Source organism: Eumetopias jubatus, unplaced genomic scaffold (genome assembly GCF_037043125.1).
Source record: "Eumetopias jubatus isolate StellerSeaLion01/CBP00866 unplaced genomic scaffold, mEumJub1_p1.0 scaffold_4, whole genome shotgun sequence".
NCBI classification, from domain to species: domain Eukaryota; kingdom Metazoa; phylum Chordata; class Mammalia; order Carnivora; family Otariidae; genus Eumetopias; species Eumetopias jubatus.
In genome coordinates, this window is record NW_028274810.1 from 15,570,660 (window position 1) to 15,859,017 (window position 288,358).

Below are 288,358 nucleotides of genomic sequence, written 5' to 3' on the forward strand. Positions count from 1 at the left end.
GGCTCAGTTGGTTAACCGTCTGACTCTTGGTCTCAGCTCAGGTCTTAGGTCTTGGGTCATGAGTTCAGGCCCCACATTGGGCTGGGTGTGGAGCCTACTTAAAAAAAAAAACAAACAGTACTGTGTTTGGCAGGGGACAGGTATTCCTATTTTGTAAACTGGACTCATTCCAAACATAGAAATATCCATTCAACATTTCTTGCAAACTTGTATGTCAGCCACTGAGCTAAGTGTTGGGGAAACAAGAGTGGATGTAGCTCATTCTCTTAATGAGCTTACCACACCATAATTCTGGTAACTCTAGCGTTAACATTTATGCTGAGGTCACACTTAACGTGTTTCAGACCTTCTGGATTTAGTCATCTGCTGGGCTCTACTTTTCCATAAGGGTTCCATCTTCCTGGACCTGGCTCCTTGCCACTGTTCATTCTCTAATTCTGCCGTCTTCTTGCCTGGGAGTCCATTCCCTTTTGTCAGTTTGTGCTGTGAAATACAGCCCTTGATTCTTATACATGTGGTTCAACAAGCTGGTGCTTGGGCTTGAAGGTACCTAAAAACATACATTAATGTGGTTTCTAAAATTATAAGTCACTCAGGGGAACCTGCTGTTAAGATTGGGCAAGAAATTGCAGATGTTTCAGAATATTGTAGGGTAAATTCCCATTTCTAAGTTTGGACAGCATATGCATTGTTGAATAATTCAGAGATGAAACAGTTTCTTCCTGTTACTCAGGTACAGGGTCCTTAAATTCCATCAAACTATCGCAGCCCCTCTTCCAGGATACTCCAACCTATTCAGATAATATCTGCTGCCAAGTGGCAATATCAAATTTTTCTCATTATTTAGAATGGCTGAAAGCGGCAGAGAGGGGTGACTTTCTGGCTAATCATCTCATGCAGGTTGATACTAAATTATTAAAAAATTTATTACCGTGACCCATACATCGATGCTTTTAAAAACAGACTCATAGACCGCCCTAATAATTCTAATTCAGTAAATCTGGGGCGGGTCCCTGGAATCTTAATTCTTATCAACTCTGCAAGTTCTCCTATGAGTATATATATATATTCATGAGAATATATATATATATATACACACACACGTATAACCTTTAGCAGCAGATGCTGTACAGGGGGGCACCAGTGTTAGTACCATACAAAGGGCCATCACAAGTCGGACCTAAATGAAAAAAGGGAAGAGACTAAGGAAAAACACTGCAGCAGCAAACAAGGCTTCCGTGCCCTTCCTGCTCCCGCGGTTCGGGCGACGGCTCCTTCAACCCCGCCTTCGCCCCCCCAACGCCGGGGCCCGCCGCCAACTGTTAACGCTTAGCCGCGCTCCGGGGCCGGGCTCAGATCAGAATCGCCTCGATAATCATTGGCCCGGGACAAGCCCGGCCTCGTCTATCTGATCAATTCATCACTTCTGAGCGCCGGGCCCCGTAAGACCGGCTCCGGGACCGCGGCGTTGCCGCCGCCCAAGGGGCCTCGCTGCACAGCGCCCCGATGAAGGAGCTTCGCAGGAGGGTAACTTTTCATCTCGGATCGGCCCGGCGGGGCTAGGGTCACAACCCGATCAAATAAGATCAAGGTGTAGGCGGGGGGGAGGGGCTCAGGGACGGGCACACGCACTCGCCTTGCACGCCCCATGCGCACACTCACACATTCGCGCGTCCACTCACTCAGCCCACACGCGCCTTCCAAGCGGAATCGCTCCACAACACAAACCGCCCTCGCCCCAGGCCGCTCTCCCTCCGGGAAAGAAACGGACGTCCGCACCCTCTTTTAAATCCCTCCGCCCCCTCCTCTGCCTCGGAGGATTCTGGGAGGAACCACTGAGCACAGGCTCTCGTCCGGCATGCACCTTGCTGCCCCCGCGTGGCTCGGAGGGGAACCCAGGTGCCAGAGAAAAGCTGGACAAATTTCCGCAACACTAAATCGTGCTTGTTTTATGATCTTTGTGCGGGGACATATTTATATCCGTATCTGTAGTTTCCCTTTGATCTTTGACCCGAGTTTTTGGTCCAACTTCTGAATATAAAATGATTTAGTCTTAGGAGATTTATAGGTGACTGCTTTCCCATGGAGAAGGCAAATCCTGGTCATTAACCAATATCAGCTTCCCCAGGAGCTCCTTCCCCCAGGGGAGACGGAAAACATCATTTTACCAAAGGGAAAGGTGAGAATAGATTATTTAAATCCAATGTCTTGGTAGTCAGGATAACTGTGAAATGCACAGCGGTAGGAAGGCATATCCCGGTCATTTACAAGAGCCCCCTGGTTACCCAGAACTTGATGCTATGGCAATCATATTGCTGAACCTTCACTTACTTTCAACTTTCAAACTCCCAAACGAGTAGTGAAAAAAAAGTAGTGATTATATAATGAGAATTAGCTCCTTTCACATCAGGGAACACAATTTTAATGTCTCAGTTTCTTCTTTCTCCTTCTTCAATGAAAAAGGTGTATGTGTGGATAAATCAGAAGAATTTTGTGAATTTATTTGTAACTGCCAGTTCCACCATACACTTGAAATAAACAAATAGGGGGAAACTATCCATATATGTGCCAGAATCCCATTGGCTGAAGGATTTTCTAGGTGCATGGCTGGTTAACCTGATAACCTCATTTGAATGAAGAAGTTTATGGCTGGTAATGGCAGATAATATTTGTATTTTAATAGCAGTGGTAGATAAAATGTATTGAGTGTTATCTGCCTTACTTAACATACCTCAAAACTTATTGGTATATATATGCTTATATATGTAAGCTGATACATGTATCTGCTCCCTCAAAGGAGAAAACTACACCTTCATAAATTCTGAACTATCATATATTTGGTGACCATCACAAGGGGTCAACAAGAATAATGATATTCACTAATGTAAACTAAAAAGGTATACTTGGGTAGAACCAAGGGAAGTGTTGAACAAAGTTCAATGAATTGATCATGTGACAAATAAGTGGACAAAAATGGTAGGGAAAGAAATTTTATTTTCAAGGATTTGTGCAGACAATGGTGAATAAAAAACTGTATTTTAACTATAAAAGGCTGACTTCACTCCACCCTGGCATTCAGGGTTTATGGTGATGCCAGTCTGAATCTGAGGCAATACTGCTATCCCCCTTCTTCCACCCCTAAAAAACTCCCTCAGAGGAACAATTTCCTACCATTTTCAGTCGAAAAACATATGACACATCAACCAAAGTAATGAGTTAAAACTTCTGCTTATCTGCTTACATAAAGGCAAGAAATAAGCTGTGTATTTGTTTCTTGCTGTAAATTACCTTCATTCTGTGCACTTTTTGGTACATTCTCGTAGGAAAACATCTCAAAATATAACAATTTAGGTCAAGATGACCCACCGGGGAGGCTGTAAAAATCAGTTTGAACAACTAGAACTGTGAAGTGAAGCAGCTCTCCTCACCAAGCTCAGAGATATTAGCCCTACTGGAAAACAAGTCATTAAAGCTACAAAGTAACAAGTGCAAAACATGCTGAACCTGTATTTCCAGGGAATAACTTTCCTGCTGGCCAACAGGTCCCAAACACACCTACAAGGTGTAACTCTTCCTTTCTGTTCCAATAGATGTCCTTTCCCTCATGTGGAAGATCCTCAGAAGAGACAATGGAAAACATATGAATCAGTGAAATTTACCCTGCAGGCCAGTTCTTGAAGAGACAAAAAAGCCACAACTCTGAGATGATTAGACATGTAGTGTTTACTTGAGGACTTTTTACACCTTTAGAAACCCTCAAAGCACTAAACTGTCTATATCGGAACCTAAACTTCCTAGCAGCTTTTCTTTGGGGAAAAGACAAAACACAATTTCCTGCCACACAGGGGTCAACCACAACTAAACTGTCCACAGTCAAGTTTTACTGTAACGGACAATTCAATTTGTTCCTATGTTGATGCCTGCTTTTTACAATAATTTTAGACCAACACTCTCTTTTTTTAAATGGAGAAGTCTTCCCTTCAAATATTGAGTCATCTAAAATGATTTGTGTATGAGTAACCATATCCATAGAAAAGCCCAGTAATCTCCATTGCAAACATCTGTTTTCCTTTACTTTAGAAAACACCCTCATTTTATTCGTGGATTCTGTGAACTTTCCAAACATGCCCAAGAATATCAGCATCTTCTCTCACTCATTTGAATTTATCATGTTCTTAGAATACAAAGAATTTCCAAGAGATAGCTAGAGTACTGCAATATGCGGAAAACTAAGAGTTGCCCAAGAAAAACAAGTGCTCAATTAAAAATTGCCATAAAAATCCAGACTCAAACACAGAATAAGGTTGTGTCTTGGATAACATGACAAAACATCCATCTAACATCACAATACATTCTTATACTAGTTGACTTCACTAGTGTATGAATTATATACTAGATTTCTTTTACCCTAACTGCAAATATATTAAAAATTATTTCTTCAATACTTTCTTTCCCCTTAAGACTGAGTAACACTATTTAGCACTCAGTAATGTATATAAAAAGGCTTCAGGAAAATTGCAACAATGGATTCATTTTCCATATACCACCTGATGGGATGAAGTCTCCTTTGGGGGATACTGGTGAACAGAACATTTTTCCTTACCTAAGTTACTGCTTCTGGTCTCATCATGGACAGTTAATTCCCAAATCTTATGTAGGCCCAGGTTTTCTTGGCAAACTCTTGAGCTACCAGCACACAGCACAGCTATTTCATCTGTTCTCTGTTTGCAGTTAGGACCATGCCTCTCTCTTATGTTCCCAGATGGGTATATGAAAGAGAAATTTCCAAAGCCAAAAAATTTCCTTGGCGTTGTATAGCTCCTGTCCTCCCCTCTCCACCCCACCCACTCACCCCTGCCCCCACCAATTTGCCAAATCCAAATCAAACAGTGAAAAAAAATGTCAAGTCTTGAAAATTCTCTCTCCTTCCAAGAGGTGTGAATACAGCCTATGTCCTTCCCTAATGAGCCTCAGTTTGAAAAGATCCTGATGATGGGCTGAAGAACAGAATAGGTGACAGGTTTTTATGTAGGAGGTATGTAATCTTATCACCGTGGGATATTAATTTATCTGGACATTATATGCTCTCTGCTGAGGACTGATTCACACACAGAGCAAAGGAAGTTGGCCTTCTGGAGTCCCCTAAAGCATAAATAATGTTTGTAACCATGAGGAATTTTCCCCACATATGGTAGGGGTAGATTCTGTGGTGTCATCTTGGGGACTTTGATGATTTTAGCTGAGCTCTCTTACGCTGGGCCCAGGCCCCGGACAGTTTCTTCACCCTCATCCTCTTGGTTGGCAGCTGATGAGATGGATGCTTTGGAATTCATTTTACAAACAGGACGTAAAAGGCCATTACAACACAGGCGATTGCCACAGCAGCATGCAGCCTGGTTCCGATCACAGCGGCTGGCAGACAAAAGTAAAAAGAGAAAAGAAATCACACCCTGCCCTTCATATAAGTCCTCACTTTCAAGGTGGTATTTTGAAATCTCTAGTCACGATAAAGAGACCTATCAAGGTTCTCAAGAACCCACCCGGGGATACATTTAAGTACTATCCTTAAGCTCTAGGTTCTAGGTGAATATACTGTTTGTATTTTGCTCTATTTTGAAAAAAAGATTTAGGTAGGTAGGATTTACCCTTAATAAAAAGTAAAAAAAAGCATCTGAGTTGAAACTTAAAAAGAGACTCCAATATATTCTTTCCAGAAATTCAGAAAAACTTTTCATTGGGAAACTATTCCAACAGTTCTAGTCCAGTCTAAATGGCTTTAATTTAGATACTTTTACTCCATGGAGAATATTAAAATTACCTTGATGCTAAAATAAATGATTATGTAAAAGTGGAACCAAATACAATGCCAGCCTGCCCACCCGCTACACTTTGTAGCACCCCGCTGTCCAGAGATGGCCATCTCCTCTCCCTGTCCAGAGAAGATCATACCTTTGTAAAACACACCCCAAACTCCCTTCTTCTCTGAGAGCAGCCAGGTTTTGAGACGAGGTACTTTCTTGAAGTAAGCACAGGTGCAAACAAAGAGCAAACCAAACACCAGAATCCCATCCAAGGAGTACACTGTTACAGAAAGAAAAACAAACACACACACACCTTTGGTACTAATCTAGCTTGTGATCCCATTTGAGAACTCCAAGGAGAACAGAGTAATATAATATCCAGGTGATAAAATCAACCAGCAATGCCAACCCTTGACAAGAGGGAGCCAAAATCCTGGGACTAACAAGGTTACTTCATTGTTCCCCAAACTGCTTGTAGACAATTCCCTCACAAAGATTTCACTGCACCCTCCCCTCCCCTTTCAAGAGCTACAAGTCCTGAGAAGAGTGCATCACTTTAGTGCAATCAATCTCCCAGGAATGGCCAGTGGCCAGTGTTGGTAACAGTTTGAGAGAAGTGTAAGAATCCTTGGAGCCTGAGCTGAGGAAAGTACCCATGTTCCTATTATCAATCACTCATGTGCTAAAGGAGAGCCAGATGGTTAGCCAAGTCTCTCAGATCTGCATTTGTTGAAGAATACGTTAAGGCGAAAGTAAAGCTTAATGGAAATAGCAAGGATTAGAATTCATAAACTACAGTTTTCCTATGCTTATCTTATACCTCATGCATGATACTCTACTTACAAACCAAATTTCTGCTGGAATAACTACAGATTCTTGTAAAAAAAAAAAGTATCTGAGGTGTCGACATAGAACAATTGTGGAAAAAAGCTTTGAACAATTAGTTCTATTTCTTACATATGTAAAACAAGCTATTTCTTGTACATGTAAGCACAATGAAGCACCTAACTGCAAAAAAAAAAAAAATTTCAGACCATAAAAGGAGGGAAGATAACTAAAATTTACTCAGTGATTATTATGTATCAGATTGCTCTCTTATTTCCTGGTTCAGATGATTTCTTCCTCCCAGAAATGTCCCTTCTGGTACTGTGCCTCAGACCTGTGACTTGCCCAGGAAGCTCCAAAAGGATATTTTACATAATCAGTATCTGCCAGTTCTGGACCACTCTATCTCCCTCTCTCCAGATAGTTTTATCTCACAGCCAGGTGTCATATGAGAAAGGGCCCAGTAAATTAACACATACACTAAATTCTTATGATGAATGATGCTTTAATGTATTATTTAATGTATTATTCTTTTACTTTCATAAGTTCTTGCAGACAATGCCAAAATTCACAAAGAGGTGAAATCTGAGTCTCCACTGCGAGGCTTATGGAGAAGGTACTCTTGAGAAATGCTTTCCTGTGCCCCTCAAATCATACTAGGAGGCCTTCTCTTCTTTCCTATAAAGCTGACTCTAAAGACCATAAAAGTCCTGCTTCCTGCACTTCCCTGGAATTAGGAAATCATGTCTATAAAGTGTCCGAAAACGTCTGGAAAATTAGGTCGGATAAACAGGGTTGCAAATGCCACATCGTTTAGAAGAGGCAGTGTCTAAATCCAACCCTTGCAACACTAGCCAGGGTCTCCAGATGGGATCACTCAGGCAGGACTTTATAATCAAAGAAGAGAAAGCTAACCGGCATTTTTTTCAAAAACAAGGAGAACTTTGTTTAAGGGTCTACATTCGCCCCCAGGAAGTGTGAGGCTTGACCCTCTCTGTGATTTCTTGGTCCTCCCAATGAGGCTACAGTCCGAAAGTATGAGAACGCAGGGGGCTGAAAGGAGGATCCTCTCTTTCCCCTGGTCCTAAAGCAATAGTCCAACTGGGACTGGCCTGCCTAGGAGTCTTGCAAGGGCTAGAACGAACTTCTATGAAGGGGGAAGAGAAAGCACAGGCTAGGAACTGAGGACTTGGGGTGTGGAGACGAGAGGTACTGGTATTTCTAGATGGTCACGGGACGGGGGAACCGCGGAAGGGTCTGGCGACAAGAGTTACGGGCAGTGAGAGGCCATGGTGGGGCTGGGCTGGGAGGGGGCGGGGAGAATGGCCACGTCAGTCCCGGTCCCGCCCGCCACGTTTCCCCTCGTCCCTTACTCCCACTCTCCACTCTGGACATTGGCTCTCACCGTTCGTCATGGCGGTTGGGCCCGGGCCTGGCTAGGGGTTCCGGGATCAGCTGTAAGTGATAGAGGCGAAGACTGGGGAACCCAGCTCCGTGTTGACACTTCCCGATCGGGGCCGCAACGACGGGTAGGAGCGGTAGTACGCAGGCGCAAGGGCAGAGAGGCGAGCGCCGAATGCAATCAGGAGTGGCTAGCCGATTACGGAGCTAGGGAACTTGTGTGGGTGGTGCTTGCTGCTTACGCCCGCGTAAGAAGAGCGCCATCCGAGAAGCTTCCTAAGTGGCCATGGTAACCTTGTCTTCCTCTCCCTCTGCCCCTCCCCCTGCTCATGCTTGCTCTCGCGCGCGCGCTCTCTCCCCACCCCCAATAAAAAATAAAATTCGGCGAGAGTTCAACTCAATCTTCCGAGGCTGAAATTCTAAGTAAGGTTACCAGTGATTTGACAAGGTCCTAAAGCAACTCAGTGCCGGTCTTGCTGCAGAGCCAATCTGCTGACTGCGGCCTGCTTCGTTACAGAAAAAAAGCTCCCGGGCGCCTGGGTGGCTCAGATGGTTAAGCGTCTGCCTTCGGCTCAGGTCATGATCCTGGAGTCCTGGGATGAAGTCCCGCATCGGGCTCCCTGCTCCTTGGGAGCCTGCTTCTCCCTCTGCCTTTCTCTCTCTCTGTCGCTCGTGAATAAAAAAGAAAAGAAAAGAAAAGAAAGCTCCTAAATGCCTCCTTCTAAGAGCTGGAGTGGAGACAAGCCAAAAGAAGTCTGATGCAAGACAGACTCCTTGCAAAAATATAAATAAATGCGGGGGTGGGACGGGGAGACATAGGGGACAAAACCTAAGACAAGGCCAGATATATTTATGCACATACACATGCAAATCCCCCTGCCCAAATGAACTGCTCACAACCACTCAAAAACAACATAAAAATTCCTAGTTGTCGGGGCGCCTGGGTGGCTCATTGGTTAAGCGACTGCCTTCGGCTCAGGTCATGATCCCGGAGTCCTGGGATCGAGTCCCGCATGGGGCTCCCTCCTCAGCGAGGAGCCTGTTCCTCCCCCCTCTCATGTACACTCTCTCTCTCTTTCTCATTCTCACTCTCTCAAATAAATAAATAAATCTTTAAAAAAAAAAATTCCTAGTTGTCTTGGCCTTTGAATCTTTCATCAATTGTTATCTAAATCAGCATCAGCACTAATAATATCACGAGCAATCGTTAATTCCCTGCACCCATAGAGCCCAAACCAAGTCCTAAATAAATTCATGTTCACTAATTTGGGTTGATCATGTAGCTCATCTTCAACTAAAAAATTTCTCCTCTTTTTTGGATACTATTGAACTGTGTTAGCATCACTGACCTGCACCTAATTGTTGTCTTTACTCAGGTTCTTCCACCTAAATATAGATGTTCCTAAGAAACCTACACCCTCTTTTTCTCATTATTAACTCTCAGTAGGCGACCTATTCTCTGCATGGTTTCAACTACTACCTCTTTGCAGAGTTCTTAAGTTGATGGTCTATCCAAGCTCCAATCTTACATTTCTAATAGATGTTCTTCTGATATCTGAAATGTTTAAAGCTAAATGCAATTCCCCTCCGATTTCCCATTTCCTAGGATTAGTATTCCTTTCCCCCAATCACTAAAGTTTAAATTTGTAAGCCATCGTTGAGTCAGTTAGCTTTTTTCAAGATGTCATTCAGATTGTTCCCTTTTCAATCCTGCAGCCATCATGTTACTGATTTTACTATGTCAGTCTTCTTTAAGCATCAATTTTATCCTCCAGCAGTGAAAACTTACATTCGTAGAACATTTTGACATTTCCAAAGCCAACACACCTTGTTGTATTATCCTATTTCATCCTCACAAGTATCTTATTATCCTATTTTGGAGATAAACTGAGGTTTAGGGTAAAACTACCCAGTGTCACACTGTAGCAATAATTCTGGTCTTCTGAACTGAGGACTAAAAATTTTGCTCCAAATCACGACTGTTGTTTCCGGTAACAGCAACCACCGGCTGCTAAATATTATTTAACTCCTTACCTTGCTATTTATGGCCTTCCTGCAGCACTTTCCACTGTTCTCCCAGGTAGACTTTAGGCTTCAGCTGTGAAAAGACTTCTGTATTCTTCAAATAGTGCTGTTTGCATTCACAGTTTTTGCTCATGCCATTTACTGTTTTGGTGATAACTCTATCTCCTCATTTTGTACTAGAAGGAAACGACTCCAATTTTTTTTTTAAAGATTTATTTATTCATTTTAGAGAGGGAGAGAGCACACAAGCAGGGGGAGGGGTAGAAGGAGAGGGAAAGACTCTCAAGCAGACTCTGACTCCCCACTGAATTCGGAGCCTGATGCAGGGCTCAGTCTCACCACCCTGAGACCATGACCTGAGCTGAAATCAAGAGTTGGCCACTTAACCAACTGAGCCACCCAGGTGCCCCAAAACCATTCCAATTTTTGTCACTCTCCATATAAGTCTTTTTCTCCATTGATCTCAGAATTTAAGAATAAAGTTTAAGGACAAAGTCATGACAGTTGAAGAGCTGAGAAGAGTGATTAATTAGTTGTCTAGTTACTCTTTCAAAGGACAGTGATAGACCACAATATCTTACTCTGAATAACTAGTTATTTTATTCTCTGCTCAGAATTTGCCCATTTCTGTTTCTTCTTTTTCTATGTGTCTTTCTTCTTCTTCCTACTCCTTCTGCCCACTCTGACATTTATGCCCTTCTTTCTTTCTCTCTCTACCACATTTTTTCTTTTCCAGGTTTTATAAAGTATTTTATCTTTTTATTGAATAAAACTAATCTCACCAGATTTTTGTTTCAAAATTTGTTATATCAAGAATTTTATATTTAAAAAATTAAATTCAAGTTTTCTTTCTGTAAAATTGGGTTGTATTGGTTGCTTCTTTCTAGGGTCGTTGAAGGAGTAGATGAATTACTGTTTACAATACCTGGCATGAAGTAAGTGCTCCATAAAGGCTAGTTATTACTGTTGTTGTTGTTCATTTGTTTAAAAAATATTAACTGGGGCACCTGGGTGGCTCAGATGGTTAAGCGTCTGCCTTTGGCTCAGGTCATGATCCCAGGGTCCTGGGATCAAGCCCTATATCTGGCTCCCGGCTGGAAGGGAGCCTGCTTCTCCCTCTCCCTCTGCCTCTCCCCCTGCTCATGCTCTCTCTATCTGTGTCTCAAATGAATAAAATCTTTCCAAAAAAAATGTTTTAAATAAAAATATTAAAAATATTAACCAGTGTCTACTATGTGCTGAGCACTTTGCTAGATTCTGCAGGAATAGAGGCAAAAATGAGTTCCTGCCCTCAGAGAACAAACTGTATTGAAGAAGATAGATGAATGAACACATTTAATAGAGCACAGGCATTATGTATCTAATGACATTATCTTTGATCTTCATAACTGTTTTGCAGAATATTTTTAAAATGAGAAACCTGAGACTCAAAGAAGGCACATGGGTGACATCGCATAGCTAGTTAGGATTCAAACCCAGGTCTATCTGACTTCAGAGCTCCCTTCCCCTTGTTTTCACAATGCTTCAAATTGGGATCCTTTCCACTGATACTAATCTCTGATGGTTTTATTCCAAGCATTAGTGTTTCTGTCACCCTGAAAAGCACCATATAGCCTTACATCGGGGCAAAGCTTGGGCCGCTGGCTCTTGCAGCCAAACTGCAAGGAATAAATAGAGCCCCACTGACTGGGGACTCAGTTCAGACAGTCCTTCCTCAGTTCAGCCTCCACTGGAAGACAGGCAGTTGTTGCCAAACACCTGTCAGTCAAGAACAGTGGCCTGTTTGTTCGGGTTTTTGTGGTCACTGTGGTGAACGCTAATCAGTCATGGGGACCATGACTATGGCATTCTGGTTTAACCAAAGAGTAAGTTCAGTCCCAAAGGCACAGCTTGTAACAATAGCTTCATTTGAATTACAACATATTTGAAAAGGGGTGTCAAACAGGCATTAATTTATGCTACAAGTATTTATTCCGGGACTTCTGAGCCTAAGGAATGTACTAGCCTTTGGAAGCTCAAAGATGAATGAGAAACAGACTCTGTTTTTAATAAGATTTAGTAGACAAGATAAGCTGTGTGTATAAATCACCAGAAAATACAGTAGAAAGTGAGAAGTGTCGAAGGAAAATGAAAATTAAGTGCTGTAGGAGAGTGAAGGAGAAAGTGCTTTCAGCTGGAGAGCCCAGGGGAGGTTTAGTGGAGGTGCAGACATTTTAGCTGGGCTGGAAAGGTGCATGTAGCATTTCAATAAAAAAGATATTTTAGTGGGAAAGGAGTAGAGTGATCAAAGGCATGGAGATGGGAAAGCACAGGATAAGTTTGGGGCACAGCACGCTCTTGCCTTTCTCCTTCACTGGCTAACTCCAGTCATCCCTCAGGTCTCAGCTCAAACCTCACCTGCTCAGGGAAGGCATCTCTGACCTTCTTGGGTTGCCTTCCCCCATCATGCTCTGATGAGATCATACAATAGCTATTCAATCCATGTCCCTCTGCTACACTGTAAGGTTCATGAGCCCGGGACTGTGTATTTTCAATGTTTGTCATTTTATCCACAGTCCCATACCAGTGCTGCACATTCTACAGGTTCTTGGAAATATTTTGTTGTGTGCATAATTGAATGTGGTCTGTGGAACTAGAATGGAGAGTTCATGAAGGAGAACAGCAGAAGATGCTGCTGAAAGATAGGTTCTGGCATAAAAACAGCTAACACAGAATGTTGACTACATGCCAGGTACAGTTCAAAGCACCTTCCGGGTGTTTATGCATCCAAGCCTCCTAATAACCTTGGAAGGTTAGGAACTTATCTCCATCTCACAGATAAGGAAGGGATGTATTGAGAGGTCAAGTAAGTTGTTTCAAAAGTAGCATAGCTGGTAAGTAGTACTGCTAGGATTTCTTTTTCTTTTCTTTTTTTTTTTTTTGAGAGACAGTGTGTGTGTACGCATAAGGTAGGGGGAGGGGCAGAGGGCGAAAGAATTTTTTTTTTTAAGATTTTATTTATTTATTTGACAAAGAGAGACACAGCGAGAGAGGGAACACAACCAGGGGTAGTGGGAGAGGGAGAAGCAGGCTTCACGCCAAGCAGGAAGCCTGATGTGGGGCTCAATCCCAGGACCTTGGGATCATGACCTGAGCTAAAGACAGACGCTTAACGACTGAGCCACCCAGGTGGCCCAGGAGAGAGAGAATCTTGAGCAGATTCATGCTGAGTGTGGAGCCCAACTCAGGGCTCCATTCCACTACCCTGAGATCATGACCTGAGCAGAAAGGAAGAGTGAGAGGCTCAACTGACTGAGCCGCCCAGGCTCCCCAAGTACAGCTAGGATTTTAAAACTGACTCATCTGACCCCAGTTTAACCAAAGGGTATAGGCATTCTTTGGTAAAGAAGCAGATGGTTAAGACTGCACAAGATTATTGTGGAAATTCTGAAAGCCACTTTAAAAAAATGACACTACCTCAGCCCCAACAGGGAGTGGCACTAAGTCTGTACCCTGGGGTGGAGGGGAGGGAGTGAGGGGTGGAGTGGAGGGGGCAGGGTGAAGGTGGGACTGCTTAGCTTCTCCTGGATTTGGGGTCTAGTTGGTACTACCTGCCTGCCCTCTCCTATCCCATCCTAATGTATGCTTCAAGCCCACCACCCAGCCTCCTGTTTTCCTCATTTCTGATAGCCCCTCCCACTGCCTTTCGGTCCCAATTTTTCTCCCACAACTCAGCTCTACTGCTCCCTTCTATCAGCTACTGCTGTCTGCCTCTCTACTGACTCCATTCTTTTGGAAACAAATCTCTTTTGTCATTAACGTTTTCTTCAGAAGCTCATTCCACTTTTTTGCCATAATAAAAACCTGACTTTTTCTAGCAGTTAGCTAAGTGTCTGGCACAAATTCACAGCCTTACTCATTTGGTAATCATTTATTCAAAGTCCACCTTCCTTGAGCCTACTGCCCTTTAAGGCTATTTTCCTCTCTTCGCTTTTCTACCCTTCACTGTCCAACTATACACTCATTCCTTAACCTCTTATAATCTGGCTTCCGTCTTCACTATTGCCCTGAAACTATTTTGTCCAGATTATTCTACCACCTCCTAATTGTCAAATCCTAAACCTCATCTTCAATCTCTTAAACTCTTAATCTCTGTGGCACAGGAGCACTCCTGACCACTTGCTTCTTTTTGAAAGTTTTTCTTTTGGCTTTCGAAATACGTTCTTTTCCTCTTCATCTTTCTTCTTTATCTTTTCCTACAGTTAAAAATGATTAAAGAGATTTAGGAAAAGGCCTTGGATTTGAACACTTCATGGAACGCAGAACGCTTTTATAGGATAAAGAATAAAGAACAAGCAAGAGAAAAATGAAAATATCTGATTGGCTGGCTGATAGTCAACCTCGTTTGGAGTGAGAAGGCCCAGAATTGCCTTGGCATTTGGGGATTGGCTAAGGAATATGCTGCATTTCTGGTTAAACAGAACAATTAAGTTTCCATTTGCTGACATGGCACCTGGGGCAGGAATGGCTCCACCGTGGGTCTAGAAATCTATTTCAGCACTACCTCTTGAACCATTCCTTCTTTTCTGTTTCGCGATGTACCATTTCTAAGGATCTCCCCTTTGCCCCCCTTCTCTCTTGCCTTTGTTGCTGAGCAGTCTTTAAACTCTCACCTTTGTGTTGATGTTTCCCACACCATTTTCTTTGGTCCCAATTTCTCTGTGGATTTCCGGGCCTGCGTGTCCTTCTGCCTATAGGACATCTCTAGACTCTTAGACTGAGCTCATTTTCTCCCCCCACCCCAATAGATTTCCCATTTTACTTTCCAATTTATATTAATAATGTTCCATCCATCTGGATATAAACCTCTCTCTCCATTGCTATCAGATTCATTCAGACACAAAGTCCTGTAAGTTCTACCTCCTAAATTCCTTCTTTTTAATTCGGGTTCTAATCATCTCTCATCCTAGGTCTCCCTGCTCAAGTGATCTTTTTTTTTTTTTAAAGATAGGTCGTGGGCGCCTGGGTGGCTCAGTTGGTTAAGCGACTGCCTTCGGCTCAGGTCATGATCCTGGAGTCCCAGGACCGAGTCCCACATCAGGCTCCCTGCTCAGCAGGGAGTCTGCTTCTCCCTCCGACCCTCTTCCCTCTTCCCTCTCATGCTGTCTATCTCTCATTCTCTCTCTCACAAATAAATAAATAAGTAAAATCTTAAAAAAAAAAATAAAGATAGGTCGTGTGTCTCTTCTGCTTAAAGACCTCCCAGGAACTCTGCAGTGTGAAGTTCAGCCTCTGAAGAGAACATTCCAGGCCTTTCACACTCTAACTCCAGCTTCATTCCAGCCTCATTTCCTGCATTCCCACCTAACAAACTGGGCTCTGGTAATCCACCTGAAACATTTCCCAGAAGCACACAATGACTTTTCACTCTCTGTGCTTTATTTCTGCTCTGCTCATAACTGCATTTTTTTTAACCTATTATATTCTGAATCTCAGGTTCAGAAGGTTAAATTATTGACACTCTGCAGTTCATGACATACTATTGTAATTGGCCCTTCCAAAGTCCTTCACCTGTTATTTATCTATGCATTGCCCCACAACCTTTCAATGTATTTAATGTATATTTTTTAATGTATATGTTTTCTTATTTGTTCCTGTAAAATATCTACTTTTTGTGTGTCTCTATATTTAATTTACATTATAGATCTCATTGTGTTTCTTTTTAAATTTAGCACTATGTTTCTAAGCTCTGTCCATGTGGTTAGTCTATTAATTCTGATTGCTGCATAGTACTTCTTGGTGTGTACCCAGCACATTTTATCTATCCCTTGATAATGGACGCTGTGATGTTTTATACCTGAACCCCTGGACAAGGCCAGAGTTTTATCACTACCTAACACAGCTATTCTCAACGCTATCAGACTCAACGATCTTCCTTAAATAACAAAAGTATTATAATGTCTCCTTTATTATTCTGAAATGACATTCACAGGTCATATAACCTACTGTGGTAGGCAGCCTCTCAGAGAACCCCCAATGATGTCTGCCTCCTGTTATACTCATCCTTGTGTAATCCCCTCTCCTTGAGAATAGGCTGCACTTAGTTGAATTCTCTTAAATAGAATAGGACAGAAGTGATGGGATGCCACTTACAAGGTTAGGTTACAAAAAAAAAACCTGTGGTTTCTGTCTTGGGTGTTCCTCATTCTCTCCCTCATCTGTGCTGAGAGAAGCCAGCTGCCATATTGTAAGCTGCCATATGGAGAGGACCATGTGGCAAAAAACTGAGGGAGGCCTCTGGCAATAGCCCGTGATGAACTGAGGCCTTTAGTCTAACAACCTGAAGGAACTGAATCCTGTGGACAACCATGTAAGTGATTTTGGAAGTGGATCTTTCCCCATCAGTACCTCAGATGAGACTGCAGTCCCAGGCAAACACCCTGCCAGCACCATAAGGGACCTTGAGCCAGCTAAACTGCACGCAGCTAACCTGCACCCAAATTCCTGACCCACAGAAACTGTGTGATAAATGTTTGTTTTAAGCCACTAAGTTTGGGGATAATTTGTTACAGACAACAAATAACAAATATACCTAACTATCCAAAAACTTAAAAATAATATATAATGCCCTATTGTAATAGAAAGATAAAATACAGACAGGGAATTATAATATGTTTCAAGATATGAATGCTCAGGCATGACTACACTAGAGGGTATGATTTTAGATGCTTGCACCTATATGTAGAATCACCATGAATGCAGGAGCTACAAATGCAGAATGACTCCAGTGAGTATGGGCTACTCAAATTATTACAAGTGATGTGGCTTTTGGTGACATTATTTCCCGAAATGGTTCACAGCTCTTGGTAAGTTCCAAACAAAACAGAGTACAATATCCCTCCAATTTTAGAGTACTTACTATTTTGGGAAAAACTCAGTTCATTCCTCCCTGTGTCTTTCTTCTTTACTTTCACACAGAACATTTCACTTCTGACACTCTGGTCATCAAATGTGGGCTTCTTTTCCCACACCAAACTGTAACACCAGCTGGGTGTCCTACAATCTAACTCAATTCTGCACTATCTACCTGGAGACAGTGTTAGATCCCATGGGCTAAGGGCTCAGTCCCACAAGACTGCCTCCCACTTGAGATGCCAATCACAAGTAGTAGGTACCAGGTTGCCCACCTTGACTACAAAACAGAGGTTCGCATGACTTTGCTCCCCCTTGGATTTATTTGCTAGAACAGCTCATAGAACTCAGGGAAATATTTACTTAGATGAACAGCCAGATGATGAGAGTGAGGTCTGGGTGGGTCCTAAGTGAAGAGCTTCTGTTCCTGTGGAGTTGGGGGTGTGTCATTCTCTCCAAAGGTGGATGTGTTCCCCAACCTGGAAGCTCTCCAAACCCTCTACTATTGGGATTTTCATGCTTCATGTAAGCATGATCAATTATTAACTACATTTCCAGCCTCCCTCCCATCTCTGGAGAATGGGAGCTGGGGCTGAAAACTCCAACCTTCTGATTGTGGCTTGGCCTTTCTGGTGACAGCCCCCAGCCAGGAGCCCACCCTAAATTGCCTCATGAGAACAAAAAATACTCCTATGCTCTTACCACTTAGGAAATTGCAAGGGTTTTAGGAGCTCTGTGCCAGGAACTGGCAGCAGAGACCACTATATATATTTTATATTATCTCACAGTTGCATTCCTAGAAAATTAAATGTTAAGAGCCTAGGACAGGCTTTGTGTCTATATGTTAACAATGTTAGGTTCTAGGCTCAGATAATTAAAGATTTTTCGTTCGCATGAATCTTTAGCAGGACATTCAGAAATATTGTGGGACCCTTCCTTGTGTGGCATCATGTTTTGCATTGCAGAACATTTGATATCCCTAGCTTTAGCCTTCTAATGAGGTGGTTTTCCTCATTGTTCTGAACACAAAACTGAACACAAAACTCCCCACAAATATTTAATCCTCAGTATAAGGGGTGGTGTTTCCCTCTTAAAAACTAGTAGCGAAGAAAAACATACCCAATAACCCGTATAGTGCTTGGCAATTAATAATAGTGTAACTATAAGTTGTTAAAATTGTTTAAATACACTGTTCGGGCAGCCCAAGAACGCATAGCTTCACAGCCCCAAACCAGGAAGTGGTGGTTTGATATGTAGAAGCCAATTCAGAGCCACGACAAGCTATACACCGCTCAGCCCACGAGTTCCTTTTTTTTTTTTTTTGGCTAATGTTTAATTAATCCGTGATCCTGATCACAGAGCGTAGAGCTCAGCCCTCTCCGTAAACTCCGTGGCCTCTGCTGTTAGTTTCTGCGCATCTTCCCCCCCCCCCACCCCGGCACCGCACCCCACCCCACCGCACCCCACCCCACCCCACCCCACCTGGCCGACCAGGCCCCGCCCCGCCCGGCGCGTCACCGGAAGTGAAGCAGAGGAAATAGTAAAACCCGCTGGGAGCGAGGCGGCGGAGCACTGTAGGCTGGCTGGTGGCATGGCAGACGAGGAGGAAGACCCTACTGTGAGTGACCACCACTGTTCCACCCCACTCTTTTCTTCACTCCCTAGGGTACAGAAGCGGAGCCTGAGTTCAGAATCACTCGAGATTTTCCTTAGCGAATTCACTCGAGAGAGTTCGGGGACTTCACGCCGTGCTAGCCTTTCCCTTCGGATTCATGTCTTAGAGTACGTGGGGCAGGACGTGAAGGAAGAGTAGGAAGGTGGCTCCTTGTTCTTTGCTTTTGGTCTGTATTTGCTAGGCACTCTTTGAATCGCCCGGACAGTCATCAGAGGACAAAGCTAGTATTTGTTAGCTCTCATAATGAAAGAACACCGCAGCTGGTAACAAAACTATATACTTACTGTAAAGTTGTTGGAAAATAATGGACCGAAAGTCAGGCAACCTGGATTTCAAAATCTGTTACCTATGAGCAAGTTACTTAACTTTGAGCCTCGGTTTTCGTGGCATAAATGGGGTTAAGGCTTATTTGAGGAAAGTTCCTAGCCCTGTATGAGCAGTGCTTAGAAAATACTAGTTTTGCTTACTTTGAATAAATACCAGCTCTCTCTCTCTCTCTTTTTAAATACCAATTCTTAATAGTAAAACTGTGTAGTAATAGGCTAACTAGTTGGTTTAAAAAAAGAAGTATGGTCACTGGAACTCTTCCAGGAGAGGCAGTAGGATTATTTGTTAGGGACACTGTAGAAGCCATTACTGCATGAGTGGGAAGTTGGATTGGATAGTCTTTAAGGCTCCTAAAATGCTAAGATTTCATGATTTGCTGATTGTTTTAGGCTCTCTGGCATGACATCAGTGTTGAAAATGGAAAAAAAAATTAAAAATCAAATGCAGTGCTTGACATTTCTATATATACATTTTAACTTATAGTTTGAAGAAGAAAATGAAGAAATTGGAGGAGGTGCAGAAGGCGGACAGGGTAAAAGGAAGAGACTTTTTTCTAAAGAATGTAAGTAATATTTGACAATGATTTAATTACAGATAAAAACTTTTGGACATGTCTGTTCAAAGTAGATTCATGTTCTGAATGTGTTTTTCTGTGGGGACAGTACTCTCAGATTTGCCTATAAAATTCTCTTTAGCTTCTGAATCATAGATATTAGTGATCCTAATCCCAAATTATATGTGTATAGGTGGGTGGGTGTGTGTATACACTTTTTTTTTTTTTAAAGTGAGGAAATGTGATCAGTGTTTCAATTCAGGGCCTTAGAACATACCTCCATTACTTTTTGTGCCCCTTACTATTGCAGCAGAACTCCTTTGTCCGCAAGTCAAAGGTTTTGATGGATCCTGGACAGGTGCTGAGGGTATGGAATTAAGTTGGGGCTTTGGACTAAGGCATCGGACAAGACAGAAAGGTGGTAAACATTGTAAGACATTACAATGGCATAGAGATTATAATGTATTGGTTCTCTAGTGTATTCCCTCAGTAGACTGGTTTGACTCTTTTTGGCAGCAGCAAGAGGGAGAGCTGCTGTTCCTAGTGATGGTCAAAGCCAGCCCCTGAAAGGCACTGTGACAATGTGCTTTCCATCCTGTGTCCTTTACACATAGATATGGCTGAGTATTGACAGATGAGACAACACATGAAGATACGGTTTATTTATGCTGGGTCAAACAAGTGGTTCCCAAATGCTCTTGAAACTGCAGTCAGTAGGGCTTTATATATATATATTTTTTAAGGACTCAAATCCTCCATATCTCAGTTTCTCACCTAAAGCTGACCACTCCTTACTTCCAGTAAGGGCTGAGCCTTTGCTACTCATCCTGTCACTGCCATGGCGTTTCCTACTTCAGGTTATTCCAGGGTTGTGGGTGAATAGGTAATAGAGGTTGGGGAAAGAATATTGATGTCAGGGTTCAGTAGCTGGGAGGGAACGGGAGTTCCTACTAGGGAAGGACAGATAGGAACAGTTGGTTATGAGATTGTGGTTAAAATCTTTTACACCTAAGTCCATACTTGTAGACACAATGTAAATACGTTTATACAAGTATCTTCTCTAAGTCCATTTGTAATTTGAAAAAAGTATTGGTAAAATTGTTAAATTTGTTCAAGTAAACAAAACCGATTGTTCTTTTACAGTGCGATGTATGATGTATGGGTTTGGGGATGACCAGAATCCTTATACTGAGTCAGTGGATATTCTTGAAGACCTTGTCATAGAGTTTATCACTGAAATGGTAAGATTTTTTTGTAATTGGTCTTAGTTAATTGAGTAATAGATTTGAAATTCTAACTTTTAGTTAAGACTAGAACTATGCCATCCTTTTGAAGTAAGATTATCCATTTGAGTGCCTTTTTGTGGAAGTTACTGATTACTGTTTATCATTAAACATACACACATGTACATATGTACACATACAATAGTATACCCTCTCCTGAATTTTATTTATAAGGACACAATTACAAGATCCTTGAATAAAATTTAAAAATAGTAACCATAATCCCATCATCTAATGTAAGTTTCCCCCTTCAGTATTTATTTAAATGTATACAATGCTGGAGCGCCTGGGTGGCTCAGTCATTTAAGCCTCTGCCTTCAACTGTGGTGATGATCTCGGGGTCCTGGGATCGAGCCCCACATTAGGCTCCCTGCTTAGCAGGGAGTCTGCTTCTCCCTCTCTCCTCTCATGCTCTTTCTCAAATAAGTAAATAAAATCTTTTGGGAACACAAGCAGGGGGAATGAGAGAGGGAGAGGAGGCTTCCCGCTGAGCAGGGAGCCCGACGCGGGGCTCTATCCCAGGACCCTGGGATCATAACCTGAGCTGAAGGCAGACACTTAACGGTTAAGCCACCCAGGCGCCCCAAGTAAGTAAAATCTTAAAAAAGTATATAGTGCTTACATAGTGGTAATCATGGTACGCATTTTTTACTCAATTTTACAGTACATACTTCCTATATTCTAATCACAGTTATTTTAGTAGTTAAGTAAAATTAAATTGTTTCCTAATATATTTAACCATTTCTCTCGTATAAGTTATTTATAGATTATTAAGTGAATAGATAATTTTGAATGACTGTATTCATGAAATTTCCTCCCATCTCCTTGGATAAATTCATAGGGCTGGGAATATTGAATTCGGTTGTGTTTCTATGAATTTTTACCCTGTGTTAAGGATTATTTCCTTAGTACAGAATAATAGAAGTAAAATTCCTGCGTCAGACAGTATGCATTTTTAAAAATTCTTTTCCATTTATAAAAGTAATACTTATTAAATTTAGAAAGTATTAAAAAGTTCAGGAAAGGGGTGCCTGGGTGGCTCAGTCAGTTGGGCATCTGCCTTTGGCTCAGGTCACGATCTCAGGGCTCTGGGATCGAACCCTGCATCAGGCTCTCTGTTCATCACAGAGTCTGCTTCTCCCTCTCACGCTCCCTCTATGCGCTCTCCCTCTCTCTCTCTCTCTCAAATAAATAAATAAAATCTTTAAAAAAAAATGCAGAAAAGAAAATAGAAATCTGTAATCCTTCCACCTAGAGACAGCTAATGCTGAGATTTTGGTGAATATTTTCTTGGTTTTTTGCACATATTTTTGAACCTTATTAAATTGAAATCATATAGTATATTTAGTCTTAGAGCCTGCTTTTTCACTTAAGTAGAACGCTGTCCTCCGTGTCCTTGCATAACACTCTATAATTTTAATGGCTTTATAATGTTAATTGATGAGATGTGCCCAAATTTATTTAATGCCTTACTAAATACTTAGATTTCCCTTTTTTAGTCATTTGAAATAATGCTATGATGAACCTTTGTTTTTTAAAGATCTTATTTGAGAGAGTGAGCGAGAGAGAGAGAGAGAGAGAGAGAGAGAGAATGAGCAGGGGGAGGAGCAGAGGGAGAAGTAAATTTCCTGCTGAGCAGGGAGCCCAACATGGGGCTTGATCCCAGAACTCCGGGATCATGACCTGAGCCAAAGGCAGATGCTTAACTGACTGAGCCACCCAGGCACCCCAAATCTTTGTTTTTGTACAGGATGAATATATGATAGGAGATGAGATTTATTTGAATTTAAGAAAACCTACCACTGTCAACTACTGAGACAGAAAGCTTAAATGAAATGTGCAGTTACAAAGAAATTATAGAATTATAAAAATGAAGACAAAAGCTACATAGATCAAAAAAGAAACATCAATAGATTTGATAGTTTTAATGTCCTTAGTATTTTTTTCCTTAAAGATTTTATTTATTTATTTGACAGAGACACAGCGAGAGAGGGAACACAAGGAGGGGGGGAGTGGGAGAGGGAGAAGCAGGCTTCCTGTGGAGCAGGGAGCCCGATGTGGGGCTCGATCCCAGGACCCTGGGATCGTGACCTGAGCCCAGTGCAGACACTTAACAACTGAGCCACCCGGGCATCCCTAATGTCCTTAGTATTTTTTTTTTTTTTAAAGATTTTATTTATTTATTTGACAGAGAGAGAGCGAGAGAGGGAACACAAGCAGGGGGAATGGGAGAGGGAGAAGCAGACTCCCTGCGGAGCAGGGAGCCTAACACGGGGCTCGATCCCAGGACCCTGGGATCATGACCTGAGCCCAGTGCAGACACTTAACGACTGAGCCACCCAGGCGCCCCATAATGTCCTTAGTATTAAAAAATGTCTATAGGGCGCCTGGGTGGCTCAGATGGTTAAGCGTCTGCCTTCGGCTCAGGTCATGATCCCAGGGTCCCGGGATCGAGTCCCGCATCAGGCTCCCTGCTCCTTGGGAGTCTGCTTCTCCCTCTGCTTCTCTCTCTCTCTCTCTCTCTCTCTCTCTGTCATGAATAAATAAAATCTTTAAAAAAAAAGTCTATAAACCATTGAGAGGAACATTCCTATAACACAGTAGAAAGTAGACAAAGGACATGAATAGGAAGACAGTTCACAAATGAATAGCTATGATAATTACAAGAGAACATCTCCTAACTCACCAGTATTAAATAAATGCAAATTAAAAGAGTAAAGTATTAGATTTGTTCTAAGTTAATTTATTTCTTTGTAATAGACTCACAAGGCAATGTCAATTGGAAGACAAGGTCGGGTACAAGTTGAAGATATCGTCTTCTTGATTCGAAAGGACCCAAGGAAGTTTGCTAGGGTTAAAGACTTGCTTACTATGAATGAAGAATTGAAACGAGCTAGAAAAGCATTTGATGAAGCAAACTATGGATCTTGACACCTTCTGTACTTTCTGAAGCTTCATTATCTTCTGGGGAAACCATATATCATAACTGTATATTTTCCACATTGGGGTCCCACTATCTAGTCATGTATATGCAAGATGGAGAAACAAAGTCTTCAGCTTTTATTTTCATGTCTTCGATTTTAGAGTGATATTTGAGCCTTGAATTGCCTGCCCTTATATGACTATACTTGAATTACTTACTGGGTTTTAATGACCACATGTATGTTGAAGTACCTTGCAAACTATGCGGTTCCTTCTGACTTTTGACTGTCTAAGTGATGAAGTAGTATTTATGTTTTGGGTGTATTTGTGCCAGTGTATGCTATACCATAGCTGTTTAATATATGAAATCTATAGGACACCTTCGACTATGATTGCTAAGACATGTTTCATGTATTCTAAAGTTTTTAGACTACGGTAGTCTAAGAGATTATTAAAAAATAGTGAACTGGTTTGCTTTTTTTTTTTTTAAGAAGATGATACAAGAAAATAATAGTCTTTTGTAGGAATGTTTAAGATATTTGTTTTAATATTCTTTAGATTACAAGAATGATTATTTTTTTAAACTAAAAGTTTCATGTGAATTCTTCCGTATTGGAAGGCTTTTGATTTTAAACCTTTTGGGCTTACAATGTACTAGTTGCCAAGTTTTAAGAGAACTAATTTTCCCAGGTCAGATTAAAGCTTCTAAAAATAAATGCTTTCAGTAGTAGGAATGGTATTGCTTAAAAAGCTGATGGCAGGATAAGCATTTGGGATAGTGTTTTATTAATGTATTTGTTAGTACTTGTTCATTGTGGAAATGTGTACTTGACTAAAACCATATATGGCTATGCACACCACTTTTGTAGTTCAGGATTTACAAGTTTTGTGTGTGTTTAGCTTATTAAATTATTGCACTTAGTTTAAAATAAGGATTAAAACTGCATTTAAAGGGATCACTGAATATTACTCTTTGTGAAACAATGTTTTGTGTGCTGCTTATAAACATTATCTATAAATGAGCATGTAGGAGAATTTCACTTTCTTAATCTGTTGATAAAAGGAATAAAGTAAAAAATTAATAATTGATTTTGACTATGATATATCAGCTTTTTCTCCCCATTACTAGTAATACAATTCTGGCTGCTTAAGCTCACTAAAAACTTTTTTTCTACATTCTTGTAATCCTCCTGAATTGATAATGAGATTCAAGATAGCTGGACTGATCTTTTTCTTAGTTAAAAAAGTAAAAACCAGGGCACCTGGCTGGCTCAGTTGGTAGAGCATGTGACTCTCAATCTCAGGGTCATGAGTTCAAGCCCTGTGTTGGACATGGAGCCTACTTTAAAAAAAAAAAAAAAAGGAAAAAACCAAATGAAAAACTACTCCAGTCTAAGCTGAAATCAAGAATGTGAGTGGAATAATAACATCTCAATATATCGATATTTTTGCTAATCAGGGTGTATTTCACCTTGAAGAAAGAACTGGTAATAATTGGCACTAGGGGACCTGTCCTGGTACCCATCTTAGCTAGGGCTACTGTCACAAAATATCAGACTGGGCAGCTGAAACAAATTTCTCATGGTTCTGGAGGCTGGAAATCAGATCAGGGTGACAACATGGTTGGGGTCTGATGAGGGCTCTTCCTGGGCTGCAGATAGCTGCCTTCTCCCTGTGTCTGTACTTGTCTGAGGGAGCTCTGTCATTTCTTCCTCTTTTTATAAGGGCACCAGGGTTCCACCCTTATGACTTCTTTTAACCTTAATAGCCTCCTTAAAAGCCCTGTCTCCAATATCGTCAGATGGGAGGGAAGGTTGGGTTAGGGCTGCAACATAACTAATTTCAGGGGGTTACAATTCAGTCTATAGCAGTGCCGTTAATCTTACTTTGCTAGTGATCCTGGCACGCAAAAAGTTTTTTATGGGACCTTGTATTGTAGGTTGCAAGTGATAGAACTTGCCTCAAAAATAGCATAAGCAGAAAGAGGAATTTACTGGTTTATCCAACTGAAACAAGGGAAAGTAGGACTGGAGTTGATTCCCTAGGGATGACTGGTTGTAAGAACTTGAGAATCAAGACTCTGTCCATCTTCATCCTAATTTTGTTTTTATTCTCTCAGGAACCTCAGTGTGTCAAGGGAACATGACAGCAGTTGTAGGGTTTCCATCCATACAACTGATCGAGGGAGCCACTTCACTTACCAATACAGAAGATCCCCAGGAGTGAGGGTAGGAGGTAAGAGCTGGGTGCTAGTAGCGAGAAAAGGAAAGAGAGGCTGGGCAGACAAAAATAACAGATGGGCACTTAACTGATTCATGAGCTTACTTATTTGAATTCTAATACTAAGTTAACATGGCCCCTTTTAATGTCTAGAGCTACACTGTGTAATATGGTAGCCACTAGCCACATGGGACTATTTAAATTTACTTCATTCAAATGAAATGAAACTAAACCTTCAATTCCTCAGTTCTACGAGCTGTCTTTTAGGTGCTCGTCAGCCCCATGGCTAGTGGCTGCTGCATTGAACAGTGCAGGCGCAGAACATTTTTTTCATCATCACAGAAAACCATTTCGGACAGTGCTGATCTGTAGTGTTCAGGTGCTTTTTCTTAATTCAATTCACTTAAAAAAAAACTGACTCTGAAAATCTCAAGTATACGCAGTAAAAGAATAGTAGCATGAGCTCCTATCTTCAACAATTAACCTTTGCCAATTTTAACGTCTTATCTATCCCCCCACCTTTTCGGGGGAAGGGGGAGTATTTTAAGGCAAATCCCAGCTTCCATTGTATCTTTTCAACTATAAATATCACTATGTCATCTCTAACAGAAAGTTTTGAAACGTAGCCCAAACACTATTATCATACCCTAACAAAAATTAACATTAATTCCTCAATACTCCATTTAATACCCAATCCCTATTTAAATCTCCTAATTTGTCTCAAAATATCTTTGAGTTTGTATAATTGTTTTCTATTGTTCCTATAACAGATTACTGTAAATTTAGTGACTTAAAACAATAGTTATTATCTTACCAGTTCTTTAGGTCAGAAGTCTGACATGGGCCTCACTGGTGCTAAAATCAAGGTACTACATTCCTTTCTGGATGTTCTAGGAGAGAACCTGTTTACTTACCTTTTCCAGCATCTAGACCCTGCATTCTTTGGCTCTTAGTCCCCTTCTGTCTTCCAAGTTAGCAATGCTGCATCTTTCTGATCTTTCTTCCAAAGTCCTATCTCTCTCTGACCCCCGCTGGGAAAGGTTCTTTGCTTCTAAGGACCCATGTGATTATATTGGACCCATCTGGATAACCCAGAATAACCTCCCCATTTTAAAACCCTTAACTTAATCACACCAGCAAAGTCTCTTACCATGTAAAGTAACATATTCACAGGTTCTGAGGATTAGGATGTCGAGGTCTTTGGGAGGGGCTGTTACTCTGCCTCCCACAGGCTGTTTGCAATAACAAGGTGTCACCCACTGCATTTGGTTACCCATTGCATCGGGTAAGTCTAAATTTCTATTAATCTCTAGTAGCTCTTCCTTACCTACTTGTTCAAGTGAGACTTTCTCTTTAAAAAATACCTTTTTTGAGCTAGCATGTTTATTTGATGCTGAACCAGAACATCTGATATAATTTATGATTCACTTTGACATTGGTTTTACTGCATTTAAACTGATTTTCCTAAGTAAAAGCTGTAATATTCTAAGTGTAGGAATTTTTAAATGGGGCAATAGCTCACTTGGCTTCTCATCAGTGGAAAGAGACAGTGTCTGGAGAGTCAGTTGGCCACTTCCCAAGAGGCCTCAGGGAGTTGCATTTTTGGGTGACTGTGTAGTCCAGAGTTTGACTTGCATCACTGCAGGCTTGGAAACTGATTTCATCAGCAAATGGAGAGCACATCCATCTTTCAGGGTGGACTTAGAAATCAAGCTTGTAAGACCAATATATGAACATGGATGTCAATTTACAGATGTGGATAAAACTTGCATAGGTTTGACCAGCAAATTCTTCCCTAGCCTGGGCAGACAATGTGGGAAATGAAAACAGAAATATGAAGGTGAATCAGAATGAGGGGAGTTAGATGAATGCATTGCCTATAGCATCAGGTAAGAGAAGGATAAAGTCTATACAGAAACAGGAAGAATGGCTCCCCAGGGCTGAGTCTATGCACAGGGTGTGGGTTTCCTGAGGAGCAACCTTCAAGATTCCATTGTTGCTAACACTGGAGACTTGGCTTGAATTTTCAGTTCCAGTGACAATATCCATCCAAGCATGGTCTGTTTGTGGCTTTCAGGTGACTTTGTATATTTCTACTCTAATTCATTCACATGTTGTGCTCAGAGGTAATTCAAAGAGGGCAATTTTACTTCCAGTATCTTCAGGGAAGCTTCATAGTTGCTCCCAAGAGCTGATGACACCGAACATTGTGCCTGAAAATCAAGAACTTTTTAAGCACTCTGCCCGTATCCCAGACCATTCCCAATTATCTAGACCTGCTTTTCTTAGCGTCCCTATGTCTACCTTCTTAACACAGAGACTGAGAGGTAGAGGACCAGTGAGCAAGGTGTTAAATGTGTTGTTATAGGCTGCTGCTTTTCCTGGGTCCTGGTGAATGACTGCGTGAGCTAGACTGTTATATTATGGGATAGGATCACAGAAAACATTTTGATATATCAGCAAGTATTTATTAAGCACCTATTTTATTTGAGGCATAGCACAGATACTATTGGGCTATATGGTATCTGGATGAATGGAATTCTAAAGTTATAGAGGTAAAGTAAGCAAATTTCTTATATATTACCAGTAGATTGGTAAGAGGTTCAATCTGAACTTTTGTACAAAATCCCAATTCATGTGTAATTTGTAGCATTGGGTCTTCTGTGCACATGCTCACTATATTTATACTTACAAAGAAAGCCTGGTAAATTGCTTTGAACTTGGGTGTATTCTTTTAGAATAGGAAGAATAAATGCTGAAATGTAAATCATTTGTCATTTGCCTTTGTATGGCCACTTAAATTTTTTTTTTGAAGATTTATTTATTTGAGAGAGAGAGCACGGGAGGGGGCACGTAGGAGTGGTGGGGGAGCAGAGGGAGAGAATCCTCAAGCAGATTCCCTGCTGAGCGCTGAGCACAGAGCCCAACTAGGGGCTCAGTCCCACAACCTTGAGGTCACAACCTGAACCGAAATCAAGAGTTGGATGCTCAACTGGCTGAGCCAACCAGGTATCTCTGTGTGGCAATTTTAGATAAATAACTGAAAATTTAGTAGGAAAGAGCCTATTTAGTTACTGACCAAACTCAAAGAAATGCTAATACTATACTTAGTTTTTCTGAAATAGGATTTTTATAAGTATTTTTGGGGCACCTGACTTACAGTAAGACATTTACCTAGACTCATTTTGGTGAATCTCATGTTTTTCTTTGATCTTTCTAGGAAGTTCTACTAAATGATTTCAAGATTATTACTAGAAAGTTGTTAACCTTATTCTAAAACACCCATCCAAAATTATGATGCTTAATGTGATTTAAGTATTATTAACATTTCTTAACCTATAGTTTCCCTTTTTTGGATTTTTAAGTATGTCAATGACTTCATTAAAATGGGGTAAATATTTTTTTTTCCATAACAAAATATTTTCAAATTTTTATTTTTGTTTTCAATATAACATCCAGGATATTTACTCAATATAAAAAAGTATATCCTGGGACGCCTGGGTGGCTCAGCCGGTTAAGCACCTGCCTTTGGCTCAGGTCATGATCCCAGAGTCTTGGGATCTAGTCCCGCATCAGGCTCCTTGCTACGCAGGGAGCCTGCTTCTCCCTCTGCCTGCCCCTCCCCCTGCTTGTGCTTACTCTCTGTCTCTCCCTTTCTCTCTGACAAATAAATAAAATCTTAAAAAAAAAAAAAAGCACGTCTCTTCTATGTTGAAACAAGAATGTGTTTTTCTTAATTAGGTTTAGCCATTGACCTGTAATTTAAGCGTTTGTTTAGGCGTTTGGATAGGAGTGCTGGTAGACCCAGGTATTCTACCTACAAAATCCTTGAGCCTATTTGAAAGAGAAGCTGCAGTGGTGGTATTTTGTTTGTTCTCCCAGAGCCAGCAGTGCCCTGGCTCTAAAGCACACAGCTCTTTGGTGTATGTGCTCTAATAAGGAGAGTGGAGCTTTTAAAACAAGTGCTCATATCCCCGCTGAACTTCCCCTGAACAGCTTGAGGCAAGATTTCCTAATTTAGGCTTGTGCTCAGATTCCTTTCCACTATTTGGGGAAAACCAAAAACTTCTAGAAATGAGATTTGAGAATCTTATTAAAAGGGGTCCACCTTAACACTACATCAAAAACTAATGATGTAATGTATGGTGATTAACATAATATAATAAACAAATAAATTAATTAAAAAAATTTTTAAAAGGGGGTCCACCTTAGCCTACAGGCATGTAAGTCACAAGGCACCATGAATCATTCCCACACGTTAGAACCTGCATTTTCAAATGATGCCTAACCTAGTTGCTGATCCAGGGTAGGCACTGGATAAATATTTGGTGAATGATTGATGGTGAATGATTGAGGCAGTGCCTCAGAGTCTAAGGACAGTCCTGTCAACTAAGAAAGCCTTGTCCTTTCTGAACAGTTCACTGCTTTGCAGCAACTGGAGTGAAAGATAAGATCTAATCTTAACCTGTGTGGCTGAGTATAGAAGGAAAGGTGATACCCTAGGCTAACAGCTATTAAGGTTGTGGTGTAAAGCTTGATGTTACGTTAGGAAGTGAATATACAGTCAATGCATTTATCACTGAACAAGTGATAAGATGTACCAGATGTCTTGTATTTCAGTGCCTAGTTCCTCTCTATCCCCCAGCCCCTTTTTCTGGAAATATAATGGTTATGCATTTGCTTCTAACAATTCTGATGACTACTTTTTGAAAATTTAGATGCATATAACACTGTGCCACAGGATATGGGGGGGATAAACGTGAATAAGACTTCTTATTCCCTCTACCTTGTCAGAATAAGGTCCACTTTTTTCAAGCTAAAATTTCCAGTTGAGACACTGAGGTAGAGTGCAAAAAGGAGGGTTTAAGAATCATAATGGTTAAAATCTTTGGCTCCCCTACAGATCAGCTGTTTGACCTTGGGCAAATTATTTTCTAAGATGGGAAGAGTTAACAGGCATTTTAAGGGAGATTGTGAGGCTTAAGTGAGAACATAGGCAAAGCACTTCATTTTATGCTTAATGAATGCCCAAACAAATCTAGTACCAGATCAGGTTCTTCCTTTCGTGTAGCGCTCTGCCCTTAATAGGTGGTCAAATGTTTGTCAGGTTGTCCCTGATTGATAACTCTTTGTAGATCTAGTTGAAAACTTAAATAAATAATGCTTGGTTCTTGCAACTGGTATTTTTTTTTAAACTTTTTATTTATTTATTCATGAGAGACAGAGAGAGAGAGAGAGAGGCAGAGGGAGAAGCAGGCTCCCAAGGAGCAGGGAGCCTGATGCGGGACTCGATCCCAGGACCCCGGGATCATGACCCGAGCCGAAGGCAGACGCTTAACCATCTGAGCCACCCAGGCGCCCCTGGTATTTTTTTTTTTAAGATTTATTTATTTATTTGAGAGAGCGAGAATGAGTACATGAGAGGGGGGAGGGTTAGAAGGAGAAGCAGGCTCCCGGCTGAGCAGGGAGCCCGATGCGGGACTTGATCCAGGGACTCCAGGATCATGACCTGAGCCGAAGGCAGTCGCCCACCAACTGAGCCACCCAGTCGCCCACCAACTGAGCCACCCAGGCGCCCGCAACTGGTATTGTTTGAGAATCAAGATCAAGAAGCAGATTCTCAGATGAACTATACTGGCAAAGACTATACTGGCATTTCCTCGATATATCTGCCCACTTTTTCAATTTAAACATTCTGTAAAATTTGTCTTTTTTTTTTTAATACCAGAACCCTGGATAACATTAACTTGTGTTTATATGTATTTGCCGGTCACTTATCACTGAGAGAGTTCTTAATGAGGACTTTCTTCCAGAAGTTAATCAGGACTAGACAATAGAAGTTTTGCATAAACTGTTTTCCCTGAATTTGTAAATATTTTCCTTAGAACCCTCCCCTCACACTATCGCTTCTTTTATCCTGAATCAGATTACCTGCCTGTTCGGAAATGTTTTTGATGTTTATTATTACCACTCTCTTTTACGTCCTTTCCCCCAGTTGGGAGTGGCATTTGGCCTTTATGAGGACGAGGCTCTTACAGGTTTGTATCACTTTATTCTTAGCTCTAATACATGGTTATACTCACTGAACGCTCATTTCAGCTCGGTGAAGCATCACGTTTATTTGTGGACTACTACTGCACTGGTGGGGTGGGAAAGTGAGATTCTGTTGTCTAGGAGCTTACAACTAAAAAGGGTAGTAAAAAAAACCTGTGGACCCGTTAAGTGTTAAGTAACTGGAAAATGCTCGGAGGCATATCAGCATCACAAAAGGAGAAATCAAGAATGGGGCAAATAAGCTGCTGGAGTTTTCAGGGAGGAAGTGGGGCCTTGCAGAAGCAGAGAGAGACGGGGAGGAGACCAGATTTATTTAATTAGCCTTTATTAATAAATTGTCGGGGAGGAATATTGAGTCGATTCTAACGCGCAGATGACTTCTCGATTCCGAGGCCCCCTCTGCGCTATTTCGGGACGCAGGGTCACCGGCCAGCGACGGGTTGCGTCCCGGCTGCTGGTCCCTTACCCAATCGCCAGACCGGCTTTTCCTCCGAGTCCAACCGGTCCTTGGAGGGCAGGCCGGGAGCCCGTCCATCTAGGCGGGTCCCCACCTCTCGAAGCTTGGGCCCGCCCAGCCAACTCTCCCTTTGGCTCAGGCACCTGCCTGGTCGCCCCTCGGCGGGGTCCTGAGGCGCCTCGGAGAAGCGCGGTGATTGGCTGCGGCTCGCGGCTGGAGCTCGGCTCCGGCACCGCTTGACAACCGCAGTCGGCCAGGCTGAGCCGAGCGGTCCTTCGGGAGGGGTAGACGCGGGGAAGGACGGACTGACGGTCTGATGGATTGACGCGCGGGCGGCAGGAGGGAGGACCGACGCCAAGCACAGACACAGAACTCCGCCCTAGCGCTCCAGCACCAGCCCGGAGCCGGCCGTGTCGGGGCCCCGTCCGCCGGCCTCTCAGCCGCTTTCTCCTCAGCCGCTTCTCTGGACTCGTCCCGGAACCTTCAGGTGAGTGACTTCGGGAGGCGGAGGCGGGGTCGGCCGCGCCGCACCTCGGGTTGCCATGGTCACCGGTCGCCACCTGTCACCACCTGACGGGGCTCCGACCCAGGCAGCTCTTGGCCCCTCGGGCGGCGTTTGCGGCCCGGGAGAAGGGTCTCGGGCAGGCTTCGGTGCCGCCTGGGTGGGGACCGGGGTCGTGGGTGAGGCCCCGGCGCGGCCGGATGAGGACCTGGGAACTGCCTGCCCGCCCCTGTTCGGAGGCCGCCGCTCCTGAACCACACCTTCCCCTGTCTGCCAGCCGGGCTCTGGGGCAGAGCGACGCCCCTCGCCCTGGCGCTTGTCGGCCCCCGAGCGGGGAGCGAGCACAGGGTTGGTGTCCACCTCGCTCCTGCTGAGAGGCGGGTGGGGGCTGGCCGCGCGGATTCTTCCTTCCTCGCCGCGCTGCCGAGCCCGTGCGGGAACTGAGGGGCGAGCTCGCGTCCCTGTCTGGGCACGCCTTGGCCGGGAGGAGGGGAGGAAGCTTCGGGGCTGAGAGCCGAGCCGCGGCGTAGGGCAGCTCCGCGGGGCCGGCTTGGCCTTATCTTACGTCAGTGGTCTGTGGGAGCAGCCTTTGGGGGTCTGGGCGGGGGCTGGGAGAGGGGTAGCGACTGGGTTTGGAACCGGGCTTTGCTGGGGCGGGGGAGCGCCTGCGTAGAAGACGCGGGAGGCTGTAGAACTCATAGGGATCAGCCGGTCCGGTGTATTGGGGAGAAAGAGATTGGGGCTCAAGCCCTGGGGCATGGCCTTGGGCAAAAGGGGCGAGTAGGCAGGGGCAGCATTTGACCAGCATTTGATTTTTTTTCTTCTCTATACCCAGACGTGCAGTCAGTAACCACGCACGGTATCTGAGCGGAGCGTTTTTGGCAACTTGGTTCTCTGCATAATGAAAGGAGAGGTCTTTGTTCCACCCAGATTCATAGGTTGTGATCTAACACTTATTTCCCTCCCTTTGTTGTAGACTTCATAGAATGCATCAAGAAGTTAATGGCACAGAAATTAACACGTAGGCTTTAAATATGCTACAAATCTTTTTTTCACAGTAAATCCATGTAGAATTTTATTTTTTTTGTCTCCAGTATTGGCATGAGTTAACATTGAATTTTTACTAGCAAGGAGAAACGCCTAAGAACCCATTTTCCTTTATATGGCATATTCTAGAGGTCTTATTTAGGAGGAAGATGTAATGAACAATTTTACCTTAGGTTTTAGGGAGTAGATTGCTTCCACACGGGAAAGAAAAATTATACAGTGAGGGAAACGACAAGCACTTAAACCATTAACTGTATATTGTCAGGTAAAAAAAAAACAACACTCGAACTTGATGTCATTATAAATACGTAATTTTTTGTGAAGGGATTTTAACATGTTTATCTCTCCCTCCAACTTCCCAATTCTTTTCTCTCTCTTTTAAAGCCAGTATTAGGAATATATCATAAGAGAATATATCATAAGTGTTATCCTAACTTAGGATAGTTACACAATTGTGTTCAGCCTCTTTTTCTGTTTGTGAATTTGAGTTTATCAGTTACTGGACAGCATGTGATATGGTTGTTATATATATACACACACTGCAGTTTGAGAAACACTTCAAAATCAGTATGAAAAGATGCAGTTTTCCTTAGTAGATCAGTAAGCTGGAAATCAGATTGCCTGGATTTAAGTTTCATTTTGCTATTGATTACAATATACTTTGCTATTGATTACATTACTACTTATCCTACTGTTGTCTAATATCTAATCTGTAAAATGGTAATAATACCTACTATTATTTTAGTCTGGAATGGGCTCTTAAGTTAAACAAAATAATCTATTTGAAAGCACTTTGGAAAAAATTTAAGGCATCTGTTTATTACCTTTTAATAGAGTGGAGCATTGGCAAGGATAATTAAAATCCTCTGCATGATCTACTTAGCATTTTGAGGTCCAGGACCTTATTTCTTAGAATGGCCTTACAGGGCTCACAGGAACTATTAAGGTGCATCCTAATGATGGAAGTTCTTTATTATCGTGGTGACATGAAAAAAGGGTGTTTCCTTCCATATGTGTGCAAGGATTGCTTTCCTGCTTTCAGTAAGATGTTCTCAAATTTAGAAAAGGCTATGGATACTCCGACTTGAGTTTCATTTGGCATTAAGAAATCCTCAGTGTGGGGGTGCCTGGGTGGCTCAGTCGGTCAAGCGGCTGCCTTCCTTCCACTCATGTCATGACCTCAGGGTCCTGGGATCAAGCCCTGCATCCCATCCCATCTGACTCCCTGCTCAGCGGGGAGTCTGCTTCTCAACCTCTGCCTCTCCCCCGCTTGTGCTCTCTCTTTCTCTGTCAAATAAATAAATAAAATCTTAAAAAAAAATCCTCAGTGTGGATTATTGCTTCTTGAATAATCAAATAGTTTATCCCCTTTTATCTATGCTTTTCAAATAGTATTTGTACTGTTAGAGATAAGCTGCAGTGTGCCAAGAGAGAAATCTGTGGTCATATAACATGGCACTCACTTAAGGAGTGGTTATCAATTTCATTTGAAAACTTGAATAAAAAATACTGTTTTTATATTAGAGCACCAAACGATGACATGGCGAATGTAATCACACTAATTTCTAAGGTAAAATTCAAAGACTTCAAAGAAATTTCATGCTTAAGGGCTCCTGGGGACATGTTCAGTTTTTTCTGCTCTTATAGAGAAAAATTTAAGAAGCATTGCCTTAGACTCACTCAGCTAATGAGTGGCAAATCACTACACAGCACAGGAAATAAGTTGAATTCCAATTTCTAAAACTTTGACATTAGACTCATTATCCTGATTACCTCCTCTTGTTTTCCTACCTGTAAATGTCAGATAGCGGAAAGTTCAAAGGGTTTTAGTCCTATAGACCCTGTCACACCTTTCTTGCTTCTGCACTTTTTGGTGTGTGACCTTAGACAAGTACCTGAAATCTCTGAGCATTAGTGTAATCATCTGTGAAATGAAATTATAGAGTTGTAGGAATTTTATAAATACTGTATAGGAGTATTAAAGGGCCTGGCATAGTAAATGCACAATAAATGTTAGTACCTTTTCCTTTACTGTTTCTGCATGTTAGGATATTAACAATCCCTCAGACTCATTCTGCATATTAGGATATTAACAATCCCTCAAACCCATTATTCCTCTGAACTTCCATGGCATTTTATTTGTAATTCTTTTATGGTGTTCTTTATATTTTATGCATATTACCTTTATATAGAAGACTTGAATCCAGGTCTTCAGACTCCAAATGCAGTGCTGGCTCATGCCTAAGGATACTTTTTTTTCCATGTAATATTGAGACCTTTACATTGAATAGCCAAAGCTTATATATTTCAACTGATTTTTCTTCCCTTTTGTTTTGAGTTTGTTTCTGTTTGGGTGAAAAGCTATCCTTACAAAATGCCACGCACTCCCTTATAAACCTTTCTTTTGCCATAGTAACTCAGCCATTGTATCTCTGGGATGCAGCATGGTGCTAGCACAGAGTAGATACTCAAATACATATTTTTAAGTTTTTATTTGTGGGGGGGAGGGCAGCAGGAGAGGTAGAGAAAGAATCTCAAGCAGGCTCCACGCTGGGCACCAAGCTCTATCTCACAACCCTGAGATCATGAGCTGAAATCAAGGGTTGAACGCTTAACCAGCTGAACCACCAAAGCACCCTAATACTCAAATATTTTTAAACAAATACTTGAAACAAACATTACTACAAGTAGGAGTCTCTTCATGTGGCATCAACATAATCGATTTAATCAAGCTTCCCAGTATTTTAAGATTATACCTAGAATATTTTAAAACAATATATTTAAACTTTGTTTCCAAAGAAAATTTTTATATTTTATCCACAGCATGGTAGTTCTCCCTTAGCATGTTATTAGCCCCCCTTTTGACATACTGCTTTTACCATGGGTATGAACTCTGAAGGGAAGAAATTTATATTTATTAAGCCCTATTCACATGCTTGCCATTCTGCTTGGACCTTTATCTTGTTTTACAAATCAACACCCTATTTTATAGAGAAACAGTTCTACATGAAAAAGGATATAAACATTTTATACTATTTGATATATTTTATTCAAATAATGAATTCTATGAAATGAACAGATTTCTATGGCTAAGTATCATGTTTTGTGATTTTTGTTGATGTGTTGAAAAAGAAAATGGAATACTATTTGAGAAAACTTAATAGAACTGAACTAAAATTGGAGCCCTAATGTCCATTTTTGGTTTAGCCTTTTTTTTTTAAATGTTATTTTGAAAGCCTGGAAATTGAGTTGGGTTTGTTTTCTTTCCAACTTTAAGAGAAGCTTTAGAAATGAAATTCTGGGAAGTGCAAAAACAGTGTCTGATGAATAGATGATAATGTAAAGCAACTTTAGGTTTTGGGGTGTGTTTATTGTATAGTGCCCATATCATGGGAAGTGTTAATTTCAGTATATACAGTTACTGGACCTGACCATACCTGGAGTATTCTATTTTGGATGTTTTAAGAGGGAGATTAACACATGTTCAGAGGAGAAGGACTAGAATAGTAGGGGATCTGTAAGTTGTGTGAAGAATGGTTGAAGCAAATAGGAATATAAACATGATTATTGTCAGAGTCAAATGTGTGAAAGTTTTAAACATAACAAACTTGTTTCATGCTGACTCTGAAGACATAACTAGATAAAAATCACAAGAAAGTAGATTTCAATTCAGTATTAGGAAAGCAAAGTTTTGGGGTGCCTGGGTGGCTCAATGGGTTAAGCATCCAACTCTTGATTTCAGCTCAGATCATGATCTCTGGGTTGTGAAATCCAGCCCTGCATCGGGCTCTATAGTGGGCATGGAGCCGCTTTAAGATTCTCTTTCTCCCCCTGCCCCTCCCCCCTTTAAAAAGAAAAAAATTTTTCTACTTGTGAAAAAATGATAGGAGTCCTGTATTACCTATTGCTGTGTGATAAATTACCTTTTCCAAAACATAGTGGCTTAAACAACAAATATTTACCTCACTGTTTCTGAGGGACAGGAATCTGGGCACAGCCCTGCTGAGTGCCTCTGATTTAAGGTCTCTCTTAAGGTTGCAGTCAAGCTGCAGCAAGTATCTCATCTGAAGATACAAATTGGGGATGATCTCCATCCAAACTCAATGACTTGGGCCACTGTTCCTGTGGGCTGTTGGACTGAGGGCTTTCATTTCTTGCTGGCAGTTGGGTGGTTCTTGGCCACTTGGATCTTTCCACAAGGTTGCTTCATGACATGGCAGCTGGCTTCGCCCAGAGTGAGCAGTCTGAGAGAAAGGGTACGTGCCTACACTCAGGACTCATGTTGAGTGACATCTCAACACTTTTGCTATGCTTTTGTGTAGAAGTGAGTCCCTAAATCCAGCCCATATTCAAGGGCCAGTCAGTACAAAAGGTTGTAAACGCTAGTAGGCTTATTGGTGGACCATTTAGAGACTGCCTTTCACAGGTGCCTTGTGTGGGGGGCGTATAAAATTTGTTCTGTCATTAAGGGGCATTTATGAATAGGTTGGTAGACCATCTGTTAGAGGTAAGTATTTGGGTATTCTGTACTAAATAGGAGAGTGGACTAATGTACCTTCCAACTCAATTCTGTGATAAATATATAAAAGCTAAGGGGAAAGCTAAGGATAGAAAACTTTAATAGGTAATTATATAGTATATATTCTATTGTACTTAATTCAGTAGTTCATGCTCGTATAATTTTGGCTTTTTTGGTACATTTTCAAGTTTTTGTGACTCTTGGTTTGGTGCATTTCCTTGTATGTTTCTGAATGTTGACCAACTGACTTAAAGCCATTTTTTATATAGTTCAATTTTTGAAATATGTGCAAATACCTTAAGTTCTGCTTTTTGCCTTTGAAAATAATAAAGTATGTGTGGGAATAAAACAACATGAAGGACATTTTTAATCTATTTTACAAAGCACACTTTTTTTTTTTACCTTGGTTGTAGGTGTGATAGAAAACTATACTGTAGGTCTCATTATATAATAAAAGGTGAAATTGTGTTCTTAGATAAAACATCTTTTTTATCATAAATAAAGTAAAACACACGCAAAAATAAATAAGGAATATTGTATGAAATTATGAGTATTTTACTTTGACCGTTGATATAGCATTAATTTGTGCTTAGAGTTTAGAATTAATTTTTATTACAAATATTAAGATTATAGACTTTCTACATTTCTTATTTACATATTTATGGGTTGAAACTCTGCTTATATACATTTGAATTTTCATCATGAACTGCTGTGATGATTTAAGGAATAAAAATATTTAAAAAAATCCTTTGATTCTGGGCACCTAGGTCGCTCTGTCGGTTAAACGTATGCCTTCAGCTCAGGTCGTGATCCTGGGATTGAGCCCCACATCGGGCTCCCTGCTGGTCGGGGAGCCTACTTCTCCCTATCCCGCACCCCCACCCCGTCCCCTCCCCCCCCCCCCGCCCCACGCGTCTCTCTCTCTCTCTCTCTCTCTCAAAGAAATAAACAATTCATCTACATTGTAACATTTGACAGAACTTCCTTTCCTTTAAAAAACAAAATCCTTGGGGCGCCTGGGTGGCTCAGTCGTTAAAGCGTCTGCCTTCGGCTCAGGTCATGGTCCCAGAATCCTGGGATCGAGCCCCGCCTCGGGCTCCCTGCTCCGCGGGAAGCCTGCTTCTCCCTCTCCCACTCCCCCTGCTTGTGTTCCCTCTCGCTGTCTCTGTCAAATAAATAAATAAAATCTTAACCAAAAAAAAAAAAAAGGTTTAGGTGTTAATCATACAAAAAATTAAAGGATTTTTTTTTTTGTTAAGATTTTATTTATTCATTTGACAGAGACAGCGAGAGGGAACACAAGCAGGGGGAGTGGGAGAGGGAGAAGCAGGCTTCCCGCGGAGCAGGGAGCCCGAGGCGGGGCTCGATGCGGGGCTCGATCCTAGGAGCCTGGAATCATGACCTGAGCCAAACGCAGACGCCTAACGACTGAGCCACCCAGGCGCCCCAACACCTAAAGCTTTTGACTAAAAGACCTGGAGTTCTTAGCTCTGCCTAATGTCAAATAGTTGTATAACAAGTGATGGCACTGTTGCTCACTAGTAAGTGGCATTCCCATTTTGAATTGTTTTAAAGAATGGACTTGTTTTGGTCTGTCCATACTTACCTGCCAGGTTTCTCTTGAGATCAGTGACACAGTCTGAATTTTCTGACTGGAAGCTGTTCAGTGTGAGACCAGACAACACAGCAGAGGTCTGATAGGTCTTAAAGAGATCTGCTGAACCATGTTTTAAGCAAGTGAGCTATAAGTATATTATTTAAGAATAAAAATTCTCTACACATTTTGTTTTTCAATCTGAAATTCTTACTGCCTTAGGGGTGCCTGGGTGGTTCAGCCGGTTAAGCATCCAACTCTTGATTTTGGCTCAGCTCATGATCTCAGGGTTGTGAGATCAAGCCCTACTGAGTATGGAGCCTGCTCAAGATTCTCTCTATATGAATTGTCTCCCCTTTGTTTTGCTACCCTGTTAAATAGGTGTCCTCTGGTACTTTTTATTTTTACTTATTTATTTATTTATTTTTCACAGATTTTGTTTATTTGTCAGAGAGAGAGAGAGCACCAGCCAGGGGGAGAGGCAGGCAGAGGGAGAAACAGGCTTCAATCCCCCTGGGATCATGATCTGGGGGATCATGACCTGAGTGGAAGGCAGATGCTTAAGCAACTGAGCCACCCAGGTGTCCCACCCTCTGGTACTTTTTAAAGATTTCCTGATGGGTGTCGACATGGATGTTGATACCAGGATGTATGTCCTGACACACTTCTGAAAGAAGTATTTAGCTGCTTGTGAAATACATGTTTAGTCTTAATGTAACTACTGGGTTAATTTTTTTAGTTTATTTAATCTCTACACCCAATGTAGATGTGGGACTTGAACTCACAACCCTGAGATCAAGGGTTGCATGCTCTTCTGACTCAGCCCTCAGGCGCCCCAGATACTGGGTTAATTTCTTAAACTTAAAAAACCAAGTGTCTTCATCTGTAAAATAGGAATGAAACTGCCTATCTCATAAGATTGCTATAAGGATCACTTAAACAATACAAGTAAAGATCTTAGAATAGTACCCAATAGTTTTTGCATTGTAAACATAGCAGGTAATCTTATCTTTGGGATTCTATTCTAGTTGGTACGTTGATATAGAAGAGAACCTTTCAGATCTAATCCTGTAATTTTTCAGTTTTTTTATTTTTAAAATTAAAAAATTGTATTCATACAAGAAATATGTGTATAAACGTACAAGTAATATGTGAATGTTTGTAAACCATTTCTGATAATACAAATGATAAACAGTAAAGCAGTCTCCCTTCAACCCCCTTCTCTTCCTAGTTTTATGCCTTGCATCCAATTCCTTATCTTCAGGGGTAACCATTCTTAACAGTTAGATATGTATCCCACTAGACCTTTCTTTGTTATTTATTTAGACACGCATATCATATCTTCCCTTTAAAAAAAATTAAGTGGACCTATTTATATTTATCCATTCAGCAGATATTTATTGATAGCTATATTCTGTGAAGTGCCTTTGTATTGCGAGGATCTATTCATATTCTATATTAATGAATTTACCATAATTTAACAATTCTATTGATGAGAGCTCAGTTCATTTCTAATTTTTCTCTATTACAAGCAGATCTTAAGGAACATCATTTTATGTGTACCTTTGTGTATATTTGCAAGTACTTTTTAAGGATAGGTTTCTAGAAGTAGAATTAGAATTGGTAAGTCAGTATAAATATTTAAAATTTTCATAGATAAAAATTTCATGCTGTCAGATTCTCTTTCAAACAGTTGGTCCCAATTAACATCCTTTTTTTTTTTTTTTAGATTTCATTTATTTGAGAGAGAGACAGCACGAGGGGGGTGAGGGGCAGAGGGAGAAGCAGACTCCCCCCTGAGCAGGGTATCCGATGTGGGGCTTGATCTCAGGACTCCGGGATCATGACCCCAGCTAAGGGCAGATGCTTAACTGACTGAGCCACCTAGGTGCCCCCAAATTTACATTCTTAACACAATATGTGAAAGGGCATTTACTCACACTCTTGCCAGCACTAGATATCAGGTCTTTTTTGCAAAACTAGTAGGCCATAAATGGTATCTTATTTTAATATCACTAGTGACATTGAACATCTTTTCATAAATTTATTGGTCTTTTATAGTTCTGTGAATTGTCTCTTTATAGTCTTTGCTCATTGTTCAACTGGAATTTTGGGGGGTATTGATTTGAAGATGCTATTTATATGTTCTCAGTGGTAATCATTTAACTGTTTATGTGTATTATGTTTATTTTGTCCTTTGTCTTTTTTTTTTTTTAAGATTTATTTATTTACTTGAGGCAGGGGGCAGAGGGAGAGAGAGAACCTCAAGCAGACTCCCTACTGCATGTGGAGCCTGCCAGAAGGAATCAATCCCAAAACCCTGAGACCATGACCTGAGCCTAAGACCAAGAGCTTAGCTGACTGAGCCACCAAGGCGCCCCTTTCCTGTGTCTTTTAACTTGTTTATGGCAACTTCTATTAGAAACGGAAGGTTTATAGTTTACATTTTTAGTGCCAAATTTGACAATTTTTTTCCCTTACATTTTCTGGGTTATGGGACTTTTTTTTTTTTTAAGATTTTATTCATTTGAGAGAGAGAGGGAGCATGGGCGGGGGGGGGGGACAGAGTAAGAGGGAGAAGCGGAATCCCTGCTGAGCACGGAGCCCTATGTGGGACTCCATTCCAGGACGCTAAGATCATGACCTGAACCAAAGTCAGACGCTGAACCAACTGAGCCACCCAGGCACCCCTGGGTTATGGGACTTAATTACATAGTCTGAGTCAAAAATAGTTTCGCTTATCTTGTAAATTTTTAGTTCTTCAGCAATTAAATATGCTTTTAAAGTTTTTGTGGGTTTGAATATGGAAAGAACACAATTACTTTAATCTCATAAAGATTGAAATAATATTTGAATCAGATCTGAGAAGAGGTCTTGTGTTATAAAAAAAACTACAAATCATTCTCAAATATTACTTCTTTATCTATATAATGAATACATTATATTCATTATATTACTAATTCCTTCTAGTGACTTGCGATTAGAATTTTCAAGTAATTTGCAATGGGAAATTAATTATTTACATTTCATATTATTTTTAAATTTTTTGAATAGGTAATATTTCTACATGGTACAGAATTCAAAAGGTATAGAAGGGTATATCCTGGAAAGTCTTCCCATTCCTATTTTAATTATCCAGTTTTCCTTTGAGACAATCATTTTTGTCAATTTTTTGTCTTTTTTTTCCCAAAAGATATTTTATGCATATACACAGCATTTAGTTTATGTTAATTGAATTCTTTTCCTTTTATAGCTATATTAAGCTGTACCTGCTTTAAAGATAATTTGTTCTTCAGGCCAAAATTATTCACAGTTCCAGAAGGTAAATTAGAATAATTGATGAATGAAGAACAGCTGTTAACAGTAAGAAGGGACACATGCTACATCCATGTCACAAACCTTAGCTAATTAGCAGACATGACAGAGTTTTGCAGTTAGAAGGACTTTTCTTTTGTTTGCTTATATGATTTAAAACAAATCTATTTTCTTTCCTCTTATTAAACTGACCTTATAAATTAGAGATTTCTAATTATCCTAGACTTTTTCCCCACTAAGAATTTATGTATACTTGCTGTTATTGAAATGTGACTTACAGCAAATTATAAAACCTGAAAGGAAATCATAGAAATTACCCAAATTAACTCTCTTGTTTTATGTATGAAGAAATTGAAGCCTGTAGAGATTAAGTGACTTGCAACATCCCATTTATAATTCCAAAGGCCAGACATTTACAGTTAACAAATTTTTAGAATGCTATTATGTTATTAAAAAGATAGATAGCAAATTTATTTCTCCATTTTTTAAAAAGATTTTTATTTATTTGAGAGAGAGAGCATGAGTGGGGGGGAGGAGCAGAGGGAGAGGGAAAAGCAAACTCCCCGCTGAGCAGGAAGCCCAACCTACCAGGGCTCCATCTCAGGACCCTGAGATCATGACCTGAGCAAGGGCAGATGCTCAACCCACTGCCACCCAGGCACCCCCATTTCTCCATTTTTTTAAAGGAAAAGGTGCAGTAGTCTTTTTTTTTTTTTTAAGATTTTATTTATTTGACAGAGAGAGACACAGCGAGAGAGGGAACACAAGCAGGGGGAGTGGGAGAGGGAGAAGCAGGCTTCCCGCGGAGCAGGGAGCCCAATGCGGGGCTCGATCCCAGGACCCTGGGATCATGACCTGAGCCAAAGGCAGACGCTTAACGACTGAGCCACCCAGGCACCCCAAAGGTGCAGTAGTCTTATTCCCAGTTTGGTATTATATTAAAAGGCTTCATAGTACTTCATTTCCTTATCTGCATTTTTGCTTGTAAACAGGAATGGTAAGGCAGTGTTATTCATTGTTAGGCACTCTGTAATACTTGGAAGATTAAAGAGAGTCATTTTTATTGTGTGGGATGGAGTTGGATGGAGATCAATGGAGCCTTTCTTAAGCGCTTTTCTTGACTATAAAATTTATAATGGCTGTACCTTGATTCCTTTAATCTCATACTTGTGAATCATTCTTAGCTTTGTGCATTTTTCTTCCTTCCTGATCTGTATTCTAAGTGAGTAAAGGAACACTTCAAATGTTTCTCATTGCAAAGGGACATTTAAATCATATCTATTTATATTTGATTAGAAAGTTACCACTGATCTTTTTTCATGACACTTTTTCCATATCCATGTATATAAATATATATAGAAGTCAATATATTTCTGTCAACATTATTTTTTTTCTTCTTAACATTTTACCTTTAATCTTAGATTTTTAAAAAATAATTGTATTTTCTTACCACTTAATACATTCTTCTATGTTGTAACTACCTTCCAACTGGTGTCCAGATGTACTCATTATTAAAGAAAACTTATTTCCTTATTTCACCTAGTCCAGAGCTGGATATAAGCAAAACCTTATTTCTTAAGGGAAAATCCATAGAGATATTTTTGTGATTTTTTTAAATATGTAAATTTGTCATTTATTATGGAAATACTGAAACCTTTTGGTTTTTTCTTTTTTTCGTTTTGTTTTCTGTTTTCAGTAGAATACACTTTATTGTTGGCCCTACATAAATTCTGCTTTGTGAGTAATTGTTCACATGTACCATGGGGTGGTATGTCTACCTAAGATATTGTCAGAGCTGACTTTGGCTAAATAAAGGGCTAGAGCTTTATCCTTTTCTTTCTTTCTTTCTTAACTTTTTTTTTCTGTTATTTTTTTAAGATTTTATTTATTTATTTGAGAGAGAGAGTGCTTGCGAGCACAAGCGGGGGGGGGGCAGAGGGAGAGGGAGAAGCAGACTCCCTGCTGAGCAGGGAATCCCATGAGATCAAGACCTGAGCCAAAACCAAGAGTTGGACCCTCAATCCACTGAGCTACCCAGGCACCCCTCTATCCTTCTGAATGGCTTTTAGAATAGTAGGAAAGAAAATAATTTACTCTGCCTTTTTAGAGACATTTCGTTAATTTTTGCATCTTAAGTTAATTCAACTAACATTGAACTCTTAACATACTGTGCATCTCATTTTAAAAGATAATTTTAGTTGTTTCTAAGCTAGTTAACTCTGTTTTATATCTCCTCTGAGGATGGGGGATGAAGCATTTATTATTATTTTTTAGATTTTTATTTATTTCTCAGAGAGAGAGAGAGCACAAGCAGGGGGAGTGGTAGGCAGAGGGATAAGCAGGCTTCCTGCCAAGCAAGGAGCCCTGATGCGGGACTCAATCCCAGGACTCTGGGATCATGACCTGAGCTGAAGGCAGACGCTTAACTAACTGAGCCACCCAGGTGTCCCATGAAGCATTTATTATTGAATTCTACTCTTCTGAATTAGAGAAAAATGCTAGCTTTGTGGGGATTAATAGTTTGAGATTAAAGATGTATATGAATTCTGTTTTTATATGTTATCTTTAAAAAATTTATAATGTACTTAATTTATACATATATAAATTATATATATGTATATATACATGTATAATAATTTATACATATTTATAATGTACTTAATTTTTAAATTATATAGCTAGGATTTTGGGAGCCTCTACAAATGTTTCAGTAACACAGGGTGGTCAGAAAAGAATAAGATACAGTCATCAAGCATATACCTATGTTTGTTTTAGTTTGTTTTTTAAAGATTTTATTTGAGAGAGAGCGCGAGTCGGGGAAGGGCAGAGGGTCAGGGACCAGCAGACTCACTGCTGAGAGGTGCACCGCTGACATGGGTCTGGATCCCAGGATCCTAGGACTCTGAGATCATGACCTGAGCTGAAGGCAGCCACTTACCTGGCTGAGCCACCCTGGTGCCTCTTTACCTGTGTTTTGTTTTATATCTAACAACAGTGAATTTTATAAGAATTAAAATTCTGGGTTGGGTGGTTAAAATACTATTTTGTTTATAAAGATTTTATTTATTTGACAGAGACACAGCAAGAGAGGGAACACAAGCAGGGGGAGTGGGAGAGGGAGAAACAGGGAGCCCAATGCGGGGCTCAATCCGAGGAACCTGGGATCGTGACCTGAGCTGGAAGGGAGATGCTTAATGACTGAGCCACCCAGGCACCTCAAAATACTATATTTTTCGGGGCGCCTGGGTGGCTCAGATGGTTAAGCGTCTGCCTTCGGCTCAGGTCATGATCCCGGAGTCCTGGGATCGAGTCCCGTGTCGGGCTCCCTGCTCCTTGGGAGCTGGCTTCTCCCTCTGCTTCTCTCTCTCTCTCTGTCTGTCTCTCATGAATAAATAAATAAAATCTTTAAAAAAAATACTATATTTTTCTATTAGGAATTTCACAGTCTAGAATTAAAGCTTGTCTTTTAAAATCCCTGACCAATTCTGCGTTAATTAGGATACATTTTCTGTATCTATTCAAAATTTAAATGTAAAGTCAGTGTAAAATAGGTATTTATAAGAATGTATTTCTTCTCTTAGGCTTTAATAATCAGAAATGATGGCAGCATTAAACTTGTAGTTATGATTTAAAGTGGGACTATTGCCATAGATTCATAGTAACTCCAGAGTTACTCCATATTTAGACTGAATATTTAATAAATGGAGGCCTATAAAATGTTCAGGATCATTGGGTATATTGAACAACATTAGAAAATTGCATCTCGGTTCTGCACTAGGTTGTATGGTTGGTACATAGTGATATAAGTGAAGTGCCCTCTAAGAACTTGCAGGGGGCAGTTATTTTTCTGATAATTAGTTAAAGCCATTCTTTTGCTAGTAAAAATTACATGAAGAATTAAGAAATTCTGAAATCACTCATCATTGTGCTTTAGGTGTAATCTCAGGGAGGCAGTTCTGAAATGTAATTAGAATTTAGTAGAAATATCATTAATTTTAGTGTATCCTCTTTTGAACAAAGTCTATGAACAGGAGGATGGTCAGCTCAGAAGAAAGCAAAGAGAAACCCAAAGCATGCGGAACAGGGCAGCAGTAGCTGCCCTGTTGAGAGAGAAATTGGTGATTTGTTTCTTGAGGCAGGCATATCCTTATTGTTAGAGATGGATGCAGATTAGCTTAGTCTGATGTCATTAAATATTTGAATCATACAATTATCTCCCCATGTTCTGTCCCTTGTTTACCCTACCACCTTCTCTACCTAAGAAAGAAAATGTACTCATCTGATAGGAGCATTCTAGTATGCTAGACATTTACACTTCTCATTATGAAGAAGTTGATTGACAAAATAATAAACAAATTGGAAACAATTAACATGTTTGCATACATGTGTTTGTTTCTGTGAGCTTCATTAAAGTTAGTTGGTCTTGTGAGAAAGATATGCTCATAGTCTGATCCGATGATGTGTTTTTGTAGCTAATCCCGTTAGCATGGTAGTCTTTTGTATTGCTCTGAGCCTTGGCATTTGAAAATTACAATTTAGGCCCTTTAACTTGTGTGGCCTCATCTGTGAAATGATCTTCAGGATTCCTTCTAGTTCTAAATCTTTATGAATTCATAACCTCTGTGCTTAGTTGTATCACTGTACACTTAGAGGTAAAAGTTAGAAGAGATTGTAGAGAGTTGAAATATCTTTGTTTCATGTTTAGGTTGATAGTACCAATATGACTTAAAGTTGCACTTTTTAACCAGCCTTACTTTGTTTGGCTCCAAAGTACAAGGTTTAACATTTTACACGTTGCTGCTAGACTATAAGCTTCTTAAGGACAAGGCCAGTGTCTCCTAAGTATAGAACAGTGCCTATCACAGAGAAAAAGCAGTAAGTGCTTATTGAATGAGTGTATACTTAGAGCAAGGTATTTAGAACCTAGCTAAACATGGTTTGGTTATTTGTGACTTTTTAAAATATTCTTTATTATGGCAAATTTTAAAAATGTGTAAGAATAGACAGAATAATACTGTCTCAGTCCATTTTGGTTGCTGGAACAGAATACCATAGACCGGGTGGCTTATAAATAGCAGAAATTTATTGCTCACAGCTTTGGAAGCTGGAAATCTAAGATCAGTATTAGCATGGTCAGGTTCTGATGAGGTCTCTCTCTCTCTGGTTGCAGACTGCTGTCTTCTCATTGCATCTTTACAAGGTGGAAGGGTTGAGCTAGCTTTCTGGGGCTTCTTGAAGGACACTAATCCCACCAAGGCAGAGCCCTCATGATCTAATCACCTCCCAAAGGTTCCACATCCTAATAACATCAATTTGGAGATTAGGATTTCAACAGTTTAATTTTGGGAGGACACAAATGTTCAAACCATAGCAAATATAAATGTACTTTTATTTACCCATTACCCCACTTCAATAGTCATGATTATTCTTATTTCCTCTTTACCTCCTTCCAGTCCCTTCTTGTATTATTATGAAGCAAATCATAGACTTTGTATCATTTAATCTGTGTTATTCCATTGTGTATCTCTCAAAGATAATGACTTAAAAAATTATAGCTATAACCTTTATTACACCTTAAAAAATGACTGATTTTGAAAAATATTAAACTAATTTCACTTCAAAATACCTGTACTAAATATTTCCATGAAATCTCTAATGTGTAGTCTCCAGACAGTTAATAACACTTAAAAATAAAACAGTAGGACTAATTTTTGTTTTTGTTCTGTTTAATATTTAGGCTATCAACATGACGGCTGAAGAAACAGTGAATGTAAAAGAGGTTGAAATCATTAAGCTAATATTAGACTTCTTGAATTCAAAGAAGCTTCACATTAGTATGTTGGCCCTTGAAAAGGAAAGTGGAGTCATAAATGGCCTGTTTTCAGATGATATGCTTTTTCTGAGGTATGATTTCATTAGTATTATGAAGTTTGTAGCTCTTTCAAAGAAGTGTTAAGTATTAATAAGGTAATATGTGCATTATAAGGATATATTTATAATCATGAGAAGGCTATATAAGTATAATTTTTTTAATTCATTTTTTTTTAAAGATTTTATTTACTTGAGGGATAACGACAGAGATAGCAAGAGAGGACAATGGGGAGGAGAGGGAGAAGCAGGCTCCCCGTTGAGCAGGGAGCCCCATGTGGGACTCGATCCTAGGACCCAGGGATCACGACCTGGGTCCTAGGATTACGAGCCAAAGGCAGACACCCAATCAGCTGAGCCACCCAGGCGCCCCTATGAGTATAATTTTCAAAAATAATGCTTGTTTTTATAATGGAACATTTACAAAATAATGTTCTCTATAGAATGTTTTCAGTAGTAAGATCCAGAGGTCCATTAAAAAAAAAACAAACCAGAGTCACAACTCCATTGTGGTTGTGGTGTCATCACAAAAAATACTTGAGTAAGAAATCGGGGACTCCGGAAAGATAAAATATTTCTGCAGTACCATTTTTTTTTTGCCATAGAAATGAATATAAACCTATTCATTACAGAAAATATGCAAAAATAAGGAAGAAAAATCACCTACCACCCAGACACACTTCATACTAATAATTTTCTGTACATATTTTAAAAAAACCCAGCAATTCTATTGCATTTATAATTTAGTATCCTTTTTTATTCATTAACATCATAAGAATTCTCTGTGTTATTACAAATTTATACTATAAAATTTTCAGTTTAATTAATTTCCTTATGGGTCCCCTATTTTTAGACAAATTATTTCCAGTTTATCTTAAATAAATGCTCTGTTGAGATCTTTTATACAAATGGCTTTTTCTATATCTTGGATTATTTCCTTAGAACAAGATTCTTGGAATTGCAGAGCAAAAGGGAATTGACATATTTGCCAAAATGGGAAGCTAAATATATCCTAACTTGAATTAGATGGAAAAAGAAAAACCCAAATTTCCAGACAGAAATGTGCTCTCTGCTTATGTGATACTGAATATCCTTGACAAAGAGTACAGATTCTTGGACATGTGGCATTTTGTGACTTGGAAAGCCTTAAAAGATGAAGCATTCCCAAGTCATGAAAAAGGAACTTAAAAAAAAAAAGCTTTAATAAGAGAATTTATTTAAACTCCTTGAACTTCCCTGTATTTAGTGTTACGAATGTCATTTGGCCCTGGGGAGCTTAGTCAGTGGATAATCGTCAGGAACCAGTACCGAGGCCATATTCTTTTGGCCCTCTTTCAAGCATTGCTACTCCTGCAATTTAGCAGTGGCTCTCAAATATCCCCCCTCGAACCTCTTGGGTTTCTGATGAAGTTTTACTGGTCTGAAATGCAAAGAATTGTAGAAGAGTAAGTTTTTAAACTAAATGTATTCATCTTAAAGGACTGACCTTTGAAATTTGTCCTTCCTACTTTTTAAATATTAAAATACCTCTTTATAAAACGATTGATTGCTTTTTATTAATATTCCTTATTTGTAGACTCAAAAGTTGGCAATCCAATATAGATCCTCCTGTCCATCCCTTTTAAAATTTTACTGTTCTAAAAGCCAAAAGTAGGGAAATTGATATTATAAAAGAGCAGCAATAAGAATGCCTTAAAACTTTTGGAAGTTCTCATAGACCACTAAAGTAGGATGAAATCTGTCCTCATTCCTTGCTGTTTTTATTTTCAGAGTGTAAATTTTAGTGTCAAATGCCTCGGAGATGTAGAAATCACAGTTTAGAGCAGGATTTCTCAACCTCAGCACTAGTAACATTTTGGGCCAGATAATTCTTTGTCCTTTGGGGTGTGCAGGTTGTCCTGTGCATTATAGGATGTTTAGCAGCATCTCTCACCTATACTCAGTTGATGCCAGCAGCACCTCCCAATTGTGACAACCCAAAATGTCTCCAAACATTACTAGATGTCTTGGGGGCAGAATTGCCCCAATTAAGAACCACTGATTTAGTGAGTCTGGCACATACCCACACACTGGCCCCTAAATAATACAGAAGAGCTTTAAAACTGTAAGATGAATAGGAAAATAAAGGAACTTTTAGACTTAGCCCAATGTTTTTATATAGGTGAAAAAAACATAGAATGAGAAGTGGTTGCAGATCACAAATTCTTCTCATATAGAATATGTTGTTACAAGTAAGTTGTGAAAAATTTAATTATAGTGGTTGAGAAACCAAGTAAAATGTTAACCTCACCTCATATTTATTCTGCTTTTAATTAGTGTAACCCAAATTTGATAACATGCGTGGGTTCTTTTCTTTATGTAGGCAGCTAATCCTTGATGGTCAATGGGATGAAGTTCTTCAGTTCATTCAGCCTCTAGAATGTATGGAAAAATTTGACAAAAAAAGGTAAGATTTCTGAAGTTTTTTAATGTCTTGTCATTGGTAGGAGCTTAGCAAAACAATAAACACAAATTTAAAAAGAAGACTTAATTTTCCTAGAAAATAGTATACTCAATCCAATTGAGTTGGAGCACTTCTAGAGGACAAGTTGAATGTGCTCTAGAGGAGCACAAATTTAAAAAGAAGACTTAATTTTCCTAGAAAATAGTATACTCAATCCAATTGAGTTGGAGCACTTCTAGAGGACAAGCTGGAGCACTCAGCTTACTTCGATTGGTTGAAAATCTTATATATAAACCTACCTTTTTTGACAGTGTCTATACAAAAAGCCACAAGGACCATATCTGCAACAGTTGTTTCTTCATAATAGTATGAAGATTTTTTTTTAATAGTATGAAAATTTAAAGATGTCATTCCATTTTCTCCTGGCCTCCATTATTTCTAATGAACACTTAGCTGTATTTGTATCCTGATTCTCTTTATGTTTCTTTTTTTTTTTTTTTGGCTGCCATCAAGATTTTTCTTGTTTTTTTTTGAGATGTATTTAACATATAAATAACATTATATTAGTTTCAGGTGTACAATACAGTGATTGGTTATTTGTATATATTGTGAGATGATCATCACAGTAAGTCTAGTTAACATGTAAATATATTTACAAAAACTTTTATTTCTTGTGAGGAAGATTTTTAATGTCTCTCTTAGCAACTTTAAAATGTACAATACAGTATTATTAACTGTAGTCACCATCCTGTACATTACATCCCCATGACTTACTTTAAAACTGGAAGTTTGTACCTTTGGACCCACTTCACCTGTCCATGTCCACCCTTCCAACTCCTGACTCTGGCAACAAGATTTTATCATTGGCTTTCAGCAGTTTGATTATGATGTGCTCAAGTATGGTTTCTTTGTATTTTTCCTGCTTAGGGTTTATTGAACTTTTTGAATCTGTAAGTCTATATTTTTCATCAAATTTGGCAAGCTTTTGGCCATTACTTCAAATATTTTTTCTGCCCTTTTCTCTTTTCCTCCTGGGACTCTACACAGTATTAGATGATTAATATTGTCCCACAGGACTGAGGTTCTGTTCCTTTTTTTAAAACTTTTTTTTTTTCTGTATATTCTTCAGTCTGGATTATTTCTACTGATTTGCCTTCAGTGTTCACTGATGCCTTTTTCTGCTATTAGCAGTCTGCTCATAAGCAATGCATTTTTCATTTCAGATAATTATACCTTTCAGTTTCAGAATTTCCTTTTCTTTATCATTTTTCTGCTGAGATATTTCCATCTGTTTACTCATTGTGACTATATTTCCCTTTAAGTCCTTGAACATATTTAGAGTAGCTATTGTTTGCTAATAGTGTTTGTTTGCTAATTCCAACTTCTAGGTCATTTTAGGCTCAACTTCTATTGATTGCCTTTTTCTTAACTATGAGTCACTTTTATTTTTTTTAATATATCTAGTCATTTTTAAAATGTATTCTGCACATCGTGGATTCATTGCTGAGACTCTGGATTCTGTTATCTTCCTTTGAGAAGTGTTGACTTTTATTCATGGAGGTAGTTAACTTGATTATGCGCTCACTTAGTGGATGCCAGCTGAGATCTTTGTTCAGTTAATTAGGCTTCTATCTGTTGCTTTCCCTGGGCTCCTTGGAGTCTCCTTTGCATCTTCACAGTTTCAGGGACAGCCAAAGATTTGGGCTGAGTTTTATAATAGATTTTGGTGTATTTTTCCTTATGACTTCCTTCTTTTTTGGATGTCTCCCTGCTTTTCAGCCACTCTTGCAGTACCAGCTGTTTTTGCTGACTTTTCAAGAAAGTGAAACTGCAACTTTCTACTTGAGTTTTAGCTCACATTGTGTTGACTGGAAGACCTTACACCCTTGAATCTCACCCCAAAGTTTCTTTTTTTTCCAAGGATTGACTTCCCTCTAGTTGTGCCAGCTTTTTGTTGTTCTTCATTGCTTTCAAATACTTATTTTTTTTTTAATTTTACCTAGGGTTTATTATTGTTATCTGCAGAAAAGCTAGCCAGATACAAGGTATTCCACCATTAATGGAAGTACAGTCTTATATTGTTTTTGATCCTCCATTCATACCACTGGGGCTATTTGATAACTGTTTGCCTTATACATTCTTCATTCATCTGGAATAATATTCCTTTCACTGTCTCCTGCCTTTACATAGCACACACCTGATCATCTTCCAAGAGTCAGTTCTTATAAATACTTCCCACCCCTTCTGATAGAATTGGTTTCACATTCCTTTGAGACCTTGCCGAAACAGTGTACATATTTCATACAATTTATTAGATGACTCTCTTTTTGAAGGCAAGGATTTCGTTTTATTGGACACAATTTGCTACCATAACAGTGGTTGAAAGAATGACTGAGGTTCATTATTATTTTCTTTCAGTCCTTAGAAATAATTTTTCTTTAAGGTGCTTAAGGCATCCAACATTTTTTAATTCTTAGGCAAGTCAAGTAGACTCCTCTCCCTGAAACATCTCTGTTAAAAAGTTTTAGGGTTTAGGGGCGCCTGGGTGGCTCAGTCAGTTAAGCATCCAACTCCTGATCTCAGCTCAGGTCTTGGTCTCAGAGTTGTGAGTTCAAGCCTCGTGTTGGGCTCCATGCTGGAGCCTCCTTACAAAAAAAAAAAATTTCAAAGTTTATGGTTATTTTATGACTTTTCAGAAATGTTGTTCATTTCTTATATTCTTTCAGCCTGCTTTTTATTAGACCATTCTCGTGTTCAAAGAGAAAAAAAAAGACATATTTTGAATAAAATACAAAATAATAAAACATAATAAAACATAAAGCATTTTGAATGTAAAGGACTTTGATTTCATGTTAGATAATATTTGACATCTTCCATAAAACTTGATTTTTGTTCAGAATTAAGATTGGAAATAGAAATCCTTTGAGTATTAAATTGTATTTACTACTGAAATTATTTTAATTGTGGCTTCAGTGTGATAAGCTTTTAAGAATTTTTTGAAAGCAAAGGTAGTTAGAGTAACTTTAAGTGCATTTGATTTATGAGACATTGGAAAATTAATTTTTTAAAAAATATTATTTTAGGAGCACCTGGGTGGCTCAGATGGTTGGGTGTCTGTCTTCAGCTCAGGTCATGATCCCAGGGTCCTGGGATCGAGCTCCACGGCGTGCTCCCTGCTCAGTGGGGAGCCTGCTTCTCCCTCTCCTTCTCCTGCTCCCCCTGCTTTTGCTGTCTCTCTCTCTGTCAAATAAATAAGTAAAACCTTTAAAAATATATATATAATTTTAAAGGAATAATTAGTCCTTTTGAACATATGTGGCCTCTGTTGCTCTGGGGACTTGGGTTTCATTTTCAATCTTTGACATTGCTATAACTCAGCTTTTTAATTTTAATGTTTCATATTTTATTTTTCACAGGTTTCGTTATATTATCCTGAAGCAGAAGTTTTTAGAAGCTTTGTGTGTTAACAATGCAATGTCAGCAGAAGATGAGCCCCAGCATGTAAGATTTTTATTCCTGAAGGTTTGCGCCATAGTCTTGTTTCAGTCATAAGTATTTTATTCACTAAAACGAAAGATTAGTATCATGAATTTTCAAAGTTTTTATGAGGTAGGATGGGGTAAGATTTACTCTTTTGCAGCTGTAGCACTTTCAATCTGTAATGCTTCCAAGATTTAGACAAGGATGATAAATGAATGGCTGGCAGATATGTGCTCTTCTCTTGTTTAAGGTGATTTAGGTTGCAATAGATGTTTGACTTAAAAATGATGCTACATTGTTCCTTTTTCCTTATTACAGAAGTGGATTATGTTTACTTTCTTTTTCTGTTTTTTTTTTCAGTATTTGATCCAGAGGTGTCTTTTTTCCCTCCAAGTTTTTATTAAATTCCAGTTAGTTAACATACAGTGTAATATTAGTTTCAGGTACAGAATCCAGTGATTCATCACTGACATACAATACCCAGTGCTCAGCACAACAGTGGTGGTTTTTGATAAAATCTTTATGCCTTTATGACAATTTAAATTTAATGATACGAAGGATTTGTTTTTAACATTTCTTTATTTTTTTTTTTAGAAGATTTTGTTTATTTATTTGAGAGAGAGTGAGCACAAGCACAGGGAGGGGCAGAGGGAGAGCGAGAGGGAGAAGCAGAGTCTTCACTGAGCTCTATTCCAGGACCCTGAGATCATGACCTGAGCCAAAGTCAGACGCTTAACTGAGCCACCCAGGTGCCCCATGAAGGGTTTTTTGGTTAGAAAGTTATTTTTAAAGTTTTAATAATAGTGTTGTTACATCCAAACCAAGGAAACTTATTAAGTGCCAGTAAGTGTTCATTGAAATAAACTCAAAAGATATTACGATGAGGACTTTCATGTATAATAGAGAAATATTTGCCAAATAATGATGTTTAAATGTGGGAAGAACTCTGGAATGTAAGTCAGAGGACCTAATTTTTATTTTGTCTTTGTCACTAACCGACTACATTACTTCAGTTAAATCTGCTACCTAACTTTTTCCATATGTAAGATGAAGAAAGGTGAATATGTAAGCTCTAAGATTCCTTACATCATTAAAAGCTTATGGTTCTAATAAAATATTCAGTATACAAATTATTGTAATCTGTCTCTCAGCTAAGCTTCCTTTATTCTGTCTTCATTCTGTTTTTGTAGTAAATGAACTGTAAATGTTCTTTTTTTTCCTTTAATTTGCTTTCTTCACACAAATTTCTCTTATGGCAAGTTTGAGAATGGCTCTTTTGCTTTTTGGGTAAGCTGGAGTGATAGCAAGTTATATAAACAATTGAATATTAGCATGCTTCAGTTTTCATTTCTAGAGAACTTAGTTATTCTTGACTTTAAAAAATTATGCGTTTGAGGGGCGCCTGGGTGGTTCAGTCGTTAAGCATCTGCCCTCGGCTCGGGTTGTGATCCCCGGGTCCTGGGATCGAGCTTTGCATTGGGCTCCCTGCTCTGTGGGAAGTCTGCTTCTCCCTCTCCCACTCCCCCTGCTTGTGTTCCCTCTCTCACTGTGTCTCTCTCTGTCAAATAAGTAAAATCTTTAAAAAAAAATTATGCATTTGAGAATGATAGTCTGAAGCCTGAACTAGAATACTATTTTTATAGGAAGAGTTTAAGTCGCTAATTAACCAAATTATTTAATATTTTTATTTCAGTAGTGAAAAACATTTTGATTCTTGAGAGTTGTTATTAAATATCTTGCAAGTTATGTGAGTATTCTGTGACACTAGAGTTTATCCTTTTGCAGTTGAATAGTTTATGAAAGTTTGTAAAATATCTTTGTATTTGAATAAAATACTCTTGTTTTTTATCTCACAGCATCTCTCTTTATAGTGATCACTTAAATTTTTCTTACAGCTGGAATTTACCATGCAAGAAGCTGTGCAATGTTTGCATGCCCTAGAAGAGTACTGTCCTTCTAAAGATGATTATAGCAAGCTCTGTTTGCTTTTGACTTTGCCTCGTCTGACCAATCATGCTGAATTTAAGGACTGGAATCCCAGCACTGCACGAGTTCACTGTTTTGAAGAGGCTTGTGTCATGGTTGCAGAATTCATCCCTGCTGATAGGAAGCTAAGTGAGGCAGGTTTTAAAGCAAGTAACAATCGTTTATTTCAGCTTGTAATGAAGGGTCTACTTTATGAATGCTGTGTAGAATTTTGTCAAAGTAAAGCAACTGGAGAAGAAATTACAGAAAGTGAAGTACTTCTTGGCATTGACCTTTTGTGTGGTAATGGTTGTGATGACTTGGATCTGAGTTTATTATCATGGCTTCAGAATCTCCCATCTTCTGTCTTCTCTTGTGCTTTTGAACAGAAAATGCTTAATATTCATGTTGACAAACTTCTGAAACCTACAAAAGCTGCATATGCTGATCTTTTGACTCCTCTTATCAGCAAACTTTCTCCCTATCCATCATCTCCAATGAGAAGGCCTCAATCAGCTGATGCCTATATGACCCGATCTCTGAATCCTGCTTTAGATGGCCTCACTTGTGGACTTACCAGTCATGATAAGAGAATCTCAGACCTTGGAAACAAAACTTCCCCAATGTCACACTCCTTTGCTAACTTCCATTATCCAGGTGTGCAAAACCTCAGTAGAAGTCTCATGCTTGAGAATACAGAATGTCACAGTATTTACGAAGAATCCCCTGAACGGTAATTATTTGCTCATAAAAATTAGAAAATATTCACAAGTGTGAGATTGTGTGTGTGTGTGTGTGTGTGTGTGTGTGTGTGTGTATGTGTATGTATGTTTAATGTTCAAGTCCCTTTATTTTTTAATTTTTTTTAGAGAGGGAAGGATGGGGAGGGGCGGAGGGAAAGGGAGAGAGAATCCTAAGCAAGCTCCACACCCAGCACAGAGCCCAACGTGGGGCTTGATCTCACAGCCCTGAGATCATTTTCTGTTAAGTTGCTATGAGATTGCAGAGGAGGGGGTTGTGATATTTTGTTTAATGTTCCTTAAAGAGAAGGGAGGATTTTAGAATGTTAAGTGAGGGGACTTCCTAAAGCCTAGGGTAACTTCTTAAGGCATCTTATTGCTCTACTTGGAAGATAAAGATGATATCTAGTCATGAAAATGGATGAGTATAACTTAATATAGGAGCTTCCTATTATCTAAATCCTAAAGGGATAGAGAGTCTTGAGCATTGGTAGAGACCATCTTAAACTTACCCTGGACTTTCCAATCTCTTCAAAGAAAATTTTCATTGTTTGGAATGTTGAACTTCAGTTCTTATTGAACTGCTGATATTCTGAGTACACAAGATGATCAGAACTTCTTGGTCAGTATAATGAATGACATGTTTGGACTTGTACACCAGTGGGATTGTGTGGAAAAGAGACACACAAAAATCCAGCCAGATCTGACTCTACATGTGCTCTTGCCTGTGTAAAGAAAGTAGTAGAAATTTGAGGACTGACTGGATAAAGATGTAAAGAAGTGGAGTGCAAGTTACTAGATTACAGAATAAACAGAGGTAAAAAATGACATATTAGAAAGTGAGTAATACATGTGTTATTAGCTGAGCAGTAGCAGTAACCCAGAAAACATCTGTCATGCTTGGGAAATTGGAAGACTTATGAGGCCAAGCAGTGTGGAATAATGAATAGAACATGATCTTTGGAGTCAGACTTGGGTTTCAACAATAGCTTTGCCATTTAGTAGTTGTATGACCTTGAGACCAGTCCTTAATCTCGCTGAGCCTAAATGACCTCCTCTATAAAATAGGGTATTGACTTGCAAAGTGAGATAAAGCTCCTAGCAGAGTGGCAAGTATGTGAATGATGCTCTGTAAATATAAATTTCTCCCTTTCTGAGTGTCATACTCCTGGTAAGGACAATATGTCAAAAGGGCTGCTAACAACATGCTATGGGAGGGCTACTGTGCTGTGGATAAAGTATAAAAATTTACTTTGGAAAGAGTTAACCTTGTTTTTAAAAAAATATTTGAGGTGTAATTTGAAAATATTGGGAAGCTTAATTAGATCAATTATGTTGAAGATGCCACATGATGAAACCTCTTATTTGTGGTAATTCATGTTTGAAGTCAATATTTGTTTAAAAATATTTGAGTATCTACTCTGTGCTAGCACCATGCTGCATCCTGGGTATAGTGATTGAGTTACTGTGGTGAATAAGAAGATAAAACACAAAAGAAAGGTTTATAAGAGAGTATGTAGTGTTTTGTAAAGACAGCTTTTCACTCAAACATAAACTCAAAAAGGAAGAAAAATCAGTTGAAATATATAAGCTTTGGCTATTCAGTGTAACAGTCTCAAAATTAAATGGCAGAAATATAAAAATTCTCAAGAATGGGTCAGCATTGGATTTGGAGCCTGAAGATCTGGATTCAAATCCTAGTTTTATTTACCACTGTGCAATTTTAGGAAAATCACTTTGTTCCTCATCTGTGAAATGGGAGTTACAATCTATTTCATAAGTTACTGTGCAAGTTAGATAATGCATGTGGAAATGATATATAAATTGAAAAATTCATTATAAAGGTCATTTTATTCTATCTCTATACAGTTAATAACTCTTAGAAAATCTGTCTTGTGGACATAAAATGGGACCTCTTATGGTCATTAGCAGGTTACAGCACTGACTGGTAGCCAAAACCTTTTCCCAAGTCTTTCTACTTCCTCATCTGGGTACATATGTGATTATGTAAGTTGATATATTTATAGGTTAGAAAGCTTCTAACCAATGGTGCCTTTGTGAGGATGACTAGCTCTGCTTCCTGAACCCTAGACCTGTAATTTGTTATGTCTTACATACTTCTACCTGTAGAGGCCATTATGAAACCATCTCATAATCAGATTCCTTCAAGGCAAAGATCATTTTACTTTTGTACATGTTCCCATGGTGCCTTATGCCAATAGGTAAATATCTGTGGTATTCATCATCTTTGGATGATGTTAGTTATTAAAAATTTTGAACAGAGTAACTATGAAAAGTAGAAATTGCTAGTGTTTAGAAGAATCTTAGGAACAACCTGACATAAGATATTAAGCTTACTAATTAGTATACATTAAAAATTTTGGGAAGATGTATATTTAGCTTTTATGTTAAGTGCAAATAAGCCAAAGACAGTCTTTTAATAAAACCTTAACAGTTCTTAAAATTTTATTGAGACATATTGGAGGGGAAAAATTAATGTTTGGATAAGAAAGTCACAGATTAAGATAACATGAAGAGAATTCAGGCATTAGGTCATCCAGCTTATTATTCAGTTCAATTTATAGATGAAGCTGAGCCACAGAGAATGTAAGTGATTTTCACAAGACCACACACCTTGTTTTAGACTGGAGCCGCTACGCTCCTTGCTTAATAATCTAGTGTACTTCTGTTATAAGCACATTGTATTTAAAAAATAAAAAAACCCTCTTACATAGTACCCTTAAGAAAGGAAGATTTAAAAATCTATTTTTGCACATTCGATAAACATTTAGATTAAGTATTCATTGTGTTAATTAAAATTTCTCTAACTAGAATATATTTTCCTTCACCCCTACCTCTTCCTGTTTGTTTTTTGCACCTTTCTGGAAGAAGTGATACACCCGTTGAGGCACAGCGGCCTATAAGCAGTGAAATCCTGGGCCAGAGTTCAGTTTCAGAAAAAGAGCCTGCAAATGGAACACAGAATCCAGGACCAGCTAAACAAGAAAAAAATGAGGTAATATTTAATATACCTAGTGTCTTTTAGAATTATTCTCTGTGGAAGAAATAATAGTATTTGCTTGGATAGAATGTAAAAGGAATTTTCCAATATTTGGAAGTAGGTGAGAGAATATCTAGACTTTCTTATTAATTAAGTCATTTTCTCCCTTTTTCCTTAAGGACATATGGTATTTTTAGTTGTCATGTATTTTGGAGTATTTTTAACAGGTGAATTTATTAACAATCTAAAATACCACAGTTTACATTAATCTTACATATTTCAGGACTCAAGTAATTGAACTCACATTAAATGTGGATAGCTTGTATTTTTAAGACATATCTTACTGATTAAATTTAATGAACAGGAAATTATGACATTTATAATATACTTTTATCCAAGTTTTTAGAATTCCAAATTATTCTTCTGTGGTGATTTGGAAAAGAAATTGTATGATAAAGGAGAGTATAAATTTTATCTTATATGGTATGCCATTTAGAAGAGGTGAAGAGGTAGTTTTAATAAGTTCAATAAATTTTTTTGTCTTCAACTAAATATTAAGAATGAAGTAGAAAAATTACTATTAAAAATACATATGAATATGCACCAAACAACAGAACCCCAAAATCTATGAAGCAAACATTGGCAGAGTTGAAGGGAGAAATAATAGTTGGAGACTTCAATACCCCACTTAATGGGTAGAACATCTAAACAGAAGGTCAGTAAGCATATGGAGTACTTGAACAATACTATAAACCAGCTAGACCTAACAGACATCTATAGCACAACAATATTATTGCTTTGGAGGATGCACCGTTTTTTTCACCCAGAGGTGCCTGTATCAGTCTTTATAGAGGAAGTTGTTTTCTTAGACACCTCAGGTCTGTGTTAGTATTCCTAGTGTTGGTAAGTTTATGAATATGTGAATACTAACAATATGTGAATGCAAATATATAAATAAAGTGATACTAACAAGAAAAAAAGAATAGTCCAACACTAGCAGAATACACATTCTTCTGAAGTGCACATGTAACATTCTTCAGGATAGAGTGTATGTTAGGACCCAAAACAAATATCAATAAATTTTAAAAGATTGAAATCATATGAAATATCTTCTCTGACTACAATGGAATGAAGCTAGAAATTAATAACAGAGGGAAAATTGGAAAATTCACAAATTTGTAAAAATTAATGCACTCTTAATTGATGGGTCAAAGAAATCAAAAGGGAAATTAGAAAATACCTAGAGACTAGAGACTAATAAAAATGAATACAACATACCAAAGCATACAACATTCCAAACTTATGAGATACAGCAAAAGCAGTGCTCAGGGGAAGTGTATAGCTGTAAATGACTACATTGAAAAAGAAGAAAGATCGCAAATCAATAACCTAACTTTATGCCTTGAGGAACTGGAACAAGAAGAACAAATTTTATCAGAAGGAAGAACGTAATAAAGATTAGAGGGGAGAAAAATAAAATAGAGAAGAGGAAAACAGTAGAGAAAATCAGTAAAACCAAAAGTTGGCTCTTTGAAAAGATCAACAAAATTGACAAGTGCTTAGTTAGACCAAGAAAAGAGAGAGAGAGAGGCACACACAAATAAGTAAAATCAGAAACGGATAATACATTTTTTGTATTATAATATGTATTGTAATACATATTATTTACAATAATAAAATGGATTATAAGAGAATACTATGACCAATTGTAAGCCAACAAATTAGATAGCCATGTTGAAATGGACAAATTCCTAGAAATCACACATTACCTAAATGACTCAAGAAGGGTGCCTGGGTGGCTCAGGTGGTTAAGCCTCTGCCTTTGGCTCCAGTCATGATCCCAGGGTCCTGGGATGGAGTCCCACATTGGGCTCCCTGCTCAGCGGAGAGTCTGCTTCTCCCTCTCCCTCTGCACCTCCCCCTGCTCATGCGCTCTCTCTCTGTATCTCTCTGTCTCAAATGAATTAAAAAAAAAATCTTAAAAAAAAATAAATGACTCAAGAAGAAATAGAAAATTTCAACAGACCTATAACGAGTAAAGAGATTGAATCAGTAATCGGGGCTTCCAGCAAAGAAAAATCTAGGATCAGATAGCTTTATGGGTGAGTTCTACCAAACTTTGGAGGAAGGGTTAACATCAGTCCTTCTCAAAATCTTCCAAAAGTGTGTAAGAGGAAGGAATACTTCCTAACTCATTCTGAGGCCAGCATTACCCTAATACCAAGTCCAGATGTAGGCATTACATGAAAAGAAAACTACAGACCAGGGCACCTGGGTGGCTCAATCAGTTGAGCATACAACTCTTGATTTCAGCTCAGGTCATGATCTTAGGGTTGTAGGATCAAGCCCCAAGTTGGGCTCTGCACTCTGCATGGAATCAGCTTGAGATTGTCTCTCTCCTTCTGCTCCTCCCCCCATGTGCATGCTCTCTCTCTCAAAATAAATAAAATCTTAAAATCTACAGACCAATATTTTTCATAAATAGAAGCAAAAATCCTTTAACAAAATACTAGCAAACCAAATTCATCAGCATATTAAAAGGATTATGTGCCCTGACCAAGTGGATTTATCCCAGAATGCAAGGTTGGTCCAACATTAAAAAAAAAAAATCCGTGTAATATATCACATTAATAGAATGAAGGACAGAAAAACATCTGGCATCTCAATTGATGCAGAAAAGGCATTTGACAAAATCAAACACTCTTTCATGATAAAAGCTCTCAGAAAACTAAGAAAATGGAATTTCCTCAGCACAGTAAAGTTCATTTATGAAAACCCCAAGCTAATGTTATACTCAGTGGTGAAAAACTAAAAGCTTTTCCCCTAAAATCAGGAACAAAGACAAGGATGCCTGTTTTTACCACTGTTCTTCAACATTTACTGGAAGTTCTAGCTAGGGTGATTAGACAGAAAAAAGAAAGAAAAGCCATCCAGATTGGAAAGGAAGTAAAGCTAATCTTTATTTATAGATGACGTGGTTCTATTTATAGAAAATCCCAAGGAATTCATAAGAAAGCTACTAGATTTTACAAACAAGTTCAGCAAAGTTGCAGGGCACAAGAACAACACATAAAAGTCAGTTGTGCTTCTACACTACCAGCATTGAACAATCTGAACAGGAAATAAGAAAACAATTCCATTTGGGGCACCTGGGTGGCTCATTCGTTAAGCGTCTGCCTTCGGCTCATCATGATCCCAGGGTCCTGGGATCGAGCTCCACATTGGGCTCCCTGCTCCGCGGGAAGCCTGCTTCTCCCTCTCCCACTCCCCCTGCTTGTGGTTCCCTCTCTCGCTGTGTCTCTCTGTCAAATAAATAAAATCTTAAAAAAAAAAAAAAGGCAGTGGAAAATAATGTGTTGGTGGAGAAGTGGAGAATTTGAACTGTCATATGTTGTTGATTTGAATGTAAAATGTTGCACTTTGGATGGGTGGTACCTCAAATATAGAATTAAATATAGCTAAAACATAGCTTAAATATAGCTAAATATTGAATTACCATATAACCCAGCAATTCCACTCTGATCCACTCTAAAGCATTGAAAGCAGGACTCAAACAGATATCTTTATATCCATGTTCATAGCAGCATTATTCATGGTAGTCAAAATGTAGATATAACCCAAGTGTCCATCCACAGATGAATGGATAAACAAAAGTGACATATCCATTCAATGGAATATTATTCAACCACAAAAAGGAATGAAATGCTTACATATGCTACAACATGGATGAACTTTGAAGACATCATGCTAAGTGAAATAAGCCAGACAGAAAAGGACAAATACTATATAATTCCACTTATATCAAATATCTGAAATTAGCAAAATCATAAAGTAGAATAGAGGTTACCAGGAGCTTGGTGGAGGAAGAAATGGGAAGTTATTGCTTAATGGTTACAGAGTTTCTCTGAGGTTGATGAAGAATTTTGGAAATAGATAGTGGTGATTATTGCACAATGTTGTGAGTATAATTAATGCCACTGAATTGTACACATAAAAATGGTTGAAATGACGAATTTTCTATTTTACCAACAATAAAGAATTTAAAAGGACACATAGATAATTTTGTCTCAGGGTTATTGCTGTAGGTTATGAAGTAGAGGAGGATTGTTACTACTTCCTGGAAAAGGGGAGACAGTTTTAGCTTTAGTTAGCTGTATGAGACTCTTCATTAAGCTTATCATCAGTGTGGGCCAATTTTAGAGATGATTGACTTGTTCCAGGGTAACCCCAGTTCACATGATCCATGTAATGTGACCGGACTCCAGCTTGGCAGGGGCGTCTTTCTTTGCCAATACTGGAATTTACTAAATACCTAAATCCTGTAAGTTTGGGTGCTATATAGTTCTTTTAGAAGAATGAACTAGAAATGTTGAGATTAAGTTTACTATCCATTTTATTCCACTTTCTTGTGAAAGGCCATTTGAAACCTGAATTAAAGTATTGTTTTTGAGGGAAATTTTTAAAGTTTCTCTTTAGAGTAACCTATTGAACCATTTACATGCTCAAATTAAGTGTTGGACAAAGTCATTATTGTGTTTATTAAATACTAATGTAGTCTCTCAGTATTTTTTTCAAGCGGTACAGATCTAATTCCATGACCCCTTGTGACTGCTTTAATTTGTATTTTTATTTTGGGTTTGTCAAAGATCCAGGATGACCATTCATTTTGGTCAATCTCTTGCTTTAGAATAAAGCAAATTAACTCATCTACTTGACTATAAAAACTCATGGATACTATATTATTTTTCAAAGAGCAATGTATTAAGTGTTTTCTAATTGTTAAATATAGCTACTTGTATATTTCATCCAGTGTTTATAGAAGTTACTGTTGGGTAGGGACATATATTTAATCATAGTCTGCTCAAATATATTTATACTTTTTCTACTATTTTTAAGCTTCGAGATTCAACAGAACAATTTCAAGAATATTATAGGCAAAGATTACGCTATCAACAGCATTTAGAACAGAAGGAGCAACAACGACAGATATACCAACAAATGCTGCTCGAGGGAGGTGTGAATCAGGAAGATGGTCCTGATCAGCAGCAAAATCTTACCGAACAATTCCTTAATAGGTATGTCTTTCAGTCACTTTTTAAAATATAAAGTATTAAGGAGGGCATGTATTGCATGGAGCACTGGGTGTTATACGCAAACAATCAATCAGGAACACTACATCAAAAACTAATGATGTATGGTGACTAACATAACATGATAAAAAAAATTATTTCAAAGCTATTGAAAGCATGCAGTGACTGCTACTTTCCACATATAGTTTGAAATTTAAAGCGTTTTACGTGTTTCAAGTAATGGGGAGTTACGGTATATCTTCCTTCCACAGCATTCTGAGTGTTCATCTAATTTTGTTCTTCTTCCCTTTAAACCCTTTTTCACTTCTAAGCAACAAGAGCAGAAGTGTGGTGGTTCAACTCACAGCTGGAAGCAGATAGCCAGGTGGATCCAACTATCCCAGGGTTGCTGAGATCCTAGGGGTCCTAGTTACTTAGCTTCTTTTTGCTTGTTTCTTCACCTACTTCACAGAATAGCCATGAAGATTAAATGAGTTAATCTGTGCAAAGTGCTTAGGATAGTACCTGGCATATAGTAAGCACCATATTAAGTGTTCACTATTGTTTTTGTTATTTTGGGTCCTTAACTTTCAGATTCTTTAGAATTCAATATATTAAAATTATTCTTATAATTTCTGCCAAGACAATATGCACTTATATTGTTTTTAATTATAGGAGATATGTGTGTATGTGTATAGATAGATAATAATGTGTCTTTTTAAAAATCAGTAAACTAAAATATGTATACTTAAATGAGCAAAAGGTTGTTAGAAGATTAAATGAGTTAATATATAAAAAATTACTTAGAATAATTCCTAGCATATAGGAGATGTACCATAAAATGTAGGTTATTATTGTAATTATGATTAGGCAATGTAGTAGTGACTGTTAGTTCTTTACTTACTTCAATAATACTGGAAGTAATCTGCTTGATACTCTGAGGGTTGTGCAAGCCAGCCTGAAATTGATTCTGTCTTCAAACTTTCACACAAGGAATGGTTATAGGGGTAATCTAAAGAGTCTAAATACTCTTCTGAACATTGCATTTGAGGATCATTTTCTTATCACCTCTGATAAGTCAGTGGCTTATCAGAATTATCCTATTTTCATCAACTGCCATTTCTGGTTCTTAGATGTCTTCTTCATATCCATAAAGGCCATGGTTGCAGTTGGATTTCCTGACCATTTATTTTTCAGTGCAAGCAGATAGCTAGCATTAAATCAGAAGAAAAAGTGGCAAGGTTCTGTGATCCTAGTAGTGGTAAGGGATCCTAATACCTAAAAGTGGTAACTTTTTCCTCAGAAAAAGTTAAACTGTTCAAGATGGTTTGTCCTCCCTTTAAAGACAATTATAAATAGAATTCAAATTATTTCTTGTTATTTAGCTTTTGTAAATTAGTTTCATATAAATTCTCGGTTGTTCTCTCTTATCATCTGTTTTTTTCTAACAGTTTAATATACTTTTATTCAACCCTTTTTTCTAGGCCCTTAGTTTTATATATCTGAGCCAGTACCAGGACTATTTTTTTTTTTTTTAAGATTTTTATTGTTTACTTGACAGAGACACAGCGAGAGAGGGAACACAAGCAGGGGGAGTGGGAGAGGGAGAAGCAGGCTTCCCGCCGAGCAGGGAGCCCAATGCCGGGCTCGATCCCAGGACCCTGGGATCATGACCTGAGCCGAAGGCAGATGTGTAACGACTGAGCCACCCAGGCGCCCCTGATATTAGCATTTTAGACTTTATACTTAGTGTTTCCCAAAATGACTTGACCTCAGACTCATTCTTTATGGGGAGCATTTCACAGGATTAGTGTTTCATAGGACACAATTTGGGAAATGCAGCCTAGTTAAAATTATTAACATATATATTTAGTAATGGCTGCCAATTCCTTTAATAACATTGAACTGCTCTTTTATAAAGTCTTTTCTAAGCCCTAAATACACACACACACACACACACACTCTAATGTTTAATGTAGGAAAACTAGAAAATGCAATAAACCATAACACCTCTTGGTAATCATACCCCTTGTGTACTCCTCTCTCATATTGAATCTAGGCTGTAGAAAGTGATGCAGGGCCAGTTCTGGGTCTAAATCTTAACAGAGTCTGTCACCTTCCTCTTTGTGCTGTTTGGAGTACTGAGTCCAACAAAAGAAGTCCATCTACCCTGATACAGGAAGACTTGTGATGAGGGAAAGACCTTGAGGCTAACTTGTTTTGCTTTCTGCTCTCTGTCCTTAGCGCCTAGATCAGAGCCTGGCAGATAGTCTGTGTAGAATGAATGAATGTGTGACTAATAGGATGCCACTTGACTTTGTCCCATCATGGCCTACTCTAATCATACATTTCCTGGTTGATAGGATATTACTAGAGATATGAAATGAAAATAGCTTGTTTTGTTTTGTTGGTGAGAAATTTTGGTAGTGGTGATATTTTTGTTGACTATTTTGGGAAATTAAGTTTTAAATTGAAAATTAAACCAAAGATACTGGAGAAGAAACAGATTTTTTTTATGTTTTTATTGTAAAATGTGGTAAAATGGTAAAATATCTATATTTTACAGTGGCATACTATAGGAAAATTTGGATCTTTCAGTATCTTGGTTATGTGTTAAGCCAATGATGGTAATTTTTTAGTACTGAACTTACCATTTATATATTGTTTGTGCCTGTATTTACCTTCTCAAACTTTTAATCTTTTACATATATATATTCATTTGTTTTTTATTTATTTATTTGAGATAGCATGTGAGAGAAAGAGCAGGAGCGGGGGCGGGCATGGGGTGCAGAGGGAGAGGAAGAAGCAGACTCCCCCGCTGAGTAGGGAGCCTGAAGCGGGGGCTCCGATCCCAGGATCCTGAGATCATGACCTAAGCCAAAGGCAGACGCTTAACTGGCTGTGCCACTCAGGAGCTCCCTCTTCTATATATTAAGAATGTGATTAAGTTTTCATTTTAATGTAATTGCATTGTTTTATTTTATAGGTCCATTCAAAAGCTTGGTGAATTAAATATTGGAATGGATAGCCTTGGTAATGAGGTGTCAGCGCTCAACCAGCAATGTAACGGGAGCAAAAGCAATGGATCTAATAATTCTTCTCTAACTAGTTTTGCTACACCACCCCAAGACTCTAGTCCGAGATTAACACATGATGCTTCAAATATTCACACAAGCACCCCGTGTAATCCTGGATCAACAAATCACATACCTTTTCTTGAGGAATCACCTTCTTGTGGAAACCAAATGTAAGTACTTTACTTTGTAAAACCTGGAAATATTAACATCCTATTAATGATTGGAAACCTAGAAAGTTGAACTTCTCTTTGGAGCCTTACAAATAAAAGTTTTTGGAGCTCATTACACACCAAATCTTTTTCTAATCTGTCTTTATTTTTCCGTATTCTCTTCTACTAACTTCTAAATTTCTTAGGAGTCTTTGTTCTCCTATTTTTATTTTTTCTTTCTCACTAACACTAAGACAATTCTATTTTTTATAAGTCATTTTATTCAGAGATCTTACAGTTTTATCTTCTCCCTGATTTTCTTTCTTCTTGCCATTGATACCTTTCAACCAATAATATTTTAATTCACAGACTGAGGGCAGAAGATTTTTTTTTTTTAAAGATTTTATTTATTTGAGAGGGAGAGAATGAGAGATAGAGAGCACGAGAGGGAAGAGGGTCAGAGGGAGAAGCCGACTCCCTGCTGAGCAGGGAGCCTGATGCGGGACCCGATTCTGGGACTCCAGGATCATGACCTGAGCTGAAGCCAGTCGCTTAACCAACTGAGCCAGCCAGGTGCCCGAGGGTAGAAGATTTTTTAAAAATTTTTTGTTATGTTAATCACCATACATTACATCATTAGTTTTTTGATGTAGTGTTCCATGATTCATTGTTTGTGTATAAGACTCAGTGCTCCATGCAGAACGTGCCCTCTTTAATACCCATCACCAGGCTAACCCATCCTCCCACCCCCCTCCCCTCTAGAACCCTCAGTTTGTTTTTCAGAGTCCATCATCTCTCATGGTTTGTCTCCCCCTCTGATTCCCCCCCCTTCATTCTTCCCCTCCTGCTATCTTTTTTTTTTTTAACATATATTGTATTATTTGTTTCAGAGGTACAGATCTGTAATTCAACAGTCTCACACAATTCACAGCGCTCACCATAGCACATACCCTCCCCAATGTCTGTCACCCAGCCACCCCATCCCTCCCACCCCCCACCACTCCAGCAACCCTCAGTTTGTTTCCTGAGATTAAGAATTCCTCATATCAGTGAGGTCATATGATACATGTCTTTCTCTAATTGACTTATTTCGCTCAGCATAACACCCTCCAGTTCCATCCACGTCGTTGCAAATGGCAAGATCTCATTCCTTTTGATGGCTGCATAATATTCCATTGTGTGTGTGTGTGTGTGTGTGTGTGTGTGTGTGTGTGTGTGTGTGTGTACACACACACCACATCTTCTTTACCCATTCATCTGTCGATGGACATCTTGGCTCTTTTCACAGTTTGGCTATTGTGGACATTGCTGCTATAAACATTGGCGTGCACGTACCCCTTCGGATCCCTACTTTTGTATCTTTGGGGTAAATACCCAGTAGTGCAATTGCTGGATCATAGGGTAGCTCTATTTTCAACTTTTTGAAGAACCTCCATACTATTTTCCAGAGTGGCTGCACCAGCTTGCATTCCCACCAACAGTGTAGGAGGGTTCCCCTTCTCCACATCCCCACCAACATCTGTCATTTCCTGACTTGTTAATTTTAGCCATTCTGACTGGTGTGAGGTGATATCTCATTGAGGTTTTGATTTGGATTTCCCTGATGCCGAGCGATGTTGAGCACTTTTTCATGTGTCTGTTGGCCATTTGGATGTTTTCTTTGGAAAAATGTCTGTTCATGTCTTCTGCCCATTTCTTGATTGGATCAGTTGTTCTTTGGGTGTTGAGTTTAAGAAGTTCTTTATAGATTTTGGATACTAGTCCTTTATCTGATATGTCATTTACAAATATCTTCTCCCATTCTGTGAGTTGTCTTTTGGTTTTGTGGACTGTTTCTTTTGCTGTGCAAAAGCTTTTTATCTTGATGAAGTCCCAACAGTTCATTTTTGCCCTTGCTTCCCTTGCCTTTAGTGATGTTTCTAGGAAGAAGTTGCTGCGGCTGAGGTCGAAGAGGTTGCTGCCTGTGTTCTTCTTTAGGATTTTGATGGACTCCTGTCTCACATTTAGGTCTTTCAACCATTTGGAGTCTATTTTTGTGTGTGGTGTAAGGAAATGGTCCAGTTTCATTCTTCTGCATGTGGCTGTCCAATTTTCCCAACCATTTGTTGAAGAGACTGTCTTTTTTCCATTGGACATTCTTTCCTGCTTTGTCAAAGATGAGTTGACCATAGAGTTGAGGGTCCATTTCTGGGCTCTCTATTCTGTTCAACTGATCTGTGTGTCTGTTTTTGTGCCAGTACCAGACTGTCTTGATGACAGCTTTGTAATAGAGCTGGAAGTCCGGGACTGTGATGCCGCTGGCTTTGCTTTTCTTTTTAAATATTGCTCTGGCTATTCGGGGTCTTTTCTGGTTCCATACAAATTTTAGGATTATTTCTTCCATTTCTTTGAAAAAAGTGGATGGTATTTTGATGGGGATTGCATTGAATGTGTAGATTGCTCTAGGTAGCATTGACATCTTCACAATGTTTGTTCTTCCGATCCATGAGCATGGAACGTTTTTCCATTTCTTTGTGTCTTCCTCAATTTCTTTCATGAGTATTTTATAGTTTTCTGAGTACAGATCCTTTGCCTCCTTGGTTAAATTTATTCCTAGGTATCTTATGATTTTGGGTGCAATTGTAAATGGGATCGACTCCTTAATTTCTCTTTCTTCTGTCTTGTTGGTGTATAGGAATGCCACTGATTTCTGTGCATTGATTTTATATCCTGCCACTTTACTGAATTCCTGTATGAGTTCTAGCAGTTTTGGGGTGGAGTCTTTTGGGTTTTCCACATAAAGTATCATAGAAGGCAGAAGATGTTTTATAACATGTTGGGATGATTGCAGCAAAAACCATCTTCGCAGCTCTGGCAGTTACCGCAATTGAAGACATCGTGCATATTTATGTTTTCACTAATCAGGGAGGATTTTTTATCTTGCTATCCTTAGTAAACAAGTGTTAATTTATGCAGTAGGAATAGTTAAGGAGTATGTTGTATGTTCTTCATCTATTCTTTTTTTTTTTTTTTTAAGTTTTTAATCACCCAGTGCTCATCCTCACAAGTACACTCCTTAATCCCCATCACATGTTTCACCCTTCCCCTTGCTACCCACCTCCTCTCTGGTAACCATTAGTTCCCTATAGGTAAGAGTCTGTCTCTTTTTTCCCCTTTGCTCATTTGTTTTGTTTCTTAAATTCTACATAAGAGTTTCTTCATCTCTTCTTCTTCTTTTTATTTTTTTTAAGATTTATTCATTTGTCAGAGCACAAGCAGGAAAGCAGCAGGCAGAGGGAGAAGCAGGCTTCCCGCTGAGCAGGGAGCCCAGTGCAGGGCTCGATCCCAGGACCCTGGGACCATGACCTGAGCCAAAGGCAGATGCTACACCGACTGAGCCACTGAGGTGTCCCTTCTTCATCTATTAACATCAGATACCTTTGAGAGTGTATAATTTGGCCTTCGGATGCTTACAGAAATTAGATTGGCCTTATAAATTTTGTATGAAAAATTCTGGTTTTATATTTAAGAACAGAAGTTTATCTAATATTTACTTCCTAATTACAGTTTCTATAACTGTACTTTTGCACTCCCCAAACTAGAACTCAATTTTTAAAATTGATTTTTTTTTTAATTAAAGTAACATACATACATGTTTTAAAAAGACAACACTTTGAGGCTATCTTATCCATCTTTGTCTATGATTTCTATTTCTGGTAGGCTGCCATTTTCAACCCAGTTAGCTGTTTCTTGTGCTACATATCTCCACATTTCTGAATAACGTGCTTCTGTTACTATTTTTATTATGTCTTGATTCCCTGTCAGTTAGATTTATCTACCATACTCCTCACCCACAATACATTCACTTTGTCTGCTCTTTCTTTCCAATATATATCACTTGGGTGGCTCAGTCGTTAAGCATCTGCCTTCGGCTCAGGTCATGGTCCTGGGGTCAAGCCCCGCATTGGGCTCCCTGCTCCGGGGGAAGCCTGCTTCTCCCTCTCCCACTCCTCCTGCTTGTGTTGCCTCTCTCATTGTGTCTCTGCCAAATAAATAAAATCTTTAAAAAAAAATAAAATCAGTGATCAGTGTTAACATTACCATGCCATGTAAATGTTATTTACATCTGAGTCATGTAATATAATATGATTATGTTTCCTTTTCATACAACTTTTATTTTTCATGGAGACATTAATTGCCTCATTTTTTTGTGTCTTTGTATGTGTGCACGTAATTTTCTTAGTACCTCTCACTAAACTCTCTGTTGATCGCTTGACAAAACTGTAAAATCCTAAAACTTCTCTCATTGTAGTACTAAGTATCAGGTAGTTGTCTCTTTTCCATTCTTCCCCCACTGGGAGACATCCTCCAAGATCACTCTTGCTTCACTTTATATTCAGTACCTCTGGGCCATCTTATTCAGGCCTGAGAGTGCTGAGACTTCCCTTCACCCTCTTCCTGGGAATTTCCTTTGCCTCTTCTCTGTATTGGATTACATGTTTTCAGGATCTCATGTAGTTTCCTGAAAATGGGCACATTAGAGGTAAAGTTTCTGAGACCTTGCATGTCTAAATATTTCCCATTTTATTTGTTAGTATAGCTGAGTGTAGAGGTCTAGGTTGGAAATCATTCCATTCCTTGGGGTTTCAAAGGTATTGCTACATGTTTCAGTGTTCTTGTTAAGAAGTCTGATGCCAGGGGCGCCTGGGTGGCTCAGTCGTTAAGCGTCTGCCTTCGGTTCAGGTCATGATCCCGGGGTCCTGGGATCGAGCCCTGCATCGGGCTCCCTGCTCCGCGGGAAGCCTGCTTCTCCCTCTCCCACTCCCCCTGCTTGTGTTCCCTCTCTCGCTGTGTCTCTCTCTGTCAAATAAATAAATAAAATCTTAAACAAAACAAAACAAGAAAGAAGTCTGATGCTATTGTGACCTGATCCTTTGTATGAAGACTGTTGCTTTTTCCATCTGGCATTTTTTAGGACTTTCTCTTCCCTGATGTTCTAAAAATTTCATGATGATGTATGTCAGAATAAATCTATTTTCCTTCCATTCTTCTGGATACTAATGGGCTCTTTTAGGCTAGAAACTTAAGTTCTGGGAAGTTGAAAAAATAATTTTTATTTAGCAGTTTCCTCACCTCCATTTTCTATTGGTTGTTTTCTACCATATTTTTATTTTCTAAGCTCTTATTCTCTCATTTTCCTTAAAAAATTTTTTTTAGGTCTCATTCTTGTTTCCTGGATTTATTATTTCCTCTTACATCTCTAAGAATTTAAATTATGTTTTTGTAGGTTTTTTTTCCTCCCTCCTTCCAAATTCCTTTTTCTGTTTTTTTAAAGTTTTTATTTAAATTCCAGTTAGTTAACATACAGTATAATACTAGTTTCAGTTGTACAATTTAGTGATTCACACTTACATGCAACACCCAGGGCTCATCACAGCAAGTGCACTCCTTAATCCCCATCACCTATTTATCCTTTCCCACTACCCACTTCCCCTCTGGTAACCATCAGTTCTCTGTAGTTAGAGTTTGTTTCTTGGTTTACCTCTCTCTCTTTTTTTTCCCTTTGCTTGTTTGTTTTGTTTCTTAAATTCCACATGTGAGTGAAATCATATGGTATTTGTTTTTCTCTGACTGACTTATTTCACTTAGCATAATACTCTCTGGCTCCATCCACATCATTGCAAATGGCATGATTTTATTCTTCTTTATGGCTGAATAATTATTCCATTGTGTATACCACATTTTCTTTATCCATTCTTCAAGCACTGGACCCTTGGGCTGCTTCCATAATTTGGCTATTGTAAATGCTGCTATAAACATATCATTTTATATGCGTGTATCCCTTTGAATTAATGTTTTTGCATTCTTTGGGTAAATATCTAGTAGTGCAATTGCTGCATTGTATGGTAGTTCTATCTTTAACTTCTTGAGGAATCTTCATACTGTTTTCCAGAGTGGCTGCACCAGTTTGCATTCCCACCAATGTGGAAGAGGGTCCCCCTTTCTCCACATCCTTGCCAACACCTGTTGTTTCTTGTGTTGTTGCTTTTAGCCATTCTGACAGATGTGAGGTGATATCTCATTGTAGTTTTGATTTGTTATATCACAAAGCTGTAGTGATCAAAACAGCATGGTACTGACATAAAAATAGACACATAGATCAATAGAACAGAATAGAAAACCCAGAAACGAACCCACAACTATATAGTCAATTAATCTCTGACAAAGCAGGAAAGAATAACCAATGGGAAAAGGATAGTCTCTTTAACAAATGGTGTTGGGAAAATTAGACAGCAACATGCAAAAGAATGAAACTGGACCAGTTTCTTGTATCATACACAAAAATAAATTCAAAATGGATTAAAGACCTAAATGTGAGATAAGAAACCATTAAAATCCTAGAGGAGAACACAGGCAGCAAACTCTTTGGATATCTGCTGTAGCAACCTCTTACTAGATATGTCTCCTGAGGCAAGGGAAACAAAAGCAAAAATAAACCACTGGGACTTCATCAAAATGAAAAGCTTCTGTACAGTGAAGGAAACAATCAGCAAAACTAAAAAGTAACCTTTGGAATTGGAGAAGATATTTGCAAATGACATATCTGATAAAGGGTTAGTATCCAAGATATATAAAGCACTTACAAAATTCAACACCCCAAAAACAACCCAATTAAAAAATGAGCAGACCGGTCCACCTCTCGAGGCAGGAAGTGCCGGCCACCGCCGCTGTCGCGCCACAGCCCAGCCATCATCGCCGTCGCTCGTCATCTCACGCAGGGCAGCCCGGGTTCTGGTGTCTGGCGGCGAATTAAATAGCCACCATGTCGAGCAAAAAGGCAAAGACCAAGACCACCAAGAAGTGCCCCCAGCGCGCAACATCCAATGTATTCGCCATGTTTGACCAGTCGCAGATTCAGGAGTTCAAAGAGGCCTTCAACATGATTGATCAGAACAGAGATGGTTTCATTGACAAGGAGGATTTGCATGATATGCTTGCTTCTCTAGGGAAGAATCCAACTGATGCATACCTTGAGGCCATGATGAATGAGGCTCCAGGGCCCATAAATTTCACCATGTTCCTCACAATGTTTGGTGAGAAGTTAAATGGCACAGATCCAGAAGATGTCATCAGAAACGCTTTTGCTTGCTTTGATGAAGAAGCAACTGGCACCATCCATGAAGATTACCTGAGAGAGCTGCTGACAACCATGGGAGATCGCTTTACAGACGAGAAAGTGGATGAGCTGTACAGAGAAGCGCCTATCGACAAAAAGGGAAATTACAATTATATTGAGTTTACGTGCATCCTTAAACATGGAGCAAAAGACAAAGATGATTGAAAGAACTTTAGCTAAAACCTTCCAATTGCTTTGTCTTACTCCGTTTTATTTCCCAGACACTTTCCCCCACCCTCATAGACCTGTTGCATGCAACTTAGTTTCACAGCTTGGCCTCTTTTTTTGATGTATTTATTCTAGACCTTTCTGCCACTTAGCACTTGTATAATCAAACTGCAAATAGGGTTGAGGTTGTAAATTGTGCTGAAAAAGAGATTGCGAATAAAAATCAACAAATGTGAAGGCCCAGGAAAATACATCCGGTATTTCTGGTTTTGCTGGATTTTTACACTTTTATATAATAAAAACACTATTTTGAAATAAAAAAAAAAATGAGCAGAAGACATACATACACATATTTCCAAAGACATACAGATGGCCAACAGACACATGAAGAAATACTCAACATCACTTATCAGGGAGATACAAACCAAATTCCTTTTTCTGTTGTTTTATTTTCTTTTTAAGATTTAATTTATTAGAGAGAGAGCGCTCTTGCACAAACAGGGGGGAGGGACAGAGGAAGAAGCAGACTCCCCAGTGATCGCAGAGCCTGACTTGAGGCTTGATCCCAGGACCTTGAGATCATGACCTGATCTGAAGTCAGACACTTTACCAACTGAGCCACCCAGGCACCCCACTTTTTCTGTTTGTTTTAGTCTCTGACTTTTATTTAGGAGGCTTTCTTCAAGTATCTGGAAATCTTTGACTATCTGTAAAGAGTGAGGCATAAAGAAAAAAAAAAGCTGACTGGGAGGAAGGCTATGTATATAGATGGATCTGTCTCCATGATAAAAAGTGATTAAGGGGAAACATTGTTTTATTGAAGACTCTCAACTGTCAGTTTCTGTTAGTCTTTTCTCTTGGGCCAGATAATTTTCCTAAAGAGCAATTCAAGTTCCTGCCTGGGTTAATGTTTAAGTATAGCATCCAGGATTCTAGAACTCAGCAGGGGAAAGCTACTTGACATCCCACCATAAAAATTTTAATCTCCCATCCAGAAGAGCTTCTCACTTCCTCCTTTCAACTATGCTTGGTGACATTGAGTCCCAGAGCCTCTGAATAAATGGCTTCAGACAGTTACTTTGGGGTCAGTGTGGGTCATTTGCCAAAAAAATAAATATTAGAGATTGAAAGGATCAATTTAGTTTCTGTTTTATATTCAGAGTAAACTTTATTTGAATTTCTATTCATACAGCTCATCAGAACATTCGGTCATTAATCCACCTCTTGGAGATTCTTCAGGGAATCTATCAAGGTCAAGAGGGGAAGAGGTAATACTTTGGGGAAGAACTTTTCATTATTATTTTTATATATACCTGGAGATATTGCTAAGGAATTCTCAATTCATAGAACCATTTTTAGAAATAATCGTTATTGTTAATGATGTTATTTGTCTCAAGGTAGTTGAGCTTTCACTGGATAAGTTGCCTCAGAAAATATTTGAAAGTATTCATTTTAATGGCCCAGGAGCAATCTTGGCTCATGAGTTGGGGCTGTGCACTACTCTCTGGTCCCTATGGTTAATTTGTTCAGATATTATTGGTATTTCTTTTGGGCTTCTCTTCGATACAGTTGTTTTTTGCTTTGGAACCAGACATCCTTCCCAAACTATATAGCTTCATTCTATCTTATTTTCTTTAGCTCAAATTTTAACCTCATAAACAACACCATTATTTCAGATGTTTATGGGGCCTAACAGGTAACATAAGTGAATAAAATTGACTTATGTGATAAGCACAAAAGAGTATTTGTCCCTTGCACAAAGAAATATGCTTATCTAGTATTTCCATTTCTTTTGGTTTTCAGGAAATTATAGGAATGTAGATTTTTATGCGAAATCTATTTTAAAAATAGAACAAGTTTCTTAAAATATTTACACACACTAAAGGAGCAAATAAAGTTAATTGGTGGCTCTGCCACATCTGTTCTAAAGCAACCCTTAGTAATTATCATTAGTGTGCTATAGGCCATTTAATCACTTAGTCATTTCCCTCTCTTTTTCTCTTATCTACCATTGCTGTTCATTTGGCAGTCACATTTCTTGTATGCGGGTTAATGGAAAATGTAGCATTTCTAATCAAATAAATTCAAATGAATAATAAAATAATTTAATTTGGTTATGTAAGACAGACATGGTATGACCTATCAGGTTTTCCCCTTATTCCCCCATGAAGATGTATTTATTGCATGAATACATAAAAGTTTGTGTAGGGAGAGGCATAATCTCTTTATTGATATAGTCACTATGGGTCCTAGAGCTGAAGTGACTTGCCTTTGTGTGTGTACTTGACCTCCATACTTCCCAAGGGCAGGATTTAGTTAGGTCTGTTGACTACACCCAGTTCCAGGTCCAGTCCATTGTGGTCAGGATAGCAGGGTAGTTTCAAATGATATTAATAGCACTTATACCTGCCTTATTGTGTGTGGATAGTCATGACATCAACCCTTGCCAGATTTGAAACTCCAGAAAGAGTTCTTGCTTCTTTTATTTTTTATTGATCCCTTGCCTTCCCTCAGCCCCAAGCAATTGCTCATATTATATGTTTGATGTTTTTTGAACTTTTTGAATTTGGAAGCATTAATAACTCTTTTTTCATTCTTCTGTTTCTGAGTTAAAATCCATGAAAAATATGTGAAATGGAGACTTTTTAAAAAATAATAAGGTTTTATATAGAACTGCTTCAGCTTGCCTTCCTCAGAAGACGACAGATAAGTTGACAGTTTAAAATAAAAATGAGGTTCAAATTAAATGTGATTAAAATCATTTTTATAATTTTAAAAGTATTTTACAATTTCAGTTTGAAATATTAAAGTATTCATTGCTGGAGATAATGGTAAACTATCCTCCCCCACCCCCACCCAAGTGGAAGTGGATTGAGTAATAGTCTTTTATACTTCCTACTTTCAGAAACACAAATGATATTATGTTAATTTTATAAAAAATATATATGTGGGCTGTTTTTTTCTTGATAAAGATAACTTTATATGAGAATGCATAGCCTTATGTTTTGTCATAGTAAGCAAAGAAAAACTTCAGTGGTTATGAGCTTTCTGAACTTAGTTCAGCAATGGGCAGCAAAAAGGAAAAATTTGGGTTAATTTGGATTTGTCATTTAAAATAATACATGATTATAGGTAGTGAACATAAAGTGATAAAGTGAATAATACTGTTCAAATGAATTTAAAATGGGCTAAAGATGAATTCTTTCAATTTCATTTTTTTCATAAGATGACTTTCATATTTATTCTTTCCACAGGATGACAAATCAAAAAAGCAATTTGTTTGTATTAATACCCTAGAAGACACACAAGCTGTTAGAGCAGTGGCTTTTCATCCGGGTGGTGGTTTATATGCTGTAGGTTCAAATTCAAAAACTCTGAGAGTATGTGCCTATCCAGAAGTAATTGATCCAAGGTAAGGATAGGTGGTTTGTACTGTCATTCTTGCTTTAGTTTTTAATTTAGTTATATTGGTTCCTTTTTCAGAATTGCCGTTAAGTAGTGTTTAATTTTTTTTTCTTTTTATTAAGCTTTTAAATTTTTATTTTCAATGCTTAAGAAATATACATAAGAATCGTTGACTAATTTTATTTATTTTATTTTTTTAAAGATTTCCATTTATTTATTTGACAGAGACACAGCAAGAGAGGGAACACAAGTAGGGGCAGTGGGAGAGGGAGAAGCAGGCTTCCCACTGAGCAGGGAGCCCAATGCGGGGCTCCTTCCCAGGACTCTGAGATCATGACCTGAGCTGAAGGCAGACACTTGACGACTGAGCCACCCAGGGGCCCTAATTGACTAATTTTAGAAATTTTTGTCATAAAATGTTTTGATTAGGTCATGAGTTAGATATGCAACTAAAAAGAATCTTTTGATCTGATGTATTTTCTAGATCAGTATTAAGCACCTTCTAGGTATTGGCTATTTATCAGTCTTCTTTTTCTGTTTTTTAATTGTGAAACTTTTCAAACATATACGAAAGTAGAGATTAGTACAGTGAAATGAAGTAATTGTCAAGATTTTTGTCCTATTTGCTTCATCCTTTTTGTTTGCTAAGGTATTTTAAGGTAAAATTCTAGATATGTCACTTCACCCTTTAGGATGAATCTCCAAAAACATACAATTTTCTTAACATAGATTTGATGTTATCATATCCAATAATTTCTTTAGTATCCTAATATTAGTCTGTGTTTTAAAGTGCAGGTAAGATGCTCTTACTCCACTAAACCAATGTTTGACTCCCATTAAAAGCCACACTCTTGAGGAGCATGGTTATTCAGGACATTCCACAGCCATGCCTGCAGCTCCTCACCTACTACAGTGTCCATCCCGCTCAGTCTCCAGAACACCTTGGGCTTCTCCCTGCTCGCCCCACAGACTGTTTCTCATACTGCACAGTCAGCTGGCACTTTCCCTACTATATTTTATCTTCACTGGAGCTATTCTCCTGCCATCATCTTTTTCTGTAAAAATTCTTCCTGTCCTTTAAGACCTAGTACTTTGTACTGGACCAGAACACTTATACCTGCCTTATTGTGTGTGGATAGTCATGACATCAACCCTTGCCAGATTTGAAACTCCAGAACGAGTTCTTGCTTCTTTTATTTTTTATTGATCCCTTGCCTTCCCTCAGCCCCAAGCAATTGCTCATATTATATTTTTGATGTTTTTTGAACTTTTTGAATTTGGAAGCATTAGTAACTCTTTTTTCATTCTTCTGTTTCTGAGTTAAAATCCATGAAAAATATGTGAAATGGAGACTTTTTAAAAAATAATCTTATTTCCTATGTGGTCTGAAATAGGAGTTAGGTTAGTCTAATAATAGTTCATAGTTTTACTTTTGGATTTTAAATATGCTTTAAGTTTATTTCTTCCAAGATTTTGAAAATTGTTATTGACATGTTGTCTGATACTTTTTTGCTCCCTCCCTCAAAAACATAATATAGAACTTCATTAACTTTAGCAAGCAAGAAATTGAAATGTCTTTCTGTAATTTTTCTTTTTAGTGCACATGACATCCCTAAGCAGCCAGTGGTACGTTTTAAAAGGAATAAACATCATAAAGGATCCATTTACTGTGTGGCCTGGAGTCCTTGTGGACAGTTATTAGCAACAGGATCAAATGACAAATATGTCAAAGTTCTGCCCTTCAATGCAGAGACTTGTAATGCAACAGGTAGGTCCCAAGTATGTAAGCAGTAGCTTACCAGTGTATTCTTAATGTTTTCCCTGTGTTGTATCTTTGATATATCTCTGTATTATTTTCAATATAATCTAAGAATATAGCCTTGAGAGTTTTTTTTAATATTATAATTGCTTAGTTGCCTTCATAAGGCATGATTCTTTAGTAAGTTCTTATAGTTGTTGTGTAATAATTAGAAAACTGTTGTTATCAGGGACACCTTGGTGGCTCAGTTGGTTAAGCCCCGGCCTTTGGCTCAGGTCATGATCTCAGAGCCCTACATCGGGGTCCCTGCTCAGTGGGGAGTCTGCTTCTCCCTCTTCCTCTGCCATTCCACCTGCTTGTGCTCGCTCGCTCGCTCTCAAATAAAATAAATAATATCTTAAAAAAATTATTAGTAGTAGTTTAACTACTAACAGTGCATCAATGAATATGTTACAGAGTGTACCTGTCTTCTCTTTCATTTCTTTAGAAGATAACTATGTATAGCTCTGTTTTAGGTATGATGATAACTGAATCAGTATTTTGATTTCTTAAAGTTCTTTGCTGGGGTGCCTGGGTGGCTCAGTTGGTTAAGTGTCTATCTTCAGCTCAGGTCATGATCCCGAAGTCCTGGGATCGAGTCCCGAGTCAGGCTCCCTGCTCAACTGGGGAGCCTGCTTCTCCCCCCAGCTTGCCCTCTCTGTCTCAAGTGAATAAATAAAAAATCTTAAAAAATAAAAAACCCCAAAAAAAACCTTCAAGTTCTTTGCTCAGTAAAGTGAAATTGATTATAGTATTAATCCCTAAATGAAACTATAAACCACACCTCTTTACCATTATTCTTGCTTAGTTTTGAGACAGTTTAGCAATCTCAAATTATCACAGTAATGAGCAGCATCTTTTTTTTAAATTCTTATTGTTGTTTCAGGACCGGATCTGGAATTTAGTATGCATGATGGGACAATTAGAGACTTGGCATTTATGGAAGGCCCAGAAAGTGGTGGAGCTATTTTGATAAGTGCTGGAGCAGGGGATTGTAACATTTATACAACTGATTGTCAAAGAGGACAGGGCCTGCATGCTCTGAGTGGACATACCGGTATGCAATAGTCTTAGATGCTACTTTTCTTTTTGTTCAAGTTGTGCTTTTTCTCCCTCTGCATTTTCATTAATGGGGTATATTTTATCAAAAGGGACTTCTTCAAGACAGGAAATTTTTATTTTAAAAATTTAAATTGGGAACTTTGGATAACAACACGGATAAACAACATTTCCCTGGTGTGCTAAATCCTTTGCTTATACAGATAATTCCTTAATTTAATCTTCACAACAACCTTATACATCCCGAAGTTTTATCTCTATCTTACACATGAAATAAACAAAACTTGAAAAGGCAAGACCTGACCAGTATCTTACAACTAAACATGGCAGAACTGAGATATTACCTCAGGTCTGTCTCTTGCAAAGCCAGTGTTCTAGTAACCCCACCTGTGCTTTGCCATAATTTGCTATAATTTAAAATGATAATATTTTTTCAGTACTAATTATGATAGCCTGAAATATTGAATCACAAAACAGATTGTTTAGTATGGTTTTCATGTTGTGGATTTTACTAAATTTAATTTTTTGAAAATTGCCAATATAGGGGTGCCTGGGTGGCTCAGTCAGTTAAGCGTCTGCCTTTGGCTCAGGTCACGATCTCAGGGTGCTGGGATCGAGTCCCGCATCAGGCTCTCTGCTCAGTGGGGAGGGGAGTGTGCTGCTCTCTCTCACTCTCCCTGTGTGCTCTTTCTCTCTCTCACAAAGAAATAAATAAAATCTTAAAAATAAATAAAATTGCCAATATATTTGATACATGTGGAAAATCTCTACCAGTCAGTGTATTTGATTAACTAGATCATCACATGCCCAATAATGAGGGGCCTTTGAATGTGTTAAGGAAAAGTACTGTTTGTTTCACAGTAGTAACTGAGTATATGATCTTTTATAGGCCATATTTTAGCACTTTATACCTGGAGTGGCTGGATGATTGCGTCTGGTTCCCAAGATAAGACTGTCAGGTTTTGGGATCTTCGGGTTCCAAGCTGTGTTCGTGTTGTTGGCACAACATTCCATGGGACTGGTAGGTTTTTGGAATTTAAATGAATTTATATGAGAAAGAAACTTTGTAAAATGCACTTATCTACTTCCTCTCCCCTGCAACACATATGTTAAAAAAACAGGAACAAATAGTAAATACTTGGTATTTCATTTATTACCTTAAATTCTTTCAAAATACTTCCATCTGTTACTCTCTTTGTATAAATAAAATTCAGCTTAGGAGACTGAAGCCCGGGGAGATAAAGTATCATGCCCTAATTATTATGTTAGCAGGGCTATTTTATTTTATTTTTTTTCCTTTTTTTTTATTATGTTCAGTTAACCAACATATAGTACATCATTAGTTTTTGATGTAGTGTTCGATGATTCATTAGTTGCTTATAATACCCAGTGCTCATCACAACATGTTAGCAGGGCTATTTTAGAACTCAGACCTTTAAAAAAAAAAAAAAGTCTTTTTTTTTTTAATACATAGTGCAGAAATTGAAATTAAACAAAATCATTTTCTTCCTACTCCTGTTCCTTGGTGTCTTTCCCTAAGGGACCAGTTTCTTATTTATTCCTTTATACATAATCTGTAAGTATATAAACAAGTTTGTATATATCATAATCTTCTGTCTTCTTTAAACATATGTATACATGCACACAGAAATGGTAGCATATAATACATGCCTCACATTTTAAACATTTTAAACTTAACAATATACCTTAAATTGTTCCATGTAAACTGAAAATACTGCTCTTTGTGTTGTATCACTTTTTAAAATAGTGGTATTTAAGAGTGTTTCAGTATCATGCCATTTATTTTATTTTAGACTCCCTTTTCTGCCTCTGTGTGGGGGTGTGTGTGTGTATCTCTACTGATGAATGGATAAAGAAAATGTGTGCATATATATATATTTAATACACGTGTATTATATATTACACACACACACACACACACACATTTTCTTTATCCATTCATCAGTTGATGGACACCTTCCATAATTGGAAGTCCAATGGATACCTCTATAATTTGGCTATTATAAATAATACTGCTATAAACATATAATCTTTTTTTTAAATTTTTTTATTGTTATGTTAATCACCATATATTACATCATTAGTTTTTGGTGCAGTGTTCCATGATTCATTGTTTGTTCATAACACCCAGTGCTCCATGCAGAACGTGCCCTCCTCAATACCCATCACCAGGCTAACCCATCCCCCTACCCTCCTCCCCTCTAGAACCCTCAGTTTGTTTTTCAGAGTCCATCATCTCTCATGGTTCGTCTCCCCCTCTGACATACTCCCCTTTTCTTCCTCTCCTGTTATCTTCTTCTTTTTCTTTTTTCTTAAAATATGTTGCGTTATTTGTTTCAGAAGTACAGAACTGTGATTCAACAGTCTTGCACAATTCACAGCGCTCACCGTAGCACATACCCTCCCCAATGTCTATCACCCAGCCACCCCATCCCTCCCACCCCCAACCACTCCAGTAACACTCAGTTTCTTTCCTGAGATTAAGAATTCCTCATATCAGTGAGGTCATGTGATACATGTCTTTCTCTGATTGACTTATTTCACTCAGCATAACACCCTCCAGTTCCATCCACGTCGTTGCAAATGGCAAGATCTCATTCCTTTTGATGGCTGCATAATATTCCATTGTGTATATATACCACATCTTCTTTATCCATTCATCTGTCGATGGGCATCTTGGCTCTTTCCACAGTTTGGCTATGGTGGACATTGCTGCTATAAACATTGGGGTACACGTACCCCTTCGGGTCCCTACATTTGTATCTTTGTGGTAAATACCCAGTAGCGCAATTGCTGGATCGAACGGTAGCTCTAATTTCAACTGTTTGAGGAACCTCCATACTGTTTTCCAGAGGGGTTGCACCAGCTTGCATTCCCACCAACAGTGTAGGAGGGTTCCCCTTTCTCCACATCCCCGCCAACATCTGTCGTTCCCTGACTTGTTAATTTTAGCCATTCTGACGGGTGTGAGGTGGTATCTCATTGAGGTTTTGATTTGGATTTCCCTGATGCCGAGCGATGTTGAGCACTTTTTCATGTGCCTGTTGGCCATTTGGATGTCTTCTTTGGAAAAATGTCTGTTCATGTCTTCTGCCCATTTCTTGATTGGATTATTTGTTCTTTGGGTGTTGAGTTTGATAAGTTCTTTATAGATTTTGGATACTAGCCCTTTATCTGATATGTCATTTGCAAATATTTTCTCCCATTCTGTCGGTTGTCTTTTGGTTTTGTGGACTGTTTCTTTTGCTGTGCAAAAGCTTTTTATCTTGATGAAATCCCAATAGTTCATTTTTGCCCTGGCTTCCCGTGCCTTTGGCGATGTTTCTAGGAAGAAGTTGCTGCGGCTAAGGTCGAAAAGGTTGCTACCTGTGTTCTCCTTTAGGATTTGGATGGACTCCTGTCTCACGTTTAGGTCTTTCAACCATTTGGAGTCTATTTTTGTGTGTGGTGTAAGGAAATGGTCCAGTTTCATTCTTCTGCATGTGGCTGTCCAATTTTCCCAACACCATTTGTTGAAGAGACTGTCTCTTTTCCATTGGACATTCTTTCCTGCTTTGTCAAAGATAAGTTGACCATAGAGTTGAGGGTCCATTTCTGGGCTCTCAATTCTGTTCCATTGATCTATGTGTCTGTTTTTGTGCCAGTACCATACTGTCTTGATGATGACAGCTTTGTAATAGAGCTGGAAGTCCGGAATTGTGATGCCGCCAGCTTTGCTTTTCTTTTTCAGTATTCCTCTGGCTATTCTGGGTCTCTTCTGGTTCCATACAAATTTTAGGATTATTTGTTCCATTTCTTTGAAAAAAGTGGATGGTATTTTGATGGGGATTGCATTGAATGTGTAGATTGCTCTAGGTAGCATTGACATCTTCACAATGTTGATTCTCCCAATCCATGAGCATGGAACGTTTTTCCATTTCTTTGTGTCTTCTTCAATTTCTTTCATGAGTATTTTATAGTTTTCTGAGTACAGATCCTTTGCCTCTTTGGTTAGATTTATTCCTAGGTATCTAATGGTTTTGGGTGCAATTGTAAATGGGATCGACTCCTTGATTTGTCTCTCTTCTGTCTTGTTGTTGGTGTATAGGAATGCCACTGATTTCTGTGCATTGATTTTATATCCTGCTACATTACTGAATTCCTGTATGAGTTCTAGCAGTTTTGGGGTGGAGTCTTTTGGGTTTTCCACGTACAGTATCATATCATCTGCAAAGAGTGAGAGTTTGACTTCCTCTTTGCCGATTTGGATGCCTTTGATTTCTTTTTGTTGTCTAATTGCTGTGGCTAGGACTTCTAATACTATGTTGAATAGCAGTGGTGAGAGTGGACATCCCTGCCGCGTTCCTGACCTTAGGGGAAAAGCTCTCAGCCTTTCCCCATTGAGGATGATATTCGCTGTAGGTTTTTCATAGATGGCTTCTATGATATTGAGGTATGTACCCTCTATCCCTATACTCTGAAGAGTTTTGATCAAGAAAGGATGCTGTACTTTGTCAAATGCTTTTTCTGCATCTATTGAGAGGATCATATGATTCTTGTTCTTTCTTTTGTTAATGTATTGTATCACGTTGATTGATTTGCGGATGTTGAACCAGCCTTGCAGCCCAGGGATAAATCCCACTTGGTCATGGTGAATAATCCTTTTAATGTACTGTTGGATCCTATTGGCTAGTATTTTGGTGAGAATTTTTGCATCCATGTTCATCAAGGATATTGGTCTGTAATTCTCTTTTTTGATGGGGTCTTTGTCTGGTCTGGTTTTGGGATCAAGGTAATGCTGGCCTCATAAAATGAGTTTGGAAGTTTCCCTTCCATTTCTATTTTTTGGAACAGTTTCAGGAGAATAGGTATTAATTCTTCTTGAAATGTCTGATAGAATTCCCCTGGGAAGCCATCTGGCCCTGGGCTTTTGTTTCTTGGGAGATTTTTGATGACTGTTTCAATTTCCTTAGTGGTTATAGGTCTGTTCAGGTTTTCTATTTCTTCCTGGTTCAATTTTGGTAGTTGATACATCTCTAGGAATGCACCCATTTCTTCCAGGTTATCTCATTTGCTGGCATAGAGTTGCTCATAATATGTTCTTATAATTGTTTGTATTTCTTTGGTGTTGGTTGTGATCTCTCCTCTTTCATTCATGATTTTGTTGATTTGGGTCATTTCTCTTTTCTTTTTGATGAGTCTGGCCAGGGGTTTATCAATCTTGTTCTTTCAAAGAACCAGCTCCTAGTTTCGTTGATCTGTTCTACTGTTCTTTTGGTTTCTAGTTCATTGATTTCTGCTCTGATCTTTATGATTTCTCTTCTCCTGCTCGGTTTAGGCTTTATTTGCTGTTCTTTCTCCAGCTCCTTTAGGTGTAGGGTTAGGTTGTGTATTTGAGACCTTTCTTGTTTCTTGAGAAAGGCTTGTATTGCTATATACTTTCCTCTCAGGACTGCCTTTGCTGCATCCCAAAGATTTTGAACAGTTGTGTTTTCATTTTCATTGGTTTCCATGAATTTTTTAAATTCTTCTTTAATTTCTTGGTTGACCCATTCATTCTTTAGTAGGATGCTCTTTAGCCTCCATGTATTTGAGTTCTTTCCGACTTTCCTCTTGTGGTTGAGTTCTAGTTTCAAAGCATTGTGGTCTGAAAATATGCAGGGAATGATCCCAATCTTTTGGTACCGATTGAGACCTGATTTGTGACCTAGGATGTGATCAATTCTGGAGAATGTTCCATGGGCACTAGAGAAGAATGTGTATTCCTTTGCTTTGGGATGGAATGTTCTGAATATGTCTGTGAAGTCCATTTGGTCCAGTGTGTCATTTAAAGTCTTTATATCCTTGTTGATCTTTTGCTTAGATGATCTGTCCATTTCAGTCAGAGGGGTGTTAAAGTCCCCCACTATTACTGTATTGTTGTCAATGTGTTTCTTTGCTTTTGTTATTAATTGCCTTATATAATTGGCTGCTCCCATGTTCGGGGCATAGATATTTACAATTGTTAGATCTTCTTGTTGGATAGACCCTTTAAGTAGGATATAGTGTCCTTCCTCATCTCTTATTACAGTCTTTGTTTTAAAATCTAGTTTGTCTGATATAAGGATTGCCACCCTAGCTTTCTTTTGGTGTCTATTAGCATGGTAAATGGTTTTCCACCCCCTCACTTTCAATCTGGGGGTGTCTTTGGGTCTAAAATGAGTCTCTTGCAGACAGCATATTGATGGGTCTTGTTTTTTAATCCAATCTGATAGCCTGTGTCTTTTGATTGGGGCATTTAGCCCATTTACATTCAGGGTAACTATTGAAAGATATGAATTTAGTACCATTGTATTACCTGTAAGGTGACTGTTAACTGTCTGTTGTCTGTGTTTGTTTCTGCTCTTTGCTGCTTTTAGGTTCTCTCTTTGCTTAGAGGACCCCTCTCAATATTTCTTGGAGGGCTGGTTTCGTGTTTGCAAATTCCTTTAGTTTTTGTTTGTTCTGGAAGCTTTTTATCTCTCCTTCTATTTTCAATGATAGCCTAGCTGGATATAGTATTCTTGGCTGCATATTTTTCTCGTTTAGTGCTCTGAAGATATCTTGCCAGTCCTTTCTGGCCTGCCAGGTCTCTGTGGATAGGTCTGTTGCCAATCTAATGTTTCTACCATTGTAGGTTACATATCTCTTCTCCCGAGCTGCTTTCAGGATTTTCTCTTTGTCTCTGAGACTCGTAAGTTTTACTATTAGATGTCGGGGTGTTGACCTATTATTATTGATTTTGAGAGGGGTTCTCTGTGCCTCCTGGATTTTAATGCCTGTTTCCTTCCTCACATTAGGGAAGTTCTCTGCTATAATTTGCTCCAATATACCTTCTGCCCCTCTCTCTCTCTCTTCTTCTTCTGGGATCCCAATTATTCTAATGTTGTTTCGTCTTATCATATCACTTATCTCTCGAATTCTGCCCTCGTGATCCTGTAGTTGTTTCTCTTTTTCTCAGCCTCTTTATTTTCCATCATTTGGTCTTCTATATCGCTGATTCTCTCTTCTGCCTCATTTATCCTAGCATTTAGTGCCCCCAATTTTTGATTGCACCTCATCAATAGCCTTTTTGATTTCGATTTGGTTAGATTTTAGTTCTTTTATTTCTCCAGAAAGGGTTTCTCTAATAACTTCCACGCTTTTTTCAAGCCCAGCTAGTATCTTTAAAGTCATGATTCTGAACTCTAGGTCCGACATTGTACTAATGTCTGTATTGAGTAGGTCCCTGGCTGACGGTACTACCTCTTGTTCTTTTTGCTGAGGTGATTTCTTTCGTCTTGTCATTTTGTCCAGAGGAGAATAGATGAATGAGAGAACAAAATGCTAACAGGTTTACAACATCCCCAGCAAATATACTGTATACAAATCAGAAAAGACCTGAAACCAGGGGAAAAGAAAGGGAAAGAAAGAAAAAAGAAAGAGAAAAAGAAAAAAAAGATAAAAACAAAAACAAAACAATACAAAAAAGGCAGAATATGATCAAATATGATCAGGCTAGTGCATAGATCAGTGCCACACACTAGATTTTGGGCGTATTTTGGTCTGTTAGAAAAAAGTGCCTCCTAAAATTTTAAAGGAAGAAAGACATATATGTACAAAATAAGGGTTGATACAATGAAGGGATGGAAGATGACTGTAAAGATGAAAATTATAAAAGATTTTATAAAGACTTGGTAAGATAAGTTGTTTGAAAAGAGAAAGAAGATTTAAGAAAAAAAAAAAAAGGAAAAAGGGAGAGAATGATCAGGCAGGAGACTAGAACAAAGCCATACACTAGTGATTTAGGGTATATTTTGATCTGTTAGAAGAAACTGTACCTCAAAATTTTAAAGAGAGAACAACTTATATATATATGCCAAAAATAAGGGTAATTACTATGAAGGGATAAAATATGACTCTAAAAATGAAAAATAAAAAATGTTTTTTTTTTTTTAAAAAAAGGGATTTATAAGATGTTGGTTGAAAAAGGGAAAAAGAAAAATAAAAAAAAACAGTCAACAAAAATTAACTTTGATGAAATAATGAATCCTGGTAAAAAAAAAAAAAAAAAAAGAAAAAAAAAAAGCCATGAATCTATGTGCAGTATTCCCCTAGCGCTGGAGTTCTCCTATTCTCCTTGATCGATCACCTTGGTCTTGGCTTGCTGGCTGTTTGTGCTGATCTTCTGGGGGAGGGGCCTGTTGCTGTGGTTTCCAAATGTCTTTGCCGGAGGCGGAATTGCCCCGCCCTTGTCGGTCCGGGCTAAGGAAGCTGCTCCGGTTTGCTCTCAGGAGTTTTTGTTCCCTGCAAGCTCTCGGTACAGCTTTGGAGGACCAGGGCAGAAATGGTGGCCTCCCAATCTCCACTCGGAGGAGCTGAGAACTCGGGGCCCCGCTCCTCAGTGTGCCCCCAGAGAAAAGTAGTCACTTCCGTGTCCCCGGTCTCCGGCCGCACTCCATGCTCACCCGGCCCGTGACCGAGCGTTTCTATCTCTGGCACCCAACCCCACGCTGAGTCTCCAAACCCAGCAGATCCCTGCAGTGCGTTCCTGCACCGCTCCTCCCCGGGAAGGAAGGGGAGTCTCCCCGGATCTGCTGCTTGTTGGGTCCCTGCTGGGGGAGCCGTGCCCCGACTGGGCCGCAGATCACAGTTTATGGCAACCCCGAGCTGAGAGCCCGCGACTCTGCTCCGTATCTGCAGCCGGCTTCCCTGCTCCGATACCTGGGAGCTCTGGCGCACTCAGGCACCCCCGGTCTCTCTGTGACCCCAAGGGTCCTGAGACCACACTGTCCCGGGAGGATTCCACCCCCCCGCTTAGCCACTGCAGCGACGTCCCTCCGCCGAGCCAACTTCTAAAAGGTCCGATTTTGTGCTCCGCGGCTCTAGCACTTGCCAGAAGCGGCCGGCGGAGGCCCCTCCCCCGCCGTCTATCCTCCCGAATATCGCCTTGGATTCACTTGTCCGCACGCCCTACCTTCCAGTAAGTAGTTGCTTCTCTGTTCAGAGAGTTGTTGCTACTCTCCTCTTTGATCTCCTGTTGAGTTCGTAGGTGTTCAGAATGGTTTGATCCCTATTCAGCTGAATTCCTGAGAGCAGAGGAAATCCAGGTCTCCTACTCCTCCGCCATCTTGCTCCGCCTCCCCTAAACATATAATCTTATATGAATGTATCCCTTTGATTGTTTTTGCATTCTTTGGGTAAATACCTAGTAATGCAATTGCTGCATTGTAGGGTAGGTTTATCTGTCTTTAACTTTTTGAGGAACCTTCATACTGTTTCTTGTGTTGTTGCTTTTAGCCATTCTGAAAGGTGTGAGGTGATACCTCATTATTTACATTTCCCTGATGGTAGTTGATGATGAACATCTTTTTGTGTGTCTGTTGGCCACCTGTATGACTTATTTGGAGAAATGGCTGTTCGTGTTTCTGCCCATTTTTAATTGGATTATTTGGTTTTTTGGTGTTGAGTTGAGTAAGTGCTTTATAGATTTTGGATACTAACCCTTTATCAGATATGTCATTTGCAAATGTCTTCTCCCATCCTATGGGTTGCCTTTTAGTTCTGTTGATTGTTTTCTTCCCTGTACAGATGCTTTTTATTTTGATGTAGTCCCAACAGTTTATTTTTGCTTTTGCTTCCCTTGCTTCAGGAGACATATCTAGAAAAAAGCTGCTTTGGCCAATGTCAAAGAAGTTACTGCCTGTGTTTTCTTCTAGTATTTTTATGGTTTCAGGTCTCCCATTTAGGTCTTTAATTGATTTTGAATTTATTTTTGTGTATGGTATAAAAATCTGATCCAATTTCATTCTTCTGCAGGTGGCTGTCCAGTTTTCCCAACACCATTTCTTGAGGAGACTTTCTTTTTCCCATTGGATATTCTTTCCTGCTGTGTCAAAGATTAATTGACCATATAGTTGTGGGTTCATTTCTGGGTTTTCTTTTCTGTTCTTTTGATCTATGTGCCTATTTTTGTGCCAGGACCATAATGTTTTGATGATGACAGCTTTGTAATATAATCTGAAGTCCAGAATTGTGATACCTCCAGCTTTGCTTTTCTTTTTCAAGATTGCTTTGGCTATTTGGGATCTTTTTTGGTTCCATACAAATTTTAGAATTGTTTGTTTTAGTTCTGTGAAAAATGCTATTGGTATTTTGATGGTGATTGCATTAAATGTGTAGATTGCTCTGGGTAGTGTAGGCATTTTAACAATATTCTTCCAATCCATGAGCATGGAATGTCTTTCCATTTCTTTGTGTCGTCTTCAGTTTCTTTCATCAGTGTTTTATCGTTTTCAGAGCAGACCTCTTTCACCTCTTTGGTTAGGTTTATTCCTAGGGATCTTACTATTTTTGGTGCAGTTGTAAGTGGGATTGTTTTCTTAATTTCTCTTTCCTCTGCTTCATTATTGGTGTATAAAATGCAACAGATTTCTGTACATTGATATTGTATCCTATGACTTTACTAAATCCATTTATTCTAGCAGTTTTTCAGAGTCTTTCAGGTTTTTTTCTCTCTCTCTCTCTTTATATATATACACGTATATGTCATCTGCAAATAGTGAAAGTTACGTCTTCCTTACCAATTTGGATGCCTTTTATTTCTTTTTGTTGTCTGATTGTCTGTGGGTCCTTGTCTCTTTCCTTTCTACATGAGTACATTCTATTCCCCCAGCTTTAAGTGTAATTTCTATGCTGACAGATCTTAAATTTTTATCTCTAGCCCAAACCTCTTCTACATGCCACCTCATATTTCTAATCCACCTACTTGAGATGTCCTTTTGAATATCTTAGAGGATATGTCAGACTTAACATGTCTTAAACTGTTGAATCATGACTTCTCTTCTCAAACAAAACTACCTCAGACCTCCTCACCTAAGTGGTGCTACCACCCATTGTTCATGCCAGAAAGAGTCTCCGTGGATCCTTCTTTCTCTCCTTTCCTCCAAGAACCAATTCATAAGCAAATTGTGTTGTTTTAGCCTCCAAAATTTATCTTAAATCCCTCTACTACTTTCCATTTTTATTGCCACCACTCTGGAATAAAACACCACCACCTCTCAACTTAACCACTGCAAGAGCTTCCTTACTGTACACTGCATTCCCACTTTTGCCCCCTTCAGTCCATGGTCCACACAACAACCAAAGCCCATCATACCTTGCAGTGCTTCAGTGCCTTCTGATTGCTCCTAGGTTAAAGTGCAGACTCTTTACCATGTCCAGAGCAGTGTTCTTCAATTTTATTTTCATTATTGCTCCCCCCCGCACATGCAAGGAGAAAAACTTAATTAAATTTTTTCCCAACCAGAGACATTAAATACTAGGAATAAGATTTTATTGGGTGGGGTTAAGCTTTGGAGGACTACAAACTATTGTTAATGTTTAAGATTTTTTCTTCTCCTGAGAACCATTTTGCACCCCCTGGGCACACATTATTGCCCCCATTGAATATGCACGGTCTAGATTTAGGGCTGCAGCATGTGGACTCAGTGCTTATTTTCATCTAGTTTCTCTTGGCAGTTACTGCTGTATTGCTTAGAGACATCTCCTACACTGTGTCCTAAAACATATTTTGTTGTTTAATTTCTTGTTCCCCTAACTAGACTCTAAGCTTGCTATGGGACTGTTTTGGACACTTAGCCCGCAGTGATAGCACTGCCTTAGGAAAAGTGGCTCATCTATTGCACTATAAGTAATGGTGTCCCAGGGGATTCCCCCAAGTGACAAAAAAACAGACTTTCTCATTTCTCATACTTTGTCTCTAAAAAGGATGCAAGTGTTTATTGGTTGAATGTTAATTTGAATTTTTGCTTAACAGTTTTGATAAGCTACATTAAATTTTTAGTGTTTGGGTCAGTGAACATAGTTAGCTGTTGTAGTTTAGCTGTATTGATTTTTCCATATGAAACTTTTATTCTTTCTTCTATACAGGTAGTGCAGTGGCATCTGTGGCTGTAGATCCCAGTGGCCGTCTCTTAGCCACAGGACAAGAAGATTCTAGCTGCATGTTGTATGACATAAGAGGAGGAAGAATGGTACAAAGTTATCACCCTCATTCCAGTGATGTTCGCTCTGTTCGATTCTCTCCTGGAGCTCACTACTTGCTAACAGGATCCTATGATATGAAAATAAAGGTGACAGACCTACAAGGTGAGGGAGATTGACCTCCTTCCTTGTTTGTAGTCTTTCCTATTCTGTTTTGGATCTCTTTTTTAATCCATATATAACTTTTTTAAATTTATTTTTAAAATTCCAGTATATTTAATGTACAGTGTTATATTAGTTTCAGGTATGCAATATAGTGATTCAACAATTCTATACATCACCTGGTGCTCATCAAGATAATTGTATTCTGAATCTCCTGCACCTATTTCACCCATCCCCCCCTGCCCCACCTCCCCTCTGGTAACCATCTGTTTGTTCTCTGTAGTTATAGAGTCTGTTTTTTTTTTGTTTGTCTCTTTTTCTTTGTTTCTTAAATTCCACATACGAGTGAAATCATATGGTACTTATCTTTCTGTCACTGATTTATTTCACTTAGCATTATACCGTCCGTCCATGTTGTTGCAAATGGCAAGATTTCATTCCTTTTTAAGGCTGATTAATATTGCATTGTGTATATATGTGTTAATATTCCATTGTTTGTGTGTATGGTGTGTATACCACATCTTATTTGTATATTCATCTATTGATGGATATTTGGTTTGCTTCCATATCATGGCTATTGTAAATAATGCTAAAATAAACATAAGGGTGCATATATCTTTTTGGATTAGTGTTTTTGTATTCTTTGGGTAATACCCAGTAATGGAATTACTGGATCATATGGTAATCCTATTTTTAATTTTTTGAGGAACCTCCGTACTGTTTTTCACAGTGGCTGTACCAGTTTGCATTCCCACCAACAGTGCACAAGGGTTCCTTTCCTTTTTCTCCAAATCCTTACCAACACCTGTTGTTTCTTGTGTTTTTTATTTACCATTCTGACAGATGTGAGATGATATCTCATTGTGATTCTCATTTGCATTTCCCTGATGATTAATGATGTTGAGCATCTTTTCATGTGTCCTTCGGCTGTCTAAATGTCTTCTTTGGAGGCATGTCTGTTCATGTCATCTGCCCATTTTTAATTGGATTGTTTGGCTTTTTGGTGTTCAGTTGTGTAAGCTCTTTATGTATTTTGGATATTAACCCTTTATCAGATATGTCATTTGCAAATATCTTCTCCCATTTCATAGGTTGTCTTTTTGTTTTGTTGATTGTTTCCTTTGCTGTGCAGAAGCTTTTTATTTTGATGTATAGTCCCAGTAGTTTATTTTTGTTTTTGTTTCCTTTGCCTTAGAAGACATATCTGGAAAACTATTGCTACTGCCAATGTCAGTGAAATTACTGCCTGTGCTCTCTTGGATTTTTATGGCTATTTTGATCTTTTTGTTGTTGTTTATCTGGTGTAATCAACTTTATAACATTTTTCAAATTTTAGTTTTATAGTATTTACTGAACAAATTACTCGTACTGTATTGATGTGAATTATAGCAAGTTATTAAACAAATCAAGTGTGAATAGTCTTATTTTATTAAGTAATTTTAAAACATTTGAAAGAATCAACATTTATTACACAAAATCATTTTGAGTTCAGTGATGGTAGATGTTAAAATATGCATTATGTAACTCCTCTTAGCTTTTACTTAAGATACTTAGTGTATAATTGGTGTAATTATGTCTTCAGCATCTAGTTTTATTTTTAAATACTTAGTAAGCAAATATTTATTTTCTATCAAGTAAGGACAGACAGATGAATAAGACAGGTAACTTCCTCCTTGATGGAGCTTACATTTTGGAGGTAAATAAAAAGTAAACAATAAATGTTGTAATTTCAGGTATTGGTAAGTGCTATTAAAAAATTAGCGAAGTGGGAGAGAGTGACTGTGTGGATGGAGAGGCTATTTTAGGTAGGCTGGAGTAGGTCTCTTTAGGGAAGTGACATTTGCGCAGAGACTTGAATGATAAGGCACAAGCCAGGCCAGGACGTGCTGAGGCAGGAGTGAATTCAGCATGTTCATGACACTGCAAGGAGACAGTGTGTCTGGGACTTAGAGAACTAGGGGAGGGAGAGACAAGAATAAATCAGAGGCAGGGTTTTATAGACATTTTTAAAAAGCATAATGGGAATCCTTTGGAATATTAAAAACGGGGAGTGATCTGATCTGGTATCTATTGATATCGTTTAAAAGATAGTTTTGAGTTATGTAGGGAGAATGGATTATAAGTGTAAATATAAGTGTAACGATCAGGCTATTGGAATAGTTCAGGTGAGGGATGATGGTAGCTTGGACTAGGGTGGTAGAGGTGGAGGTGATAGGGAGTGACTGAATTTAGGATATAATTTTAATTTGTTTAGATTAAATTTAGGGAGTGAGAGGAATGCTGATTTCTAGGCTTTTGGTATGAGCAACCAGATGGTGCCATTAATTGGTAGGAGGAGGAACAGGTTTGGGCAAGAAAATGAAGAGTTCGGTTTAAACAAATTAAGATGACTATCGGGCAATCAAGTGAGATGTCAGATAGCTGTTTGGATACTAGTTTGGCGCTCAGGTGAGAAGTGAAGGTTGGAGGTGAAATGTGTAGTTGTAAGTACACAAATGGCCATGGTACCACGGTACTAGATGAAATTTCATAGGAAGTGGGTATAAAGGGAACAGGAAATCTGAAGGCTGCCTCCTGGTAGAGGAGCAGCAAACCAGCAAAGGAGACCAAGGTGTAGTGGCACCAAAGTCAGGGGGAAGTCAAGTTGAGAGAGTTTAAAGGAGAGAATGGCAGCTATGTCAAATGTTGCTGTGTATATTTTACCGAACACTACTTAGTATAGGTATTCAAGAACTTATCCCTGTTTAAACCTTTAAAGGTATTAATATAGTTTAGGGCTTTGTATACTGTAATGCCTTCAAGTTACCAGGAAGTCTGTGAAATCTATACATATTTTGTATTGTAAATCAGTGTCTCTCTTTTCCATTTAGGGGACCTCACTAAACAGCTTCCTATCATGGTGGTGGGGGAGCACAAGGACAAAGTGATTCAGTGCAGATGGCACACCCAGGACCTTTCCTTCCTGTCATCCTCTGCAGACAGAACTGTAACTCTCTGGACTTACAATGGATAGGGTGCACCCAGTGTCAGTCTATGCAGTGAAAGCACAGAGACTTCAGACTACTGAGTTGTGAAAATTACAAATTTGAAGAACATAGACTGATCGGAAAAGTGGCTTAGCACGAGGAGGCCCCTTATTACCATGTATCCCTTTGATAGGAACCGTTGGGTGGTGGTATTCTGCAGTGCTTTCAGTCTTCCATGTGAGCTCGTGCTGCTGTGACCTGCTATATGTAGTCTTGTTGCCAAAATCTGCAGAAGAGCTCTTATGTTGTCAGTGTGCACTCCAAGTCAAGGTGGACGATGTGTTTACGGTTTAGTATTAAATGCATTCCTTGGTCTTTGCCTAAATAACAGTTTTATATACACGTTGAAATTGAACTATAAGCATATTATTACATGTAATGCAGCCAAGTTCTACACAGATTAAACATACGTGTTCAGAAATTACTTTTCTCACACTCCCATGATACTATATCACTTGTCAGCTAGAGGTCAGGATTTTATATGTCTCTCAAAAGTTACATGGTTATTTTCACTAAGGATCATTATGGAGTTTAAAGATGGATGGAAAACTGCTTCTTAGTTCATGATGTGGTATTGGCCTTTTCTTTTTTCTTAAACCCAGGGATATAATTACTATTATGTCACATTATTTTGTTTCAGGCTTAAAAGGTAAATATGTTTGCTTCAGAAACTTGTCAATTTCAATTTTTTGAATGCAACAAGATACCTCCCTTCTAAACTGTACTGTAGAAGCAGAGCGGCAGCATTTTGTGATGCAACACTTGATGGTACAGTAAATTTACTAGCTAGCGTTTTTCCTCTTAAAATTAAAAACTTTGCTATAGACTATAGCATGGTTTGAAATGCTATGTCTGCATGATAATTTGAAATGGAAAAATTTAAACTTTGCACTCCAAAAGCTTATTTGGATTTGTTTCTTGCACTGTTTTGTGTAATTAGAATAATGATTTTATTCCTATGGCATTGTAGATCCTAACATTTATGTATCTTTATTTTCATATTGTACAGTAATTTTACTTTAAATTATTAAATAGGCTATTTTATTTATTTCAAATGCAGTTGAGTTGGTTCTAATTATTGAACTGTCTGTGCACTGTATGTAGCAAGCATTTTTAATCTATTGTATACAAGTGGAAAGGATATTAGAAGTGTTACTGTGCTATTATTTCAATAAAGACCTCTTGACACCCTAAAAATATTCCTGTTCCTCAGTGTCTGTGACTTTCAATTTAGAGTGTTATTTTTTCCAGTTTACTTGGAGGTGGTGTGGTCCAGTGGGTGAACCCCACAATCAATTTTTTTTTTTTAAGATTTTATTTGTTTATTTGTCAGAGAGAGAGAAAGAGAGCACAAGCAGGGAGAGCAGCAGGCAGAGGGAGAAGCAGGCTTCCTGCCGAGCAAGGAGCCCAATGTGGGACACGATCCTAGGACCCTGGGATCATGACCCGAGCCGAAGACAGATGCTTCACCGGCTGAGCCACCCAGGCGCCCCCCCACAATCAATTTCTTAAATTTCTTTCTAAAATTCTTCTACTGGGGTGCCTCGCTAGCTCAGTTGGTGGAGTGTGTGACTCTTGATCTCTGGGTTGTGAGTTTGAGCCCCATGTTGGGTATAGAGATTACTTATAAAGTTCTTCTACTAACTTACTTTTTTTTTTGTCTACTCTTTACTGTTATCTTCCCCACTACCACCACCAAAACCAAGCAGAATTTTGATTTCCTTTCCCCAAAAAGGTGCTGCTACCTCATTCCTAGGCAGATGAGGGAGGACAGGACTTCAGGCTGGAGCCACCATTTAGGTTCTCCCACAGCCCGGAGCCAGGGAGGGGAAGTGACACATGGTGATGGATGGATGGATGGATGGATGGATGGATGGATGGATGGATGGATGGATGGAAAGAAGGATAAACCGACAGAGAAAGTGGGATCAGGAAGGGGCTGCTGCAAGGAAAGCCCCCACTCTTTCCACTCTTGCCTCTGGGGGGTAGGAGAGGCATGACTGACCGTCAGGGCCAGGGTGGTGCCTAGCTAGACCACAGCCCTTTGTGGGGTAGTCCAATAAACATGGTGGATTCTCGGCACCGCTGGTGCCTGGTGTTTCAAGGCTGCCGTGGCCACAGACACCTCTTGGACCTCTTGGCCTTGGTTCCCCAACAAGCCAGTGGTGGCAGGAAGGGATAGGAGAGGAAAGCTCCCCTGCCCTGGGAGCCTCACAGGCTGTACCAGGAGAGTAGCCAGCCTGGGGTGGAGGCAGCTGGATCTCGGGAGTGGCTAACCCACACATCATAGATGCTCTTGTTGGGTGGCACCCCCTGGAAGAGGGCATCTAGATCCTGGAGCAGCCCTGGGGGGCCATGAGTTTCAGGGGCCACCCCCCAGTAGGCTGAGCTGGTTGAAGGTGGGCACTGGGGACAGGGTGTGGGCGGTAGTGGAGCTAAGGGCATTACCACATTGGGAGTGTACATGGGCAAGTAAGAGATGGGCAGCTGCCCCCAAAGCGAGGCCCTGTCACCCCCACTGGACAGTCCCCCAGGATCTGGAGAACCCTGCAGTAAGTGGAGGGGCCAGGCTCTGTGCTCAGGGGAGAGGGGCGAGGGCCTGCTGGTTCACCCTGGGAAGTCTCCGCATCTGCTCTCATGGGCTCGGGAAGGGGGCAGAGGGGGCACAGAGGCCTCTCAGAGGGCAGGGGTGGAGTGGGCACCACCTTCTCCCCACTGTGCCCAGAGCCTGCCGGACCTGGGCTGCTTCGTGGTGCCCCCTCCCTGGGGTCCCCTAACAAAGACTTTATGCTGAAGCCCTCACTGGGTGGCGACTGGGGACTGGGCTGCGGCCGGGGGGACTGGGCGGCCGGTAGGGCCAGCCGTGCAACACGTAGGGGCCCAGGTCCTTGGCGAAGGCTCCCCGCACGCCCCTGCTCTACCAGCGCCGGCACAGGGCCGTGTTCTGCAGCCACAGCGCCTCCGCCGGGATCAGGCTCACGTCGACTGCCCAGAAGTTGCCCTTGGCCTGGGGCTTCGCTGGGTCTTTAGGCACCTTGCGGAAGCATTGGTTGGAGGAGAGGTTGTGGCGGATGGAATCCTTCCAGCCCTCGTAGTCTTCCTTGAAGAAGGGGAACGCGACCTGGACCTGACGGATGATCTGGGCCAGCTTCAGCCTGCGGGAGGGTGCGCCCTGGATCACCAAGGCAATCATGGCCAAGTAGGTGTAGGGGGCTGGTCATGCCGCAGGTATCTCTTCTTCCTCCTCTTGGGAGTCTGGGAGGACGACTCCGACCCAGGAAGCCCCAGGCGTGGGTTGCTGCAGGGCCCCATGCAAGGGGAGGCACGCACCATGGGCAGGGGCCTGGCCCCGTGGAGGCAAGGCAATGGGGCAGTGTGGTGAGGCAAGGCTGGGGGCCTGAGGCCCTCTACTAACTTACTTTTTAACACTTGGGCAACTGCCTGACTTTTATGTGTCTCCTGTCTGTCTGATTCAAGATCTAAAGAACTTTCCAACCTGGATATATTGTGAAAGTTGATTAATAAAAGTCCAGCAAAATATATAAATTGTAAATTAGACAACAAAGATGTTGAACTGAGTGCTTTAGAAAGAAATGAAATCTCATTAGTTGTAGTTGTGTATATTCAGTAGATACACAGTTTTCCTACCTTTGCAGAGGGGAATTCTGCTAAAAGTATGCCACGGTCTCCTCTTCAGTTTACTTTCATGCTTAATTTCATACATTGCAGATATTACAGCAGGTCATTAGTGTTAAGTTTAAAACTAGGAAAAAAGCATTTCTTGATACAGACCAGCTGAACTTCATGGTAAAACAAAAATGTTCATAACATTATTCTACCTTCAAGGAGAGAACTTTAAGATCCTCCTATATGTGGGGTATGGAATTCATTTTGCAGTGCATTAGACAATAATAAGCACTAGAAATTATATTACTTATTGTAATAACTACCCGGTTGCATATGTCCTTTTCCCCATGGCTCCACACTGTCTTCTCCATGGAGGTGAATAGATTCTTGGAGGTTCATGTGGAAGAGAAAGCAAGAGAACTGAAGTATCGACAGTCTCTGAACCCTTCTCAGTGGGAGTATGGGGAAGGAGAGTAGGGATGAGGGGGTGCAGAAATTCTTAGCTCCTCCCCACAGAAGTGTCAGATGTCTGATTTAAATTTTATTTTAAAAAATATTTTTAACTGTAATAAGCCAAATGACATAATCAACAGAGAGAAAATACAACCCACGAAATGGGAGAAAATATTTGCAAATCATATATGGGGTAAAGGATTAATATCCAGAATATATAAGAACTACAGCACAAAAACAACCAAAAAACGAGCCAGATTAAAAAATGGGCAAAGTATTTGAATAGACATTCTCCAAAGAAGATAGACAAGTGACCAATAAGCACATGAAAAGATGCTTAACACTACTCATCAGGGAAATGAAAATGAAAACCACAATGAGATACCACCTCATACCCATTAGGGTGGTCGTTATCAAAAACACAAGATAATATGTAGTGGAGAGGATGTGGAGAAATTGAAACTCTTGTGTACTACCGGTGGCAATGTAAAATGCTGTAGCCATAATGGCAAGGGAGAGGCCACTACCCTAACTCCATCTAAGCCCCAGGCTCTTAGACTGAAATAATGCCCAAGTTCAAACAATGAAGAAAAAAGCTAAAAGCTGAAGTGAAAAGATTATTCAAAAGAAAAGAAGCTTCCCACTTCAGTTCAAGCTAATTACACCTTCCCCTCTGCCACCGTCACCAGAAAGAGTGGCTATTCCTTCCATAGCAACACTCCTTAGCAGAAGCTGGCTAAAATCAAACTGGAACTTCTGATTTCCCAATATCAAGGGTACAGTAAAACTTAGGACACATAGTGTGTGGTCTGTATACAGCTGGTGGCAGAACTGCATGGCCCAGAGTTTAGGAAGTCTTGAAAGACATCATCTCTCCATACCATTATTGCCACCAAGAACTTCACAGTCTGAAACAACAGTTTTGCATTTTGGAGAGTGAATTCTGCAAACTCCAGGAGGCACTGAAGACCATCTTGGAAAACTCGTCCTTGTCCAAGCTGTGGTCAAATGTGTCACACAAGTGGTCAATTTACCAATGTGCCTGCCTGTGTTCTAACCATCCCGGGAGAATCCCAAGCTGTACTTCCTCCCATACTGCCACAGCCAGCCACCCACCTTCCTCCTCATCCATCTCTGCCTCTACTCCCTCCGCCTCCTCTCTGCCGGTACCTCCATCACCCACGGCACCTTGGCTGCTCAGAAATTCTGATTGTACTAAGGCACTTCAGGCTGGACCATTAAAAAAAGATGGACCCATGCAGACAACAGTTAAAGATCTTACTGAAATGAAAGAACACACTTTTTTTAAAAAAGATTTTATTTATTTATTTGAGAGAGAGAGAGAGAGAGCATGAGAGCAGGGAGGGTCAGAGGGAGAAGCAGACTCCCCGCCGAGCAGGCAGCCCGATCGGGGACCCGATCCCGGAACTCCAGGATCATGACCTGAGCCGAAGGCAGCCGCCCAACCGACTGAGCCACCCAGGCGATCAGCCTAGAAGTCCAACTCAGACTGCCACTGCAGCTTTGTTGAACAAAACCGACGCCAACCTCACTGCATGTGGTGGTTCACAAAATACTCAGATAAAATCATCTCAATCTTTTTTTTAGTGTAGTAGGGTTTGTATAAATAATTATATATAATTCCACTTGAAGAATTAAAGTATGTTTGGAACCCATTCATACTGTGGTATTAAGTGGTATTTGGACATTTTTTAGTTTGCAGGATCAGTAAGAGAACAGATGAGAAAATGCAATCCCCAAAGTGATGTTTATCCTGGAATTACCCAATTTAGGTTGGAGAGGTTGTTCAAATTTAATTAGAGAGCTAATTTTTACTCAACAGGTATAGTTCTAACATTAAGAAAATAACCTGGTGGGGCACCTGGATGGCTCAGTTGGTTCAGTGTCTGACTCTCGGTTTCGGCTCAGGTCATGATCTCATGGGTTGTGAGATTGAGCACTGGTTCAGGCCCCTTGCTCAGTGGAGAGTCGGCTTGAAAGATTCTCTCCTGCTACTCCACACGCTCTCTCCCTCTCTCTAAAAATAAATAAGTCTAAAAAAAAAAAAAAGAAAGAAAAGAACCTGGTGCCCATTCATCTTGAATATTCTTGGGTAATTAAAAAGAAAAGTATTTTGGGGGCAGCTGGGTGGCTCAGTCGGTTAAGCATCTGCCTCTGGCTCAGGTCATGATCCCTGAGTCCTGGGATCAAGCCCCACGTCAGGCTCCCTGCTCAGTGGGGAAGCCTGCTTCCCCCTCTACTTGGGTTCTCTCTCTGTCAAATAAATAAATAAAATCTTTTTTAAAAAAGTATTTCATCCTGTAAAGCTAATGCATTAAGTGCTACAAACCTGATCGGTAAAAAAGACCCTCTAGATTTGATTTCTGTTCATAAACTAATCAAGAGGTTAGACCATCCCCCATCCAGACCCAGTTATTTTCCAAAAGGATTTGAAGCAAAATGTCCAATGTAATCTTAAAAATTAGAATGTATCATTTTTTAAAGATTTTATTTATTTATTTATTTGACAGGGAGAGACACAGAGAAGGAACACAAGCAGGGGGAGTGGGAGAGGGAGAAGCAGGCTTCCTGCTGAACAGGGAGCCCGATGCAGGGCTCGATCCCAGGACCCCAAGATCATAACCTGAACCGAAGGCAGATGCTTAACGACTGAGCCACCCAGGTGTCCCTAGAATGTATCATTTCTAACATCTTAGGTAGGTGATTATATCTGGCTCACTGAAGTCTGAGATATTCCTTACTTTGATATCTGTTGTCCACATTTATCCAGCTAAATATAAGTTTCACGAGGACCTCAACATGAACCTTGTATTTTCCACAAGGCCCTGAAGGATTCTCTGAAGTCCATAGCAGATTCACTGTGAGACCTAATTCCCTGTCCTCAATAGCCTGTTGAGTCAATAACAGGAATAATGCACCCCTGTGTGCAAAAACACAGGTTCTTCCCTGCCGGTCCAGGGTTGCCAGATTTAGCAATTATAAATACATGATAATCAAATTTGTATTTCAGATAAATAACAAATAACTTTTAAGTATAAATATGTCCCATTAAACAATGAATGTTTCTTTTCGTATAATTATGTCCCAAATATTGCATGGGACATAGTTATACTAAAAAAAAAATATTCAGTGTTTATCTGAAATTCAAGTTTAACTGGGCATTCTGTGTTTTATTTGGCAACCCTATATAAGTCAGACCCCTACAAAATTGCCAAGTATTTCTAGGAACCCCCCTGTTTGTCAGATGTATGTACTGAGCAGCGGACACTACTATAGCTTCAGCCAAGATCGCCATCACTAATGCATTAAGTATCACGAAGGAAGGGGACCTGTCATTAGGGGGAATGTGACTGAAGGCACCGGATTAGCTTTGAAGCTGATAACCTCCACCGTAGTTCCAAGAATAAGGATAGCAGAGCCTCATGCATAGGAAACAAGGGGTTTTGATCTTGACTGAACTTTCGAGCCTGACAGAAAGCAGCTACATAGATGATATCCTTGAAATATCCCCTGGTTAGCATAGGCTAAAAAAGATATTTTAGTAACTTCTCAGAAATACCTATTCTGCTTTGAGATGCCAAGAAATGCAGAAATATTGCTTTGAGATGCCAAATAGAGTATTGTGGGAAGTCACCAGACCGGAAAACAGACCTGGGGATGATGTTTTGTTCTTATGAGACCCACATTTATGTTTATAACACATTTATGAATGAAAATTAAACAGATAGTGAAGTTAAGAAACATATGATTCTAGTTTTGTTTTTTTTTTTTACGGGTCACTGAGGCCTTTTTATTCTGCACACAAAACCACTGGGGATTTCTCCTGTGGACACCTCAAGATTATAAAGTAGACAGACATGACTCCAGACACTGGGTGGAAGTGAGGTGAGAAAACAATGACTTGGGCCAATCACACGATTACAGAGTTAGGGTTTCCAGCAGGGTTCCAGATGGTCAAGTTTGGCTTCTGCAGCAGTTCTAAGGAAGCAGTGAGAACATCACAGGGAGGGGGGAGGGCAGTTAACTGGCAGGGTCCTCGGCCAGTTTCAGCTGGGGGCCTCGAGCTGCCCGGGGCGGGGGGGGGGGGCGAGATCTAATGAGCCGACTCAGGACCGCAGGACTCGGGGTGTGCCGCCTGGAGCTTACTTGGCCAGGGGGTTTCTGAAGTTTCTGCCGGCGAACTTAGCCTTGCTACCCAGTTCCTCTTCAATTCTGAGGATCTGGTTGTACTTGGCCAAGCGCTCAGATCGGCAAGGTGCCCCTGTCTTGATCTGCCTGGTGCAAAGTCCCACCACCAGGTCAGCGATGAAGGTATCTTCGGTCTCCCCAGAGCGATGCGACACCATGACGCCCTAGCCATTGGACTGGGCCAGCTTGCACGCCTGGAGAGACTCGGTCATGGAGCCGATCTTGTTCCCTTTCAGCAGAAGGCAGTTGCACGATTTCTCGCCCACGGCCTTGGAGATCTGTTTCGGGCTGGTCATGGTGAGATCATCCCCCACCACCTGGATGCCGGCGGTGGCAGTGAACTTCTGCCAAGCTTCCCAGTCATCCTGGTCAAAGGGGTCCTCGATAGACACCATTGGGTAGTCCTTGATGAAGGACTTGTACAGGTTGGCCAGTTCATCAGGCGTGATGTACCTGCTCGGGTCATCGGGGCACTTGAAGTCCAGGTCATACTTGCCCGACCTGAAGAACTCAGAAGCAGCTATGTCCATGCCGATGACCACCTTGTCGGTGTAGCCGGCTTTCCCAATGGCATTCTTTAGCTGCTCCAGAGCTTCTTTGTTCTCCAGGATGTTAGGTGCAAAGCCACCTTCATCCCCCACATTGGTGGCATCTTTTCTGTATTTCTCCTTGATGACATTCTTCAGGTTGTGGTAAACTTCGGCTCCGATGCGCGTGGCTTCCCTGAAGTTGGCCGCACCAACGGGCAGGATCATGAACTCCTACATGGCCAGCTTGTTGCCAGCATGAGAACCACCGTTGATGACGTTGAAAGCCGGAACCGGCAGGATGACTTCAGCATTGCCAGCCAAGTCAGCAATGTGCCGGTACAGGGGCACCCCCTTTTCCATGGCCCCCACCTTGCAGACAGCCAGGGACACACCCAGGATGGCGTTTGCACCAAATTTAGATTTATTTTCTGTCCCATCCATCTCAATCATCAGTCTATCAATCTTCTCCTGCTCCATGATGTTCAGTTTCTTGCTAATCAGGGCAGGTGCAATAGTTTTATTGATGTGCTCAACAGCCTTTGAGACACCTTTCCCCATGTAGCGGGTCTTGTCATTGTCCCGGAGCTCGAGGGCCTCGTAGATACCAGTTCAGGCACCACTGGGCACAGCAGCTCTGAAGAGACCTTTGGAGGTGTAGAGGTCAACTTCAACGGTGGGATTCCCACTAGAATCAAAGATCTCTCTGGTGTGGATCTTGAGAACAGACATGGTGACCTTCTGGCTGCCAGATAGCGCTGCCTGGGAAAGAAGCAGAGGATGCTGCAGGCATGGAGGATGAGCGTTAAGCCACCTGATTCTAGTTTTTTTTTTTTTTTTAAAAACCTGCTAGCTACATTTATATTATGCAAGAATAAAGGGAATGGTCACTGAGAATAAAACATTTGAGTATTTATCTGTAACAATATTTTATGGGGCACTTAATGTTTGTAATATTAATAAACCACCTTGTACGTCTCAATTTAATTTAAATGATGTGATGATTTGATCATTCTTGTGGAATAATGCCTCATAAAAATGCTATAGGATAAAGAAATGTTATAGAAATCCTGTAAATACTTGTAAAGCTGCTACTGCCATTGTACCAGTATTAAAACGTGTTCTACCTTGCATCTTTTACTAATTTTTATAACAGGTTTTATATTGTTTCCATTTGAGAATCCTGTAAATGCTATGGCTTCATTAAACTGTTGCTAATCATATAAAAAAATGGTTCAGCCACTGTAGAAAACAGTATGGTGGTTTTCAAAAAATTAAAAATAAAATACCATATGACCCAGCAATCCCACTTCTGGATACATACCCCAAAAAACTGAAAGAAGGGTTTGAAGAGACATTTGCACACTCACGTTCGTTCATAGCAACATTACAATAGCCAAAGGTGAGAAGTCCATCAACAGATCAATGGATAAACAAACTGTGGTACACAATACAATGAAATATTATTCAGCCTTTAAAAAGGAAAGAAATTTTGACAAGTTAAACAGGGATGAGACTTGAGAACATTACACCCAGTGAAATTAGCCAGCCACAAAAAGACAAATACTTAAGCATCTCATGTGGTCAAATTCATAGAGACACAAAATAGAATGGTGGTTGCCAGGGGCCAGGGAAGGGCGGGGGGCAGGAATGATGAATTGTTTACACGGGTGGAGTTTCAGTTTTGCAGGATGAAGGAGTTCTGGAGGCGATGGTGGTGGTGGTTGCCCAATATGCTGCGGATGACCCTGAACTGTGTACTTGAAAATGGTTAAGGTGGTAAACTTTGTTTTTTTTTTTTTAAGGTGGTAAAATTTATGTCAGGTATTTTAATTTTTAAAAAATTGTAATAAGCAACATGCACACCAAGTGTACCACATTATACATCAAATTTTAACACACTTTTAAATTTGTTGCCAAGAATTCTTGTGTACACTTCTCATTTCCTCCTAGTGTGTAAAACTCATCATATCCTCTTTGGAGAGTTTCCTGAAATTGCAAGGCCAGCAGTTAAAGACAAAAACAAAACGAAATTTATTATTTCCAACTAAAGCAGAATGTAGCTCGTCCCCCCACACCCCAAATACAGGACTGCCGTTGTCGTTCATTACACCCTACTTAAATAATTATTGCAAATATTACACATTCGGACTTGCAAAACAAATCAATACCAAGGAAACAAGTTTAGTATTCGTATATATTTGGCTTTCTCGTAAGATTTCATTCGTAGACCGTTCAACTGATCAAAGCAAGAACTTCCGGGCCTAAAGCAAGCCCCCAGAGCCCAGCCCCGCCCCCTCGGCGGGCCAATCAGACGCGCGCCGGGGAAGGACGCACAGCTGCCCGCCGAGCGAGTCGATGAGGACGCGTGAGCCGCCCCGCGCCCGCCGAAGCGCTCGAGCGCCCCGCCAGGCGGCTCGCCATCTTTTTCAGCTGGCCGGGAGGTGTCTTTCTTTCCCAGACGCAGGCTGGCGACTGGGCCGTGATTCGGCGCGATCGGGTATCTGTGCGGCGGCGGGCGGCCTGGGCAGGCGGTGGGCGCGGGGGAGGCCGCGGACGCTGCCCGGGGCGGGGGCCGCGCTCTCCGGGGCTTCGGGAGGCTTCGCGGCGCTGCGGGTGCCAGGATGAGCGGGCGACTGGCCACCTTATCTTCGGGTGCAGCGCGGCTGCTGTCGCGTTACACGGTTCAAAGAGCGGCCTAGGGAGAGGGACAAGCTAGTGCAAAGCCAGATCCGAGCGAACGCTGGATTTTTGTGGGCTTTAGTTATCTCGGAAAACTTTACGCGGAATTTGAGCAAACGGCGTCAAGCGGAATAGCTCGGATTTGGTTGGAGTGAATTTTTTTGAAACTCCAAATCTGATTTGAATGTAAAAAAGTTAAGAGATTCAGGTTTATGAGTGGGTGGTGAAAAACAATTCATATTTTCTCCGTGGCAGTGGTTGTGAAAGTGTGGTTGTGAAAGACTTTCCTTGGAGATCTCAGTCTTTCTTGGTAGCTCTCCACTCAGTTTACTTGTTTTCCTAATCTGTAAAATGAAGATAACCGTACTACTACCAAGAGTTTTTGGAGAATTGAATGAATGAATGTATGTAACAGTTTTTGGCACATAGTAATCAAACACTGCTATTATATATAATTTTGATATTAGCGTCAAAGCCTGTAGCAGATGAGGAAGGTGATTAAAAAGAACTAGAGAAGAGAGCTTATTAGTAACTGCCAAGTAATAGAATCACAGGTGCCCCCGTTAAACTAAACCAACACGGGATGGTTACTCATCCTAAACACTTTGCTGCTCAGAGTGTGGTCTGTGGGCCAACATCTCTGCCATCACCAGGAGCTTTTAGAAATGCAGAATCTCAGGCCCACTTCCGACTTAGTCAGAAGCTGTTTTTAACAAGATCCCGGGCAGGTTTAGATGCAGTTTTGCTTGGAGGAAGTGTGAGATCAGCTGTTTAAGATTTCTCAGGGAGTTCCAGCCTTCAGTCAGTGACCAAGGGGATTTGGCAGGAGGACTTAAATTTGAGGCTGGTTCCACTTCCGCCTCACCTGGTCTTCCGTTGTTTCTTCAGTTCCTAGTCCTGGGTAAGTTCTGCATCTGCTGATCATTATTGGAGAAAGTAATGTAGCTTGATAACATGACTGTGGGAGTCATAGTCAAAACTCAGGTGCTTGAAGAGTTTTTGATTCATCTCCCTTTGTATAATGCTCCCTATAGTGCTGTTTTCCAGATCTCCATTCCCTATCCCAGCTCCCTGACACACAGTGCCGCTCCTGGCTTTCCAGTGGACCATTTCACAGTCTTCTTGATATTGGGTAGTAAAGTGAACTCTGTCAGCTTCTCTTCGTTTTGCTTTAGAACCTTTTTTTCCACCTCTCATTCATTTCTGTTTTGAAGGAGTGTAAAACCTTGTTGCCTCTGAAAAGCCTTTTCTGTAGCCTTGATTTCATACGCTGCCATCTTCTCAGAGCTTCTGCTCAGTTCAGAGACTCCCTTTATCAACTTAGTTCTTCAGTGCTTAGAATTAGGCTTCTCCCTGTCAACGGCCTAAGCAATCCAGCGGCTTTATTTTTTTCCCCAGACTTAATTTTTTTCAGCTTCTCTAAAGTATTTTATATAGGTGACTAATGCCTCTTTCAAATTAAGCACCTCTTGGTTTCTACACATTGCATTTTTTAGCTTGTGTTCTCTCGATAGTCTTCACTGCCTTCTCTTGTGTTTGGGTCTGGGTCTTCTCGAGGCTTTATTCCTTAGTTGAACTCCTTCCCCACCCTACCCCCCCCAAAGTATACAGTCATCCAGTATTTATGTCTCTAGAGCATGACAGGGATCCTAGGATACTTTTCCCACCATTATTGTTACTTAGCATTTTGGTTTTTACATTTTTAAACATAAAAAGTTGTGGGGTTTGGGGTTTTTTTACTATCAGTAGTTGACTTCACTTGTCAATATATTTGACCAATTCCTTTGCTCATCATTGTTTCTTTTACTCACATCTTTTATTGATGTTAAGTTTCTTTAATATGTCAAGAGTCTATGGGTTGGAGACTTTCTTAGTCTTTTTATGTCTGAAGAAATCTGTATTAGTTTGCTAAGGCTGCCATAACAAAATACCACAGACTGATGTCTTAAACAACAGAAATTTTTTTTTTTTTTTTTTGGAGGGAAAAGATTCTGGAGGCTGGAAATCCAATATCAGGGTGTCAGCAGGGTTGATTTCTTCTGAGGCCTCTCTCAGCTTGTAGATGGCTGCCTTCCCCCTGTGTCTTCACATCAACTTTCCTCTGACCTGTGTCCAGATTTCTTCTTATAAGGACAGCAGTCATATTGGATTAGGGCCCATGCTAATGACCTCATTATAGCTTAATTACCTCTTTGCAGACACTATCTCCAAATAGTCATATTCTGGGGAACTGGGGTATAGAACTCCAACATAAGAATTTTGGAGGAATACGTTTCAGACCATAACAATATCTCAATTAGTCTTTCCCATTTAAAAAAACCCTTTTGTAAAATGTGAAATATATATACAGAAAAATGTATAAAATATAAGTGTTCATCTTAGCAAATTATTTAAAAAGCATACACCCATGTGCCTACCTTCTAGATTAAGAAATAGAATACTGTCAGTATCCCAGAAATCTTCCAGAGCTTTTTCCCTCATGTCATTCTTGAGCTCAGAGGGAAAGATTTCAAGTATAGCGTTTGCCTGTAGTACTCTATCTGGCAAAGTTTTCTTTTATTCCTGGTTTGGTAAGTGTTTTAGTCATGAATAATTTATCCTGTTTCATTCTTAATTTGGGGGGCCTTCTCTTTTTCTTTTTTTTCTTTTTCTTAATTTTACTAGGTGTTTGTCAATTTTTTTAGTCATTTCAAAGAATTAACTTTTGGTTTTATCTTTATATTTATTTATTTGACAAAGAGAGAGCGAGAGGGAACACAAGCAGGGGGGTGAGAGAGGGAGAAGCAGGCTTCCCGCTGATCAGGGAGCCCGATGTGGGGCTCAATCCCAGGACTTGGGATCATGACCTGAGCCAAAGGCAGACGCTTAACGACTGAGCCACCCAGGTGCCCCCCCCCTTTTTAAAAGATTTTATTTATTTATTTGACAGAGACAGTGAGAGGGAACACAAGCAGGGGGCGGTGAGAGAGGGAGAAGCAGGCTTCCTGCTGAGCAGGGAGCCAACTCCTGTTTATTTTTGTATTAAATTCTTTCAGTGGTTCTTTTTCAGGCCTGAGGTAGTTTCCTGCTATGTGTGCACTGATCCACGCCTTGCTGAAGACTCAAGGGGGAGTGTTCCCAAACCAGTTCTCTGACGCAGACTGGATATCCTACAGTTCAGTTCGGACACTGTGTACCCAAAGTAGTGCACACCCTCACAAGTTAAAGGCACAGATCTGTGCAAGACTGCTTCCATGGCACACGTCTTGGGGGCCATCTGCACTTGTGATCAACTGGCTATAGATTAGGGGGATCCCACAACTCTGTCAGGTTGGATAATTCACTGGAATGACTTACTGGAAGAACTCCCTGAAAGCAGTATACTTACAGTTTTATTAGAAAGGATATAGATTGGGATCAACCAAATGAAGAGACACACAAGGGCATTCTGTGGAGGAAGATGTGGAGTTTCTGTGTCCTTTCATTTTTCAAAGACCATTATACTTGCTTTCCTGGTGTCCAGTGTCTTGAAAACTGTTGTTTCCTAGACTTTGTGCAGAGGTTTCGGTTGTTCGGGCAAGAGGGTACACCTGGCCCCTGTTACTTCATTTTGGTCGGATGTAGGAGCCCTAGGAGTGCTTTGGAGCGTGGGGTTACTATGTCATCTTGACCTTCCTGCTGTTCTTTGAGCGCTTCAAATTTTGTCCCCGCTCTGATCTTTATGCTTGCTGTATCTACTCTCTGGATGTTCTTTTCCCGAGTCTTCCTAAGGTTTGCTTCTTATCATTTGCTTAAATATTGCGGTTATCTACTGCTGTGTGACAAACCACCTCAAAGTTTAGAGGCTTTAAGCAACCATTTTCTTATTATTTTTCATGATTCTGTGGGCTTAGGGATTTTGACCGGACTCATCTGCATTGTTCTTTTATTCCACATGATGTTGGCTGGGTCGCAAGTCTGTTACCATGGGATTGACCTGGGACCGCCAGGGTGGCTCATTCACGTGGCTGGCCGTTGACGTTGGCTGCCAGCTGGGAGCTTAGCGGCGCCCTCTGCACATGGCCTCTCCGTGTGGCCAGGCCTTCTCGCAGCATGGCGGCTGAGAGCAAAAGCAGGTGTTCCGGAGTAGAAGCAGCCAAACCTCATATAGGCCAAGCCAGGCCCAGAACCAACACAACATCGCTTCTACCACAATATTTTGGCTCAATATTGTGAACCCATGTAAAACCTTTGCTTGTAAGAAGATGGTGACGGAAATTTCATCCCGTTTTTTGTTTTTTTTTTTAAGATTTTATTTATTTGACAGAGACCCAGCGAGAGAGGGAACACAAGCAGGGGGAGTGGGAGAGGGAGAAGCAGGCTTTCCACCGAGCAGGGAGCCCGATGCGAGGCTCGATCCCAGGACCCTGGGACCATGACCTGAGCCGAAGGCAGACGCTTAACGACTGAGCCACCCAGGCGCCCCTCATCCCGTTTTTGAAAGAGGACAAGGGCGTATGACTGAGTACCTTGATGATGTGTCTGTGTTTTTAACAAAAAGTGGACACTCTGCAAAAGGGACTTTCCTAGCAACTGACATACCTAGAAAACTATAAATTCTAATTTCTTCTAATTATAATTCTTGGTTAACAACTGATGTTAGGTATCTTATACTTCCCCCTTTTTCTTATAAAAACCCCTTTTTCCCTGCAGTGGGCCACAATTTGGGTTGCTCCCCAAATTGCAATTCTAAACACCAAATAAATGCTTTAATTTTACATCAGTTTTTCCTCTTTTCATGGTTGACATTGGTCACAGGGTCAGCCCAGATTCAGGAGGAGGGACAGTAAACTCCATCTCTCGATGGGGACCTGATGGAATTTGTGGCTATTTTTAATCTCCGAGGCCTTCCCTAAAATACTCAACATTGCCTAATCCATCCTGCCATTGTCCTGCTTTATTTTTTTCATAGGGTGTATCACTATCTGAAATTATATCTATTTTTTTTGTCAACTTATGTCCCATCTTGTCCCCTGCGCCCATGTGCCCCTCTCCACCATGTATCTTCTTAAAACCTGGCTGGGCTAGTTTCCTGGTATCCCTGTCAGCTAAGACAGTGCCCAATACCCAGTAGGTATGTAGTAAATGTTGAACATATGAATGCTGAACTTTTCCCCAACACCATGTTTCTCCTTCTGAATTTCTTTTGAAGTTAATAATACTACCTTTTTGTTGTTGGTCAGCCTAGAAATCTTGGCCATGCTTACCATCTTCTCCTTTCCTTACGTGCATTCTGTGGCTGAGGCCTGTGGAACTAATCTTCAGAACACAGTTCAGTCTCCTTTGGCTATTTCACCCTCCCTGTGGGATTCTCTGAGTCCAGTTTTTCCCTCATTCTGTACACTTAGTGGTGCTTTTATTTTCCCCCAGTGTGGCTCCCACGCGTTCAGAGCTACTGTTAGCAGATGAGGTTGGCCGTGGGCCCCGTCACCCCAGCCTACCTTGTCATCCAGCCATCTCCTGGCCCCACCACGTCCATCCTCGAATGTACGGTTTCGAAGGTTCACTTTGCTCCTTTGTCTCCTCACCTTGCCCTCTTAGCATGTTACCCACACTTCCCTGTTTCCCATGCCCGTTCCTCCATGAAGTGGTGCCAGTTTCTCCCAGTCAGATGAGCTTGCTTCAACCTTTGAACCTCTAGAACCCTGTGAATCCCTGTGTGGCTTTGACCATTTGCATTTGCTGCTTGACGTTTATTGAATGTCTCTCCTGCACCAGCCACCAGGCTGGGTGTTGGTTTTGGAGAGGTGGAGGGGGCAAGATGGAGAGTCGTCACGACGGTGAATTCCGATTGGAGTAGGATGTTACTTTCCCCTGAAAAAGTTCACGTCATAGCACAGTGGTTTTCTACCCTTGCTGCATATTGGAACCACCTGAGGCGCTTTAAAAATCCCAGCACCTGGGTCCCACCCTTAGAAATTCTGATTTGCTTGATCTGGGATGTGGCCAGAAGATTGAGACTTTTAGAAGCTCGCCAGGTGATTCTAATGCACAGCCAAGATCGACAGCCACTGTGTCAGTGGGAGAGCCTGACCAATACGAGGCTAATTTCATCGTGTGTTGTGTTAGACGAATAAACAGAGCACGCTGGGAGCACAAAGGAGGAGTGTATAATACAGCCTGGAGTTATTTTTTTTTTAAAGATTTTATTTATTTGTCAGAGAGAGGGAGAGAGGGAGAGAGCGAGAGAGAGCGAGCACAAGCAAGGGGAGCAGCAGAGGCAGAGGGAGAAGCAGACTCCTTGCCCAGCAAGGAGCCTCATGTGGCACTCGGTCTCAGCACCCTGGGATCATGACCTGAGCCGAAGGCAGACGCTTAACCAACTGAGCCACCCGGGTGTCCCTGGAGTTACTTTTATTTTTACATTATTTTTACTTTCTCACTTGGGAATTCCCTCACCTGATTTTTATTCATGTTAAATATAAGACAGGCTGTCCAAAAGAACTTTCTGCAATGATGGAAATGTTCTAGATCTGCCCTGTCCACTGTGGCACCCACTAGCCCCATGTGGGTGTTGAGCACTTGAAATGCAGTTAGCGTGAAGGAGGAACTGAATTTTTAACTTTATTTAATTTTAATTAGTTTAAATTTAAATAGCCACATATGCTTAGTGGCTGCTGTATTGGACAGTGTCGAATAGAGGCGGTATTAAGTATTGAAATGATTTGACAGTGTTTCTGCAGAGGCTTAGATGAAGCAAGTTGTTTTCTCTGAGTGGTTTGGGAGTTCAGTCACCTTGTTTGAATGTTAATTTTGTACATTTCTTATTTTCCATGTGTTAAAAAAAAATTTGGGGGGAGAGGGTTTGGTTAAATACCGCTTCTTTTTTATTTTATTTTATTTTTTAAATGATTTTATTTGACAGAGAGAGAGAGAGACAGCAAGAGAAGGAACACAAGCAGGGGGAGTGGGAGAGGGAGAAGCAGACTCCCCGATGAGCAGGGAGCCCGATGTGGGGCTCAGTCCCAGGACACCCTGGGATCATGACCTGAGCTGAAGGCAGCCGCTTAACCGACTGAGCCACCCAGGCGCCCCAATACCTCTTCTTTTTTAAAGCAGTTTTACTGAGCAATGATTCACATACTAAACTATTCACTCATTTAAAGAGCACAATTCATGCAACCATCACCACAGTTTTATTTATTTTTTTAAATGTTTTATTTATTCATGAAAGTCAGAGAGAGAGAGAGAGAGAGAGAGAGGCAGAGGCAGAGGGAGAAGCAGCCTCCCCACCTAGCAGGGAGCCTGATATGGGACTCGATCCCAGGACCCTGGGATCATGACCTGAGCCGAAGGCAGACGCTTAACCATCTGAGCCACCCAGGCGCCCCATCACCACAGTTTTAGATCATTTTTCATCACCTCAAGAAGAAACCCTGTACCATTTTAACTGCCAACCGTCTGTTCTGTTCCAGCCTTGAGCACCTACTAATCTACCTTCTGTCTCTGTAGATTTGCCTGTTCTGGACCTTTCATATAAATGGGATCCTGTACTGTGTGGTCTTTGTTGCCTGGCTTCTTTCACACAGCAGTGTTCTCAGGGTTCATCCATGTTGTAGCACGTGTCAGTACTTCATCCGTTTTTATGCCTGGAATCTCGCATTGTGTGGATATGCCACATTTTAGTTATCTGTCAGTTGATGGACATTTGAATTGTTTTCTTTTTGGCTGTTGTGAATAATATGGCTGTAAACATTTGTGTACAAGTTTTTGTGTGGATATGTGTTTTCATTTCTTGGGTGTAAGCCTAGGACTGGAATTCTGAATCCTATGAAAAGTTCCCATATTCTTTTTGTCTCAGCACGAATATGTGTGTATGTATTTAAATGTGAATACCATTTTACTGAGTATTTTTATATCAGTTATTATTCAGTAAGAAAACATTATCTTAGCACCAGAAGGAAGTAGATAGTTTTTATTACAAAACCATTTCTTCTAAAAATAATTGTATTTTATGTCTCTTAAAATTTTTTTTAGCCTTCATGCAGGATGCTGTATTCTCTGCTCCTTTGTGAATGTCTGTGGCTGATAACCGGTTATGCTCATGATGATGACTGGATTGACCCCACAGACATGCTTAACTATGATGCTGCTTCAGGAACAATGAGAAAATCTCAGGTATTAAAAAAAAATGCATGTGCATGTACATAAGACCTTATCGGTCCTGTAATGGAAATAGTGTACTTCTGTTACTGTTTCTCACAGAGCTTCCAGAGTCAAGAGTCATGTACCAATGACTAGCAGCCACGTAGAATATCTCCCTGACTTTTAGTCTAAGAGGATTTCAACCCCACCTGCTTATTTCTGTGTTGAATATGAATGTAAAGCCCGTCGAGCCGCCAGCTAACTTGATTTTAGTTCTTAGCTAGTATATAAATTTGAGACTCTTTTTTGGTTCAACACAGATGAATTATGACAAAGTCATAAAATGATGAAGTCAACTTTTAGTCTTCATTAACTTTAGGTTATTTTCACAACTGAACTATAAAGAAATAAAATCTCTATTTTGCTCTAGGTAAAACATGGTATATCAGAGAAAAAAGAAGTGAGTCCTGACTTGTCACATGCTGATGAATTGTTGGAATGTTATAGCAAACTTGATTCTTTAACTCATAAGGTTTGAATTTTTTAATTTTTTAATTCATGAATTTTATATTTATAGTGTGTTAAATTGCTCTGTTTCCTGTCTTTGCTAACATTGTATGTGTTTCTATGTGTGTACTGTACAATTTATGTATAGTTTATTTCTTTAGTCTTCTCTTTCATTACTCTGGCCTTGTCTTTTTTTTTTTTTAATACTACTTTTATTTTCCAGTAATAACATTTATCTCACCATGTTGTAATTCTTTCTTTAGCAGACTGAACATTTCTTGGGACAAGGAATATGGGTTTTTTTTCTTTTTTAATATCTTATTTATTTATTTGACAGAGAGCGAGCACAAGCAGGGGAGTGGCAGGGGGAGAGGGAGAAGCAGGCTTCCCGCCGAGCAGGGAGCCCGATGCGGGACTCGATCCCAGGACCCTGGGATCATGACCTGAGCCAAAGGCAGATGCTTAACCGGCTGAGCCATCCAGGCGCCCCAGGGACAAGGAATACGTTTTATTCATTTTTGATTCTCTATCACCTTTCACAGTGCTGGGTCATAATAGACTCATAACAAAGGCAGCCCATGAAGAAATGGGCCTGTGACCGCCTGATGAACATGAAGGAAAAGCCACCACACATACTAAATTATAATAATCCCTTATATTTGCAAGAGTAATTCTTATGTTCATCATTTATCCAATCTTTTTATTTGTGTGGCTGAAGTGGAGTTTATGAGAAAGGAAATAAATCAAGATCGTTAAGGGGGTTGAACGCATGTTGAGGGGTGGGAACTGGTCTCTTGGCTGTGGAGGCTGTCAGCTGGTGGCCCAGTGGAGGGGGCTTCAGAAGGAGAGGGGTGGCAGAGGTCCAGCAATGCCAAATGCTCCAGCTGGGGCAGTGACAGGTACTGAAGAGGAAAGTGTTGGATTTCTCCAAGGTGGAATAGGCAAATTTTGGTAGCCGAGGGAGGAGGGAAAAGGGATAGAGTGAAGGAGATTTCTAGCTTGAGAGACTGGGAGAGCTTGTGAACGGAGATACAGAGATCTCATCTCAGTTCCAGATCTGTCCGCACTGCTGTGGTTCTAACCGGCTGTGAATGCTGTCTCACCCGAGTGCTAGCACAGAAATGCTTGGATAAAATTTGCCTCAGTTTAACCGTGTTTTGTAGTATCATGAGCTTGTTTGGCTGCATACTAGGAAATACGGAAATTTTTCATTCCGTTCTTTGCGTCTTGGGCTCAGCATTGTAAAAGTATGATTGATAAAATGGAGTCTTGAATTTCTGTTTTACAAAACATTCTCAGGGCGCCTGGGTGATGCAGTCTGTTGGTTTCCGCTTAGGTTGTAATCTCAGGGCTGTGAGATCGCGCGCTGTGTCAGGCTCCATGCTCAGTACGGAGTCTGCTTGGGACTCCCTCTCCCTTTGCCCACCCCCAAAACAAAGAAATCTTAAAAAACAACAACAAAAAACCACACACACACAACATTCTCTTAAAGGGGCACCTGGGTGGCTCAGTTGGTTAAGCATCTGACTCTTGATTCTGGCTCAGGTCATGATCTCAGGGTGGTGAGATTGAGCCCCATGTAGAGCTCCATGCTGAGTATGGAGCCTGCTTAAGATTCTCCCTCTCCCTCTGCCCCTCACCACACCCTGCTCGTGCTTGTGCATTCTCTCTCTCTCTCTGTCTCAAAAATTCTCTTAAAGAGGGACGCCTGGGTGGCTCAGTCGGTTAAGCATCTGCCTTCAGCTCAGGTCATGATCTCAAGGTCCTGGGATCAAGTCCCACATCAGGCTCCTTGCTCAGCGTGGAGCCTGCTTCTCCCTCTGCCTGCTGCTCCCCCTGCTTGTGCGCGCTCTCTCTTTCTCAGACAAATAAATAAAATCTTAAAAAAAAAAAAACTCTTAAAGAGAAATTTAAAGAGGTTTGTAAATCTTGCCTGCAAGCGGAGGAAACTGCCATGTGACTTTTCAAGGGTCCTTTTCTCTTAAGTCTATGTGTGACATTCAGTTGTCATGTTTATCATCTGAAGCCCATTTCAAATGCTAACTCAATTCATGGTTCATATTCAGAAAATAAAAGTTGGTTATCACAGGTTCTAATGCTTTGCAAAGAGAACCCACAGAAGGTAGAAAGTTCTACATTTTCATATAGTTGATAATCGCAAGCTCCTTACCTTGATCTTGATGGGGCCACTAGGCTAGAAACTTGACCCTTACATGAAACTTTGATGCTAATGTTGAATTTGTTTTTTAATTACAGATCGATGACTGTGAAAAGAAAAAGAAGGAAGACTATGAAAGTCAAAGCAATCCTGTTTTTAGGAGATACTTACACAAGATTTTGATTGAAGCCAGAAAGCTCGGACTCGTGAGTGTTGGTGTGATACTAATCAGTGTGGTGGATATTTTCATTATTTATTAATTTCAAATGGGGGGAGGTGCCTTAAATTTGCTGTTTGAACTTTGCTAAACAGTTGGAAATTTGACACACTCATGACTTGGCAAAGAAATTCTGTGCTGGCTCTTGTTTTCTGCCACTTGCACACTTTCTTATTCATATGATATAAGATCATTCTATGCTGAGAAAAAGAACAGTGTGCTTTAAGTAGTCCCTCCTACCACGCGGAAGCTTTTTACTGTGGCAAGGGTTACTTTGTAGAATTGCATATCATGTGCATATTTTTCATAATTAATGTTAAGATTCCATTTTTTAGAGTCCTTGTTTCCACTCTGTGGAGTCAAACATCAAGAAAACTTAAGGGGAAGGAGTGTTAGATGAATATTTAATAATCCCATCTTATTTTGGAAGTGAAAGGGCAGATGTTCTCATACATGCATCCTTTAATTCAAGTCTTTTAGGCATGTGTGGGATAAGGGCACAGAGTGCCAAAGAATTCCTATGGTGCAGATAATTGATAATATTTAGTTGAAGGTTTTTTTGTTTTGCTTTCTTTAGTTCAAGGTTTTTTAAAAATAGTAATGTATGACTGCTTTTTCACGTTAGTGATGACTTGTGATGTTATATGACACTTTTTTTTCTGATTTTATATTTGCTTTTATGTAAGTGTATTTATTTTTATAAAAGAGAAACATTATTCTGTTTGTGTTAACTGGTTAATGAATGTAAAATGTTTATAGTGATTTTGCTAACCTGAACTCACGCTAATAAAGATAGTTATAAGTATCATGTTTGTTCACAGAAACTCCAATTTGACTGCCTTTTAAGATCCTTTTTTGGGGGGGCGCCTGGGTGGCTCATTCGGTTAGGTGGCTGCCTTCGGCTCAGGTCATGATCCCAGGGCCCTGGGATCGAGCCCCGCATCGGGCTCCCCGCTCGGTGGGGAGCCTGCTTCTCTCTCTCCCTCTCTCTGCCACTCTGCCTACTTGTGCTCTCTCTCTCTCTGTTAAATAAATAAAAATCTTAAAAAAAAAAACCCTTTTTAAAAAAATTTGTGTTAGTGTGTATTTTAGGCTAGTTGAAAATAAAGTCAGCAGGGCGCCTGGGTGGCTCATTTGGTTAAGTGACTGCCTTCGGCTCAGGTCATGATCCTGGAGTCCCGGGATCGAGTCCCACATCGGGCTCCCTGCTCGGCGGGGAGTCTGCTTCTCCCTCTGGCCCTCTTCTCTCTCGTGCTATCTCATTCTCTCTCTCTCAAATAAATAAATAAAATCTTTAAAAAAAAAAGAAAGTCAGCAAATGGAAAATTGTAAATGAATCAAAATAAGTAGTTGATGCTCATTATTTGTGGATTCCGTATTTGCGAACTTGCGTACTCACCTTATTTTATAACCTCAAAGTCAATACTTGGGGAGCTTTTGCGCTGCTCTTGGACATGCGCAGAGCATTTGCGTTGCCTGGTGTGCCCATTCCCAGCTGAGGCTGAGCACGGCCGTGTTCTGCCTTCTTGTTTCAGCTCTCAGACTATAAACAAGTACTTTTTCATGGTTTATTTAGTGCTTCGTATTTCACACTTTTGTTGATGTTACTTGGCTGTTTAAAATAACTCCCAAGAGTAGTGCCGCCTTAGTGCCTCTGAGCCGCGAGAAGGCTGGGATGTGCCTTCCAGGGAAAATACCCATGTTAGATAAACTCTGTTCGGGCAGGAGTTACAGTGCTGTTGGTTGTTCAGAGTTCGGTGTTAATCAAAAATATTAAATAAGGTATCTTTAAATAGAAACACATAAAAGGGTTATGTATTGACTGCCTGATGAAAATGTAGGAACGCAACCCTGTATTTCCTGTAGGAGCTGTAGTTCAGGTATTTGTTAATTAATGTCCACGGTGACGTCCTAGAACAAACTTGCCAATAGTAAGAATCAACTGTGTTTGGGTAAAATGTACATTGTCTTATTTTCATAGAGTTTTATATTTTTGAAATGTTTTTCACATGTATGATCTCTGTTTTTTATGTTAGACAAATAGGTGGATAGTATTTTTATTTTATACATGTGAAATATCAACCACATATATATTTAGTTCCAAATCGACTTTTGTCTTGAAGTGTTTCTCTTTTCTGTTTTGTTCTGTTTTGTTTTTTGGGCAAATTTAATTCAGCCTGAAGAAAACAAAGATGATATGCATTATGATGCTGAGATTATCCTAAAAAGACAAACCTTGTTAGAAATACAGAAGTTTCTCAGTGGAGAGGATTGGAAACCAGGAGCCTTGGATGATGCACTAAGTGATATTTTAATTAATTTTAAGTTTCATGATTTTGAAACATGGAAGTGGCGATTTGAAGACTCCTTTGGAGTGGATCCATATAATCTGTTGATGGTAAGATGGGACAAGGGGGACCTAAGTAACAGCTCATTTTTTTTAAATTTTTTTTTTTTAAGATTTTATTTATTTATTTGACAAAGACACAGCAAGAGAGGGAATACAGGTGGGGGAGGGTCAGAGGGAGAAGCAGGCTTCCCGCTGAGCGGGGAGCCCGATGTGGGGCTCGATCCCAGGACCCTGGGATCAGGACCTGAGCCGAAGGCAGACGCTTAACGACTGAGCCACCCAGGCGCCCCAGTAACAGCTCATTTTTAAAAATGCTTTAAAAACTCCACCACAGAACCCTCCTACACTGTTGGTGGGAATGCAAGGTGGTGCAGCCACTCTGGAAAACAGTATGGAGGTTCCTTAAAAGGTTGGAAATAGAGCTGCCCTACGACCCAGCACTTGCACTACTGGGTATTTACCCCAAAGATACAAATGTAGGGATCCGAAAGGGTACGTGCACCCCAATGTTCATAGCAGCAATGTCCACAATAGCCAAACTGTGGAAAGAGCCCAGATGTCCATGGACAGATGAATGGATACAATGTGGTCTGTATATACAATGGAATACGCTCAGCCATCAAAAAAAAAAAAAAAAATGAAATCTTGCCATTTGCAATGATGTGGCTGGAACTAGAGGGTGTTCTGTTAAGCGAAATAATAAGCCAGTCAGAAAGACAATTATGTCTCGCTGATATTGTAGAATTTAAGAAACAAAACAGAATCATAGGGGAAGAGAGGAAAAAATGAAACAAGATGAAACCAGAGAGGGAGACAAACCATAAGAGACTCTTAATTATAGGAAAGAATTGAAGGGTTGCTGGAGGGGAGGGGGGTGGGGGCACGGGGTAACTGGGTGATGGGCATTGGGGAGGGCCTGTGATGTAATGAGCATTGGGTATTATATAAGACTGATGAATCACTGACTTCTACCTCTGAAACCAAAATACACTATATAGGTTAATTAAATTTAAATAAAAAAAAAACTGTTGTGTTAACCCGTGCGAAGACCCTTCTGTCCTGATGACCATGCAGCAGAATGGCACAGATGCTGTTGCATATCTGAGGCCAGTTCTTTTGTTTTTGCTGATGGTTATCATTTTTCAGTGGGGAGGATGGCTTGGCAGTAACTCTATTCTCTGCTTCTTCCTGTTTTCGAGGTGCTTCTGTGTCTGCTCTGTATTGTGGGATTAGTCGCTACCGAGGTGTGGACGTATGTGCATTGGTACACCCAGCTGAGACGTGTGTTATTCATCAGTTTCCTCGTCAGTTTGGGATGGAATTGGATGTATCTATATAAGGTATTAAATAGGTGGAAGGTTTTCATGTTTTTCAGTGTTACTTCATGATAACATAAGACCTCAATGCCTTTAGAGGAGCTTATAACCTTGCCTCTGATCAGAGATGCCGGCGGGGGCGGGGGGGGGGGGGCGGGTGTCACTGGCAGCCACTCACCTGTCCCTGGTGTTTTGGGTCCCTGACCAGTTTGGTGCAGGCCTATTTTCCTGACCCAGTTTCTCATGGGTAGCATCTGGGTGGCTAAATCAGAATAGAGCTAGGTGGATGCATTTTAAAAATTTTTATGTAGGTAGTTTAGGGTATGTCCTTTTATTCTTTGCCAGAAAGGATATCAAAATGTTATTTTTTTAAAGTTCGGTTATTTTCTGAATATGAAAGTGGTACTTTGATAGTAGGTGATTTAGAAAAGGTAGAAAGTTATACAGAGAGATTTGATTTTTTTAAAAAAGATTTTATTTGAGAAGGAGCGAGCAGGGGGAGGGGGAGGGGCGGAGGGAGAGAGAGAATCCTGGAGCAGGCTCCCCGCTGAGCAGGGAGCCCAGCGTGGGGCTCGATCCCAGGACCCCGGGATCATGACCTGAGCCAAAGGCAGATGCTTAACTGACTGAGCCACCCAGGCGCCCCAGAAATTTGATTTCTTTTTTTTAATTACCTGTAATTTTGTCACCTAAAGATAATTGCTGTCAATATTTTGAGGTATTTCTTTCCGATTTTTTTTTCTAAATTTTAATTCTTTCAAAATTGGGATCATGCTGAATATAGAAAGTCAAATGAAGCACTGTTCCTGTCGAAATAGCATTGAAGGACAATTTTAGATCTTTCTAGCAGGGTGAGTCAAGTGGCAAAATATTTTTGATGAATTTATCTGATTAAATCATTGTGATATATCGTTAACCTTTTGCTCTAAGTTCTATAGCTTTTATTTTTTTTAAAGATTTTATTTATTTATTTAATTAGAGAGAGACAGCGAGAGAGGGAACACAAGCAGGGGGAGTGGGAGAGGGAGAAGCAGGCTTCCCGCCGAGCAGGGAGCCCGATGCGGGGCTCGATCCCAGGACACTTGGACCATGACCTGAGCCGAAGGCGGACGCTTAACGACCGAGCCATCCAGGCGTCCCACAAAACACCATTTTATCGTGAATTGTGAAAGAAAATGAGAAGTAGGGCACCTGGGTGGCTCAGTCGTTAAGCGTCTGCCTTCGGCTCAGGTCATGATCCCAGGGTCCTGGGATCGAGTCCCGCATCGGGCTCCTTGCTCCATGGAAGCCTGCTTCTCTCTCTACCTCTCTCTCTGTCTCTCTGTCTCTCATGAATAAATAAATAAAATCTTTAAAAAAGTGAGAAGTAGTCATTTAATATATATAACTCTATTTTTGGGTGTGGTAAGAATTATATTTGAACTAATTTTTAAAAATAATCCTTTTTAGCACAAAGGTTTGCCTTTCTCATCAAAATTACTTACAAAGAAGGAAGCTGTAGTTCTTTATCCTCACTCGTTGCATTAAGACTGCTTTGCCATGAGTGGAAAAGAGCTGCTATTTAGAACCGTTTTTGTTTTTTTCCTACTAAAAAACTGTGAACCGTCTGGTGTCTGGTGAAGACACGGTTTGATGTCAGGGTTTTGGATGCGTAGACATAACCTTCATGTCTGCAGCTGCTCACAGCTCCCTTTTGGTGTTGCTCAGCTCGCGTTCGCGCAGCATCAGGCCGAGGTTGCCAAGCTGGAGCCATTGAACAACGTGTGTGCTGAGAAGATGGACTGGATTGGAAGCCTCTGGGGTAAGGGGTCGGTTTGCTGGGCCTCATTTTGAATAGAATTTCCGGGAAGGAGAGAACATATTAGTCATTACAGCGAAGTGAGAACATGCTGGAAGGAGGCTTTCCGTGGACTGAGTCCTCAGCGTCAGAAGAAGATGCGAGAAGAGGCAGGGTTCAGACCGGGCCGCTCGTGCTCACGTGACCTCACGGGGAGGGACCAGGGACCAGCGTCTTTGTCAGCTCCTGTAGTGCTGCGGTCCCGTCCGTCGGACTGGGATGGAGACGGTGCTCGTCTCGTCTGTCTGGTCCTTAGGAAGGGGGTCCAGCGTGTGCATTAAAGATGGGAATCAGTGTTTATGTGAATTAATATCCATCTTAGACTTACTCTCCTTATATACTGACTTATGAAATGTTATGTTGTAGCTTTATACAATTTTGTCCCTAGGAGGAAAGTTCTTTAACTTATTTCCCCTCACAGACTGGATATACATTGTCACTACTGTTGGCTGCCTTTAGTTCTGTGTTATCTAGCAGTAGGAATGGTTGAGTGTTCGAAGGCACTTTATAAATGCAAGTCCATAAGAACAGACCCAGAATAGAATCCCTGCGGATTGTACAAAACAGGGCGTCCATATTAACATTTCTTTAAAAGTTGTGGGAACTAAACCAATCTGGCCTCGCTTCCTGGCTACAGGGGACAACTGAATGCCGCCTCTAGCTCAGGCTAGTATGTAATGTATGTAAACCTAATTTAGAAAAATTGGGAGAACTAATAATGCTCTTTATTTTGTAAAGTAATGGATTTTTTAAATTGAAATTTTACTGAGATAATTCTAGATGCACAGGTAGTTGTAAGAAGGAAAACAGATCAGAGTACCCTTTCCCCATTTTCCCCCAGGGTAAACGTCTTACACGGCTGTAGCAGTGCGATCTCACAGCCAGGATATCAACTTGCATATAATTCAGCGATCTCACACAGATTGCCGCGGTTTTTATTTGGATTCATTTGTGTGTGTAAAGAACAATTTTTAAAACTTACCTTTTAGAAAATTTCATAAAGTATGTTTTATCTACATAAGACTTGTCTAATTTGAAGAGATTTTTAAGATAAACATATTGGACATAAGATGAAAAATTTTTAAATCACTATTACAGGGAGTCTATTTGTACCAGCATTTAAAATTGGTTGGTCGTGGGGACAGGGACAAAACCAAAATGCTGTCTTATTTGGGAATGAAATGCGCCTTTTTTTTTTTTTTTTTTATGACTCAGTGTTATGTCTGTTTCTCTAAATAGAATTGTTGAGAAGTTCATGGACCTATAAGGATGACCCATGCCAAAAATACTACGAGCTCTTATTAGTCAACCCTATTTGGTTGGTCCCACCGACGAAGGTATAGAATACATTTGTAAAAATTATTTATACAAAGTGAATCAAAAATCTCTTGTATTTATTTAAAGTTGTTAGTGTTTTTTACAGTCATTTTGCTGATAATAAACCCTTGTTCTAGAAAAAACACTTCCATTACACAATGATTTTCACATTAAAAGCATTTTAATTGATTTTTTAAAAAGATTTTTTATTTATTTGACAGCGAGAGAGAGGACAAGTAGGCAGCACGGCAGGGAGAGGGAGAGAGAGGGACCACAAGCAGGGGGAGCGGGAGCAGGAGAGGGAGCAGCAGGCTTCCAGGAACCTGGGGAGCAGGGAGCCCGATGCGGGGCTGGATCCCAGGACCCCGGGATCACGACCTGAGCTGAAGGCAGATGCCTAACCGACTGAGCCACCCAGGCGCCCCAAAAGCATTTTAATTTATGAACATAATTTTGGCCCCAGTGCACAGTGAATTTTGGCTCATCCTGTCTTTTGAGGGAAAAACTAAGTTGCTGTTATCTTTTGTTTTAGGCACTGGCGGTTACATTCACCAACTTCGTCACGGAGCCACTGAAACACATCGGGAAAGGAGCTGGGGAATTTATTAAAGAGTTCATGAGGGAGATCCCAGTATTACTTCACATCCCAGTGCTGATCGTTATGGCTTTAGCTGTCCTGGTTAGTATACAGCACGGCTGACTGTTAACAGCGCTTGTAGAAAAAAGGCAATTCTAAAACCTAGACTTTTTTGCTGTTGTAAATCAGGCTAAATTTTGCTTAACAGTATGAAAGATGATTTTTGAGTGGTAGATTTATTTATACTTACATGTATATTCCTTTAAGCAAGGAGATGATTGTCAAGTTTGATTGTAGATGTCATGGCAGTGACTTAGAATAATATTTTTCTAAAGTTGTTCTTCAACTTGGTGAGTTAATATACATGAAATCAGTTGTTTTTGTCCTCTTTGAGAAAGGGGGCCTTCTTATTTCAGTCTGAGTTTTTGCAGCACTAAGAAGGGAAGAGCATTGGCTTTTCCACAGAATCAAATTGGGATGTGGAAGAAGGTGAGTTACTGAGAAACAGTTGGGGAATCCAGGAACAGACATTTGTTAAGAAGAAACATTCGTCATTCATCTGTGGTCTCTTCAGCTTTTTGTATTGATTTTCGGCCCTTACTCTAATAAAGCAGTTGTCACTTAAAATGTAAAGAACCCAGATGTGCCACGGGAAAAACCAGGTTTGCATTTGTAAAGAAATTAACCTATTTAAAGCTTATAACTTTAAATATTTTCAGCATCTACTTTCTCTGATGGGTGTGAATATACACAACATAGGAGCAGTTATCAGACAATTAGTACAATTTAAATGATTAAATTAAAAAGGATTGTCTTCCCTAAGGTTACAAAATTTACTGCACTTTATTCACTTTGAAATTGTTCCTGTTTTGGTTTTGTTTTTTGGCTTGTGATTACAGGAGTCCGGTTTAGGGGTATGGTTTTGTTAGGTGACATTAGTTGTATAGTAGTGCAGATTTTCCCTGACTTATGGGATTATGTCCCAATAAACCCATTGTAAGTTGAAAATATTGTAAGTCGAAAATGGATTTACTACACCTAGCTTACAGGACATGGTAGCTTGGCCTAGCCCACCTTAAACATGCTCAGAATGCTTATGTTAGCCTGCAGTTGGGCAAAATCATCTAACACAAAGCCCATTTTATAACAGAGTGTCAAATATCTCATGTAGTTCACTGAATATTGTACTGAAAGTGAGAAACAGAATGGTTGTGTGGGTATGGAGTGGTTGTGAGGATACGGGTTCACCCTCGATGCCCCGTGGCTGACCAGGAGCTGCCCTGCCCAGCATCACCAGAGAGGATCGGACGCCAGATCGTTAGTCCAGGAAAAGATCCAAATTCTAAATTTGAAGTACAGTTTCTCCTGAGCGCACTATCACTTTCTTAGCATCGTCAAGTCTTAACAGTTTTAAGTTGAACCATCGTAGGTGGGGGACTGTTTGTATTTAATCGCTGAAGCTGAAATTACAAGCAAGAACCCATCATCTCTTACTGCTTCATCTGCCTAAGAAAAGGACTTTTACTGCTTCTGTCTTTAGTTTCTCCAGCATAGTGATTTTCAAACTTTTTGTCTTTAGGACCCTTTTGCCCTCCTCACTGCACACCACAAAAACAAAAAACAAGAAAACCCCCCAAAAAACAAACAAAAAAACCCTGAAGACCACAAAGAGCTCTTGTTTATAGTGGTTTTATTTATTGATATTTACCAATTAGGAATTAAAACTAAGAAAAATTTCAAATACAAGTCTACACAAGCACACAGTCGACGAGCCAGTAGAGTGACGAAGTCATTCCAGCCCCAGAAGACTCCACCATACACTCAGAAGGGAAGAATAAAACAGAGTAAGGTCTTTGAAGTGTGAAAAGTTTGACCTTACAGAGTCCCCGAAACTGTCTCAGGGGTCCCTGGGCCACAGTTTTGAGAACTGCTGCCTAGTTTTCCCCATGAAATGGGATTCCAAGCCTGTTGAATTTTAGTTGTCGCTAAAGCCAAGTTTGTATTTGTAGAAAAGTTACCCTACATGAGAATGTTTATGTAATGATGTGTGTAACACTAATTTTTAGCATTTACCTTATATGGTGGGTGTGGCGATAGACATCTGATGAACAGTTATCAATTAGTACCTTTCAATTTAAGTTTCTAGGTTTTAGCCAAACTGCCCTTGTTACAATTCAGTGAAAGTGTGTTCAGCTGATTGAAATGTCTACTTACCACTTAGTGATTTCTCACATTTTGTTGGCTACTCTGGCCTAGTATTAATCTAAACGAGATCGCAAATGAAACAAGAGTGAAGCAAACATGTTTATGTCTCCAAATGCCATTAAGTCACGTTAGGTAATTTTGCTAGCACCCTGAATAATTTCATTGTAAGTCAGCCATTAAATACTATATATTTCTTTCTTTTCCTTCTAGAGTTTCTGCTATGGTGCTGGGAAATCAGTTAATATGCTGAGACATTTAGGTGGTCCTGAGAGAGAACCACCCCGGGCACTTGAGCCAGGTGATAGAGGACGGCTGCAGGAAGTTGATGATAGACCCCATGGTGGAGCAGGTGATGCACGTTTCCCTTATAGAGGCCACATCAGCCCCTTTGAGCGAGGCCCTTATGACAGAACATATGAGGGTAGAAGAGATGGTATGAGAGAGAGAGATGTTGACTTGAGACCTAGGACTGGCACCAAGAGCCCCGAAGTGCTCCGGCCATGCGATGTACCCCAGGCAGAGGCGAGAGAGCGTCCCACGGTGGTACCCAGTGTAAGTCAGCAGTTGTTTATTTTGCTGTCCTTCATGTAGGCCTCCGTGCTTCCTGTAGAGCTTCTGGGTAGGCGATTCTTCTCTTTTACCTGCCACAGTTAATTATATCCCATTATTCTATTTTCTGGCCAAAAGTTCAGCCTTCTCAGAAGAACTAAAACGAGATTTCATTTTTTTATGTTAAATCCTATTTAACGGTAGTTAGAACAGGTAGTAATTCATATGAAATTTCATAGGAAACCAAGTAATCGTGACTGAAATTTCTGCCTTTGAAGAGCTCAGGGAAAAGTCTTCACTGAAGGCCCGGAGCCCGGGGGAACCTGCAGGAGACCCCTAAAGGCTCAGCTGGGTGGGAGAGTGGGCAGGGAGGGGTCACACACCCCGCTTTCCCAAATCCTTGGCATCATTGGCTAGACTCTACTTTCTACCTGCAGAATGCTGAGATGTTTTTTCTACATTATTGGCCATTTAAAGGGACATTTCTGTTTTTGTTTGAGAGAGGAATTTACATTGTCATTTGCAAAGTTTAAGTTGTAACTGTAAACCTTTGAGAAACAGTTGTGAGCAGAGCAGAATCTAGAAAATTAGAATCCCTTCCCATGGAGTTTCTTATAAGAATAAACATACCTGCCGACATCTAAAAAATTTTCAGATGTTCCTTTCATTTAATAGTTAATGGTAATGCACCGCTCATCTCAAATTCTCCAGGGACTTCTCATCTCACTTAAAGGGAAAGCTAGGTACCTCGGTGGCCCAGGGCTTCCTTGATCTGCCCACAGCCCGCCTCTGTTAGTACATGGATTTCTTCTCCTACGCTCACTCTCCTTCAGCCACAAGGGCCTCCTCGCTATTCCATGAATTAGAACCTTTTTACTTGCTCTTCTCTGTCTAGAATGCTGAAATGTGGTTCATTTCTTTAAGTCTTTACTCCTGTATCACCTTTCACATTACCCTAATTTAAACAGTCGTCTGATCCCAGCGTGGTGCTTTGTTAATTTGTTGCTTGATTGTCTCCCCAAGCTAAATGGAAGTTCCAGTGAAGGCAAGGGTTTTTGTTGGTTTTGTTCCTGCTGTGGCCCCAGTACCTGGAACTGAATACAGGCTCAGTAAATATTTGTCGAATAAATTATTCTCACCAGGCAAGAGGAGTTAGCAGTACTGGTCCCCAGTCCTCTTGCCCTCTCCTAAAGCTGGGTCACTAGACCACCTGGAATATCCTGAGTGCCCCCACTCCTCCCTGCAGGGTTCTGTGAGGCTTACTAACATTTACGTAATTACAGCACAGCACTGGAGCTGGGATTTGAAGGAGTTGAGAGTTTGATACAGATTTGCATAGGAACTTGTTAAACGTGTTTGATGACTGAATCTTCACATTATGTTAATTAAAAAATTAAAATGTCATTCTCTACAGCATAAATTACCCATTTTGGATACAAAGCCCAAAGAATTCGGTGGAATCCAGGGAGAAAGCACACTGCCTGAAAGCAGTACTGAAAGCAGCCAGTCTAGTAGGCCTGTCTCTGGCCCAGACACATCAGAGAAGGTGGAAGGTTCACCTGCGGAGGAAAAGGCCCAGCTCGGGAGCGATGCCAGGGGCAGCCCAGAGGAAGGCAGCGTGTCCAGCCCAGCCAGCAGTGGGAAGGATCTGGATAGTGGCCCATGTGGCTAGAGGAGCACAGACTCGGACCACAGCTCAGAGGTCATCTTTGGGTTTTGTAAAGTATACTCTTCACAATTATTTGCTCTCCTCTACAAATATTCTGACATTTACTACTCTACAGGTGGCAGCTTAAACATTAATATTTTTATTGACCATCAGAACTAACGAATTCCCATGTATTTCTGTTTAATTTTTATCTTTTGTGTAATTTCATTTTCATATTGGTACCTCCTGTGGAGTTTGTGGTGTTGATTTTGGAACAGGATCTCATAGATGAACATATGGCAAGCATCACTGATTTCAGATAATTAGGCCAGTTTGAATCAGGAAACATTGAAAGATAAGTTTTATGGTTCACATGCATATATAGGAACCAACTAGCCGACGTGTGTGTTGCCTACTGGACGTCCTGTAATACCTATTTCAGTTAATGATTTGTTAGCTGTGCACTGGATTTGATGTGTTTCCAAAAGTGGTAGGTACTCAGAAACTATTTTAAGGAAAGTCCACTGTCGTCAGCTTTACCCTTTTCATGCACTTCAGCGTCTTAATGCAGTCACGGAGTCTGGGTCCCCTTGTCTCTGCGGAGGCTGCCCCAGCTCATCACGGCTTCGTCGTTGCGAATCCTGCCTCCATCGCTCAACTCTGCCAGTGCTGACTGGGCCTGCTTCCTTGTCGCCCCTTTTTGCCCTCAGCTAAGACAGACCTGAAGATGGCCGGGAGAATTTAGTTACCACAGTTTGTTAATCGGTGATCTTGGTCTTACATAGTCAGTAGCCAGAGACTAGCTTTACCCCTTTCCCCACCAAATATATACTTTACACATTGGCCGAGTACATTATTTTTGCTAAACAGCATAATTTCTGTATGTCCCTGGTTAAGTATAAAAAAATGCCATTGCCAATTAAGATTTTAAAAAATTACCTCAGCAAGAGGATGTAAAATTTGTTAATATTATTTTGTAGTTTAATATTGCAAACATCTTTAGTAATTCATCAGAAAGGTAGTAGTTCTTTCCAGAAAAAGCAATAGGATTTTATAGAAAAATTTGCAACACAGTAGGTATGGGACAAATGAACTCACACAAGGATGCCTGCAGCTTGGAGTGGATTTGTGAACATCGGTGCATATTAAGTCCTCCCTGAGGGCCAGACCTGTTCACACTAATTGGTAAATATGTGCCCAGGGAGGTAGTTGTCCTCTGAGCTGTGATGGGATTCTGAAGAGCAATGAAATGCCTCAGGTGACAGACTAACTATGAGAGTGGAGTTAATGCTGTTTGCACTTCTAACTGCTTTTTATCCAAAAAATGAATCTGTAAAAAATTAAGTAGAATTTCATCTTTGTATTCTCTCATTACAGATACCCGTTTGGGGATGCAGTCCACTTTGACAGCTAGCGAGGCAACATACCACTGCTGTTGAATGATGACAGCAATTTAGGGAAGACACTAAAGCAGACCGAACAGATCAAGGCCAGTTTATAACTTGGGGAAATAGACTTGTTTATTGTCCAGCCCGTATTTATCATTAGAATCAAGAATTTTAGCAACAGGCTTTTAGGAAAATCAGAATGGGGTAGACAGCTTTATAAAAGCAGTGTTTAAGTGGAATAGATAATGTTGAATGTTTACAGGGTCTAAGAACTATTGTATACACAAAATAAACACCTATTTTTACATTACTGTGATTCGGTATGCTGTCTTTGCTCATTGAATATGCTGGTAAGAAAAAAACCCCATGAAACTTACGTGCAGTTTTTAAAAGGATGCTGTCTAGGACGTTATATTGTATATGTAATATATAAGACATAAGATGATCTGGGTGTTAACAGAGTACTTTTGACAAAATTTGATCTTACAACCAAGAAGAATAATTTTTTTCCCCCGAGCCTTTGATGTGATTCCAGATTGAGTAACTATCTTTCTATTTTATTTTTGTGAACATTGGCCATTTGGAGAAGTGGTTCTCACTGCCCACCAAGTCACCTGAAGGATTTTTAGAAAGAAAAGAGACCCAGATACCATCCCAGCTGTGCAGAATCAGAAGCAACCAGAGGTGAATGAGTTGCCAGCTTGTTCTGGTTATGGGCATTTTCGTTCTAGAATTCACCCTTAGACTAGGCTCTACTCTATCCCATCTTACTGTGTTCTTTTCCTAAGCTAACTTTATGTCGTCCTGTTACATACCCTTGTAAACTACCTTCAGTTTCTGGGAGGGGGAAAGAAGGCTTAATGATGACTGAGGGCTTAACTTAACATCTTTCATACTTAAATTTTGTGAGTTTTCATCTGTTTTCTATTTTCAAGGCCTAGGTTCTTGATATAACCACATGAATTTTTGGGTTTTGTTTTGTTTTGTTTTGTTTTGACATTAGGTCTTAAAAAGTTTTACACCAGTGTTTTGTTACAAAAGGTATAATTTTAAGCCACACACACTTTAAAATTAAAGGACCCAAAACATGCTGAAAGTTTAAGAGTTTTTATAATGGCTTCGAACTAATAACATACTGAAAATATGACTCTCTTAACAGAAAAAAGATCTAGATTTTTTTAATGAGACTTTTTTTACACATTGGTCAGGTATGTTTTCACTAAGCAGCAAAATTTCTCACTACATCCATGGTTCAGTATAAAAAAAAAATCCCATTGTCAAGATTTAAAAAAAGATTATCTCAGCAAGAGGATTAAATTCTAGTCTAGATTCATTTATCTTCCCACTTTACAAACTCTAGGTAAAGGAATCTAACAGGTTGCCAAAGAACACAATCCCGAGCCTTAATCACAAAAGCTGATGAAGCACCTTTTATAAGACTCCTCCACCCTGCAACAAGTGCGTGTCCAGAGGAATGTTAATATCATACTACTAAAGGTTAAATATTTACATCATTCTAGAACATTTTAAGCTGTATTACAGTGCTATAATTTCTCCTCTTAAGGAAAAATAGATTGAATTTCCCCGCAGTGTTCTGAAAGGAAATAAGGTCGTTTTTTAAAAATATATCCATAATAACTAGTGGTTTGCTTATTTTTTTCCTGTATTTTTAAATTCCAACAAAGCATTACTTTGCAAAAGGTCCTTCAGTTCAAATTCAGTGTCTCTGTTTTGATCTCTTTGTAAAAGAACTCTCTGTTCATCCATTCTTTTTGCCTGAGAATGTAAAATCAAGCTAAAAAAGTCCTCATCTGGTACTGTTGGTCCCTTTGTGGCAGCAGGTGGTGGAGCACATCTTTGGTCATCTAATCTGGACCCCTGCAAATTGATGAGAGAGATTAAAACACAAATACTTCATTAATGTTTGTCATAATTTTTTTTTTTTTTTTTTGCCTCGTCTCAGAAATTTAATCTTCAGACCTGAAACCTTATTAATAAAACTTTTGCCATTGGGGCGCCTGGGTGGCTCAGTCGTTAAGCGTCTGCCTTTGGCTCAGGGTCCTGGGATCAAGCCCCACGTTGGGCTCCCTGCTCCGCAGGAAGCCTGCTTCTCCCTCTCCCACTCCCCCTGCTTGTGTTCCCTCTCTCGCTGTGTCTGTCATTTTAAATAAAATCTTTAAAAAAAAAACCAAACTTTTGCCATGACTTACATAATCAGAATCTAGCAAGTATTATGTAGAAGTGTAACATCATGGCTTTGGTAAGATTAATTAAGATACAAGGTCAAATATTACAGAGTAGGCACTGGCAAATACAACTTATCAAATCCTTAGAATGTTAGGTACAAAAACCCTGCAGCACTACCTTACAAATACCGTGTCAGGCCAGGGGTCAGCAAACCGGAACCCACTGCCTGTTTTTGTTCATAACGTTTCCTTTTCATTTCACCACAGTGCTCATTTGTTGATGAACTACGTGTGGCTGCTCGCCAGCTATAATGGCAGAGTTGAGCAGTTGTGACAAAGACCATGGGGCCTGAAAAGCCTAAAATGTTCTCTGTCTAGCCCTGTCTTAAGCATTTAAATCTGTTAAATAGCCCAGATTTTTTCCTTGAAGTTGTAACTTACCGATCCTTATTTTGGAAGTACATTAGAAATGTTATTGATCAACTAAAAAATACAAGCACTTAAAAGTGTACATAGAGTGTCTGGTATCATAAGCTCCAGCACAGGAATATGCAGGCTGACGTTGGAGTGCCCACTCTTGCTGGGCACTGTGCGCTGACCTGCCTTCACATTTAACCCCGTGGCCCTGGGGACACACCCACACCCACACACACACACACCCACACACCCACACCCCCCCACACACACCCCACCCCACCCCCCGGCTCACGCTTCATTTCTCCTCCCTTTATGCTCTGGTGATTTCACTGTCCTCCAACTCATCCAACACTGGGGCACTGGAGGCCCTAGACCTCTTCTCTTCTGGTCTTCATTCTTTACCTCTGCCAGACTTGGTCACTCTCAGTAATTGCATTGTCTTTACAAGCATGATTTCAAACATCCCATGTTGACTGCCACCTCCAATTTTCCAGATCAGGCTAGACAGTAATCCCCCAGGAAACTTTTTTTTTTAAATTGTAAAATAAAGTTTGCTACTTGAACCATTCTTAAATGTACAGTTTAGTATTAAGCACATTCATCCTGCTGTGTGGTCATCACCATCCATACCCAGAACATTTTCATCTTCTAAAACCAAAACTCTAAACCTATTGAACAGTAGCTCCCATTCTCCCCTCTCCAGCCCTTGGCAACCACCATTCTATTTTGTCTCTATGAATCTGACTACTTTACCTCATATGAGTGGAACTGTGTAGTATATTTGTCCTCCTATGACTGCCGGCTTCTCAGCATAATGCCTTTGGGATTCACCCGTGTTGGGGCTTGTTTCAGAATTTTCCTCATTTTTAAGGATGAAAAATACTCCACTGTGTAGGTATACCACATTTTATCCACCTGCCAATGGGCACTTGGTTGCCTCTACCTTTTGGCTATCGTGAATAATGCTGTTCGAACATTGGTGTACAAATATATCTGTTCATATCTGTGATTTCAACTGCTTGGGTATATACCCAGAAATGAGATTGTTGGATAGTAAGGTAATTTTTAACTTTCTGAGGAACCACCATACTTTTTTTTTTTTTAAAGATTTATTTGAAAGAGAGCACAAGTAGGGAGAGTGACAGGCCGAGGGAGAGGGAAAAGCAGACTCCCCTGCTGAGCAGGGAGCCCGATGGGGGCTCGATCCCAGGATCCTGGGATCATGACCTGAGCTGAAGGCAGACGCTTAACTGACTGAGCCACCCAGGCGCCCCTTGTTTTGTTTTAACATTTAAGCTGAGTTTTCATCTTGAGAATTTCTTAAAGGCAGTCTAGGTTTCCATTGTCTCATTATTCAGTTTTTCATCAGGCTTGCTGACAAGGAACAGTTAAGCTTATTTTTTTCTTTTAATTTAAATTCAATTAATTAACATATATTACTAGTTTCATAAGTAGAGTTCATGGATTCTTCAGCTGTATAGAACACCCAGTGTTCATCACATCACGTGCCCTCCTTAATGTCCATCTCCCAGTTACCCCATCCCTCCAACCTCCTCCCCTCTAGTAACCCTCAGTTTGTTTCCTATAGTTGAGTCTTTTATGGTTTGTCTCCCTCTGATTTCGTCTTGTTTTATTTCTCCCTCCCTTCCCCTATGATCCTGTTTTGTTTATTAAATTCCACTATGAGTGAGATCATATAATTGTTTCTCTGACTTATTTCACTTAGCATAATACCCTCTAGTTCCAGCCACAGCACTGTAAATGGCGAGATTTAATTTTTTTTGAGGGCTGAGAGTGTTCCATTGTATATATACACATCTTCTGTATCCATTCATCTGTCGATGGACATCTGGGATCTTCCCATAGTTTGGCTATTGTGGACAATGGTGCTGTAAACATTGGAGTGCAGGTGTCCCTTCGGATCACTACATTTGTATCTTTGGGGTAAACATCCAGTAGTGCAATTGCTGGGTCATAGGGTAGCTCTATTTTTAATATCTTGAGGAACCTCCATACTGTCTTCCAGAGTGGCTGCACCAGCTTGCATTCCCACCAACAGTGTAAGAGGGTTCCCCTTTCTCCGCATCCTCACCAACATCTGTCATTTCCTGACTTGTTAATTTTAGCCATTCTGACTAAACGTCTGACCTGGTGTGAGGTAGTATCTCATTGTAGTTTTGATTTGTATTTTCCTGATACTGAGCATTTTTTCATGTGTCTGTTGGTCATTTATATGTTGTCTTTGGAGAAATGTCTGTTCATGCCTTCTGCCCATTTAAAAACAAAATTTTTTTTTAAAGATTTTATTAGCAAGCGCACAAGCAGGGGGAGCTGCAGAGGGAGAGGGAGAAGCAGGTTCCCCGATGAGCAGGGAGCCCGGCAGGGGGCTTGATTCCAGGGCAAGATCTGATCATGACCAGAGCCGAAGGCAGATGCTGAACCTGAGCCACCCAGGCACCCCTCTTCTGTCCATTTCTTGATTGGATTATGTGTTCTTTGGGTGTTGAGCCTGATAAGTTCTTTATAGATTTTGGATACTAGCCCTTTATCTGATATGTCATTTGCAAATATCATCTTCTATTCTGTCAGTTGTCTTTTGGTTTTGTCGACTGTTTTCCTTTGCTGTGCAGAAGCTTTTTACCTTGATGAAGTCCCGATAGTTCATTTTTGTCTTTGTTTCCCTTGCCTTTGGAGACGTGTCTAGCAAGAAGTTGCTGTGGCCGAGATCACAGAAGTTGCTGCCTGTGTTCTCCTCTAGAATTTTGATGGATTCCTGTCTCACATTTAGGTCTTTCAACCATTTGGAGTCTATTTTTGTGTGTGGTGTAAGAAAATGATCCGGTTTCATTCTTCTGCATGTGGCTGTCCAATTTTCCCACCATCATTTTTGAAGAGACGGTCTTTTTTCTATTGGATATTCTTTCCTGCTTTGTCAAAGATTAGCTGACCATAGAGTTGAGGGTCCATTTCTGGGTTCTCTATTCTGTTCCACTGATCTATGTGTTTTTGTGCCAGTACCATACTGTCTTGATGGTTACAGCTTTGTAATAGAGCTTGAAGTCCAGGATTGTGATGCCACCAGCTTTGGTTTTCCTTTTCAACATTCCTTTGGCTATTTGGGGTCTTTTGTGGTTCCATACAAATTTTAGAATTATTTGTTCCAGCTCTGTGAGAAAAGTTGATAGTATTTTGATAAGGATTGTATTGAATGTATAGATTGCCCTAGGTAGCAGAGACATTTTTTTTTCTTTAAAGATTTATTTATTTATTTGAGAGAAAGAGTGAGAGAGAGAGAGAGCACATGAGAGGGGGGAGAGTCAGAGGGAGAAGCAGACTCCCTGCTGAGCAGGGAGCCTGATGCGGGACTCGATCCTGGACTCCAGGATCATGACCTGAGCCGAAGGCAGTCGCTTAACCAACCGAGCCACCCAGGCGCCCGGTAGCATAGACATTTTAACAATATGTTTTTCCAACCCATGAGCATGGGATGTTTTTCCATTTCTCTGTGTCTTCCTCAGTTTCCTTCATGAGTGTTTTATAGTTTTCTGAGTGCAGGTCCTCTGCCTCTTTGGTTAAGTTTTTATTCCCAGGTATCTTATGGTTTTGGGTGCAATTGTAAATGGGATCGACTCCTTAATTTCTCTTTCTTCTTTTTCAGTGTATAGAAATGCAACTGATTTCTGTGCATTGATTTTACATTCTGCCACTTTGCTGAATTCCTGTATGAGTTTTCCACATAGAGTATCATGTCATCTGCAGAGTGAGAGTTTTACTTCTTCTTTGCTGATTCGGATGCCTTTTATTTCTTTTTGTTTTCTGATTACTGAGGCTAGGACCTCTAGTACTATGCTGAACAGTGGTAAGAGTGGACATCCCTGTCGTGTTCCTGACCTTAGGGGAAAAGCTTTCAGTTTTTCCCCATTGAGAATGATACTCACTGTGGGCTTTTCGTATATGGCTTTTATGATATTCTCTATCCCTACTGTGAAGAGTTTTAATCAAGAAAGGATGCTGTACTTTGCCAAATGCTTTTTCTGCATCTGTTGAGAGGATCATATGGTTCTTGTCCCTTCTTTTATTAATGTATTGTATCACATTGATTGATTTACGGATGTTGAGCCAACCTTGCAGCCCAGGGATAAATCCCTCTTGGTCGTGGTGAATAATCCTTTCAATGTACTGTTGGAGCTTATTGGCTAGTATCTTGGTAAGAATTTCGCATCCATATTTACCAGGGATATTGGTCTGTAATTCTTATTAGTGGGGTCTTTGGTTTTGGAATCAAGGTGATGCTGGCTTCACAGAATGAGTTTGGAAGTTTTCCTTCCATTTCTATTTTTTGAAACAGTTTCAGAAGAATAGGTGTTAATTCTTCTTTAAATGCTTGGTAGAATTCCCCTGGGAAGCCATCTGGCCCTGGACTCTTGTTTGTTGGAGATTTTTGATTACTGCTTCAATTTCCTTGCTAGTTATGGTTCTGTTCAGGTTTTCTATTTCTTCCTGGTTCAGTTTTGGTAGTTTATATGCCTCTAGGAATACATCCATTTCTTCAGATTGCCTGAATTGTTGGCATATAGTTGGTCATCATATGTTCTTATAATTGTTTGTATTTCGTTAGTGTTGGTTGTGATCTCTCCTCTTTCATTCATGATTTTATTAATTTGGGTTCTTTTTGATAACTCTGGCTAGGGGTTTATCGATCTTAATAATTCTTTCAAAGAACAAGCTCCTAGTTTTGTTGATCTGTTCTACTGTTCTTTTGATTTCTATTTCATTGATTTCTGCTCTAATCTTTATTATTTCTCTTCTCCTGCTGGGTTTAGGTTTTATTTGCTGTTCTTTCTTCAGCTCCTTTAGGTGTAAGGTAAGGTTGTATATTTGAGAACTTTATTTTTTGAGAAAGGCTTGTATTGCTACATACTTCCCTCTTAGGACTGCCTTTGCTGCATCCCAAAGGTGTTTTCATTTTCATTTGTTTCTATGAATTTTAAAAATTCTTTAATTTCCTGGTTGACCCATTCATTCTGTAGTAGGATACTCTTTAACCTCCAAGTATTTGAGTTCTTTCCAAATTTGCTTTTGTGACTGAGTTCCAGTTTCAAAGCATTGTGGTCCAAAAATATGCAGGGTATGGATCCCAGTCTTTTGGTACCAGTTGAGACCTGATTTGTGACCCAGTATGTGATCTGTGCTGGAGAATGTTCCATGTGGACTCAGGAAGAATGTGTATTCTGGGGGTACCTGGGTGGCTTAGTCAGTTAAGTGTCTGCCTTCGGCTCTGGTCATGATCCCAGCGTCCTGGGATCAGGTTCCCCATCTGGCTCCTTACTCAGGAGGGAGCCTGCTTCTCCCTCTCCCTGCCGTTCCTCCTGCTTGTGCTCTGTCAAATAAAATCTTAAAAGGGGGGGGGGCATCTGGGTGGCTCAGTTGTTAAGCGTTTGCCTTCAGCTCAGGTCATGATCCCAGGGTCTTGGGATTGAGCCCCACATTGGGCTCCCTGCTCGGCGGGAAGCCTGCTTCTCCCTCTCCCACTCTGTCTGCTTGTGTTCCTTCTCTTGCTGTGTCAAATAAATAAATAAAAATCTTTAAAAAAAATGTATTCTGCTTTAGGATGGAATGCTCTGAATATATCTGTGAAATCCATCTAGTCCAGTGTGTCATTCAAAGCCCTTTTTTCTTTGTTGATCTTCTGCTTAGATGATCTGTGCACTGCAGTGAGTGGAGTGTTAAAGTCCCCTACTATTGGGGTGCCTGGGGGCTCAGTTAAGCTTCTGCCTTCAGCTCAGGTCATAGATCTTGGGGTCCTAGGATTCAGCCCTGAGTTTGAACCCTGGGGTTGAGCCCAGACTTCCTCAGTGGAGACTCTGCTTCTCCCTCTCCCCCTCCCCACCTCTCCTGTGCTTTCTTTGTTCTTTCTCTCAAATAAATAAATCTTAAGTCCCCTACTGTTACTGTATTATTATCAGTGTGTTTCTTTAATTTTGTTAATTGATTTATATAATTGGCTGCTCCCATGTTAGGGGCATAAATATTTGCAATTGTTAGATGTTGGATAGACCCTTTAATGATATAGTGTCCTTCCTCATCTCCTATTACCATCTTTGGTTTAAAATTTAAAATTTCATTTGTCTGATATAAGGATTGCCACCCCAGCTTTCTTTTGATGTCCATTAGCATGATAAATGGTTTTCCACCCCCTCACTTTCAATCTGGAGGTGTCTCTGGGTCTAAAATGAGTGTCTTGCAGACAGCACATCAATGGGTCTTTTTTATCCAGTTCTCATACCCTGTCTTTTGATTGATTGGGGCATTTAGCCCATTGACATTCAGAGTAACTATTGAAAGGAATTTAGTGCCATTGAATTACCTGTAAAGTCACTGTCTGTATATTATCTCTGTTCCTTTCTGGTCTATGTTACTTTTGGGCTCTCTCTTCGCTTAAAGGATCCCCTTTAATATTTCTTGCAGGGCTGGTTTAGTGATCACAAATTGTTTTAGTTTCTGTTTTTTTCTGGAAGCTTTGTTATCTCTATTTTGAATGACTTCCTAGCTGGATAAAGTATTCTTGGCTACATACTTCTCATTTAGCACCCTGAATATAACATGCCAGTCCTCTCTGGCCTGCCAGGTCTGCTGCCAGTCTAATGTTTCTACTCTTTTAGGTTACAGACCTCTTGTCCCGAGCTGCTTCCAGGATTTTCTCTTTGTCTGAGATGTGCAAGCTTCACTATTATATGTTGAGGTGTTGACCTATTTTCATTGATTTTGAGGTGGGTTCTCTGTGCCTCCCGGACTTGAATGCTTGTTTCCTGCCCCAGATTAGGAAAGTTCTCAGCTATAATTTGCATGCCCCACCCCCCTTTTCTGGGATCCCAATCATTCTAATATTGTTTCACTTTCTGGTATCACTTATCTCTCGAATTCTTCCCTCATGATCCAGTAGTTGTTTATCTCTGTTTTTCTCAGCTTCTCATTCCCTGTGATTTTGTCCTCATTATCACTAATTCTCTTCTGCCTCACTTACCCTAGCAGTTAGAGCCTCCATTTTTTAATTGCATCTCACTGATAGCCTTTTTTGATTTCAACCCGATTAGATTTTAGTTACTTTATTTCTCCAGAAAGAGATTCTCTAGCATCTTCTATGCTTTTTTCAAGCCCAGCTAGTGTCTTCATAATTGTTATTCTGGACTCTAGTTCTAATGTCTTACTTATATCCATACTGACTAGGTCCTTGGTAAGTCAGTACTGCCTCTTGTTCTCTTTTGAGGTGAGTTTTTCCATCTTGTGTGGTTGCCTTTCTATTTGTAGAATTGTAGCAATTCTTTTTCTTAGATCTCTGGTTGAGTTCACAGGTGTTCAGAATGATTTGATGGATATGTAGTGGAATTCCTGGGACCAAACTGAGTTCTACTCCTCCGCCATCTTGGAAAGTCCCACCATACTGTTTTTCATAGCAGCTCCACCATTTTCTATGTCCACCTGCAGTGCACTGACAGTTCCAATTTCTCCACATCCTCACTGATGCTTGTTTTCTGGTGGGGTTTTTTTTTTTTTTTTTTTTTTAATGATAGCTTCCTAATGGGTGTGAGATGGTATTTCGTTGTGGTTTTGATTTGCATTTCTCTAATGATTTGTGATGTTGAGCATCCCTTCCTGTGATTATTGGCCATTTGTATATTTGGAGAAATGTCTGTCTGGATTCTTTGGGAGGTGGGGAGTGGCAGAGAGAATCTTAAAGCAGGCTCCACGCCTAGCACAGAGCCCAACATGGGGCTCAGTATCATGACCTGAGCTGAGATCAAGAGTCAGTCACTTAACCGACTGAGCCACCTAGGTGCCCCTGCCCGTTTCTGAAATAGTTTTTTTTGTAGTTAAGTTTTAGAGTTCTCTATGTTCTGAATTAATCCTTTATCATTTATATGATGTGCAAATATTTTCTGTGAGTTGCCTTTTTACTTTTGTAAAATTGTTTGATGTACAAAAGTTTTAAATATTCATGACGTCCAGTTTGTCTATTTCTTCTTTTGTTGCCTGTGCCTTTGGTGTCATAACTAAGGAATCACTGCAGAATCCAGAATCTCGAAGCTTTCCCCTTATGTTTTCTACAGATTTTACAGTCTTAGCTCTTACATTTAGGTCTCTGATCCATTCTGAATCAGTTTTTATATATGGTATTAGGTAAGGGTCCAGCTTCATTCTTTTGCATGTAGTTTTCCCAGAATCATTTGTTGATGAGAATCCTTTCCCCATTTAATAGTCATATAATTGTTGCTGAAAATCATTTGACCACATATTGGATTTATTTCTGGGCTGTCTTTCCTATTGGTGTATATGTCTGTCATTATGCCAGCACCATAATTGTTTGATTACTGTAGCTTTGTAGTAAAATTTGAAATCAGGATATGTGAGGCCTCCAACTTTGTTCTGCTTGCTCAAGATTGTTTGTTATTTGGGTTCCTGTGGAATCTCAGGGTGGAATTTTCTGTTTATGTAAAAAACCTTATTTACATTCTGATAAGGAATGCATTGAATCTATAGATTACAGTCTGGGTGGTATTGGCATTTTAACAATATTAAGTCTTATAATCCACGAACGTGAGATTTTTTTCCATTTTATTTATGAGGTTTTCATGTCTTTCAGAAATATTTTATAGTTTTCACTGTTCAAGTCTTTAACCTCCCTGGTTAAGTTCATTCTTGGGTAGCTTATTCTTTTTGACACTATTATAAGAATTGTTAATTTTCCCCCTCCCAATAACTTGTAATAACTTGTTCATCATTGTTAGTGTATCAGGAAACACAACTGATATTTGGATATTAATTTTGTATCCTGTTATTTTGCTGAATTTGTTTCTTAGTTCTGACAGGGTTTTTTTGTGGGCTTTGGTGAAATCTTTAGGGTTTTCTGTATCTAAGACTGTCATTTCTGAACAGAGATAATTTTTTTCCTTTCCAATCTGGTTTTTTTTTCTTGCCTAATTGCTCTACTAGAAGTTCCAGTATTATGTTGAATAGAGGTGGTGAAAGTGGACTCCTTGTCTTGATCTTAGAATAGTTTTTTCCTTTACCACTGAGTATGATGGTAGCTGTGGATATTTCATAAATCTTTTTTTTTTTTAATCTACTCACGTGCATGTGTGCACGTGCACAGGGTGAAGGGCACAGGGAGAGGGACAAGGAGACTCCGTGCTGAGCGCAGAACCCCACATGGGGCTCGATCCCACAATACTGAGACCTGATCTGAAATCAAGTCAGACACCACAACCGACTCAGTCACCCAGGCACCCCTCATAAATGACTTTTATTATGTTGTGGTAGTTTCTTACTATTCCTAGTTTGTTGAGTGTTTTTAACATGAAAATGTGTTGAATTTTGTCAGATGCTTTTTCTTCATTTAGATGATCAAGTGTTTTTTTTCTGCTTTCATTCTATTAATGTGTATGTATTGCACTGATTGATTCCCCTATGTTGAACCATCCCTGCATTCCAGGAACAAATCCCTCCTGGGCGTGATGTATAGTCTATTTACTGGATTCTGTTTGTTAGTATTTTACTGATGATTTTTGCATCTATATTCAAAAAGGATATTGGTCTCAAGTTTTCTTGTAGTGTCTTGTCTGGCTTTGGTATCAGGACAATATTGGCCTCATAGAATGACTTAGGAATAGGAAGTATTCCCTTCTCTTCAGTTTTTTGGAAGAGTATGAGGACTGGTGTTCTTCTTTAAATGTTTGATAGAATTCACCAGTGAAGCCATCAGGTCCAGGTCTTTTCTTTGTCAGGAGATTTTTGATTACTGATATAATCTTATGGATTATGGGTCTATTTTCTATTCATGATTCAGTGTTGGACAATTTTGTGTTTCTAGTTATTTATCCATTTCTTATAGGTTATCCAACTTGTTTGCATATAATCATTCACAGTATTCTCCTAAAATTATTTTTATTTCTGTAGAATATGAGTAATGTCCCCACCTTTGTTTCTAATTTTAGTAATTTGAGGCTTTTTTTCTTAACTCTAGTTAAATGTTTACCAGTTGTATTAAATGTTTACCAGTTTTGTTAAACTTTTCTAATAACCAGCTTTAAGATTTGATTTTTTTTTTTCCTATTTTTCTGTTCTCCATTTCCTTCCTTCTGCTAGTTTTAGGTTTAGTTCTTTTTTTAGCCCCTTAAGCTGTGAAGTTAGGTTGTTAATTTGAGATTTTCCTTCTTACAGCTATAAATTTTCCTGAATACTGACTTCACTGCATCCCAAAGTTTTAGAATATTGTGTTATTTTCATCAGTCTCTAGGTAGTTTCTAATTTCCCTTGTGATTTCCTCTTTACCTACTGGTTAATTTACACAAATTTGTGAATTCTCCATTTTTCCTTCTGTTATTGCTTCTAACTTCATCCTTTTGTGGTCAGAGTATCTTCTATGTATGGTATCTGTCTTTTAAAATTGTTGAGACTTACTTTGTGGCCCTAACATATGGTCTGTCCTGGAGAATATCCCATGTGCACTTGAGAAGAATGTATGTTCTGTAAGAGGTAGTTAGCCTATTGTGTTGTTCAAGTTTATCATCTTCCTGGTTGTCCTGTTATTGAGGGGGGGGGGTCTTGAAACCTTCAGCTATTTTTAGAAATGTTCATTTCTCCCTTCAATTCTGTTAATTTTTGCTTCATATATGTTGATGGTCTGTTATTAGGGACGTGTCTTCAGTATTTCTTAAAGCCACTGGGATCACTGTTACTTTTCACTTCCATACTTCTCTTCTTAGATGCAGCCTAGGTTCCAAAGTCCCTTATTAAAGTAATTCCCTGGTATGTACTTTTCTCCCCCTCCATCCTATTCTGTCAAAATAGTGACCTTGATTAAATCTCTGTATCCTTAGGTACTTGGTTATACCCAAGGAAAATATACCACTCTACTGACCTGTCTTATTTCAGTGACTTATTTCAAATGAGTCCTCAGGGTAGCTCAATAATTCTATTACCAAAGAAACCATGTTCCACAATCTCCACTAATGGCCTTCTTACTTTGCTAACAAAATAAAAGCCACCAGAGAGAATTCCTACATACAACTACCTCCAAATCTGCACAGATACTCACTCTGCTTTCCTTCTCACCTGTGCAAAAACTTCAACTATCCCATACTGTGCTGCATCACTCGTTCCTCCGTCTACTTGATCATTTGTCGGCATACATGCAGTATTAACTCCCAAAATAAAAAAAAACCCACTATCTCCCCTTTTACACTTTTCATGTTCTCAACCCCCTCAATCCTTTGTCCCCATCATGTCACTAAAACAGTATCTTTCAAAATGACTAATCTCCATGTTGCCAAATCTAGGAGATCAGCCATCATCTTACTTGGCTTCTTAGCAGTGTTCTTAAAACACTTTCTTCATTTTGCTTCTATCACTGTCTGGGCTGACTGCTGCTTTGCTGGCTTACCTTCCTCTGTTCAGTTAGATTTTGGAATTCCCAGAGCTTAGTCTTCCTATTTCTTTATTCTTTAGATACTGTCTTTCCAAGGCTTTAATACCAGCTATATGTTGATGACTCCCAAAAATCTTTTCTGTCTGGGACTCCAGATTTTTTTATATCCAATTGCCTACTCAACAGCACCACTTGAGTATCTACTTACATAACTCAAATTGCTGTATCTAAAGTAGAACTGCTTTTTCTTCCCAAACCGGTTTCTCTTCTCCATTTCAGTAAACCATACCATTCATCACTGACTCAGTGCAAAGCCAAAAAGATAGGAGCCCTCCTTGATTCTTATACCCTCCCATCCAGTTTATTAACAGGTCTTTCCAGTCAACCATAACTTCAAAAATATATCCCTATTCTGACTGCTTATCATCACTACTACTGCCACCACTACACTAGTCAAAGTCACCAATATCTTCTGCCTGAATTACCCATATTGGTTTTTCTAGCTGGTCTTTCTACTACACCCTTTGCCACTCCACATGCTTTCAGCAGTAGCCAGGATGATCTTTCAGACTGTTCAATGTCTTCCTATCACATTTGGAATACAAGACCTCATCATGGCCTCTGAGATACAGGCTGGTTATTTCTCCATCCTTATCTCCTACCACTCTCCCTTATCCGTTATTCACTCCATGCCAGTCGTACTGGCTACCTTGTCATTCCCTGAACCTGCTAAGCTTTTATATCCAAGAAGAGACTTGTTGTCTCTGCATGGAACACTTTAACCAAATATTCACATGGCTGACTGTTTCACCTCATGCAGATGTCTGTTCATATGCCAATCCTGAAACATCTTCCCTAACCACCAGCACCCCTGGATACCCCAACTCCTTTATCTTGCTTTAATTTTCTTTATAGCACGTTATCAGTACCTGACGTAGAATATCTATACACGTGTACAGACTTATTTACTATCTATCTCTCCACACTAAAATGTAGGATCCTTTAAAAGCCAAGTATGTGTCTCAAATGTCTAGAATAGTGCGGAGAACATTACAGATGCTCAATAATTTTCTGTTGAATGAATGACAGGTAGGTAGTATATGTGTCATCACCTCATCTTTTTATGCATGAGAACACACACACAGAATTAGGCTTGGGCAGGGGAAATGTCTCTTTAGTAAAAGTAATGGTTATTTTTCTTGTGGTCCTCTTCAAGCCATTTGAGCTATTCCTTAACCATTTTGGCAAATAATTATTAAAATAACTAAAAAATGAAACCTATCTCAATATGTGCATTACTCCTAAAGTTCTCTAAAAAGGGCCCCAGCTAGACCCTTCGCATATTAATCACTGGCTGCTCCCAATGCTTTCTCCTAACATGCTTTTCTCCCTCCTTAGAAAAGAGGGGCTTTTTTTTTTTTTTTTAAGAGGGGCTCTTTTCTAGGTCTCCTTTTATACCCTTCACAGTCTCCTGTCCACCGCAGCTCAGAGAGTCATCCACATCTCACCTCGCCTCACCACCCAAAATAAAATAAAAAGCCATCACAGGGATCTATATAGTGTGTGATGGACCCTTGAATAATAAGTGTGTCCCTGGTACAAAATGAGCCTTTCCCAAATTAGAATTATAATACTGACAAAGCTCCCAACAGCATCTGAGCCATACACAGACTGACACAAATATGCATACATACTTGACATTTTACAAGGATGTCAAAGAAGTCTTCATCAGGCTCTTTGTTGTCATTAGTCATCAGGTGGCCAAGGACAGACTTATTGTTGTTTTGTGTCAGACGAAGCCCTGGCAAATTACTGAAACTGGCCCTCTGGTCATCAAGACGGCGGCTCTGGGAGCTGGCAAGAAGGTCTAAAAACTCATCCGTGTTGGGGGATACCATGGAAACAGATGATGCTATGAATAGGAAAAAAATCCATAACATTACAAAAATATTTAAGCATACTTTTAATACACATATAACTCCTTTCTGCCTTGTTCAGTCCCAGCATCCACTCTGTCCCCCTGTTTTATCTCTGTCACTCAGAGTCACTGATAGGTTGGGGCCTGACTAGATGGGCAGGGAGGGAAGAATGAATCCCAGAGGACTTCAGATGATCCAGTTCGATGTTACTCAGATTTGACTGTATTTACTTTTATCTAATGCCCACTCAAAATGTAACTTTACAAGGGGCGCTGGCTCAGTCGGTTAACTGTCTGACTCTTGATCTTGGCTCAGGTCTTGATCTCACAGTCATGAGTTCAAGCCCTGTGTTGGGCTCCATGCTGGATGTGGAGCCTACTTTAAAAAAAAACTGTACTTTATAAGATCTGGAGCTAGATTTTGGAAGGTAATAAATTGTCTCAGATAATTTCTCATGTGAGGATGAATGAGACAGTGTTTTTATTCTATGCCCTGGATAGGAACCATTTAGCTAACTAAGAGATGGGTGTTGCTGATAAGTCCTAGTCTATGGCAGAGGAAGTCTTTTGGTAGCTGAAGTAGAAAATTTTAAGTAACCCATTTTAGACCTTTTTACGGCTCAGGCAGACCTTAGCTTTAGCCTTAGTCTTAGGTTCCTCTTCAGTCTGCACTGGCTTTTCAAAATCCAAATAGGAAGCGTTGGTGTTTTACATAGAATTATAAGGTATGTGTAACTTAAATTTTTTCCCCTTTTTTTTTTTTAAAGATTTATTTGACAGAGAGAGACACAGCGAGAGAGGGAACATAAGCAGGGGGAGTGGGAGAGGGAGAAGCAGGCTTCCCACTGAGCAGGGAGCCCGATGTGAGGCTCAATCCCAGGACCCCAGGATCATGACCTGAGCTGAAGGCAGACGCTTAACGACTGAGCCACCCAGGCGCCCCACTATTTTTACTTTTAGATTTTTTTCCCAGTCCCAAAGAATCTAGGGAGACAGTATGCTATAGTTAGTAGAAAGTGCGGTGGACTAAAATATAGATAAACCTAGGGAAACTGAAACAAAACTTTGTTTTGAACTGAAGAAATACCAGTATTTCCAATATACCTGGGTTCAGGCTCATTTACTGTGCTTGCTCTGATGAGATCTAAACTCTCAGAAAGAAATCACAAGAGTATCACAAGGAACTATTAAAATGGGGGTAGAAGCACAGATAACTCACTTTTTAACATCACTCTAGGGGGAGTGGAAGAAGCTGCAGTTGAAGTTGGCCCACAGCTCTGTTCTTGTAAGCAGCACCTCTGATCATCCATCCGATTGCTCTGAAATCGGCTTACCAGGTCAAAGAACCCTTCATCTCCAATAGTATCTGTACTGACTTTCTGAAATATTGAGAGAAAATCTAAATATTCCAGCATTAGCATCAGATCATCAATGGAACAATATCATGATACATACACAAAAGGTAAAGGATGAAGATTAAAAATAAAAATTGGCACTTTCATTATAAAGAATTCAAAATGGCAACCTTGGTAATAAAGTTATTTCAGTCCAACTAACAAAAAGCATTTCTAGTTATATTTTATTCTAGTTATGTATAGTTTTTAATTCTTGTATTTCCAGGGCTAAAGAAATGTACCTCAGGGCACCTGGGTGGCTCAGTCTAAGCATCTGCCTTCGGCTCAGGTCATGATCCCAGGGTCCTGGGATCGAGTCCTACGTCGGGCTCCCTGCTCAGTGGGGAGTCTGCTTCTCTCTCTGCCCCTCCACCCTGCTTGTGCTCTCTCTCAAATAAATATCTTAAAAAAAAAATGTATCTCATATTCTGGGGAACTGTTCCAGATACTGAATGAATTACGTAAATATTAGCGATCCCAGGCTCAAAGTTCAGTTCTAAGATTCTACAACAGAATTTAAAAGTAAACTAAGAACTGTAAACTAAGAAAGAATAATTTCCAAGGTCCTTTATTAAAGATTTGGAGATACTGAAAAAATAAACTTCAAATAAATGAATATTTGGGGCAGAGGGGAACCGGTCATATTTTACTTGGAAAGCTTCAAAGCTTAAAATGACAGTTGCAGGATTTAACAAAAAAGTATTTTGTTTTTCATAATGACGTAAATATTATAGTAGAGGTACATTTATATAAAGTGTTATAGGCCTCAGGAGAAGGGCAGAACTAATTCTTAAGGGACACAGGGGGAACTGTGATATTTGAGTTGGCTCCTGAAGAATGAATTAGCATTTGCTGGGGAGATATGCTTCATACTGATTAATATGCAATTCCAAAGGTCTGTAGTACTCGGGGGATAATGAACTATAGGGGGTAGGGGAGGTGAAGAGGAAGAAGCCACCAAAACAAGGGCCTCTGTATGACATACTAACAAGTTATCCTACATGAAAAGTAAGAGCATTGGTAATAATTTTAAACAGTTCTGTACAGAAACAGAACTGGCCCCTCTGAATGGTTGCAGAGGTTAATGCAGCGAAAGTGATCAGTTCAGGCGCCTATTCCAAACATCTGGGTAAGAGCTGCAGTAGGGCCCTAAGAACTAAGACATAGTAGCAGAGGTTTATTTTCAGAAGGAGGGGGTGAGGCAGATCTGAGGGATGGAAGGATTAACTGGATGTGGTTAGTGAAGGAGAGGGAGTCTAGAATGACACCTGGGTTCCTGACTTGGGGGATGGAGAACACGGCATAAATAAGGCAAACAGGAGGTGTTGAGACAGTAGTTTTTAACATGTTCAGTTTGAGGATTGGGAGGAAGTATGTACATAAACTAGTCAGATGCACTAATCACTCACAAGACCTTCCTTGGGGCAAAAACGGCTCAAATTCAAAATTCTGAACATCAAAACACAGGGAGGTTCCAGAAGTATGGACATTTTCAGTTGGGCTAAGTGGGCTTAGTTAAGACCTCAAACCTTGAACAAAGGTATGCCTTTGAGATCTGCTCTAGATCTATAAAAATATTCCTGAGCCATTTTTGTATATCCCATAATGCTTCCTTTTGTTAGTCATACATAGGTAAAAAACTAGTGATAAAAGTCAAGACAAAGGACACTACCAGGGTACAGTCATAGATGGAATGCTGAGAAGAGAACCAAGAGAAGTCCATAAAAAAAAATTAAAAGACTAACACACTTTTCAAAATCTCTCATTGAAAAATGGACTTGATAATTAGAAAAATCATCTTTGTAATTTATTTTGATTCTTTTATCAGAGTATAGCTTAGCTAGAGATACTCCTGATATTTATAAATATTTTGTTATATTTAATAACCTGATTCCTGTGGTCATCTTTCATCAAAATAGTTTTTGACTCTATTATTATTTCAGTATAAATAAATAGAAGTTGATGCTAGCAGATACTATTTTAAATGAGTATTTTAAAATCCTTGAACATCTAAATTTAATTTATTCTAACTTCTAAGCTGAAAGAAGGACAGTTCTACTGGGAGACACTGCAGTAAAATAAAAGGTAGTATTTTTGCAAATAGGGACAAACAATTACTGTCCAAAGCAGTGAAGCAACATATCCATGAATGGAGAAATTAGTTTCTAGCTTTGAAGAAGACAGAAAAGATAGGGAAATACGGAAGACTTCTTTGAATAAAAATGGCATTTTGTATCAAATGTCTTAAGTTTCCAAATATTCAGTTTCAATACAAGAATACTAAAATGTAGGTACTCAAAGCACAGCACTCAAAATCTTATTTTATACGTACTCTCTGAGAATTTGGAATTCGGTGATCAATGGAATTACTGGCATCTTGGAGAACTTTAGTGGAGGAATTAGTTTTGCATTTTTTCCCCTTCAATCTGTTGACAAAGAGCAGCTTCGCAGAAGGTTTGGCAATAAGAGGCTTTTGTTTAGCAAGAATTTCACTGTTCCAGTTCTGTACCTACAAAATTATGAACATAAATGGAAAGCAGGACATGAAAAAAACAAAGCTATCTCTGGTTTTCTATAATATTAACCTGCCATCGCCACTCATTAGTGGGTGTGTGGGGGAGGCAGCTAGATCTCTTAATAAATTCCTTTTTGCCAGTGTATTTTCAACAGCTTGTACCAAATGTATACTGTGGACTTCCCCTTACCAAAACATTAAAATGGTGGCTTTTAAGAACTTAAGAGTAAGAAAACAGAGTTTGCCAAAATCCCATAAAAATAAAATTTGAATGGTCAGGGAAAGAGCAAGTTTTATTCTGGGTATGAGTTAATTTGTTACAACTGGAAATTTTGGGTGTATGTAGAATTTATAACTGTAGAAATTAACATCTAAAATTTATATAGCAGTATTAATTTTTTGGTGATATTTTTTGTTTTCATTAACTACTAAATTCTCAATAGGCAAAACACCTAATCACAATTTATATAGGACTAGACCTGGTTTAAATATACTTAACCTCTAAATAGCAGACTCAATATAACAAATATTTACTGAGTGGAAAGGAAAACCTACAGTATGTATAGTAGCTATGTGACATTTGCAGCTTTAACATTTCAGTCTTAAGTGTTTGCAAGTAAGTCCAAAGGTCTATGTTATGTAATAACTGGTAATTTGATAAAACACATTTTCATAGTTACATCATGAGGCACAAATTAGAGTAAGTCCTGCCTTGAGGCTACATTACCTGAATGAGACAGGCAGCTAGTGAGTGAACCAAGCCAGCTATCTGCATCAAATGAAGCCTCACCCCCCTTACCCCGCCCCCATTCCTTTTCTCATACAGGTGATAAGGGGAAACTATTGCTAGAGTGGACTTCAGGGTCTACTGATTCGAGAAAAACTAGATGGCCCCAGATGTCAGAACATAAAACCCACCTAAATCCCAAGTGTTTCGAAATGTGAAAAATTTTAGATGTTTCCTATTTACTTATTTGGATTTCTCAACAAAAACACTGAAGAATAGGGACTGGAACAATGTCCCCAAAATTATGAAGGAAAATTATTTCCAACCAATAATTCCATAGTAAGCAGAACTACCAATCAAATGTGAGAGTAGCAAAAAGGCATTTTTCTGACATTCAGGGTCTCAAGAGCTCCCTGCAGTTGTACTCTTTCCCAAGAAGCATCTCTGACACAGACATCTTCCTTTTTTCTTTATGTATGCTTCTTTACTTTGTTGAGACTAATGAAATAATGAACTCTAATGCAACTTTATGATAAGGAAAAGAAAACAGAACTAATTCCAAACATATTTTAAAGATAAAACCTGTCATTATTTGGCTCTTGGAAAATTACAGGGTTGAATCTGGTTAGCTTCTTAATGGAATCTATGGTTAGTACCACTACAGAACTAGGCACAGGAAGCAAATTAATTTTGCTACTTATTAGTACGTTCCTACAAGAATAAGAGGCCTAAATTGACTTTAAAGTTGTTTTTTAAAAAAAATAATCTGCAGATTGGACAGCTTTGAGAACTGACAAGTTAAGAGGTATATACTGGGGAAATCATGAAGTCCTTCAGAGTTTTTGAACAACTCTAATTGTTTGGAATAAAAGAATATTGGATATAAGTTCAAATCAATTAGATGTTAGTCTTATGAAAACTATTCCCACAAAAAAGTCAATATTAAAAAATCATGCGGGTTCTAGAGGGGAGGGGGTGGGGGGATGGGTTAGCCTGGTGATGGGTATTAAAGAGGGCACATTCTGCGTGGAGCACTGGGTGTTATGCACAAACAATGAATCATGGAACACTACATCAAAAACTAATGATGTAATGTATGGTGATTAGCATAACAATAAAAATTTAAAGTAAAAATAAATAAATAAATAAAATAGATCCTGGGAAAAAAATCATACGCTTGTTATAATAGGGCAGAAAAATGTTTAATGACATGGAAATGATATATTAACTACACATAAAATATCTGTAAATATGATAGTATTCATATGAAAATGCAAGATGAATAAATAGCACTGGGAGGTGGGATTACTGATAATTTTAATTTTCTTGTTGAAATTTTCTAAAATTATGATGAATCTATTTTATAAGAAGCATTTTATAAAATATACCATAAAAGAACAACAGCCTACTTTAACAATGTAAAATTAAGTTAAATGAAGGTATAAGAAAGCAGCCTAGATTCTTTTCTTCAAAAACCTTTTTCCAGGGTGGGGGGACGGATAAAACAGGTGATGGGGATTAAAGAGTACACTTAGTGTGATGAACACTGAGTAATGTATAGAAGTACTGAATCACTATATTGTACACCTCAAACTCATAACACTATGTTAACTATACTGGAATTAAAACAAAAAACTTAATAAAAATAATAAAGACAAAAATAACCTTTTTCTAAAGTCCCTTCTGTTACTTAAAAAAAAAAAAGCCTAGACAAGATCTTGAATAAAAAGTTGTTAGTTAAGAAAATGCTTTTAAGAAGTGTAGCCAGAAAAACTAGCTTGATCATAAATATTAACCTTGTCAATTACATTGCCATTATTTAGTTGGAAAAAAAAGCTTTCTGATCTTTTAATTAAAAAAAATACATGAAATACATGTACATGTTAAAATATTCAAACAGTTCAAATTATATAAAGTAAATCTCTCCTAACTCAGACACCCAGTACTTTTCCCAGAAGCAATTGTTGTTAGCAAGTTTCTTACATATTCTTCCAGAAAGGTTTTATGCATCTACAAAGGATATATATGCATAATGCTTTTCTTATACAGATGGCAACATACTATACACATTCTTTTTGGACTGAACTTTTTTCTGATTCTTTTTAAAGGAAAATTTTAAAGTGATACCTATACAAGACAAGGTTTATTTAAACCATTTAAGTTAAAAGTTATTTAATATTTGATTATAACAGTTTAAGAAATTTAAAACATAAAAGCCGCCAACCTTTTCTGGTGTTAACTTCATAAGTTCCATGTTTTCCATACTGTGTCGGCGTCCGAACTTGGGGCGTGCACCTTTGAAAAAAAAATTAATTCAAATAAACTGGGGAGCCCTTAAGACTACAAATTCATCATCACTAGGTTATTCAATTTTAAAGTCTGTTACACGAGCCCATATGGAAGGAGGAAACATGTACAAACATGTATTCTTTTAAGAATAATAATTTTCCATACCAACTACATAAAAATAGAATATCCACTCCCTCTAAAATGCTTTGATGTAAGGAAGTTACATTTTGGTTGGAAACTAACTTTGGTTACTAACATTACCCCTTAATTTAGAAAAGGCGTTTTATAATAACTGGTTTTATATTATCCACATAGACTTAAAAAAAAATGAGATGGACAAATCCTGTATGATCTTATAGTGGAATCTTAAAAAAAAAACCCAAACTAGGAAAAAGAGATCAAACTTGTGGTTTACCAGAAGCAGAGGGGATTAGGGGAGTGGAACATAATCAAAAGGTACAAACTTCCAGTTATAAGGTAAAGAAGTACTAGGGATATAATGTACAACATGATGACTGTAGTTAACATTGCTCTATGATACTTAGGAAACCTGCTAAGAGGGTCCTAAGAGTGTTCATCGCAAGAAGAAAATTTGTTTTTTCTTCTTTCTTTTCTATCTGTATGAGAAGATGGATGTTAGCTGAACCTACTGTGGTGATCATTTCACTACGTATGTAAATCAAGTCATCACGCTTATACACCTTAAACTTAGTCATGTATATCAAACATTTCTCAATAAAACTGGAAAAAAATAAAAATAAAAAAACCCACTAAAATGATTATAGTAGGAAAAAAAAACTGTAGGGCAGTTTAAGTAAGTAGAAACCTAAAGAAAAGGCTTTAGGCCTTCAATTTTGAGCTAAGAATCAAAATAACATTCTTACACTATCTTTTTTTTTTAAGTGGGCTCCATGCCCAACGTAGGGCTTGAACTCATGACCTGAAATTGACAGTTGCATGCTCTACTGACCGAGCCAGCCAGGTGCCCCTGTTGTTACTCTTTTCTAAGTTACTCATTTCCATTTTAAGATCACATTAGATGATAAAGTTTGATAAAAAGTTTCTCAAATTTCTTTTTAATCATTAAAATAGAGAATTTTCATACCCAGTCTTTTAAAGATTAAGCAATATTTTAAAGACATAAGGAATATATGATACCTAATACTCAGCTTAAGAAATAAACCATTATCAACACATTAACTCCTCCTCTGTGTGACTCTCCCTATAACTTGCCGCCTCCTCGTAATTTTTATTTTCATTACATATGAATAGATCTCTAAGCAATATAGCTTATAATAAATGCTCTCATACTATATATATATATATATATATATAACTTGATTCCTTTGAGCAACCTTACGTTTGTGAGATTCAGCCAAGTTGCTATGTGTAGTTTAGTTTTTCATTGCCATTTTAGGACTAGGAAATTCTTTTATCTGTTCTACTGGGGACAGATTTATAGGTTGCTTCCATTTCTTTTTTTTAAATCATATAAGCAAGTACTACTACAGAGATTCTTGGAAAAATATCTTAGTGGCATGAGCAAGAGTTTCTTCCAGTTTGGGTATCAGCGGTATGTAACTTGGAGTGGAACTGCTGGTCATATGCTTAGTACATCCTCAACTTTCCCAGAATGTTGCCAGATTGTTCTTGAGAATAGACATAATTCTATCACTGTCAACACTGAGTAAGAGTTTCCATTACCCACATTTCAACACTGGTATTCTCAGACCTTTTAATTTTCAGCCTCCTAATAGGTTTCCAGTATTACCTCACTGTGGTTTTCCCTGATTAAATGAGTTAAATATCTTTTCATATATTTATGGGCTATTTGTGTTTCTTCTGTTCATCATTTTGCGACAAGCAGGCTTCCTGCTGAGCAGGAAGCCGGGACACGGAACTCGATCCCAGGACCCTGGGATCATGACCTGAGCAGAAGGCAGACACTTAACCAACTGAACCACCCAGGTGCTCCCAATGTTTTTCACTTTTTAACAGTGACATATATTAAGAGATACATTTGCATTACAACCCTGACTACACTTACACAAATACGTAACGAATCTTCACACAACAGTACTTACTCTTATCTATCTTGTATGATAACCCATTTGTGTGTGTGTGTGTGTGCGCACACATGCAATGATAGTTGCAACCTCTGAAACTGATTTTACAACTCATTAATATGTCAAACACACAATGTTGAAAAGATGCTACATTAGGTCCAACCCATTAATTGTGCTTGTTAAATCCTCTATTACTGATATCTGACTCCTGATATATAGCTATCAGTTAATAAGAGTTATGTTAAAATCACATTAAGACATAAATCTCAGATAAGACATAGACTCTGAAGCCAGACTGCCTAGGTTTAACTCCCATCTTTACTACCTACATAGATAACCCTTGGGAAGTCTACTTAACCTCTCCTGTCTCCACGTCCCCATCTGTAAATTAGGGATAACAGAAATTTACCTCCTAGAGATGTTAGGATTAAATGAGTTAAAACAGGAAAAGCACTTAAATCAGTGCCTGGAATAGTAAGCACTAATAATGTAAGCTATTATTTTCTTCAAATCTGCCTGATCATTTTTGTTATTCCTTTGTTTTAATTTCGTTACTTCTATAAATATTTAACCACAGTTATTTTGTATTCTGTATCTGATAATTCCAACATCTAAAAAGATCTTGGTGATCTAATTTTGCTTTTTGTTTATTGTCTTACTCATGTTGGCTTGTTTCTTTATGTGTTTGGTAATTTTGTTGTTGTGAACCTTTATAGACCTGGATCAAAGATGCTTTCCTCCAGAAAAATACCTGGTCTTCTGCCAAGTCTCCAGGAGCATTTCTAACCCAAAGTACTTCACTGGATTGGGGTTTCTTTCACTGTGCAGGTAGAATAAATCAAATTCCAAACCAGTATGTAGGCAGGCTTATGAATTCAGATTCTTAAGGAACACTCCTTTTCTCTACCCTGAGCCAACACCAGAAATAGATGTTTCCTTGCAGTTCCTTTAGCCAGCAGACTTTTCCTTGCACTGGAAATACAGCAATGAACAAAAGAGGCCAAAAAATACTTGTCTTCATGCAGCTACAATGAGCAAACGGGGAGTGGTAGGAAGTGATGTTGAAGAAGTAGGTAAGATTACATAAGGCCTTTTAACCATGGTGACAACTGAGGATTTGGTTTCTAGGTGTGATGAGAAGTCATTGGAGGGTTTTGAACTGATGAATAATATGATATGATTTACATTTTAAAAGAGCACTCTGGCTGCTGCGTGAAAAAGTCAGTGTGAGGGATCAAGAATGGAAGCAAGAGAAATAGTTGATAAGCTAGTACCCTGCTGGGAAATGTTGGTAGCTTGTACTAAGATTGTTGCAGTGTACACTGTAAGAGAGATTAGGCATATATTTTGAAGGTAGGGTTTCTGATAGGTTGGATGTAGGAAGTGAGTGGAAGAAAGGGAACAAGGATGACCCATAGGTATTTGGCCTGAATACTTGGATGAATGGTGGTACCATTTCCTGAGATGGGGCAGACTGGAGGAAGAACATGTGTGGGAAGAAAAAACAAGAGCTCTGTTTTGGACATGTTAAGTTTTATTTTTATTTTTATTTTTTTAAAGATTTTATTTATTTATTTGAGAGAGAGAGAGTGAGAGATAGCACGAGAGGGAAGAGGGTCAGAGGGAGAAGCAGACTCCCTGCTGAGCAGGGAGCCCGATGCGGGACTCGATCCCGGGACTCCAGGATCATGACCTGAGCCGAAGGCAGTCGCCTAACCAACTGAGCCACCCAGGCGCCCCGAGATGTTAAGTTTTAGATGCCAATTAGACATTCAGATGGAAATGTTATATATATGAATTCAAACATAAGAGAAAAATTATGACTGGAAATATCAATTTGAAAATCATCAGTATACAGAGGATATAAAAGCCAGTCAACTGAATGAAATCATCTAGAGTTGTGCTGTTTGATATAGTAGCCACTAGTCACATATGGCTTTTAAATTTTTAACTAATTACAATTAATATTAAGAATTCATTTCCTCTTTTGCACTAGCCACACTGCAAGTGCTCAAGAGCCACATATGGCCAGAAGCTATTGTACTAGACAGACTAGGTATACAATATTTCCATCTTCGCAGAAAGTTCTATTAGAAGCACTGATCTAGGGGCACCTAGGTAGCTCAGTCAGTTAAGTGTCTGCCTTCAGCTCAGGTCACGATCACAGGGTTCCTGGATCGGGCCCCCGTGTCAGACTCCCTGCTCAGCAAGGAGTCTGCTTCTCTGCCTCTCCCCCTGGCTCATGCTTGCTCCCGCTGTCATTCATAAATAAATAAATAAATAGATAAATAAATAATCAATCTTGGGACACCTGGGTGGCTCAGTCAGTTAGGCGTTCTGCCTTTGGCTCAGGTCATGATCCAAAAGTCTTGGGATCGAGTCCCACATCGGGCTCCTTGCTCAGCGGGGAGCCTGCTTCTCCCTCTGCCTGCCGCTCCCCCTGCTTGTGCTCTCTCTTCTGACAAATAAAATCTTAAAAAAAAAAGAAAAAGAAACATTGATCTAGAGTATAGGTTAAGAGGAAAAAGGATAAAATCAGAAAGGAAGGAAAGACAGGATAGAAAGAAAAGAGGGAGAGAAGGAAGGGGGAAGGAAGAAGAGGTCCAAGAATTGATCTCTGGACACCACAAATTTCAAGGATGGAAAGATGATAAGGAGAGAGTAATGAAGCCTGAGAGTGGCCAGTGATGTGAGAGCAAACCAGAAAAGGAGGGTAATCCTAGAAGCCAAATGAGCAAAGTATTTTGAGAAGGGAATGATCAGTGGTAGGAAACATTGCTGAGAAATCAAGTAACCTGACATCTGAAAACTGATCAATGATTTGGTAAAATGGAGATTTCTGGTAACCTTGAGAAGGTTTCAGTGTCATGATGAAGCCAAAGCCCAAGTAGAGTGACTTGAGCAGAGAATGGGAGGTGAAGAAGTAAAGAAATGAACATTAATACTATTTTCAAGTTTGTTTATAAGTGGGAACAAAAAAATGGGTCTACATTTAGAGGGGTCCATGAGGACAAGTAATAGTTTGTTAAAATATGAGAGCTATTACAACATACCCTACTTGAAAATTAAGCACAGAGAAACTTTTCAGCCCATTACTCAGTTGCAAAGCACACAGTTCCATATATTACCCATACTTCAGAATCTTTCACTAAATGTTCTTTCCAAGTCTTAATCAGGTGACTAGCTGCTAATTTCTCTTCCTTCTTCCTTTTTTTATATGAGTTTAGAGAAGGAAATGAGAGATGAAAGCTCTATTTTTCACTGACTTCTAAGTTCAAAACATTAATCTGTATTGGTAACTTTTATCAGACTGAGAATTTTTAATTCTCTATAAAATCTGTAAAATGGATCTCGCACAATCATGTATAGAATATTAAAAAATGTGACTCTAATATCATCCCTTTTTACTTCTTTAATCAGAAGTAGAATTTTGGGGGCACCTGGTTGGCTCAGTCAGTAGAGCATGCGACTCTTGATTTCAGGGTCATGAGTTCAAGCCTCACATGGGGCATAAGGCTTACTTTAAAAAAAAAAATGTACAATTTTTTTCATGTAGAAACAGAGACATTCAAGCATGTCTTTCCCTGTAGCAATGTCAAAGCAAATCTTTCTGTAGGTGCTTACCTAAAGAAAATTTCCCAGGTTTTCTGAATTTAAAAAAAATAGTAAAAATACTAAGAGATCACCTTAGAATTTAAATGGGAGGAGCGCCTGGGTGGCTCAGTTGGTTAAGTGTCCGACTCTCGATTTCAGCTCAGGTCATGATCTCAGGGTCATGAAGTGGAGCCCTATGTCAGGCTCCACATTGAGTGTAGTCTGCTTGTCCCTCTCCCTCCCTTGCTACTTGCTTGCTACTACCTACTCTCTCTCTCAATAAATAAATAAATCTGGGAAGAAAAGAGCTAAACAAAAATCAAATATGTAAAAACATTTGAATTAAAAAGAACCAAACAATATGTTTTAATTTTTACATCTTCACATTTACAAATTTTTGAGTGAGCCTGTAGATAGAGAATTTAAATGTATTTTTACAAAAGAAAATAAGCATACCTTTACCTTTCCTAAGTTCATGATAACAGCTGAAAATACTATATTCTGTATTGACAAATCAATAGGACTAGTGTAAAGCAAAAAGGTATTATAAAAAGTTGAGCTTCCTATGTTACATATTCTCTCTGGATATGGTAAACATGTGACAGGTAATGTAATTGAGAATAAAGAAATTGGGTTTGAACACCTATTACTTACCATGCAAACTGTTATCAATTTCAATATTTTCAGACATTATTGAATTATTTGTGCTGTAGCTCAGACCAAGAACCATTTGAAGATCTGAGAGATTTAGTCGTGCTGTTAGTTCACCACTTCTATCCCCAACCTACAACCACAAGCATTTATATTTTAGAGTAGTATTTATAAAAACAAAGAATGGTGAAGATTAGCTGAAAATGTTGTGAACCTAAAACTGGAAGAAAATATAGAGAAATGAAAATAGTTATATTAGAATTAAGAGACTGAACGAAATGGGTTTTTTCAATAATTGTCTTAAAGGAAAGGGAAATTTCTAAAGTATGGCAATAGGAAAGCTAATTACATTGTATCAATTCATTCTCTAAATATTAGTTGTTTTTAATTTCTATAATATTTAATAATAATGTAGGTTATTCTGTGACACATTAACTTGGCATCACATGATTAAAATTTCCTTATTTTGTTTCCATTCCATAGTAATAGTTTATATTAAGCCAGCACTAAGCATTACACTAGGCACTTTTATATAACTATCTCTAATTCTTATAATGATTTACAAGGTAGATATTATTCTTCCCATTTTATAAATGAGAGAAATCAGACTCAGAAAAGGTTTCCAAGCTCAAATAGCCAGAAAGTGGCAGAACTGTAACAGGAACCAATCCTTGATTATAAAAATCATGTTTACAAAACAAAGTATGTTTTTCTTTCTATACCATGCTACTTTTCCATGTAGAGACGGGGGGCATATTTCAGTAATCTTTCCATTCTGCCATGCCTGGCCTACCCTTCTTGTCTTCCTACATCAAGGCCAATGCAAACAGACCTCTGATCTGTATATTAAAATACTTCATGCAGTTCTTAGGCCAAGGGAATAACATAGTTAAATTTATTACTAGGTCACATAGGAGCAATCTAGAGAAATAATAGGGCTTCCCCCTGCCCTGCTAATTTCTGAATCATAACAGCACAGATAGCAGTGTTTTAGTTTCATACCTCTCTTGAAATTTCCAAGTGCTTTTCAGCAAAATGCATCGCTTGATCATGATTCCCTAGAGCGGTGTATGCATTTCCTAAGCTCCAACATGCTCTTCCTTCACCAATTCTACAAAACAATTCAAAGCTAACATGCAGTTATCTGAAAGAGAGCTGTGTGTGGAATAAAAGCTATCTAGTAGTAATTAAAGGCATAAATAATGCTTTGAATTTATTTGGTATTTCATATAAAGAACATAGTTTCTTAACATTAGAGACTTACGAGACTATCCAGATAATACTGAACTCAGAGTCAGGTATTAAAATGGGAAACATTCTTTTAAAACATACAATTTATTATGAAATAATAAAATCTCAGGAATAGGTCTTCTAGTTAGACTACTCCATTTTCTTTCCATGATAGCCCAGGTAATCATTCAGTCCATGTTTGAATACACTGGGGAGAGAGCTCGCTAGAAGTAGCATACTTCATTTTGAACAACTACAGAGAAGTTCTTTATAATGAAGTAAAAATCTGTCTTCCTAAACAAACATCACAGACTAAATGAATGCACAGATACACTGCTTTTTCATACAGTTTTTTTTTTTAATTAGCCACCAACATTTAAAAATCAGAAGATTTCAAATAAAACTCAGGACTTCCAGCTTCTCTTTAAAAAAGAGGAGTATATAGACATAACACCCTCGGTCCTGCCTAGCAACAATGAGCTGGAGCTGAGGAGCAGCTGTGCCCTTTACATTGGGCGTTATCTGTAAGTTGACCACAATTCTCATACTGATCTAGTCAGGACCACCTTTGTAGGCAACTGAGTTTGTGACCTATTTACGTCTTGGTTCAAGGCTATATGGACCAGTCTAATCTTCTCAGACATGCTAGCCCTTCAAACAATAATATAAAGAGGTGACTAAAACAGAAGAAATTCCTTGAAAAAGAATTAAAAAAAAAAACAAAGGAAACAAAAACAAAGGAAAAATTCTAGGGATTCAATAATGCACCTGTATTTTATAATTATAGTAAAAAGGTGTATAACTTACCTATCATTTAGCTCTTGAGCAATTGCCAAGTGCTTCAGATGATAATCAATGGCCTTTTCGTAGTCTTGAAGCAACGTATATGTGTTTCCAAGACTATAACAAGACTGTGCTTCAACAGCTCTGTCTTTAAGCTGTCGAGCCAATAGTAGTGTCTTTCTAAAAAAAGAAATTAATTCTTACACAATGATCATTTTTATTTTTGGCTATAATAACTGTAAAATCAAACTCTCATTCTTCCTTCTGCCTTTAAAGTAAATCTATTTTAGAGTTTAATATCCCACACTTTCTCCATTATGTTTAGACAAAATGAAAAGATGTCTTGGAAACACAAAAACCAAATCCAAACTCTAAGAATAAATTTGAGAGTCCTATTAATTCTTTAGAGAAAAAAAATATTGACATATGAGATCAAGTACCTCTAAAGATTATATAAAATAGTATTTTTAACATTAAAAAAAAACTGTCCCAGTTGTAGTACCAATAACTTAAAGAGAATTTTGTCCATATAACCTCTCTTTGCATCAGACTGTTGTCTTTGCATTTTGTCAAAACTTAAAATACTTAGTTAAAATTCTAATGTATAGGAAAAAAAAATTCTAATGTATAGGTTATTAGTCACTGATTCATGAAAAACATTAAACACCATATTTAAACATTAACCAAATTCTACCTAATACTCACTGAATCGTCAATGAGAAGCTAGTGTAGCAACTAAGAGTGTGGACCCTAGAGCCAGACTGGGTTCAAATCCCAACTTTGCCAATTATTAGCTCTGTAATGGGGCAAGTCATTCAACCTCTTTCTGTTTCTTCATATGTAAAATGAGGAAAATATCTCCCAGGGTTTTGTGAGGATTAAATGAATTAGTATACATGAAGTGCTTAGAATAGCATCTTGTTCACAGTATATGATAATAAATGTTAATACTGTTTTGTTATTATCGTCAGCACTTAATCCTGCAGATGCTTTAGATCCAATAACTTAAATGGCTCCTATTATTTCTGCCAAATAGTATAAATATTTCATATTTCATAAATCATATTTCATATGATTTATACTTATATGAAAAAGAAGTATATGATAATCTGATAGTTTTAAGCAAACCTAAAATTATATATTTAATGATACCACCTTCAAAGCTGTTACCTCGGGAGGCTACACACTTATTACATACATATTGTAATACTGCCTCCTCTCATACATTTTTGGAAGACTTTTGGATTTGCTTTCAGATCCTGGGGTATCTTTCTGGCACACCATTATTCTTTGAGGGTATAGTTAATTTGTAAATGTTCAGAAGTCCTTCTGGAACCAAATTCATTTGCTAAAGTAGGTTTACCAAACTACTGCTTTCTATCCTGAGGATATGAATTTAAAATGTTAAGACAGGGGCACCTGGGTGGCTCAGTCAGTTAAGTGTCTGCCTGTAGCTCGGGTTGTGATCCTGGGGTCCTGGGATCGAGTCCCGCATCAGGCTCCAGTCCCACATTGGGCTCCCTGCTCTGTGGGGAGCCTGCTTCTCCCTCTGCTTCTCTCTCTCTCTCATGAATAATTTAAAAAATCTTTAAACTGTTAAGACAGTCTTCTTGTGTGGTCCTGAAAACAATTCTAAAGGAGAGTTCTATCTGAGTTCTAGCCTACTTATGGAGAGGGCAGTGGGAGGAAGTTTCATTACTTTATACTCATGCTTTTTAGTCAAATAGCCACCATCCACATTCTTACAGAACTTTTCAGTATTTAATACAAGCAGATCATTTATTAAGATATTTGTATGTCTTTTGCTTTAAAATATAAGAAATTTCCTATTTAAAATAAAAATATATACTTCTTATATAGTAATATATTTTATTTGGAAGGATATTTCATATTTAACCAACCAACAAATATTAACCATTGGTCAATGTTTAGAGTAGGATGGGATGACATTCTAGTTTTTTAGATGGACCCAAAGCAATTTTACCGCTTTTTTAGATAACAAACTATCCAAAACTCTCTCACATTGGATTCTTTAACAATAAAATACAAATCAATCACTACCTGTGGTTCAAACTGGCTTCTGCCTAAGGTCTGCATGGGACTTCAATCCCCACTAGAGAAAATTCCAAACTATAAAGCATAGACCAGACAGTCTCAAACAGTCTACACTTTGCTATTACCTATGTTTCAAGTCTACTGATAGATCAGAAAGACCCTGCCCAGAAGAAGCTGGGTTTGCCAACTCCTCAGGTAAGTGAATGGGGCCTCAGTTTACGGTGAGGACCAAAGATGGGCAGAGGAGAGTGGGAGAACTGCTCAACAAGGGGGTACGATGGTAGGGAAAAAAATTCAGTGATCGCTGGCAAAAACTAGGGCATATTTTTGTTATCAGGCTTTCTTGTGGCTTTTCTTCAAACACATAATTGGGAAATAAATAAATAAACACACACACACACCACACATGCTAAACAGGTTTAAAAGACTAAAAGTTTAGAATTTCATTTAAAAACAATTAGTTTTAAAGATAAAAACTTACAAAAATATAAAGGAGTCATACCACTACCATGAAACCTAAGGTACAATAATACCAGGTCCTATGCAAAGTAAGTGCTGAATTTATTCTTTTATTCAATCCTCACAATAATACCAAAAGCAAGGAATTGGCATTATCCGTTACAGATGAAGAAACTGAGGCTTAGAAGCACAAGGTCCTATTGCTAGTACGTGCAAAAAGGTTTTAAACCCAAAGCCTATCATTTAATAGGATTGCATAACTACTCATTTTACATTTATCTACAGAAATATTAGACTAACTTGTAGTATTCAGAGGCAGTTTCAAATTCACCAAGAAATATATATGCATTTCCAAGGTTGCTATATGCTCTTCTTTCAGCTGCTTTATCTCCAAATTCTTTTGCAATAAGGAGACGCTGAAACAGAAAATTCTAATTAGATATAGCTATAATAAAACTAAAGAATAATCTAATCACTGTTCAAAACACTGATGGAGAAAACGATCTGGCTCTGAAGCCTTGCACTATACCTGCTCATGAGCTATAACTGCATCCCTGAAGTTGCCAAGGAGGTAATGTGTATTTCCAAGATTTCCAAAGGCACGTCCTTGGGCTGCTCGATCACCCAAAGCAGTCACTAGTGATAGGTTCTCCCTAAATGGTAACAAAAGTTGTGAAAAAATAAGTTTGAGAAAAAAATGTATTGATTAGACTTACAAATCAAATTCTTTTTATCAAAAAAGTTTTACATAAGCTTAGAGCCATAATGTGCCACATTTTAAAGCCATATCTATGAAAGGGGTGCCTGGGGGGCTCAGTTGGTTGAGTGTCCTACTCGTGATTTCGGCTCATATCATGATCTCAGGGTCGTAAGATCAAGCCCCATATCTGGCTCTGTGCTCAGCAGGAAATCTGCTTGAGATTCTCTCCCTCTCCGTCTGCCCCTGCCCCCGCTCATGTGCACATTCTCTAAATAAATAAATAAAATCTTTAAAAAAAAAAAAGATATATCTATGATGGAGGGTGAGAACTGGGAACACTGAGAACTGGGAATATTAAATAACTGGGAACACTTTACTGAATCATTCAGGCAGGTTTCTGTCCAAAGTCAAAAATGGGGTCAATCTTAGAACCCTTACAGCTAAGAAGTTCTATGAAATTCTACTAGTTAAGAGACTAAATTTACTCCACATAACTTAGGCTAATGATTGATATTTCTTGTTTTTGCCACTAAGTGGCACTGGTTAACAGTTTAAAGGAAAGCTTTCCTGGGAGGGGATTACTACTAACACTAAAACAGTTAGCAGCAATTTGATGGTTTATTTTTACTTGCTAGTCCATAATTCTAAAACCTCTGACAAACTTAAAAATGTATTACTGGATAAAGAATGTAGACTAGATCCAAGGCTTAGGTGGGCCACATGACTGCATCAGTGCTACTTACTCATAATAATCCACAGCTGCCTGAAGGGCATTTCTCACTTCTTCTGGAAATTCTCCTATGTCCTGAGGACCAGGGCAGCCAAAACTTTTCCCTTTGGCGTGATACACATTTCCAAGATTGTAAAGTGCTCTTGCTTCTCCCACCTAGATGAAGATGTCAGCAGAATTTACATTTTGAAATCAGAAGCCAGGTATTCTAATGCCAATCACATATTTATTTATAATATCCTTGATGGTCAAGAAAATGTTTACATTGGCCATCCATACAGAACCAAATGATTACTTATGAAAGAAGAATGTGTTATTTTCTTTTTCTTTGCTATTTTGAATTTTTTTAATTTTTTCTATGAATTTTTTTTGGTATTAACTTTTAGTAAACTACAGAATAATTAAATAGTATTAAAACACAAAGCAATTTCAATGAAAACATTTGGGCTGCCATCTAATGTTCCTTATTACCTTGTCATTAAGCTCTCTAGAAATATCTAGGTGTCGCTGACAACAAACTACAGCTTCATCAAAATTCCCAAGAACTTTTAAGGTGTTTCCCAGATTACCACTAGCTTTGGCTTCCCCCAACTGGTCTCCAATAGTCCTGGAAGAAAAAAAAGGGAAGTGGTGTTAAAAATAAAGCAGCCAGAGTATAGTTTTCCCAGAAGACAACTGACATGCATTAGCCTTGAAACCTACTTTAAATAAAAATTTAAAACGGACATTTCTGTATTTAAATTTAATTAATTTTCATTCATTTAATTAAACTCTAGGGTTGTTTCAGTACTATTAATTCATTTAAACTGTGATCAGCCTAAAGACTAGTTTTAGAATGCAATGCTATTGAATTAGAACTCACTAAAATGTATTAAGTTCATTTTTTTAATTGAATGAAAATATTTTTTTAAGGGACATTTAGGGAGAAAGGGTATTAAAAAGCTTAAATTACCTTGCAAGAGTTAAATCATGATGATGATATTCTAATGCTTTGGCATAATCATGCAAATAGAAATAAGCATTGCCCAGCTGGCTGTAAATAGCACTAAGTGTTTTTAGGTCTTCAGTTCCAACTTGAACTGCAGCTTCAAAGAAGGACACACCAGCACGGCAGTCTCCTGATTTACACAGACGTTCCCCTTCCAAGGCCAGTTCTAGGCAAGAAGCTTCCATTCTATAAAATTATATAGGACAGACATTTACAACATTACATTACAACTGCACCACAGTATTTTTAACTTCAGGTAATGTAATTTTAATGTTGACTGTGGCTACTCTTGCTCAGAAAAGCTGCCTCTATAATTGAAGTAGATATACATTATTGATAAAACAGTAAACTATTATTTATAGCATGTGCTAATTTGCCCAATCAAATATCTCTGAGCCTCAGAGCTCTTTTATAAAGGATAGCTAAATATCTCTGTATGGAGCCCAGTTTAAATGGCCCATCCAGAGCAACCCACTTTACCAATGAGAAAAACTAAAGTAATGTTTCCTAAAGTATTCTGAGTTGTGGCAGTCTTACAGACTTCCTGAGAGTTTGGGGAGAAAACAGGTACCTGGGGAAGGTGAAGGCCTATAATTAACACCCTTCTCTATCCACATATTGAAGTGATCTACTCACCTGTCCATCAACCCTTCCTACTACCATCTTTACCTCTTTCTCTGTCTCATACACTCATACAGACACACACTCCTTCCTGTCTCACCACATGGTCATCTATACCTCAGAAAAAAAGAGGAGCAAAATATTTTGATCTATAAGGCACACATCCATGAGAACTGTCAAGACACTTTATGTTAGGAATAATTTAAAAGATTTGCAGAAATTCTAATTCTCAAAGTCTGTCACTGGATTTTTAAAAGCCAGAAGAATTAAGTTACTGTAAATCTATGTAGAAGAAAAAGCACTGATGATACTTCAGGTTCTAATCCTAGACTTTAGTAGGTGCCTTTCACAAAAGTTGCCACTGTGTTTCTTCAACATTTTTATGATTTCTGCTATGTCTATGTATTACCTAATCATTCACTTAAATATGTTTCTATAATTTGGCAAATTTTGAAATCAGCACATGTCCTTAAATAAAACCTCTAGCTTCATCCAAAGCAGTATCCACGGAACTGTTTGATGTGATACTTATGTTTATTTTCTAATGCACATTAAGACAAATATGTAAGTAAAATAAAAAAGTAAAATTACTTTATGTAATACGACTGGTACACATATCACCCTTTAGAAAACCCTGATTGAGCTCATCAAGCATTTTAATTTTGTGAGCAACACGAAATTACTCCTTACTAGAATTAGCTTTGAACAACTCTAACAGCAGTGATTCTTAATCCTGGCTGCACAACGGCAGAGTTCATGTGGAGTGTTTAAAACTCTCAATGCAGGGAACCTGGGTGGTGTGGCTGTGGTTGAGCGTACAACTCTTGGTTTCGCCTCAGGTGGTGATCTTAATGCTGTGATCTCAGAGTCATGAGATCAAGCCCCGTGTCAGGCTCTACACTCAGGGTGGAGTCTGCTTACGACTCCCTCCCTCTCCCTCTGCCCTTCTCTATGATAAATAAATAAATCTTTAAAAATAAATAAATAAAACTCTCAATGCTGGGTCCCACTCTCTGGGTATGAGGTCTGGCTCGCAGTATTTTTTAAATACCTCCAGGTAATTCCAACATACAAGCCAGAGTTGAGAATCACTGCTTTACTAGGAAATGTGAATTAAACCACCACTCACCCTAAATTCATTCAAACACGATTATACTTTTGTATTTCTAGTAGCAGGTCAATTAACATGTTTCTTCAGCTACTTCTTTTGGCCTATAAAATGTCAAGGTTCCTTCAAGCCATAAATTAAAATGGAATTGCAAAAGTAGAAAATAAATCTGATAAGTCTAAAAGAAAAGTATGGACTAAGATTAACAGAGCCAATTGAAAAGTTTCAAAGCTGGCTTTTAGTTCGGGATAAATAGATTTACGTAGTCATCTCTGATAGGTAATTTTTAAGTTTTACATGCAGGTATCTTTTTTTTTTATAATTCAAGTAATTTAGCCAAAGGATATTCTCTGTTCATAGACTAGTGATTTTACCCTCACTTTATGATCTAGGCAAAATAATGCAAGTAAACCTCTATTTAACATTTTGCTTCAACATTAGACTAAGTCAATTAGATAAAAGACGGAAGATCTTAAGTACATGGGAAAATCGGTTAAATCAGAAAACGTAAATTGCTATATTTCTTCATGTCATTTCAAATTAATAAAACCAATTTTTGTTTTTCACAAGTAAAAACTGCCCTTTAGAACTATATTTCTGAAAATTAGAGACTGCATAAATAAAAAGATTATTTTTGTTTAAGGTTTTATAAGGTTACCAGTATATTCTGTGTGTGAAGAGAAATGAGGTAGCAAAAGACTACCATGTAAAAATGTGATTTTATTAAAGGGTTCTTCTGCTAGATGAGTTACCAAAATGAGGTGTCTTTATGTCTGAATACCAAAACCACTGAACTTTCAAGAAATTACCATAGGAAAGAAATTGGAAAATGTATTTTTACATATAAAATATATTACTTTTTCTATTAAAATTTTTTATTTTTTGAAAGATTTTATTTATTTATTTAAGTGAGCAAGAGAGAGCGTGCGCACATGAATACAAGTAGAGGGAGGCAGAGGGAGAAGCAGATTCTCCACTGAGCAGGGAGCCCAATGCAGGGCTCGATCCCAGGCCCCTGGAATCATGATCCAAGCCGAAGGCAGAAGCTTAACCAACTGAGCTACCCAGGTACCCCTCTATTAAAAATTTTTAATTTAAGCATGATTCCAATTATGTAAATTATATATTGAGCAATTTCACTGCTAGGAATTGATATTAAATCTAGAGGTACACAAATTCAAAAAAAATATGTGAAAGGATGTTCACAGCAGCAAAAAGACGCACACAATTCAAATGTCCATCAATAGAGTATTAAAGAAAATTACATGCATGGTACAATGGAGTACTAATGATCGTATTCACTGAGTATTCACTGAGGGAGAGGGAGAGAAATAGTTACACACAACAGCACCATCTGTTCAGGATGGGTAGCTGGCTGGCCAGGAAATCAGAGATAAGGTAGAACTGGCTATTCAGATATAAGACATGTAAAAATTGGAAATTTACAACATGTTTGCTATATCCATATAAACCAGAGAAATGTCTTCTTCAAATAAATATCTCCAGCACAAATATTTGACTTTCTGGATTTAAACTTATTGTAATTATTCTGGAACCATCAAACCAAATGATGTTGTATATAATATTAATTTAGCTATAGACTAAATAGTGTCATAAGAGCTACAAATTTTTAAAAAGGCATTTTATTTTAAAGATTTTATTTATTTGACACAGAGAGCATGCACAAGTGCATGCACACACCAGCAGGGGGAGAGGGAGAGGGGGAGGGAGGGAGGGAGGGAGGGAGGGAAGGAGAGAGGGAGAGAGGGAGAGAGGGGGAGAGAGAGAAGCAGACTCCCTGCTGAGTGGGGAGCCCGATGCAGGACTTGATCCCAGGACACTGAGATCATGACCTGGGCGGAAGGCAGACGCCCAAGTGACTGAGCCACCCAGGCGCCCCCTTAAAAAGGCATTTTAGATAATTTTCATTAGAAAGAATGACAGCAAACTGGAACCCTGCTGGCTACTCAGCTGTCTCTGAAGTCCATGAAGTAAGAATACCCTGTAAGGGAAACTACCTTAGCAAAGTTACTTCAGTAACTAATTCCCAAAATAAAGTCCAAAGCTCTCTAGTTTATGACTAATTCTAAGAAATATTGTGGTTCTGGTATAGTTTTATTAGAAAAGAAGTCAATATTCTGGCACAATCTCCCAACACCTCAATCAAATATATCTAATTGCAAAGTAGTCCAAGGCAGGTTGGTTTATAAATTTTTTAGAAGATCATTAAATAGTAAGAGAGAAAGTAATTTCATATCCTCTTTGTCTCTATGAGACAAAAGAATTACTTCATTTATTTACCAGCTGGGTTGGAAACAAAGAACATACCCAGAGTAGAAGACAAAGGCGGAAAATAACTCCATTAACATACATCCCACATACAAAGTTTCTTTTGTTCTTCCTAATGGCCTATCTAGTTGTATAATCAAAGAAAGTACATTCCTAATAACTATAAATAAACACACTACTACTATCCTTAACTGAAATGTTTTTGTTTTTGCTCATAGACCATTAGAGCTATAATTCCTCATTTTTGCACAAACTCATGTCATTTCAATGATTTTTATATTTTATTATTTACTTTTCTTCCACACTAGATTTTTTTTCCTTTACCTCCTTAATTTTGGTTTCTTGTGTTCATGGTATACCAATGAAAGCAAAAGAGGATTAAAAACCTCAATGCTACACCATTTTAAAAGCTTTAATGCAGATTATGTTCAAATCGGATCCTACCCTCAAAGGGTTTACATACTATTTAAGAATAAACGATGGGGTTGAGGACTCAAGACTCAAAACAAGAGGGCTCTGCATCTTCATTGTGCTGTCTTCTGCAGCTGTCAAATCTCTTTTTATAGACCTTAGCTCCCTCCACCTTCTATGGGTTCTGATTGAGCATGGATCTTTTCCATTATCAATCCTACCCCCCACAAACAATTTTCATCCATTCAATTTACCACATATATCTAGTTAATTCTAGTTTACTTTGTGAAAGAGAAAGTAGTGTAAATTTATCTTTAGATTTGAATTTTGATTGGTAACTTAGTTTTAAAAGTGATTTTACTATATATCAAATTTAACTCTCAAAATAACCTTCTGAGATAGGTATTATTACAGAAGAGGAAAATGATGCTCAGACAGGTTGAACGACCTATTAATAAGATCATGGGAATGCAAAGCTGAGAAATGAAATCCTATCTTTGTCTCCAAACCCAGTGCTATTTCCACCATTCCACATTACCTCAAACTCTTCTTGAGGAAAGAATATTAACAACTACATTTACCTAGCAAAACTGAAGAATTCAACACCAAAATTGTATTCAATGGTCTAATTGAATACAATGGTCTAATTTTTACAATATGAAAGTACTGAAGTGTTTATTATCCATAGTAACAAGTATGAACAAAGAAATTTCTCAAATACAAAACTAGAGAAACTAGTTTGATAATGAACCTGATATATCCATCTTTCAACATCAACATTACCAATATATAATATTGTATGTTTCATCTCTACTTCCAACCTCACTCTCCAACCCCAGATTCTTTTGAAGTACATTCCAGAAAGCATACAATTTCACTTGTAAATATCTTAGTATATATCTCTAAAAGAGAGTCATTTTTTATTGTTATGTTAATCACCATACATTACATCATTAGTTTTTGATGTAGTGTTCCATGATTCATTGTTTGCGTATAACACCCAGTGCTCCATTCAGTACGTGCCCTCTTTAATACCCATCACCAGTCACTTTCAAAAAAATTAATATCATGCCTAAAAAATTAATGATAATTAATTTAAAATCAATCAGATACTATTTTAAAGTTTAGAAACTAATTTCATTTTACTATCAGTCTCCATTTCTCTTTACCTTTACAAACAGGTCACAAAATATTTCATAAAGCATTATGATATCTCTCAGGAGGTTCCTTAGTGTTTGAAGGATTATCTCATTTCAAAATTACGAACTCATTGTGCCACAGAAACTCCTCCAGGGATGGATGAGGACTGCCACAATGAAAGAACCATATGGATAACACATTACATGCTACCTGTTTACCAGAGTAGAAGAGTAATTTATACTAGGCCATGACTCCTAACATAAAGGACACAAAGTATTATCTGCAATTATACAACAATCCAGTTAATATACAGAATGCTGATCTTAGAACACTGATGAAGCCAGAGCTCTGTTTGGCACATTCTTACTAAAAATAGTTACAGAGTTTAAAGTTTCTTTTGGTGAAGTCTTATACCAGTATATAACCATATTTGACCTATCATGGAAGAAGGACAAATCTAAGACCTTCCTACAGGGAGAAGTATAATCCACTCCTTACCTGCTGCTCTTACAGTATTAAGAAGTATACCATTCTTGAAAATGTTTAGTAAGACAGATAAAATCTTACTTACTAGATTCATCTGATAGTTATGTCCAATGGAATTCAATGGACATTTCATCAAACCTGCACTGAGTCAGACAACAAGCTAGGCATCATGGCTGCCCTAAGGAAGTTAATGGTCAAAGAAGGGAATAGTCAAGGAGACAAACATATAAACAGATACAATGAATTTTAATACAGTTGATGCAAAGAAAGAAATATGCAAAGGATGTTAGGTAAGCAGAGGGAGGGCACATAGTCAAAATATACTGTTTAGAAATGGTTTCCAGGAGTAGATAATTCAAGTCATAGGGTGCAGCATGAGCAAAGGCACAGAACATGGAAGAGCTATACTATGGTAAGCTTGACTCTGCCCTACAGGTGACTAGGAGCCACCATAGTGATAAAGCAGAATTTGTGTAGTTAGCTCTGTGTTTTTAGACTGAGCCCTCTAGCAGCAAATTAAAAAGATGGATTCTAAGAGGTAAGAATGGAGAATAGAGGGGCGCCTGGGTGGCTCAGTGGTTAAGCATCTGCCTTCAGCTCAGGTCATGATCCCAGGGTCCTGGGATCAAGCCCGCATCGGGCTCCCTGCTCGGCGGGGAGCCTGCTTCTCCCTTTGCCTCTGTCTGCTCCTCCCCCTACTTGTGCTCTTTCTCTCTCTGTCAAATAAATGGATGAAATCTTAAAAAAAAAAAAAAAAAAAAAGAATGGAGAATAGAGCAAGTCTGGAAGGAAGATGATGGGGGCCTCAACTATTGCAGGGATAGGGAGGATCCAGATGGGTAGATCTGGATCAACATTTAGGATCAACTGGCATGACTTCACACTGGATAGAGAATAAGAAGGGAAAAAAGCATATAAAATAACTCCCAGGTTTCTGGAACTATGCCCAAAAGGGTAGAGTGAGGGCCTTTCATATAATAAAAGCTCATTTTAATTATGTTGAATGTCCTCCATTTCTTTTATTCAAAACTTTTTATTTTTATTTTTTAAAATATTTTATTTATTTATTTGAGAGACAGAGCACACGCAAAAGCGGGGGGAGCAGCAGGGAGAGGGAGAAGGAGAAGCAGGCTCCCCGCTGAGCAAGGAGCCCAAAGTGGGACTTGAGCCCAGGACCCTGGGATCTTGTCCTGAGCCGAAGGCAGACGCTTAACAATTGAGCCACCCAGGCGCCCCTTCTTCTTCTTCTTCTTTTTTTTTTAAAAGAAATATCCTCATCTTACCTATATAAACTTCGGTGGTGGCACCCTGCCCTAACATGAATCATCTGCTCCAAAAGACAACAAATCTATTTCCTAAACATATGTTAAGATATCTAAGATTTGGTAATCAACAACTTCAACTTAATAGAGATGCTGAATACTACCCATTGCTACAAGTTCTGATGTTTAATACTAACTTAAAACAGTTTTGATAAAGAATCTATTAGTATTCTGAAAACTCTAATAATTACATGCCTTTCATTCCAATATTTATGTTTATGTTCATTTTATTGTTTAGTGCAACGACCAGAACTTTTAGAATAAAATGTTAAATAATGATGCAGATATCACCACTTTGTTCCTAAATGTATCCAAAATGTCATTAATATTTTATCACTAAATATTAAACTGGCTATTAGTTTATCATGTTGAGAAAGTACCCACCCCTTTCAACGTTACCCACTTTTTAAAAAGCTCATTTATAAAAGATCACCATTTCAAAACTGAAACACAAAAATTAGGTCATTCATCTGACCATATTACAAATCCATCTTTTACCCTAAACATTTAGAAATATATTTCATTTTTATATTTGCATTACAATGGTTAGAAAATATAAAGTAACTATTCATAAACTCGTCCACAAAACATTAATAAATAATATATAATTGATCTTCACCACCATTTTCCTATAGAAAGGATATAAAAACTTATAACAAACACAACAAAAAGAAAATATTATTTATAGGAGATACTAAGGCTAGTGTATTTTGAATACATTCGAATTTAAATTTGAAATGATCAGAGCTAAATACATGTTTAAATAAGGATTAAAAACCACCAGGAAAGCAGTAGTCTTACCTGTAACGAACATGAAAAGAATAGTCTTCCCTCATGCTTATCAAATTTTCCTCCATTGAGTCATATTATAAGCTGAGTAAAATATGAAATTATATTATTTAGTGCCAATCCAGTTCTTTACAATGTAGAATTGTTGCAGAACATTGTCCGGTTAGTATATTAATGAGTTGGTGTTAATACATCCTAAGCTCCTGCTTCTTCTTTATTAATAATGAAACGAGGTCAATGTCAGCTTAAAGGTTCAAAATGTGTCCCAAATCCTTGCATCTCTGGCCCTTTCAGCAGCACTTCAGCAACATTTCTGCAAAAGGAATACAAGATGCCTTGCTTGAAGTCCTATTTTCAAAGAATAACCTAAAGTAATTCCAATCTGTACATAATCACACGGCTAACTCCACAGACTGCTGTCATGTCAATCACAGGAGAAAAATAGCAAAGGGCTTAACTGTCGCCATAAAGCTTCTCAATAAGGATGTGAATATATTACATTTATTTGGGACCTGTACCTTAATTTTTTAAATTGTTTTAAAATACAATAATTTATGTAATATTTTCTATTATAAACAAATATAGAAGAATGTGTTAAAGAGAAAATGATACTTTAAGCTTTAAAAAATGCTATTATAACAGGCAAAATGAGAATTCAGTAATTATTTGAACAAGCCAATTCCAAACTAAATTTATTCCTTCAAAGATATTTGTGCTGATAATTAACTTATACTTGTATTCATTTGCTCTCAGAGTACATTCTATTTTTACTTTTTAAGGTCTTTAAAATGTTTTTATTAATACTGAGTAGGTGCAAAAGAAATTTAGAAAATATGTGTATAGTAGAATGACACAACAAACATTTATTTAACACCACCCAGTTGAAGATAAAGAACGTTATTACTGCCTTTGAAGTCATCTGGGTGCCTCAACCTAACCAATCACACCTTCCTTTCCCCTCTAAGGTGATCTCTAAACTGAATTTTGTTCATTATTCCCTTGCTTGTCTTTATAACCTTGGTTCAATATCTGCATAGGCCTAAAAATTATATCATTTAATTTTGTATGGTTTTGCTTAACAATATGTTTCTGAGATTCATCTCACTTGTTGCACACAGCTACAGTTTGCATATTTACACTGCTGTGTCATATCCCATTGAATACCAAATATATTTTTTATTCTGTTGTTGATGGGCATTTGGATTGTAGTTTTTGTATTTTTTTGCTACTATTAAAAAAGTATTGCTATAGGGGCGCCTGGGTGGCTCAGTTGGTTGAGCGACTGCCTTCGGCTCAGGTCACAATCCTGGAGTCCCGGGATCGAGTCCCACATCGGGCTCCCTGCTCAGCGGGGAGTCTGCTTCTCCCTCTGACCCTCTTACCTCTCATGCTCCTTATCTCTCATTCTCTCTCTAATAAATAAATAAAATCTTTTAAAAAAAAGTATTGCTATAAAAAAAAGTATTGCTATGAACATTAGTATTAGTGACACAATGTACTGGTTAAACAGCAGATAAGCTAAAGACAGAATGAGTAAACTAGAAGAATATCTGAAGAAATTATTCAGACATTCACAAAGAGATAAAGAGATGAAAAATACTAAAGAGCAGTTCAGAGAAAAGGGAGACAAAATGAGAGGCTCTACAGATGTCCAATTGCAGTACTAGAAAGAAAAACAAAGAAAAGTAAAGGCAAAATCTTCAGTGATAAAAAGATTTTTTTCAGACTTGAAGACAGACTTAAATTAGCAGATTGAAGAAGCACACACTAAATCCTAAATAGATAAATGAAAATGAACCCCATACTCAGATATATTACAGAGAAACTACAGGCCATCAGATATAAACTATAACTTCTAAGGCAGCAGTTTAGAGAAACAAATAAGGTAAGATATATGTATGTGTGTGTATAAATAAATAGATTATATATATATATATATACACACCCACAGACACACACACACACACACACACACATACATACACACACACAATTATTAAGTCCCGGAATCTCAGTGTTATAAACAACGTTATAGGTCAGTTAGTCTAACATTTTATTACAGCATTCCCAGAAAGGTCTTGAGGCGGTTAATCCTAATTTTGAATAGTTCTTTTAGAAATTTGTTCCATACTTTGAGCAATCTTTCCATTTCTACCCATTTTTTCCTTTTGCTGCCATCCAATAAACCTCATTCCTTTGCCACATAACATCCTTTTAAATATTTCGACTATAACATAAACTAGAGTCTAAATCACACCCACCCACTGCTTTGTTAATCAAGTACAGTTAGAAAAGAGGTTAGTAGGGAACAGAGCAGAAAAGGACCTGTGAGTAGGTGGAAGGTAGAAAGGACCAGCCTTGGGAATACTGACAAGCTTCCCAGAGGAAATTAGGTTTTCTTATTAATAACCAGTTTGACATATAAAAAGTAAAACCTCAAAATATTCCTTTTATCCCTTCCCTGGCCAACAAAGGAAGCAGTGTCTTAAGAAAGGATGAAAAGAAAGGGTAGCAGCTATTAACCCAACAAACCTCTTTTTCTTTCGTTCAGAATTCCATTGTGCCTCCTTAATAAATACAACACTATAAAGGAATTAGCGTAGATATTAATAGCCATAGCTTCAGAGTACATCTAGATTACACAACAACTAAACTGTCAACCAAAAGGTCTTCCCCTAACCATGCTGAGGTTTAGGCTCTTATTTATAAAATGGGGCAGAACGTGAAGTATTAGAATAAATTTAACTTTGAATTCAATTAAGTTATAATTTACTTGAAATATTTTTTCATCCAGATCATAATGTAATTCCAAATTTTACCAATCGTTACAAAATGTTAACTCCATACTTAGTAAAATGTAAACATGGAGTCAAATTAACAAATGTATATAAATGGAGTTATGAAATACCTTACTTAAGACTGCATAGAGAAACATTTTAAAAATAATTAAAACAAGCAAGAAGACAGAATGCTATTCACCATTTCAATAAGGACAATTTATAATATGGTTTTACAATTCTCAAAAGAAGTGTATCACAGGGTGCCTGGGTGGCTCAGTTGGTTAAGCGACTGCCTTCGGCTCAAGTCATGATCCTGGAGTCCTGGGATCGAGTCCCGCATCGGGCTCCCTGCTCGGCAGGAACTCTGCTTCTCCCTCTGACCCTCCCCCCTCTCATGTGTTCTCTCTCTCTCATTCTTTCTCTCAAATAAATAAATAAATAAATCTTAAAAAAAAATAAAACAAATTAAATCCTTTAAAAAAAAAAGTGTATCACAAACAAGTCACTCTTACATTACAATCTCCATAACAATAAAGTAGCATTTCTTATAATTATTCACTGAACTAACAAGCAATTCTTGATTCAATCATTAATTTTGCAAGAACTCTCTAACCAATTTAGTAACAACGTATTCATTCATGCTCCACATACACAGAGTTAACAAACCCACTTCATATTTAACACATAGTTTATATATTACCAGTGTAGCAGTAATAAAATCTGCAATAAATAATAAATTATGTTCATGAGGATAAGAAAATTTAATGACAGGACCAGGAAATGGAACGGAAATTATAGGTTTGAAAGAACATTAAAAAGTCATCAAATTTAATCTCCAATCTCCATTAAGACTTATAACTAATAATTTACAAGGAAACATATGTCCTTCATAGCATCTCCCAGGATTTAAAAAACAGTGCTCCCCAAATCTCACTGCTAACAAAAACTCACAGCACCTTTTGGTCTGACCAGAGAAATAAAACATAATAATTTTTTTCTATATGCTAGAAACTGACAAAAGCATATAGAAAGATAAAATAGTATATAACTCTGATTGCCTCACATTTAATTACCTGATTAGGAAGTCAAAATAGGCAGACTCTCATTATACAGGTAGGTGGACTTCTAGGCACTGTCCAAGGTATGCAATCAGAGTAAATAAATCCTAGCCTTGCTCTACACCACTGGCAGTAAAATATTTGTGAACTAAGTGATGGGGAGACATAGGGGATACACAGTTACATGTATATCTTTTGTCCTTCCAATTTATCCAAACTATCCAACTTAAATTAAATGCCAATAACCTCTGGTCTAATTCTTTAAGTATCTCTATAAACTGGTAACACCTATCAGACAATAAATATAATTTACTTTTCTTGCCTCCAGATTAGATAATCTAAATTCTTTAAACTTTTCTTATCCTAACAATTCCCTCTAAAGTGCAATAGTCAAATTCTCCAAATCCCTTTAAGTTGTAATGTTTCAAGTCAGATACAGTAACCCTTTATCAATCTGAGCAGGGATAAATATGGAAGAAGAATCAAGAAAATATTTTATTTTATATTTCTTTAAGATTTTATTTATTTATTTGACAGAGACACAGCGAGAGAGGGAACACAAGCAGGGGGGAGGGGGAGAGGGGGAAGCAGGCTTCCGGCAAAGCAGGGAGCCCCATGTGATGTGGGGCTCCATCCCAGGACCCTGGGATCATGATCTGAGCCAAAGGCAGACGTTTAACGACTGAGTCACACAGGTGCCCCTCAAGAAAATATTTTAAATGAAGTTCTTTTATATTAGACTCAAAGGTACAGGTTATAATAACAAATACACATTGTGGTAATAATGGGAGTTATAAAGAAGGATGCCAAAACAAAGTCCAACAGAGAGAAAAGTTCAGTCTGATTTTAGTGCGGCAGATGTTGAAGAGCCAACTAAATGCAAAAATATTATTTTGATATCAGAATATATGACTGACGTGGGAAATTAGTGCCTAAAGCAAGGTAAGTCAGACCTAAGAATGGCTAGGTACTTGATTAAGTAATCTGGCTAGGAGTACCTAAAGAAAAAGATAAAACAATGCATACTGACTAGATGTGAGAGGCAAAGGTCATGCAGTAACAGAGAACTTAAGATTTCCAATTTTCAAGGTGGATGGAACAGTAGCAGTACACAGTGACTAAAAATTGGATTGCAAGAAGGATACTTCCAAAGAAAAAAATGGATTAGACTTTGAATAGGAAAAAGTGGAATACTTCTATTAAACTTGTACTTCGTAAAGTGCTATATTCACAAATAATAGCTGAAAAAAATAAAGATATCAAATGAGATAATTTGAAATCATATAAAATTTGATAAATAGGAAAGAATCTGAGAGGTAAAAAAAACAGAACTGAGTGACTGACATTTCTGAATTTTTGCACATCTTTAAAATTTTTTTTAAATACCAATGAGATCTCAATGTTAATGCTGCAATAAGTCAGCAGCAAAATTAAAGAGAAATTGCAATGAAAGAAAAAAAAGTAATGCATAATAGCTCTGATTTTTTCAACATGCTCAATCTCTAAACCAATAATATAACCCAATTTTTACATAATACTCTGAACTAAAGATAACTCAAGGTTATGTATGTACGTGTGTGTATATCCATGTATATCTATGTATAGTGTTGAACATGGTTAGTACCAATAACTGTCATACATGGCAAATATAAATTACTTTACACAATCCCAAATTAATAAACAATCATACTGATTAGTTAAGCAGATCATTCTATTCTCTATCATTCTGGAGAAATGCAAATTTACCACAGATTATGCTATAAAAACTGTATGAATAAAGTTTTCCTTAAGCAAATATATAATCCTAAAACATGCACTCCAATTAAGTCTTAATTTATTGCTAATCTTTACGTCTGCAACAATCAAAAGTTAGTCTGTGAGATGTTAAGCCAAGTTAGTTTAGAAAACAAGCATAACTAACTGTGTAACTGCTAACTAAAACACATTTTATTATAAAAACTTTTTTTTTAAAAGATTATTTATTTATTTATTTGAGAGAGAGAGAGAGAGAGAATGAGAGATAGAGAGCACGAGAGGGAAGAGGGTCAGAGGGAGAAGCAGACTCCCTGCCGAGCAGGGAGCCTGATGCGGGACTCGATCCCGGGACTCCAGGATCATGACCTGAGCCGAAGGCAGTCGCTTAACCAACTGAGCCACCCAGGCGCCCTATTATAAAAACTTTCTAATAAGCTGTTTGTGACTATCAGTCAGCTACAAATAGAATAAAATTCAAAGAATAGATTAATGGTTCTAGATTCCAAATAAATCTATATCTTAAAGGTATACCACCAGTCAGAAGGGTTTCCAAGTGTATTTGAGATTAAATCTCAAAGGCCATTATGAAAGATATCAAATACATGCAAACTAAGGTAGTATTAATTTCAAACTCTCATTTTTTTATTCTTGGCAGATTAAAAAAAAAAATTCAGATCTAGAGCCACGGCGGCCTTTCAAAACACAAATGCAACCACTTCAGAGTAGTATAATCCAAACAATTTTAGCAATATACAGTTAAGAATTCCTTTTCATGTTTTCAATGTTTATACCTAAAAGTTCACCACTCTAAACAACTAAACTATGCATAAACTTCCTTTTTTGATGAGAAACATTTATATTTAAGGACTCCAATGAATTATCTTTCCTGGATAACCAAATACAAATAAACCATATATGAAATTTCAAATTAGGTAAATGCTAAAACAAAATGTAATACAGAAGAAGAAAAAGATTTGAATATTTCAAGCCTTCACTGTTGTTAAACAGTGAGAAAGGACCAAGTATGAGTCCACTCATATGAGAAATGCTGAATGTCTATAGGTCAACAGCAGTTTCCAAAAGTCTCTACACAAAACACTATGGATATAATAATTATTGCATGAGCAAACTCAGTGTCTTTGGTTTGGCAGCCCATGATAAATCAGGAAGAAGTTAAATACTGAAGGTTTTTCTGGGGGGGGGGGTTGATAAACTAGAAAGAGGCTCTAGTTTTAGATTATACATAGAGTTAATCTGAATTATGCCAGTGACTACACTAATCACTAAAACTGCTGTTTTGTAATTATAATCCTCAGTGATTACAATAATTCAAGAGGATAAAGCAGTTCCTTCAAAATTTCAAGGAGAAAAGAGAGATTACTTTTATGCAACATCCCTAATCTTGGTTTCCTTTTTCCCTACAAAGCAGTTATTGAATCAAAAGTCCTGCTCCAACAAGATTACTTATTTTTTTTAAGTAGGCTCCACACCCAATGTGGGGCTCGAACTCACAACCCCAAGATCAAGAGTCACATGCTCCGGGGCGCCTGGGTGGCTCAGTCGTTAAGCGTCTGCCTTGGGCTCAGGTCATGATCCCAGGGTCCTCAGATCGAGGCCAGCTTCTCCCTCCCCCAATCCCCCTGCCTGTGTTCTCTCACTGTCTCTATCTCTGTCAAATAAATAAATAAAATCTTAAAAAAAAAATCACATGCTCTACCAACTGAGCCAGCCAGGTACCCCAAGATTACTTATTTATATTTACAAATATAGGGATGCCTGGGTGGCTCAGTTGGTTAAGCGTCCGACTCTTGGTCTCAGCTCAGGTCTTGATCTGAGGATTGTGAGTCCAAGCCCCAAGTTGGGCTCCACGCTGGGCATGGAGTGTGTGTGGGTATGTGTATATATATACATATATATATACATATATGTGTATGTTCAACTAAAGGAGTAAGTATGTTCATTAGAATAAAATTAGTACTTTTCTCCTTATTAGTTTTATTTCTCATCAAACTGAAGCCCAGACTTTACAAATAATGTTAATTTTCTCTCCTATAATGTTAAAGAGATATGGTTCTTTTAATCCACTGGTAAAATTAATAACCTTTGAAAGAGTTTCAATTAGACACCTGCATAAGAAAAAGGATTTCTTTTTTTTTTTTAAAGATTTTATTTATTTATTCATGAGAGACAGAGGGAGAGAGAAGGGGAGAGGGAGAGAGAGAAGTAGAGGGAGAAGCAGGCTCCCAAGGAGCAGGGAGCCCGATGCGGGACTAGATCCCAGGACCCCGGGATCATGACCTGAGCCGAAGGCAGACGCTTAACCATCTGAGCCACCCAGGCGCCCAAGAAAAAGGATTTCTAGTTAACTGTTCGAAACACATAAAAATGGATACACAGAAGTATTACAATATCAAAGTTATAAAAGACATAGTAATGACTCTTAAAAAAAAAAAGACATTCTAAATTTTCATCAATCCCAATTATATTTTCAGTGCTCCCCGAATGACTACTCAGGTTACAGAACCAGGAGATCACAAGAATATGTCTGCAATCCAAAAACACTGATGATTCACACTAAGCCCAATTTCTACCAAAAAAAACCCCCCTGAATGTGTATATATTAGTCCTTGCCCTTTCTGATCTGTAATCTTTTTATTAATAAATAAGGAGAAATAAATCCCAAATGCAAGAGGGTTAAAAATGTCTAAAAATGGTCCCTAGAGAGTTTGAATTTTGAATTCTTTATAGGAAAATGTAACTTTGTCCTCTTCCAAAAGTTATCACTATCCTGTGGAAAAATGTTTTATTTAATTCAATAATGTTATGAGATGATATGGGAAGAATGATTCTAAATAAAAAGGACGAGAGAAAGCTTTTTGGAAGGAAGGATATCTGTACTGCACCTTGAAGGATGGGTAGACCTTATTAGGCAACTGAAGGAAAGGCATTCCAGTCACAGCGAAATGGCTCACGCAAAAGCAAGGAGGTAAGAATGCACAGAATGTATGCCCAGGACAAGCACACTGAGTTGGGAGTAGGAAAAGTCTAAGAAGGTACTAAAGTGTTAGGGACTGTGAATATGTATGTGGCCTTGTATTAAACCTTGCAATTTTTTCAACAAAGGAATAGCAAAGTCGGATCTGTGTTAAATAAACTGGCAGCAACACTGGGTAAAGGAGGGAGACAGAAGGAAGATACTTCAAAAACTCCAGAAGCAACTACTGAATAGGAAATTTTCTCTTGTCATCTCAAAACACCAAGCAAATTTTTTGCACATAATTGATGCCCAACAAACTTTTTTTAATTTCTTGCCTGGGAAGAAGATAAGAACTATGAAGCAGCAAACAATCCTATACTAGTGAGAAAACTGGGCTTTAATACCATATATGCTCCACAGTAGAGTATATTCATGTAAATAACTCAGGAAAGTTTTACTTAATTTTTTAGTGTTTTTATAATGATGATTACAGGATATTGAATATGTTATATGATTTATAAGGTACTAAAAGACAGCAGTCCTAAAAGGAGGACTGAAATATTTCTGCATAGTTCCCAATAAAACACAACACCTGCAGGCATCTTAAAAGTGGATTATGTCCCTACAAATGGAATTCAGAGACCTAGAGGAGAATTAAACAATTGCAGAGAAGCAACAGAGCATGTGCTCTGAGATCAGGTCACAGTTTGACTTATTAGTTATATGATCTTGAGCTAGTTAAACTCTCAGAGTTGGTTTGGGCATAATGACACTTATCCAACATGTGTTGTGATGATTAGAGATCCATTTTATAAAGTATCTAACCCAGTGCCTGGCTCTGTACTTAACAAAAGTACTCAATAAAGTATAGTAGTAATAATGATAGTAGCTGTTATTACTTTTTTGAATGTCTATTAGATTTAGAATAGTCTAAATCTACATCAGTTTTTTAATTTTCAAATTCCAGAGAACTAATTAAAAATTTTACCGTTTAGGTAAATCTTAAGTACAAGGCCACTGAAAAAATTACTATAGCCTATCTTCGTTGTAATTAGCCTAGTACCAAGTCTGAGATTTATATTAAAATACAACATTTGTAACCCTGCATGTCTGATTTAGTAACATTAGAAAATACAACTAAAGGGCTGATCTAGCCAAAGCAGATTTGGGGGTAAACGCCTCTACAACAATATAACTTTTTACATTGTATCTGCTCCACTCCTTTATTACAAATAATAGCCTAAGAAGGCATCCATGGCAAGGTGTAAAGCAGAGTAAATCTGAGACTGCCCTTAACACCATCACCCCTCCAGTCCTCACTCTCCTCACACACACCCCCCCGCAGGTCAATCAACAGTGATCGTCCCTTTGTTTAGAAGTAAGCGACATAAAAAAGCAACGAAAGCTGCTTCTCGAATAGGGGCAACCGAAGCAAAAATGGTCTTTATCAGAGGTTATCACAGTGTGGTTATCAGACCCGAAATCTTCGGGCACCCCTCTAAAGTGGCAGCTTGGAAAATTCAGCTCGGTTGGTATGTTAACCCCACACACACCACGAAAGACTCCAACTCAAGCTGACAGAATGGAAAGCCAAGAAGCTACTCTGCTTAAACTGCGGCAGGGTTAAATTATGCATTAAGGCAAGTAACATTTCCATCCTTACTCGTCTTCTTTAACGGAGTTCAAATGATACCAGTTAAAATGATCTCACTGGTTACCACTAAAATAAAGAAAATTACAGGTTTTCCACGTTTTAACGCTTCGAAGATATCTATAGATGATGTAGATTTTCGGATAAGGGCTTTCTTAACATCCTCTGCTTCCTAAAACTTCTGGCAGCAACTACCAATATCTACGGTAACTCGACAAGCCGGTGCCCCAAATTCATGAATTGAAATGTTGTAAACGCAGGTGTTTGACAAACACTGCCCGCTTTAGACAGCAAGCGCATGGCTACAAGTGAATGCTCTCTGCCTCGGATTAATTCCACGAGGATTCAGGTTTTTAATCCACCGTTTGTTACACTCAGAATACGTGAGGAGTCGCTGTGCCCTATCATTCTTATTTTTAAAAAGTTGGGGAACAAAGCTCTCAAACTTGACTCTCATTTAAAAATCTCGCAAGAAAGCAACTCGCACTTCAGCCAGCTGCTTCTCAACCGGTTCTGGTTTCCTCACTCGGGTCACGGCCGCGCGGGTCCCCGCCGCCCACCCGAACAAAGCAGGCTGCCCCGGGACCCCGGACACAGAACCCCCTCACCCAGCCCCGCACACACACGCCCCTCCCCGTCAGCTCCCTCCGCGGGGCGCCCTGAGACGCCTCAGAACTCACCTCCCGCGGGCCGGCGAGTCCCGGGAGCGCGGCGGCCGCGACGGAGCGGCAGCAGCGACCGCCTCAGGCGACGGACGGGTGGCCGCGGCCCCTCCCCCAGGCGGGTCCGCGAGCCGGAGGCGCCTCGCCAGGCAGAGGCACTGCGGGAGGCAGGCGCGCGCCCCCCGCCCCCGCTCGCCGCAGGTCACGTGGGCCAGAGCTCGCGCGGCTCCCCTCGCCACCCAGGGGTCCCGCGGCGCCGCCGGCCTCCACAGCTCCCCTCCTCTGCGCCTGCGCCCCAGCTCCAGGAGCTCCCATTCAAACCGACAACGCCCCGCGTCTTTCGGACCCGCCAATGGCCAGCGCGGGGGGCGGGGCGGGGCGGTTGTCCGCGCCTCTGCCTCCGCGGTCCGGGGCGGGCGGGGCACTGCGCGTCAGGCCGAGGGGGACCCTGGGGGGCTTGGCCCCCCGCTGTTCTGGGGCCTGTCCTCAACCACCAAGTTGAAACTGCTTTCCGGCCCTCTTCCTTTTTCTTCAGACACTGAAGGGGTGGAGCGATAAGTATCGTCCAGAGAGTGTTCAGAGAGGGTCTGGCCCGGACCCCTTAAAAGATGGGCGCCCAGAACAAATGCGTCCTGCACTTACGGCTCGGTCCAGCCTAGAGAACGAGTTTCCCAAGCGGCCTATGCGGGATGTTTAAGAAAAAGGGCTCTGTGACAGAAACAGAGGGACCCGTGTCAAAGTCCGAACAAGGCAGCCTCAGTTCTTGCGGCCCTGTCACAATTCCGGCGTTTCCAGCTGTTAAGAAAGCAAACTTGTGTTGGCTGCAGAGTTGCCGGATCCCGGGAAAACTGGGTGGCACTTGACTCAGTTTCAGGCCGCTATATTCCAGATACATTGGGAAAAGGCAGTTTTATTTCCATGCACCTCCTCCATTATCAGGTTTAACCAAAACATAGGTCTCAGTTCTTCACAAAAATACCAAGACTACAGGCTCTTCGGGCTCAAGAGTCGGATGAATTTAGTTAGATTATTTCTCAAACATTTCTCCACTGAAATGAAATTTAAATGTTTCTGCAGGCTTAAGGGTGTGTTAGAGAAAACCCCACTTTCAGTATCTCTCTGAATGATGGCCATAACCAGTGATCCAAGCAGCATTTCTCTTCCTGGGAACGTGTTATGTATGGCAAATTGGTTAAAATAACAGCTTTGGCATCAAACTTGACCTGGATTTGAGTTACACCTTTGCCACTTATGGGCTGATTGACCTTGAAGGAGTTACTTATCCTCTTTAGGCTTAGTTTCCTCAACTGCAAAACACAGGTAATAAAAGTGGTGGTTATGCTTCCGTGAGGTAAGTTTTGTTAAGCTGTTAAAATAGTGCCTGACTGCTTGATAAATGGTACCTATTATCATTATTATCAGCAACTACCTTTAAAATCAGGTCCTCATAAACAACAACTGAATTAGATGGCTGTACCATTTCAGAGGTAGGTGTTATAATTCTTTCTTACTCATAAATTCTTTTTTGGGTGTTGATAGAATGTTTTCCTATCAATCCCATTTGTCCAAAATGAATCATTATGTCCCGCCTGTAAGTCTTCTCTTACACGTGTGACTTTCTATCACTGGTATTAGTTATCTCCATCTTACTCAAGTTGAATTAGTTTTTAAATTATCTTTTAAAAAAGCCATACATCAGATTATGTCACTCTCCTATTTGAAAACCTTTAGTGATTTATCATTTGATGTAAAATAAAATCTAAATTCCCTACCACAGCCCACAAAGCCCTAAGTCATCTTGCCCTGTCCACTTCTCTACTCTCCTGTATTTCCTTCTCCTCCTGGTTTACCTTGCACTTCGCTCCAAATACACAGGATATTTCTCCAGCCCTAGAACAGACCAAGCCTCAGGGTTCTCTCAGAGCCTTCTCCCTGGCAGTTCTCCCTGGCAGTTCCCCCTGCCAAGATTTTTTCCCTCAGGCCCTTTAAATGGCTGGCTACTTGTCAGCCCTCAGCGTTCAGCTTATTCATTACAGTATTTAGCAAGTATTTATTAGTTTCTGCTATGTGTCAGAAACTGTTCTAGGTGCTGGGAATATAGTAATGAGCAAGAGGGCGCACAGCCCCTGCTTCCATGGAGTTCAATAAAAATAAATAATAAGAAAAATATCAGGTTGTGACAGGTACCGTGCAGAGAATTCAAAGGGGGGTGATGTGAGGGTGAGTCACTGAAAGACAACTTTACATTGAGGGTCAAGGTAAGAAAGTCCACTTTGAGAAGACAGTATTCAAACCAAGACTTTAATTATTAGGAGCCAACTTTTAAGCAAATCTCAGGGAAGAGAAACAGGCAAAGGGAACAGCGAATGCAAAGCCCTGTGAGGGCAAGCTTTGTGGGTTTGAGAAACTGGAAAAAGACCACCATTGCTTAAGTGACATGAGGTAGAGAAGAACCTACAGGGTGAAGTCACACCAGATCATGTAGACCTTTGTAAGCCAGGACAATGAGTTTGGGCTTTACTTTCTAAATGTAATGGTAGCCCGAGGAAGATTTAAACATGGGAATAACTTCATTTGTTTATATTTTTAAAGGAACACTCAGAAACAAAACCAGTATTTCAGACATTCTATAAGACAATTAGTCCAGACTCTTCACAAACATCATTGTCATGAAAAACAAACCAACCAAAAAAGGTACATGAATCTTGTGGAGTCCTAAATCAGAGAGAGAAAAAATGAGAGAGACTATAAAAGACATTTAGAAACAACTGGGGAAATTTGAATACAGATGATATATTAGGTAATATTATAGAACTACTGTTAATTTTCCTAGAGGTGACATGGAATTATGGTTATATAGGAGAATTTTTTTATTTTTAGGAGATGCAAGGTGAAGTACTTAATAAAAAACCATGACTTCTCCAACTTACATGCAAATGGTTCAGCAAAAGAGAGAAAGGAGAGAAATACAAACTAAATATTAACAATTAGACCTAGGTTAAGATACATCTCTTATTCTTATACTATTCATGTATTATTCTTTTACTTTTTCTAGAAATTTGGAATTTTTCCGAATAAAAAGTAGGGGAGAAAATCACTCTGTAGACTTCCATGTCTGAAAGTAATAACCCAGATACCCTGTTCACTCTCTCACTGAAAACAACTTAAAATGCTTTCAAATATTAAAAAAAAAATAGAAAATTTATCAATGACCTAGCATTCAAGTAAGGATTACTCAGAAGCTAGGAACTAGTAAAATAGATAAGCAGATGAACTTGAGATTTAGTTGTCATGGTCTCATGAGACATGGGAAAAAGAGACAAAGGCCAGGTCCTACCAAGATGAGGAATCTAATTAGAGACTCCACACAAAAGCCAGGATCTCCCAAAGTCCTTGCCAGCCTTTTCTCAGAAGACAGCAAAAGAAAATTGCCTGTAATCATCCTTAACGTAGAGTAGAGGAGGATATATCTCCTGATATTTTTTGCGTGTGTTTTTTGTTTTGTTTTGTTTTTTACCTGCTCTACATGACTTGTCTGAAACTCAAGCACATAATTTACTTTAAAGTGGTTTCAGGTTGATGGTGCCCCTAGGCAACTGGCAAAGGTAAACCAAATCACCACTAGAGACTGTTTGTATCTCCCCCAAATTTATATGTTTAAACCTAATTCCCATTGTGGTAATATAGGGAGATAGGGCCTTAGATTAGGTCAAGAGGGTGGAGCACTCATGAATGAGATTGGTGCCCTTATAAAAAAGACCCAAAGAGCAGCCTCACACACAGGGATACAGTAAGATGACAGCCCTCTAAGAACCAAGAAATGGGCCCTCACCAGACACAATGTGCTGGCACCTTGATTTTGGACTTCCTAGCTTCCAGAACTGTGAGGAATAAATGTTTTGTTTAAGCAATCCAGTTTATGGTATTTTGTCAGCTCAAGCTGACTAAGACACCGACTTGATCCAGACCCCCAAAATTTACACAGCAGAAGTTCAAGAAATGTGAACTCTCAAATTACAAATCATACAGAGAAACAAAGCATCTTATACAAGAAGTAGCAGGAAAAAAATAACAAAATCAAACTCTTAAAGACTTTGAAGTTGTAATTACCAGTCATAGAGTATAAATAGGTTTAATAGATTTAAGGCAATAAAAGATTGAAGATATGAATAAAGAGCAAAATTTTTCAAAAATGAATAGGCAGGTTTAAAAAAGAATTTTAAAAACCTTATAGACTTAAAAAAAAGACACAATAATTAGAATTTAAAAGTCAACAGACAGGGGATACCTGGGTGGCTCAGCTGGTTAAGCATCCAACTCTTTTTTTTTAAAGATTTTATTTATTTATTTATTTATTTGAGAGAGAGAGCGTGCACGCACACCGGGGGGGGGGGGGGGGGAGGGGCAGAGGGATAAGGAGAAGCAGACCCCCGCTGAGCAGAGAGCCCAATGCAAGTCTTGATCCCAGGACCCTGAGAGCCTGACCTGAGCCACAGTCAGACACTTAACCAACTGGGCCTTCCAGGCACCCCAGCATCCAACTCTTGATTTCAGTTCAGGTCATAGTCTCAGAGTCATGAGATCAAGCCCACTTTGGGCTCTGTGCTGGGCATGGAACCTGCTAAGGATATCTCTCTCCCTCTGTCTCTCCCCTCCTGCTTGCGTTTGTGCTTTCTCCCTAAAAAAAAAAAAAAAAAAGGCAATGGGCAGGCTTAACAGCAGATTAGACATGCTGAAGAAAATATTAGCAAACTAGAAGATAGAACCAAATTAATTTTTTCACATAAAAGAGAAACATGGAGGATAGAGGGAGATCTAACATGTCTAATCAAAATTCTAAAATGAAAAGAAAATGGACAATACCTTAGGCAAGATTTAAAAAAAAAAGAAAAAGAAAATAGATATTTATGCATAAGATAATGAAAATACAGAGCACCAAAAGCAAAGTGACTTTACAACCAGTGCAAGAGAAAGGGCTGACTACCTCCAATGAAACAACACTTAACTGACAGGTGACTTTGCTACTGTAAAAACATAAGCCAGAAGAATGTACTGAGAGAAAATGACTGTCAACCTAGAATTATTTAACCAGTAGAAATATCTTCTAAAAATGAGAGTGAAATAAAGGCATATTTAGGTAAACAAAAACTGATTTTGCCATCACAGGCCCTCACTAACTGAAGTTATAAAGGTTATCTTTCAAGAAGAAGGAAAATGATTTTAGATGGATAAAGATGCAAGAAGGTGGTGATGACCACAGTAAGTGGTAAACATTTGGATACAACTATTAACCGATGTCATTGCTCTTTCTTGCCTTGTAAATTCACTCATTCATCTATTCAAGAACATGTTTTTAAATACCTATTATGTGCTAAACACTGTGCTGAGTGCTAGGGACATAGCAGTGGCATTTTTACTGCATTTCCACATTACTTGAAAACCCCTCTGGTGTTAACACTGCTGATATTGACACTTCCTTGATCATTTCCCAGTGCCTTGGAGAAGGGAGAGAGCAATGAGTGTGCATAGCCTTACAACATGCAAGGTTGTTAGGATAGCCCAAGCTTAGTGTTGTCGTTTTTTTTTTAAACATATGGAATTTTTTTTAAGATTTTATTTATTTGGGGCACCCGGGTGGTTCAGTCGTTAAGCGTCTGCCTTCGGCTCAGGTCGTGATCCCAGGGGCCTGGGGTGGAGCCCGGCATCAGGCTCCCTGCTCAGCAGGAAGCTTGCTTCTCCCTCTCCCACTCCCCCTGCTTATGTTCCTTCTCTCTGTCAAATAAATAAAATCTTAAAAAAAAAGATTTTATTTATTTATTTGACAGAGAGAGTGAGTGCACAAGCAGGGGGAGCAGAAAGCAAAGGGAGAGGGAGAAACAGGTTACCTACAGAGCAGGACCCTGGGATCATGACCTGAGCCGAAGGCAGATGCTTAACCCACTGAGCCACCCAGGCACCCCTGTTTTGTTTTGTTTTTAAGATAAAGCTACAGTGGCTGGACTTTCCTCTAAGTTATAAATGACGCCACTGAGTCAAGACAAATTTGAACAATCAAGGAAAAAACACTTGTTTCTTCCCTTTTCAACAAAGTCTATCAGAGAGTAACAGTGCTCCCTTCACTGAAACCAAGTCAGAACATTAGGTGTAGAAGTTCCTCAGCAAGAATGTGGACTTCATAGCTCTACCTTTTGGAATAAAAGAGGAAAAGAATGAGGGGGAAAGAGCTTTCCAAAGGAATACCTAAGAAAAGGGGCATGGGAAGGAGACCTCAAAATCCAAGGGAAACAGCCTATTAACATGGAAGATTTAATCTTCCATTTGAAATATAGAATGATTTAATAGGGGTGGCTGGGTGGCTCAGTTGGTTAAGCATCTAACTCTTGGTTTTGGTTCAGGTCATGATCTCAGGGCCCTGAGCTCCAGCCCTGTGTCGGGCTCCATGCTCAGCAAGGAGTCTGCTTCTCTCCCTCTCCCTCTCCCTCTGCCCCTCTCCTCTCTCTCAAATAAATAAATATTTAAATAAAAAAGATTAAAAAAAGAAATGTAGGATGACAAATAATGATAACTAAGAATTATTGATGCTAAATATACACCAACACTGTTCTAAGCACTTACATGTTTGAGGATTATACCTGGACCCTCACTGATAATAGAGACTAAATGAATTAATATGTGTAAAGTGTTTAAGACAATGCCTTATGCATAAGTACAAATTTTAATATTTAATCTTTACAACAACCCTGTGTCATAGGTACTAGTAGCACACCCATTTTACAGAATCTTAGGTTGGTTTCCTAGAAGCAGATCCTGAAACAAGGACTAAATATGCATGATTTATTGAGGAAGGGCTTTTCAGAATGACCTTGTAAGGAAAAGAGTGAAACAGGATAGGAAACAGAAAAGGGCCAAGTAGGAATGGATCTTAGAAAATCTTAGTCTTGGTCTGATTCATACAGGGAAGTCTCTAGAGTCTAGAGCATAAACCACAAAATTAGCCCGCACTTTACAGAAGAGTGGCAGCTTCTTGTATCCCTGTATTGGGATGGGGTGGGGTATAACTTCCCCAGCTCCCTGTAGTGCACACTCTACAGAGAGAGGGGCAGCTGTACTCCTTAGTAGCCAACCTCACAGGTCTGGGAGATGGGGGTACTGGTGAATAAAGGGTGTCTGGACAGGGCACCTAAGCAGCATATGCCACAGCTGGTAAATGGGAGAACCAGTCTGTCTCAGGGGCCGTGTTTTTAACCTCTCCTTATATTGCCTCTTATAAAGTCAAAAGGAAAATGACAAATGGAGACATAAGTGATAGACAAAGGGTTAATACTACTTATATTTAAAGAGCTCTTACAATGAAACAACCCAACAAAAAAAATGGCAACAACTCGGGACGTCTGGGTGGCTCAGTCCGTTAAGTGTCTGCCTTCAGCTCAGGTCATGATCCCAGGGTCCTGGGATCGAGTCCCACATTGGGCTCCTTGCTCAGCCCGGGAGCCTACTTCTCCCTCTCCCTCTGCTGCACCCCCTCCCAGCTTGTGCTCTCTCTCTCTCTCTCTCTGACAAATAAATAAAATCTTTTTTTTTAAAAAAGGCAACAACCCAAGGGAAAGGCAAAGGACAAGGACTAGCACTTTACAATGGAATTTTAAGAGACCACAATCAGCCCACATATGAACTTCAGCTTCACTAGTTTTTAAATATATTCAAACTAAAACCATGGGATACTGTAGACTGTAGATGAAAAAGAATGATAATACTAAATGTTGGTGAGGATATGATGAAATTAATCCCCTCACATGTTGCTGTTGGGGCTCGAAATTGGTACAACCATTTCAAAGGGAGATTTTGTAATATATATCAAAAGCCTCCACACCTCCTGACCAAATAATTCCATTTTTAAGGGCTCTACTTACATAAATGATCAGACAAGTGTGCAAAATAAATGTACCAGATTTTCATCACATTAATCACACAATCATTTATAATATGGAAATATTAGACACAACTTACATGTCCAAAGATTAGTGAAAACAGTACTTATGCATCCATACAATGAAATATTACACCACCATTAAAAATGATGGCTTAATACACAGTCTACATAGAAGAATGACCATAGACAAAACAATTCCTTAAAGTTTAGGAGAGGTAGGGGCACCTGGGTGGCTCAGTCATTGGATGTCTGCCTTTGGCTCAGGTCGTGATCCCTCGGGCATGGGATTGAGTACCACTTTGGGCTCCCTGATCTGCGGGAAGCCTGCTTCTCCCTCTCCCACTCCCCCCTGCTTGTGTTCCCTCTCTCACTGTGTCTCTCTCTGTCAAATAAATAAATGAAATCTTAAAAAAAAAACAAGTTTAGAAGTAGTTGTTCTGCCTAATTCATAGAAACAAACACAGAACATCAAGCAAAATGAAGAGACAGAGGAATATGCTCCAAATGAAAGAACAAGACAAAACATTAAAAAAAGAAAAAAGAGCTAAATGAAACAGATAACTAATCAACACAAAGGGTTCAGAGTAATGGTCATAAAGATGCTCACTGGATTGGAGAAAGAAGTGGATAAATGCAGTGAGAACTTCAACAAAGAGATACAAGATATAAAAAAAGAACCAATCAGAATTAAAGAATACAATAATTGAAAAATACATTAGAGGACAAGGACTGAAACTGGGTGGCTCAGTCGGTTAAGCGGCTGCCTTCAACTCTGATCATGATCCCAGGGTCCTGGGATCGAGCCCCGCATCAGGCTCTCTGCTTAGCAGGGAAGCTGCTTCTCCCTCTCCCTCTGCCTGCTGCTCTGCCTGCTTGTGCTCTTTATCTCTCTCTCTGTCAAATAAATAAATAAATACATAAAATCTTAAAAAAAAGAAAAATACATTAGAGGAAATCAATTGTAGATTGGAGGATACAGAAGAACAGATCAGTGATCTGGAAGACAGGGTAATGGAAAACACCCAAACTGAAGAGCAAAAAGGGAAAAAGAACAAAAAGCAAGGAGGATAAGTTAGAGGGTCTCTTGGATAATATCAAGTGAACAAACATTTGCATTATATGTGTGCCAGAAGGAGAAGAGGGAAAGAACAGGGCAGAAAACTTATCTCAAGAAATAATAGCTTAAAACTTCTCTAACCTGGGGAAGAGAACAGATATCAAGTTTCAGGAACTCTTCACAGAGAGTTCCAAACAGGATGAACCCAAGGAGATCCACACCCCAACATATAACAATTAAAAAATATATCTACAAAATTAGTTAAGGGGACTCACAAAATAAAAAGATGTGAAATATGACAACATATACATAAAATGTGGCAGGGAGAGTAAAAATGAAGTTCTTTTAGAATGTGTTTGACTTTGACCATCAGCTTAATACAGACTGCTATATACTTAGGATGTTATGTATAAGCCACATGGTGACTACAAACCAAAAGCCTATAATAGATACCCTAAAAATAAAGAGGAAGAGAGCCAAATATAATACTAAAGAAAGTCACCAATCTCAAGGAAAGAAAGCAAGAGAGAAAAAAAAGGAACAGGAAACTACAAAAACAACCAGAAAACAATTAACAAAATGGCAGTAAGTACATACCTATCAATAATTCCTTTAAATGTAAATAGTCTAAATTCTCCAGTCAAAAGACATAAGGTGATGGCAGGGATGAAAAACTAAGACCCACCTACCCACCTATATGCTGCATGCAAAAGATTTAGTTCAGACCTAAAGACACCTACAGACTGAAAGTGAAGGGATGGAAAAAGATATTCCATGTGAATGGAAACAGGAAAAAAAAAAAGAGAGAGGGCCAGCTTAGCAATACTTTTACAAAATGAACTTTATTTTTATTTTATTTTTTTAATATTTTTAAAATTTACATTCAATTAATTAACATAGAAAATGAACTTTAAAACAAAGACTGCAGGGGCACCTGGATGGCTCAGTCGGTTAAGTGTCTGACTCTTGATTTCAGCTGAGGTAATGATCTCAGGGTCATGAGATAGAGCTTCACATCAGGTGCCCTGCTGAGTGGGAAGTCTGCTTGAGATTCTCTCTTTCTCTCTCTCTCTCTCTCTCTCCTTCTACCCCACCCCCCTGCTCTCTCTCACTCTCAAATAAATAAGTCTTAAAAAAAAGATTCTCTCTTCCTCCCTCCCCCCTACCATCTCTCTTAAAAAAAGAAAAAGAAAAAAAAAAGACTGCAGCAAGAGACAAATACAGGTATTACATAATGATCAGTCCAACAAGAGGATATAGCAACTGTAAATCTGCATCCAACATTGGAGCATCTAAATACATAAAGCAAATATTAATACACATAAAGGGAAAAATTGAAGTAATAGGGGACTTTAACACCACACTTACATGAATGAATAGATTATCCAGGCAGAAAAATCAATAAGGAAACTGTATCTTTGAATGACATAATAGATCAGATGGACTTAACAAATATATACAGAACATTCCCTCCAAAAACAACAGAATACACATTCTTTTCAAGGGCACATGGAAGATTCTCCAGGATAGATCACATGTTAGGTGACAAAACAAGTCTCAGTAAATTTAAGGAGTTTTAAATCATATAAAGTGTCTTTTCTGACCACAATGGTATGAAACTAGAAATCAATCACAAGAAAAAAACTGGAAACAACACAAACACATGAAGGCTAAACAACATGTTACGAAACAACCAATGAGTCAATGAAGAAATCAAAAGAAATTAAAAAATACAAATGAAAATGAAAACATAACAGTCCAAAATCTTTGGGATGCAGCAAAAGCAGATCTAAGAGGGAAATTTATAGTGATACAAGCCTACCTCAAGAAAGAAGAAGATCTTAAACAATCTAACCTTACACATAAAGGAACTAGAAAAAGAAGACCAAACCCCAAGTTTACTAAAAGGAAGGAAATAATAAAGATCAGAGCAGAATTCGAGGCCCCTGGGTGGCTCAGTTGGTTAGGCATCTGACTCTTGATTTTGACTCAGGTCATGATCTCAGGGTTGTGAGATCAAGGCCCGGGTTGGGCTTTGCACTCAGTGGGGAGTCTGCTTGAAATTCTCTCCCTCTGCCCCCTCCTCAGATAAATAAAAATAAATCTTTTTTCTTAAAAAAGATCAGAACAGAATTAAATGAAATAGACACAAAAAAAAAGAAAGAAAAGATCAGTGAAACCAAGATCTAGCTCTTTGAAAAGAAACAAAATTGATAAGCATTCAGCAAGATTCATCAAGAAAAAAAGAGAGAGGACCTGAATAAATAAAGTCAGAAATGAAAAAGGAGAGTAACAAGCAACACAACAGAAGTGCGAAAGATTGTAAGAGACTAAAATGAAAAATTATATGCCAACAAACTGGACAACCTAGAAGAAATGGATACATTCCTAGAAGCATACAATCTTCTAAAACTGAATCAGGAAGATGTAGAAAATCTGAATAGAGTGATTACTAGTAATGAAATTGAGTTGGTAATCAAAAAATTTCCAACAAACGAAAGACATTCTACATTCATGGATTAGAAGAATTAATATTGTTAAAATGTCCATACTACCCACAGCAACCTACAGATTCAATTCAATCCTCATCAAAATACCAATAGCATTTTTCACAGAACTAGAACCAATAATCCTAAAATGTGTATGGAACCTCAAAAGACCCTGAATAGCCAAAGCAGTATTGAGAAAGAAGAATAAAGCTGGAGGTATCACAATCCCAGATTTCAAGATACACTACAAAGCTATAATAATCAACACAGTATTGTACTAGCACAAAAATAGACAAATAGATCAATGGCACAGAATAGAGAGCCCAGAAATAAACCTATGCTTATATGTGGCAAATTAATCTACAACAAAGGAGGTAAGAATGTACAATAATAAAAAGACAGTCTATTCAATAAATAGTGCTGGGAAAACTGAACAGCTACATGCAAAAGGATAAAATTGGATCAGTTTCTTAGACCATACATAAAAATAAACTAAAAATGGATTAAAGACCTAAATGTGAGACCCAAAACAATAAAACTCCCAAAAGAAAATATAGGCAGTAATCTCTTTGATATCAATCTTAGCAACATTTTTCTAGATATGTCACCTTAGATAAGGGAAACAAAAGCAAAAATAAGCTATTGGGATTACACCAAAATGAAAAGCCTTTTGCACAGAAAAGGAAACCATCAACAAAACAAAAAGGCAACCTACCGAGTGGGAGAAGTTATTTGCAAATGATATATCCAATAAAGGATTACTATCCAAAATATACAAAGAATGTACACAACTCATCATCAAAAAAACAAATAATCTAAATAAAAATGAACAGAGGAACTGAATAGACATTTTTTTCTAAAGAAGATATACAGATGGCCAACAGAGATATGAAAAAATGCTCAACATCACTAATCATCAGGGAAATGCAAATCAAAACCACAACGAGATATCACCTCCCATGTGTCAGAATGGCTAGTATCAAAAAGAAAAGAAATAACAAATGTTGGCAAGGATATAGAGAAAAAGGAACACTTGGGCACTGTTGGTGAGAATGTAAAGTGGTGCAGTCACTGTGGAAAACAGTATGGTAGTTCCTTAAACAAAAATAGAAATACCATATGCTCCAGTAATTCCACTACTAGGTATTTACCCAAAGAAAATGAAAACACTACTTTTAAAAAGATAAATGTGGGTGCCTGGGTGGCTCAGTCGTTAAGCATCTGCCTTTGGCTCAGGTCATGATCCCAGGGTCCTGGGATCAAGTCCCATATCGGGCGCCCTGCTCCACGGGAAGCCTGCTTCTCCCTCTCCCGCTCCCTCCTGCTTATGTTCCGTCTCTCGATGTCTCTCTCTCTGTCAAATAAATAAATAAAATCTTAAAAAAAAGATATATGTACCCCTATGTTCATTGCAGCATTATTTGCAATAGCCCAAAATATGGAAGCAACCCAAGTGTCCATCAATAGATGAATGGATAAGAAAGACATTTTATACATATAGATAGATAGATAGAGATATATATGGAGAGAGAGAGAGAGAATATTACTCAGCCATAAAAAATATGGGGTGCCTGGGTGGCTCAGTCAGTTAAGCATCTGACTCTTGATTTCCCTCTCCCTCTGCCCCTACTCCTGCTCTCTCTCTCTCTCTCAAATAAATAAATAAGTAAATAAGTAAATAAATAAATCTTTTTAAAAAAATGAGAAAAAAATTGCAACAACACGGATAGATCTAGAGAGTATTGTGCGAAGTGAAAAGAAGTCAGAAAGAGAAAGACAAATACCATAGGATTTCACTTATATGTGGAATCTAAAGAAAAAAACAAACCCAAATGAATAAACAAACAAAGCAGAAATAGACCCATGGATACAGAAAACAAACTGGTGGTTGTCAGAGGGAAGGGGGGGTTATTGAGCCAAAAGGGGTTAAGGGGAGTGGGAGGTACAGACTTCTTTTTATGGAATGAATAAGGGGATGAAAGGTACAGCACAGAGAATATAGTCCAGGTATTGTAATCGGGTTGTATTGTAATATTTGGTAGTTATACTTGCAGTGAGAATAGCATAATGTATAGTTGTTGGAATCACTATGCTGTATACTGGAAACTAATGTAATATTGTGTGTCAACTATACTTCAAAAAAAAGATGGCTTAGATGTACACTGGTTGACACAGATACAATATATTGGATTGAGTTCTTTAAGGAGTCTGTTTCAAACACTATAAATATTAATATTTTCTAACACCTTTTTTTTTAATTGACAAAGATTTTTTTTTAACTGTTCAGTGTTACAGAGCATGTCAAACTATCAGTGCCATGTTGCTGGTGAGAACATATGCTTGTACAGACTTTTTGAAATCAATATTAGGAATATTAAAATTTTTATACTTGTCCTAATACTTTCTCACCTAAGAATTTATCCCAAGGAAATAATTTAAAATGTAGGTAAGGATGTTTACTGTTATGTCATTTAAAAATATTGAAAAGTGGATACAATCTAAATCCAGTTAGGAAAATGATTTATTACAGTGTAGCCATGTAGTGGATATAACTATTAAAAATAGGTATTTATTTCAAAGTATAATAACATGAGGAAGTATTCTGTATGTTCAGTGAAAAAATGCATGTTGCAGAATTGCTTATTTATTATGATCCCAACTATGGAAAACATCTTTAATAAACACTAGAAAGAATTATGCTGAAGCCATCTGAGTCTGGACATTTCTATACTTTCCCCATTTAATACAATAAGCTAAAAGCATAGAGCAATAACAAAGGTTAAAACTAAGAAAAAATACCATGGATCTGAATATTCTCCCACAAGTATGCTCTCTGTTACTTCCTTCTGGTGGCTATTAAAAAAAATTAAAAAATACATAGATATGAAACAGGGGTAAATAGGGGTGAGGGGTGATAACAGCTTAGGAGTTTGGCAGGGGTGAGGGAATCTGCTCTAGGGTGGCTAATCATTCTTGGATTGAGGGCATTCCGGGATGCAGAACTTTCTGTTTTAAATCCAGGACGGGAATTGGTAAAGGCAGGTGAGCCTACCACAAAAAAGGTAGGTTTAAGAAACCCGTCCAAGAAAGAAAAGCAAGTAAGTAGTTCAGGACTTTAACCAGGAAACAGCCCTGTGTTCTTTTACAGGGTTAACTTTTGGGGTTCTCTAAAGTTGAAGTGGTCAATATCACTGCTTGACAGTAGATCTGGAGGCTGCCTGTTAGCAAGGCAATCAAGTGCTTTTAATTCACAATTCATGTGGTGTCATGTACAAAAGAAGTTGCGCAATGAAACTTACTTACTACCCTGTTATTCCAAATATCTCTTCATAGGGTGGATCACTTAGAAGGAGGCAGGACTCATGACTACCCTGGCAATCTCCTGTGTGTTGAACTTCTAAGAGTCTGTTTGCCTTTAGGATAATATGCGTACTCAAATGTTCTCCTCTGAAGAGTATATATCAGTCTTAATTATGGGATTGCAGATGTGCCCAGAGGTTCCCTTGATGGCAAATCATACAAATCTAAATTGTGGTCATTTAGAACTCTTTCTACTTTAGTGGCTAGACTCCAGCTCAGATAGGTGTCACTGACCCTCCCCCAACTCTTTTTTTTTGGCATCAATAGGATCTCAGTGAGACCATGATCTCAGAGACATAAAAGATTAAGTAACTTTTTAGAGGTGCCTCACTTCCTGGTTAGCTCACATTCCTTGCAAGTCATCATACATAAACTTGCTAGCATGCTGGAAGGATTATGAAGAGTAGGTCTTTCAAGAATATTGAGCAACACTCCGTATCAATGTCTATGAATTCGCCTCATTGCTTCTACTCACCACCCGTTACAACTGCCCACCCCCTGACCACAAGCTTTCTTTAAGACATTTGTGAGTCCTGGGATCCCTGGGTGGCTCAGTTGTTTAAGTGTCTGCCTTTGACTGAGGTCATGATCTCAGGGTCCTGGGATCGAGTCCCGAATCTGGGGCTCCCTGCTCAGTGGGGACCCTGCTTCTCCCTCTCCCTTCTACTTCTCCTGCCTGTGCTCTCTCTCTGACAAATAAATAAAGTCTTAAAAAAAAAAAAAGACATTTTGAGTCCTTAAACCCATTTAGAAGGCTTACAGGAGTTCTCTCCATCAAGCTAGGCGTAAAGGTTTTTTTAGTCCAGCTTCCTCAATTAAATTTCTACATTTACATGCTCTTCCCTTAGGGGAAGAGGAGGGAGAGAGGGAAAGAAGATTTGACATTTATTGAATACCCTCCATGTGTCAGACACTGAGCAAGATACTCTGCATATTTCTGTTATTTAATTCCCACAAACACCTTTTATCCCCATTTTGTGGATGAGGAAACCGAGGTGGAAATCACTGAGAAAACTTATTCAAGTTCCTCAATTAAGAAGGAGCAGAGTTAAGAGTCTGGTTTATAAAAATGTGTGCTCTTTCCACCCTCCTCAAACAGCCAAGTGGGTCTTCCTCTCTGCTTGCCTTCCTCCTTCCTCCCCGTTCCCTCCTCCGTCTCTCTCTCCTTCTCCCTTCCACCAATATTTTGGAATTGTAAAAGGCTACTAGAGAGATACACAGAATGCTCTGAAAGCTTCTATCAGGGGAAGCAGGGCTCGTATAGGAGGTGACAGAAGGTTCTAGAGGAAATGACATGCTAAGGGATGAGTAAGAAATAACCAGATAGAGGGAGGAAGGTGGAGTGGCCACTTTGGGCAGAGTAAACAGCATGAAGTGAAGGCCCCCAGGTGGCAAGGAGACCGGGTATCTGAGGAACAAAGGAGATGAAGGGCAGACAGTAAGAGGAAGGAGTGAAACTTGGCTGGTGAGGGAGACCGGGACAAGGAGAGCGAGTGTTTGCAGCTGGGGGAGAGGGTTCTGGCCCTTCCCTGAATGCACCTTCCCTCACCTGAAGCCCTGAGGAAGACGAGTATTTTCAGTCTTTACAGAGAAAACATTTTTTTATCTTTAGAGTAGTATTTTTTTAAATGAAGGCCTTATTGGCACTCTGGAGGTGATCATTCTTTTTCCAGGGCTGCTCTGTACCTAGCTCCCACCCTGTCTCCAGGTACTAAATGCCAGGAGCATCTTCCCAGTCAGGCGGCGCGGTGATAACCTAGTACACCCCACAGTTTCTGAAACCCTCAGCAGTGACCCCTGCCTCCTACTGAGAACCATGGCCCTCGTTGGGGCTGCAGTGGTGTCCCTGCCACCAACTTCACGACTGGGCTTTAGCCCAATCTACCAACAGCCAAACTCTTCTTTTGATGGATGTCCTTCCCTACAGATACCCCAATGGTGCAGGTTTGTGTCTATGACATACTAGGAACATTTGTCATTCTATCATATAACTGTTGAGTCTCTGCTCTGTGCCAAGACTGGTAGTACAGATAGGCGAGTGACAGAGACAGAAGTGAGACGATTCGTTATAACATGGTGGGGAAAGTGCAACCGAGGATGCTTATCTAGGAATTGGAGGTGGTGAAGGAGGTGATGGCCTCTCCTGGCCGAGGAGGCAGAGAGGACAGCAGCACATTTTATGGAGGCAGCAAACACAGGTGAGCTTGGACAGCTATAAATAGCTTGGCATTGTTGAAGCATGAATTTCAAGTCCAGGTGTGGCAGGAAGACAGGTTGGAGAGGTAGGCGGCCCACACAGTTCACAAAGGGCCCCGTATGCCAAGCTAAGTCTCTTGGATAATATGCAAAATAAACTCCCAAATGTGTTCTACTTGCAAATCTTCAGTCATCCTGAAATGGTAACATCTGGATGAGGTGTATAAGAATTTTCTGAAGAGGGCGCCTCTGTGTGGCTCAGCCATTAAGCGTCTGCCTTCGGCTCAGGTCATGATCCCAGGGTCCTGGGATCAAGCCCCTCATTGGGCTCCCTGCTCCAAGGGGAGCCTGCTTCTCCCTCTCCCACTCCCCCTGCTTGTGTTCCCTCTCTCGCTGTGTCTCTCTCTGTCAAATAAATAAATAAAATCTAAAAAAAAAAAAAAAAAATTTTCTGAAGTGCTATACAGATCAGGTTACTGCAGTGGGGCCAAAGTTTGTCTCTGGGTCTTTAATGTCAATTATGAAGTTCTTGTGTGCCTTGGAGGATTTTGAAGATTCTTTTCATGTATGCTTTTTAACAGCTTTATTGAGCTGCAACTGACATAATAAAGTACACAATTTGCCAAGTTTGACATTTGTATGACATATTTATGCTTCTGTGAAATGAGCACCACAATCAATGTATCCGTCAATTGGAGAGGGAGGTGGGGGGATGGGCTAGATGGGTGATGGGGATTCAGGAGGGCCCTTGCTGTGATGAGCACTGGGTGTTCTATGTAGGTGGTGAATGAGCTGACTCCTACTCCTGACACCAATATTGCACTGTGTTAACTAATTATAATTTAAGTAAAACTGAAAAAATAAATCAAAAGATATATATATATATATATATATAAATATCCATCAATACTAAAAACGTTCTTATGCCCCTCGGTAATCCTTCCCCTCAACCTGCACCCCAACCCCAGGCAATGAGTGATTTGCTTTCTGTCACTATATATTACTTTGCATTTTGTAGAATTTTATATAGATGTGTACTCTTCTTTGGCTTATTTCAAATGGAGTAATTATTTTGAGATGCCTCCAGGTGGTTGCATGCATACATAGCTATTGTTTATGGTTTTTCAATTTATTTTTTTAAAAATAAATTTTATTTATTTACTTATCTGAGAGAGAGAACGCACTCACGAGTGAGTGGGCAGGGGAAGGGCAGAGGGGGAGGGAGAGAGACAAGTAGACTCTGCACCGAGCATAAGCCCCACAGGGGGCTTGATCTCACAACCTTGAGACCAGGACTCTGAAACCAAGAGTTGGTCGCCTAACCGACTGAGCCGCCCAGGTGTCCCAATCATCCACCGTTTTTCTTTTTTTAAACCTTCCACTTTGAGGTATGTCTTCCTATGGTATTTACTGTATCTCAACAAGTTTGCTCCATGAGATGACAAGCTCCATTTTAGGAGGGGCTTTGGGGGTAACAGGCACAAGAGATACTAGCTGGGGAAGAAATGATGAAGCATAGGTCCTGGTTTTCTAAGAATTCTCCAAAATATAAAATAGAGTACTGTGACAAACAAAATAATGGCTCCCAAAGATGCCTACATCTTAATCCCTGGAACCTGTGACTATCGCTTTACAGGTCAGAAGAGACTTTGCAGATGTGATTAAGTTAGGGATTTTGAGGGGAGGAGGTTATCCTGAATTATCTGGGTGGACCCATTTTTGTAATCACAGGGGTCCTGTGAAGTGAAAGAGGGAGGTATAAGGGTCAGAGTCAAAAAGAGATTTGAAGATGGTAGGACGCCTGGGTGGCTCAGTCGGTTAAGCGTCTGCCTTCGGCTCAGGTCATGATCCTGGAGTCCCGGGATCGAGTCCCACATCAGCAGGGAGACTGCTTCTCTCTCTGCCTGCCACTCCCCCTGCTTGTGCGCGTGCTCACGTGTTCTCTCTGATAAATAAATAAAATCTTTAAGAAAGAGAGAGAGATTTGAAGACGTTACGATGTTGGCTTTGAAAATGGAGGAAGGACTACCGGGCCAAGGAATGCAGATCACCTTTTGAAACTGGAAAAAGCCAGGGAATGGATTCTCCCCTAGAGCCTCCAGAAGGAACGCAGGCTGCTGACACCTTGATTTCAGCCCACTGAGACCCATTTTTGGACTTCTGATCTCCAGAACTGAAAGATAATAAATTAGTGTTGTTTTAAGCCACTAAGTTTGGGATAATTGGCTACAGCAGGAATAGAAAATTAATAACCAATCCTGTTAAAAAAAAAAAAAAAAGCCCTGTTGCTTCTGACCGCTTCTATTTCTTCTTCCACTTTGTGACACGTGGTCTCATAGGAGTGGAAGCAAGTTGGCCTTGGAATCAGACTGAGCTGTCCTAGCTGCTCCTCTGAGCTTGTTTCCTTAGCCTACAGGAGGGATGATAGAGTATTTATCTCGGGGGCCATGGAAAGGGCTGATGAGATGAATCAATCCCAGCACATAGTGCGCCCCCCATAAACCTTTGCTTTCTTTACTTTCCCCCTAATACTAGAATCCGAGGGACTAAATCCTCCCTGCTAGTGCCCCTCTGTGTAATTTTGACTAAATTGCTTTCTCTCTTTTAGTCTGTTGAGGTTAAAGGGAATTATCTATTAAGTGTCTGAGAGTGTTTAGTTAGAGTTTGTAATGTGGCTGGATACTCTTGGTTAAAAAGTGTTATTTAGATGCAAAGCCCTGTTATCTTCTGAGCTGGTAATTATTTCCTGGCCTAAATTGTTTAGCAGTGTCCTGAGTTTCCATTTCTGAGATGATGATATTGCTTGAGTGGTGAAGAAATACCTCATCTGGATATTGTGTGCCTTAATTAATGTTTATGAAGCCTACACAAGCCCATCATAATAGGCTGAATGCTAAGCATTATTTTCCTTTTGTATGGCTCTCACTTCTAGGATCTTAATATAGCAAGCAAAATTGTCCAATAAAAATTGGCATTTCAGCATTGGATTAGGTAATATTTACATCATAGTCATGTTGGGGGGAGTCTCTGGGCTTTTTATAAAGCAAGGGGTTAAGGAAGTAGTGCTATTATTTTTCTACAAGGACATAATTATTATTCTGGCCCCCCTTGTCTCTGGGGGTTGCCAAACTTAAGCAAGAAAGTTTAGGGAAAGGACAAGGCTTTTTTTTTTTTTATAAAGCTTCTTTAAATCAATGTTCTTTAAAATTTGTGATTAGAATTATTTTTAGAAAATCAGTTGGCAAGGGTTTTCTAACTGTTTCCAAAGCACAGCAAAGGTCTGTGCTTTACAGCACAAATTAGACCACCCAAGATGACTGCGTGGCTATGTCAACGGGAAAACTGGATAAAGAGACAGCACTGACCCCCAAAGTGGGGAGGACACCAAGCAAGGGCTGCTGGTAAAACACAGGGAGGAAGCTTCTCCAAATACTAGTTCACTCACAGTTTCAAAAGCTTTTTGCTCGGAATTTTCAAATAGTTTCAGGGTAACAGGCAGTCATCAGATTTGTAACAGGCAGTCATCAGATTCATGCACACTTACCAAAGGTCTACATCTCCAAGACGGGCTGTAAATAATATACCCATATGGGTCTCGAGGGAACACTGGGTTGATTTGTTGTTCCAACACAGTGTCTCCCTTCTGCCACTCAATGACAGGAAAAAAACCAGACGGCCATGCTGGAAGGTGTATGGTTACAGCCATAGACACTGCTTTTGTGGACACCCACAGTTCTGAGATAAAGTTAGCTGATCGCATTACAGCACGTAATCAAATGCAGTCATTGCTGAGGGAACCTGTATCACATTACCTTTGAAAATACTTGAATCCAGAAACACCATACACTGGATACAAAATTCATGAACACCTAGCCTCTGGGCGTGGCCTAGGACATATTATTCTGAACCATCTCCCTATTTGCTTTCATGGGTAAATAGACATCTTGGGCTAGAAATGGGGAGAATTTGAAAAATAAAAGAGTCAAACTAAGTATTTTTGAATGCTCTTAAGAGACCACCCCCCCCCCCACACACACACAACAAGTTTAGATCACATCAGAAGTTCCTTAGGTAATCTTCAAAGTTAATTTCTTGCAATTGAAGGAACACAGAAGAAGCAGGCACACCATGATTTGGATGCTCAGTTTTTGTTCTATTTAATTGCAGCCAACTTCCTACTATTGAAAAAAAGAAGACGATTTATAATTAAAAGATTGCTCATCTGTATCGAAAAATTCATGGGTTCACTCTATGATGTCCAGAGACCCCCAAGATGGAGGTGAGTTTCTACTGCTACTGCTATTGTTTTACCTCTTTGTGTTGACTGTGGCATGTGTTGGTTGAAGACTTAAAGCAGCATATTGCTCTAGGCGGTACAGTATATTGTTGCAGGGGCGCCTGGCTGGCTCGTTCAGTAGAGCATGCGACTCTTCATCTCAGCGTTGTGAGTTTGAGCCCCACGTTGGGTGTAGAGATTACTTAAAAATAAAAACTAAAGATTTTATTTCTTTATTTATTTTAGAGAGAGAGAGTGAGCGAGAGCAGGGGGAGGGGCAGAAGGGGAGGGAGAGAGAGAACTGCAAGCAGACTCTGAGCTGAGCCCAATGTGGGGCTCGATCTCACAACCTTGAGATCATGACCTGAGCCAAAACCAAGAGTCAGACGCTTAACCAACTAAGCCACCCAGGTGCCCCCCCAAATAAAAGAATCTTTTTAAAAAAAGATTTTATTTGTTTATTTGAGAGAGAGAGAGAGAGAGAGAGAGAGCACAAGTGGGGGGGGAGGGCAGAGGGAGAGGGAGAAGCAGACTCCCTGCTGAGCAGGGAGCCCGACTTGGGACTCCATCCCAGTACCCTGATATCATGACCTGAGCCAAAGGCAGATGCTTAACCAGCTGAGCCACCCAGGCACTGCAATAAAAAAATCTTAAAAAAAAAAAATCACTGAATCATGAACTTAAAGCTCCTAACTGTAATCTATTCACATTCTTCCTGACACACATGTAAAGGAGGAAGAAGAATTTGGATCCAACAGTCAACTATTTTTATTATACTTCATAGGGTTGATCTTAGAAGAGTGGGGTTCAAGACCTGAGCGTTAAGTGGTTCACACTTTAGTGGAGGGCATCTTGCAAGGGTGGGTAGAAACAATGTCTGCTTTCTCCTCTGCCTCTTGGGTCATAGCCTGTCTGGAGGCTAGCAAAGGTCTAAACACAGAACGGAGGGTATTAGGGATTAGGTTAAGTGACTTGTCACAGGCACACGGTCCCACAGTTTTCCTTTAAAGATGGAAATAACCCTCCAGTATAGAACATGATATATAACATTGTATTATCACTAAATGGGCTTAGTGAATAGAACAAACATCCCCTACCACCCAGAAACAATGATTTGCTGGCCATGTTTGACCTCTAACCACTAAGGAGTTTTGGTTTTCCCTTCTATAGACATTCTTAACTGATTCCATCAGATCCCTAGTCATCCCAACCATGGTTACCTTCTCTTAAACTGGACAAATTAGTGAGCATAAGTCAGCACTTCAACACCAAATTCAGACTTTATAAAAAAGTAAACCACACAAGGGATAGATATCAACATGGTGAGCACCTGTTGCTCAAGGCCCAGACTGAAGTGTTTTCACAGGGCTGGGTCACTGGGATGTGCTAGCCTCACTTGCTCAGCGTTCAGGGTGATTTGTGAGCTATTGCTGAGCACATAATGGTCAGTATAGCTACATAATCGGTCAGGGCTCTAAATGTGTTCACCTGAACTCAGCAAATCAAATTGGGTTTACAGAAAGGTTCTGTTGGGTTCTGACCAGAATCTCTTTGGATTCGCCATTGGATTCTGAGATTGAGCTGGGTTTTGACATGAGAAGATGTTCCGGTTCCTTCCAGCTACCTGTAAGAGGCCCTATAATTATAATGCTAAGGATGTAGATTGTCCTTTAACAGACAAAATCCTTTTGATATTTTGTACACACACACACACACACACACACACACACACACACACACACAAATAACAATAACAATAATAATATGAGAAGCTATTTTCCCAGGTCTAATGAGAGAGTTCCTCAGCCTTCTGGCTTATCTTGATAGTCTCTCTCTTTTTCTTTTTCTTAGCAAAAACTAAATTTTTATCAGTTTAAGTGGGATGATATTTGAGAAACTAGGATCCGGCTAACAAAGGGTATTTTCTTAGCAAAAAGGGCTTAGAGGTCAGCAAAGTGTATCCCAAGATACAAAGAAGGCATGAGTATGAGTTTGGGGCTGTAGCTTGGGTCACTAAAAGTCCTGCAAAACTAGAATTCATCTTTCTTTTCTCCTTTCTCTGTAGGCACTTAAAGATACTCTTTTTTTCCCCTCAGAAATCAGACTTTTCCATTGAAGTATATTTGGCACATACTATTGTGTAATTTTAAAGTGTACACATGTCAATTTGATACATTTATATATTGTAATATGACCACCATTGCAGTGATAATTAGTACCTCTATCATATTACATAATTATTATTTCTTTCTAGTGGTTGGAATAATTAAGTTTAGCAAGTTTTACGATTATAACGCCATATTGTCTATATTCACTATGCTGTCCATTAGGGCTCTAGCACTTATTTACTATTCACTGAAAATTTGTACCCTTAAAAAACATCTGTCCTATCCGTCTACCACCCATCCCCTAGTAACCACCATTTTACTCTCTGTATTTAGGAGTTTGGCTCTTTTAGATCCTACATCGAAGCGGTATTATTCAGTATTTGCTTCTCTGATTGACTTATTTCATTTAGTATAATGTGCTCACGGTCCATTCACGTTGTTGTAAATGGAAGGGTATCTTTCTTCCTCATGTTCTTTATCCACTCATTCATTGATGGGCACTTAGGTTGTTTCCATAGCTCGGCTATAGTGAATAATGCTGCAATAAACATGGAAGTGCCTATATCTCTTTGGTATCCTGTTTTCACTTTCTTTATGTATATGCCCAGAAGCAGAATTGCTGGATAATATGGTAGATCCATTTTAAATTTTTCTGAAGAATCTCCATATTGTTTTCCACAGTGGCTGAACCGATTTACATTCCCACCAACGGTGTTACAAGGGTTCTCTTTTCTTCACATCCTCGCCAACGTTTGTTGTTGTCTTCTTGATGATAGCCATTCTAACAGGTGTTAGGTAGATATCTCATTGTGATTTTTCTTTGCATTTCCCTGTTGATGAGTGATGTTGAATATCTTTTCATGTACCTGTTGGCCATTTGGATGTCTTGGACACATTCTATTTAAATTTATTTAGTGATAGTTTTCACCATCAAACAACATATTTGTTTACAGGTAGATTTTTAAAATAGTTTAAATAGATTTTTAATAGATTTTTAAAATAGTTTAAAATAGTTTTCTCTTACAGAAAGCATGTCTCAGATATGCTATTTCTTCCTTTAACTTTTAGATATGCCCACAAATAGAGTACCTAGCCTTCCATATCTGGGCACTCTTCAGCATTCCAGCACTGAGATTGTTTTTGTTTTTCGTTTTTATTTTTTATTTATTTATTTATTTATTTATTTATTTTTATTTATTTGAGAGAGAGAGAATGAGAGATAGAGAGCACGAGAGGGAAGAGGGTCAGCGGGAGAAGCAGACTCCCTGCCGAGCAGGGAGCCCGATGTGGGACTCGATCCCGGGACTCCAGGATCATGACCTGAGCCGAAGGCAGTCGCTTAACTGACTGAGCCACCCAGGCGCCCTGTTTTTCATTTTTAAACTACCATCTATTGAATGCTCACTCTGTGCCAAACACTATGCCAAGAGCTTTACCTGCATGATCTCATGTTCTTCTAGCAATCCCGTGAACTAGGTATTATTCTGATTTTTCAGAAGAGGAAACTAAGACTCAGAAAAATTAAGTAACTTGCCCGATGGCATATAGCTAATGAGTAGAGAAGTTGGAATTCACATCTACATCTCTCAACTCTTGCTTTCCCACTGTGCTTTTGACTTTCCTGGGAAGCATTTTCCCTTGTTCTTCAATTTGGGTTGGAGTAGCCTATGATTCTGTTCATGAAGATATACCTCACTTTACAGTAAATATTAGGCATTAAATGATTTAAAGTAATCCTGCCGTGTTTCTTCTTCTCCTTCGCCCATCCTGCTACTCTCCCTATTCCTTCCTCCCCCTCTTCTTCCCTTCTTCCCCCCCTCCATTCCCCCTCCCCCCCCGCTTTAAACAAAATATCTTTTTGATTTGAGTTCTCTAACATTGGCACATATCTACAAATTAAGATTTTTGAACACTGTTCTGTGAAGGTCTTTACCACATTAAGTTTGTACTCCTTTTTCTTAGCTCATTTTTTTGGTCAGACATATTATTTTAGATTTTCAGGTTATCTAATAAACCACAAGTTCACAGACTCATAAAAATTTAGAGGGGGAGACAGCTTCAGAGATCCGCTCATCCAACCCTGTCATTGTACGGGCAAGGGAGGCAGCGGGTGGCTGCAGGCCCCCTGGTTGAGGCAGAGTCTCAGTTCTTCCACCTACCACTGGAGGAAATCTTACTGCTTCTAAGGAGTTGTTCCAAAAGTTCACAAATCAGGAGGAGATATCTAAATGGATGTTTTCAATTTTGTTTAAAAGAAAGAAAGACTAATACCAAGTGGCAGATGGTTTTGCTCTGACCATTTTCAGGAGTATCCCTAAGATACACTGCTACCACCAGGCTGCGGCAACCAGTCAGGACGGCTCAGAGCAAGGTGACCTCTCCGACTGGCTTCTGCTCAGGTTTTAATCAGAAGAGGGATGCTTGGCGGCAGACTGGCCTCTGGGTGTTCAAAAGGACTTTTTGTTCCTTGGTCATATTTCTATTAGTCCTTCTCTGCCTTTCTTTAACATACAAGAGAACATCAGGAGAAGGGGACCAGAATATCTGGAGGGACAGAAGAAAAAGCCCCAGAACAGAGAAGGCTGGTGGTTATGTTTGAGCTGAGCCAGCTTTCAGTAACACACAACGTGTGTGATGTGTGGACAAGTGACAGCCCTGGCATTTTAACGTAGCAATCCTTCACTTGCATCCTAAGCTCCTATTTTGGGAGAATAAATTCGAAATAGCATTTCCAAGGAGAGATTGATAAATATTTGGTCATTAACTAGAGACCAAATTCTCCCTCAAAATTTAATGAACAAGAAAATGTAAAACCTCCTCCCAACTTTTTTTTTTTCTTTATTCCTTGCTTATATACCACTTGGCTGAGTGTTCTGCCTTATGTTTGTTAAATGAAAAGCATCCGTTTTGTTCTGGCATAAACAGCAATATAAGCATAGTTTCATACATTATTCCAACGTATTTAACAGTGAGGTTCTTCTCATTTTGCACAGAGTAGGACACACAATGAAGACAATCAATGAAAACCAGAAGATCTACTGTTATAATTAAGAACATCAAGAATAGGCAGCAAGGGAACAAGGAAGTCAGGCTGCGCATACATGGACAAAGGCAATTTCTTAGAAGATACAACTTCTAAGCAACAGAAAGATTTGCCTTATGATGGGGATTTCTCCCAAATTAAGATATACAACGATTACAATTTTACCTCAAAAAATGACATCCTTGATGTCTCAAATCAAATTCCTTTAACAGTAGATGACCTTCAAGGAAAGGCTACATATAAAGAGACTTGCAGAAATGCAGACATGGCCATGACTCTGGGTAAAATGACTAAAACTGTTATCAACAAAAACTATGATAAAGAGAAACAATCCACTGTAAATCTTGATATTTTGGCTAATGAAAGAGACCGTTCCAAGTCAAGCATTTCTGATAATTTACTCCATCATCCTTCCAATGGGGAATTCTTAAAAGGTCAAGGCATTAATTGTGAAACTTTCCCAGAGATTTCTAATGCTGACAGTTCTGATGAAGCTATCGTTAAAAATATTATTTTGCGCTATGTTAAGAATTCTTGGTCAAAAGAACAAACCCCAGAACTCACAGACCAACTGAGCCCCAAAAGGGGTGGTGAAAACAGCAATATGCCCTGTTGTTCTCTAACTGTGACAGAAGGAAACGCCTCTGACTTAGAGGCTGCTGGAGAGAGCAGCCATCAAGAAACTTCACATTTTCTAACTAAAATCAAGAGTCCGCATGATAAACCAAAAAGTTGCCAAGGGCAGCCACCCCAGAAACTGCAGACTGAAAAAGCAGTTTCAGGCACTGAGTTCAAACATGGCCCTAGTCTGTTTCCTTACGAGTTATCTGATTTCCCTAAGGTTGCTCCCAAAGGGAAAATCCCTAAAAATAAAACAATTAATAAACCACTTACAACAGATAAACAAGCCAGCTTTTCTCCTAAATTGAGAGATAAGTCAGCTATTGTGCAAGATATTTTAGAAAGCATGTCTAGGTCAAACTGTATTGAAAGACACGGACAGAAAAGGAAAACTGCTGAACCTTCACAACAGATAGAGGTAAGTGAAAGTGGTCTCCAGGAAATGCATGATCGGGGCCACTTCTCATCCATATCAGGTCCATATCAGGTCCATATTAGGTCAGTTCCATGCACCTTGAAAAGACCCGGGTCTTTTCAAGGTGCATGGAACTGACCTAATCTTTGACCTCTCAGAAGCTCGGTGGGTGTCTTCCTGAGAAGAATCAGGGGCTGGACAAACAACAACACATCATAGAATAAACTCCAAATTCTTTGACCTGGAATTTGAGTTTCCCCGTTTTTTTGTTTGTTTGTTTGTTTTTTTGGCTCCATCCTACCCTTATAAACTTAGCTCTCGTTCCCCAGGAGTCATCCTCAGTGAAGTGGCTGGTCCCCAAGCTCTCTGGGCCCGCACCCTTGGAGCTCCTGCCTCACATGGAACATCCCACCTCTGCTTGTCAAAGACGTGCGCATTTTCATGGCCCCCTTCAATCCCCCGCTGGCTGGGGGACTTTCAGACCCTCACTCCCACCCCCAGTCAGTCCTTCACATCCTCTGTTGTTTAGGTTTCTGTCAGAGCATTTATTTATGTCAGGCTGCTTTGGATCATGATAATGTGGAAATATCTGTTTCTTCCACTAGACTTGAGTACTCTGGAGGGCAGCAACTTTGTCTTCATCTTTCTATTGCCTAATTCCCCAGGGACCTGGCCTTCTGTCTTCCATATATTACATCCTTAGTTATTAATGCTAAATCAAATCAAATTTAGGTCTTTAATAACATTCCAAGCTTCCTATATTGGCAACTATTTAGTAGCAGTTTTTTTAATGCTTACATTGGGATTTTCTCTATTTTTTTAAGTAATCTCTACACCCAACATGGGGCTCAAACCCACGACCCCAAGATCAAGAGTCGCATGCTCTACCAACTGAGCCAGCCAGATGCCCCTGAAGACCAAATTTTCTTAATGTTTCATTTATACTATTTCCCCTTTCCTCGTCTTCCCATCCCCCCTTCCAACTTCCCAACACACTGAGGCTTGGGACCTCATTGATTACTTGAGGTTCAGTAGTTAGGTAAATTCGCATTAATGATCAAAGTAAACATTTTAGTTCTCTGGCACTTTGCCCGCACAGTATGATCTTTCCTTTAAGCTGTGTACGAAGGGCACTCTGAACTGAAAAACACTCTCCGCCTGTTTCCATTTCTACCCTTTCATGCTCAGCCCTCTCTTTCAGCCGAGCGCTCTGGGGAGCCTGTGCAGAACACCCACCCACACCCACCCGCCACACACCTGAAGCCAGCAGCCCACCTGGCCTCGACTGGTGTGCTTCTCTGTGTCTGACCCTGGCAAGTCTCAGGGGTTCTCATTCGGCTTGCAGGAAAACACCCCTGGGGATGCCCAGTCCTTGGGCCTGGAGGTGAATAGGAACAGATTGGATATTAGGCTCACCTCTCTCTGACTGTGGCAGCCTAAAGTCAAGTGTCTGATTTTCTCTAGTCCTGTCGATTAAGGCTGGAGAATAGGCTACCCATCATACAATTGAGGTATTCGTCATAACCAAAGTCTAGTTTGACCACCACCGTTGAGCGCTCAGGCACGAGCATGTTTCTGAGCTTTCTGTGTGGAGAACAGTGGGAAGACCTCAAGGTGAGTCACTCTGGAATTTAAGCTCCCGTCCTGTTAGTCTGTGGTGAGTAAACAATCACTATCTTGACTCACATTTTGGAACTTAATGCCTCTGGTTTTATATTATTCTCTAGAGTGTGGCTACTGTGCGCACAGTGTTAGTGAGAACACCAGCCACAGGGCTGGTGAGAAGACCAACAATGGTCCCTGCCCTCATGGAGCTTATGGTCCACTTTCGGGAGAAATGTTTCAGTAGTCCCTGTAATACTATCGAACATGGTAGTAGTAACAGCTGATGTGTCATGAATGCTTTAACCACGTGCCAGATCTTATGGTAATACCTAACATTTCATCCTCATAACAACCCTAGGGGGTAGGTTCTATTTCTATCCTCATCTTATTGCTGAGGAATTTGAGGTTCACAGTGATGAAGTAATTGTCTTGAGTCACCCAGCAGATAAGTGTCAGAGTGGAATTCAACCTTGGCATCAGGGACCCAGCTCTTGACACAACTCTGGGCCACCTCCATGATGACCACACATTTTGGATCTTTTTGAATAATGGAGTCAACAATAAATAGTGTTTTCTTACGCTTTAATTGTATAGATGGAGCCCACAATACATATTCACCAAGAACATCTCACAGGTACTAATATTTGATTTGATTTGATTTTTTTATTTTTTTAGAGGGAGAGAGAGAGAGAGAGAGAGAGAGAGAGAGAGAGGAGATGGGAGGAGGGGCAGAGGGAGAGGGAGAGGGAGAGAGAAAATCTTAAGCAGGCTCCACGCCCAGCATGGAGCCTGATGTGGGGCTTGATTTCACGACTCTGAGATCATGACCTGAGCCGAAATCAAGAGTCAGACGCTTAACTGACTGAGACACCCAGGCGTCCCAGGTACTAATATTTTTAAACCTTTTTTGATTTAGATATACATTCTGAAAACTTTTTTTAAATAGCAAATGGTGGTGGTTGCCACAGACTTCTGTTTTTAGGACTTAATAAATCTGCAGTAAAGTTGAGATGAATGGAAGCCAAAAGTTATTCTTTCTTATACAGGAATAGAATCAGAGATGAGTCTCTTTAAGGTGTCATCAATGTCTCAGAAAGACATTTTCCCAAGTTCTTCTTCCATATTTCAGAAGATAACCCAAGGGAAACAGATGTGCCAGAAGTTAAAAGAACAGACTGATCAACTGAAGACTAAAGTAATGTTTTTAAAGCTTATTATTGAATAGATGTGACCAAATTCAGACATAAGACATCATGCCATTAATGAAATATTGCATTTTTTCACTGCAGGTACAAGAATTTTCCAAAAGCATAGCACAGGACTCTCTCTATCATTTGCAAGATAAGAGGCTGGTAATAAATTTTATCCAGTTTTAAACATCTCTGTTAGGGAATTTGACTTGGGTAAATACAAATGACTTTATAGCACCATGTTTTCCCTACATTGGTGGGAGTAGAAATGTTCTGGTGGAAATACTTTGCTGAAGATTAAGGGCAGTGACCTCCAGAGGCCTGGCCTTGTGTCTTACATATATTATGCTCCTAATTATTAATGATGAGTTGAATTGAATTAAGATCTTTTTTTTAAAGATTTTTTCATTTATTTGAGAGAGAGAGAGAGCACATGAGAGGGGGGAGGGTCAGAGGGAGAAGCAGACTCCCCGCTGAGCAGGGAGCCCGATGCAGGACTCGATCCCGGGAGTCCAGGATCATGACCCGAGCCGAAGGCAGTCGCTTAACCAACTGAGCCACCCAGGCGCCCCTTTAATAACATATTTCAAGATTGATATATTTGGTAACTAGTATGAAATGTTGTTAGTGTTTAATTTACACTATTTCCACTTTCCCCATCTTCCCATCCCCCCCACCCAGCCTCCCAACACGCTGAGGCTGAGGATCTCTTTGGTTATTTGAGGCTCAGGCGCTTTGTGTTACAGGGGCTAAAAGAGCTTAAAATTCTATTTCTACATGTATTTAGCCCTCTCTCATTCTCAGGGGAATCTATTACCTATGGCTATTATTTCTTAGCAGTCACCCCACAATAAATCTGAGACCATGGTAGGCTTAAGAGAATAACATGTTAGTTATAAAGGGCAAGTCCATCCAGAGTTGTTGGGTCCTGGGGGATACAGGTTATGAAATTTCCCAGTAAATTTCCCATGTTCAGGTACTGGGAAATTTTGAAACTTTGAAAACTTAAAACAGATCTTAAAGCTATGCTTTTCAGATCAAAATCTGTGACTGTCCCATCCTTGCTTGTTGTTGCATTTAATCAAATCACTAATTTATATTGTAACCACACAGCCTTGTTCATCAGTGCCAGGGTTGTGGGAAGTCGGGGTGGAGCATGGCAATGGGGCAGAAAGCTGAGATTGCTAGAGCCAGAAATGTGCAGAGTCAAAGATGCTGTTGAGACCATTAGGTCAGCAACAGGTGATCAGAAGGCAGGTGGTCAGAAGTCCCAATGTGAAGGACCACAAGCAAAGCTCAGGGCAGGCTGTGCAGCAGAAATCAGACAGCATAGGCAAAAACCAGGAGGACTCAAATGTTAAGAGACACAGGGCAACAGTGCATTATTCATTCGTTCTTCATGTTAATTAAATAACTCATTCATTCATTCATTCAACACTTACCAGGTACTTCCTATGTCCCAGATATTTTACCAGGTACTAGGGATTTGGAGATGAAGAAACAGTTTCAAGTGGTTTACAGTCTCCTGGGAACAGCTGACTGATAAACAGATAAGCAACATGAAGCTCGAGAAATATTACATATAATGCTAATGGCAGCCTAGAAGAGGCTCATCCTTGCCAATTAGAGGGCACTTGGGAAGGCTCCCTGGAAGTGACTGACCTGTGAGCTTGACACTGTAGGATGAATATGTATGAGATTGGCAAAGTAGGGGCAAGAGGGTGCTCCGAGAAAAGGAATCAGCAGGTACAATGGCACAGGGGGCAGAGAGTGCTGATAGTTTGAGGAACTGTATGGCACTATAATTGGCCAGATGGAGCTCAGGGTAGTGTGGTGAAAAGAAAGAGAGGAAATGAGAGAGGGGGTTAAGGACTACATCATGAAAGACCTTTAAACCATGCTAAGGAGCTTAGATTTTACCCTGAGGTTAAGTGATGGGGTAACATTGGAGGATTGAAAGCCAAGAAATGGCGAGCACCCTGGGGGCAAGTCTGTAGCTAGGAAGCCATACTCCAGGTAGCAAGTTATGAGGGCCTGAACCAAACCAGGCAATGGGAATTGAGAGGGGAACACAGCTGAGAGTTTAACCAAGTGGTGGCGGGTTAAGAGGATAGAGGAATAAAGAAAGGGAGGAGGCTTGGATGAGTTTCAGATTTCTAGCTTGGGCAACCAAGGTCAGGACTAAAAATGGAAGATCCAGTTCCTAGTGGGTGTGGGAGGTGAGCAGGAGGCAAGGCACCAAGTTCATTTTGAGGTCCTTATAGGACATCCAATTGGAGAGATCCAGTAGGCAATTAGACCAATGGATCTGGGCCTCAGAGGGGTTGTTTGGGCAGAACTGTAAATTTGGGCATAGCTGTGGGTTGAAGCCGTGAAGTATATGAGATTGCCCAGGCAACATGCAAAGTAAGCAGTAAAGAAGTACAAGGAAAGAATCAGCAAACAGGGGCAGGCAAAGGAAGATGGAGTCAAAGGAGACTGACAAGGAGTGACCCGAAAGGTCAAGGCAGACCTACAAGGGGCAGAGCTGTTAAAGCCAAAAGAAAAGAAGGGGGCATGGCCACATCACCAGATGTTCAAATGTGGAGGAAAAAACCAAGAAGTGCATCGGATTCGGCCAACAAGAGATCATGAGGGACCTTGGCAAACCCAGTTTTAATGAAGTGGTAGATCTGTTGAAGCTTAAGGAGTGAATGATAAAGGAGATATAAAAAAATCCAGGCTTTCAGGAACCGGGAGAACACAGATTTTTATTTTTTATTGTATTTTTTATAAGGATTTTATTTGACAGAGAGAGCATAAGCAAGGGGGTAGTGGCAGAGGGAAAGGGAGAAGCAGGCTCCCTGCTGAGCAAGCCCGACGTGGGGCTCCATCCCAGGACTCCAAGATCATGACCTGAGCTGAAGGCAGATGCCCAACTGATTGAGCCACCCAGGCGCCCCGAACACAGATTTTTAAAGGGCTGAGCAAAGCAGAGGGAACTGGTAGCAAGCACTAGTGTTCTGAGGCTTCAATCCAGGAAGTTTCTCCTTGATGCTAGAGGATATGTGGGGATTTGTGCTGGGATGGAGAGGAGAGTCAAGGTGACTCCTGACAGTATCAGCCTTGGCCTGAGAGTTCCAGGCCCATTTGGTTCAGTGCTAGAAGAAGGCCAGACAGGGCTAAAACTAACCTCAGGAAAAAAAAAAATCTAAAAAAGGGGGTGCCTGGGTGCCTCAGTTGTTAAGCATCTGCCTTCAGCTCAGGTGATGATCCCAGAGTGCTGGGATCGAGCCCCGCAGCGGGCTCCCTGCTCAGCGGGAAGCCTGCTTCTCCCTCTCCCACTCCCCCTGCTTGTGTTCCCTCTCTCGCTGTGTCTCTCTCTGTCAAATAAATAAATTTTAAAAATCAAAAATCAAAAACTAAAACTAACCTCAGCACAACAGAATGGAAAGCACTTGGATGTTGGAGCAGACATTCTAGTTCTGCATACTGGTTGTACGATCTAAGACATGAAGTGTGTCTTTCCACCCCAGAGTTGCTACGAGAATTAGAGGAAGTACATTTATGGCTAGAAAAACACACTCTATCTTCTTTGGAGATAAAATACAATTTAAATCCCAAGATCTTAAATGATAACTTGTGATTGGCTTTCTCTCTTTTCTCTTTCCTTTGAACACCTAATTCCTTTTCACAGTTTCCACTGCCGTCACCATCTACCAATTCCTAAATTACTGGTCCTAACTTCCCATCTACAGCTCCAAATGTTTGTGTGTATCTTCACTTGGCTCTCCCGCTCTCGCTGAAAATTCTACTCGTCCAACATTGACAGCTTCATTCAGATCTGTTAGTCTTTTCAAAGCCTCATTTTAAGTCAAGGGTTTCGCATTCTTTCCGCCTCCCAAGCTGGAAACCAGAGCATTATCTGTGAGATTTACAGTGTCAGTCAGGGTCCTGGCAGGACCTTGACGGTTTACTCCAGTGGAGCAACTGAGGAGAGTTTAATAAGGCCTCATTTTACAACGGTGCAGGCAAGGTTAGGGGACACCAATAAGGGACAGAGAGCATCTCATAGAAGGAACAGTGGGGCAAATGGGATGGAGGAAGAGCAGATTTTGGAGCGCAGGGAGAGTAGCTATAGCAGTAGGAGAAGCTGATGCAGGCAGGAGGACAGTAGGGAAATAAAGACCCCTAGCTCATCCTTCATTTCTCTCTTCTGCTGTTGCCTTCTACTGGCTGAAACCAATGCTGGGGCAAGGGGGCCTGTTGATGCAGTCCACTGCAGGTCAGCCTTCTGGCTGGGGCACAGAGAAAGATGGAGGATGCATCTGGGCAGGGGACATGGAAAATAGCTACCACATCTGCCATTTTGTATGCCCTAAGGCCGATATGTTTCCAAACTTGTTTATTCATTTTTAATAATCAGAAGTAATCATGATGATGATGATCCTGGCACTCAGCCTTAACTCATTTAATTTTCACAGTATGAGGTGAGGGCTATTATTATCTCAGATGAGAAAACTGAAGTTTAGAGATCAAGTTGACTAAAATCATACAATTATTAGGTGATAGAGTCTGAACTTGAACCCCAGGGTGTCTGATCCTGTAACCCCATTGTGCTATATGCAGTATCTCTCCAGTCACCGTTTCCTTTCCATGTTCATGAATACTGCCTGGCCCAGGCCCTCCTGGGCCTTCTTTAAGCCTGACTTAGCTCTCGCTTTTACCGAGCCATGGCAAAATCCTCGAATCCAGTCTCTTTTCCCAACTGGAATAAAATCCCTAAGACCAGGGGTGGTTGTGCCTGATATAACTTTTGTATCTCTCCCGTTTGGCCCGGGGCCACACACAGGCAGTGCTCAGGGAATGTTTAGCTACTGGGGCTGCAAGGCTGAAGCGTCTATACGTCAAGACGAGACCTTAACCTTCACGGCTTAAGTATTCATCTGCATGGCGCTGCATGTGTGGACGTCTCGAAGACCGATTCGAAGCTCTGGCTAAACTTCTTGATGTCCCTTCCCCCATCTCACCCTCCAAGTGCCGTAGACTCAAGCTCAGATCCTCTAATGTCAGTTCCTTTTAAGGTCTGTGTGGCTTCAGGCATACCTCCTAGAGCTCCAATTTCCTCCTGTATACAGCTGAGATAATAAAATCCATTTTGCAACATTTACCACATTGATGTGTGGATTAAGTAAGACAATGCACGGGAAAGTGCTCTATAAGCTACAAATCATTCTGCAAAAGCACAGGATTACTGACATCCTATTAAGGAAGTTCAGAGGCCCCTAAGTGGGTTCTGGGAGAGAAATCAGGTCATTGCACTGAAAAAGCTGTGTGCTAGGAGGGTGTTGTAAACGTGGAGATGGCTCTTGGGTAGTCTGTATTTTAGACGTCACACTCTGAAACGAAACAATGGCCGGGAGAAGGATTGTGGCTTTATTTTGAAACTACCGTAGAGTACACCGCCCTTGTATTTGGGGGAAACCAACCACAAGCAGAGGCTTACATGTGCATGATTCCGGTGACTTTACTGCTACAGGTCCTGGAGAAACTGCAGGGACATCTTGAACTGCTGGAGCAGGAGTTTCTGGACAAGAAGGAGATGCATCTGACTTTGAAGCAAGTTCACAGGCATGAGTCCCCAGCTGTCGGTGACTTTGATCCAGAAAGGTCAGGGTTAAACTGTGTGAGGTGGAGGGGGCAGAGGCGACCTCCTTCAGGTGGGATTCTGAGGTGGTTGCCGGCCTAGTGATTGCACAGCAAAAACTCTGCCACCAGTGAACAGGTGTTACCCCGTGCGACAAGCAGTGTGGAATCCCCGCTACATATGAAGTCCTGGGCTGGGCACTGACCCAGACAGAGTCCTGGAAATGAACAATTGTCTCCTGGAGGAGAGATTTTGTACTACCATCCTCTCCTTGGTTGGATGTCAGAATTGGTTCTGAGACTCAGAACAGCACGAGAAAACTCTAGAAAGGCTCACACGCTAACCCCAGAGGGCCTTCTCACCGAGATCCCCGTGTTCTGCCCTTCACCCCACTCCTGCCTCTGTGTCCTCCGCCTGGTTCTTCCGTCCCCTTCTCGCCCCCGCCCCTTTTCTTTCCCATCCGCAGACAATTCCACCGGGGAGGTGGGCCCGAGAGGACCAGTGTTAGGTTGGTTAATGTGGGGCTGAAGGACCCACAAATCCCCGTAAAGGGGAAAATGTTGAAGCTTAAAGTCAAAATGACTTCTGAGTTAGTTCACATTAGAAACTTGGAAGCAAATTCACGGACGTTTCCAACTGGCCATTATTTTATGGCCCTGCGCTCCTTTCTCCAATCCAAATAATTTTAAGATGTATTGCAGGACTCAAGGCTAGGATTGTTTCCATTTAATTTCCTGGTACGAATTAAAAGAATCCATTTAGGAGGCTTAATCTTTGTGAGTGCAGCTCTTTCTATTCATAGCATTTTCACATGGAATCATGCTTGAGGCCACATTACTTTAATGGTTTATATTTTGGCCCCTAGTGTCCTGAGGTATTTTTTCCCCCCCAAAGGACAATTTTACTTTTTGAAAATGAATGAAATCTCTGTCTACTGTTATTTCCATACTGAGTAATTAGACAGCAAGGATGAGGTTTTAATATTGATTTTTCCCCCCAAAGGCTTATTTTGTTTTCTGGGAAAAGAAAGATCTCTACATATTTTCACAATTTATTTAAAAACTAATAGAGTAAGGATATTTATTTTCCAAGGAACCCACTTGTCTGGGCAGTCATTTTAAAGTCAGGCCTTGGTGCACAGTGAGACCAAAGTTATGCAATGCCATATTTATATCCTAGTTACACCCACAGTGTGCTGGACCCAGTATAAATCAAAAGAGTTTCAACTGCAATTATATCCCAGATACAGGAAAAGCTTTCAATACTGGGGCAAGGGAAGGACCCAGGCTCTCCCAAAACTGAGTTACAACCAGCTCAGAGCAGGCAAGGCTGCTCAGCTTGACATTGGTTCCTCTTGTTCTTGTATGGGCATAACGTGGCAATGAATTTCTAGAACCCCATACAATTGTCCAGAACCTTCTAAGTGTTGAATCCAAAGGCCATTGTAGATGGCTTTCTGCAGGGGAAAGAATTCTGCTGAATTGTTGACAAATTACTTGTTTAAGTCCACTATGTGCTCATATTACCTTTAAAAGGTAATATGCAAAAAGAGTTGTTTTATTTCATGCAGCTTGTTTGTCAGAATATAGTCTGATAGTCATTTCACAGGCTAACACCAGAAGCCAAGGGGTCAAGGAATGGGGCTCTTTCTCCACCAATCCCTTCTCTCTGATATTATGAGCATACGATCTTGTCTTCTGCTTTATGGAAAAGATCACAAATTCCCCTCAAAAATGCCTTTTCTGGGACACCTGGCTGGCTCAGTCAGAAGAGCATGCGACTCTTGATCTCAGGGTTGTGAGTTCAAGCCCCACGTTGGGTATAGAGATTACTAAAAAAATAAATAAACTTAAAAAAAAGGTCTTTCCCCCATCTCCAGATCTGCATGTTTTCACCTCCTCTTTCTTCCTTCACTCACTTCCAACCCATCTGGCCATGGTCCTTGAGCCCATTTCTTCCCACCACCTTCAGGCCTTGCTCCACCATTTCACTTCCTTCCGATTTTCAGCCTCTCCTTGTCCCCTGCCTAGTTCTTGTCCGCCTGCCAGTTTAGAGCATATTTTCCTATATTTTACTTGACTCTCAGTAGGGTTTTCCATGCTTAGATCTTTGTACCACTGCTTACTGAGTAGAGCAGGCTTTCCCACTGGTTGGAAAAGCCACTTTTATCCTATAAAAAAAACCTCTCCACGTGTAGATGGGTCTGGTTCAATTCCATCCTGTTGAGTTATGTTTCTATTTCCACCTTAACCACACAGTTTTAAATGACTATAGTCTAGTGTACATTTTGAAATATTTCTTCTTTAAAAGTTGTTAGCTGTCCTTGCACCTTCTTCTTACCCATAAACTTTATAATCAGCTCACCAAATTTCCTTAATGAAATTCCACTAGAATTCTGTTTAGAATTGTGTTGAATTTACAGATTAGTTAGAGAAGAGTTTAAACCTTCATTGAGTATTCCCATCCAAGAGCATGTTTTCTTCATGTAGATTTCATGAATGTTTTGTTAGACTTATTCCTAGGTATTTTATAGGTTTTCTGAGCATTAGTAATAGATGTTTTCTGTAACTGATATACAGGAAATAAAGAAAAATCGTATATTTAACTTGTGCTGGGTTACCTTACACAAGTTTGTTTTTAGTGTTCTTTGATTATCCATTGATTGTCTTGTTTTTAGGTGTGACAGTCATAGCATTTGAAAATAATTCCCCCCTAAATATTTATACTTTATCTTTTTTTCCCTCCAATTCTTATATATCACATTTCTTTTTATTGATTTATTTGCTAGGTTTTCCAAAACAATGATAAATAATACTAGCAAAAGCAATCATTCTTGTCATGTTCTGAACAGTAAGGGAATTTTTTCCAAGTATGATATTTGCTGTAGTTTCAAGTAGATAATTTATCAAGATTCTACTCCCAGTTTACTAGGATTAGGTTTTTTTTTAAATTTAAGAAAATGTTTAATCAAGTGGGATTTAGAAATCTATTTATTTCCTAAATCTAATACAGATTAATTAACCCATAATTAATTAATATTAACATATTATTAAACATCCTAATGTTTAATTATAGAATGATTTGGGAAATTTTCCCTTTTCTTTCTATGTTCCAACTTAAAGTCTTTCTAGAACTCATTCATAATCCCACTTGGATTTGGTGCCTTTTGGGGGGTAAATTTTCGATAATCTTTTCTATTTTTCTCTGGGTAGTTTTTTCAGATTTTCTACCTCTTTTTGAGTAGATTTTAATAATTTACGTTTTCCTAGAGACTTGTCCATTTCATCTAGATTCTAAACTGTGTTGGTATAAAGTTGTTCAATCCCATTTGATTAAAAAATTTTCTTCTGTTATCTTTCCTTTCTCGTTCTTAATGCTTTTCAGTCAGACTTTCCACTGGTTTATTTTATAGATATTTTCAAAGAAAATGTTTTATTGATCAAATTCTTTCCAGTTCCATTTATATCTCCTTTTGGGGGGTTTATCTTGTGGTTCTTTTTCTATCTTCCTGTTTTGAATATTTAGCTTATTGATTTTGCAATTTCCCTCTAGTAAATGCATTTTAAGCTATAAATTGTCCTCAGAGTACTGTACTAGCTACATTACATTGGTTTTACATGATGTTTTCTCATTTATTATTCACTTGTAGACTATCCCTATTCTCTATTTTTATTTCCTAGTAACCCAAGAGTTATTAGGATGAGTGTTAAAATTCCCAATTAGTTTTTTGTTGTTTTTGTTGTTGCTGTATTTTTGTTATTAATTTCCAGTGATCAAAGAATGTGGGTGGCAAAAATTTTAAGACTTTTTAAGAGTATCTTTAGCTTCACAGGAAAATTGAGAGGAAGATACAGAGATTTCCCGTACACCTCTGCCCGCACACATGCACAGCCTCTCCCATTATCAACATCCCCCACCAGAGTGGTACCTTTGTTACAACTGATGAACCTACACAGATAAATCATAATTGTCCAAAGCCCAGAGTTTGCATTGGGGTTTACTGTTGGTGCCGTACATTCTATGGTTTGGACAAATGTATAGTGACCTGTGCCCATCCTTATGGCATCATATAGAGAATTTTCACTGCCCTGAAAATCCTTTGTACTCCACCAATTCATCTTTCCCCCCACCCCAGCCTCTGGCAATCGTTGATCTTTTTACTGTTGCTATAGTTCTGCCTTTTCCAGAATGTCACATAGTTAGAATCATGCAATATGTAGACTTTTCAGATTGGGCTTCTTCTACTTAGTAATATGTATTTAAGGTTCCTACATGTCTTTTCATGACTTGAAAACTCATTTTTTAGTGATGAGTAATCTTCCACTGTCTAGATGTGCCACAGCTTACTTAGCTATTCACCTACTGAGGGACATCTCGGTTGCTACCAAGTTTTGAAAAGTATGGCTACGGATGCTATAAACATCTGTGTGCAAGTTTTTTGTGTCAACATAAATTTTCAGCTCCTTTGGGTAAATACCAAGGAGTCTGATTCCTGGGTCATATGGTAAGAATATGTTTAGTTTTGAAAGAAACTGTCAAACTGTCTTCCAAAGTGGCTGTTTGTATTCCCACCAGCAATGATTGAGAGTTCCTATTGCTCCACATCATTGCCAGTATTTGGTTGTTAGCATTCCAGATTTGGGCGATTCCACTAATGTATAGTGGTATCTCATTGTTGTTTAAATTTGCACTTCCCTGATGACATATGTTGCAGAGCGTCTTTTCATAAGCTTATTTCCCATCTGTATATTTTCTTCGGTGAGGTGTCTATCAAGGTCTGTAGCACATTTTAAAATTGGGTTGTTTTCTTATTGTTGCATTTGAAGGGTTCTTTGTATATTTTGGATAACGATCCTTTATCAGCCCTTTGCCAATATTTTCTCTTGGTCTATGTCTTGTCTTCTCATTTTCTTGGCAGAATGGAAGTTTTAATTTTAATGAAATCTAGCTCATCAGTTATGTCTTTCATGGATGGTGTCTTCGGTTTTGTATCTCAAAAGTCATCACCATACCCAAGATTATCTAGGTATTCTACTATGTTATCTTCTAGGAGTTTTACGCTTTTGCATTTTACCTTAGGTCTGTGATCCATTTTGAGTTAATTTTTATGAAGGGTATAAGGTATGTGTCTAGATTCATTTTTTGGCTCGTGGATATTCAGTTGTTCTAGCACCATTTGTTGAAAAGACTATCTTTGTTCCATTGTATTGCTTTTGCTCTTTTGTCAAAGATCGAGTGACTATAATTATGTGGGTCTACTTCTGGGTTCTCTATTCCGTCCCGCTGATCTATTTGTATAGTCTTTCACCAATACCACACGGCCCTGATTACTGTAGCTTTATAGTAGGTATCAAAGTTGGGTAGTGTCAGTCTTTCAACTTTGTTCTTGTCCTTCAATATTGTGTTGGCTATTCTGAGTCTTTTGTCTCTTCATATAAACTTCAGAATCATTTTGTCAGTATCTACAAAAGAACTAGCTGGAATTTTGACAGGGGTTGCCCTTAATCTATAGATTGGGTTGGGAAGAACTGATATCTTGACAATATTGAGTCTTCTTATCCACAAACATGGAATATCTCTGCATTTATTTAGTTATTTGATTTCATTCATCAGAGTTTTATAGTTTTCCTTATATAGATCTTGTACATATTTTGTTAAATCTATACCTAAATATTTCATTTTTTTGATCTTAATGTAAATGGTATTGTGTCTTTAATTTCAAATTTCACTTGTTGCTAGTATATAGCTAAGTGATTCACTTTTGTAATATTAACCTTGTATCCTGCAACCTCACTATAATTGCTTATTTGTAGCAGTGGTATAATTTTTAATGTTTTGGAATTTGGTGAGATTTTTCTTTGTGGATTAATATGAGGTAAATTTTTGTAAATGTAATGGCTTTGGGGAAATTGGATTATTTTTGGGTAAAATATTTATATGTATGTATACATTTACACATATACATTTGTTTAAACATGTATACATATATGTACATATGCCTATAGATCAAGCTTGTTAATCAAATGATTCCTCAGATATTTCATATCCTTCATCTTTTCAATTGATATAAATCATTATTTCCATAGAATCACAGCTCTTAGAACTGTAAGGGACCTCAAAATAATTAGATCCAGATGAGCAGAGTATTGTTATGCCCATGTTATAGTTGACACACTGGAGGTACAGTAAGATGAGGTGATTTTCCCAAGGAAGCACAGCTAATGAATAACAAAATGAGGATTAGAGCCCAGGCCTTTGGAGTGAGACTATAAACAGGATGCATGTCAGGGCGGGTGTCCATTATCCTTCCTGTCTGAAGCCAAACCACATTAATAATATAGATCAATGCTATATTCATGAACTGTTGTTACTAATTAGAATGTTGACTGCATATCCAGTAAGATGCTTGTTTATGTCTATTAGAGAAGTGGAAGGTGAAATTTTCAAGTTGGAGATGCTACTTGAAGATGTTAAAGAGAAAATTAATAAGGGCAAATGTACTTCAGCCGTCTCTCTTCCTGTGAGTTCTCCAATCATCTCGGATGACTTGGCATCCATATCCTCTCCACCCTCAAATGAGGTAATACGGCAACCTACAGCCTAATTTCATGCCAGGAAAAATGTTTTTTATGCATTTATAGAATCCTAATTCATGAAATCATGAATTCTATTTTAATATTTCATGCAAATTTAACTTTCCAAAGTCCCATGAATCATATTATTTAAAATGGAATGAGCTTTTAAAAATTAGAAGCTATTTTAATGTTGGTTTTTGAAAGATCTTATTAGTTTAAGATGTAACAATGCCGTTTAAAGTGATGAACCACTGAAAAGCTATTTCTTCTGGATGAAGGGCAACATTTTTGTGGATTGTGCCTGGAAGAAATAATTTCTCTGAATAGTTTTATATTCCCTCTTCTACATAAAGAATAACACAATCAGTGGGAAGAACTATTTCCCATGGGTCCACTTCTGCATTTTCCTCCTCTCAAGTTAAATTCTTTTGGATTGTCTACATAGGCAAGATTAGGAATTCAAATCAATCACCACTGTCTTTCTACACTTTTTGTTTTTGTAGTTTCAACTCTCAGAACATTTCAGACTAAATTAAAATTCTGAGAAACTGAATCATCTGGATAATTGCCTTAAAGTGACTCTTTTGTTTCAGACAGTACTTGAAGTCACAGCCTGTGGCTGACACTCAAAATCTGAATAGGTTTTTGTCACAATTAAGAACAAGATGTTGAAGGTTATATAAATGCTAGCCCTGCCAAAAAAGTGTGTTTGCTCCTTCAAAACACTTAACCTTTCCAGCAAAATTTCATTCATGGCCCAGCTTCCGAGTTAGGCCATTTATATAACTTTGACACACAGTCCCCCACCCCAGGCAGAATTCTTTGCTCAGACCTCTGTGTCCCCACAGGACTGTGTCTCACTTGTCCCTGTGCCTTTGTACCTATCTTTGTATCCCAGACATCTGACTGAGCTCCTGATACAGCGTGAATATTCAGTGTAGTAACCTCTGAGCCCTTGTGAATTTAACAGTTTCAGTGCTTCCCAAGCTGTGAACCAGAATTAGCTTCCTGGTGGTGTGAGGGAGCCCAGGGAGTGAGCCTAGCCTTCCACCCAGCAGCTCCCTCAGATCAGGGTTTGCTTTTCTTTACTGGGTCCCAAGTTTACCAGCAACTATTGCGAAATAATAAGACCTCTAGAATTTTGTGATAAGTGGCCCTGAAAAGAGAGTCTACTGCTAGGATCATTCATTCATTCAACAAATATTGCCAAATGCTAGGCACTTTTCTATGTATTGGAGTATAACATGAACAAAGCAGACAAATCACCTGCCCTCAAGATGCTTACATATCTCTAAGGGATACATACAATGAACAAATAAAATTAATGTATAATGACAGAATGTTAAAAGTGCAATGCTCTTAAAATAATACATTCCTGTGACTCTGGAGCTGAACTGCGTGGGTCTGAGCACTGGCTCTGTCACTCAGCAGCTTTGTGACCTTGGGCAAGTTATGTAACCTCTCTGTGCCTCAGTTTACTCTGTAAAATAAATAATAATATCTGCCTAAGCTTCCAACTCCTCTACTGTTAAAAATCTTTGCAAACTGTAAAGCCCTGAGCCAACAGAATTATTATTGTTTACTTCTCATTATAATTTTGCCATTATCATTTTAGACCTGCGGATTTTTAATCCCAGCACTTACAAATTAATTTGTAATGAAATAATCTCAAGTGTGGTCCCCAGACCAAGAGCATTGACATCACCTGGCAGCTTGTTAGAAACTGTTATGATGTTGTTATGGTGTTAAGTGAGTTAATATGGGTAGAGTGCTTGAAATGGGGCCTGGCTCATAGTTAAGCACACTAGCTGGGTGTTAGCTTTTGTGATTATTCAGTAATGGCATATGACCAAAAGTCACTCACTGTGGGAGGGCCGAGTCACTCAGGAGACATGGTCAGGGAAGGTAAGATTTGAACTGAGTTGGAGGGAGGGGTAAGAAGGAGGAAGGTAGGTGGAGAGTTGGGGAAATAGAGCTACCCTATGACCCAGCAATTGCACTACTGGGCATTTACCCCCAAAACACAGATGTAGTGAAAAGAAGGGCCATATGCACCCCAATGTTCATAGCAGCAATGTCCACAATAGCCAAACTGTGGAAAGAACCGAGATGCCCTTCCACAGATGAATGGGTAAAGAAGATGTGGTCCATATATACAGTGGAATATTACTCAGCCATCAGAAAGGATGAATACCAACTTTTACATCAACATGGATGGGACTGGAGGAGATTATGCTAAGTGAAATATGTCAAGCAGAGAGAGTCAATTATCATATGGTTTCACTTTTTTGTGGAACATAAGGAATAGCTTGGAGGACATTAGGAGAAGGAAGGGAAAAATGAAGGGGGGGAAATCGGAGGGAGAGATGATCCATGAGAGACGATGGACTCTGAGAAAGAATCTGAGGGTTTTAGAGGGGAGGAGGGTGGGGGGATGGGTTAGCCCGGTGATGGGTATTAAGGAGGGCACGTACTGCATGGAGCTCTGGGTCTTATATGAAAACAATGAATCGTGGATCACTACATCAAAAACTAATGATGTACTGTATGGTGACTAACATAACATAATAAAATAAAATTTAAAAGAAAAAAAAAAGGAACTCCAGGCAGGATCTGATGGCGCCTTAGGGGTGCGGTGGGGATGATGAACTGATTTGGGTCTCCCCATGGAACTGCAGTTCTAAAGGCAGTCCCTCTGTGCTGCTCCGTGGATTCCTACGAAACACCAGGGCGTCCTTTGGGGCAGTGACAGGCCCCTTCCTCCACAGCTATCGCTCCTGAGGGAGGGCCTGACAACTTCTGAGAGGAGAAAGGGAGAGTGGCCACAAGATGTCCCCACCCCACTCTACCGCAGGTTGCTCCTTTCCATCGAGCCAGGAAGGCTGCAGTCAAATTCCCGATGACCCTTAGCCAAAGAATCCCCCAAAGTGGGGCTCCCACAGAGCTCAAGAACTGATTCTAAACTCAAACTGCCTAAAAGAACAAAAAAAAAACCAAACAAACAAACAAACAAAATACCAAAACCCAAAAAACAACAATAACACAGACTAACCAGATCAAATGGCCATGGGGTTGTCCTCTGATCCCAGGGTCATGTCCAGCAGCCCATCCCTGCTCAGTTCAGTTCATTCTGTTGGATCTCTGACCATAACCAGTGTTGCTGAGGGTGGCTCTGAACCTGGCATCATCGTGATCACCTGGCTCTGAGATTAACTAACACCTTGGATGTCAGTGCTGGCGACAGCTGCTGGTGTTGCTAATGTTTCCCACTCTCAGCGCTCGGGAGACACTTGCCTGGGGTACCTGTTCTAGATCAGGGCTTCTCCAGCCACAGCGCACCTAGGAATCCTGTGCAAATCTTTCTGCACACAGGCTTCGATTCGGTGGGTCTGAAGTGAGCCTGCAGTTCTGCGTTTCTAACAAGCTCCCAGGTGATGCCAGTGCTGTTGGTCTAGGGACCAGACCTTGAGATTATTTCATTACGAACGAGCTGGAAGTACTGGGATTAAAAACCCCTGGTCTAAGGGGGGAGTGGGAGGGATGGGGTGGCTGGGTGGTGGGCATGGGGGAGGGTGTGTGCTGTGAATTGTGTGGGACTGACAAGTCACAGACCTGTACCCCTGAAACAAATAATACATTATATGTTCATTAAACAAATGAAAAAAAAAAACCCTTGGTCTAAAAGGATAGTGACAAAATTATAATGTCGGTTCAGAGCTCACAGTTTGCAAAGACTTGGCAGAAGAACAGTTGCAAGCTTAGGAAGGTGAGGACAAACGTCAGGGGATACTGCATCCCAGGCCTCCCAGTTCAGGCGGAGGGCACCTGCCTACATTCTGCTCATGTAAATCTGCCTTATATGTGAAATGCAGGGTGCCCCTGTACCCCTAAAAGTGAGAAGTGATCAAAGAAAATACAGGGGCAAAGCCTTTTTTAAATTATAAAAACAATTTATGCTTACCGCAAAACAAATAAGATAGAAAAAAGTATAAAGAACATTTCACAGAAAAATCATAGCTAATGTGTTAGTGTGAATCTGTCCAGTCTTTTTTCTTCTCCGCAGACACATACACATTTTTGCAAAACTGGGATCATGCTATATATATTGTTTTATGATGCTTTTTCTCTTTTAACATTCTATCGTGGGCATTTCAACAATCATGTAGAATAAACCTATGGCTTCATTTTTAAGGACTGCATTGTATTTCCTTATACCAATTCATTTAACCAATCCCTTGTTGATGGACATTTGGTTTGTTCTGGTTCTTTGATATTACAAACACTGCTTTGGTAATCATTTCATATGCAAGCTTTGGGCCATACTCGATTATTTCCTTAGACTAAAAACCTAGCACTGCCATTAACAGTTCAAGAGGCACAGAGTGAAAATTCTGATAAACTGGCCCTTAGCAAGGTGGTGTCATGCCCCAGCTGTGCATCAGAAAGGAGCTGTGTCCCTACCCTACCCCCAAGCCCACCCTGGGGATTTTTTTTTTCTTTCCAATCTTTGCCAAAGTGATAAGTGAAACTGGTATCTCATTGTTTTCATCTGTATTTCTTGGACTGTTTGTGAAATTTAACTCATTTTCATATGTTCCTCGGCCATTGCCACCTCCTCTTTGACAACATCAACATTTTAACTAATATTTGCAAAACCGAAACTGAAGCCACTTTTTTTTTAAAGGCAGACAAGTTGGAAAATACTAAGAACAAATAACGTTCCACATTGAGATTTGTATTATACAAAGGGCTCTGACAGGTGCACAAAGGAGCAGGAAAATTGTGGTTAAGAACACAAGCAGAAGGGGAAAGTTTCAAATCCCAGTTCTGCCACTTACTCTCTGTGACCTTGCCAAGTTGCTGAAATTCTCTGAGCCTCAGGATGCCAGGAGGGCGAGAAGGAACCAAGCAGGTTGTATGAGGAGGACCTGGCACAATGAGCAGGCCACAAACGGTTGTTTTTGTTAGTAAGGAAACACCGAAAATCTCCAAAAAAGTAACGGACAAAGGAGATGAACTAAAAGTCACAAGTAGGAAACACAGCCAATAAATAAGCACATGGAGAAATGTTTATCTCCTTTAATAACAGAGGCAACTAATACAAGGTGCCACTGCCCCGCTTTTTAAATGAACAAAAATATTTCCAAGGATAATACCTGATGCAGAGGAAGGTGGGGTCAAACTGAGCTGCCCACATTGTTGGTGGCTGTGTCATTCTTACAACGTCTGTGGAAAGCAATTTGGCAACAGGTATCATCGCGCAAACATGTTCACGACCTTTGACCTAGACATTTCCTAAGGAAGTAATTCAAAATATGGAAAAACCTATCTGTACAAGGATGCTTGTGCCAGCATTGTTTATAATGGGGAGAAGAGCACGTGTTCTGTTTACAGAAAGGGTAAAAACCGTAGTAAAAAATACACTCTGGGTGGTGTCAGGCGTTTCCGTGAAGTCGTGTAATTTTTCTGTGTTAAAAAGGGACATATAAACAGTAATTTCAGCCTCTAAATAGTCCTAAAGCCTGTTTTAATTCGTAGTTGAATGCATTTCTTTGGAAAAGCTTGTAGAGCTCTACGAAGAGTGGTCAGATTGATGGATTTAAAAATTATCTTCCTAAATCTGTTCATCCTCCGGTGGAGCCTGGGGAAATTTGAAACTAAGGAAAGAAAAAGGGGGAAAGTATTCTCTCATCTGTAAACTAGATGTTTAAATGTTTGGAGGAGGAGAGAGGCCAAGCCAGTATTGAAACCTTCTCTCTTTAAGCCCCAAGCCATTATAGCACAGACCCCGCCGAGCAAGATATCAGAGCAAAGGAGTCCCGGAGAGGTGAGTTCAGCTGCCTCTGTGCGTGAGCGGCGGCGGGATGAGTCACTTCCTCACTCACAGCGACATCTGTGTGTGCTTTGTGGTGCAGGAGAACCCCATCAACACCCCGGGAAGGCAGGACCACGCAGAGACGACCAGTCCAAGCTGTGACTTTTGCCATGGGGTCCTTGAACGGTGAGGGCTTCTTGCTGCTAAACCCCAGGGCAGGTGGGAATCAGTGCGGGGATAATAGCTCCGGTGAGAGTGGGTGAACAGGTGCCAGAAGCCACTGGCCAAGTTACAGATCGCAGATCGCAGGGCTGGGCATGCCCCGCCTCCCTCCCGATTCACAAATCCCTCTCACGGTGGCTCTTGAGTGGGGTGAGCATCAGAGTCATCGGGAAGATGGTTAAATAATGCACATGCCTCACCCTCACCTACTGTGTCAGCCTCACTGGGGCTGGAGCCCTGGTAGGAATACTTCTTTTAAATCTGCTCAGGTGATTCTCAGAAGTTCCCTTGGTTAAGAATCATGGCTACAGCCCACGAAGGGTGGTTTGTCCTGTAGGCTCTGTCAGAACATTACCCAGACGGGAGATGATTGTGCACCATTCATAGAGCAGCTTCTTGTGATGAGTGAAAATCTGCCCCTTCCCTCCCTCTGTCCCCAGTCCCACTGGAAATAAACCCAATCCCACCTCTCGGGGTTCACTTCTCCCCATTCTTGGTCAAGAAATCTTCCAGAGGTTAAGAAGCTGTCAACTGTGCCAAAGAAGCATCGATGTAAAATCCTAAGGAGAAATCCTTAATGTTCTTGAAATTTTCTTTGGATCAACTGTTAGCCCATGTGGATTCAGAATCATTTATTTGAAGCTTCTATTAGTGAGAGGCGCTACCTCCATGCTCAGGAGGCACCGTGGATGCAGGCCAAAGCTGGGCTAATTTACCTTGGAAAGGTCAAGAGTCAAGGAGGGAGGAGCTGTTTAGCAACCATTATTACGTGTCCATAATGGGCTCTAATAGAAGCAGGTGACAAAGATGAACCATGAGAGACGATGGACTCTGAGAAACAAACTGAGGGTTCTAGAGGGGAGGGGGTGGGGGGATGGGTTAGCCTGGTGATGGGTATTAAAGAGGGCACATTCTGCATGGAGCACTGGGTGTTATACGCAAACAATGAATCATGGAACACTACATCACAAACTAATGATGTAATGTATGGTGATTAACATAACAATAAAAAATTTAAAGAAAAAAAAAGAAGCAGGTGACAAGATCTGAAGCTCGAAAGGATTCCATCACGGGAATGGGCGCTTGTCCTAAGTGTTCTAGTGAGTGTCCGCCCCCTAAAAAGTGCATGATGTTTGTGCTAAAAATGACCATGCGTCATCTGGTGTGGACCATTACTTTAAACCAACATGCCAGTCATTGGCTTTGACTCTCCTTTAAATATAAGGGGCAATAATGATGCCTACTCCCTGAGTCACCCCAGGCCCACTATTTTTATTTATTGAATGAAACCTCGGTTTTGGAATTTTTTTAATTGTATTAAGTATAATAAAAATAGCTTGACATTTAAAAAACATTTTGATTAAGCATTCGAGGTATTAAATGCTTCTCTTCCAAATCCCTAGTCTAGACCCTACAGAGACTCTTAAGTATCAAGTCAGGGACTGATGTTCCAGACTAAATTTTCTCTTTTATGACGGACAAGAGGGAAGGAAAAGCACAGCCAAGTGTGAAATCAGATCTAACAATGAATGTACCCCTGGGGTGTGAAATAGAGATAAACATGATTTATAAATTGAAATCTTGGTAAACTACATAATACCTGAGGGATTAATTGAACAAAGGGCTACATATACTCTTTACTCTTCTAGAAGATTAGATATCTCTCAGATGGGACATGTGCTTTATGAAGTTTGCTGATGTTTGAGGGATATTTATATATATGCAGATAAATGATATATATGCTACAGATAAAATGCATATTCCTTTGTGCTACGTCTGATGCAGGATTTTGTACGCTCTAGCTACTTTGTCTTCTTGGAAAACTGTCTTCTCAAGTAGAATTGCCCTTAGCTTTTATGTCTGGCAAGAAGATTTTAGTGCACAAAGAAGTTTAAAAGAGGCAGAAAAAGAAAGTCATGTGTGGGACTGAACTCCCTTGAAAGAGATCCAAGTTTTCCACTTTGGAGAGCAGATGTTCAAATGCCCCAAAGGCGGAAGGAGGAGACAGAAAATGAGGTGTGAGAAAATATGTGAGTCAGGAGGAAAGCATGTTTTTCCAAGCGGGGGGTGGGGGGGTGGGGAGGGCCCAGCTTCTCAGCCCCCAGCCCCACCAACTCCAAGCACAGCGCCTGTCTCCACGGCAGCCAGCAGGCCTGGGCAGGGTTGGGGGGGTGCTGCATTCAGCAAGCAATGTCTGGAGCTCGTTCCCGCTTCCCCCACTTCCCCCACTTCCCCCCCCCGCCTCCCCTCCCCGTCCACCACCCCCCCCCCCCCCCCCCCCCCGCCCTGGGGTGGAAATCAGTCTCATTCCTCTCACCAGCTATGTCCCGGACATCAAGGGCACAGTGCCTTCCACACTAAGAATGAGCAACTTTCCCGGAGGGCTATTAGTGTATCTCAGGGGTTGTGCGAGGGCTTCGTTAAGAATTATGATTAATCAGAATTTTTTTGAAGGAGTTAGAATTTCTGTGAAGAAGGGAGGCTGAAGCAACAGACAGGTCAGAGAAAGTGTCCTGGTAGACAACTGGAAGGTATCTTTCTAATGCCCCCTGGTGGCCTTGTACAGCTAAAATTAACCAATGTGCTCCCGCCGCTTTTAGCCCCATACACACCGGACAAAATCCACCTTGCTGGGCGTTCTGGACACACTCAGCTTGCACTTGTGGAGCCAAAGCCACATGACCTAGCACTGACATGGAGCACAGCTTCTTCCCCTGGTAAGAGCTGATTTTGAGACACGAATATGAAGAAAACCCCAAATCTTATAATTCCATATTTCAAATTTCTATATTGCATATGTGTGCATGGTGATTAGATAGCATCCTCTGGGGAACAGAACAGATTTACTTTTTAACATTTAGTATACATATTCTTACCAGGCCAAGCGGTGCTAGGTGCAGTTTCTTATAGGGAGGCTCTCAAAAATGCGGGCAGCTCTGTGTTGAGGACAAGACACCACTCCTGTATCGTCCCAGGCTCTGATCTAAGAAATTTAACATTTCAGTTTTACCAGCACATTCACGATCTCCAGGAGAAGCAGTCTAAAAATTTATGGGATCTTTTTTTTTTTAAAGATTTTATTTATTTGAGAGAGAGAATGAGAGAGAGAGAGAGAGAGAGCATGAGAGGGGGTTGGGTCAGAGGGAGAAGCAGACTCCCTGCTGATCAGGGAGCCCGATGTGGGACTCGATCCCGGGACTCCAGGATCATGACCTGAGCCGAAGGCAGTTGCTTAACCAACCGAGCCACCCAGGTGCCCCAAAATTTATGGGATCTTATGCACCTTTTTCAGGAAGGAAAACATGGAGAAAAAAGGACACAGAAAGACCAACTGCGGAAGGTGTCCCCCTGCCATTCCAGAAAAGGCACAGCATGCCAGTTCGATTCTCAGTAAGTTGAGGGGCCCGGGGCGGTGGTCCCTCTCCATGGGTCTGCTCCCTGCAGGCAGACCATCTGCCACACCAAACAGCTTTACCTAGACAAGGGAGTTGCCTATTGTATTTTTTTTTTTTTGCAATATGTAAAAAATTAAAAATGGAATAGATTCAAATGGGTCAAATGTGGTCAGACAGGGTGAAAGTGCCCACCTGTGTTTGTGCGGGAGTCCCAGCACTCCATGCCCTCAGCTGTGAGGTGGCCTCCACTCTGGGTGTCATCCTTCCAGCATGACCCAAAATCCCCACCTGGTGAGCTTCCTGGCCATGGGAGACTTGCTGCCGACTTGTCCATACACATTTCACAGAAGCAAAGAAAATTAGAGCTGGGAGGAGACCAGGAGAGCATGCAGGGCATGGAATTCAATGATGTTTAGTCAGAGGAGTCTTCCTCCAAAGGTAGTTTAAGCAGAAAAACATCCCGTGGCAGAACCACCCTGGTTGAGGAAGAGGTGAAGCCGAGGCCTGCCTGTTCAGGCAGCTCCTGAGCATGAATCCCCACCGAGGCTGGTCTACCCTGTTTATACACAAGAACCAGGGCCAGAGACCTAACGAGGCTTGTTCATGCTCATACAAGCTGTGGGCCAAGAGCCTTTCCTTCGACCCAGTGTTCTTTCTGTTCTGTCATGTGTAGTTCTACTTCTTCTCCATAGATGATTCATTTTCTTCTTCTTCTTCTTTAAAGAATTTATTTATTTATTTGAGAGAGAGAGAGAGAGAGCACGAGCAGGGGGAGCAGCGGGGGCAGAGGGAGAATCAGACTCCCCGCTGAGCAGGGAGCCCGACACAGGACTTGATCCCAGGACCACAGGATCATGACCTGAGCCAAAGGCAGACACTTAACCAACTGAGCCACCCAGGCACCCCAAAGATTCATTTTCTAATAGTCATAGTAATGTTTCATCAATTGAACACCTACTACACCAGATGCCGTACCAGGACAGGCTTTCCAAGTGTGGTCAGAAGGCTCTGGGGGTCCCTGAGACCCTTCTGGGGGGCTGTGAGACCCTCTCTTTCCCAGCTACATATCCGTGCAAGGCCGATACTGCAACTGACTAATGCAGGTGCAGCCGTCGAATCCAGCTGCCTTCTAGTAAGCCAGGTATTCAAGACACTTGCCAAAACATAGAATACTGCCACTCTTCTGATGCCTTTCATTTTTAAAAATAGCTTTTTTGCATTAAAAACCTGTTATTGTGGGGTGCCTGGATGACTCAGTGAGTTGAGGGTTGGACTCTTGGTTTCAGCTCAGATCATGATCTTGGGGTCATGGGATGAAGCCCAGCATCGGGCCCTGTGCTCAGCACGGAGTCTGCTTGTCCTTCTCCCTCACCCTCTGCCCCCCCCCCCCGACTCTGCGAGCTCATGCACGCATGCTCTTTCTCTCTCTCTTAAATAAATGAATACTATTTTTTAAAAAACCGGGGTGCCTGCGTGGCTCAGTTGGTTAAGCATCTGCCTTCGGCTCAGGTCATGATCTTGGGGTTCTGGGATCGAGTCCCGCGTTGGGGTCCCTGCTCAGAATTAAGTCTACTTCTCCCTCTCCCTCCCCTTCCGCTCCCCTTGTGCTCCCTCTCTGTCAATTGAATAAATAAAATCTTTAAAAAATTTAAAAAAAACCCTTATTTTATCAGCATGAAATGAATTACTGTTGGTTTTAAATGACATAATAAAAATATTTTTAAATGTTTCAGTTTAAAATTCTATTTAAAAAAAGCCTTAGGACTTGCCTTTCAGTCTTGGGAAGATCTGAATGATTCTGCACAAGCAAAAATGATTTGAAATTTATAATAGATCCCTCTCTAGCAGTCCATCTTCAACCGACTGAATGTCATATAATAGCTCTTCTCCAATGCAGGGTGAGATTTTTCACCACGAGTACAAGAAATGGCATATATTATGATACAGGATAGATAAAAACTATAATAAGTAAAGCTCTTTAGGGTTCTCAATTTTAAGAGTATAAAAGGGTTCTGACAAAAAATTTGAGAACTGCTGACATAGTGCATAATATTTAGCTATCCTTATATCCCTGTAAGTAGAAATTATTATCTTTATTTTACAGATAAGGAAATGGAGGATCAGAGAAATTCAGTAACTTGCCAAAGAGCTGGTGTATTTCTACTGCTCTATAGTGAAGTATCCCAAAATATAATGGGTTCAAAACAACAAACATTTTCTGTCTCAGAACTTCTATGGGTCAGGAGTTTGGGAGCAGCTTAGCTGAGTGATTCAGGCTCAAGTTCTCTGATGAGGTTGTAGTCAGATGTTGGCCAGTACCACCCTCAACTGAAGGCCTGACCGGGACCAGAGAATCTGCCTCTATGATGGTTCACTCACAAGGCCACTGGGAGGAGGTTTTAGTTCCTCACTGTGTGTGCCTCTCCAATAGGCTGCTTGAGTGTCATTATGGCATGGCAGCCAAGTGATCCAAGAGAAAGACCAACATGGAAGCTTCAGTGTCTTTTATGACCTAGTTTTGGAAGTGATACATCATCATTATCACGTTATTTGTGAGAAGCAAGTCACTAAATCCAGCCCACACTCAAGGAGAGAAGAATTAGGCTCTACCTTCTGAAGAACATATCAAAGAATTTGTGGACATATTTTTAACCATCACTGCTAACTAATGGCAGACCCAGACTTCAAACTCAGGTCTATCTGAACCTCATGCTCTTTCCACTATACAACCTTCCCAGGGAATGCCCTCAATTCTTTATTGCAATTTCCTTGAGTTATGGATTGAGAAGGAATTCAATGACTATTTTTTTAAAAGATTTTATCTATTTATTTGAGAGAGAGAGAGAGAGAGAGTGCATGCACGAGTGGGAGGAGAGGAACAGAGGGGAGGGAGAGAATCTCCAGCAGACTCCACACTGAGCATGGAGCCCGACTCAGGGAGCTCAATCTCATGACCCTGAGATCACAACCTGAACCCAAACCAAGAGTCAGACGCTCCACCAGCTGAGTCACCCAGGTGCCCCTCAATGACTACTGACTGAGATATGGAAAAGAAAAAAACATCCCTAGAGCTCATCCCATTGTGACTTACTCTTTGAAAGATAATGTTACAAATGAGCATAATCACCAGAGTAGCAAGGCAGGTAGCGTCGGCAGAGTCTTTGTCCCCTGGTCTCACCTCTCCTGGAGCTGAGATGTTGCTTGAACACCCAAGCCTGATGTGCTCACTTGTCTGGCCCAGCCTCTCACACTCTAGCCTTACCTGGAGGGCTCCATCGCCCACAGCCTGCCAGGTCCTAGACCTGCACTAGACACACACGCTCTCTACTACTAGCCCCTCTGTGGCACAGATAAGGGCAAAGCTATAATTCAGTTTCCCATATCAGCTTATGGATTTGATGTAGAGAAAAACCATCTTTCCAACTCTCTGGGTGACAAAACACAAGCTCTTGGCCATAACAGGGTCTGAGAAAAGAATGAGGGTGTATCAGGGCAAATCTGGAAAAATATCGATCTTGCATTTGTAATTGGTTCAGTGGGCCACGTTCTCACGGACCCATCCATTCAGCAGACCTTCCCTAAGCACCTCCATGTGCGAGGAAATTCTTGAGGCTTTCCTATAAGATCTGTTACTTACCAAAACATCTCTCAGTTGTCATAAGGGGATTCCAGATGTCATCCCGAGGCTGGGAACTCCCCTTGGGAACACAACTGGGGAAGTGGACACTTTGGCGCCCACTGGTTAGAGCTGCCACACTTTATGACTCTAGTGAAGAAACTCACACTTCCTTTGTGTAACTTGGGCTTTTCCAGGTTCTGCTGCAGGCCCCAGAGGCTCTTCTGCTTCTGGGACTGGATTGCAGAGTAATAAATGTGAGAACTGTGGCACTAAGCGTCATAATTCCCGAAGAGTCTATGGCAAAGAGCCACTTGAAGGTGAGCGCGACTCGGGGCCCTTGCACGGAAGGCCTAAGTGGGGACAGCTGCTGTCCACGGTAGTGAGTTGTATTTTTCATCTTTTCTTTTTAGAATTTCATTATAGATACAACATGCCAGGAGAGAATTACTTAAACCCTAACGAAAGAAGTGCCTTTGTCAAGCTCTGCTTTTTAAACGAAAATAAAAATTCTTCACCTTGTAAGTACCTCTGCTGCACGATCTCATCTTTGTAAGCAGGCTGCTCTCCCAGGCATGCGGGACCCGCATCACACCGGCCACTCCTTCCCTTGGTGGGGTGGGGTGGGCCCTGCCCTCCCCAGTCTGCTGCTTGGCTCTCCAGTACTCACCTGAGGCCCCCGCATCCTGGATGGCCAGAGTCTGGGCCGGGGCTGGGAGATAGGAAATCCTAGCAATAAAGGACTCTGAAAGTTATTAAGTGCTAACTCAGTGTAGATTGATAACAAATAGTAAATATTTGCTACACAAATGACCAACTGAAGAGTCACTACTAGTATTGCTATTATTCAGGAGTGGTGAAAGCTTTAAGTATGTCCCTGCTAAAAGTCCGCATGTAAAGAAACAGACTATTTTTATACTCCTTAAACATGCTAATTTCAATGCAAAATTTTGCTGTCTTTGGAAAAAATTAAAAGCCCACAAACATTTATTTATAAAGATGAGTAAGACATGGCTCCTCCCTCCCCAAGGAGTTCACCATTTATTGAAAGGAACTCGTACCCAAATAAGGGAAGTTCGTGGCAAAATGTGGTGCCAGAATTAACAAAGTCAGAGTGTGCTGAGGGAACAAAATGGAGGGAAGGAAATACTCCGCATTTTGCTTCTGAACCACAGCCATATCTGGTTCTTTGACATCCTCTCCTTGTGGGAAAGTTCATACCTCCGGCGCTTTCTCTCCCTATCTGTGGACAGGGCATCAGGGAGACTGTTTCTAATCTTTCACAATTGCCAATTTCCAAGATGAAGGAATGCCATTTCCCAGATTGAACTCAGCTGTACATCCCCTACGCGCCCCCCTCCAGCTGCCAAATCCTTCACGTGCATGTATTCTCTCGAGATGACAGCCACTAAAACTCTGCAGAAGCAACAGAGCAGATTTCTTTACTATCTCCTTGGCCTTTGGGTCTACAGTCCATGAGACTTGTCATTCCAATATATGAGGGAATGAGGGATCAACTGAGTCATCTGAAGTGTGACTTTGAGCTGCATTAGTAAATATATAGTGGCCAAGAGGGTAGAAGTCATAGGGAGGCATTGCTCAGCGTTGAAAAGAACCTTCCAGAAATTGGAATGCAGTGGGCTGTTGTGGGAGGTCCTGAGCCCCATCTGTAGAGATGTCTCTACAGATCCCATCCGGAGACAGTGTACTTTGTCAGGATGTTGCAAATGGTGTAGACCAGACTAGAACTGGACAAGATGACCCTATGATCCTTCCCAACTCTGAGTTTCTATGTTTCAAATAAAATCCAGAATTATATTTGGAGACTAGCAAAAGATTAAGACTGAACTCTTTAGTATCTCTGCTCATCACGACTTAAGTTCGGGTGGTCAACATGACTAATTTGGACTTTCTAGCTTCTGCTCTGCCTTTCATGTCTCAGGGACAATGTCTCCCAGTTCCCTTGTCAAATGGGACCCTTCTGAGGGGGAATGAAGCCTAGCTACGAGAGACTGGCAAGTAAGACAGGAGACCAGGGAAGGAGAACCAGCAACAGAGAAGGCATATTTATTGGCCATTGACTCTTCTCTCTTCCTTTCCCTGGCTTTCTTCTTGTCTTCCATGGTGTCTTTCCTACATTTATCTTCTTTTCTCTTTAGTCTCTATTTTCTGGAATTGTCTTAGTAACGTAATTTAGTTTCTGACTCCTAGAAACCTTGCTCATGTGTTTGGGGAAGACTTCAATCCCCGTCAAAGGGATTATCTACCCCTCCACTTCAGATGAAGTAGCTGAGTGCACGGAAGTTGGGTGGTATGCTCAGGTATCACACAGTAGCACCCAGCCAACCCCAACCTAGACTCCTGGTCTTGTGGCTACTGATAAAATGCCCTTTAAAAGTTGAATTTCTTAAAATAAATAAGTTGAATTTCTTTTCCTGAATTCAGAAGACTTGAAAGTTCTTTGTTTTCTATGTTCCCTAATTTTCTTACTTTTTAAAATTTCATGAAATATTTCCTTCATACAGAAAAGTTTGGGAAATGATACCCATATATCCACCATCTGGGGATCATTTCTGATGCTCTGAATTTAATCATAGCTAACATTTTTCAGCTTGTTCAAAACCAGAATGGATCTGTTCCCAGACATCAAATCCAAAATCCTCTCATGATGAACATGAGCCCATACCAGGAAAGTAAGTATTATTTTATTATTAATAACAACAAAAATGACTACCAATTAGTTGGATACATACCATGTGCTTAGTGCATGAAATTACTGGCCCAAGATCACCTAGATCATAAGTAGTCGAGCCAAGATTCAAACCAAAGTATGGCTGATACTTCAAACGTTCATTTGTTCTTCAACAAGTATTTGAGTGTTAATAGCAGCCTCTTGTGCTGGTTTCTGAGGGCACAGTGATTAAATTAAACTACTGTCCCTGCCGTCATGGAAGTTACTTTTTTGGTAGAAGAGCCAGTCTTTGTAAGTGCCAAAAAGGGATGTACTGAGTGCCATTACCTAATTTGGAGGTTCAGTGAAGCTTAACACCAAAGGATAAGTGTGAATCAACTAGCAAGGGGATGTAGAGGTAAGAGTGAAGACATTCCAGTCTAAGAGAGCTTGCTGGAATGGGAAGGCCCCTTGGCAAGTTCTGGATCAGTGTAGTATGCATGGCTGTGGGCCATGATGGGGCTGGTGAGGGGAAGCTGGTGGGATGGGTAGGGCCAGACCATGCAAGGGCTTGTTGGCTACGGGAAGGATTTCAGACTCTTGAGTATAATAAGCCAATGAAGGGTGTTTGTAAAGTTTCTGTGTTTTAAAAGATCATTCTAACTACCAAAGGAGTGGGAATGGAGTAGAGGAGTTAAGGATTGGAGCACAGCGGCCAAGTAAGAGGCTGGTGCAATATTCCAGGTGAAATGATGGTAGCTTGGCCAAGGGTGGTAGAGAAGGAAAGAGAGAGGTCTAGTATTCAAGAGCTATTTAGGAGGTAGAATCAATAGTGTAGCAGAGTGGTTAATAGTTCAGGCTCTGCACTCACTCAGTCTGAACTCACTAGCTCCTATGATAATGCAGTGCAGTGTTAAAGAATGTGGCCTCTGGCGAGGTCTTGGGTTTGCATCTTGGTTCTGTGTCCTTGAGCTGGTTGCCTGACCTCTCGGTGCCTCCTTTTCCCCACATTTCTCCATTATTCCCCAAATGGGAATCATAATAGTGCCAAACTCATTGAGGATTGGGTCAATACATATAAAGCAGTTGGAAAGGTACCTGGCATTCAGCAAGTGATGGCTATTATTGTTGATCATGGTGACCGATTGGATGTAGGGAGACAGAGGACTCTGAAGCCCACACCCTTCCCACTGCACTGCACTGCCCCGCTCTGCCTGGAGTTTTTCATTAGCTAGGGGCTCCTGATGCTCATGTTCTCTGATGCTCTCAACTGGACGACAGATCCAATGTGTTAAACTAACCTGTGGAACCAACTCATGTGAATGTGGTAGGGGAGGGGGGCGATGAAGGGAGGCTTTGGGTTTGAGCATTTGAAGCCAGACTTTCTGGAGATGACTGCTACAAGTGTCCTATGTACCAAAGAAGTAATGCTTAACAGAAGGACTCTTAAGCCAGGGAGACGTAAGGATGGCTCCATGGCCCACCTGTCAACAGGCAATGTCTTGTGGCAACCCTTAAGGCCACTACTCATTGTTGTGCAAAGCATAACACCAGGCAGTGCCCTTCACATACACTGTGAGTGAAACCTTCCAGAGCTATGCAGTGCGCAACTGGAACAACCGTATATGGTGACACTGGCCCCCCTTATTCACCCAGACCATCAAGAGACGAGAGTCATACTTACAGTGTAGTAGGCAACGGGAGCCTGCTTAAAGAGGTGCTGCTTTTATCTTTCTACTGCTGCTGCCTCCTTACTCTGTAAGCTCACTGGTGCTAGAATGAACTCAACTCAAAGTGCCTGCAATTGGCAGATTTGTGTGCATTTGTTTTATAAATATGCAGGGTAGAAGGTTGGCCCGAAAAGAATGAAAACCTAATAAAAATCGGAGTTTTTCCTCTTTCTTTGGCAACAGAAGAGACATTCTGGGAGAAAACACCCTTCATGGTTGTGGAACAAACTATTTCTGTGGTCAGCCACAACAGGACTATAGGCAAAAGACAGAGAGAGCACAAACTCCTCACCCCCAACACACACACACACACACACACAGCCATTACTGAACCACCACAGAGCTCAAGGGGAGAGGGGAGCTTTATACAAATATGCTTTTGCCTTCCAGAAAAAATCTTAAGGTTTTCGTGACCTACCATTCAGACCTTGCTACACCCTCACCCCATTTCCACTCCTGCAGGATTTCTGGAAGCAAATCCTTAAGCAACTTTGGCAGTACCGAAGAAACAGAATCTGAGGTGAGGACTTAGAAAAGAAAAACAAAAACATTCTAGAATTCTTGCAGCTTGTAAGTATGGTCTTGACCACAAAACCAATGGCTTTTAAATTATTACAGTATGGGGGCGCCAGAAAATGCTCCGCTAAACACAATTTGTGCTCAGCACTAACACAGAGACACACAGCCTGAGCAGCCACGTGGTTTGTATTATTCCTAAATTGGTTCCAAGGGAAATTTCCTGGAGAAAGTGTTTTGTGGGTGGTGCCTCGGCTACAGGATCCCTTGGGCTAGGAGTGAAGGCAGCGGAGACTGTTTCCAGCTGCTCCCAAGTCTGTTCCAGTGACACTGGCATTAGAACTGCCTGGTTCCCAATTTTCCAATCAAATTCCATGCCACTTTCAAATGCTTCCAACACAAGCACTAATCCCCCTGGGTGCGCTCTCAGGGGTTATGACTCCTCCGTCCCCTTCGATGACCCCCAAAGGGCTTGCCTTCTTTCTCACAGATCTCTTCCTCTGTGGCAGGGCAACAGCCTGGCAGGTTGCTGATCTCACCCTCTGGTTCACACTCATCGGTCACGTGTTGGGTCTTTTTTTTTTTTTTCTGTCCCTTTCCCTAAAAAATATATTCCATCTCAGACTGGTTTCCTAGGAAACCAACCGTCAAAAACAGTAATAGACTGGGTGGGAAAAGAATACTCCAAAAATTCCACCTTGCAATGTTTAATAATGAGATAACCCAATTAAGAGAAACAGTAACTTTATACAAAATGTGTGGACTTTTCCTCTGTAGATTTTAAACTCGTCTTTGGCTCATGCCCTGAGGACAGCAACCATTTTGAAAGACACTACTGATCGAATGATTACAGCTATTGCAGAAGATCTTGCCAAAGTACAGAGATGGAGGAATCGACTGAAATACTAGTTCGACCCAAGGCAACTGAGAACTTAAAAAAAAAAGACAAATGCAAAGAAAACTGATCTTCCCCCCAAAAGTATCTTATTATACTATTTAGGAAGGTGACTTTCTAGAGAAAATACCAAAACCATAAGAAATGGGGGGGGGCCACCAAGTGCTTAAAAAGAAAAAACAATGGATCCCTGATTCTTAAAATTGAAATCAACAAGTATTTATTTTAAAATAAATCTTATTCCTAACTCATAATAAAAGAAATCAAAGCAATAAACTAGGAGTGCCTGGCTGACTCTGTGGGAAGAGCATGTGACTCTTGATCTCAGGGTCAAGAGTTCGAGCCCCACCTTGGGTGTAGATTACTAAAAAAAAAAAAAAGGATAGAACCAAACTATACCTTTGCCTATTAGTATGGCAAAAACTAAAGTTTAGAAAAGCCAGTGTCAGCGAGGCTGGGGGTGACAGGTGCTCTTGTACCCTGGGGATGGAAGTGTAAATTGGTGTAACCTGGTGGGAAGGCAACTTGGTATCAAATCCTACAAATGTAAAAGGACTTGCCTTCTGAGCAGAAACCCCACTATTAGCAATTACTTCATAGGTGACTCACACAATAGGCCATCGTATTACACATGGGTGGCCACTGGAGCACTGAGGGAAAGAGCCCCCACATGGAACGATCTAATACCCTCTGTGGGGATTCATAAATAACGACAGACATACAGTTAGTGCTCTGCACCAGTGGAAAAAAAGGGGGTGGATAATCTTGCAAGATAGTGAAAAAAAGCAAGACGACTAATAATATATGTAGTGTGACCTCATTTGTGTATGTTTTTCAAAGGGCATACATATTTTCTGGAATGGATACACAAAAATATTCAGTGGACCTCCAGGAAATGGAAACTGGGCATTGTTCAGGGAAGGATCTTTACTTTTTTACTTTCTGTACAGTATGAAATTCTTACAATATGTTTATAATGTAAATTACATGAAGATCTCTTGAAGTCAGATGCAAAAATGTTAGTCCTAGATTAATGAATTTGGGACAAAGTGAAGACAATTCACTAAAACTATGTACCGGGGATTAACTAAATGTATAGCATTTCATGTAGAATGTCAGAACAAGATTTTGATTTGCTTAAGACTGGTTTATAACCTCTTTAATGACAGAGCAGCACATGATTGGCTCTTTCCCTGCTTCCCGAGGTCTCTATTTACTCGAAACACTCAACAAATGGTTTCCCAACCCCCAGAACTTTGCTCAGGGGTAGAGAGAGTTGAATCCATTCCCACTTTGAAGATTTTTTGTGGCCAAGGCAGCTGCTATTTGTCTAGCTGGCTGGAGAATTGACTATTTTTAACTTTGGGGCTTGGAAATTGGTTTAGGGTGCCTTAGAAGAGATAAAGTAGAGGTCAGGCTGAAGATGTTTCTGACTTTGTGGCTGAAGGTACTTTAAGTCTTGGCACCATAAGGAAGAGAGTGAAGACTGGTAGTAGCATTTTTTTTTAAAGATTTTATTTGACAGAGAGACACAGTGAGAGCAGGAACACAAGCAGGGGGAGTGGCAGAGGGAGAAGCAGGCTTCCCGCTGAGCAGGGAGCCCGATGTGGGGCTCGATCCCAGGACCCTGGGATCATGACCTGAGCCGAAGGCAGACGCTTAACCAACTGAACCACCCAGGCGCCCGCGGTAGTAGAATTTTAAGAAAAAAAAAAAAGGGAGCTTTAACTGTGTATATGCTAAGAGGCTTCTAGATTCATCACTTACCTAAATTTAATCACCACTTGATAACCTGTTTTGTCTGCCAAGCATCACTGTCCTGTCCCCAAGTTTAAAATTACACTTCCTTGGCTTGAAGGGTTCTCGTATGATTCATTAGTTCTTAATCTTTTCTGGGTTCAACCGTCTTTGAGAAACTGAAGAAAGCTATGGAGTCTCCCTCCCCCATGCCCCCCCGCTTGCAGGGAAAAGAGATATAAGAACACACACAATTTTTAAAAGTTCATGGACACCTAAAGCAAACCCATGGAATCCAGGTTAGAAAGGACCACCATAAATGAATGTTCCTAAACCCTCAACTAACCTTTAGAGAAACATAACTGTTGTAATCATTTATTTAAAAATATGGCCCATCTCTGCTTTATTAAACTATATCCTAAATGTAATTTTACATTTCCTTAATGATTGAGGATTATTATGAACCATCACTGCAACGTGCTTAATCCAAGAAACAGAAATAGGGCAATGTCCTTAAGAATTTCTGGAAAAGTGCAAGGCTCTGACTTACAAAGATAACTTTATATTTACTGATCCTGTAGCCTTGGCTGTCTCCTCCCTTCTTTGTGTAAATTTTGACATCTCTCTTCTAGCTCTGCTGCAGTAACAGACCAGAAAAACAAGTTCATTAGCGAAAAGTAATTGTATTTCTAATGCTGAGTCAAGGGGCTCACCATTGCTGAGAGCAGCGGGGTGGCAGCATCCACCATCCAGAGGACTCTTCCTGCGTACTTCCAACATGTAGTTGTGCTCCGGTGGCTTGAGGCTGCCAGGAGCAAGAAGCAGGATGAGCAGCAATGCTTTTAACTCTTTAAAATAAAGTCCTAGCCGTCAACTTTATTAGATTATGCAAATGAAAACTCACCTTTTAATCACTTTCAACGGTAATCTTACAGTTAAGGATTTAAAATAGACCTAATTCATACTAAATTTGAATATGTTTATTTTTAATACCCAAAATGTTGTTTTGGTAGTAGAAATTTTACCGTGGGATGAAGACTTTGTTGCTCCTTTGATTTTTAAAAGAAAACTGCCTGCAACCTGACAATTCACAAAGGGTTACAAATACCTGAGTTATGGGGGCATACATCTTACAAAATAAACTGTCAGGATCTGGATCTTTGCGGCTCAAATCCAAGAACTTTTGTGTCTTTGTGAATGGCTGATATTTTTCTTATTTTTTTGTGAATATGGCTGAACAATGTGAACCCACTATACTTTATAAACCAAGCACACTTCAACAGGAAGCAAGCATGGGCTTCCGAGATAGCGAATAAATGGTTTCAGTTAGTTTTAACAGCAAAGTATCTTTTTCGGGGTCTTATCAGAATCTGTAATTGCTAATTCTGGAGGTGGAATCAGTTTATACCAGGAATTTATGTGAGATGACAACTTATGTCTTCAAATTCAGTGAGAGATTTAGGAAACATGATCTAAATCTAAGCCTAAAATATATGTAAGAGTGCAGGCCTCAAAGGATCTCACATCACTGTGACATGACAAAGTAATCACCGAGGTGTTACGTGACTGAAGGGGTCAGTGTGTGCTGCCATCACACTCTTGGTTCCATCTGTCACAGGGCACTGGATCAGTGTAAATCTCTGTTCCACACACATACTAACTCTGGACGGATAGTAACCAAGGTACACAAGGGCCTCAGATAAAACACAGACAACAAAAACCAACCCTTTCACTGGCAATGAACTGTTCCCATGTTCGATGCATGGAGACAAGCCTTTCCTCTCCACACGCACACCCAGGTTAAGTTACATAACCTTTTTGTGCCCTAGTTTTCTCGGCTTTCAGATGGAGATGATGATAATGGTGCCTATCCTCGCAGGATTGAGAAGATTAAATGAGGTAATATAAGCACTTTGAAACACTGCCTGGCACATACAAAGTTCTAAGTAAGCACCTGCATATTATTATTCTGTTATCACTACCTAGTAAACTAGCAAGTTATGAAATATATCAAAAAATAACATTCCTACATAAAAGATGTTTGAAAATAACGTAAAAGATCCAATTCCTATGGAACCACGAAAGACAGGTATGGCAGCTGCAGTACCTATACGAGCAAAATACAGGTCTTCAAAGTCAGAAAGATTTAGGGAAATAAAGACATTCTATATTCCTGAATTTCCAGTTTCAATATTATAGAGCTGTCAATTTTTTTTTTTTTTAGAGATTTTATTTATTTATTTGAGAGAGTGAACAGGCTGAGGGAGAGGGAGAAGCAGACTCCCCGCTGAGCAGGGAGCCCAATGCGGGGCTCGATCCCAGGACCCTGGGATCATGACCTGAGCCGAAGGCAGACCCTTAACCAACTGAGCCACCCAGGCGCCCGAGCTGTCAATTCCTCTTAAATTAACCTATAAATTTATTGCAAACCTAATGAAAATACCAAAATAACCTTTGGTATTAACAAAATGATACTAAAGTTCATTAAAAAAATGTAATAGAAAATCTCTGAAAATAAGTGATTTAGGTGTGGGTGGAGATTATATGTCACACGTTAAAATATAGCATGAGTTAGGGGTGTCTGGCTGACTCAGCTGGTGAAGCATGCCACTCTTGATCTTGGGGTCATGAGTTCGAGCTCCACATGTGGCATGGAGCTTAAAATATTTTTTAGACCTTTTTTTTTTTTTTAAAGATTTTATTTATTTGACAGAGAGAGAAAAAGAGCACAAGCAGTGGGGACCGGCAGGGAGAGGGAGAAGCAGGCTCCCCGCTGAGCAGGGAGCCCGACCCGACCCGGGGCTCAATCCCAGGACCCCGGGATCATGACCTGAGCCAAAGGCTGATGAGACACTTAACTAGCCACCCCAGGCACCCTTAAAATTTTTTTAAAATAAAATATAGCATGAATTAAAATAGGGAAAAAGATATATGAATGATAGGTCAATAAAAGAGAATTCAGAAATAGACCAAAATACAAATATACATTTAGTCTATGATAAAGGTAGTATTCCAGACTAGACGGGGAAAGAGGGATTACCCAACAAAATCTGTACAATATCTGGCTGTTTAGGAAGAAAGCTGGATCCCTGTTAAATACTGTATCAGTCAGGGTTCACTGTAGGAACAGAAACTCCGCAGGTATTTCAAAGAATAGAAATCAACACAGGTCCTTAAAAATCAGAGAAAAAGGGGCCCCTGGGTGGCTCAGTCAGTTAAACATCTGACTTTGGCTCAGGTTATGATCTCAGGGGTCTTGAGATTGAGCCCTGTGTTGGGTTCTGTGCTCAGTGGGGAGTCTGCTTCTCCCTCTCCCTCTGCCCCTCCCCCTGCTTGTTCTCAGTCTCTTTCAAATAAATAAATAAATACTATCTTTTTTAAAAAATCAGAGAAAAAGCTGAAGGGGCAGAAACTGGGGGCCAACATGCTTTTAGACTCAGGTTATATCATCTTCTGGGATGCAGGGCACAGAAGTCAGCGCCGTTGCTGCCACCAGCACTGCCTCAAGCCCATGCAGCAGGTGGCAGACACTGAAACATGGAGTCTAGTTGCTACAAACAACTTCAGGTGGCAGGAGCTTGCTTGTCCACTGGTACAGTATGGTAGATGGTCTCTACCTTCCAAATCTTGACCAAATGCAAATCATTGGCAGAACCTAACCAGTTCTGAACCCTGCTTATCTTTGAGTCTGCAAAACTTCATTTTTAGCCTTTCATCCCCTGTGGTATGAGATGGGGAGGCATGGGACATAATGCCAAGTGCTAAGAGACAATACCTGGCATACATTCTCACACTAAAGTCAATTCCAGATGGATGAATTACCTGTAAAAATAAAATGAGCCTATTGAAATGTTCTAGAAGAAACAATAAGTGAATTTATCATTTTGGTTGTAAAAGGTTATTTCTAAGTACAACATATAATTCAGAAACCAAAAAGGAAAAGCGATGGGTTTATCTACATAAAAATTTAAAATGGTGGCATCTATCAACATGTTGACTCTTGAACAACACGGGTTTGAACTGCACAGGTCCACTTAAGACAGACTTTTTTGGACAAATATAATACTGTAAATGTATTTTAACATTTTTTTCTCCCACTTTATTGTAAGAATATAATATATAATACAAAATTTGTGTTAACTGACTTTATGTTTTCAATAAGGCTTCTGGTCAACAGTATGCTATTAGTAAAGTTTTTGAGGAGCAAACAGTTTTTCAACAGATTTTCAACTGCATGGTTGGGGTTGGGGGGCAGGGGTCAGCTAAACCCATGTTGTTCAAATGTCAACTATATTTAAATGCACAAATACTTTGACCAGCTATGCCATTGCTAGAAGATATTATAGAAGTATTTGTGTGTGTTTGCAAAGGTATGTACCCAAACAATGCAGCATTATATATAAGAGCAAAACTCTGAAGATGAGTAATATATAAAATTATGAGGCCACTATGAGGCCAGGTAAAAGGAGAGATTTGAAATGAACACGTTCCCTTTGTGTAACACATGTGCAGACATATCCTTTTATTATCCAAACTTATACAGATATTACATTGTTTTTATAAAAAGTCAACAGGGGTTATCTTGGTGGGAAGATTATGGTGCATTCTTTTTCTTTTTTGTAACTGTGTGATTTAGAACTTTTAAACTTCCCAACTTCCCCTTCCTCCCCTGCCCCCAAGAAGATAACTTTTGTAACTAATACATTTATTTTCTCTTAGAATATTCACACTTATTTTTGGTTTTCTACTTTAAACATACATGATTTTGAAATTATATAAAACTGTGTTCTTTAGAAGTATCTGGGAAGACAGTATACCCTGTGAAATTATTCTATTTCTATTAATGACAATTATTTTACACATAAAAGAAATTATGAATTTCAATCAAAAAACTGCACTTATAGAAAATCATTCCATGACATACACAGTTTTTTACTTTTACAACCTTTTCATTTAAAATCAGTTCTTTCCCAAAAAACTATACTTGAGCATAAGACAGATAAGTATGTTATAAGTAATCAGTATGTACATAGGTAGTTGTGAAGAATTACCCACAATTCTAATATATTCAGTTCCAAAGGTGAAAAATTTCCTTTTAGAAAGCATTTTAACATTTCTTCTCATCATCTACAAAGCAGCAACACCATTTAAATTATTAAAAATGGCAAACCCAATGATATGTAATCATAAAGTCCCTTAAGAAATAATTTGAAAAATCATTATTCCATAAAATATTTACATTGTTTAAATTACATGATAGCAACCTTGTCTTGATTTATTTTAGTTGAACAAGTTAATAAGAATCTCAAAAAAAAAATCATTATTCATCCTTAATAAAGGAGACTTTATCCTTGGGTTTATTCAGCATCTTTATATCATCCAAAAGCTTTCTGGGTGTTAAAATATGCGTAGAACCTGGTAGGAGAAAAGATAAAATTTCAGAGGCCAGCACTTAATTGGTTAATTATATTGCTCTGTCCCTCAAATTTGCAAAGTGCCATAGCTTGGGGCAATGTAACAAAATTTCTATAGGACACATTCCTGGCATCTGCCTATACCACAGTGTATCAGTCCCTCCTCTTCACTGCACAGCACACTCAGTAAACCACTGCTAGTACTTTGTCTACTTGGTGCAATACACTGATACGCTGACGATCAAAACTGGACGTTACTATCCCTGTGGCAGAACAGAAGAATCACTGCTCATTAAGTAGTGCTGCAGATTTATAGCTGGTGTACAAATGCTGCATTCCATAGAGGAGGAGAGTTTACTTATCAGTGGCTTTGACTGAAGTTCTTAAAACTAAATTCCATATAGGACTTGCCACTGTCAGGTTCACATCCACAAAAACATTCAAAGTACTTCTGTAGTAGAAATGTATTTACATCTCAAAAATTATTTAATAATAAGGGCAAGTCTGGAATATAGTATTTTAAAGGACATTTTTAATAATATCTAAATAATAAAGTATTTTGAAGCTTATTCCCTCAAAATCAGAATATTTAAAAATCAAATTATCAAAAAAGTCAACCAGGAAAAAACTCTAGTACATCAGATAAAACACACTATGATTAATAAGTTTTTTTGCATTCCACAATTTAGACCTACATGTAACTTTCAACATAAAGTTTTGCATTTAGTTTGTTTAAAAAAAATTGGAAAGAGGAAAACATGTCTTACCAATAATAACTTCACAGGATTTATGTGCCTGAGAAACTTCATAAGCACAACGCATTTCAGAGTATGTAATTCCACCAATTACAAAAACAATCAGTTTTGACCCATTTTTTCGGTCCTCTAAGTAATTAGTTCTGGGTTTCTGGCGAGCACTAAAAAATAAACATACACAAACATGTTAAAAACATTTCCAAAGCCATAGTGCTTGTAGAGTTTTTAAAAAGCCTAACTCAAGCAAACTCAAATCTGGCACCAATTACCCTGATTTTATGGAAATGACTTAACTATGGTATGACTGGAGAACCAAGACAGGTTAGGTAGGCCAGCCCCACTTCAAGTTTAATTTTGATCTGATAGAGAGTGTGGACATAACCTAGTTCAGCATTTTTACTCTATACACCTGAAAAGTCTATGACTTACCATTTTTTTAAGGATTTATTTATTTTAGAGAGAGAGAGAGTGTGTAAGGGGGAGGAGTAGAGGGAGGGGGAGAAAGAAACTCAAGCAGACTCCATGCTGAGCACAGAGCCTGACATGGGGCTTGATCTCAGAACCCTGAGATCATGACCTGAGCCAAAACCAAGAGTCAGACGCTTAAGAGAGGCACCCAGGTGCCCCAAAAGTCTGACTTTCTGAAGTCTTTAAAATCCTCTTGTTTCAGTGTCACTCCCGTTTTTTTAACTTCAGAAAGTCACAGACTTCTCAAGTATGTTATTTCTTCATATGAAGTAAAAGAGTGTCAGCTCTATTTTAGAGGTACAGGGAGGGAAGCACCGGATTTGGAGCCAATGTGGTACCAGGACATCCCATGCTGAAACTCACTGAGGTAGGACGGTGGGAGGTACTGAAGACATATCTGCATTCCTGTGTTCACTGTAGCATTATTCACAATAGCCGAAACACGGACAACACTTAAACATCCGTTGGTGGAGAGATGGATAAAGAAAATGTAGTGTATATATGCAGTGGAATATTATGCAGCCTTTAAAAAAAAAGAAGGAAAGGGGTGCCTGGGTGGCTTAGTCAGTTTAGTGTCTGCTTCCGGCTCAGGTCATGACCTCAGGGCCCTGGGATTGAGCCCCGAGGTGGGCTCCCTGCTCAGTGGGGAGTCTGCTTCCCCCTCTCCCTCCACCCCTCACCTGTGCTTGCACGCTCTCTCAAATAAAATTTAAAAAAAAATAAAAATTTAAAAAAGAAGGAAATCCTGCTAACTGCAACAACATGGACGAACCTGAAGGACATTATGCTAAGTGAAATGACATTGGACTCAAAGACAAACATTGCATGATCTTACTACTATGTGGAATCTGAAACAGTCAAATTCATAAGGCAGAGAATACAATGTTGGTTGCCAGGAGCTGGGGCGGGGGAGGGGAAATGAGGTCGTGTTGGTCAAAGGACACGAAGTTTCAGTTATACAAGATGAATTAATTCTGGAGCTCTATTGTACTGCGTGGTAACTATAGTTAACAAAAATTATATTGTATGCTTGAAATCTGCTAAAAGAGTAGATCTTAAATTATTAAATTAAGCCTTCTCACCACACACACACACACACACACACACACACACACACACAAGAAAGAAAATGGTAAGTTTGTGGAGGTGATGGATATATTAATTAGCTTGTGGTGACCATTTTACAATGTACACGTTATCAAAACACCAAGTTGTAGATCTTAAACATATACAGTGCTATTAAGTCAATTACACCTCAATAAAGCTGTTAAAAAAAAGACCTGGTTACAACTCTGATTCTGCTTCTTTCTAATTCGGTAAGACTTTTGGCAAGTTACTGAACCTCTCTCTAATAGTCAAGGGTTGTTTTCAGGACTAAATGAAATAATGCAGAGGATACACGAAGCATGGAATCTGGTACCAAGGAAGCACTCAATAAATAATAGCTAATGTTTCTATCATTTCCTCCCCCAGATGCTCTAGATCAGCACTGTCCAATACAGCAGGCACCAGCTACATGAGGCCATTTAAATTTAAATTAATTAAAATTAAAATTAAAAACGCAGTCACACTAGCCACATATCAAGTGCTCAACAGCTCCACGTGGCTACTGACTCATATTGGAGAGGGCAGATATATGACATTTCCATTACTGAAAGAAAGTTCTATGGGGTAGCACTGCTCGAGATCATAGGAATCACTTTTTTCATCTCACACTCCACTGGTAAAAAATTTTGAGCTTTTATGTGAAAAGTAAATATTTCAAAATAAAAATTTATGTACTTCTATTAAAATATATATTAGTTTATAAATTAGATATGTATACTGGTGTCTATTAATAAAGTTTAATTTCTCCCTTTTTTAGGTAAAAATAAATATCCCCCCCCATATCATCTTGTTACCCATTTTGGACACCATCTTCTTTCTAGAGGACCTCTAAGACCCTGAAATGTAGGATCCCATGGTAAACTTTTAATAATGTTCTTGTCTAGGTAATTTCCATCTGCCATCTTAAGGAAAGATGAGGGAGTAAACAACAGGAAGAAAGTAAAGAGAATCAGTAACTGGTTTTGAAAGATGAAACAGGAATAAGATATACTCATGATTCCCATATAAAACAAATCAAGGAGATACTAAACGTGCAATTTTGGTTTAAAAACTATTTCAAGGGGGCACCTAGGTGGCTCAGCTGGTTGAGTATCCAACTCGATTTCGGCTCAGGTCATGATCTCAGGGTTATGAGATCAAGCCCTGTGTCAGCTCTGTGCTCAGTGGGGAGTCTGCTTGAGATTCTTTCCCTCGGCCCCTACCCCCACTCTTGCACACGCACACTCTTTCTCTAAAACAAATAAATCTTAAAAAAATTTTTTTCAAAAGAAAGAGAAATAGAGAACAACAAAAAAAAGGAGATAATACTGCTCAAACAATTATGTGACTTTAACGATTTTTAAATTTCTGAATAGCAATTTTAGGAAAATGGGATTATATTTAATTTGTTTCACATACATGTATAAGACGTTATGCTAGTGTTTTTTACATTCTGATAGATATAAAAATAATAATTAAAGCCCTAGATTCTGAAAATCTCACTCTAGAAAGCATCTAGAAGCTTTGGTTAAAATAAGAGTGAACTTTTTTCACTCTTTATTTAAAAAAATTTTTTAAATTCAATTAACATACAATGTATTATTTGTTTGTGATTCATCAGCCTTACATAATACCCAGTGCTCATTACAACACATACCCTCCCCAACGTCCATCATCCAATTACCCCATCCGTCCACCCCCTTCCCCTCCAGCAACCCTCCGTTTGTTTCCTATGCTTAAGAGTCTCTTACGGTTTGTCTCCCTCTCTGGTTTCATCTTGTTTCATTTTTAAGAGTGAACTTCTTTTTAAAAGCACAGCTGAAAGTAAACAAATAAGAGAAATCTCCAAAGGCTAGCAATAAAGAGGAAGCTAAAAACTAGAGTGGTAAACTGAGTTGAGGCTTGGTCTGCCTTGTGGAGTGTTAGTCTAATCTTAGCGAACAAGAGACTTGGGTGTTGGGCGCCTGGGTGGCTCAGTTGGTTAAGCGACTGCCTTCGGCTCAGGTCATGATCCCAGGGTCCTGGGATCGAGTCCCACATCGGGCTCCCTGCTCAGTGGGGAGCCTGCTTCTCCCTCTGACCCTCTCCCCTCTCATGCTGTTTCTCTCTCTCTCAAATAAATAAATAAAATCTTTAAAAAAAAAAAAAAGAGAGACTTGGGTGTTTACCCGTTTAATGAAGCCTTGGTATTGTGCAAAGTAGGGAGGGACTGGGAGTTGACACCCCTGCATAAGGTAGGGCACTCATTTTTTTATAATAAAGTACATTTTCATACTGCTTACTTGGACTCATTTAAAATAGGTTGCAGCTAAAGAACACTGCCTTTTAAGTGACTATGCCTCCAGGAGAGTTGCCAATATAAGAGTTCCTTCTGTACCATTTCAATTATTAGTCTGCAGTATCATACTGACAATTTCACTGGCTTTCACTGATAGGTTTTACCTTACAGCTCCTGAGCCATTCCATACTGCTGGACACTGGGAACAATATGGCCATTCTTTTGAATCTAATCTATTATCAATGGCATCCTAGGGAAGAAAAGAATTCACACCATTAAAAAAATGTTCATTCTAGGATTTTTAAAATTTGTGTATGACCTGTGTTTACAATTAAGGAGCCTAAGATATGTAAATATTTAATAAAATAAGGTTAGCCCTCTCTAACTTATAAAACTTCACTTCCTTCAAAAATTAATGCAATCCTTTACTTTCTTATGAAACCAATATTTACTGAATGTCTACATTTCTTCATTTGGAGGGTCTCCATACTGGTGTGAGGACTGCAGAGACCTTAATCTCTAGAGTGCTCGGGGTTTCTAAATACCCATCCTAGTCCTGACATAGCTCTTAGGCTACTGGAGAGTTCAGGCCTTGCCCTTCATTGCAGTGGCTCTAAAATAGGATGTGCATCCCTGACCTAAGGGTAATCAAAACAATCCAATGGGATGAGAGAAATTTTCCTTTTTGTTTAAAAAAATTTTCTATTTTAGGGTTACATTTTATGATATACTTATGTGTATAGGATGTGCTATATATAAAGATTATGCTTCACCAGTATAGTAATACATAGTTTGTAAATAATCATATACTACAAGCTCATGTTCACAATTTTTATGGTTACATATGCATGATTAAAACAGTTTGGAGACAACTGCTTTACAGCACAGTAGTATAAAAGGTATTATTAGTAAGTGGGCATAAGGAATGAGCACAAGGTACTTAGTAGTAGTAGTCCAAGAATATTTCATTAAAACTGTAAGAAGCAAAGAAATCAAGTTTCAGGAGAAATCCTGAAGGCTGTGGAATGCCATTGGGCCAAAACTGGATTTTCTTTTTTTAAAATTAATATGCAAATCCTTGTTACAGGGTTCAGGAAGTCAATTCTTATTTTAAAAGTACTATCCAAGAAAGACTACTTAGCTACATCCTTGTTATGGGTAGGGAAAAAAATCTTATGTTGTTGAAAACAAAGTCTAGACTCTCTAAACTTTTCATCTATGATTAAGAATGTATGAATGACATAAAATTAGCCAAGCAAAACAGGAAAATCATAGTCATAAATTGCACACATTTAGTTCCCAAAGCAAAGCAGAAATGAGTTTAAGTCAAAGGAAAACTGGAATAAATGAAACTATATTATTATAATTGAAGAACCAATGTCATGATTTTATTGCTCATAATACAATTTTTACTAGTTCATTTTCTAATTTCCCATAATTGAATATTAATTTCTAAAAGCAAACAGTACTAAAGGCATAAACCATCTGTTGGACAGAATAGCAAACTATAGTTTACAATTTACAATTTAATAACACAAATACTTTTCCAAGAATACTGGAGTCCAACACTTTCTAACAGTGTCATATGCAAATGTTATTTTGTTGAACTTTCATTCAAATAAATTATACTTCTGCTACATATAGTTACTTAAAACAAGTTTTTTTCCCCATAAGGCAGTTATGTATGCTTACTTTTATTTATTTTGAGGCAGTCAGTGTGTAAGTTTATTTGAGATCTTCACGGAAAGAATCTTCAAATTTCCTTTCTGCCCTTGACCCCAGATACAGCCTTCTTTTGTGAACCCTCCCAGTACTGCATACATTCCTGACCAATAGATATGCTCAGACTGACAGATAAACATAGAGAAAGTAAAGAATACTCTACAGAAAGGCACTCAGGGTATAAGTAAAATTTAATGAACTTTACCTCCAAAATATCTTTGATAAAAGGTGTCCATCGAGAGAGTTGAAAAGTTTCTTCTGTAGACCTATCCTTTCTTAATGGTTTGCTTTGTTGAGACTAATACAAATAGAGGGAAAAAATGTAAAACCTGTAATTTTATTTAGTAATATTCTCTTATTACATTTTCTTTAAAAGATATTTAAATTACAGCAAATACTATGTTGTATTTGACTTAAAACTAAGAGTGGAGGGGGCACCTGGGTGGCTCAGTCAGTTAAGCATCTACCTTTGGCTCAGGTCATGATCTCAGGGTCCTAGGATCAAGCCCCATGTTGGGCTCCCTGCTCAGTGGGGAGTCTGCTTCTCCCTCTTCCCCTGTCCCCTCGCTCATGCTTCCTCTCTATCTCAAATAAATAAATAAAATCTTAAAAAAAACCCAAAAAACAAAAAACTAAGAGTGGAAATGCTTACTCAAAAAATCTGACTAGATGGGGTCACATAAATTCACTATATTTTGTGTGCAAATGATAAAATGTGTAACAGTATTAGAAAATATATTTACTCAAAAGTGCTATAAAACTTGAAGGGAAAGAGAGAGATTCTAAACAGAGTTCTTTCAAAATTTGCTATAAAGGGAATCATAGAGAAAAGCATAAAGAGCAAATTACAACAGAAGACATAAGATATAAATTCACTAGAAAAATGTATTTGTCCAAATTACTCATATATGGAAAAGAAAACAAAATTAAAAATTTTTTACTTACCAAAGCTATACAGTGAAATTAAGACTATGTGGATTCCCATATAAGAAAACATATTTAATGCAAACAACCACATATGTACAGATACAAATATATACTGAATGTAAGATTTCTTACTGGGGGCACAATGGGAACACCAAGGTAACTCCAGTTACGGATCATGTCGCTCTCATTTTCTATCTTTACATTCTGGATCAACCTGTCCAAATTTTCTTCTGTAGTTCCTTAGATAAAAATACGAGCGCACAGTCACACAATTGCTACCACAATCATGTCTAGGTTTCAGGTTGTACCCATGAATGAAGCTTATTAAAGAAAAAGCAAACGTTTAATTATATACCCTTCGGGTCTTCTCCCAATGTCCTGTTTTTCCTCACATTCCTTACATTCTTACCCAACGTCAGCTACTACCTTTGAATTTTCTAAGACTCTCTTATGATCAATAGTAAATTACTTATTGTACAGTGATTTTAGAGCTATTTTAATATATTGATGAAAATAAAGTCTCTATTACCATTAATACTGAAGATGTAAAGTAGAATCGCTCTTATTTTATCATAATTATCATGATTTTTGTTGAGTAGAACTGGAAGAAGTACTCGCATAGAATCTTTCACCTTCTGTCCTTCTGCATCAGTTCCAAGTGCCAGGTCCTTAATGACAATTAAATAGAGTCAGTGGCCTATAATCCAAATTCACTTTTCAGTTAAAGGTATCTTAAATCCAGGGGCGTCTGGCTGGCTCAGTCAGTAGAGCATGTGACTCTTGATCTCAGGGTCGTAAGTTCAAGCCCCACATTGGGTGTAGAGATTACTTAAAAATAAAATCTTTAAAAAAATACCTTAAATCTTGCCAAATTTTAATGTAACACTGATGATACTTCAAATGTAGGCATCACTTGTAAACTACTGATTGTACAAATATAAAGTCAAAAAATAATTCAGAGAGAAAATCATTAATCTAAACCTATGCTAATATGGTAGCCTTGAGCTACATGTGGCTAATGAGCACTTGAAATGTCGCTAGCCTGAATTAAGATGTGCTTATAAGTGAAAACACCAGATTTCTTGAAGACTTGGTGTGTAAAAAGGAATGTAAATTATTTCACCAATAATTTTTATATTAATTACATGTTGAAATGCTAAGATTTCGAAAGCATTAGGTTAAGTCAGGTATATTATTAAAATTAACTACCTTTGTTTCTTTTTACCTTTTTATATGACTATAATTGACCCTTGAGTAGCACAGGTTTGTGGATCCACTTATACATGATTTTTTTTCTACAAATACAGCACAGTACTTTAAATGTATTTTCTCTTATGATTTTTTTTAGAAACATTTCCTCTAGCTTACATTACTGTAAGAATATAGTATAATACATATAACATACAAAATCTGTTAATCAACTGTTTATGTTATCAGTAAGGCTTCTGGTCAACAGAAGGTTATTAGTGTGGGGGAGTCAAATTTTGGGGGAGTCAAAAGTTATACATGGATCTTTTACTGTGGGGGGGTCAGCACCCCAATCCTTGTTCAAGAGTCAGCTCTACTGTAATATTTAAAATTACATATGGCTTGGGGTGCCTAGGTGGCTCAGATGGTTAAGCTTTAGACTCTTGATTTTGGCTCAGGTCATGGGCTCAAAGTCATGGGATTGAGACTCTATAGCTTAAGATTCTCTCTCCCTCTCCCTCTGCCCTTCCCCTGCTCAAACTCTCTTGCTCTCTGTCTCAAATAAATAAATAAATAAAACTACATAGGGCTTGCATTCTATTTCTCTTAACACGGGTCTAAACATTTATGACATTATGCGGGGGAGGCTCTAAAACAAGTTAAATGTGCCAGTGCAGTATGCTGCAGGATGCTGCATTAAATGTTGCACCTACTCAGAAAGGCCTGACAATAGAGCTACTCTGAAATAATGTTCCAAACACTAAAATTATCACATTTAACCAAATATGTACAATCACATATTAGGAGGGACTGCTTACTATGATACTTATAGCTATCTGATAATGTTGGTGGGAAGTGATGTATTTATTTTTTATTTCTTAGGTAAGCTCCATGCTCAGTGTGGAGCCCAACATGGGGCTTGAACTCGACCCTGCAGAGATCAAGACCTGAGCTAAGATCAAAAGTCGGATGCTTAACTGACTGAGCCACCCAGGTGCTCTGGGAGTTATATATTTAAATACTGCCAGTTAGGCCCCCTTCTAAGAGAGATTCCGCGATTTAGTGCACCTTACAAAGTTCAATCCGAAAATTTATGATGACATAGTACTTCTTACTCTGCACATACCTGTTCACTTTTGCAGAGCTTTTCTATATTAGGCTTGAATTTATTCATGCAATCTTCTGCTAAGTTAAGATGAACAACTTGCTGAAAAACAAAAGAAATCAATCGCTTAAATCATTTTAATTTCTTTTTGCGCAACTGATAGTATTAAACTTGTGAGATAGGCCTGAAGGAAATTATGAGCTGAGGCGGAAAGGAGGTACCATGTAAAGCAAGGAAAATAGCTCAAGAAAAAGGAAAAAGTGAGAATTAACATGGTCCATAGGGAATAATCAACAGACAGCAAAAAACAGAAGGGCTGAATATATGTTTAAGAATACTGAAAAAGAAGGTTAGAAAAATAAAAAGCCAAGGCCTGAAAGTCCAGCAGAAAAAAGTTTTTGGATTTATATTATTGGTTTTTTTTTTTTAAGGTTTTATTTATATTTGACAGAGAAAGACAAAGCGAGGGAGGGAACACAAGCAAGGGGAGTGGGGGAGGTAGAAGCAGGCTTCCTGTGGAGCAGGGAGCCTGATGTGGGGCTCGATCCCAGGACCCTGGGATCATGACCTGAGCTGAAGGCAGAGACTTAACGATTGAGCCACCCAGGCACCCCTATTATTAGTTCTTGATTAGGGTGCTGTAGGATAAAAAATGAGTTAAGATTATTTAGATAATGACTCACAGGAAAGATTGATACAGCAAAAAGAACAGTTTACCTGCCAACACGGCTTAACTGCTCTTAACTACTAATATGTAACTATTAAAGAACGAAGTAGAATAACAACTGCTATTAATACAGTGTTGAATTTTCTTATTAAGTTGATAAATACAAAATTCTCTGGCTATTGAAGACAAAGATATAAAAAGCTGACACTGGATTTGAATGAATCTAGATTACATACAGAGAACACTATTGAGAAGCTTAGATATTTGGAATATTTCTCAGACCTAGAGTAAAATTTTAGAGGATAACTAACACCAAGTACTCCAAGACACCCACTACTAAACCTGACTATAGAACTGGAAGGACTAATAAACTAAAAATGATAAAGTATCTCATATACAATACTGCTTACCTTAGTAATTTGTTTACGGAAATGAGGCATCTTTTTCATTAACTGGGCGAGAGCACTAAGCGATGTCTAGAAAAAAAAGTCAAACATTTTTAAAGCAAACTTCTAATTCAGGTATTCTATATAACAATTTCTGTAGTTTCTTATTTTTTTAAAGATTTATTTTATTTATTTGAGAGAGAGAGCACATGCGAGTGCATGCCCAGAGTGGGGGGCAGAGGGAGAGTCTTAAGCAGATTCCATGCTGAGTGTGGAGCCCAAAGTAGGGCTCAATCTCACGACCCTGAGATCACGACCTGAGCTAAAACCAAGAATCAGACGCTTAACTGACTGTGTCACCCAGGCACGCCTCTATATAACAATTTTTTAAATCCTGTAGTTTTACTGCTAATTTTCTAAATATTTGGCAAATTAAAAAAAAATAAATTCAAGAGACTTTCAGTTTCAGTCACAATAAAGTAGCTGATATCAAAATTATTCTCCCCCCATAAACAAAAATAGAATTGGACAAAATAAATAAGACAACAGTTCTCAGGCAATGGATAAGAAAAAGAGCTCACAGCTAAGATACTTGAGCAAAAGAAAGCACAGGTGATCCTGGCACTCACCCTGGCTTTTCCCTGGGACACTTTCCAAAACACAGTGAAAGGAAATAAAATTCAAATAAAAAGCACTAGTCTCTCCGGGCAGAGGGAAAAGAGATCAGAGTTTGGGGCTGGTGAGGTCCCGGGTCTAGGGGGCAAGGTGCTAGAGAGAAAGAGCCAGTCAGTCGCAACATAATTCAAAGATATAACTCAAAGAGGTATTGCCTTTGGATCCCTGGCTGCGTGTGTAAAGGGCAAAACTCTTAAAGGACTAGCACGGAACAACTGCTGGGTGGCTAAATGCTAGACAGAGATTTCAGAGGGGTCTTAATGCTAAGAAAATACTGGTATTCTTTGATCCAAAGAAGAGAGTGCCAAGTGAACATCCTGGACATTCAGTACTAGGACTGTCTTTGAACTAGTGCAAAAGGAAATACACTCACCATAACAGCACCTGGCATGAAGTCTCAACAGAATTAAGGTTATTTATCAGCAAATTAAATGCCTGCCAGAACAGAAATCAATACTCTTTGCAGAGAGAACATCATCTAGTGCCTCTGCAATATGTTATCTGCGATGTCTAACATACACTAAAATATTACCGGTCATGTAAGACAGAAAAAAGTGGTCAATACCAAAGTTATAAAATAGTCAATAAACGCAGACCCAAGACAAAGAAGATGTGGTATATATACACAATGGAATATTATTCAGACATAAAAAAGAATGACATCTTGCCATTTGCAACAACATGGATGGATCTAGAGAGTCTAATGCTGGTAAAATAAGTCAGTCAGAAAAAGACAAATACCATATGGATTTCACTCACGTGGAATCTAAGAAACAAAACAAATGAACAAAGAATAAAAGATATGAACCAAAAAGCAGACTCTTAACTATAGAGAACAAACTGATGGTTACAAAGGGTAGGTGGGGGGGGGGGATGGGTGAAATAGGTGATGGGGATTAAGAATGTACTTATCATGACGAACACTGAGTAATGTATGGAACTGTCGAGTCACTATATTTTATACCTGAAACTAATACAACACTGTATGTTAACTACACTGGCATTAAAAAAAAAAAAAAGAGGTTGACCCAAGACAATCGATCTAGATGTTGGAAGTTAACAGACAAGAAATTAAAAAATAACATATTTATGTTGAAGAAAACAGGAAAAGATGGAATAAATGGATGAAAAGATACAGTATTTCAACAGAAAATTAGAATTTATTTTAAAAATTCAATGAATGTCTTAGAACTAAATGCAATATTAGAAATTAAAAATACAAAAAAAGAGAAAGAAGTTAAAAATACAGTGATTTTTCTACATTGCTGGCAGGACTGTAAAATGGTACAGCCACAACAGTATGCAATTTTCTTATAAAGTTAAACATACATTTTACTATATAACCCAGCAATCCCATTTTTTTTTTCAAAGATTTTATCAATTTATTTGAGAGACAGAGAGAGAGCGCACACGCTAAGGGAAGAGGCAGACAGAGAAGCAGGCTCCTTGCCGAGCAGGGAGCCCACCAAGGGGCTTGATCCCAGGGTCCCGTGATTATGACCCGAGCTGGAGGCAGACGCTTAACAGACTGAGCCACCCAAGTGCCCCCCAGCATCCCACTCTTAAATTATTTATCCAAGTGAATGAAAACACCTGTTTACACAAAACCTGAATGTTTTATAGTGGCTTTATTCATAATTGCCAACAACTTGAAAAAAAAGTATTCAGCAACTGAGCCACCCAGGCGCCCCCAAAAATAACATCTTAAATTTATAAACACATGTTGAGTAAAATATATAAAAACGATAGCACAAAAGATGAAGGGGGTAAATACAGCTAAACTGTTATAAGGTTGAATTATTCAGGACATGGAAAATTATAGTCTACTTTAAGGTAGACTATAATAATGATACATTTTGGGGTGCCTGGGTGGCTCAGTTGGTTGAGCACCCAACTCTTTATTTTGGCTCAGGTCATGATCTCAAGGTTGTGAGATCAAGCCCCGAGGTGGGCTCCTTGAGCTCAGTGCAGAGTCTGCTTGAGATTCTTCCTCTCCCTCTGCCCTTCCCCTGCTTGCACATGCCTCTCTCTAAATAAATAAATAAAATCTTAAAAAAAAAAGGAGTATTACAGGGAATTATTTCTCATAAATCTGGAATCAAATATCCTAAGCAAAATATTAGCAAAGAGATTCAGTGATATAGGAAAAGGATAATGCATCAAGACCAGTGCAACTTATTCCAGGAATGTATAGTTGGTTTATTAACAGAAAAAAGGAGAAAAAAATAATTTCAATAGATGCATTTGATGAAATCGAACACCCATTCTGTTTACAAAAACCAAAACCACAGCCTGTTTTGCAAATTAAGAATAGAAGGGGTAATCCGGATAAAGGATGTATCAAGGGGCACCTGGTGGCTCAGTCAGTTGAGCACCCAACTCTTGATTTCGGTTCACATCACGATCTCAGGGTCATGTGATGGAGCCCTGCACTGGGCTCCACTCTGGGTGTGGAGCCTACTTGGGATTCTCTCTCTCCCTCGCCCTCTGCCTGGCCCACCCACCCTTGTGCTCTCTCTCTCTCAAAAAAAAAAGAGAAAGAAAAAAAAGGATGTATCTAAAATAACCTAAGTCTAACACAACACTCAATGGTGTAATATCAAACATGTTTGTCCTGGGGAAATGAGACAAGGTTATCCTCTATCATCAATTCTATTCTACATTATAGAGCTAGGAAATATTAACTACTAAGAAGACTATTTTAAAAAGGAGAAAGATTGGAAAGATCAGGCTAAATTTTCTTTATTCACAGTTGATATTATTGTGTAATCTTCTGGAATGATAGAAATGTTTTCTATCTTGATTTAGGTGGTGCTTCCAAATATATATATAAAAGTTACTCAGTACTCACTTAAGATTTGTGCACTTAGGAAATAAGTCAATCAGAGAAAGACATGTATCATATGACCTCACTGATATGAGGAATTCTTAATCTCAGAAAACAAACTGAGGGTGGCTGGAGTGGTGGGGGGTGGGAGGGATTGGGTGGCTGGGTGATAGACATTGGGGAGGGTATGTGCTATGGTGAGCACTGTGAATTGTACAAGACTGATGAACCACGGATCTGTACTTTTGAAACAAATAATGCAATATATGTTAAGAAAAAAAAAAGAAGAAGATAGCAGGAGGGGAAGAATGAAGGGGAGTAAGTCGGAGGGGGAGATGAACCATTAGAGACGATGGACTCTGAAAAACAAGCTGAGGGTTCTAAAGGGGAGGGGGGTGGGGGGATGGGTTAGCCTGGTGATGGGTATTAAAGAGGGCACATTCTGCGTGGAGCACTGGGTGTTATGCACAAACAATGAATCATGGAACACTACATCAAAAACTAATGATGTATGGTGATTAACATAACAATAAAAATTATTAAAAAAAAGATTTGTGCACTTAGGTAAATTACACCTCGAAATAAAAAAAATCTAGCAAAAATGCACTGATGAAATTGGCTAAATGGCTTTTTAAAAATAAACTCAATGAAGCAAGAGAGACAAAATTGTTGGGACTAGATAATGGGTACATGGGAGTTCGTTTCCTCTAATTTTGTGTATGTTAGAGATTTCCCAAAATGGAAAATTAAAAAGATAAAATAAAAATTTTAACACATTTTAAAGTCCACCATCATTATTTTGAGTGTTAAATAAAAGTCTTACCTTTCCTTCTGTTGCTTTCTTCGTTGATGAAATTTCCTTCATTAGTTTGGGAATTTCCCTGTCAAATTTAAGAAAATTCTTTAGGTTTCTAAGGTGTTACTCTTTACAGAAATATTCTAAGATTATAAAATTTACTTTCATGTACTTAGTGCCTAAAAAATATGGAATAAAAATTAAAATGGGTTCACATACTCTAACACAACTGCAATATGCCGATGTCGAATTCTGACCCAGAGGTCATCATCTTCTTCAAGGATTGCCTCCTTTTCTTTCCCATCTGTTTTGTATCTACAAGTAGACAGAAATATAAATCTTTTGGATTATCCCCCACCAAAAGTAGAAGAAACATTTTTACAATCAATAATTTTAAGACACAACTCAAGAAAGTAAACAATACACACATTCAACCCAGTATTTTAGGATGATAATGAATACCTACTCAAAACTAAGGCATATTGCTTGCTATCCTTACATTAAAAATCAGAGTGCTATGTCTACCAAGACATTTTTGCTTTCAAATGTTAGGGTTTAGCTCAGCAAAATGTTATTTTATGGAACAAAAATTCAACATTCTACAATCAACTCTAAGAACAAGATTAAATTTATACTAACAATGTCTTCTAATTGCTTAAAATACTATTTTGATGTGTTCATAACCATCAGCACAACTATCAAACACCCATTAAGTGAAGAACAGAAATGTCACCTCCAACGTAACCTATTAAATACTGAAGGTGTTTCAGAGTTAACATTTTCATAAACATGTATCCAAGTAAATAAATTCATAAACATGTATCACGTTTCTATATTCTTCCCTAATCCTATAACCACACGTCCTTTGAAGAATGGGAAAGGAAATGAGAAAACTAATGTAGTCATAAAAAATTGTGATTGCTTTCATGAGTACTACTGACGTAAGAAGCAATTCAAGGGGTTCATGAAATTACTCAAAATGGGCTTCCTGACTGCCTCCCCAAATGTAATTTCTCCCTTCTCTTTTTATGCAGATAGCCTCCTTCCACCTGTGGAGCTAGGAAGATTCAATCACCCCTGGAACTCTCAATTTCCTGAGCCAAGATTAGGAAGGACAGCTTTGAACTTTCCCAGCTCTAGACTACAGACAATAAATGTAGATTTGTACTGTATGAGTACAATCACTTTCCTAACTCCCAAAATTACAGGCCCCACCTATAAAACCATTTACCTATGCAGTCTAAGTGCAGGTAGCCAAAGGTAGAATGACTGTGCTTAACCAGAACACACTAAGGACAGAGCAGCCCATTTGCCATTTAAAATGCCACTTTGTACTTACATAACATCTTTAACCTTTGATTTATGCACAAAGATTAAGGCAGCAAGCCTAACAATACTAAAAAATGATGACAACTCCATTTTAAGAGTACATTTAAAGAGATCACCAAGATATAAAACAGAATATGGATACTCAGAATTTCCTGCTTTGGAGTGTTTCCATTAACAACTGTAATGCAGCACAAACCACAGGGAGTTCAAGCTTCCACCTTAAGTCTTATCTCTGGACTTTGCTGATTCATAATAGGGAATATTGCTGGCTTTTTTTTAAGAAGTCTCTCCCTTACTCTTAAAAAAATTAAACCTTACTTTCCTTGCCAGCAAACCTAGGGAGATGATTTTTTTTTTTTTTTAAGTAGGCTCCATGCCCAGCACAGCGCCATTGCAATAAGGGGCTTGAAGGGAGATTAATATTTTATTTATTTATTTATTTTTGGAGAGGGAGGGGCAAAAAGAGGGAGAGAATCTTAAAGCAGGCTCCACACCCAGCGCGGACCCTGACATGGGGCTTGATCTGACCTGAGCTGAAATCGAGAGTTGGGATGTTTTAATCGACTGAGGCAACCAGGCGCCCCGAGAGATAAATACTTTAAATAGTAGGTTAGAAATGTCTGACATGTATGTCTACAGTCTGGAACCAAATCCTTTAGTGTCCATCAGTTTAATTCTTTTTTTCTTTTTCTTTTTTTTTTTGTTTAATTCTTTTCTAAATCTCTTGAGCAATACAGGTTTAGAAACCTAAAGGACAAGAGAGAGAAATAGTATCTCTTCTGAAAATTCTGAATAAACTGCTTGAAACTACTTTTGTATTAGAAAAAATAGCAATACTGATTTCTCTATGTCACCAGACATTAATATAAACTACACAGAGAAAAATTCAGAAGCCAGGATTTGACCAGAATGCAAATAAACATACAAGAGAAAATACATAAATATAATACATACAGTAGAAAAAAGAACTTTTAATCTATTAAAATTACTAAATTAATTTAAACATAAAATTTCAGAAAACTGACTAATTTTCCTTTTTACCACTATGCTTAAACAGTAAATCATAGATGAAAAATGCCAATTTGGACTTAGAGATTATGATATCACATGTAAATATATACATGTATGTACACCTATATACACTCATAATGATTCACAATAATACAGTAAAATGGTTCCTTGATAGAAAAGTTATTTCACTTTTCATTTAGCTCTCTATTTGGCATTACTTTTAAAGTAAATATGCTTATATCAGAGTTAAGTCAAGAGGTACCAAATTAGAACATTATGCCTATTCTCAATAGTTATCCTATTCAGTTTTCTAGTCTTCTAATCTTCTTAAATACATTATATTGACAAGACATACACACAGATACTTTTTTTTGTGTGTGATTCAGAATAATTATAGCCTAATAGCCTAACAAGTTTGAATATGGTTTCCATTTCAATAAATATAATCGTGGGCCTGGTATTTACCCTTAACATAAGCAAAAAGTCCAAATTCCACCTGTTTAAATGTAGCTTTGTTACAGACATAGTTAAGGAAGCAACCATACCAAAAGCAGCTTCAAAGCAGTCAAATTACCCATTAACTTACAAGGTCAAGATATTTTTAATACGTTCTGATTATAGGGTAAGAGGATGATCAAGTTTCTGAATATCAAAGTTACAGGGGCTTTAGATTTCTGGTGTCTACACGAATCATTAAATGCTCATATCCTATATATCCTGTTTGTATATGCCCCTTATATGCCCTTCAAGTTATACTTGCTTGTATGTATCATTCTCAATTGGCAGTAGATCATATGCCATTGCCTGAAAGGTCAGTTCATGCAGGACAGTGGACACAGGATCAAAGCCACGATCAATTATTATGAGCTGGGAATGAGTTTTACCCTGGAATAACAAGATAAAATTATCTTCAGAAACTTCAATTTCTTTGTGTGAACACCTTGTTAATATCTCAGAAAACAAAAGCAGACTTTTCCTAAGTTCTGTCTCATTCTTAAGAACGTGAAGTTCTATTAAAATAGAAAAATCAGAGTAGCACAGTAAGGGGAAAAAAAACAAGACTACAAAAACGAAAGCTTTCATAATTAGATTAAGGGGCTATATTCAATAAAACAACATTGTGAAAATTCATTTTAAAAAAAGTAACATTTGCCTTGCGCTAAAATTCATTTTCTTAGGAATTCAGCTCCATAAACCCTAAAGCTAATATAAATTATGAACAGTAGTTACTACTAAGGCTCTAAGCACATGTGCTAAGCAAAAAATAATTTAATTCTTATAGCAACCCTGTGAGGCAGGTATTATTATTTCCATTTGATGAGGGCATTAAAGCTGAAAATTCAGTAACTTGCCCAAATCACATAGCTAGTAAGTGGCAGGATGGAGATTCCAACCCAGGTCAGTTTCACTCCATACCTGTGCTCTTCTTAACTGTTAATGCTATTTAAAAAGATTATATTGATGCCAACTAAGATGGCAAATCAAAATGAAAGCCTTGTTATTAATTCACAAACAGCACTAATCATTTAACAGTGAATAACAGTGCTGGGAAAAGTATTGTTACTATCAGTATCTTTCATACTTCATTTTAGAAAGTAACAAATTCTTTGGATTATTATTTAAAGCAGTAAGAAATAACCACAACTCCATGCAAGTAATGAATCACTAAATTCTGCCCCTGAAACTAATACTACACTATATGTTAACTTGAATTTAAATAAAATCTTGCAAGAAAAATAAGTAACTACAACTCATTAAACAAACATTTCCTATTTATTTACATATATGAGACATAGGTAAATTAAGATAGACCTTTAAAAAAATGTTTAATTAACCATTTACTCATTTAAACTCATTTGAGCCAGTGTGGTACAGTGGTTAAAAGCACAGCCTCTGGAATCACATAGATCCAGGTATGAGTCCAGTCTTGACCATTATCTTGCTGTTAAGACTTTGGACAAACTGTTTTAACTTGTTAGTATCTCAGTATTCTCATTTGTAAAACAAAATATAACCACAACCTCTGCTGTAGAAGATAATTGTAAAGATGTAATGTAATAACACCATAATACATTTAGTACCTAGCACTTAGCTTTCAATACATCTAAGTTATAAGTCCTCAAAAATACAAATAGGAAAAAGATAGTACAATGTAAGTGTTATATCAAGGGTTGGGGTTATGACAATATGTGGAAGGAAGTCATGTGACCTGAAGAGTCAGGAAATGCTTCGGAAAGGAGGTGACACTTCATCATGTCCTTAAATGAAAGAAAAGTATCAAGTATTTGAAGGCTGTATAATTTCCCAGGCAGAAAAATGGAAAGGACAAGTTTGATTTTTGTGGATTTTGCCTTTTTTTCCTCCACTGAAATTATGAAGGACAAAAGGATATTTACTAACATACTGATCATATATCTCTTCCCTCATTCGACATACATTTATTGACTATGCTACACACTGAGCCACTGTTTTCCTAACTACAACCAGAACAGCTTTCACCAGACCACTAGTAACTTTTAGAGTTCTAAACTAACATTACATCTAAGCTTACACCCTCCCACTCCAGTGAAGTTGTTTGTGAATTTCCCTTTTTCATTATGCCTCTGCCAAAGAATCTGGTTATCTAAGCAATGAAGTCCCTCTTTTAATAATGTTGTACTTATTCTTTAAGCTAAAGAGCTTCTTCCTCTTCCAAGATTCCAGTTAGAAAAAGATTAAGCCCCTGCCTATACTCCCATTACATTCTATGTATTATTCTTTTCATTCCACTTACTAAATAACACTATCAGTCATTTCCTTGCCTTCTCCTCTTAGTTCTAAATTAGCAACAATTTCTTCCATTCATTTCACAGGGCTCTCTAGATCCCTGGCCCCACCTCCTTCAGTCTCCTCAGACTCTTCATTCTCCAACCCAAGCCTAAATGCTGGTATTCTCCAGGTCCCAACCTTAGTCTCTGATTACTTTATACTACCTCCGTAAGATAAATAACAGCTGCCATTTATTAAACTCCTGTATGTGCCAGACATGTTAATTCACCTAATCTTCATACCAACCAAGCAAGCTATATGTTTATCTCATCCATTTTATAGATGAAAATACAACTCAAAGTAGATAATTTGTGCAAAGTCAGAGCTAGTAATAACAAGAATAACTATATTTATTGTTTACTCAGTAGTAAGCATCATTATAAGAACTTTAAAAGTAATAACTCCTTTAACCCTCTCTCTATAAAATAGGTATTCTAATTATCATTTTACAGATAAAAAAATTTAGGCACAGAGAAGCTACATAATTTTTTTTTAAAAGATTTTATTTATTTATTTATTTGACATAGACATAGCGAGAGAGGGACACAAGCAGGCAGAGTGGGAGAGGGAGAAGCAGGCTTCCCGGAGCAGGGAGCCCGATGCAGGGCTCGATCCCAGGACCCTGGGATCATGACCTGAGTTGAAGGCAGCCGCTTAATGACTGAGCCACCCAGGCGCCCCAGAGAAGCTACATAATTTGCCCAAACTGACATATCTATGAATTAAATGGCAGAGCCAGGATTTGGACACAGTGCTTACTTCAAAACCCGTATCTTCCCCACAAAACGACACTATTAAGCTTTCAGCTACCATCTACGTTAATGATTCCCAAATCAGTACTGGACAATGAACAATAGTTTTTTTGGTTTGTAAAGAGATAAGACAGACTTTGTGCATAATCACTATTTGCCTTTTATACATTACCTTTATTAGGCTCTTTTCATCAATCTTGTAGTAGTTTTCGAGTTTTTTTTCAACAAGCTGGGCAAGCTTACTGGCATTATCTAGAGGTTTACTGAAAGTGGAAAAAATGTTCAAACAATTATCTTTCAAAACATGTTACAATATCATAAAGCTGAATTCTAAAATTAAATCCTGCAACAATTTATTAATTTAAAAGAGTTTCTAAACACAGAGAAGTTCAGATAATAATATATCAAATATAATGTTATACCAATTTGTCTGGATTTTACCAATGTAAATCTTATCATATGTGCTTCAGATTTTCTTAATGTAAATAAAATAATATAAATAAAATTGCATGGGGCGCCTGGGTGGCTCAGTCGTTAAGCGTCTGCCTTCAGCTCAGGTCATGATCCCAGGATCCTGGAATAGAGCCCTGCCATCGGCCTCCCTGCTCCGCAGGGAAGCCTGCTTCTCCCTCTCCCACTCCCCCTGCTTGTGTTCCCTCTCTCGCTGTGTCTCTCTCTGTCAAATAAATAAAATCTTTAAAAAAAAAAAAAATAAAAATAAATAAAATTGCAGTTCCCTTTATTTCCTTCCCAATTCCTAGGCTTCTCTTCTACCTCTATCCAACCCCCAGTTGCAACCACTATCATGAATTTGGTGTGTATTCTTCCTACCAATGCTGTTATATGTATTTACTACTTTATATATGTTTAGTAGTAGTATATGTTATATATATGCTTGAGACCTACCTACGTTAACACATATATATCAAATGTATTCATTTTATTTCTATATAGTATTCCATCATATAATTATACTGGATTCTATGTATTCATTCCCTTAAGGATAGACATTTAAGTCATTCTCAATTTTATACTATTTCAAACAACACTGAAACAAGTATCTTTGTAAATAAATCTCCATGTACGTTTCTCTACTCAAAGTATAAATGCTGAGTCATAAAGTACATTTTTTACTTTTTTAGATATTAGCATATTACTCTCCAAATTAGTTGACCAATTATCCCTCCCATTAGCAGTGTGAGATTTCCCGTGTTCTCTAACATCTAATCAGCTTTCCAATATAATCTTTTGCATAAAATCTTGTATATTCCTCTCTACTAAAATAATAAAATCATAGTCTAAATTACATCTTCATGACCACTGGCATTAGTATAACTTTTGAGTCTACAAGAAAAATGCTGGAGGGCGCCTGGGTGGCTCAGTTGGTTAAGCGACTGCCTTCGGCTCAGGTCATGATCCTGGAGTCCCAGGATTGAGGCCTGCATCGGGCTCCCTGCTCAGCAGGGAGTCTGCTTCTCCCTCTGACCCTCCCCCCCTCATGTGCTCTCTCTCTCTCATTCTCTCTCTCAAATAAATAAATAAAACTTAAAAAAAAAAAAGAAAGAAAAATGCTGGAAAACGCTCCTCAATTAGCCCACCAACCTCAAAAATGGAGGGTCTCATTGTGAGGGCTTCAAAGAGTTAAAGACTCTTTAGGTTTAATACCTTAAAAATAAATAAAGCAGCAACTATAAAGAATAATTTATTACACATTTTGCTTTAAAATATTTTCAAAAGGAAGTAATTTTATGTTTGAATTACAATTTAACAGTCCATGAGATATAAAGGAATACTTTGAGAAAGTACAAGTAGGATTTTATTTTACTTTTATTTTTTTAAAGATTTTATTTATTTACTTGACAGAGTGACACAGCGAGAGAGGCAACACAAGCAAGGGGAGTGGGAGAGGGAGAAGCAGACTTCCCACCAGGCAGGGAGCCCGACGCGGGGCTCAATCCCAGGACCCCGGGATCATGACCTGAGCCGAAGGCAGACGCTTAACGACTGAGCCACCCAGGCGCCCCTACAAGTAGGATTTTAAAAGCCTGGATTATTCATTAACTATTGCAGTAACTCAAAACAGGTCCATTGGTGAGCTTTTAAATTATTTACTCATCCTGAACAGAGTTAACACCAAGAACAGAAACTTGAACAGCAACTGAACTCTAGCAGAAGATAAACGACTTAGCTCTGTTCCCCTGAGTTCAGAATGTAATTAGTACATCACCTATAAGAAAAACAAAGTTTTCAATACCTGATGTATGTATGAGTAGAGCTTATTAGGTAGCATCTGAATTAAGGAGAATTGCTATATTTTTCTAAGTAATAGATTTTTTAAGTGGTTAAGGGTAATGCAACTTAAAGTATCACATGAATTTGAAATTAAACAGTTCAGCCAAATAACCTGACCAATGCCAAAGTTCAAATTAAAGAAACTTTTAAAAGAGAAATGAGTGATAATACTTATTATTTGTACACTACATCAAAAACTAATGATTTACTGCATAGTGACTAACAGAATAAAAAATAAAAATACTTATTAGTTGTACCACAGTATATTTACTACTATCATTTTACTGGTGCTATGCACCATTCTGAATGCTTTACAGAGTTCTAACAACAACTTTATAAGATGGGTATTATTATCATTCCCATTTCATAGATAAGGAAACTGAGGGCAGAAGGGTCACACAGCTAGCAATTAGCAGAGATTAAAATCCAAGCTGCCTGGTTACACACAACCCAGATGACTCTCAGAACATAATGTTGAACAAAGAAGTCAGAAACAAAAAATATCACATGATTCCACTTTTACCAAGTTCAACATCAAGCAAAACTAAAATATATTAGAAGTCAGCAGTGACCTCTGGGGAGGAGAGGGGGCTGGTGATCAAGGGGGGTCATGAGCAGAACCTCTGAGATGCCGTCTATGTTCTATTTCTTGACCTTGGTGGGGTTAGCAGGATATGTTCACTTTGGAATAATTTATCAAGCCATACACATATCATTTATGCACTTTACAGTAAATTTTATTTTTAAAAAGCAAATAAAGGTACATAGAATTAAAGTCAAACTTGATCTCTTAAAAACAAAACAAAACCCAATAATCTATTTAAAATAGCCACTGGAATTAGAGGGAGACCTGGGTGGCTCAGTCGGGTCTGGTGTCTGCCTTCAGCTCAGGTCATGATCCCAGGGTCCTGGGATACAGCCCTGCATCAGGCTCCCTGCTCAGTGGGGAGCCTGCTTCTCCCTCTGCCTGCCGCTCCCCCTGCTTGTGCTCTCCCTCTCCGACAAATAAATAAATAAAATCTTAAATAAATACATACATACATACTTTGACACTAAAACCACTATTCAGATAATATGGCCGTTCAAATTTGGTGAAAATTTAACAAAACATTAATTGTAAGACTGTATTCTCTATATGACAATAAAGATATTTCCTCTAAGCATTCCTTAAACTCATGAAAGTGTTTGCAAATCATACCAAATTTAAGCACTGAAATTTAGTAAGAGGCTATTAGTTGCTCTGAAATTTCAACCTTAAACTTTAAATCTCCTATACATACAGCATAATTTTACATGGAAAATAAACAGCAAACCAATAAACACAAGCACAGAGACATTATTTACCTGTACACTGGAGATCACATAGAAAGCATAACATGTACAGACACTATGGAGGGTCTTACCTTTTGTATCTTACTCCAGGATTTTCATCCAGGGTAGCGCACACTGTAACTATCTGCTCAGCCATTTCTTCCATAATGGCATCTTTTCCGTTCGCATTACTAGGGTCTGGACTGTAACAGTAATAGAATGCATCTGGTACATCAAGAGTATAAACCTAAGTTAGGCCGAAAAAAAAAGGTCAGGACTGTCAATTTGGTGACAACGAAAAAAAAATCAGTCAAGAAAACTGCAGCTATTATTTGGACATCAAAAGAAATTACTTGCACTAACCAGGCTGTTTCCTGAGACCACTGTGTCTTTACCTTAATCAACTCTCATTTTCTCTCTGTCCTCTTGATTTCATCCTTACTTCTTTTCTCACTCTCCCTTCCTGCTTAGTCTACCTCTCTCCTTCAATTCTTGTTTCATATACAGGTTGTACTGTTTGTTTTTCACTCTCTGTGCAATGGATGAAGGAATCTGAGGTAGTCAAACTAAAATAAAAATCTAATACCTAGCACAAATACAACAAAGCCAAAATTGGGAGAGATTGTCAAATAACCTAGAAATTTTCCATAGTTGAGATGTTTCTTCAATTCTTTAGCTTATATTCTTCATGTCCTTAAAATAGAAACGTATTTTCCAAAAACACAGTATTGTGCCAGACATAGTAATTGGTCTAATCATACATTTATTCAACTAACGAAATCATTTACTTATGTACAAAGAACTGGATTAGAGACTTACTATTATTGTGTTATTTGAAGAGTACAAAGGAAGCAGCTCTCTAACTGGGGTTGGGAATTCTCCATTAAACTAATTTTTATTGTTTTTCTTGTTTTTTTAAAACAATGATAGCAATCCCGCTTAGCCTAGGATAACGTATTGAGTGTAAAAGGAGGTATGTAATATTATAGGTTAACTACTGAATTATGAATAAGCTTCCTTGTGAAAGTTTCCTTTCACCGTACATTCATTTTTCTGAACATAACACATAACCAACAGCAGCAGGCTGAACGTGGACTGAAATTTAGCCATAGCTAATCCACTTATGTCTGTGTTGCTCAGAGTCTTGGCTGTTGTATTAACTTCCGAAAAAGCACTTCTCATAGTACACTACACCATCATGCCACGATAGATAATATTATCTGTTCAAAAACATTGCCCTGGGGTACCTGGGTAGCTCAGTCGGTTAGGACTCCAACTCGATTTGGCTCAGGTCATGATCTCCGGGTTGTGAGATCAAGCCCTGAGTTGGGCTCTGCACTGAGTATGGAGCCTCCTTCAGATTCTGTCTCTCTCCCTCTGCCACTCCAACACCCCCACTCTCTAGCTCTCTCTCTCAGCCAACAAAAAATACTGCCCTTCCCTGAAGGGCTTCCCACTCACTGAAGTCAGCCTTGGCTATGGTCATTGGAATATGAGTAGACGTGACTCTCCACAAAAGCTTTAAAAGCCATTGTGTGTATGTGGGTGGGGGGAGCCATTGTGTGGCTCCACCATTTCTCTTTTCCCTCTGCTATGTCCCAGACAAGGGCTGTTCCTTCAGCTTCAGTTCTGGAATGAAGAGAATATAGAGCAAAGCCCCAGGCAAATCACAATGAATAACATGAATGAGAAATAAACTTGGCTGTTGTAATGTACTGAAATTTAGGGAGTTGTTACCACAGTTTAAATTAATCTAAGCTATCTAATACTCCAATGAACCAAAGAGAATTTTGGAGCTGGTTTTTATTCTACACTCACATTTCTTTCCCTCCTCCTCCTCTTCTCCACTTTTCATCACCACCATCACATGTTCCTTTAGACTATTACCCAATACTTTCTTCAACTTTATGACCCATAATCAGCTCCTTAAATACTCTCGACCCCCACCACTTCCATCTACTTTTCTTGCTAATCTATAGCTGGTTTAGCTCTATTTCTACCCAGACACCATCTAGTACCCTCTCCGCTAACTACACCAGACTCTTTGTACTCCCTAAGGTCCACTGTAATCAAACTCCCCTATATTCTTGAATGCTTTCCATCTAATTGCCTTAATGTATATATGATAGCACTATCTTAAACTCTCTGAGAGGGAAAGAGAGAGGTTTCTTTGTCTCAAATTCAAGAGTGAATGAACCTCCTTCCTCTCCATGCAACCTCTAAAGGTGTTGAATGTCCAACTTTTCTTTGGAGCACTATCGTATCTGATTTTGACAATCTCTCCCCAATGACCTCCTGACTTCTACCTTTCCTTAAGGACATTAGGACTGGTTCCATGGTCTTCTGCATCAGTGCATTTTCTGCCATTATTCCTGGTGGAACCTGGAGCCTCCTACAACACAGTCCCAACCCACCTAGAGAGACTTACCTATCAGACCTTCACCCCTTATAATCCACACTTCTGCTGTTCTCCTGTACTTTTTGTCATTATTACCTTATGAAATTCTATCCATTCATCAAATATTTTCTCATTCTCCTAGTATGAATTAATCTCTCTTCTCTTGTGGTAGACTGTGAGCTGCCTCCCCCAAAACCATTCTTCCCTTACTTTTCAGTAACCATACCAATTCTTTGGGGGCAGCAGTCACATAAGTCTACATAAAAGACTACATTTATACACTTAAGTGTACCCATGTGACTTAATTTTAGCCAAGAAGATATAAATGAAATCTATATACTTCCTTCTTTCTTTCATCCTGCTCCCTCAAATGAGGACGAAATGATTCTACAGTTACCTTGGATCATGAGGGTCATGCCTAGAGTAGGCCCTTAACAATTTTGTAGAGCCAGCATCCCAGCCATACATAACCCATTTCCTGACTTCTTTTATATTAGTAAGAAATAAATTTCCATCTTTTTTTTTTTAAGATTTTATTTATTTGACAGAGACAGACACAGTCAGAGAGGGAACACAAGCAGGGGGAGTGGGAGAGGAAGAAGCAGGCTTCCTGCCGAGCAGGGAGCCCGATGCGGGGCTCAATCCAGGACCCTGGGATCATGACCTGAACCAAAGGCACATGCTTAGCCGACCCAGCCACCCAGGTGCCCCTCCATCTTGTCTAAGCTACTGAAAGCAAATTTTCTATTACATGCAGCTTTAAACCTAATTTTAGTTGGTATCATTTTGAAGATGTATAATTCTTTGGATTCCTTTTACAGCATTCACGTGAGTGTGGGGCATATATCATGCCCAGCACAGCAAGCCACTTTGCATCTAGCAATGTCCACTGCACGTGATCTTGATAAATGCTCACAGAGGCCTCTGCTCATAGCTCAAACCACTTAGTAGTATTTCATTTATATTTTCACTCGCAAATGGAAAAGAGTTCAAAATATTTTCACTATAATTTCTCCATAACAGTTAAATTTACTGAGTAAACCCTCTTAAGATATTTATCAAGGAAATAAAGGCAAAAACTTTATAGGAGAAAGACAAAGCATACAGGACTTTAAATAATCACAACATTTTGCAAAGACCAGTAAGAAGATTCTCATGAGATTTCTCTATACAAAGACAAGTTATTTCCATCAACAATCAAATTGGTCAGAGAGCTACACAAATCTCTCCTTCAAATACAGCAACTGCAGAATTTTAATGAATTCTGAAACTAAAATTATATTTACCATCTGTACAGCAGATGCTCTGGATATGCTTGTAATATTTCTCACACTACTGTTTATATCCCACATCACTTAGGAAACCCATATTACCTTACATTAACCTTATATATCACATTAAAATGAACAGGTCTAAAGGTAACCTTTGGAAACAGTCTAATGTTAAACAGATATCTTAAAATTTTACAATTTGGATTATAATTTTCCTTTGCCCAAAACAGCAACAGCTTAAAAGAAAAATCCCTTTTCTAGGACCTTCCTGTCTCTTAAAATATTGACCTTATAGTTCCAAACAACAGTGAGCTATTACCATTCTATGAAATGCTAGAATCCAAACACAGAGAACAGAACACATCAAAGCTGAACAATGCACTAGCTGTGTGATTTGGGGCAAGTTACTTAACTTTTTTGATTTCCCCATCTTTAAAATGAAAATAGGATTACTATCTATTCAAAGAACTATTATGAGGATTAACATGAATATATTTATGGAAAACATTGAGGAAAGTGTCTGGCACATGGAGAATACTATGTAGGTGTTTCCTATCACCATGATTATTATTAATTGAAGGTTTATAACTATTCCAAAGTCAAAATGAATTTTAAAAATTAAAAATTTTATAAATTAAGATAATCTCTGTAATGTTATATAAAACATTTATCGAAGAACATTTGTTTTAGTATCACAATACCATAGAAGCTAAAACAATTTCTTTTGAGTCATCTAACAAAGATTGCTCAAAATCTTTTGATTTCATAATCTCATGGTGCTGTAAAACTTGACCTACACAGGATTTAGTGGCGGCCATGAAATTTAAGCTTCACTTTCATAATATTCTATTCCAATTTATGCTCTTCTTTCCTTCATCATGAGAAATGTTTGTGGATTGTTCAAAATCACCAAATACACAGTATATAAAATCCATTATGAACTAAAATTAAAAATAAAAAAAGAAAGTACCTGAGATTCAAGTGGAATGAAGGAAATATTTATTTCTTTACATCTTCTTATTGACTTGGAGCAAGAAGCTTTAATTTTGTTAAAGAGACTATCAGGGCAAACTGAGAGAGAGAAAAGAAATCAAAGCATATAACTCCATCTAAGTTTTTATTCTTTTGAATAAATCATTTCAACATCCAAGAATACTTATTTTTTACATATAATTAGTGACTTTCACAAAATAATTTACTATGAGGATGAGATAATATATAAATATTCTTCTTCACTTTACAGAGCAGATGTATTCTAGCCAAGAGGGCTATAATAGAAATTCCATTTTTCAAATTCATAGGCACCATAAGCTAAGATTATTTCCTTAGAGAGCGGCTTACACAGCAAACTAAAATTACCAGGAAGGAAAATCAGGTCCAAACCCATGACTTAATAAACTTTTATAGGACTTTGAGAACTTCTTAGGAATTTATACTACTTTTCTAAATCTGGCACTAAGTTCAACCATACCACACAAATTTCCTTGTATGTATTACAAGAACTTCTGTAATATCAGGAAATCCTGAGACTAATGAATTCTGGACCTTAGAGCCTATTCCCCCAACCCCACCTTTAATCTAGGTTAGAACATCAACCATTGGGTCCTAGTGTCCTTTAACATGATGTTCTTTGGCCTCAAGATTCCTTAAGAGGCTTCATATTCATTAAATTTTATCAATTCCATAAACATGAATTTCTGTATAATAGTTATTTAAAAGATAAATAGTTATGGCATGATATTTTTAAAATGCAACTACAGGCATGAGATAAATAATAATTTACAGGAAAAACAATATACTACTTAAAATGATGAATTTCTAATAGCACAGACCAACACTGCACTTAGATGAATGGCATTTTCATTTTGCAGTATAATTATGTAAGGTATAACATAAAGCAAAATTTATGTGTTTCTAGACTTTGTGATTCTTTAGTTTAGCTGCTTTCTATTTGAACATATGGCATGGTAAGAGAAATGTGACAGATTCTCTCCATTAATATTTGCCAAACAGATGGCAATTTCTTCAGTACTCTCCCAAAGGGTCTTATTTTTGATTATATAATCAAATCCCCAATTAAAACTCTGATTTAAAAAAAATTCCTCCTGTCATCAGCATAAAATTTGAGGGACAGCTCTCACCACCAACCCCCCACCACTGTATACCAGCAAAAATGACTAGTTCGGAATTTAATTTTCCATCACCTTAATACGAATTAGGATAGATATGATCTTATATCTTTAGAATCTTTCTAACCTAGGGCGCCTGGGTGGCTCAGTTGGTTAAGCGACTGCCTTCGGTTCAGGTCATGATCCTGGAATCCCGGGATCGAGTCCCGCATCGGGCTCCCTGCTCAGCAGGGAGTCTGCTTCTCCCTCTGACCCTCTTCCCTCTCGCGCTATCTCTCATTCTCTCTCTCTCAAAAAAATAAAATCTTAGAATCTTTCTAACCTAATTAGAATAAGCAATAAATAGAAAATCATAGTATTTTAAGAAAGACTTTGTAATAGGATTATTTTATTTTATCTTATTATGTTATGTTAATCACCATACATTACATCATTAGTTTTTGATGTAGTGTTCCATGATTCATTGTTTGCATATAACACCCAGTGCTCCATGCAGTACGTGCCCTCTTTAATACCCATCACCAGGCTAACCCATTCTCCCACCCCCCCTCCCCTCTAGAACCCTCAGTTTGTTTCTCAGAGTCCATAGTCTCTCATGGTTTGTCTCCCCCTCCGATTTTCCCCCCTTCATTTTTCCCTTCCTACTATCTTCTTTTTTTAACATATAATGTATTATTTGTTTCAGAGGTACAGGTCTGTGATTCAACAGTCTTACACGATTCACAACAAAATAATACTTCTACAAAGCTACTTACAGTCAGTGAAGTATATATACGCTGCTTTGTATTTGTTCTCGGATTTACTTGCAAAATCACGTAAAAAACAGTCTACAGACTTAAAAAAGGTTAGATGTTAATATACATTTAACCA

General features: G+C 39.3%; 7 protein-coding genes, 1 non-coding gene and 4 pseudogenes across 12 annotated transcripts in view; 6 read left to right on the forward strand and 6 right to left on the reverse strand.

The window, feature by feature from the left end:
* Positions 1-1,352: 1,352 nt before the first annotated feature.
* Positions 1,353-1,763, reverse strand: LOC114208144 (small Cajal body-specific RNA 2). The gene has a single exon (XR_003608986.1).
* A 3,482-nt stretch (positions 1,764-5,245) lies between these two features.
* TMEM167B (transmembrane protein 167B) lies at positions 5,246-8,123 on the reverse strand. Its single transcript, XM_028102137.2, has 3 exons — positions 8,032-8,123; positions 5,950-6,081; positions 5,246-5,412 (listed from the first exon to the last, which is right to left on the reverse strand). The coding sequence occupies exons 1-3, from the start codon at positions 8,039-8,041 to the stop codon at positions 5,330-5,332; spliced, it is 225 nt and encodes a 74-aa protein (XP_027957938.1). The 5' UTR covers positions 8,042-8,123; the 3' UTR covers positions 5,246-5,329.
* A 10,362-nt stretch (positions 8,124-18,485) lies between these two features.
* TAF13 (TATA-box binding protein associated factor 13) lies at positions 18,486-24,763 on the forward strand. The gene is made up of 4 exons (XM_028102008.2): positions 18,486-18,561; positions 19,429-19,507; positions 20,642-20,739; positions 23,542-24,763. Exons 1-4 carry the CDS (start codon positions 18,535-18,537, stop codon positions 23,710-23,712), a joined length of 375 nt encoding a protein of 124 aa, XP_027957809.1. The 5' UTR covers positions 18,486-18,534; the 3' UTR covers positions 23,713-24,763.
* Positions 24,764-32,672: 7,909 nt separating this feature from the next.
* Positions 32,673-97,980, forward strand: WDR47 (WD repeat domain 47). Of its 2 annotated transcripts, none has more exons than XM_028102071.1 (15): positions 32,673-32,921; positions 49,149-49,315; positions 51,642-51,725; positions 55,139-55,223; positions 57,098-57,900; positions 60,797-60,923; positions 65,805-65,983; positions 68,964-69,224; positions 77,720-77,795; positions 79,782-79,939; positions 81,531-81,700; positions 82,617-82,787; positions 83,679-83,810; positions 94,718-94,936; positions 97,804-97,980. In XM_028102071.1, exons 2-15 carry the CDS (start codon positions 49,158-49,160, stop codon positions 97,944-97,946), a joined length of 2,766 nt encoding a protein of 921 aa, XP_027957872.1. In that variant the 5' UTR covers positions 32,673-32,921; positions 49,149-49,157; the 3' UTR covers positions 97,947-97,980. The 2 variants fall into 2 exon arrangements, with proteins under 2 accessions (XP_027957872.1, XP_027957873.1); XM_028102072.1 differs by having other exon boundaries at positions 60,800-60,923.
* LOC114207982 (myosin regulatory light chain 12B pseudogene) lies at positions 75,950-76,854 on the forward strand (annotated as a pseudogene).
* A 2,190-nt stretch (positions 97,981-100,170) lies between the features above and the next one.
* Positions 100,171-101,271, reverse strand: LOC114207853 (forkhead box protein H1 pseudogene; annotated as a pseudogene).
* Positions 101,272-102,605: 1,334 nt separating this feature from the next.
* Positions 102,606-103,334, forward strand: LOC114208095 (proline-rich protein 11 pseudogene; annotated as a pseudogene).
* A 2,821-nt stretch (positions 103,335-106,155) lies between these two features.
* LOC114207934 (alpha-enolase pseudogene) lies at positions 106,156-107,507 on the reverse strand (annotated as a pseudogene).
* Positions 107,508-109,147: 1,640 nt separating this feature from the next.
* Positions 109,148-133,945, forward strand: CLCC1 (chloride channel CLIC like 1). 2 transcript variants are annotated; one of them, XM_028102024.2, is made up of 12 exons: positions 109,168-109,275; positions 117,453-117,593; positions 117,991-118,092; positions 120,324-120,431; positions 122,619-122,840; positions 123,992-124,132; positions 125,816-125,909; positions 127,185-127,282; positions 127,795-127,941; positions 130,255-130,596; positions 132,008-132,295; positions 133,619-133,945. In XM_028102024.2, the coding sequence occupies exons 2-11, from the start codon at positions 117,465-117,467 to the stop codon at positions 132,263-132,265; spliced, it is 1,641 nt and encodes a 546-aa protein (XP_027957825.1). In that variant the 5' UTR covers positions 109,168-109,275; positions 117,453-117,464; the 3' UTR covers positions 132,266-132,295; positions 133,619-133,945. The 2 variants fall into 2 exon arrangements, with proteins under 2 accessions (XP_027957824.1, XP_027957825.1); XM_028102023.2 differs by having other exon boundaries at positions 109,148-109,275; positions 132,008-133,945.
* An 888-nt stretch (positions 133,946-134,833) lies between these two features.
* Positions 134,834-188,892, reverse strand: GPSM2 (G protein signaling modulator 2). The gene is made up of 15 exons (XM_028102022.2): positions 188,824-188,892; positions 177,935-178,235; positions 169,721-169,942; positions 169,240-169,375; positions 168,782-168,924; positions 167,868-167,991; positions 167,639-167,754; positions 164,849-165,004; positions 163,814-163,922; positions 162,815-162,944; positions 156,436-156,506; positions 153,302-153,478; positions 150,795-150,954; positions 149,352-149,569; positions 134,834-135,507 (listed from the first exon to the last, which is right to left on the reverse strand). Exons 2-15 carry the CDS (start codon positions 177,988-177,990, stop codon positions 135,280-135,282), a joined length of 2,046 nt encoding a protein of 681 aa, XP_027957823.1. The 5' UTR covers positions 177,991-178,235; positions 188,824-188,892; the 3' UTR covers positions 134,834-135,279.
* A 26,430-nt stretch (positions 188,893-215,322) lies between these two features.
* Positions 215,323-250,170, forward strand: AKNAD1 (AKNA domain containing 1). 2 transcript variants are annotated; one of them, XM_028102186.1, is made up of 13 exons: positions 215,323-216,303; positions 218,500-218,539; positions 218,952-219,100; positions 219,195-219,257; positions 224,614-224,744; positions 231,145-231,301; positions 237,212-237,297; positions 240,626-240,723; positions 244,542-244,664; positions 244,758-244,865; positions 246,956-247,037; positions 249,136-249,265; positions 250,039-250,170. In XM_028102186.1, exons 1-13 carry the CDS (start codon positions 215,323-215,325, stop codon positions 250,168-250,170), a joined length of 2,280 nt encoding a protein of 759 aa, XP_027957987.1. The 2 variants fall into 2 exon arrangements, with proteins under 2 accessions (XP_027957987.1, XP_087879053.1); XM_088022927.1 differs by having other exon boundaries at positions 246,956-247,036; positions 249,165-249,265.
* A 6,215-nt stretch (positions 250,171-256,385) lies between these two features.
* Positions 256,386-288,358, reverse strand: part of STXBP3 (syntaxin binding protein 3) — a 52,554-nt gene continuing 20,581 nt past the window's right edge. For both annotated transcript variants that reach the window (XM_028102025.2, XM_028102026.2), the window contains 15 exons: positions 288,244-288,322; positions 286,330-286,430; positions 281,783-281,937; positions 278,260-278,350; positions 275,288-275,412; positions 272,407-272,502; positions 272,215-272,272; positions 267,914-267,979; positions 266,858-266,938; positions 265,073-265,211; positions 264,676-264,782; positions 263,822-263,914; positions 262,059-262,144; positions 258,075-258,223; positions 256,386-257,308 (listed from right to left, as the gene is read on the reverse strand). In XM_028102025.2, the coding sequence (XP_027957826.1) occupies positions 257,214-257,308; positions 258,075-258,223; positions 262,059-262,144; positions 263,822-263,914; positions 264,676-264,782; positions 265,073-265,211; positions 266,858-266,938; positions 267,914-267,979; positions 272,215-272,272; positions 272,407-272,502; positions 275,288-275,412; positions 278,260-278,350; positions 281,783-281,937; positions 286,330-286,430; positions 288,244-288,322 (1,521 nt within the window). In that variant the 3' untranslated portion in view covers positions 256,386-257,213. The remainder of the gene's footprint in view (positions 257,309-258,074; positions 258,224-262,058; positions 262,145-263,821; positions 263,915-264,675; positions 264,783-265,072; positions 265,212-266,857; positions 266,939-267,913; positions 267,980-272,214; positions 272,273-272,406; positions 272,503-275,287; positions 275,413-278,259; positions 278,351-281,782; positions 281,938-286,329; positions 286,431-288,243; positions 288,323-288,358) is intronic.

Coding starts and splice junctions, on each gene's coding strand:
- TMEM167B (XM_028102137.2), bottom strand. Junction 5,413..5,949: donor TTGGGGTGTGTTTTACAAAG/GTATGATCTTCT, acceptor TTTGTCTGCCAG/CCGCTGTGATCGGAACCAGG.
- TAF13 (XM_028102008.2), top strand. CDS start 18,535: ATGGCAGACGAGGAGGAAGACCCTACT. Junction 18,562..19,428: donor ACGAGGAGGAAGACCCTACT/GTGAGTGACCAC, acceptor TTTAACTTATAG/TTTGAAGAAGAAAATGAAGA. Junction 19,508..20,641: donor GAGACTTTTTTCTAAAGAAT/GTAAGTAATATT, acceptor GTTCTTTTACAG/TGCGATGTATGATGTATGGG.
- WDR47 (XM_028102071.1), top strand. CDS start 49,158: ATGACGGCTGAAGAAACAGTGAATGTAAAAGAGGTTGAAATCATTAAG. Junction 57,901..60,796: donor TACGAAGAATCCCCTGAACG/GTAATTATTTGC, acceptor CCTTTCTGGAAG/AAGTGATACACCCGTTGAGG. Junction 69,225..77,719: donor CCTTCTTGTGGAAACCAAAT/GTAAGTACTTTA, acceptor CTATTCATACAG/CTCATCAGAACATTCGGTCA.
- CLCC1 (XM_028102023.2), top strand. CDS start 117,465: ATGCTGTATTCTCTGCTCCTTTGTGAATGTCTGTGGCTGATAACCGGT. Junction 117,594..117,990: donor GAACAATGAGAAAATCTCAG/GTATTAAAAAAA, acceptor ATTTTGCTCTAG/GTAAAACATGGTATATCAGA. Junction 130,597..132,007: donor GTCCCACGGTGGTACCCAGT/GTAAGTCAGCAG, acceptor CATTCTCTACAG/CATAAATTACCCATTTTGGA.
- GPSM2 (XM_028102022.2), bottom strand. CDS start 177,990: ATGGAGGAAAATTTGATAAGCATGAGGGAAGACTATTCTTTTCATGTT. Junction 167,992..168,781: donor GCAGCTGTGGATTATTATGA/GTAAGTAGCACT, acceptor GTTACCATTTAG/GGAGAACCTATCACTAGTGA. Junction 162,945..163,813: donor ACTTGGAAATTTCAAGAGAG/GTATGAAACTAA, acceptor TTGTGGTTGTAG/GTTGGGGATAGAAGTGGTGA.
- AKNAD1 (XM_028102186.1), top strand. CDS start 215,323: ATGGACAAAGGCAATTTCTTAGAAGATACAACTTCTAAGCAACAGAAA. Junction 237,298..240,625: donor TGCCATGGGGTCCTTGAACG/GTGAGGGCTTCT, acceptor CACCTTTTTCAG/GAAGGAAAACATGGAGAAAA. Junction 240,724..244,541: donor GCATGCCAGTTCGATTCTCA/GTAAGTTGAGGG, acceptor GGGCTTTTCCAG/GTTCTGCTGCAGGCCCCAGA.